This window comes from Nycticebus coucang, chromosome X (genome assembly GCF_027406575.1).
Source record: "Nycticebus coucang isolate mNycCou1 chromosome X, mNycCou1.pri, whole genome shotgun sequence".
In the NCBI taxonomy this organism is placed as follows: domain Eukaryota; kingdom Metazoa; phylum Chordata; class Mammalia; order Primates; family Lorisidae; genus Nycticebus; species Nycticebus coucang.
The window spans coordinates 55,130,143-55,413,801 of record NC_069804.1 but is presented as its reverse complement, the minus strand read 5'-3'; the positions used below and the strand labels follow the sequence as shown (position 1 = coordinate 55,413,801).

Here is a 283,659-nt window from a genome sequence, read left to right as displayed (position 1 = left end):
TTCCTACTGTGCCTTGGTTGAACATTGTAGCTCAGCCAAGTAATTGAACCAGGTGCCTGGTACAGGGAACCAGGACTCCCAACCCACAACAAGATTATTCTTTTATAAAACCATTTAGGATTCATTGAAATTTGTTCATAAAGATCCTTAAATGACTGACATTGTACAGAGACCAAAATAAAGTGAGAAAGGGGTCCCAATAAGGCACTGGCACACCAGCATTGCTTTAGTAATCTCCATTCCTTATAGGAATGGGATGTTCTTTTATTCTTGTTCTTTGTTTAATTTTTTTTCTAAAGAAATTCTTTGCTTCTTGAAATGAGAAATCAAGAAAGAAAATACAGCTTGGGACCATGATGTTTCACTCAGCATATAAATTTGATGTTTCTCATTCACCATATAAATTTGTTGCCAAACAGACCTGGTTGAATGAAATATATTTGTCGCAAAAATATAACTTCTGTGAGACATTGCTACAACATTCCAGTGATTTAAGGATTGTTGTGATTGTGCCTAATACTTTTGTGAAAAGCAGGTTTTGACAAACTAAACTGAAAACCTAATTAATCAACCTTAACAGCCAAATCTAGCTGTTCATGTGAGGCTTAAATGAGAAAATGTTATAAAAAAGACTTATTTTAATGTGATTGACTCTTCATTGTAATCTATAAACTTTAAAGGAAGAAAAAATCTACTTTTTATCCATCTTAGGTTTATTGCGTGGGGTCCTACAAATTAAACTGTTAAAAGACAGATGTGAAGTAAAATAAAACCTTAAGTCTCCCCTCGCAGCAGCCAACTGAATGAAACTCCTCTCAGCCAAGGGTGTACCCTAAAATTGAGTTGCTAGCCATGAGAAAAGAGATCAGACATGCCTCACCATGCCCCTCCCTTCTTAGAGACAACCACTGTAACTCATTAACATGCCTAAGGGGACATACAAGACACATCTGCAGGTATTCAATACACAAAACAAACCACTTGAGTCAGCATATGTCCCAAGTATGTCTCTGATTAACAGACCCTTACCTTAATTCAAGTATTCCTTTTCACTGATTCCTGGTCTTTTAGACAAAGTCTAACTCTTTCATTTGTCAACTAAAGAATTTTTAAATTCACCAATAACCTGTAAGACTCTGCTTTGAGATGTCCTTTGACCTTTCTAGGCCAAACCAATGTATGCCTTCCATTTATTGATTTATGACTTCACCTGTAATTCCTGTCTCCCTGAAATGTATAAAACCAAACTGTAACCCCACAACTGTAAGTCCACTTGCTCAAGGATTCTTCGGTGTGCCTCCAGGCCATGGTACTCAAATTTGGCTCAGAATAAACCTCTTCAATTTATTTTACAGAGTATGGCTTCTTTTCCATTAACACAGATTAATAAGAGAAAGGCAGTTTAGCTATGTACTTATGTACCAGAGTTTCACAAAGAAATGACATTTAAGGATGCAACCATAAGATTGAAGTTTATATATTATACCATCTGAGGCTAAAGAAAGGAAAATGGAACCCAATCCTATACCACAAAAGTAAACTCACTCAGAAACTTCGGATCAAACTCCAACTTCCACACTGGCGAAAGGATTAAAAACGTCCACTGGACCTTTGAAAAACTCGATACCCAAAATTCCACCAGACTTATCAATACTCTCCATCAATGTGAATGGCTTAAACTGTCCTCTAAAGAGGCATAGGTTAGCTGACTGGATACAAAAACTCAAGCCAGATATTTGTTGCATACAAGAGTCACATCTCAACTTAAAAGACAAATACAGACTCAGGGTGAAAGGATGGTCATCCATATTTCAGGCAAATGGTAATCAGAAAAAAGCAGGTGTTGCAATTTTATTTGCAGATACAGTAGGCTTTAAACCAACAAAAGTAAGGAAGGACAAGAATGGTCACTTCATATTTGTTAAGGGTAATACTCAATATGACGAGATCTCAATTATTAATATCTATGCACCCAACCAGAATGCACCTCAATTTATAAGAGAAACTCTAACAGACATGAGTAACTTGATTTCCTCCAGCTCCATAATCGTTGGAGATTTCAACACTCCCTTGGCAGTGTTGGATCGATCCTCCAGAAAGAAGCTGAGCAAAGAAATCTTAGATTTAAACCTAACCATCCAATATTTAGATTTAGCAGACATCTACAGAACATTTCATCCCAAAAAAACTGAATACACATACTTCTCATCAGCCCACGGAACTTACTCCAAAATTGATCACATTTTAGGTCACAAGTCTAACCTCAGTAAATTTAAAGGAATAGAAATTATTCCATGCATCTTCTCGGACCATCATGGAATAAAACTTGAATTGAGTAACAACAGGAATCTGCATACCCATACAAAAACATGGAAGTTAAATAACCTTATGCTGAATGATAGCTGGGTCAGAGATGAGATTAAGAAAGAAATCGCCAATTTTTTGGAACAAAACGACAATGAAGACACAAACTATCAGAACCTCTGGGACACTGCAAAGGCAGTTCTAAGAGGGAAATTTATAGCACTGCAAGCCTTCCTCAAGAGAACGGAAAGAGAGGAAGTTAACAACTTAATGGGACATCTCACGCAACTGGAAAAGGAAGAACATTCCAACCCCAAACCCAGTAGAAGAAAAGAAATAACCAAAATTAGAGCAGAATTAAATGAAATTGAAAACAAAAGAATAATACAACAGATCAATAAATCAAAAAGCTGGTTTTTTGAAAAGGTCAATAAAATAGATAAACCTCTGGCCAACCTAATCAGGAAAAAAAGAGTAAAATCTCTAATATCATCAATCAGAAACAACAAAGACGAAATAACCACAGACTCATCAGAAATCCAAAAAATCCTTAATGAATATTACAAGAAACTTTATTCTCAGAAATATGAAAATCTGAAGGAAATAGACCGATACTTGGAAGCACGCCACCTTCCAAGACTTAACCAGAATCAAGTGGAAATGTTGAACAGACCCATATCAAGTTCAGAAATAGCATCAACTATACAAAACCTCCCTAAAAAGAAAAGCCCGGGACCAGATGGTTTCACGTCAGAATTCTACCAAACCTTTAAAGAGGAATTAGTACCTATATTACTCAACCTGTTCCAAAATGTAGAAAAAGAAGGAAGACTACCCAACACGTTCTATGAAGCAAACATCACCCTGATCCCCAAACCAGGAAAAGACCCAACAAGAAAAGAAAATTATAGACCAATATCACTAATGAATATAGATGCAAAAATATTCAACAAGATCCTAACAAACAGAATCCAGCAACACATCAAACAAATTATACATCATGACCAAGTTGGTTTTATCCCAGGGTGTCAAGGCTGGTTCAATATACGTAAATCTATAAATGTAATTCAGCACATAAACAAATTAAAAAACAAAGACCATATGATTCTCTCAATTGATGCAGAAAAAGCTTTTGATACTATCCAGCATCCCTTCATGATCAGAACACTCAAGAAAATTGGTCTAGAAGGGACTTTTCTTAAACTGATAGAGGCTATCTACAGCAAACCCACAGCCAATATCATATTGAATGGAGTTAAATTGGAATCATTTCCACTCAGATCAGGAACCAGACAAGGCTGCCCATTGTCTCCATTGCTTTTCAACATTGTAATGGAAGTTTTAGCCACCGCAATTAGGGAAGAAAAGGCGATCAAGGGTATCCATATAGGGTCAGAAGAGATCAAACTCTCGCTCTTCGCAGATGATATGATTGTGTATCTGGAAAACACTAGGGACTCTACTACAAAACTCCTAGAAGTGATAAAGGAATACAGCAGCGTCTCAGGTTACAAAATCAACATTCATAAATCGGTAGCCTTTATATACACCAACAACAGTCAAATTGAAAAAGCAGTTAAGGACTCTATCCCATTCACAGTAGTGCCAAAGAAGATGAAATATTTGGGAATTTACCTAACAAAAGACGTGAAAGATCTCTATAAAGAGAACTATGAAACTCTAAGAAAAGAAATAGCTGAAAATGTTAACAAATGGAAAAACATACCATGCTCATGGCTAGGAAGAATCAACATTATCAAAATGTCCATACTACCCAAAGCAATATATAATTTCAACGCACTCCCTATTAAAGCTCCACTGTCATATTTTAAAGATCTTGAAAAAACATTACTTCGTTTTATATGGAATCAGAAAAAACCTCAAATAGCCAAGACATTACTCAGAAATAAAAACAAAACAGGAGGAATCACACTACCAGACCTCAGACTTTACTACAAATCGATAGTGATCAAAACAGCATGGTATTGGCACAAAAACAGAGAAGTAGATATCTGGAATAGAATAGAGAACCAAGAGATGAATCCAGCTACTTACTGCTATTTGATTTTTGACAAGCCAATTAAAAACATTCAGTGGGGAAAAGATTCCCTATTTAACAAATGGTGCTGGGTGAACTGGCTGGCAACCTGCAGAAGACTGAAATTGGACCCACACCTTTCACCATTAACTAAGATAGACTCTCATTGGATTAAAGATTTAAACTTAAGACATGAAACTATAAAAATACTAGAAGAGAATGCAGGGAAAACCCTTGAAGAAATTGGTCTGGGTGAGTATTTCATGAGGAGAACCCCCCGGGCAATTGAAGCAGCTTCAAAAATACACTACTGGGACTTGATCAAACTAAAAAGCTTCTGCACAGCTAAGAACACAGTAAGCAGAGCAAGCAGACAGCCCTCAGAATGGGAGAAGATATTTGCAGGGTATAACTCTGACAAAGGTTTAATAACCAGAATCCACAGAGAACTCAAACGCATCAGCAAGAAAAAAACAAGGGATCCCATCGCAGGCTGGGCAAGGGATTTGAAGAGAAACTTCTCTGAAGAAGACAGGCACACGGCCTTCAGACATATGAAAAAATGCTCATCATCTTTAATCATCAGAGAAATGCAAATCAAAACTACTTTGAGATATCATCTAACTCCAATGAGACTAGCCTATATCACAAAATCTCAAGACCAGAGATGTTGGCGTGGATGCGGAGAAAAGGGAACACTTCTGCACTGCTGGTGGGAATGCAAATTAATACATTCCTTTTGGAAAGAGATATGGAGAACACTCAGAGATCTAAAAATAGATCTGCCATTCAATCCTGTAATTCCTCTGCTGGGCATATACCCAGAAGACCAAAAATCACAACATAACAAAGATATTTGTACCAGAATGTTTATTGCAGCCCAATTCATAATAGCTAAGTCATGGAAAAAGCCCAAGTGCCCATCGATCCACGAATGGATTAATAAATTGTGGTATATGTATACCATGGAATACTATGCAGCCTTAAAGAAAGATGGAGACTTTACCTCTTTCATGTTTACATGGATGGAGCTGGAACATATTCTTCTTAGTAAAGTATCCCAAGAATGGAAGAAAAAATACCCAATGTACACAGCCCTACTATGAAACTAATTTGGGACTCTCACATGAAAGCTATAACCCAGCTACAACTTAACAATAGGGGGAAGTGGGAAAGGGGGGGGTGGGTAGAGGGAGGGGAATCGGTGGGATCACACCTGTGGTGCATATTACAGGGGTATTTGCGAAACTTGGTAAATGTAGAATGTAAATGTTTTGGCACAGTAACTGAGATAACGCCGGAAAGGCTATGTTAACCACTGTGATAAAAATGTGTCAAATGGTTTATGAAGTGAGTGTATGATGCCCCATAATCATATCATTGTATACAGTTATGATTTAATAAAAAAAAAGAAAACTAAAAAAAAAAAAAAAAAAAGAAAAAAAAAATAAAGAAAGGAAAATGGGTTTAGGGCCTCTGGATGAAGAAGGCAAGCTATGGTAAGGGAAGGAGAGGGAATGTCTAGTAAATAAAGGTCGTCGTATTATGCAGGTGGAAGTCTTATCTCCAGAAGTAACTCTCTTCCTAATACAGATACACCTTTACAGATGGAAATTTCCTGTATAAATGTAAATTTCCTTTACAAATGGTGGACTTGAAACTCTATTTTTAGGCAGTTAGGAAAGAGTTTTTCCTATGTTTGCTGGTTCTCAATTGCCTTCAGTTCAAAATAATCCATATGCCAAAGAGGCATATTTGGGGATGGTACATTCTGGTACCCTTCAAAACTTTAATAACTGTGCAGGGGGAAATCTTGCAAGAGAGATTTCTCATGCTCAGGTAGTACTCTTTCTCTGGTTTCTCTCCCACTTATAACAGTATTTTCATTTCAGAAGTTGACTCTATTTGATGTTGTTGGATAAAATGAAGATGTTTGAGAAAGAAGTGGAATACCTGGAGGACCCAAACCAGAAGCTATGGAGGCTCAGGCCAGAAATCTCTGCAAATATCAGGATACTGGGGTTTCTTGCTCTTGATGATCTTAGAAGATGAAACATAGAAACTGAAGGCTGTCAGCTTTTAGGTTTCTCTAGTCTTGCTATCTCATTCTACAAATAAGGAAACTAAAGAAATGTAAACTAAGGAATACCTAAAATTGCCCAATATCACATAACCAATTCAGTAGCCAAACTGAGGTTTTAGAGTTTTTTCAAGAAGCCTTAAAGGATTCTTTAAATCCTGCCCTCCTGTGGCCTATGTCCTCAAGGAAGATTTGAGTACCTAACAGAAATTTGACATCTTCAAACAAAGTGGTCATGCAGCCTCTATGACGTGTCCTAGGCCGATGGTCAAGAGAAAGAGAAGGAGTTCTTGTCCTGGTTCCACTGCCTACCTCCACAGGAAAGAGAAGCCACAACCCCCTATCATTTCCTCTGAGGGCAACATGTCATAACTGGGATGTTGTCATATGAAGAAATGTAATATCTGTAAAGATTCCTGAATAATTAGACATATTGTAATTATAATATTAAATAGAAAGCTTTATATTGGAAGGAAAAGCTTCAACTTGAACATAATGGAATTGGGTCAAAAATAAATGTTTATTATAAGAGGGACTTTACCTAACAAATGCAAACATTGTAACCTAATTCTTTGGACCCTTAATTAACCTAGAACAAAAAAATAAAATAAAATGAACCACACACACACAAAAAAAAAAACCCATGGCTCGGCGCTTGTGGCTCAAGCAGCTAAGGCGCCAGCCACATACACCTGAACTGGCAGGTTCTAATCCAGCCCAGGCCCGCCAAACAACAATGATGGCTGCAACCAAAAAAATAGCCGGGCGTTGTGGCGGGCGCCTATAGTCCCAGCTACTTGGGAGGTGGAGGCAGGAGAATCGCTTGAGCCCAGGAGTTGGAGGTTGCTGTGAGCTGTGATGCCATAGCACTCTACCCAGGGCGACAGCTTGAGGCTCTGTCTCAAAAAAAAAAAATCCTCATTTATACATTGTGTACCTATTGTGTGCCCAGGTCTACATCATACTGCACTAAGAGGGATGCAATAGAAAGAGTTGACCTTGGCTTGGGGCCCATACCTTAGTGGTTAGGGTGCCAGCCACATACACCAGGGCTGGCAGGTTCGAACCCATCCCATGCCTGCTGAACAACAATGACAATAACAACAACAAAAATAGCTGGGCATTGTAGTAGGCACCTGTCGTCCCAGCTGCTTGGGAGGCTGAGGCAAGAGAATCGCTTAATCTCAAGAGTTTGAAGTTGCTATGAGCTGTGAGGCCACAGAGTGACATATAGTGAGACTCTGTCTTAAAAAAAAAAAAAAAGAAAGAAAGAAAAAAAGAAGAGGGGACCTCAATGCTATTTCTAGCTTTAAGGGAGCCCATACTCCAGAAGGATTAAGAAGATGATAAGAAGGACTAAGTTATACAAGTCACACTCCAAGTGCTGAGATGATCAGAAAAAGACAGATAACCAGAGTGACTACAGAGCTAACCCATGACAAATTAACAGCACTGGCTATAAAGCCCCTCCTTAGGGGTAACTCAGAGATGATGTGAGAGTTGACAAGGAATTGCCAGATGGAACAGCACGAATGACTGACATCAGGACTGAGAGAGACTGATATCACTATTGATTCTATTAAAAGGATAATTAATTAATTATTAAGATATTTAAGATATAACTAAGGGAGTATTATAAACAACTTTGTGCTAATAAATTTGACAATGTAGATAAAATGGACAAACCCAGTCAAAGAAAAAAGTTATCCAAGCTCACTCAAAAAGAAATAAACAGATGGCTTTACTATTATAAACAACTTTGTGCTAATAAATTTGACAATGTAGATAAAATGGACAAACCCAGTCAAAGAAAAAAGTTATCCAAGCTCACTCAAAAAGAAATAAACAAAATTTAAGGGGAAAATATGCCAATTCTACCCAAACTCTTCCATAAAATTGAAGAATAAAACACTTATTCTATGGGGCTAGATCACCCTGATACAAAAATTAGAGAAAGACAGCTTAGACTGAATGTTTGTTCCCCTCCTCAATTCATATGTAGAAACCCTAACGTTGGGTGATAATGAGGTGATAAATTGGATTAATGCTCTTATAAAAGAGGTTCCAGAGTTCTCTCACCCCTGCTACCATCCAAGGACACAGTGAGAAGGCACCATCTATGAACTGGGAAGCAGGCCCTCACCAGACACCAAATATGCCAATGCCTTGATATTGACTTCCCAACCTCTACAACTGTGAGAAATAAATGTCTGTTGTTTATAACCCATCCAGTCTATGCTATTCCATTACAGCAGCCCAAACATACTAAGACAAAGACATAAGAAAAGAAACTACACACAAATACACTTTGCGGTAATAGACACAAAATTTAAACAAAAATTTTAGCACATCAAATACAAAAATATATTAAAATAATAATACATCATGACTAGCTGGGGGTTATTCCATACATACAAGGCTGATTTTAACATTTAAAAATCAATCAACGGGAGGAGGAAGGAGCCGCTGTCATTTGGGGAACTTCAAGTCAACAATAAAGGACTGAGGTTTAAGTGAGTGAATTCAGATATAATTCAAGCTCGTTAGAGGGCTTTTAAAAAATAGAAGTTGATTTGGTACATGAGAGCAAGTTACTGCTGCTTACGTTTACAGACTTATAGGTGATTGCCTGCATTGCAATAAAGGACTCATATATTGAGGAAGACTTATATTTATCTCTTAGTTTTGGAGAGCCTAATAAACTATTATTACAGTTTCTCTACTGACTTTGAAAAGTTCTGAAGTTTGGGCAGCACCTGTTGCTCAGTGAGTAGGGTGCTAGCCACATATACTGAGGGTGGTGAGTTCAAACCCAGTCCCAGCCAAACTGCAACAAAAAATAGCCAGGCATTGTGGCAGGCACCTATAGTCCCAGCTACTCAGGAGACTGAGGCAAGAGAATAGCCTAAGCCCAAGAGCTGAAGGGTGATCCACAGCACTCTACCGAGAGCGACAAAATAACACTCTATCTCTAAAAAAAAAAAAAAGAATTTAAGAAAGTTCTGAAGTTTAAGAGACACCTTTGCAGTTAACACAGTATGAGCACAGCCAGAACAGAGAACTCTGTTATAATGGTTCTGTCCAGTCAATATGATCAACTGAGGGGGCCCTGTGAAACCCAATGGTGGCCCTGGAGGAGGGGGCACACAGACACAGCAAAAGATGAACCAGCTGAAAAACACCAACACAATCAATAATGTCACTCAGCAGCAAGCACAGAGTATGACCACCACTGTTAAACTTGGTGATGACTAGAAAAAGACTTTAAAACCCCCTCCAAAGAGGGGGGACATGGGAGTACGGAGGGTATTTGGGGGGACATCACCTAATGTGCATGATGCAATGGTACATTTCAAAACAATTAAGAAATGAGTATAATTGTGATGGACGTGTTACTTAGTTCAATGTAAGCATTTCACATTGTATACCGAAGCAGTACCCTGAACCCCATAAATGCATCAATGTACAAAGTTACAATTTAGTAAAAAATAATAATTAAAACAAACAAAAAAGTATGTAATTAGTTGTCTCCACTATGATTGGATTTCTGTCCAAGATAGTCTCCAATTTCTTCCCCTAAGAACTTGGCTAACTTCTGTAACTATATACAATAGAATTTATTCATAAAACAACTTCTGTAGCATATTTGAGATACAGTGAACACGAAATAAACATTTCATGACTTGGAAAAAAAAAAAACCTCCCTCCAAAGGATCTAAGAATTAAAACTTCAGATGTGACCTCCACAAAAGGCAATGAGTTTGAAGAGTACTGTTTGAAACGGGAGTTATTGATGGGAATTTTTGAAATGGGCTGGGAAAAACCATCTCCTGTTCAGGAGAACATTCCCATTGCTTTATCTGGTAGGGATATTTTAGCTAGAGCAAAACATGGAACAGGCAAGAGCAGTGCCTGCCTCATTCCCTTACTTGAAACAGCTAGACCTGAAGAAGGAAAATATACAAGCAATGGTGATTGTTCCTACTAGAGATCTTGCTCTACAGGTCAGTCAAATTTGCATCCAGGTCAGCAAACACATGGGAGGGACCAAGTGATGGCAACCACAGGAGGAACCAATTTACAACATGACATAATGAGATGAGGCTTGATGACACAGTTCACGTGGTGATCGCTACCCCTTGGAGAATCCTGGATCTTATTAAGAAAGGAGTAGCAAAGATTGATCACATCCAAATGATAGTATTGGATGAAGCATGTAAGTTGCTCTCACAGGATTTTGTGCAGATAATGGAGAATATCATTCTCACACTACCTAAAAACAGGCAGATTTCTACTATATTCCACTACTTTCCCTCTTAGTGTACAGAAGTTCATGAATTCTCATTTGTAGAAACCCTATGAGATTAACCTGATGGAGGAACTAACTTTGAAGGGAGTAACCCAGTACTACGCATATGTAACTGAGTGCCAAAAAGTACACTGCCTCAACACACTTTTCTCCAGGCTTTGGATAAACCAGTTGATCATTTTCTGTAACTCCTTTCAGCGAGTTGAATTGCTAGCCAAGAAGATTTCTCAACTGGGTTATTCTTGCTTCTATATTCATGCTAAAATGAGGCAGGAACATCACAATTGTGTATTTCATGATTTCCAAAATGGTTTATGCCAAAATCTTGTTTGCGTTGATCTGTTTACCTGGGGTATTGATAAATAAGCTGTGGATGTGGTAATAAATTTTGACTTCCCAAAGCTTTTAGAGACCTATTTCCATCGTACTGGAAGATCAGGTCGCCTTGGTCATCTTGGCTTAGCCATCAGCTTGATCACATATGATGATTGCTTCAATCTGAAAAGCACTGAGGAGCAGCTGGGAACAGAAATTAAACCTATCCCAAGCAACATTGACAAGAGCCTATATGTGGCAGGATACCACAGCAAGCCTGTAGAAGAAAAACCTTAACAAGCATGCTTTGACAAACTATAGGAGGCTCGTTTGGATGTGTGACACATCGTTTTGAGGGGGGGAAGCTCTTCTCTTTGTGGGTTTTTCATCTTCTTTTATTTTGGAACTATGAAGACTTAAAAGAGCTGAAGACTTTTTTTCTTTTTTTAACTGGTGAAGAGGGGAAAAAAGCTGAAAAGAAGGAATACACCTTTTTTGTTCTACTTATTTGCTCTGTGTGCTAACTGAACATTAGTTGCACTAACTGCCGCATTTTTTTTTAATGTTTTCTGGGGAGAGGGGACAAGGAAGGAGAAAAAAGAAGAGAAGGAGAGAAACCTAAAAAGAGAAGAATCTTGATGAACACAGAAGCTTGTCTGTGATTTCAAAATTCTATAACTGACCCTTGAGTGCATTTCAACTTCTCCCTAATTATTCATACTTTTTTTCTTTTTTTTTTTTTGCAGTTTTTGGCCGGGGCTGGGTTTGAACCCGCCACCTCTGGCATATGGGGCCAGCACCCTACCCCTTTGAGCCACAGGTGCTGCCCTACTCATACTTTTTTTTTAAAACCAGAGAGCTTATTACTTATTTGTGCAAAGTGCCTTATGCTATGAGACCATTCAGAATATCATCTTTTAGACACAGCCCAAGGAGTCAACAATAGTAATTCTTTCCTTTTTTCTTCCTTTAAAAAAAAATTTTTTTTAAGACAAAGTCTCACTATGTCGCCCTTGGTAGAGTGCTGTGCTATCACAGTTCACAGCAACCTCAGGGCACTATCAGAGCCTTGACCCTCTTTACTCTGTGGCAGAAGTGTGTCCCATAGAAAATTGGGTGTGTATACTTGTAAAACTTTGTAAATAAATTTTTTTGTTGTTGTTGTTGTTTTGTTTTTTGTTTTTTTGAAACAGAGTCTCAAGCTGTTGTCTTGGCCATGGTGTCACAGCTCACAGCAACCTCCAGCTCTCGGGCTTAGGTGATTCTCTTGCCTCAGCCTCCCAAGTAGCTGGGACTACGGGCGCCTGCCACAATGCCCGGCTTTTTTTTTTTTTTTTTTTGGTTGCAGATGTCATTGTTGCTTAGAAGGCCCAGGCCGGGTTCGAACCCACCACCCTAAGTGTATGTGGCCAGCGTCCTGCCGACTGAGCTATGGACGCCGCCTGTAAATAAGTTTTTATCTGGTTTCACATATATATGTGTGTGTGTGTGTGTGTGTGTATGTGTGTGTGTGTATATATATATATATATATATATATATATATATATATATATATTGGGGGGGGATGAAGGTCGGATTAAGGGAGAGTGATCATGGAAGCAGCCAAAAATGAGAGGGGCTCAGTTTTCCACAACACTAAATTCTAAAAAGTACTTTGGCCTCTTGCTATAGAAAGCAGATTTCTTAGGACCCTGTGTTAGGAAAGGGACTCAGAAGTCTGGAGTATACTGTTTGCTGCCATGCTGTCTCATCTAGTACCTTTGGAAGAGGCTTATAAAGAGAACAAGGAAACTTCAAAAAAATCTGTAATTCAAGATGCTTTTTTATTATTAAATCATAGCTGTGTACATTAATGTGATCATGGGACACCATACACTAGTTTCATAGACCGTTTGACACATTTTCATCACACTGGTTAACATAGCCTTCCTGGCATTTTCTTAGTTTTTGTGCTAAGACATTTACATTCCACATTTACTAAGTTTCACATATACCCTGGTAAAATGTACCACAAGTGTAATCCCACCAATCCCCCTCTCTCTGCCCACCTCCCCCTCCCTCCCCTCCCTTTCCCCCTTCCCCCTATTCTTAGGTTGTAACTGGGTTATAGAAGTAGATGTCTGGAACAGAATAGAGAACCAAGAGATGAATCCAGCTACTTACCGTTATTTAATCTTTGACAAGCCAATTAAAAACATTCAGTGGGGAAAAGATTCCCTATTTAACAAATGGTGCTGGGTGAACTGGCTGGCAACCTCAGAAGACTGAAACTGGACCCACACCTTTCACCATTAACTAAGATAGACTCTCACTGGATTAAAGATTTAACCGTAAGACATGAAACTATAAAAATACAAGAGCGTGCAGGGAAAACCCTTGAAGAAATCAGCCTGGGCAAGTATTTTATGAGGAGGACCTCCCGGGCAATTGAAGCAGCTTCAAGATGCTTTTTTGAAAATTTCTCTGATTTTGCTTTTTCCCCCTTACTGAAAGTTGGAGGAATTTTTCAAGCTCTGCAAAAGAGGGCAAAGATTAATCTACCTTGCAGTATGGAAAGTCAATGAATGTCAGTATCTTTGAACAGTGTGTGTATCAAGCATGGATTTGCATTTCAGAATATTTAGCCAGTACCAGCTTTGCTAATGTTAGCAGTTCAGGAACTTGATTTTCTGTGGATCATCTCCTTAAGTGTGTAAATGTGTTGCTCTCTGCCTACCTGCCTTATGCAGAAATGGGCAACCCCTGAGAGCTGTTAACTTTCACGCTACAGAAAACTGCTTGCCATTCTCTTGCATTGTGAAAAGAATTATCTATCATTTTGCACTGTAAATTGCTGGCAAATGCTTTATAGTTGATAGTGTTGCTTTAAATTGTGCCCCTCCCAGCATGCTTGATGTTTGGCCTGATCTCCAGACAAAAGGAGTGAGATGAATCAAAAATAGTGAACTTTTTTTTCAATGTTTTTAATTCCCTTTTAACCCAGTGTACTAGGTCAGTCAGGAGGCATGTGGGGGGAAACAAACAAAAAACAAAATTCTTTTAAAATTGATTTCCATATTCCATTGTTTTCAAAGCCCTTAGTTAATACAAAATAAGTCCTGCCATATGCTTTCATGCTTTAATTCATCTGGATAAAGGAAAAAAAATCAATCAACGTAATTCACCATATTAATAAACTAAAGGAAGCTGAGTATGGTGGCTCCTGCACGTAATCTCAACACTTTGGGAGGCCAATGCAGGAGGATCGCTTGAGGCCAGAAGATTGAGACCAGCCTGGGCAACATAGCAAGACCCTGTCTTTACAAAAAAATACAAAAGTACCTGGGCATGGTGCCATGTGCCTATATTCCCACTCAGGAGGCTAAGGAGAGAAGATTGCTTGAGCCTAGGAGTTTGAGGCTGCAGTGAACTATTATTGCACCACTGCACTCCAGCCTAGGTGAAAGAGCAAGATCCTGTCTCTGAGGGAAAAAAAGACAAAATTAAGGGAACGAAATGATAACCCATAGATGAGGAGAAAATCTTTGCAAAGGATATTCCTGATACAGGATTTGTAATACAGAATATGAGGAATTCCTAAAACTCAATAATGACAAAACAAGTAACCTAATTTTTTTTTAATTTTTATTTTTACATATACATGTGTTAATTAGGTTTCCATTTTTTTGCCTTCACAAAATTAAAAAGACTTAAAATTTAATAACAATAACAATGTTTAAGATAAGGACTAGAAACAAAAACCTCATAAAGAACGAACGAACATAAATACATTCAGAAAAGGAATCAGACGATTGCTACATCGAAATATTAAGCAATAATAATAATAATGCAAAGAAAGTAACATTGACATTGTTAAATAAGAGTATGTCTATTATAAAATGCTTTGACTCTGAGATTCAGTATGGAGTCATCAGTTAACTTCTTATTTTTTTTTAAGTATCAAAAAATAGACAACTAATATTTATAAATAAAAGTAAAAGATAATTTCAAAAAACAAATCATGCTAAATCTTATAGACAATAGAAAAAGAAGAAATACTTCAAAATCATTCTACTTGATCTGGGTACGCCTGATATTAAAATTGGAGAAAATATATTATTATAAAGGAGAAACTACAAACATATGTCACTTATAAATGAGGATAAAATATCCTAAACAACATATTAACAAGTTGAGTTAAAAATTGTTTAAGTAATATACTTTGGTCAAAATTGAAACCAATTTATGTGAAAATTAGTTACTCTTTTCTTTTCTTGTTCGTTTTTTTCTTCTTTTCCCTTCCCTTACCCCTTCCCTCCTTCTCTGTCTGCTCTCCCCTTCCTCCATGCCCCATCATGTCATTAATTATCATTAATTGTCTTCATATCAAAATTGAGTACATAGGATTCATACTTCTCCATTCCTGTGATGCTTCACTAAGAATAATGCATTCCACCTCCATCCAGATTAGTACCAATGCTGCAAAATCTACATTTTTTATGGCTGAATAATATTCCATGGTATACATATACCACAGCTTACTGATCCATTCCTGGGTTGAAGGACATTTAGGTTGTTTCCACATTTTGGCAATTGTAAATCGGGCTGCGATAAACAGCCTAGTACAAGTGTCTTTATAATAAAAGGGTTTTTTTCCTTCTGGATAGATGCCCAGTAATGGGACTGCAGGATCAAATGGGAGGTCTAACTTGAGTTCTTTGAGGTTTCTCCGTATTTCCTTCCAAAAAGGTTGTATTAGTTTGCAGTCCCACCAGCAGTGTAAAAGTGTTCCTTTCTCTCCACATCTGCACCACCATCTGCAGTTTTGAGATTTTGTGATATAGGCCATTCTTGCTGGGGCTAAGTGATATCTGAGGGTGGTTTTAATTTGCATTTCTCTAATAATTAAAGATGATGAGCATTTTTTTCATATGATTGCTGGTCATTCGTCTGTCGTCTTTGGAGAAGATTCTATTCATCTCTCTTCCCCATTGATGTATGGGATTGTTGGCTTTTTTCTTGTGAATTAGTTGAAGTTCTGTATAGATCCTAGTTATTAAATGTTTGTCAGATTCAAAATATGCAAATATCCTTTCCCATTGGGTAGGACGTCTATTTGCTTTGGTTGTTGTCTCCTTGGCTGTACAGAAACCTTTCAGTTTAATTAAATCCCATTTGTTTATTATTGCTGTTGCTGCTATTGCCATGGCAGTCTCCTTCATAAAGTCTTTCCCTGGGCCGATATCTTCCAGTGTTTTTCCTATTCTTTCTTTAAGGATTTTTATTGTTTCATGCTTTAAATTTAAGTCCTTTATCCATCTTGAATCAATTTTTGTGAGTAAAGAAAGGTACGGGTCCAGTTTCAGTCTTTTACATGTGGATATCCAATTCTCCCAGCACCATTTATTGAATAGGGAATCTTTCCCCCAGTAGACGCTTTTGTTTGATTTATCAAAGATTAGGTGGCTGTAAGTTGTTGGTTTCCTTTCCTGGTTTTCTATTTGATTCCAAATGTCTATGTCTCTATTTTTGTTCCAATACCATGCTGTCTTGACCACTATGGCCTTGTAATACAGTCTAAAATCCAGTATGGTGATACCTCCAGCTTTGTTTTTATTACTAAGAACTGCCTTAGCTATACAGGATTTTTTCCAGTTCCATACAAAATGCAGAATCATTTTTTGCAAGTATTGAAAATACGATGTTGGTATTTTAATAGGGATGGCGTTTAATCGGTAAATTACTCTGGGAAATATAGACATTTTCACAATGTTGATTCTTTCTAGCTATGAGCATGGTATGTTCTTCCATTTGTTAGTCCTCTGCTGTTTCCTTTCTTAAGGTTATGTAATTTTCTTTATAGAGGTCCTTCACCTCTTTTGTTAGTTATATTCCTAAGTATTTCATTTTCTTTGGGGCTATGGTGAAGGGAGTTGTGTCTTTAATTAACATCTCATTTGGGCTGTTATTGGCATATACAAAAGCAACTGTGAACATTGATTTTATATCCTGAAACATATATATATAATATTCTTTTTTCCTTGCAGTTTTTGGCCAGGGCTGGATTTGAACCCACCACCTCCGGCATATGGGGCCGGCACCCTACTCCTTTGAGCCACAGGTGCCGCCCAACATTACCATATTTTTTAATGACTTCCAAGAGTCTTGTGGTTGAGTCTTTAGGGTTCTCTAAGTATAGGATCATATCATTAATGAAGAGGGAGAGTTTAACCTCCTCTGCTCTGGTTTGGATGCCCTTTATTTTCTTGTCTTGTCTAATTGTATTGGCTAGAACTTCCAGCACTATGTTGAATAGTAATGATGAAGAGACAACCATGTCTGGTTCCAGTTCTAAGAGTAAAAGCTTTCAGTTTTACTGCATTCAGTAAAATATTAGCTGTGGGTTTGTCATAGATACCTTCGATCAGTTTCAGAAATAGGCCACCTATGCCTATACTCCTCAGTCTTCTAATTAGAAAAGGATGCTGGATGATTTTATCAAATGCTTTTTCTGCATCTATTGAGAGGATCATATAGTTATTGGCTTTACTTCTATTGAAATGGTGAATAATGTTTATAGACTTGAGTATATTAAACCAGTCTTGTATTTCTGGGATGAAACCTACTTGATCATGATGTATGACTTTTTTTATGATAAGCTATAATCTATTGGCTAGGATTTTGTTCAGAATTTTTGCATCTATATTCATTAGTGAAATTGGTCTGAAATTCTCATTTTTAGTTGGGTCTTTTCCTGGTTTTGGTATCAGGGTGATGTTTGCTTCATAGAACATGTTGGGGGAAGATCCCTTCCTTCTCAATTTTTTGGAATAATTTCTGCAATATAGGAATAAGCTCTTCTTTGAAGGTTTGATAAAATTCTGGTGTGAAGCCATCCAGACCAGGGCATTTTTTGTTGGAAGATTTTTTTATTGTTTCTTTGATCTCAGTGCTTGAAATTGGTCTGTTCAGGAGATCTATTTCATCTGAGGTAAGTCTAGGGAGAGGGTGTGATTCCAAATATTGATCCATTTCCTTCACATTGTCAAATTTCTGGGCATAGAGTTTCTGGTAGTATTCAGAAATAATCTCTTATATCTCTGTGGCATCAGTTGTTATTTCCCATTTGTCATTTCTGATTGAGGTTACTAGAGATTTTACTTTTTATTTCTAGTTACTCTAGCCAAAGGTTTATCTATTTTATTTATTTTTTTTCAAAAAACCACCTCCTTGTTTTATTAATTTTCTGAATGATTCTTTTCTTTCTTTTTTTTTTTTTTTTTGTAAAGGCAGAGTCTCACTTTACTGCCCTTGGTAGAGTGCCGTGGCATCACATGGCTCACAGCAACTTCCAGCTCTTGGGCTTATGTGATTCTCTTGCCTCAGCCTCCCGAGCAGCTGGGACTACAGGCACCCACCACAATGCCCAGCTATTTTTTTGTTGCAGTTCGGCCGGGGCTGGGTTTGAAACCACCACCCTCGGTATATGGGGCTGGCTCCCTACTCACTGAGCCACAGGTGCCGCCCTTCTGAATGATTCTTTTGTTTTCAATTTCATTAATCTCTGATTTAATTTTGGATGTTTCTTTTCTTCTGCTGGGTTTAGGCTTAGATTGTTCTTCTTTTTCCATCAGATGGCTTGTGCGTTTGTTAATGCATTCTCTTTCTGTTTTTCTTTTTTTTTTTTCAGAGACAGAGTCTCACTTTGTGACCCTCAGTAGAGTGCCGTGGTGTCACAGCTCACAGCAACCTCCAGCTTTTGGGCTTAAGCGATTATCTTGCCTCAGCCTCCCGAGTAGCTGGGATTATAGGCACCCGCCACAACGCCCAGCTACTCTTTCTGTTTTTCAAATGTAGGCTTCTAAAGAGATAAATTTTCTTCTCAGGACTGCTTTTGCTGTGTCCTGTAGGTTTTGGTAACTTTCGTCTTCATTGTTGTTATATTCAAGGAAGTTAATGATTTCCTTTTTTATTTCTTCCCACACCCAACTGTCATTCAGCATAAGGTTGTTTAACTTCCATGCCTTTGTGTGAGGTTGAGCATTTTTCGTTGGAGTTGAGTTCCACTTTTAGTGCCTTGGGTCTGAGAAGATGCAAGGTAGAATTTCAATTCTTTTGATTCTGTTGAGGTTTGTTTTGTGTCCAAGGATATGATCAATTTTGGAGAATGTTCCATGGGATGATGAGAAGAATGTATATTCTTTATCTTTGGGATGGAGTGTTCTATATACATCTATCAAGCACAGTTGTTCTAGGGTCTCATTTAAATCTCTAATATCCTTGTTTAATTTCTGTTTAGAGGATCTGTCCACCTCTGAGAGAGGGGTGTTGAAGTCCCCTGTTACTATGGTGTTATAGGATATCATATTGCTCAAACTAAGCAAGGTCTGTTTCAAGAATCTGGAATCATTTAAATTGGGTGCATAAATATATAGAATTGAAATGTCCTCTTGTTGTACTTTTCCCTTGACCAATATGAAGTGACCATCATTGTCTTTTTTGACTTTAGTTGCTTTAAATCCACATCATATCTGAAAATAAGATTGCAACCCCTCTGTTCTTCTGAATTCTGTTTCCTTGAAAAATTGACTTTCAACCTTTAACTCTGAGTTTTAATTTGTCTTTTGACGTGAGGTGCGTTTCCTGCAGACAGCAAATAGATGGCTTGTGTTTTTTAATCCCAATCAGCCACTCTATGCCTCTTCAGAGGGGAATTCAAGTCATTGACATTTATTGAGATAATTGATAAGTGTGGTAGCATTCTATTCATCTTATTTTGTGAAAGTCCACTGCTTAGTTTTGTCTTTTGCATCATTGTGGAAACTAGGTGCTGTCCTTTAATTTCTGGGTGTTTACATTGCTGAAGGTCCATTGTGATGGTCAGTGTGTAAAACGGGTTGAAATATTTTCTGTAAGTCTGGTCTTGTTGTGGCAAATTTCCTCAATGTTTGCATATCAATAAAAGACTTGATTTCTCCACAATTTTAAAGCTTAGCTTAGTGGGATATAGAATTCTGGGCTGGAAGTTGTTCTGTTTAAGTAGATTAAAGACAGATGATCATTTTCTTCTGGCCTGAAAAGTTTCATTAGAGAAGTCCACGGTGACCCTGATGGGTTTCCCCCTGTAGGTCAGTTGGCACTTACTCCTGGCAGCTTGCAAAATCTTTACTTTTGTCTTGACTTTAGATAGATTCATCACAATGTGTCTTGGAGAAGCTCTATTTGAATTGAGGTGACCAGGGGATCAATATCCCTCTGCAAGGAGTATGTCAGAATCTTTGGTGATATTTGGGAAATTTTCATTTATAATATTCTCTAGAATGGCTTCCATTCCTCTTGGGCATTCTTCTTCCCCTTCTGGGATACCTATAACTCATATATTTGAACACTTCATAGAGTCCCATATTTCTGTCAGTGAACGTTCTGCTTTCTCTCTCTCCATTTCTGCCTCTTTAACTATCTGAGTTATCTCAAGAGCTTTATCCTCTACCTCTGAGATTCTTTCTTCTGCATGATCTAATCTATTGATACTTTCTATTGCATCCTTAAGTTCCCTGACTGCTTCAGTTCCTTCAGCTCTGCTATATCCTTTCTAGTCTTTGTATCTTTCATCTCTTATTTGATTCTGTTTTTGGATTTCCTTTTGGTTATTTTCTACTTTCTCAGCAGTTTCCTTCATTATTTTTCACTTTTTCAGCAATTTCCTTCATTGTTTTTTGATTGTTTTCCACTTATCAGCAATTTGCTTCATTGTTTTTATCATCTGTATTTTAAATTCCCCTTCTGTCATTTCTAAGATTCCTTTATAGGAGGATTCCTCTGCTGTAGCTACCTCATGATCCCTAGAAGGGGTTACTCTGAACTGGTATTTTGTGTTACCAGGACTTTTCTGCTGAATCTTCTTCATGAGTGCTTTTTTGTATCTGTTTCCTCGCCCTAATTATTCTTTCACTTCTTCTTGCTCTTTGAAGTTTTAATGAGTTCTTTTGGTAGGGGATCAGAAGGATGAGAAAATTGAAGAGCAAGAAGGGAAAAAAATATTTTAAAAAGAAAGAAAAAAGAGAAAGAAGAGGGGGTGAGTAAAAGGAAATATTGACAAAAAGAAAAAAGACACTGAAAGAAAGAAACAGGAGTAATATATGTGTATACTAGGGTACTATGACCCAGCCTTGAAGACCCCCAACCTCTGGGGGTGCTGGGTTGGGTGATTCCCTTGAGATCAACAGCTCTTTGCCAGCCGGATAAAACACAGTACCCACATCCCCCAGGTAGAGAGGAAAGCAAAAAATACTATAAATCAAACCAAAACAAACAAGCAAGAACTCTTATGGGGTAACATTGGAGGAAAAAATAAATAAATAATAAGGGCAGAAACACTGGCAAAAATGAAATTCTAATTGTTAAAGAAGGCAAAAATGGAAGATTGTAGTTAAACTAGGATAGTGGGAAAAAAAGAGAGAAAATAAATAAAAAGAAAAATGCGGGCAGGAGACAAGATGGCTGACTGAAGCCAGCTTTCCACAGAGGCTTCCATTCGGAAGGAGAGTTAAAGGACAAAAATTCAGCAAGTAACCTCATGGATTTGAGCTGCACTAAGAGAGAAGGTTGTAGAATGCACGACAACCCCGCTGAGGCGAGCTGCGACCACAAGGATACAAACAAAAGGTACAAAATCCATCACCAAGCGGATGGGAGTCCCCTCCCCCATGAGAACGGCTCAGAGTGACCCACAAACAACCAGGCAGAGTTCAAAGTCCTCCCACTACACTCCATGGGAGAGACCCTCTAAAAACTGGACCTACCTCCCCCACTAGGGTGCCACGGTGTCCTCCTGCCAGGCATAAAACTGTATAAAGTGTATATAGTCTCTACCTGGAATTCTGAGCTCCCAGCACTCCCCTTTGCTCACACTGGGGTCTGGAGGCCAGTTCCAGTCGGTCGGTGGAGAGGGGACTGCACCAGAGTGGCAGTTCCCTGAGGCACAGTGTGACAGCCGTCTTTTGGTGACAATACGGCCAGGCATAAAACCGTGTAAAGCTGTGTGTGTTCTCTGCACACAACCCCAGGCTTCCAGCGCTCCCCGCACTCCCCTCTGCTCTCGCTCCAAGGTCTGGAGGCCTGTCCCCCAGGGGTCCAGACTCTTGGGTGATTGCTCGAGGGGTGTAGACAGTGCTGGGCTACAGCCGGTGGGTGCAGACTCTGGGATACGGGAGTGGAGAGAGGTCAGTTGGCAGGAGGAGAGCTACACCGGAGCAACAGTTGCCTGAGCCATAAGGCAGCAGCCCTCTTTTGCTAGCAATACGGCTCACTACAGAATATTCTGAAGCCACACCCCCTGTCTCCCTGGGCAACCAGAGACTCTGAGTTTCCCTGAGGCAACTCCAACTTGCAAACCAGGGAAACTCCCAGGGCGGGGCTGACACAGAGGTCCGCTTTACTAAACCTAAGACGCACCTGGCCCTCAGGGGATCGTCAGCCTATAGACAATACAAGAGCAAAGACAAGCTGATTTGGAACTCAATTCAGCTTCTCTTCTGCAGGGGAAACGCAGAGTTGTTCTGTTCTGTTCTGTCAGTAACATTAATCAGGGGCGAGACTGGACCTGAGTGAAAACCCCTCAACCTTCATCTAGTGCCCGAGGTTGTCAGGCCTCACCTCCTCCTGCTGGAGAGAGGCAGAGCGCAGAAGCCTGGCAGACTTCCTTGTGATTCAGGCAGGTACAAACTCCTGGAGTACTGATTCACTACAGGCAACTGGGTCAGCCAACTGCAGGGCTATCAGTGACTGAGTGTGAAGTGGTGCAAGGTGGGTAAGGAGGCAGCAACCTTCCCAGACTGATTTATTGGCTGGGTGGCTTCTCCTGACTCCACACAGCACTAAAGCAAGCCACACCAGAGTAGTCACCAGACCCCTGTGATCCAGTTCCCAGAGACCTCTTAAACTCTCTCACCCAAGACAGGTGCAGACTGAGACAATTGATTTGGACATTTTTTAATTGAACCAATCACCTGAGGACAAATCAGGTGGTGACCTAGGTGCACAGTGGTAGGAAGGTTTGATTTTTCTTTTCCAATTGTTTGCCGGTGGGGGGGCGGGGTGACTTAATTGCTGATATTTCTCCACAGCTGAGACTTCAATCCAAAGTATCTGTTTCACTAGGGTGGAACAGAAACCAGCTGAAAACAAGGCAGAACCATTTAGCCCCACCACACAAGACAGGGCCCCAGCTTCTCAGGCCACAACACTGTACGGGCCCTCGACAAAGCCCCAGGGGAAAAAATCAGAGGGAGTAAAACAACCATGGGGCAGAATCAGCAGAAAAACTCTGGTAACATGAATAACCAGAATAGATCAACCCCCCTAAGGAAAGATATGGCAGATGCAATTGAAGATCCCATTCATAAATAACTGGCTGAGATGTCAGAAATCGAATTCAGAATTTGGATTGCAGACAAGATTAACAAAGTGGAATTAGGAATTCGAGAAGAAATTCAAAAGTTGTCTCAAGAATTTAACGAATTTAAAGACAAAACCACCAAAGACTTAGACACACTGAAGCAAGAATTTGCAGCCCTCAAAGATATGAAAAATACAGTAGAATCGCTCAGTAACAGAGTGGAGCAAGCAGAAGAAAGGATTTCTGACATCAAAGATAAAGCCTTTGAATGCTACCAAACTCTCAAAGAGGAAGAGAAATGGAGAGCAAAAACGGATCACTCACTCAGAGAACTCTGGGATAATTCGAAGAAGGCAAATATCCGAATCATAGGAGTTCCAGAAACAGATGAAGTGGCCTCGCTGGGCACAGAGGCCTTTCTGCATGAAATTACGAAAGAGAATTTTCCAGACATGCCTAGAGATTCTGAAATTCAGATAGCGGACAGCTTCAGAACCCCAGCACGACTCAATCCCAATAAGACATCCCCAAGGCATATCATAATTAACTTCACTAAAGTTAATATGAAGGAGAAAATCCTCAAAGCTGCCAGGAGAAAGAAAACCATTACCTTCAAAGGGAAGAATATTAGAATGACTGCAGATCTCTCTGCTGAAACTTTTCAAGCCAGAAGAGGGTGGTCACCGACTTTTCATCTCCTAAAGCAAAATAACTTTCAACCCCGGATCTTGTATCCAGCTAAACTGAGTTTCATTTATGATGGAGAAATTAAATACTTTAATGACATTCATATGTTGAAGAAATTTGCCATAACCAAACCAGCTCTTCAGGATATTCTCAGACCTATCCTCCATAATGACCAACCCAATCCTATACCACAAAAGTAAACTCACTCAGAAAATTCGGATCGAACTCCAATTTCCACACTGGCGAAAGGATTAAAAATGGCCACTGGACTTTTGAAAAACTCGATACCCAAAACTTCACCCGACTTATCAATATTCTCCATTAATGTGAACGGCTTAAACTGTCCTGAAAGAGGCATACGTTAGCTGACTGGATACAAAAACTCAGGCCAGATATCTGTTGCGTACAAGAGTCACATCTTAACCTAAAAGACAAATACAGACTCAGGGTGAAAGGATGGTCATCCATATTTCAGGCAAGTGGTAATCAGAAAAAAGCAGGTGTTGCAATTTTATTTGCAGATACAATAGGCTTTAAACCAACAAAAGTAAGGAAGGACAAGAATGGTCACTTCATATTTGTTAAGGGTAATCCTCAATATGATGAGATCTCAATTATTAATATCTATGCACCCAACCAGAATGCCCCTCAATTTATAAGAGAAACTCCAACAGACATGAGCAACTTGATTTCCTCCAGCTCCATAATCGTCGGAAATTTCAACACTCCTTTGGCAGTGTTGGATTGATCCTCCAACAAGAAGCTGAGCAAAGAAATCTTAGATTTAAACCTAACCATCCAACATTTGGATTTAGCAGACATCCACAGAACATTTCATCCCAACAAAACTGAATACACATACTTCTCATCAGCCCATGGAACTTACTCCAAAATCGATCACATCTTAGGTCACAAGTCTAACCTCAGTAAATTTAAAGGAATAGAAATTATTCCATGCATCTTCTCAGACCACCATGGAATAAAACTTGAACTGAGTAACAACAGGAATCCGCATACTCATATAAAAACATGGAAGTTAAATAACCTTATGCTGAATGATAGCTGGGTCAGAGATGAGATTAAGAAAGAAATCGCCAATTTTTTGGAACAAAACAACAATGAAGATACGAACTATCAGAACCTCTGGGACACCGCAAAGGCAGTTCTAAGAGGGAAATTTATAGCACTGCAAGCCTTCCTCAAGAGAACGGAAACAGAGGAAGTTAACAACTTAATGGGACATCTCAAGCAACTGGAAAAGGAAGAATATTCCAACCCCAAACCCAGTAGAAGAAAAGAAATAACCAAAATTAGAGCAGAATTAAATGAAATTGAAAACAAAAGAATAATACAACAGATCAATAAATCAAAAAGCTGGTTTTTCAAAAAGGTCAATAAAATAGATAAACATTTGGCCAACCTAATCAGGAAAAAAAGAGTAAAATCTCTAATTTCATCAATCAGAAACAACAAAGACGAAATAACAACAGACTCCTCAGAAATCCAAAAAATCCTTAATGAATATTACAAGAAACTTTATTCTCAGAAATATGAAAATCTGAAGGAAATTGACCAATACTTGGAAGCACGTCACCTTCCAAGACTCAGCCAGAATCAAGTGGAAATGTTGAACAGGCCCATATCAAGTTCGGAAATAGCATCAACCATACAAAGCCTCCCTAAGAAGAAAAGCCCGGGACCAGATGGTTTCACATCTGAATTCTACCAACACTTTAAAGAGGAATTAGTACCTATATTACTCAACCTGTTCCAAAAGGTAGAAAAAGAAGGAAGACTACCCAACACGTTCTATGAAGCAAACATCACCCTGATCCCCAAACCAAGGAAAGACCCAACAAGAAAAGAAAATTATAGACCGATATCACTAATGAATGTAGATGCAAAAATATTCAACAAGATCCTAACAAACAGAATCCAGCAACACATCAAACAAATTATACATCATGACCAAGTCGGTTTTATCCCAGGATCTCAAGGCTGGTTCAATATACATAAATCTATCAATGTAATCCAGCACATAAACAAATTAAAAAATAAAGACCATATGATTCTCTCAATCGATGCAGAAAAAGCTTTTGATAATATCCAGCATCCCTTCATGATCAGAACACTTAAGAAAATTGGTATAGAAGGGACATTCCTTAAACTGATAGAGACCATCTACAGCAAACCCACAGCCAATATCATATTGAATGGAGTTAAACTGGAATCATTTCCACTCTGATCAGGAACCAGACAAGGCTGCCCATTGTCTCCATTGCTTTTTAACATTGTAATGGAAGTTTTAGCCACCGCAATTAGGGAAGAAAAGGCAATCAAGGGTATCCATATAGGGTCAGAAGAGATCAAACTTTCACTCTTCGCGGATGATATGATAGTATATCTGGAAAACACTAGGGACTCTACTACAAAACTCTTAGAAGTGATCAAGGAATACAGCAGCATCTCAGGTTACAAAATCAATATTCATAAATCGGTAGCCTTTATATATACCAACAACAGTCAAGTTGAAAAAACAGTTAAGGACTCTATCCCATTCACAGTAGTGCCAAAGAAGATGAAATATTTGGGAATTTATCTAATAAAGGATGTGAAAGATCTCTATAAAGAGAACTATGAAACTCTAAGAAAAGAAATAGCTGAAACTATTAACAAATGGAAAAACATACCATGCTCATGGCTGGGAAGAATCAACATAGTTAAAATGTCTATACTACCCAAAGTAATATATAATTTCAATGCAATCCCTATTAAAGCTCCACTGTCATACTTTAAAGATCTGGAAAAAACAATACTTCGTTTTATATGGAATCAGAAAAAACCTCGAATAGCCAAGACATTACTCAGAAATAAAAACAAAGCAGGAGGAATTACGCTACCAGACCTCAGACTATACTACAAATCGATAGTGATCAAAACAGCATGGTATTGGCACAAAAACAGAGAGGTAGATGTATGGAATAGAATAGAGAATCAAGAGATGAATCCAGCTACTTACCGTTATTTAATCTTTGACAAGCCAATTAAAAACATTCAGTGGGGAAAAGATTCCCTATTTAACAAATGGTGCTGGGTGAACTGGCTGGCAACCTGCAGAAGACTGAAAGTGGACCCACACCTTTCACCATTAACTAAGATAGACTCTCACTGGATCAAAGATTTAAACTTAAGACATGAAACTATAAAAATACTGGAGGAGAGTGCAGGGAAAACCCTTGAAGAAATCGGGATGGGCGAGTATTTTATGAGGAGGACCCCCCAGGCAATTGAAGCAGCTTCAAAAATACACTACTGGGACTTGATCAAACTAAAAAGCTTCTGCACAGCCAAGAACACAGTAAGTAAAGCAAGCAAACAGCCCTCAGAATGGGAGAAGATATTTGCAGGTTATGTCTCCGACAAAGGTTTAATAACCAGAGTCCACAGAGAACTCAAACGCATTAGCAAGAATAGAACAAGGGATCCCATCACAGGCTGGGCAAGGAATTTGAAGAGAAACTTCTCTGAAGAAGACAGGCATGCGGCCTTCAGACATATGAAAAAATGCTCATCATCTTTAATCATCAGAGAAATGCAAATCAAAACTACTTTGAGATATCATCTAACTCCAGTGAGACTAGCCTATATCACAAAATCCCAAGACCAGAGATGTTGGCGTGGATGTGGAGAAAGGAGAACACTTTTGCACTGCTGGTGGGAATGCAAATTAATACATTCCTTTTGGAAAGAGATATGGAGAACACTTAGAGATCTAAAAATAGATCTGCCATTCAATCCTGTAATCCCTCTACTGGGCATATACCCAGAAGACCAAAAATCACATCATAACAAAGATATTTGTACCAGAATGTTTATTGCAGCCCAATTCATAATTGCTAAGTCATGGAAGAAGCCCAGGTGCCCATTGATCCACGAATGGATTAATAAATTGTGGTATATGTACACCATGGAATATTATGCAGCCTTAAAGAAAGATGGAGACTTTACCTCTTTTATGTTTACATGGATGGAGCTGGAACATATTCTTCTTAGTAAAGTATCTCAAGAATGGAAGAGAAAGTACCCAATGTACTCAGCCCTACTATGAGACTAATTTAGGGTTTTCACATGAAAGCTATAACCCAGTTACAACCTAAGAATAGGGGGAAGGGGGAAAGAGAGGGGAGGGAGGGGGCAGGGGGGTAGAGGGAAGGGGATTGGTGGGATTACACCAGTGGTGCATCTTACAAAGGTATATGTGAAACTTGTTAAACGGTCTGTGAAGCTAGTGAATGATGCCCCATGATCATATCAATGTACACAGCTATGATTTAATAAAAAAGAAAAATGCCAAGGAAAAATGTTGAAATTAAGAAAAAAAACAGAAAAGAAAAACCCAAAAAAAAAAACCGAAAACCCCAAAACTGAAGAACCAAATATTATATATATCTTGTTGAATATTGTCCAGGCAATAGGTGATCTTCTGAGGTATAAGATGTTAATCACAATGTTGATATAGCTGTATGACATGGAGACTGGAGGCCTCTGCTGATCTCTCAGACCCCACAGCCTTGAGAGCCCAAAAATGTCATCAGCCCACTTAAAAGACACTCCTATGAACCTTGGCCAAGCAGAAGCTTTCCAAGGAAAGCCCTTATCCTTGAGATCTCTCCTGGTGTGGCTGCCTGCTTATCCAGTGTGCCAAGCCCAGACTCCCACCATGTCCCTGAGGGCCAAGGCTGTTAATCTGCCACACTTGGAACTCCGCACTTCCCCAGTGTCTCAGTACCCTCCTTTGGGCAGCTCAGTCACTAGATTGCTCACCCAAGGTCTCCTGGCTGATCTCTCGCACTGCAACACACAGGGGCAGCTCTCCCACAGCAGCTGTGCAGGCAGCCCACCAGCTGAACGATATTAGCTCCCTTCCGGCTCAGCGTCTCAGGCCGGAGCCCCAGACAACGCCCAAAGTCGTCTGCACACACAAGCCCAAGATCTCCCAAGGCAGTTCAATCGAGTGCCCAAGTCCAAGAAAATCAAAACAGCCCATGGGTAAAGCTTTTCCTGCTTGCAGTCTCACTGTTGCTATGGGTACAGCTTCAGGCAGCCTCGGACCAAACAAATGCAACTACCACTTGCCAGATTTTCCACTGTTTCTGTCCTCCTCGTGGGGTCCGGAAGTCTCTCACCAGCTTCCTGTGTCACCAAAGGAAAGCCTCTGGGCAAAACCCACTGGCCAGAGATGCCTGGAGTCTTCTCTTCCCACTCTCACTGCGCCTAGCTGTAGAGAAACTGTTACTCGGCCACCATCTTTTCTGGTTCTCCCAGTAACCTAATTTTGTTGTTGTTGTTGTTCTTTTGCAGAATTTTCTTTTATTCCTTTGCAGATTTTTTATTATTATTATTAAACCATAGCTGTGTACATTAATGTGATCATGGGGCACTATACACTAGTTTCATAGACAGACACATTTTCATCACACTGGTTAACATAGCCTTCCTGGCATTTTCTTAGTTATTGTGTTAAGACATTTATATTCCACATTTACTAAGTTTCACATATACCCTTAATGGGCAAAGATTTTGAATGGGTATTTCAGCAAAGAAGATATTCAACTGGCAAATAATCACATGAAAAGATGCTCAACATCAGGGAAATGCAAATTAAAACCGCAATGAGGTACTATGCTATAGATAGACATAATTAGAATGGCTAAAATTACAAAAGACTGACCATACCCTGTGCTGATGAGAATGTGGAAAATAGGAAACCTTATACACCACGGTATAAGGTGGGAACATAAGGTACAACCACTTTGAAATATTATTTGGCAGTTTCTTAAAAAGGTAAATATACTCATCTGATTAAACCATTTACCTCAAAGATTTGTACACAAATGTTCATAGCAGCTTTATTTGTAATAGCCCAAAACTAGAAACAACTCAAATGTCCATCAAAAAGTGGATGGATAAGGCAGGTGCAGTGGCTCACACTTGTAATCCTAGCAATCTAGGAGACTAAGGCAGGTGGATCAACCTGAGCTCAGGAGTTGGAGACCAGCCTGAGCAGAGCGAGACCCCATCTATACTAAAAATAGAAAAACTAGCCAAGTATTGTGGCAGATGCTTGTAGTTCCAACTACTCAGGAAGCTGAGTCAGGAGGATTATGTGAGTGCAGGATTTTGAGGTTGCTGTGAGCTATGATGATGCCATGGAACTCTACCCAGAGCAACTGAGTGAGACTCTGTCTCAAAAAAAAAAAAAAAAGAATGGATAAACAAATTTTTCTATATTCATACAATAAAATACTAGGCAGTAATGAAAAGAAATGAATTGTTTATACATGCAGCAACTTGGATGAACCTTAAAATAATATGCCAAATGAACAAAGACAAACAAAAAAGAATGTATACTGTATGGTTCCATTTATATAAATTCTAGAAAATTAAAATTATACTGACAGAAAGCGATTCTGTGGTTGCCTGAGGGGGTGGTGGCAGAAAGGCCTTGAAGAAGGATTCCAAAGGGGCACAAAGACACTTTTAGGAATAATGAATATGTTCACTATACTGATTGTTGTGATGGTTTTGTGGTGTATATATATACCCTGTTTCCCCGAAAATAAGACATCCTCCGAAAATAAGACCTACTTACAGGAAAGACAAGATGTCCCCTGAAAATAAGACCTATCGCATCTTTGGGAGCACACCTTAAAATAAGACACTGTCTTATTTTCGGGAAAACAGGGTATGTCAGAACTCATCAAATTATACAGTTTAAACTTGAGCGATTTATTGTATGCCATTAAATGTACCTCAATAAAACTGTAAAAAATTGTAAAGTATACAGTTATTACTCTTTCCTTAGGGAAATATTACTCATGGAGGAGAAGAAGTTTGTGCTAAAACTGGATGGATGAGCAGCATTTGCACAGATATGGAGAATTTGTGTAGAGAGTGATTTGATAATGGTACTAGTGAGTGACAGGAAGAACATGAAAAACTTAGATGATGACAAATCCAAAAAGTGTTCAGAGAATTAGACATATAGTAAGTAAGGATTTGTAAAGGGCTGTTCCATGGGCAAGACTCTACATAGGATTTCTGAAAAGATAAAGGAACTAAACAAGAAATTTCTCTAGATTCCCAGAAAGATTACTTTCTTACTTAGGAGAAGGAGGGTGCTTCTGAGGGTCTTCCTTAGCCTAGCCACTGTTTTTACCTTGGGAAATAGAAGTTTTCTTTATTTTTTAGTTATTATTTTTTTTTTTTTGCAGTTTCTGGCCTGGGCTGGGTTTGAACCCACCACCTCCGGCATATGGGACTGGCGCCCTACCCCTTTGAGCCACAGGCACCACCCGGGAAATAGAAGTTTTCTAATAGAAATAATAAGTTGTGATCACTACAAAGAAGGCTTAGTTTCAATTGTATTCCTAAATTTAAGAAAAGGAGACACAAGGGCGGCGCCTGTAACTCAGCAGGGCTCTGGCCACATATACCAAGGGTGGCGAGTTCAAACTTGGCCCGGCACCAGCTAAAACAACAATGACAACTGCAACATAAAAAATAGCCAGGCGTTGTGGCAGGCACCTGTGGTCCCAGCTACTTGGGAGGCTGAGGCAAGAGAATCGCTTAAGCCCAAGAGTTTGAGGTTGCTATGAGCTGCGACGCCACAGCCCAGCACTCTACTGAGGGCGACAGCTTGAGACTCTGTCTCAAAAAAAAAAAAAAAGAGAAGAGAAGAAAAAAAAGGAGACATAAAAACTATGAGGTTCTATGGGCAGCAACTGTATTCAACTCTTCAAAGATCCTGGAAGGCAGTAGCCAGTTACTGACTGAAAACAAGTGTCTGATTCCAAGGAAAAGAATACAAAGTATAGGGGGAAGAGGCTAGCTGGTCAGCACCAGAGGGAGGACATTCTGCCTTAGAGATGTTAAGAAAATGTACCCAAAAACATGGAAATAAGGCAAATGGAGGGCAGAATGTCTTTCTAATGTCGTAATGGGAACCTTAGAAAGGCTTACCCAAGTACTATTGACTTCTATAGGGAAATGTGCCTTTGTTTGACAATCTACTATTGATGGAAATCCTAGACTGTGATGTTTCATATTAACATTGTAGATGCTTGTCCAGAAGAGAAACAAATTATTTCTGTCCTATCAAAAATATGACCCCAAAGATGTGGTTTTATTGCCCTGTGAGCCATTATCCAGTTTTGTATTTAACCTACCAATATTATTCTAAAATTCTCCTTTACAAAGGATCATATAAATGCAATTCTTCAAGTGCTATTTGAACCAGTGTTACCACTGCTGGATACTCAATGAAATAAATAAAATAAAATAAATTCAATAAAATATTCCACACTTTGAGATAAAAATAGAGGTGCATCACCCAGACTATCTTTCAAGGAAGGACTCACAGTACAGCTGCAGAAGCTCATTAGCCTTCCCCACTAGCACAGCTTGTGCCCACGGGCCAAGGCGCAAATGTGTGACATGTGCCAAGTGCTGATTATGTCAGTCCCAATTGAAAGACCAGCAAAAATGACCACTTGTTGGGACCACAGACCCAACAACCCACCATAAGCTACACAAAGTCAAGATTTTATGTAATCAAGATTTTGGTTCATTTATGTGTGCTTACATTCACTATATGGTGGGTTGATTTTTTCTCCCATACTCTCACATTTCCCTTTTTTTCTATGTAGCTTTTTGTTATGCATGACAAGAGGAAATGTTGGATATATATGTTACAAATTGAAGAATGTTTGTTGTTGCCTTTAGATAAAGACTTATGTTGTGTTTTAAAACTAGAATGCAATACAGTTTCAAAATATTAAACCTGGTTCCAGGTCCTTAATGTATTTCTGGAATTAACAGCAAAAAAACATGGAAAAGTATGTCATTGGAACAACACTGATTGTTGGAAACTGGGCTCATCTTAGAGAGTCCTGCTCTGTGGTGCAGGAGTCAAGGACCCTCGCCCACAAAAGGACCTCTGTTTAGTGAAGTGACTTCTGTGACGTTTCCCAAAATCTCAAATCCAATGGTGCAATTTCAGCAATAGAGAGAATGAATGAATAAATGAACGAGTGGAGGCAAGGGTAGGGGCTCCACCGAGACTGAGTTTAGAAGTGAATGGGGAACATAAGCCCACAGGGCTCACATGAGGTCAGCTCTCATCACCCATGCACTAAGAGGCACAGCACAGCTATGAGCCAGTGATCTCTGTGAATTCTGCAAGAGTTGCTATCTTTGGCTCCTTTGACAACTGAACAGACTGGGATACTGAGATAGAATTCGAACTTCTGTTCTCCATCCCAAAAGACCCGCCACCACAGCTGGAAACTCTGGCTGGGTGACCATTGTGCCTGTGCTGAACTAGTGGCCAATTGGAGCTTGGCACGGGACTGGACAGAAGAGGGTTATGGCCCTTGCACAAGCAGAAGAAGCAAAAGCTCAAGTTGAGGGGTCAGATACCAGAATGAGCCTTGCAGTCCTCTTCCCAATCCTTGGATCCAATGTGTGCCCCTGCACGTGCAAGCCACTGTTTCAAAGTCCAAAAGCCAAGAAAGGCAGAGCCCAAGCAGCAGCAACAGAGCCTAGGAAAGGTGAGGTCCTTTCTGCTAATGGATGCCTGCCCTGGATTGGAACCAAGATGATGGGTGTGAGCTACGGACAGTCAAGATAGTGCCATTCCTGCCTCCATCAGGAGCTTGTGCTGAAACCCCTGCCCTTAGCATCCCTCCTAACCCACTCTATGGTTTGATCTAAAATACCCAGACCATCTCACAGCTGACTGTTGGGTCTCTTCCTCCTGCAGTGGAATAATCTGAGAGGATGTTGCCATCCTTGATTCTTCATCTCCACCTCCCATGGGCACCCTAGTGGTGTGTTCTAGGAAGCTTCAATTCAAGTACCTTGTAAATTGTCCCTTCCCTGCCTCCCTACTCCCCAGTGGATCCGTCTATCCCATCTTTGCTCACTTCACATCCACGACACCATATGGACTGTCCCAAACTCTGACCCTAGAGATAATGCAGAGAGAAAAGGCTTCCATCCACCTACTTCAAAGCCCCTGCCCCAGGAATGAGCTGAGGATGTCGGTTATTGGATAGCAATGTGGCAGCATCTATTGAAATAAAAACTGGAAACAGGTGGGATTGCAAACTAGTACAGCCTTTTTAGAAAGAAGTATGGAGAATCCTCAAAGAGCTAAAAGTACACCTTCTATTTGATCGTGCAATCCCATTACTAGGCATCTACCCCAAAGAAAAAGAATCCATTTTATCATAAGGACATTTGCACTCCAACATTTATAGCAGCTCAACTCACAATTGTAAAAATGTGGAACATGACCAGAGTAGATCAACCCCCTCAAGGAAAGATACGGCAGACACAACTGAAGATCCCATTCACAAACAGATGGCTGAAATGTCAGAAATTGAATTCAGAATTTGGATTGCAAACAAGATTAACAGAATGGAGGAAAAGTTGGAATTAGAAATTCGAGGAGCAATTCAAAAGTTGTCTCAAGAATTCAACAAATTTAAACACAAAATCACCAAAGATTTTGACACATTGAGGCAAGAATTTGCAGCCCTCAAAGATCTGAAATATAGTAGGATCCCTCAGTAACAGAGTGGAGCAAGCACCAGAAAGGATTTCTGACATTGAAGACAAAGCTTTTGAACACTCCCAAACTCTCAAAGAGGAAGAGAAATGGAGAGCAAAAACAGATCATTCTCTCAGAGAGCTCTGGGATAATTTGAAGAAATCTAATATTCACCTCATAGGAATTTCTGAAAGTGATGAAGTGCCTTCGCAAGGCACAGAGGCTCTTCTCCATGAAATTATGAGAGAGAATTTTCCAGACATGCCAAGAGATTCTGAAATTCAGATAGCAGACAGTTTCAGAACCCCAGCACAACTCAACCCAAATAAAACATCCCCCAGGCACATCATAATTAACTTCACTAAAGTTAATACGAAGGAGAAAATTCTGAAAGCAGCCAGACATAAGAAAACCATAACCTACAATGATAAGAATATTAGAATGACTACAGATCTCTCTGCTTTCAAGCCAGAAGAGGGTGGTCATTGACTTTTAATCTCCTAAAACAAAACTTTCAACCCAGGATACTGTATCCAGCTAAACTGAGTTTCATTTATGATGGAGAAATTAAATACTTTAATGATATTCACATGTTGAAGAAATTTGCCATAACTAAACCGGCTCTTTAGGATATTCTCAGACCTATCCTCCATAATGACCAGTACAATCCTCTACCACAAAAGTAAACTCACTCAGAAACATTTGATCAAACTCCAACTTCCATAGTGGCAAAAGAATTAAAAATGTCCACTGGACTTTTGAAAAACTCAATACCCATAATTTTACCAGACTTGTCAATATTATCCATTAATGTGAATGGCTTAACCTGTCCTCTAAAGAGGCACAGGTTGGCTGACTGGATACTGTAGGATAATATGTATAAATAAACATATCCTACATCAAGCACACAAAGTGAACTCAGTGTGAGTTTAAAACAGCTTGCTATTCTTGCAGAGGCTGAAGGGACCTGGGCCCCCCTGAGACACGCACAGAGTTAGCTTGCCTGGAGTTAAAATTCCACAAGCCAATTATCTGAAGTTGTGAACCCTGTTAAGCCCGAGGCCAAAGGGCATGCCTCCCTTCCTCAGAGATATGGGCCAGAGGGTTGACGTATGTTAAAAACATATTGTCAGAGGTCTATACGTGCTCTGCCCTGAGGAGAGACACAGTCGTTACTTCATGCTGAGTATATTGAATGAACACTTGAAGGTACACTTCCATTAACTCTGTTCCCCTGTGGCTGCTTTCTTCTTTGTGATCTTTATTTAGATACCTGCCCAAGAGATTAGTCAGTGTCTAGAATAGGATGTTTACTGCAGAAGTGATTGTGTTGATGTGGTAACAGGATATTTCCTTACAAGTTAATTTCAAATAGGTAAAATGAGGTAATAGTGAAACTAAAAGATGATACATTGAGTGTGTACGTGACTAGAAGTGTATAAAATCAGATCCCCGAATAAAGAACTTCGCTACATGCCATCCCATACTATGTAGTCGGTTTCTTGTTTACCCTTAATAATTGCAGGAGTGAGCTTATACCCGCAGCAAAGCTGCTGTTCTTTCACATCTCCAGTCACGCAACAGATACAAAAACTCAGGCTAGATATCTGCTGCATACAAGAATATCATCTTACCTTAAAAGATAAATATAGACTCAGGGTGAATGGATGGTTGTCTATATTTCAGGCAAATGGAAATCAGAAAAAAGCAGGTGTTGCAATTCTATTTGCAGATACAATAGGCTTTAAACCAACAAAACTAAGGAAGGATAAGAATGGACACTTCATATTTGTTAAGGGTAATACTCAATATTATGAGATTTCAATTATTAATATTTATACACCCAACCAGAATGTGCCTCAATTTATAAGAGAAACTCTAACAGACACGAGCAACTTGATTTCCTCCAGCTCCATAATACTCAGAGATTTTAACACTCCTTCGGCAGTGCTGGATAGATCCTCCAATAAGAAGCTGAGCAAAGAAATTTTAGATTTAAACCTAACCATCTAACATTTGGATTTAGCAGACATCAACAGAACATTTCATCCCAACAAAACTGAATACACGGGCGGCGCCTGTGGCTCAAGGAGTAGGGCGCTGGTCCCATATGCTGGAGGTGGTGGGTTCAAACCCAGCCCTGGCCAAAAAAAAAAAAAAAAACTGAATACACATTCTTCTCATCAGCCCATAGAACATACTCCAAAATCAATCATATCTTACGTCACAAGTCTAACCTCAGTAAATTTAAAGAAATAGAAATTATTCCTTGCATCTTTTCAGTCCACTATGGAATAAAAGTTGAACTCAGTAACAACAGAAATCTGCATAATCATACAAAAACATGGAAGTTAAATAACCTTATGCTGAATGATAGCTGGGTCATAGACAAGATTAAGAAGGAAATTACCAAATTTTTGGAACAAAACAACAATGAAGACACAAATTATCAGAACCTCTGGGATACCACAAAGGCAGTCCTAAGAGGGAAATTTATAGCACTGCCTTCCTCAAGAGAACGGAAAGAGAGGAAGTTAACAACTTAATGGGACATCTCAAGCAACTGGAAAAGGAAGAACATTTCAACCCCAAACCCAGTAGAAGAAAAGAAATAATCAAAATTAGAGCAGAGTTAAATGAAATTGAAAGCAAAAGGATTATACAACAGATCAATAAATTAAAAACTTGGTTTCTTGAAAAGGTCAATAAAATAGATAAACCTTTGGCTAACCTAACCAGAAAAAAAAGAGTAAAATCTCTAATTTCATCAATCAGAAATGACAAAGATGAAATAACAACATACTCCTTAGAAATTCAAAAAAATCCTTAATGAATATTACAAGAAACTTTATTTTCAGAAATATGAAAATCTGAAGGAAATTGACCAATACTTGGAAGCACGTCACCTTCCAAGACTTAGCCAGAATCAAGTGGAAATGTTGAACAGGCCCATATCAAGTTCGGAAATAGCATCAACCATATGAAATCTCCCTAAAAAGAAAAGCCCCGGACCAGATAGCTTCACATCAGAATTCTAACCAACCTTTAAAGAGGAACTAGTACCTATATTACCCAACCTGTTCCAAAATGTAGAAAAAGAAGGAAGACTACCCAACACATTCTATGAAGCAAACATCACCCTGATCCCCAAACCAGGAAAACACCCAACAAGAAAAGAAAATTATAGACCAATATCACTAATGAATATAGATACAAAAATATTCAACAAGATCCTAACAAACAGAACCCAGCAGCACATCAAACAAATTATACATCATGATCAAGCCAGTTTTATCCCAGGGTCTCAAGGCTGGTTCAATATACGTATATCTATAAGTATAATTCAGCACATAAACAAATTAAAAAACAAAGACTATATGATTCTCTCAATTGATGCAGAAAAAGCTTTTGATAATATCTGGCATCCCTTCATGATCAAAACACTTAAGAAAATTGGTATAGAAGGGACATTTCTTAAACTAATAGAGGCCATCTACAACAAACCCACAGCCAATATCGTATTGAATGGAGTTAAATGGAATTCATTTCCACTAAAATCAGGAACCAGGCAAGGTTGCCCATTGTCTCCACTGCTCTTTAACATGGTAATGGAAGTTTTAGCCATTGCAATTAGGGAAGAAAAGGCGATCAAGGGTATCCAGATAGGGTCAGAAAAGATCAAACATTTACTCTTCGCAGATGATATGATTGTATATCTGGAAAACACCAGGGATTCTACTATAAAACTCTTAGAAGTGATCAAGGAATACATCACCGTCTCAGGTTACAAAATCAACATTCATAAATCAGTAGCCTTTATATATACCAACAATAGTCAAGCTGAAAAAACAGTCAAGGACTCTATTCCAGTCACAGTAATGCCAAAGAAGATGAAATATTTGGGAGTTAATCTAACAAAGAACGTGAAAGATCTCTATAAAGAGAACTATGAAACTCTAAGAAAAGAAATAATAAAAAAAAAGAAAGAAAGAAAAGAAATAACTGAAAATGTTAACAAACAGAAAAACATACCGTGCTCATGGCTGGGAAGAATCAACATTGTTAAAATGTCCATACTACCCAAAGCAATATACAATTTTAATGCAATCCCTAGTAAAGCTCCACTGTCATACTTTAAATATCTCGAAAAAATAATACTTTGTTTTATATGGAATCAGAAAAAACCTCAAATAGCCAAGACATTACTCAGAAATAAAAACAAAGCAGGAGGAATCACGCTACTGGACCTCACACTATACTATAAATTGATAGTGATCAAAACAGCATGGTACTGGCACAAAAACAGAGAGGTAGATGTATGGAACAGAATAGAGAAGCAAGAGATGAACCCAGCTACTTACCATTATTTGATCTTTGACAAGCCAATTAAAAACATTCAGTGGGGAAAAGATTCCCTATTTAACAAATGGTGCTGGGTGAACTGGCTGGTGACCTGTAGAAGACTGAAATCGGACCCACACCTTTCACCATTAACTAAGATAGACTCTCACTGGGTTAAAGATTTAAACTTAAGACATGAAACTATAAAAATACTAGAAGAAAGTGCAGGGAAAACTCTTGAAGAAATCTACCCTGACAAATATTTTATGAGGAGGACCCCCCCAGGCAATTGAAGCAACATCAAAAATACACACATGGGACCTGATCAAACTAAAAAGCTTCTGCACAGCCAATGACACAGTAAGTAAAGCAAGCAGACAGCCCTCAGAATAGGAGAAGATATTTGCAGGTTATGTCTCCAACAAAGGTTTAATAACCAGAATCCACAGAGAACTCAAACGTATTAGCAAGAAAAGAACAAGTGATCCCATCTCAGGGTGGGCAAGGGACTTGAAGAGAAACCTCTCTGAAGAAGACAGGCACATGGCCTACAGACATATGAAAAAATGCTCATCATCCTTAATCATCAGAGAAATGCAAATCAAAACTACTTTGAGATATCATCTAACTCCAATAAGATTAGCCCATATCACAAAATCCCAAGACCAGAGATGTTCACATGGATGTGGAGAAAAGGGAACACTTCTACACTGCTGGTGGCAATGCAAATTAATATGTTCCTTTTGGAAAGATGTTTGGAGAACACTTAGATATGTAAAAATAGACCTGCCATTCAATCCGAAAATTCCTCTACTAGGTATATACCCAGAAGACCAAAAATCACATTATAACAAAGATATTTGTACCAGAATGGTTATTGCAGCCCAATTCATAATTGCTAAGTCGTGGAAAAAGCCCAAGTGCCCATCGATCCACGAATGGATTAATAAATTGTGGTATATGTACACCATGGAATATTATGCAGCCTTAAAGAAAGATGGAGACTTTAACTCTTTCATGTTTACATGGATGGAGCTGGAACATATTCTTCTTAGTAAAGTATCTCAAGAATGGAAGAAAAAGTATCCAATGTACTCAGCCCTACTATGAAACTAATTTATAGCTTTCATATGAAAGCTATAACCCAATTATAACCTAAAAATATGGGGAAGGGGGAAAGAGAGGGGAGGGGATGGGGGATGATGGGTGGAGGAAGGGTGTATTGGTGGGACCACACCTTCAGTGCATCTTACAAGGGTACATGTGAATTTACTAAATGTAGAATGTAAATGTCTCAACATAATAAGTAAGAAAATGCCAGGAAGGCTATGTTAACCAGTGTGATGAAAATATGTCAAGTGGTATATAAAAGCAGTGTATGGTGCCACATGATTGCATTAATGTACACAGCTATGATTTAATAATAAATTCTTAAAAAGATGTGGAAACAACCCAAGTGCCCATCAATTCATGGATGGATTAATAAACTGGGATACATGTATACCATGGAGTACTATTCAGCCATAAAAGAAATCATGGAGACTCTGAACCATTTGTATTTACCTGGATGGAGTTGAAGAACATTCTTCTTAGTAAAGTCACTCAAGAATGGAAAATTACCCCATGTACTCAGTGCTAATACAATACTCAACTACAGGCCCACATGATAGAAAAACACAATTCAATTCAAGAAGAGAGGATGGGGGTGTCTCAGTAAGTTCCATCCTAATGGGTACAGTGTAGGGGTATATGCCACACCTCCTGGGTAAAGAACTCAACTACAACTCAGATGTCACCTAACAAATGCAAACAACATAACCTAATCATATGTACTCTTATATTAATCATTTTTAAAAAACACTGGGGGCAGCACCTGTGGCTCAGTCGGTAAGGCGCTGGCCCCATATACCGAGGGTGGTGGGTTCAAACCCGGCCCCAGCTGAACTGCAACCAAAAAATAGCCGGGCGCTGTGGCGGGCGCCTGTAGTCCCAGCTACTCGGGAGGCTGAGGCAAGAGAATCGCTGAAGCCCAGGAGTTGGAGGTTGCTGTGAGCTGTGTGATGCCACGGCACTCTACCGAGGGCTATAAAGTGAGACTCTATCTCTACAAAAAAAAAAAAAAAAAACACCGGAAATATCCTCTGCTAGAATTTCAGCCCCATCAGAGCAGGAACATGTGGCTTTCTAGTCCTCTGATGTTTTTCCAGCACCTAGAACAGCACCTGTCACATAATGAGCATTTATTGGGTGTTTGTTGAATGAATGTTTCTTTTGGCGCATCATTTTCACTTCTAAGAATGTGTCCTAAGGAACATTCACACATGTGCACAAAGCTGTGTGCACAAGAATGTTAGGAACAAACTACTAGGAGAGAGGGACTCTAAATGACCATGTACAATGACTTGCAGAGTAAAATTAATGATGGGGTTCATGTTATGCTACAGAGCACCCACTAGAGGTGACATAGAATGGGTGAGACCTAAGTATACCTGGTGTGCAGTCTATGTGACATGTCGTAAGCAGGGGAAAGTGTGTGTGTGTGTGTGTGTGTGTGTGTGTTTACGGAAAAGTGTCCAGTCCCAAGAGGCTAGTGCCTGATCCCTATGAGAGGAAGGGGAGCCCACACCACCCCCTGGGCTATCTCAGATGAGTTGGCTTGGGGAGGGCTGTTTCAGGAGCCTGGGAGAGGATAAGCCATCCTTTTTCCTTTATTTAGTCTTATTTCATTCATTCACAAATGCAGTGGGCTAACATTTACCCTCATGAGTTGGATGAAGCCATAATGAGATGCCCATCCAGACTGACAATGAGAGGACAAAAAGATCTTACCAGTGAGAAGGGATGCAGGCCTCCTGGAGTGACCTTCAGGGGGCCCAGTGTAAAGGGGCAGGGAAAGAGGGCTCCACGTAGTTCAGGAGGGGCCCTTGGGTACCACAGGGAAATCTTGAAGCCTGGGAGCAGTTGATGGAGTGTCATACAGAATGGGGAAGGGAGAGGCTAAGGAGGGGGGACTTAGCCCTAGGACCACACTTTTAAGAAAGATGTAATGAAATAAGCACAACAAACCTTGGAGGATAGGGCTTTTATCATCATCACTTTACATTATATCTCTTCTTCCCCTGTGTCCCTTCCTGAACTTCCATGGGATATACTTCTAATTGAATAAAATTTTTTCATTAGCAATCACTTATTGAACATTTAGTATATGTCTGGACCCATTCTAAATTTTTTACAAATATTAACTCACATAACAGTCTGCACAACAAGCTAATGAGGTATGTAGTGTTTTCTCCATTTTAAAAATAAGGCATATGAGAAACAGAGAAGTTTATTAACCTGCCAGATGTCACACAGCAAGGAAATCATGGAGCTAGGATTTGAACCTAGACCATCTGGATCCAGAGTTCCACCCTCATAACTATATGCTGCAATGGTTTTTATTTTGTTGTGTGTGGGTGTCAGCCTCCCTCACCAGACTGTGTGACACCTGAGGGTTTGGTGATGCCTGTGTTACTTCCAGGATTCCAGCAGTCATGGTACACCTGACATTGTATGGACATCCCTGAGCAGATGCTGAATTGATGGATAAACACTTCTCTCTTCCATCTCAGAGTGGGCATCCATCCTTGGTGTGGGGGCCATGAGTGTGCCTATGCACCTGCCCCCAAGAGAGATACTCCTGGGTAGCTGGGAGAGATTGAGGGGCTAAGCATGGTCCACACTGTGACTTGGGCAGTGATTCCTAGACCCCAGCCATTCACACCTGCCTAATGGGAATGCTCTGACCCGATCCCATCCAGATTAGTATAGTCATCTCAAATTTTCCCTAAGATAAAATAACTATTGTTCTTAAATGAAATAGTTTGACAAGAAAAGATTCTATTGCTACACAAAATTAAAAATAAAGGGTGCCAAAAAATGTATACACATTTTAAGAAAGGAAAAAGCTGTATTAAAATTATAATACTCAAGTCACATTTGACTTCTGCAATTACAAGAGGTGCTCAGACATAACTTGTATTCATCTTTTGTTATCGGCGTATATTGAGTATTCTGTTATCAGAAGGTAACTGTAAAGACAAACAATGAAAAATATCGTATTTTACAATACTAAAATGTACTTTTTAAATAGTTTAATGTATCTGAAATCAGACACAGAGATGAGAAGTCAATTGGTCTTAGTTCAATTTGCAATGTCTTTTCTTTCTTAGGGTTACCTATTTACTGTGTGGCACACAATCTACAGAATCTGAGATTTGAGGAGATATGATAAAAATGTCATTAAGTTTTTGTTTTGTTTTGCAGTTTGGCCAGGGCCAGGTTCGAACCCACCACCCTCGGTATATGGGGCCGATGCCCTACTCACTGAGCCACAGGTGCTGCCCAATGTCATTAAGGTTTTTTTATCTTAAATTTATTTTTTTATTTTTTTGGTTTTTTTTATTTTTTTTTATTAAATCATAGCTGTGTACATTGATATGATCACAGGGCATCATTCACTAGCTTCACAGACCGTTTGACACACTTTCGTCACACTGGTTAACTAGCCTTCCTGGCATTCTCTCAGTAACTGTGCCAAGACACATTCCACATTTACCAAGTTTCACATGTACCCTTGTAAGATGCACCACTGTTATTTTTTTTCTATCTCAAATTTAAAGAGTAATTTTTTTTAAGTAATTAAGATTTTTTTTTTTAAGATAGAGTCTTAAGCTGTCGCCCTGTATAGAGTGATGTGACATCACAGCTCACAGCAACCTCAAACTCTTGGGTTTAAGTGATTCTCTTGCCTCAGCCTCCCAAGTAGCTGGGACTACAGGCGTCCACCACAAGGTCCAGCTATTTTTAAGTTGTAGTTGTCATTGTTGTTTGGTGGGCCTGGGCTGAATTTGAACCCGCCAGCTCTGGTATATGTGGCTAGCACCCTAGCTGCTTGAGCTACAAGCGCTGAACCTAATTATAGATCTTATTTGCAGTGTCCTACACACTTCTGAGGTGCTATCTCACTTAATCCTCACTATGACCCTTGGAAAAAAGCCCTGTCACCCCTGTCACTTTTAAGGACACAAAGATGTAAAGAAGACAGGCACCTGGCTTGGGTCCTCCAGCTGGGGGTGCAGGGAGCAGGGCCCAGGCCAAATGCCAAAGCCCAAGAGGATGGCACTCAGGGCACTCCCCGTATTCACACTATCCCAGTCCCTTCCTGTCTTTTCTTTTTTTTAGACAGTCTCAGTATGTCACCCTCAGTAGAGTGCTGTGGTGTCACAGCTCAGAGCAACCTCAAACTCTTGGGCTTAAGCAATTCTCTTGCCTCAGCCTCCCAAGTAGTTGGGACTACAGGTGCCCTCCATAATACCTGGCTATTTTTTGTTGTAGTTGTCATTGTTGTTAAGCTGGCCCGGGCCAGATTCGAACCCACCAGCCTAGGTGTATGTGGCTGGCGCCATAACCACTGTACTATGGGCACCGAGCCACCTCTCCTTTCCTCAAAGATACAGCTCTGCAGTGTCATCCCAACTCCTAGGGTGACATTCAAAGAAGCTTCTCCCTCAGGAACCCCACCCTGCCTTCAGCCCTAGGGCAATTCCCCTGGACTCCCAGTCTGGGTCTGGAGTTTCATCTGGAGGCAGAAGAGATGTTCAGCTTTGCCATAACAAGGACAGTGTGATAGACCTTGGTGGCCAGCAAGGATAGGGATTTGGGAACAGATGTGGTGAGGTTCCCAGGAGCCCTGGTCCAGACACACGGCACCATTCACACTCTGCTTATCCTCTACCCCCAAGATGCCCACAGGAAACTGTTACTCTCCCTAGCTGCTTCCTGCTCACTTTCAACAACTGAGACCACTTCCATGGGGCACAAGGATGTGAAGGTTTCTATACTAGCTACAGAGCTTTGTGTAAGGCATGCCCCAACATGTGTTGAGGGTCACAGTCACCACTCCACTCACAAGTAACCCTGAGAAATTAAACCATGACTATAAGACACCACAGGTGTGTGTGACAGAGAGAAGGAGAGAATCAGAGATTCAGAGAGACAGATGGAGCCAAACAGCCTTTCTGCAGGTCCAGAAATGATAATTATTTTGCCAACTGGCAAATTCCTAAAATCCATTTTTTTTTGAGATAGTCTAATTTTGTCACACTTGGTAGAGTGCTGTGGCATCATAGTTCACAGCAACCTCAAACTCTTGGGCTCAAAGCAATTCTCTTGCCTCAGCCTCCCTGGTAACTGAGACTAAAGGCGCCTGCCCTCAATGAATCCCCAACAATAAAACAAAAATAATAATAATAAAAAAAAGAACACACGTGAAACTGCCCAGGCCATCAAGGGTATGCATATACGAAAAGCCACCAAGTATCTGAAGGATGTCACCTTAAAGAAACAATGTGTACCATTCAGACGTTACAATGGTGGAGTTGGTAGATGTGCCCAGGCCAAACAGTGGGGCTGGACACAGGGTCGGTGGCCCAAAAAGAGTACTGAATTTTTGCTGCATATGCTTAAAAATGCACAGAGTAATGCTGAACTTAAGGGTTTAGATGTAGATTCTCATGTCATTGAGCATATCCAAGTGAACAAAGCACCCAAGATGCGTCGCCGAACTTACAGAGCTCATGGTCGCATTAACCCATACATGAGCTCCCCCTGCCACATTGAGATGATCCTTACTGAAAAGGAACAGATTGTTCCCAAACCAGAAGAAGAGATAGCACAGAAGAAAAAGATATCCCAGAAGAAACTGAAGAAACAAAAACTTATGGCACGGGAATAGATGCAACATAAAATAAATGCAAATAACAGTAAAAAAAAAAAAAAAAGAATCTGCCAAACAATTTTCCAAAGTGGCTGCACTATTTTGCCCTCTCCAACAAAGTATAAGAGTTCCAGTTACTCTGTATCCTCATAAACACTCGGTATTCTCAATTTTTTTTTATATATATATGTGTGTGTGTTTAGTCATGCTGATAGGCATGTGGTATTTCATTGTAGTTTCATTTAACTTTTTGTACTGCAAATGCATTAGATTTTAATCTTTATTTTAATTTTTTAAATTGTTTTTTATTAAATCATAACTTTGTACATTGATGCATTTATGGGGTTCAGTGTATTGATTTGGTATACAATGTGAAATGTTTACATTGAACTAAGTAACACATCCATCACAATTACACTCATTTCTTGATAGTTTTGAAATGTACCATTGTATCATGCACATTAGGTGAGGTCCCCCCAAATACCCTGCCTCCTCCCATATCCCCCCTCCCCTCCCCTCCCCTCTCCCTCCTCTTCCCTTCTACTTTCTGGACGGACCATTTTCTTGTTGCAGTTTGGCCAGAGCCAGGTTTGAACCCACCACCCTCAATATATGCGGCCAGTGCCTACTCACTGAGCCATAGGCACCACCCAGCATGCCTGTTCTTGACTCTTTCTGCCAAAAATGCATCCACGCAGAAGGCTTTAGGTGGGTAGGAAAATGGAATGAAAAGTGCAAGGGATTTAAGTGATGATTCAGCCTGGGGAGGTTGGTAAATCCCACTAAAGATGTATGCAACCAAGGTGCAGGCACGTCAGTCATGTCTGCTCTGTAAATCAGTCTGAAAAATAAACTGCCACTCATCCATCCATCCATCCATTCATTCAACCAATATTTATTGAGCTCGTCACCTGTGTGAGGCCTCAGGACCGAAGATACGATTTGTGTTTATAATTATAGTCACTCCTCATTTGATTGGGCTCTGCTTTATACACTTTGCACATACTGTGTTTTTTACTATTTAAAGGTTTGTGGCAACCCTGAAAAAAAAAAACTCTAAAAGAACTGAAATAATTAACAGGATATTCTCTGTAAATAAAGTAATTAAACTAGAAATCAATAACAAGAAAATATCTGGAAAATCTCCAAATGTTCAGAAATAAAACACATTTATAAATAACCTATGGGTCAAAGAGTAAGCTCCCAGGCATGGTGCCTCACACTTGTAAGCCCAGCACTTTGGGAGGCTGAAGCAGGAGGATCACTGTAAGAATGACATTGCTAATAAGTTATCTAAAAGAGAACAAAAAATTATCTAATGGAAAGGGAGGGAGAGAAAAAACATCACAGCACACAATTGACCAGGGCTTAACTCATTGTTTTTAAAATTAACCACCTGCAGAGTTTTCTTTGTACAGCACTTGAAAAGAACTGAGAAGATAGGAGTGTAAATCTCCCCAGTTCCAGCCTTACTGTATTTGAAGGAGACTGATAAACTAGCCTCACAGAGAAGAGGAAAATATATGAAAAACGAACACAGCTGCTTCAAAGCCTCTTCTGTCATCAGCTGGCAGCAATCCCATTTTTCTTTCTCTTTAACCTGCAATAAAAGCCCCCAATCTGCTTTTCCTCACCGCCAGCACTTTTCTTTTTTTTTTTTTTTTTTTGGAGACAGTCTCACTTTGCTGCTCAGGCTAGAGTGCCATGGTGTAGGCCTAGCTCACAGCAAACGCAAACTCCCAGGTTCCAGTGATCTTCCTGTCTCACCCTCCCAAATAGCTGGGACTACATCTTTCTTTCTTTTGTATGCTGTACCCTTTTCTTCTCTCTCTCTCTTTCCCTCTCTCTTTCTCTCCCCCTCCCTCAAATAAACTTTTTACTCCTTTCTATCCTAATCTTTATGTCAAGAATTCATTTTCAGATTGCACTACAAGTTCCTACCCTAATAATCACTTGAGGTCAGTAGTTTAATACCAGCCTGCGCAATATAGCAAGACCCCATCTCTACAAAAAATGAGAAAAATTAGCTGAGGGTGGTGGTGGATGCCTGTAGTCCCAGCTACTTGGGAGGCTGAGACAGGAGGATCACTTTTGCCTTTATCAAAACTGCAGTGAGTGCCACTGCACTCTGGGCAATAGAGCAAGACCTTTCTCAAAGAAAATTTTTGGTTGCTGAACCACAACATATCAAAATGTGTAACACATACTTAAAGCAGTGCTTAGAGGAAAAATTATAACATGAATTGCTTATGTTAGAAAAGTCTGCCTCATGTCATGATCTAAGCTTCCACCTTACAAAATTAGAAAAAGACAAACAAATTAAGTCCAAAGCAAGCTGATAGTAGGAAATAATAAAGTTAAGAAAAACATCAAGAAATTTGAAAGCAGAATAACAATAGAAAAAAAAAATTTTTCATGAATCCAAAAGCTAGTTCCTTAGATTAAAAAAAATGATCAAACTAGCCAGACTGACCAAAAACACCGAAAAAGAGAGAGAGAGAATGAGAGAGGATACCGGAAAAGGGTGAGGTCTAGGAGAACAGGTCTTCTCAAGGACACCACAAGGATACACCTGCGGGGTCCTCTCCATGGTGACTCAGGTCTTGGGAATTTGTAAACTTAACTTCCTGGAACTTGGAAATTTCCAAGTTCTGTGAAATCCTATAGTTCTGTAGGGGCTGGAATAGCATCTCCTGCTTGATTCAAACTGGCCAATAAGAAGGGTACCTTTGGGGTGGAACTTTTTCACTGTCTATAAAAAGGGAAAGAAAGACCAAGCCAGTCAGGGAGCACGGCCATTTGGAATTCTTCTATGCTGCAAGCTCCTGGCTGGTGAATAAAGCCCTTCCTCTTATAAACGTGGTGTTTGAGTGCTCTTTCTCTCCGTTGGGTCTCGTCTTCCTGCAACAAGATGACATAAATCACCAATATCAGGATTGAAAGAGGCAGACAAAAGGGATAATGGGGAGTTATGGTTTAATGGGTACAAAGTTTCAGTTTTGCAAAATGAAATAAGTTCTGGAAACAGATGATGGTGCTAATTGCGTAGCGCTGTCAATGTGCTTAATTCCACTGAACTGAACACTTAAAAATGGCTAAGATGGTAGATTTTTTATGTTACGTATATTTTGCCACACTTGAAAAATAAATAAATATTTTTTAAAGGTAATCAATGGGTGTTATCAGTACCACCAAAGCAGACGGTTTAAAGGAGGAACAGAATCCCCCTAGGGTGTCCAATATTTATTTCTCTGCCACACATTGGAAGAGTAAGAGTTGTCTTGGGCCACACATGTAAACACTTACAAAAGCTGATTAGAGGGTGGCACCTGTGGCTCAGTCGGTAGGGCACCGGCCCCATATACCGAGGGTGACGGGTTCAAACCCGGCCCCGGCCAAACTGCAACCAAAAAATAGCCGGGCGTTGTGGCGCGCGCCTGTAGTCCCAGCTGCTCGGGAGGCTGAGGCAAGAGAATCACTTAAGCCCAGGAGTTGGAGGTTGCTGTGAGCTGTGTGAGGCCACGGCACTCTAGGGCCATAAAGTGAGACTCTGTCTCTACAAAAAAAAAAAAAGCTGATTAGAAAAAAAAATAGGTCCATGCATACTTTTTGTGAAATCCAACACCACAGATAAGCAAAAAAGGTCCTCACAAAATCAGCATGCAGCCTACAGACAGCAGGTTAGACACTCCTGCTACCCACAAATGCTGTTAACACTTGTCCTGCAAGTCCTGGAATTTCCTATGTCTGTGGGACTTATTCACCTGAAACTCCTGGTCCGAGCCACCTGGTAAAGTAGGTGTCTCTCCTGGAATTTTACCATGGAAGTCTCAGCTTCATGATGTATACAGACAAGTCTGGGAGTGTTTCTGCCTAAGGCATTAGTTCCCTGTGACATAGAACAATTTGTGCAACTATGCACCTTACTTGGGATAATTATCTCAGTAGCCTAGATGAATATCTCTTCCCCAAGGTCCAGGGCTGAAGAGGGTGGCACCCTTCTTCAGCATAGGTTTTGACCCAGCCACATAGCTCCTGACAAAGATCTGAGACCCAAAACCTGAGCAATAAAAAGACATTTTCAAACACCTTTAATGGGAAAACTCAGGTCTAAATAGACCAGACCTCATGGATCTATCTTTTTCTGTAAGAAAATTCCCATATTTCCTCATTGCCCATATTTTCTGTTTTCCCTTTGAGTACCTCCTCACTCAAATTTCTGCATCAAAGACAGTCATCAGGCAATACGGAAAAAAATGGAAGTTGGTCAGTTTCCCTGGCTTTCAGCTTGCTCCAAATTGAGCTTAATTCAAAGGGAGCTCTCCTCCAAAGTTGATATGATTTAAGAATTACTCTCTCTGCAGGCCATCTTTTATTGTTTAAAAAAAATTAGGTTGTGGGGCGGTGCCTGTGGCTCAAGGCTGAGGGCGCCAGCTCCATATACCGAAGGTGGCAGGTTCAAACTCAGCCCTGGCCAAACTGCAACAAAAAAAATAGCTGGGCGTTGTGGTGGGTGCCTGCAGTCCCAGCTACTCGGGAGGCTGAGGCAAGAGAATCACCTAAGCCCAAGAACTGGAGGTTGCTGTGAGCTGTGATGCCACAGCACTCTACCAAGGGCAACAAAGTAAGACTCTGTCTCTAAAAAAAAAAAAATTAGGTTGTTGTCAAAGTTGGGGGATGTTGTTAGGGCTTGCAAGTCTATGAGACACAAACAGCTCCAGTGCTATGTAAACCCTTCGACTAGGGAGGGAAAGAATGAGTTTCCAACACTTCGTAGAAAGTTGTCATAATATTGGTACCACAACTCAACCAGGAGAGTTTAATTGGGTAAGCTATATGATTATGTTTTAGGCATCCATTAAGTAACAGAAAGGAGAAAAATAGATTCATTTCACTTTTTACATTTTTAAAAATTTTTATTGAGGTGAATGAAACATAGATTTCTAAAAAATCTCCTGGAAATCAGGTAACTAATAAAAAGCATTTAATGGAAGACTTGAAAGAACAAGGCGAGCAAATCTTCCAGAAAGTAGAATAAATAGACAAAAAAGAGTGGGACAATATAAAAATTAAGTGTTAATAAAGGAAGTTTAGAATTAGATTAGGAAAATTTCTGCATACTGAGAACAGAGGAAAAGGCAAAGAAAATTATCAAAGAAATGGTGAAAGAATGTTCCTTAAGAAAAGGACCTGAGGGGCAGCTCCTGTGGCTCAGTGAGTAGGGCGCCAGCCCCATATACCGAGGGTGGTGGGTTCAAACCTGGCCCCGGCCAAATTGCAACAAAAAAATAGCCGGGCGTTGTGGTGAGCGCCTGTAGTCCCAGCTACTTGGGAGGCTGAGACAAGAGAATCATCTAAGTCCAAGAGCTGGAGGTTGCTGTGAGCTGTGATGCTACAGCACTCTACTGAGGGTGACAAGGTGAGACTCTGTCTCAAAAAAAAAAACCTGAGAATCCAACCCAGAAGAATAAAGGAAGATTACTGTAAAATTTCAGATACCAATAAAAGATAAAAATAAATAGTAAAACCTTAAAAAATAATAAGAAGACAAACAACCCAATAAAATATGTTCAGGAAATCTAAACAGACAAGAATATAAGAAGTCTGACAATTAAATTTGTAAACTCATCCTAGAAAAACTACTACATACCTCATTGCTGAATATCTCTATGCTCACCTTTGGAGTACTCCCCTTGGGAAGCTATGCCCTGACAGCAGCACCTACCCCACCCTTCAAAGCAATTTTGGAATTCTTTTTCTGGAATGGCCATCAGAGCTATTATTGTATTACTCTTGATGTACTGAATGTCATCAAAATGTCTTCCTTTCAAGATTCCCTTTCTCTTCAATTAAAGAAAAAACTCATTCAGGGCCAGATCAGGTGAGTGTGGAGGGTGTGCCAATACAGTTATTTGTTTACTGGCTAAAATCTTCCTCACAGATAGTGACGTGTGAACTAGTGCATTATCATGATGCAAGAGCCATGAGTTGTTGGCAAAAACTTCAGGTCATTTTTGCCTAACTTTAGCATTTCCAAATAGTAAACTTGGTTAACTTTCCGGTTGGTATAAATTCATAATGAATAATACCTCTGATATAACAAAAGGTTAGCAACATCGTTTTGATTCTTGATTCGGACTGATGGAACATTTTTGGTCATGGAGAATTGGCTCACTTCCATTGTGCACTTTGACATTTTATTTCAGGGTCATATTGGTACACCCGTGTTTCATCACCAGTTATGATAACATGACCCAAAACATTGCCTTGCCTCTCCAAAAGGTCATGGCAAACTTCAACTCTCCTTGCCTTTATTCATTGGTGAGCTCCTTCAAGACAATTTTTGCACGTACTTATCTCATGCCAAGATTTTCCTAACTGTTTCTCTGTCTATGTTTACTTGATCTGCTATGCTTCTCACAATCAGCTGATGATTTTGATGCACAATTCAACAAATTTTTGCAATATTTTCATCAGTTCTGCTCATAACTGGCTGCCCTGACCTCTCTTCCTCACATCACTTTCTGTCCCCTTAGAAAAACATTTAATCCATTTGTCTGCCATTTTATTCATGGCATTATCCCCATAAACTTGTACTAACATGTCCCTGATTTCACTTCCACTCTTGCCAAATTTAACAAGAAGTTTAATGTTTATTCATTGCATTGCTTCAAGCTCCAACATTCTCTCAATGGCACACAAAAACAGTAATGAACACCACTCAGAAAGACACCACCACATGTCGACACAAACACAGCTGTGAGACACTGATACACCAAGGTTATGAAACCTGAGTTTTTTATACAGTGCTGTCAACATAAAGTGCGTGGTAGCAAGTTCACGAACTTAATTGTAAGACCTCATTTATCAATGAAAACTGAGCACAAGAAAATATGCTCTAAGTGTTAAAATGCAAATTAAAGCCCTAAGTAGATACCACTAACACACTTATTAGACACCTCATCTATTAAAATGAGAATAATTGAGCAGTGAGATTTTTATTTTTAATGAAAAGGGAAATGATGAACAGAGAGATTAAAAGTGATTTACATTGAAGCAGTACCTGGAGCACTCACATCATCCCCTGGGAAAAGCAATTCTTGACCACCTGGTTACACCTCTCTGTTCTGAGAGTTCCCTGGCTCACCCTCATCATGACTCTCATCTTATTTTTTCTGTCACTATCTTCTTGATTAGATGGTCTCTGTTCCTTAGACTCTGAACTCCTTTTCATTTTATTTGAGGGACAGGGTCTCACTCTGTCACTCAGGCTAGAGTGCAATGGCATGATCATATAGCTCAGTGTAACATCAAGCCCCTGGGCTCAAGTGATTCTCCTAACTCAACCTCCCAAATAGCTGGGAGTACAGGCATATGCCACCATGCCCAACTACACTTTTTTTCTTTTTTGTAGAGACAGGGTCTTGTTGTGTTGCTGAGGCTGGTCTTGAACTCCTGGCCTCAAGCAATCCTCCTTCCTCGATGAGTTCTTTGAGAACTCTTATCCTGCATGAATTATTCCTAGATCCTCAGAGCCTGCCTAGCACTCAGAGTATGGATCCTAATTCTCAGCAGATGATTCTCTGACAAGTTTTAGTTGTCAGTTTGGGGCTTGTTCGTTTTTGTTTTGTTTTTGAGAGATGATGGCACATGTTCCTCACTTAATCAAGTGTAGCTATTAGTTACTGGAAATTATATATTATAAATGAAAGATCATAGGCTTTGCAAACTTCTGTTCCCTTAGAGGGGGTTGTGCAAGAAAGGATTAACACAGCAGGCCTGGCCCTTGGTTGGCTCCTTGGAGATAACTTCTGAGTCCTTGGAATATTCTGCCTGACAAGAGCATTTTTTATGCTTCAGAGGGGTCCTCAAACTACGGCCCGTGGGCCACACATGGTGGTGTGATTGTATTTGTTCCCATTTTGTTTTTTTTTACTTCAAAATAAGATATGTGCAGTGTGCATAGGAATTTGTTCATAGTTTTTTTTTAAAAAACTATAGTCCAGCCCTCCAAAGGTCTGAGGGACAGTGAATTGGCCCCCTGTTTAAAAATTTTGAGGACCCCTGTGCCAGTGGTACCAGATAACTTTGTTCTAACAGTGTGCTTTGTGGTGAATGTCTGTTTTCTCTCCAGTGGGCTAGGGTATGAGTAGCTGAGGTCAGCCCCACAAGCTTTGCATGCCTGTGTGACTCACAAGGGAAATCCCTGAACACTAAGGCTCAGATGAGTTTCCCTGGTTGGTAACACTTGACATGGGCTATAACACATCATTGCTTGGAAAATATATAAGCATGTCCCCATGTGACTCCACTGGGAAGGGACACATAGAATCTTGCACCTGGTCTCTCTTGAACTTCACCCCATATGCCTTCTCCCTCTTCTGATTCTAATCTGTATACTTTCACTTTAATAAACAGTGAGTATAACAGCATCTGAGTCCCATGAGTCTAGAAGATCAAGACTGAGGTCTGAAGTGTTCCCTTTTCTCCGCATCCACGCCAACATCTCTGGTCTTGAGATTTTGTGATATAGGCTAGTCTCATTGGAGTTAGATGATATCTCAAAGTAGTTTTGATTTGCATTTCTCTGATGATTAAAGATGATGAGCATTTTTTCATATGTCTGAAGGCCGTGCGCCTGTCTTCTGCACTGCTGGTGGGAATGCAAATTAATACATTCCTTTTGGAAAGATATATGGAGAACACTCAGAGATCTAAAAATAGATCTGCCATTCAATCCTGTAATTCCTCTGCTGGGCATATACCCAGAAGACCAAAAATCACAACATAACAAAGATATTTGTACCAGAATGTTTATTGCAGCCCAATTCATAATAGCTAAGTCATGGAAAAAGCCCAAGTGCCCATAGATCCACGAATGGATTAATAAATTGTGGTATATGTATACCATGGAATACTATGCAGCCTTAAAGAAAGATGGAGACTTTACCTCTTTCATGTTTACATGGATGGAGCTGGAACATATTCTTCTTAGTAAAGTATCCCAAGAATGGAAGAAAAAATACCCAATGTACACAGCCCTACTATGAAACTAATTTGGGACTCTCACATGAAAGCTATAACCCAGCTACAACTTAACAATAGGGGGAAGTGGGAAAGGGGGGGGTCGGTAGAGGGAGGGGAATCGGTGGGATCACACCTGTGGTGCATATTACAGGGGTATTTGCGAAACTTGGTAAATGTAGAATGTAAATGTTTTGGCACAGTAACTGAGATAATGCCGGAAAGGCTATGTTAACCACTGTGATAAAAATGTGTCAAATGGTTTATGAAGTGAGTGTATGATGCCCCATAATCATATCATTGTATACAGTTATGATTTAATAAAAAAATTAAAAAAAAAAAAGACTGAGGTCTGTCTTGGAGATCTTTGTCACGGATGGCTTGTGCCCTTTACCCAATCTTTTGTCCAGAAGCTTCTAATACCTGTGTATTCCCAACTTTTATATTTATAACAAATCTTGGACATTGCTACTTTCTCAAATCAGTTCTCAGTTAGGCACTGCATTGGCTAATTCACTGAAGTTTCCCCATATAGGGAGAAACTGATAAATAAACTAAAACTTCAGTAAATACTTTTTTTTTTTTTTTGCGGTTTTGGCCGGGGCTGGGTTTGAACCTCCACCTCCAGCATATGGGGCCAGTGCCCTACTCCAGTACGTGCGTCACCCCAGTAAATACTTTTTGAATAAACACCTCTAATCTGGTTATTTTAGTTCCTAAGTGTGAGGCATAGATATCATTCAGCTTTTATCAACAGAATCAAGTATCGTGAAACCAGTGGTCAGTATATATGGAAAGTCCAGTAGATCTCTTTCACTTTCAAGAGGCTTCTCTCCTCATTTTGCTCATGCTTATTGACTACCCCATTCGCTGCTGGGGGCTGTGTTTGTGTGCCCTTTCTCTATGTTCCTCCTTTGTACTTCAACTGCTCTTCTGTTTATGTATCTGTTTGCCCCACTAAAACTGCTATCCCCCACAGCAAACACTATACGTAAGTATTGGTATCTCACTTACTCTCTCTTCATAACAATCATTCAGTGTAAATATTATAATTTCTACTTTAGAAATGGAAACTGACTCAAAGGATGTATTACCTTTCCCACCATCTCTCGGTATACATCAGAGCCAGAATGGAAACCCATGGCTAGTTCATGTCATAGCCTATTATACAGACAGTGAAGGCAGGACCTAAGTAATTATGCTTCAGAAAGTTCCCCTGGTTCCTTTCCCTGTTCTTCCATGCAGGTTCTAATCCTTTCAGCCACCTTAACAACCAAGGGATCTCTCATGTATTCAGGGAAAACTGGAATACCCTGCATTTAGCCTCTTTTTACTTGTACTACAGATTTTTAGTCCTTTGGGATCGGGAAATATTTTTAAGTCTTTGTAAAAGAGGAAGATAATTGCTGTTTATAATCTTCTGCTATTCCCTCAAAGGAATAGATTATTAGTAAGATTTTTTCAGAACTATTTTGGGGAATGTGAAGATGCAAATGAGGCTCAAATATGTAACCTGCTGTCAGTGTCCATAGCAGTGGTTCTCAATCTTCCTAATGCCACAATCCTTTAATACAGTTCCTCATGTTGTGGTGACCCCCAACCACAAAATTATTTTTGTTGCTACTTCATAACTGTAATTTTGCTACTGTTATGTATCGTAATGTAAATATCTGATATGCAGGCTTCATTTAGGCAACCCCTGTGAAAGAGTTGTTCGAACCCCAAAGGGGTCACAATCTACAGGTTGAGAACCGCTGGTCTATAGAAATAGGGGTAGAAGTCTGATACCAGGCAGCTGGAGAGGCTTCTGAGTGAGAGATATGTTTACTATAAAACCAACAGAGGATTATGTAGAAGAAACAAAAAAAGATTTGTGGCTGCTTCCCCCATCTCTGAGTAACTTTGAAGGATAGATGTGTTTGCAGGGGTTGTTGTGGCTTTTTCCATGCAGTTTGTGACACAATTTCTTAACTGTCTCCCCACAAACTGTTGAAAATGGCTTTATTATTCATTGTAATTTTTGTAACATATTAAAATAACCGTATGACTATGGGAGAATTTTTTTTTTAATTTCAGCTTGCTTGTTTATTCTTCTTCATTTGAAGTACTTTTTTGTTGTTGTTGTTCATTTTCTTCTTTTTTTTTAATATTCTTCCTCTGGCGATGCTCTTTCCCACTGCCTCCCCAGTAGCTGGGATTAGATGCCCACCACAACGTCCGGCTGTTTTTGATGTTAGTAGAGACGGGGTCTTACTCTGGCTCACTGCTGCTCATACTGGTCTCGAACCTCTGAGCTCAGGCAATCCACCCACCTTGGCCTCTCACAGCGCTGGGACTACAGGTGTGAGCCACCACACCCGGCCGGGAGAATTTTTTTAAATGTTTTCTATATCAGCAATTTCATCTGGGACACTGTTTTGTCCAGCCAAAATCTAAGACTAGAGATGCCCCCAAAGTGAAAGCAGAGTTCTCTTAAAGGAGTGCCCCAAATCATCTACAGATGGGGCTGGTTGGGATTTCACAGAATCATTAAACACCAAGGCAATCCAAAGCATTTATTAGAACTTACTTACAGAATGGGCTGCAGCATTGTCACAACAGACAGCTAACAAAGGATGTTCTAGCTATGCATGTCCACGCTAAAGGTGTAAGGTTATGGAGTTTTATGGGAGAGTTTAAGGAATCTGTTTTGGGCCAGAGCTAGTTTTAGTATTTTGAGGAACAGCCTAAACACCATTGCAGTCCCTGAGAATGTTCAAGACTCCAGATTGCATTCAAGACCACAGGGTAAAACATGCAGCTGGTTGGGTCACAGAGTGATCAAGGCACCCTGTTCCTTGGTCAGAACAAAAGTGGGATGAACTGTGGGACCCTACATCCACCATGTGAGTTCTGTGCACCACATTTTAGAATACATTTCTTTCAAGGAAAGAACAACAAAGCCTCTATGTCAAACAATATTTTATATGTATATACAGAGGGTGCCAAAAATGTATACACATTTTAAGAAAAGAAATACTATATTAAACTTGTAATACTCAAGTCACATTTATACAATTACAAGAGGTGCTCAACATGACTTGTATTCATCTTTTGTTGTAGATATATATTCAGTATTACAGTTTCTCAACACTTTAGAAGGCTGAGGTGGGAGGATCACTTGAGGCTAGGAGTTCAAGACCAGCCTGGACAATAGTCTTTTTGCTCTATAAAAATAGAAAAATTAACCCGAGTGTGGTGGCAAGTAACTAAAGTCCTACCTACTCTAAAGGCTGAGGCCAGAAGATCGATTGATCTAGTAGTTTGAGGTTGCATTGAGCTTGAGCTATAATCATGCCGCTGATTCCCACCTGGGTGACAAGAATGAGACCCTGTCTCAAAAAAAAAAAAAAATCAAATGATGGCTATAAAGTCATCATATACACTACCAATTATCTGCATTCAACACTGAATCCCCAAATCTGATACTTACTGGAGTCATAGTTGATTTGTTAAAACTCTGTCTCCATCTTTGTGAGGATTTAGAAGTCATGCATGCACAGAACCTAGCACAAAGAGGTTACTAAGAGATAGTACACACCCAATAAATGTTTTTTATGATAATCCCTGTTATTAGATTTTAAAACTCAATAATTGGAGCTATTGTCATAATTATACTCACTTCTAGGTTTAGTCTACCCATTCACAGCCATATAGCACAGATCAAAACTATCTACGAAAATTAATAGACCACTGACATTTAACTTTCTGGGTACAGAGAGTCATCAGCACAGAAACAGAAGCAGGTAGCTTTCAGAGTGCCCACATTGTTAGAGTCATCTTGCAGAGAAAATAGACCTTACAAAGTTTGAAGGGATAGGGACTTGGAGCTACCCCTTATATTACTGCCATTTAAATAGGGTCCAAACCTAAAAAAGAGAAGAAATCCAGAAACAGTTCATTATGAGAAAGTCTAACTCTGCATTACTTACAGTCTTGCAGAGACTTCAGTTCCAGAAAATAAAAGGTTTTACATTCCAAGATCATTTTTATGAAGCTAATCTTGATATCAAAGTCCAACAAAAGGAGCACATGAAATAAAAGTACAGATAATGTCACTCATGAAGATATACATAAGAAATCCCTAAAAATCTATTAGGTCATATATTACCCATGACCAAATTGCTGGTTTGAATGTAGAAACTTATTGATGTAATTAACCACATTAACAGAATGGAAGGAAAAATTCTGTGGTCATTTCAATAGATGCAGCTATTTTTTAATTTTAATATGTCATATTTATTAATTTTTTAATTTTAAGAAATGATTTATAGGCCGGGTGCAGTAGCTCATGCCTGTAATCCTAGCACTCTGGGAGGCTAAGGCAGGTGGATAGCTTGAGCTCACAAATTCAAGACCAGACTGAGTGAGCAAAAGAAAGAACCCATCTCTACTAAAAATAAAAATAAAAAAAAAAACTGAGGCAAGAGGATCACTTGAGCCCAAGAGTTAGAGGCTGCTATGAGCTATGACACTACAGCACTCTACCCAGGGCAAAAGCTTGAGACTGTTATATAAAAATGATTTATATAAACCTAGGGATGTCATTGACTACAGAGCATCTGTATCTCTTTATTTATATACATGTCATTTGACCCATGAATCCCATAAGGAATGTGCACAGGCGACACTAATGTGTTTAGAGCAGTCATTTTATCAACCTGAGTTGACAGTAGTACCTATGCTTCAATAGTGGCTGAGATTCTTTACTCTAAAGACCTACCAAGCAGAAAGAATGCACAACAACAACAGGAAAATTAGATACCCACATCTGACAAACAGAAAGGCACACATAAACAACCTAATGAACCATTTCAAGGAACTGGAAAAAAAAGAGCAATCTGATCCTAAACCTAGCAGAAGAAAAATAACAAAAATTAAATCAGAAATAAATAAAATTGAGAAAAGAATCACTCAGAAAATTAAAACAAAAAGTTGGTTCTTTGAAAAGATAAACAGAATTGATAAACTTTTGGCCAGATTAACTAGAAACAGAAAATATCTTTAATAACCTCTAGTAGAAACAAAAAAAGAGGGAAATAACAGATACCATAGAGATACAAAGATCATCTCTGATTACTACAGAAAACTCAAAGCCCAGAAATTTGACAATTTGGAAGAAATGGACCAATACCTGGAATCACACAGCCTCCCTAGACTTAACCAGGAAGAAAAAAATTTCTTGAACAGACCAATATCAAGCACTGAAAATGAAAAAAAAAAAAAAAAAAAAAAAAAAGCGCTGGACTGGACAGCTTCACACCAGAACACCAGAATTCTATCAAACCTTGAAAGAACTTGTACCTATATTGCAGAACCTATTCTAAAACATTGAGAAGGAACCCTCACCAACATGTTCTACAAAACAAACATCACCCTGATACTAAAACCATGAAAAGACCCAACAAAAAAGAAAACAACAGACGAATCTCACTAATGAATATTGATACAAAAATACTCAATAAAATCCTAGCAAATAGAATATGGCCATATATCAAAAAATATATACATCATGATCCATGATTGGATTTATCCCAAGGATGCAAGGCTGGTTTAACATATGCAAATCTACAAATCTAATTTACTGCATAAATAGAAACAAAAACAAAGACCTTATCATCCTCTCAATAGATGCAGAAAAAGCACTTGAAAAAATTCAGCATCCTTTTCTGGTAAGAACACTTAAGAAATCAGGCATACATGGCACATTTCTTAAGCTGATAGAAGCCATCTATGACAAACCCACAGCCAGTATCATACTGAGTGGAGTAAAACTGATAACATTCCCACTTAGAAGTAGAACAAGACAAGGATGCCTACTACCACCACTGCTATTCACCATAACACTGGAAGTTCTACCCATGAGAAGGATATCATGGGTAAGAGAAGGATATTAAGGGCATTCAAATGGGGACAGAGAAGGTCAAACTCACTCTTTGTCAATAATATAATCTTATGCTTAGAAAACCCCAGAGACTCAAGCGGCACCTATGGCTCAATGAGTAGGGTGCCGGTCCCATATACGGAGAGTGATGGGTTCAGACCCGGCCCTAGCAAAAATGCAACTACAACGAAAACCCCAGAGACTCAACCACAAGACTTCTGGAAGTGATCAAGAAACAGTAACATTGCAGGATGTAAAATTGATGTCCACAAATCAGTAGCCTTTGTATACACCAATAACAGTCAAGTTGAGAAGCAAATCAAAGACACAAAATAACCTTCACAGTAGCTTCAAAGAAAATGAAACACCTGGGAATATATCTAACAAAGGAGGTGAAAGATCTCTACACAGAGAATTATGAAACCTTAAGAAAAGAAACAGCAGGAGACATTAATAAATGGAAGAATATACCATGCTCTTGGCTGGGAAGAGTCAACACTGTCAAAATGTCTATACTACCCAAAGCAATCAACAGATGTAAAGCAATCCCCTTTAAAATACCAACATCATACTTTGAAGAACTAGAAAAAAACAGTTCTTCGTTTTGTATGGAACCAGGAAAAAAAAAAAAAACAGCTTAGCCAAGGCTATTCCTAGGAATAAAAACAAAGCCAGAGGCATCACTGTACCAAACTTCAGGCTATACAAGTCCACAGTGATCAAAGTATCATGATATTGGCACAAAATAGAGACATAGATCTTATGGAATAGATTAGAAAACCTAGAGATGAAACCAGCCTCTTTTTTTCTTTTTTTTGGCTGTTTTTGGTCCTGGATGGGTTTGAACCTGCCACCTCTGGTATAAGGGGCCAGTACCCTACTCCTTTGAGCCACAGGTACCGCCCGAAACAAGCCTCTTATCACCATCTGCTTTTCAATAAACCAGAGCATACAGTGAGGAAAAGGATCTGTATTCAATAAATGGTGCTGGGAGAACTGGATAACCACATGTAAAAGATTGAAACTTGACCCCACAGCTCTCACTACTTACAAAAATTGACTCATGATAGATAAAAGATTTAAATCTAAGACACAAAATGATAAAAGTCCTAGAAGAAAGTGTGAGAAAAACTCCAGATGGGGCTCGGCACCTGTGGCTCAAGCGGCTAAGGCGCCAGCCACATACACCTGAGTTGGCGGGTTGGAATCCAGCCTGGGCCCACCAAACAACAATGACAGCTGCAACCAAAAAATAGCTGGGCATTGTGGTGGGCACCTGTAGTCCCAGCTACTCGGAAGGTGAAGGCAAGAGAATCACTTGAGCCCAGGAGTTGGAGGTTGCTGTGAGTGGTGATGATACAGCACTCTAACCAGGGCGACAGTTTGAGGCTCTGGTCTCAAAATTAAAAATAAACAAACTCCAGATGGCATCAACTGGGAAAGATTTTATGAGGAAGACTCCATTGGCAATGGCAACAACAACAAAAAATAAATAAATGGGACTTAATTAGCGTGGCACCTGTGGCTCACGGAGTAGGGTGCCGGCCCCATATACTGGAGGTGGTGGGTTAAAAACATGGCCCCGGCCCAAAATAATTGCAAAAAAAAGGGACTTAATTAAGCTAAAAATCTTCTGCACAGCGGAGGACACAATTACAGATAACAAGGACATGCAAACAGATAACCTTCAAAATGGGAAAATATATTTGCATGTTACAAATCTGACAAAGGGTTGATAACTAGAAATCTACAGAGAATTCAAATTGATCAACAGAAAAAGAGCAAACAATCCCATCTGTCACTGGGTAAGAGACACGAACAGAAACTTCTCCAAAGAAGATAGATGAATGGCCAACAAACATGTGAAAAAAATGTTCATAGTCCCTAATCATCAGAGAAATGCAATTCAAAACCATCCTGAGATATCACCTAACTCTAAAGAGATTAGTCCACATCACAAAGTCCCAAATCTGCAGATGCTGGCATGAATGTGGAGAGAAGAGAATACTTTTGCACTGCTGGTGGGATTGCAAACTAATATAACCTTTATGGAAAAAAGTATAGAGAATTCTCAAAGAAATAAAAGTTGACCTTCCATTTGATCCTGCAACCCCATTAATAGGTATCTACCCAGGAGAAAAAGATCATTTTATCATAAGGATATTTGCACTAGATTGTTTATCACAGCTCAATTTACAATTGCCAAGATGTGTAATCAAACCAAGTGCCCATCAACCCATGAATGGATTAATAAACTGGCGTGTATGTATACTGTTGCATACTCTTCAGCCATAAAAAAGATGGAGACTTTACATCTTTTGTATTAACCTGCATGGAGTTGGAGAACATTCTCCTTGGTAAAGTATCACAAGAATGCAAAAGCAAATATCCCATGAAAAAGAAAAGTTTAGAAATTATAAAAAGAGTACTCTTGGGCTGGGTGTGGTGGCTTACGCCTGTAATCCTAGCACTCTGGGAGGCCGAGGCCAGGTAGATTGCTTGAGCTCACAAGTTCGAGACCAGCCTGAGCAAAAAGCGAGACCCCTCCCCCATCTCTACTAAAAACAGGAAAATAACTGAGGCCAAGAAGATAGCTTGAGCCCAAGTTCAAGGTTGCTGTGAGCTATGATACTATTATGGCACTCTATCCATGGTGACAGCTTGAGACCCTGTCTCAAAAAAAAAAAAAAAAAAGAGGGGTAGTGCCTGTGGCTCAGTGAGTAGGGCACGGACCCAATATACCGAGGGTGGCGGGTTCAAACCCAGCCCTGATCAAACTAAAAAATAGCTGGGCATTGTGACGGGCACCTGTAGTCCCAGCCACTCGGAAGGCTGAGGCAAGAGAATCACCTAAGCCCAAGAGCTGGAGGTTGCTGTGAGCTGTGACACCATGGCACTCTACCAAGGGTGACAAAGTGAGACTGTCTCTAAGATAGATAGATAGATAGATAGATAGATAGATAGATAGATAGATAGATAGATAGATAGATAGATAGATAGATAGATAGATAAAAAATAATAGTCTTTTCCTATTAAGTAAAATAAGCATAATCAATTCAGGAGAAAACTTCCTTGGAAATTAGGGTGAAATAGCACAGTATCCCACAACAATTAACCAATGGGGTGGTCAGAAACCTTTCTTGATGTTACCAAAAGCTCAGCACTTGCACTAAAGGTGTAGATGCAGTATTTGATGAAATTCAACATATATTCAAGATACTCTCAGCCAACTAGGAATATAATGGAACAACTTTACTCTGATAAAGTGTATCTACAAAATAAAGTACAGTAAACATCATGCTAAAATGTTAAAAATTTCCCTTTTCTGATCAAGGATAAGACAATGATGTCCACTATCACCAGTTCTAGGCAACACTGTAGTGGGTCTGCTCAAAGTCATCAATCAGAAATGGAAAGATGTTTAAAATGAAGCATTATAAAAGGTGTCCATGGAACAAAAACATTCATATCCCTTTGTATTTTGAAATGAAAAGTGTTTAGGCTCAGCACCCATAGTACAGTGGTTACAGCACCATCCACATACACCGAGGCTGAGGGTTGGAACCTGGCCCGTGCCAGCCAAACACCGATAACAACTGCAACAAAAAATACCCAAGGGTGTGGTGGGCACCTGTAGTCCCAGCTACTTGGGAGGCTGAGGCAAGAGAATCTCTTAAGCCCAAGAGTTTGAGGTTGCTGTGAGCTGTGACACTACAGTACTCTACTGAGGGTGACACAGTGAGACTCTCTCAAAAAAAGTGTTTAGGCTCAGTGCCTGTGGCTCAAACAGCTAAGGTGCCAGCCACATACACCTGAGCTGGCAGATTCAAATCCAGCCCGGGCCTGCTAAACAACAAATGATGGCTGCAACCAAAAAAAAAAAAAAAATAGTCGTGTGTTGTGGCGGGTGCCTGTGGTCCCAGCTACTTGGGAGGTGGAGGCAGGAGAATCACTTGAGCCCAGGAGTTCAAGGTTGCTGTGAGCTGTGGTGCCACAGGACTCTAACCAAGGCAATAGCTTGAGGCTCTGTCTCAAAAAAAAAAGTGTTTAAAATGGCGAAACAAAATTGTTCTTATTCAAAGATGATATGATTGTGTATTCTCAAATTTGAAAAGAAAAAGAGAAAATTGGGCCAGGCACTGTGGCTCATGCCTGTAATCCCAGCAGGCAGGAGGCCGAGGTGGGTGGATTGCCTGAGCTTATAGGTTCAGACCAGCCTGAGTAAGAGCAAGACCCCATCTCTAAAAATAGCTGGGCATTAGGCAGTGCCTGTGGCTCAAAGGAGCAGAGCACCGGCCCCATATGCCAGAGGTGGTGGGTTCAAACCCAGCCCTGGCCAAAAACTGCAAAAAAAAAAAAAAAAAAGCCGGGCATTGTGACAGGTGCCTGTAATCCCAGCTACTCGGGAGGCTGAGGCAAGAGAATCACTTAAGCCCAAGAGCTTGAGGTAGCTGAGAGCTATGCCACCATGACACCCTACCAAGGGCAACCAAGTGAGATTCTGTCTCCAAAAAAAAAAAAAGAAAATGAAAAGGATGTAGAAACAAACTTTTAGATTAAGTATATTTAGCAAGATACCTGGATAGAAAATCAATATATAAAAATTATGTCTCTATACACCAACTCAAACAGAATTTAAGATTTCAAAAAATATACATATTTCAAAGCATCAAAAATACCTGGGAATAAATTAACAAAAGATGCAAGACTTCTTTGGGAAAAACTGTGAAACTTTATTGAAAGAATTTTAACAAATTTCCAATTCGAGAACAGTCTGCATTGGTTTCACTTTGTCTTCTTTTAATTCTATGGTTGCCCTTCACCTATAAAACAAAACACAGTTGAAAACATTACTTAGTAGATAGAACTTTATTTTGATAATACTAAAGGAATACAAAGGACACAATCTAAAAAACAGGCATTCTGGTTTCCACACAGAAAAACATCAGGTGGGGTAAGGTGTCTCACGCCTATAATCCTAGCACTTTGGGAGGCAGAGGCCGGTAGATCACCTGAACTCAGGAATTCAAGACCAGCCTCAGCTAGAGCGAGAACCCATCTCTAAAAATAGCCAGGCATTGTGGTGGGCACCTGTAGTCCCAGCTACTTAGGAGGCTGAGGCAGGAGGATCACTTGAGCCCAAGAATTTGAGGTTGCTATGAACTATGATGCCATAGCACTCTACTGAGGATGACAACACGAGACTCTGTCTCGAAAAAAAGTTGGCGGCACCCATAGCTCAGTGGGTAGGGCACTGGCCACATACACCAAGGCTGGCAGGTTCGAACCCGGCCCAGGCCAGCTAAAACAACAATGGCAACCACAACAAAAAAAAAATAGCCAGGTGCTGTGGCAGGCGCCTGTAGTCCCAGCTACTTGGGAGAATGAGGCAAGAGAATTGCTTAAGCCTAAGAGTTTGAGGTTGCTGTGAGCTCTGACACCACAGCACTCCACCCAGGGTGACAGCTTGAGACTCTGTCTAAAAAAAAAAAAAAAAATCAGAGTGTTTTCTCATTTTCTTAATAGCAATGAAATCTCAATTGAGATGTTGTAATGTGACTAGGACCAGTGTCTGATAATTTATGATAAACAAATCATGCAAAACAGATCTCTGTATCTTATATATTATACTCAACAAAACAACAGTATGAAAAACTGAGAATTGAAAGTGATTTTAAAACGTTTGACTTGCACTCACTATTTTTAAGAGAAAAGACAAGTAATTAGGATCTACAGAGAACTCAAATTAATCCACATGAAAAAAGCCAACAATCCCATGTATCAATGGGCAAGAGATATGAATAGAACCTTCTCTAAAGACGACAGACAAATGGCTAACAAACATGAAAAAATGCTCATCATCCCTAATTATTAGAGAAATGCAAATCAAAACCACTCTGAGATACCATCCAACCCCAGCAAGAATGGCCTACATCACAAAATCTCTAAACTGCAGATGCTGGCATGGATGTGGAGAGAAGGGAACACTTTTACACGCTGGTGGGACTGCAAACTAATACGTTTTTGGAAGGAAGTATGGAGAACCTTCAAAGAACTCAAGCTAGACCTCCCATTTGATCCTACAATCCCATTACTGGGCATCTACCCAGAAGGAAAAAAATCCTTTTATCATCAGGACACTTGCACTAGACTGTTCATAGCAGCTCAATTTACAATTGCCAAAATGTGGAAACAGCCTAAATGCCCACCAACCCAGGAATGGATTAACAAGCTGTGGTATATGTACACCATGGAATACTATTCAGCCATTAAAAAAAAATGTGGAGACTTTACAGCCTTTGTATTAACCTGGATGCAAGTGAAACACATTCTTCTTAGTAAAGCATCACAAGAATGGAGAAGCATGAATCCAGTGTACTCAATTTTGATATGAGGACAATTAATGACAATTAATGACCTGGTGGGGGTGGGGGAAGGGGAGAACAGAGAGAAAAAGGAAGAGGGAGGGGTGAGGAAAGGAAAAGCAGAGAGGAGGGAGGGGCGTGGGGTCTTGGCGTGTGCCACACCTTTTGGGGGCAAGACACGATTGTAAGAGGAACTTTATCTAACAAATGCAATCAGTGTAACCTGGTTTCTTGTACCCTCAATGAATCCCCAACAAAAAAAAAGAGAGAGAGAAAAGACAGATTTAGAAGGGATTCACCCAGAATCTCTCACAAATTATGTAAAAGCTGATATCAGAACCTACTTTAGTGCTTCAGCATATTTTACGCAAACTGATACACGTTACAAATGTATTATGGATTTGTTAAATGCAAACCTTTATTAAAAAATCTGAGAATTATTAGCTATTGGTTTAAGGACTTATACTCAAAAGTAATAATATGCTTTCATACTTTATAATTCAACCTGGATTTGATTCCATTTGTTTCTGTCCCTGATAGTCTGTAAGTCAGGCATTTAGGGTCTTAACTACATTTCAAATAATCTTTATATATAAACCCTATTATTAAAATAGCAGTAATATTACTTCTGTTTCACCAAAAACACAATATTATGGAAAAAGATACTCTAGAATTTACATACTTAATGAATTACCTACCTGCTTCCAGTTGTTTAATGTGCTCTGGGTTCAGTGGCTGCTTTCCCTTGACATCCGGACCGTCTCCACGCTCACGCCCAGTCTTGGGCTCACTTAGTTCCTGGATGGCAGATTGCGCCTCGGGCCCTTACAAATAAAATTATCAATTTAAGCAATACAACATGAAATATGAATAAAGAATAGTATTCATGCCCTCAATGTCATTTAAGCCACAGGCTAGTGGTATTGCACATAAAGATGTTGCATAAGAATCTCAAGAACATTATTTCAGGAGTCTATTGCCAGAAAACCGGAAAGCAGTGTTTTCCAATTACTCTCTTCCTTTCCCAAGACCACCTTCAGACAACTTTGTTGTCCCTTTTACACTTATTGTACCTATAATTGTCCTTGTCATATTAAATGACTTATCTGCTTAAGTCTCTCCAACTCAAGACTGAAATCCTGTCTCTCATTAGCACTAAGACCCTAGCACCTAGAATGCTAAGTATGCTAATACTAATGGCTTAAGCAGGCACCAATAAATGCATAGTGAAAAAAAAAATCTTTTAAGGATAAAACTGGTCTGGGCTCGGTGCCTATAGCTCAAGTGGCTAAGGCACCAGCCACATACACCAGAGCTGGCAGGATTGAATCCAGCCTGGGCCTGCCAAACAACAATGACAACTACAACCAAAAAAAATAGCTGGGCATTGTGGTGGGCGCCTATAGTTCCAGCTACTTGGGAGGCTGAGGCAAGAGAATCACTTAAGCCCAGGAGTTGGAGGTTGCTGTAAGCCGTGTGATGTCATGCCACTCTACAGAGGGTGGTAAAGTGAGATTCTGTCTCTACCAAAAAAAAAATAATAATAATAATAATTAAAATAAAATAAAAATAAAGTAAAATAAAATAAAATAGGTCTGTCCTCCTCAAAAAATGCCAGTGTTGGCCAGGCGTGGTGATGCATACCTGTAATCCTAGCACTCTGGGAAACTGAGATGGGTGGATCTCTTGAGTTTGAGACCAGCCTGAGAAAGAGTGAGACTCCATCTCTACTAAAAATAGAAAAACTAGCGGGGCACTGTAGAGGGCGCCTGTAGTTCCAGCTTCTTGGGAGGCTGAAGCAGAAGAGCTCTCAAGCCCAAGCAACTGAGATTGCTGTGAGCTGTGATCACACCATGGCACTCTACCCAGGGTGACAGAATAAGACTGTGTCTCAAAAATAAAAAATTCCACCATCATGAATGACAAAGAAAAATCAAGGAACTATTCCAAGTTAAGAGACTAAATAGACTAAATAGACATGACAACTACATGTAATGCATCACAGACTGGACTCTGGATCAGAAAAAAAATAAAGGAAATTATCTAAACAACTAGAGAAATTTGAATATAGACCGTATAGTAAATGACTATGTTTTCTAATTGTTAAATTTCCTAATTTTGGCCAGGCACAGGGGCTCACACCTATAATCCTACCACTCTGAGAGGCCAAGACAGGAGGATCAACTGAGGTCAGGAGTTTCAGACCAGCCCAAACAAGACCAAGACCTTGTCTCTACTAAAAATAGAAAAACTTAGCGAAGTGTGGTGGCACCCACCTGCAGTCCCAGCTACTCAGGAGACTGAGGCAGGAGGTGGGCTCAAGCCAGGGTGACAGAGAGAGACCTCATCTCAAAAAAAAAAAAAAAACAAAGTTCCTGGCCAGGTACAGTGGCTCACGCCTATAATCCCTAGCACACTGGGAGGCCAAGGCAGGTGGATCGCTTGAGCTCAGGAGTTTGAGACTAGCCTGAGCAAAAGCAAGAGCCCATCTTTAAAACACTACCTGGGCGGCTCAGTGCCCGTAACACAGTGGTTACAGTGCCAGCCACATACACCCAGGCTGGTGGGTTTGAACCAGGCCTGGGCCAGCTAGCAACAATGACAACTAGGGCATTGTGGCGGGCACCTGTAGCCCCAGCTACTTGGCAGGTTGAGGCAAGAGAATTGCTTAAGCCCAAGAATTTGAGGTTGCTGTGAGCTGTAATGCCACAGCACTCTAGTGAGGACAACACAGTGAGACACTGTCTCAAGAAAGAAAAAAACAAAACTAGCTGAGCATTGTGGCAGATGCCTGTAGTCCCAGCTACTCAAGAGGCTAAGACACGAGGATCTCTTGAGTTTCAGGCTGCTGTGAGCTATGGCGCCACAGCACTCTCCCAGGGTGATATAGTGGGCCTCTGTCTCAAAACAAATTCCTGACGTTGATCATAGTATAGTGATTATCCAAGGGAGTAACTTTTTATTTGTTCTTAGGATATACACATGCTGAAGTACTTAGAATAAAGGACAATAATACCTGAAACTTTAAACAGTTCAGCATTAATAATTATGTAACATCAGTGTATGTGTTATTGTGTGTATAAAGGAGGAATGGGAAGAAGGGAGTAAGAAAAAAGGATATGAAACCGATGTAGCAAAAGCTATTAAAAACTGGTGAATCTAGGGGAAAGTATGAGTTAATTGAACTATTCTTGTAACCTTTCTATGTTTTTAAAAATATCCGACATAGGCTGGGCAAGGTGGCTCATGCTTGTAATCCTAGCACTCTGGGAGGCCAAGGAGGGTGGATTGCCTAAGCTCACAGGTTTGAGATCGGCCTGAGCCAGAGCAAGACCTGGTCTCTAAACATAGCTGACTGTTGTGGCAGGTGCCTGTAGTCCAGCTACTTGGGAGGCTGAGGCAAGAGAATCGCTTGAGCTCAAGAATTCGAGGTTGCTGTGAATTTATGATGTCATGGCACTCTACTGAGGTCAACAAAGTGAGAGTGGCTCAAAAAATATATATTAAGTAAAAATAAAATATATGATAACTACACTGAACTTTAGGAAGCCAGTTTTTCTGAATGTGGTAAAAACCACGCATAACAGAAAACTTACACCTTAACAATTTTTTTTTTGAGACAGAGTCTCAAGTTGTCGCCCACCACAACACCCAGCTATTTTTTGGTTGTAGTTGTCATTGTTGTTTGGTAGGCCCAGGCTGGATTCAAACCCACCAGCTCTGGTGTATATAGCTGGAGCCCACCTTAACAATTTTTAAGTGTACTATTAGTAAGGATTTATTTTTGTAAAATTAGCAGCAACTAGAAATAAAATTCACACATTTGTTTTCCTTTTTTTTTTTTTTTTCAGAAATAGGGTCTCACTATGTTGCCTGAGGTGGGATTGAACTCCTGGGCTCAAGTGATCCTCCTGCCTCAGCCTCCCGAATAGCTGGAGTACAGACCTATAACACCGCACACAGTTTGAAACTTTTACTTTAAATAATCTAAGAATAAACCACAAGACATGTATAATTCCTGTATTTTGCCACAGCACATTAAGGGCAGTTTTCAGCATCAGCTAAAAAATCTAAAGTCAACATCACGGATAGGATTTCAATTATAACCAAAATGTAAATATCTAAAGGATCAGGTGAAATGGATAATTTTTTGGCTATTCTAAAAGCAAAAAAAAACTTACCACTTCCTAAAAAACACTTAAATCATACTAAAACAGCTACCGATATGCCAGTATCCTGAACTATCCAGCTTTTACCAAATTCACTATATAAAAATTATCAGGCTCAAAAAAAAAAAAAATTATCAGGCTCAGTACCTGTAGCACAGTGGTTAGGGCATGGGCCACATACACCAGGGCTGGTGTATGCTAAACAACAATGACAACCACAAAAAAAAAAAAAAATAGCCAGGCCTTATGGCAGGCGCCTGTAGTCCAGCTACTTGGAAAGCTGAGGCAAGAGAATAGTTTAAACCCAAGAGTTTGAGGTTGCTGTGAGCTGTGACGCCATGGCACTCTACCGAGGGTGACATAATGAGACTCTGTCCTAAATAAATAAATAAATAAATAAATAAATAAATAAATGTCAAAGGAAACAGTGGCCACCATTCCTTGACTCAATTTTGGAGTTGTTCTGGCTGCACTGAACTAAGTCTATTCTTGGGCCAGTACTAAGCTACTTTATAAAACAGACACTTGAGTTTTAAAGTATTTTAACTAAAATTATTCACCTTTCTTTACAACATCATAGATGGTAAGAAGACACAAACTTTGGAACAAACACAAATTTTGTATTCACCAGTCAAGTGTTCTTGGATAAAAACAATCCTTGAGGCTCGGCGCTTGTAGCTCAAATGGCTAAGGCACCAGCCACATACACCAGACCTGGTGGTTTCGAATCCAGCTCGGGCCTGCCAAACAACGACAGCTACAACCAAAAAATAACCAGGTGTTGTGGCGGGCACCTTTAGTCCCAGCTACTTGGGAGGCTGAGGCAAGAGAATCACTTAAGCCTAGGACTTGGAGGTTGCTGTGAGCTGTGATGCCACAGCACTCTACCCAGGGCAACAGCTTGAGGCTGTCTCTCAAAAAAAAAAAAAATGAAAATAAAAACAATCCTTGAGCCTCTGTTCTCTCAATTATAAATGAGGAAATTTTATCACAGTAAAGGATTTCCCTAAGCTAAGCTAAAAATTACACCCTCTTCACTGTTCCAGTTAATTTTCAGATATTGTTTCTATTGTTCTCTCTCCTCCTATTCTTGATAGGTCATGATGGGTAAGGCACGTATACATACATCCTACACACAAACACACAGACCCCAACAGGCATCCTTCTTCCCTTTCCCTTCACCTTGAACACCAGATGCTCCCTCATTTCTCCCCAGACGAGGAGTAATATCCTGAACTCCAGTTGATGGCTCATCTTGTTGACCTTGTTCATCATCAGGCTCGGGTTGCTGGGTTTAGGAGGGGTGTGTGTGGTGGTGGCATGCAAATAAAAAAATTTCATTATTAATACATGTCAATAAAATAAAATATACAGAATATATGGATATTTCTGATCATTAGAAAGTCTAACAATACTTTCCCAATGCTATTCTATTTACTTAGATTCTAAGTTACTCTTCCCACAGAGCGGCTACTCTGAGAAAAAAGTTACCTGCAAGGAGTCTGGAAGCTATTTTAATCTATGTTGGGATAGATGTGTACTGTCTGTCATTGATAGGCATGAGAGGGAAGTCATGGGCAAAATATGAAAAACTTAAAACATAATACTTCTAGATCAATGTTTCCATTTTAAGATTCCATTAACCATTTTTACCTGCATGGAAGACCTTTACCAGTTTATCTATACTAGGTCAAGAACACGATCACAAAAATCAATTTGTTAATAGAAAATATTAAATGTTTAGGCACTCACAACCACAGGCACAACCAGATGAGAAGATGGTTGATCATTTCTTCTTGCTCTAGGCCTGTATGTTGATCTTCCTCGGAAACTCATATTTCACACTGAAAGCAAAATACTGTGATTTAGAAAATGCACTTAAAAGGATAGCTATACTTGGCCTATCTCACACCTGTAATCCTAGCACTCTGGGAGGTTGAGGTGGGTGAACTGCTTGAGCTCAGGAGTTCAAAAGCAGCCTGAGCAACAGCAAGACCCTGTCTCTAAAAAATAGCCGGGCATTGTGGCAGGCACCTGTAGTCCCAGATACTCGGGAGGCTGAGGCAAGAGATCACTTGAGCCCAAGAGTTTGAGGTTGCTGTGAGCTATGACAGCACAACACTCTACTGAGGGCAACAAAGTGAGACTCTGTCTCAAAAAAAAAAATTAATTTAAAAAGAGAATAGCTATACTTGACCACTTGTTTGGTCAAATATTAACTTGTATTTTTAATTTTGAAAATAAGTCCCAAGATAAGTATGAGCATGTATCCCTACCCAGTGCTTGAAAATCATTTAAGTTGGCCAAGCTGGCAGAGTAATCATCTAAAACAGTGATTTTCAAGCAGTGTGCCTTTAGAGGATCTTAGGTGTGCTGCAAGAATTTTTCAAGATCATTAATTAAATTATTTATGAAAGAAGTTCAAATCAGTCAGTATATTCTTTATTTAACTTCTTTTTGGATCAACATAATTTAAGTATGCAGTGGAAATTTAACTATAGGTTCAAGAATGCAGTGAGATAAAAAAAATTGAACACTGATCTAAAAGCTCATGGCAAAAGACCTTTTCTTCTTTTCCTTTTTCCCCTTTTTCTTTTTCTTTCTTTTCTTTTTCTTGAGAAAGGATCTCTGCAGCCCAGGCTGGAATGCAGTGAGTAACACAATCACAACTCACTGTAAAGTTCAACTCCCAGTCTCAGGCAATCCTCCTACCTCAGCTTCCCTCCTTCCTCAGCTGGAACTGCAGGCATTGCCACCATGCCTAGCTAATTATTATTTTTTATTATTATTATTTTTAGAGATGGGGTCTGGTTGTATTGCCTAGCTTGGTCTCAACTTCTGGTCTCAATCCATCCTCCTACCTCAGCTTCCCAAAATGCTGGGATTACAGGTGCAAGCCACTATGCCCTGCATACAGAAGAAATTTCTGATTTAAGTTTAGTTTCACAACTATACTCTCCATCATAGACACCTTTGGGAAAATACAGCTAGAAAATTAGGCCTAGGACTAAATTTAAATTAAATTAGGCCTCGAGTACTGGGGGGTGAGCGATTTCCGCCACCCGTCTGTTAAGCTTTGTCTCAACTTTTGTAGAGCTTTTTTATGTCTACCACTAAACTCTTAATACTCCTTAAAAAAAAAAAAAAAACTACAGGGCTGCACCTGTGGCTCAAAGGAGTAGGGTGCCGGAGGTGGGAGATTCAAACCCAGCCCTGGCCAAAAAAAAAAAAAACAACTACAGTACTGCTTTGGTCACATTAGCATTTGCTAGGTCCACTTCACCCCAAAACCAGGTTTCTTAAGGGCAGAAAGCCGTGCCCATTCCTTCCTATGATGTCCACAGTACTTTCCAAACCGCCCAGAAGAATGGGCACCCTTCCTCACTCAACCCGGCTGCAGTGTTCCCAATTTCCAGGTCCCTCCTTACTGCCCCACCATTGCCAGGTGTCCCCAGCTCTCAAAGTATCTCCAATGACATCCCCAAAACTCGCCCCACCTTCATCTGACACCCCCTTGTGCCCTCCTTTCCTCAACTGTCCTGGTCACGCCACGAGGACTAGGCACGTGGTGGCATCGCCACCTGTAAGGACAACAAAGACCTCGAGGCGAGGCCCATCCCCTTCTGAGGCTACAGACCCGGCCACCCAGCCGGCCTGAAGCCCACTGGCTACTCCTCACACTCACTTACACTTAAACTCCCAGAGGGAGTGACCTACGGACCTACCAGGTGAGTCTCAGTCGGTGAGAAAGAGTTTAGATGAGAGGAACGATACCAGCGTGGCTCCCACTCAGCTCAACCTTCCTGCGTTCACCACGAGGTGCGCACTGGCTGATGGGAAGGTGCTCAATGAGCATGCGCAGTGCTGTTAGCACATGCGCACTGGTTACAGCCACCTCCCGCCCCCAGCTCACCCCACCCCCACTGTCCAAACTCTAGGTGCCGGGGTCCTCAAACTACGGTCTATGGGCCACACGAGGCGATGGGTTGTATTTGTTCCCGTTTTGATTTTTTACTTTAAAATAAGATACGTGCAGTGTGCGTAGGAATTTGTTCATATTTTTTTTAACTATAGTCCGGCCCTCCAACGGTCTGAGGGACAGTGAACTGGCCCCGGGTTTTAAAAAGTTTGACGGGGTGGTGCCTGTGGCTCAAAGGAGTAGGGTGCCAGCCCCATATACTGGAGGTGGCAGGTTCAAACCTGGCCCTGGCCAAAAACTGCAAAAAATAAATAAATAAATAAATATAAATATAAACAAAGTTTGAGGACCTCTGTGAGTGAGCCAGGGTATGTCTTCTGTGGTTTCAGTCTTTGGGACCCAAATACCTACAGTAGTGTCCCTCCCTCAAAACTCACCTCATAGACTGGGCATGGTGGCTCACTCCTGTAATCCTAGCAGTCTGGGAGGCTGAGGCAGATGGATTGCTTGAGCTCACGAGTTCAAGACCAACTTGAGGGCGGCGCCTGTGGCTCAAGGAGTAGGGCGCTGGTCCCATATGCCGGAGGTGGCGGGTTCAAACCCAGCCCCAGCCAAAAAAATCACAAAACAAAAAGACCAACTTGACCAAAAAAATGAGACCCTCGTTTCTACTAAAAATAGAAAAACTGAGGCAAGAGGATCACTTGAGCCCAAGTTGGAGGTTTCTGTAAGCTATAACACCACGGCACTCTATCCAGGACAAAAAAAAAAGGAAAGAAAAAAAGAAACCTCACCTCATCTTCAACTGACCCCCTCCTTCCCGTCCATGGCCCACTTCCTCCCTTGCCCTGATCCCATTGCAAGGACAAGGTCATGGTGGCTACCCGTAAAGAGATGTGACTGCTAAAATAGCAATACCAACATATTCCATAGGTTTTACATAAGACCAAGAGTCTCATAACCTAATATTCAAATGTCCAGCATACAAATTCAAAATTACTCAAAATATGAAGACTCAGAAAAATAGGAAAACTCAAATGGGAAAAGACAATCAACAGACACTAACATAAAGGGATGTCGGGATTATCTGACAGTCTTTAAAGGTGCTGTTGTAAAAACGCTTTAGAAAGCAAGAGGCTTGGTGCCCGTAGCTCAGTGAGTAGGGCGCCACCAAACACATACACCAAAGCTGGCAGGTTGGAGCCTGGCCAGGGCCAGCTAAACAACAATGACCACTGCAACAAAAAAGCCGGGCATTGTGGCGGGCTCTTGTAGTCCCAGCTACTCCGGAGGCTGAGGCAAGAGAATTGCTTAAGCCCAAGAGTTTGAGGTTGCTGTAAGCTGTGATGCCACATCCCTCTACCGAGGGCAACATAGACTGTGTCTCAAAAAAAAAAAAAAAATTATGAACACTTTTGAAACTAACATACAAATAAAAAGTCTTAAAACAAAAATAAAAGAGTACTTAAGGAAAAAGAAATAGAAATTTTAGAAATGAAAAATATACCCAGTCTAGCATATCCTAGATGTTCAATTATTCTAACACCCCTTGTTGAAAAGACTTTCCTTTATCCTTTGAATTGTCTGCACATATTTTACCAATTGAATTTTTTATTTGAGACAGAGTCTCACTATGTCACCCTGGGTAGAGTGCCGTGGTGTCACAGCTCATAGCAACCTCAAACTTTTGGGCCTAAGCAATTCTCTTGCCTCAGTGTCCCAAGTAGCTGGGACTACAGGCACCCGCCACAACACCTAGCTATTTTTTGGTTGCAGTTGACACAGTTGTTTTAGGAGGCCTGGGCTGGTTTCAAACCCACCAGCCTTGGTGTATGTGGCTGGTGCTATAACCACTGTACTACTTCTATGCAGCATGAAAAAAAAGATGGACCTGGGCAGCGCCTGTGGCTCAGTGAACAGGGCACCGGCCCCATATACCGATGGTGGTGGGTTCAAAGCCAGCCCCAGCCAAACCGCAACAACAACGAAAAAAATAGCCAGACATCGTGGCAGGCGCCTATAATCCCACCTACTTGGGAGGCTGAGGCCAGAGAATCGCCTAAGCCCAGGAGTTGGAGGTTGCTGTGAGCTGTGATGTCATAGCACTCTACCAAGGGTGATAAAGTGAGACTCTGTCTCTAAAAAAAAAAATAATAATAAATAAATAAATAAATAAAGATGGAGACTTTACCTCTTTTATGTTTACATGGATGGAGCTGGAAAATATTCTCCTTAGTAAAGTATCTCAGGAATGGAAAAAAAATATCCAATGTACTCAGTACTACTATAAAACCAATATATAATCACTCACACTTCCATATGAGAGATGAATCACAACTATAGCCCAGGATGAAGGAGGGAAGGGAAGGTGAATGAGAAGGATGGTTAAAAAGAGGGAGGGTTAATGGTAGGACCACACCTATGGAGCATATTGCAAGTCAAGTCTATCAAATATTGAACACAAATGTCTTAACACTGTGATTAAGTAAATAAGGTGAAAGCTATGTTAATTAGTAGGATGTAAGCACTCCAATTTGTGCAAATAACACATTGAATCTCACAAAGGCATAAATGTATTCATGAGCTATGTATATATGACTTAATAAGAAAAAAAAAGATTGGGCGGCACCTGTGGCTCAGTGAGTAGGGTGCCGGCCCCATATGCCGAGGGTGGCGGGTTCAAACCCAGCCCCCGCCAAACTGCAACAAATAAATAGCTGGGCGCTGTGGCGGGCGCCTGTAGTCCCAGCTGCTCGGGAAGCTGAGGCAAGAGAATGGCGTAAAGCCCAAGAGTTAGAGGTTGCTGTGAGCCATGTGACGCCGGCACTCTACCCGCGGGCGGTACAGTGAGACTCTGTCTCTACAAAAAAAAAAAAAAAAAAAAAAGATTAAAAAACTGATTTTCACACAAATGTTTATGGCCACTCAGTTTATGGTCAAAAACTGGAAACAACACAAATGTGCTTCAAGGGGTGAATGGATAAACAAACCATGTTATATCCCTATGATAGAATACTACTTGGCAATAAAAAGAATAAAATAATGACATGCAACTAACTGAATAAAACTCAGTGAAACTGCGGGGCACCTGTGGCTCAGTGAGTAGGGCGCCGGCCCCGTATACCAAGGGTGGCAGGTTCAAACCCAGCCCCAGCTGAACTGCAACCAAAAAATAGCCGGGCGTTGTGGTGGGCGCCTGTAGTCCCAGCTGCTCGGGAGGCTGAGGCAGGAGAATCGCGAAAGCCCAAGAGCTGGAGGTTGCTGTGAGTCCTGTGACGTCATGGCACTCTACCGAGGGCGGTAAAATGAGATTCTGTCTCTAAAAAAAAAAAAAAAAAAAAAACTCAATGGAACTATGCCAAGTGAAGAAGCCAGTTTGAAAAGATAACAGGCTGTATCATTGCATTTATATAAGTTTCTTGAGAAGATAAAAGATTGGTGATGGAGGGGCAAAGAGAGGAGTGACTATAAAGGGGCAGAATAGTAAAGTACTTTATCGTGATGGAACAATTCTGTATCCTGATCGTGGTAGTTATTACAAGAATCTACACATGCCTTAAAATTTATAGAACCCCTCTACATCACCTACTATATAATAATTTGTTTTTTGAGACAGAGTCTCACTATGTCACCCTCGGTAGAGAGCTGTGGTGTCACAGCTCACAGCAACCTCAAACTCTTGGGCCTAAGTAATTCTCTTTCCTCGGCCTCCCAAGTAGCTGGGACCACAGGCGCCAGCCACAACATCTGGCCATTTGTTTTTGGTTGCAGTTGTCATTGTTGTTTAGCAGGCCCAGGCTGGGTTCAAACCTGCCAACCTCGGTGCATGTGGCCGGCGCCGTTAACCACTGTGCTATGAGTGCCAAACCTATACGACAATTTTTTAATAAATTTTTAAATTTTGCCAGTCAATCTGGACATGGTGGCATGCACCAAACAGCTACTTGGAAGTCTGAGGCAAGAGGATCCCTTGGGCCCAAGAGTTTAAGACCAGCCTGGGCAACAAAGTGAAACTGTCCCCCAAAACTATTGTTTTGCCAATTAAGCAGGTAAGAATCCATATTTTCCATAAGGACACTTGCACTAGACTGTTTATTACAGTTCAATTTACAATCGCCAAAATGTGGAAACAGCCTAAATGCCCACCAACCCAGGAATGGATTAACAAGCTGTGGTATATGTACACCATGGGATACTATTCAGCCATTAAAAAAATGTAGAGACTTATAGCCTTTGTATTAACCTGGATGGAAGTGGAACACATTCTTCTTAGTAAAGCATCACAAGAATGGAGAAACATGAATCCTATGTACTCAATTTTGATATGAGGCCAATTAATGACAATTAAGGTCACCATGGGGGTGGGGGAAGGGGAGAGCAAAGAGAGAAAGAAGGAGGGAGGGGTGGGGAAAGGAAGAGCAGAGAGAGAGAAGGAGGGAGGGGGGTGGGGTCTTGGTGTGTGCCACACCTTTTGGGGGCAAGACAGGATTGCAAGAGGGACTTTACCTAACAAATGCAATCAGTGTAATCTGGTTTATTGTACCCTCAATGAATCCCCAACAATAAAAAAAAAAAGAAAGAAAGAGTATTGATGATGCTGAAGACTGCACTTCTCTTTGGATGGTTTAGTAAATAAAAAAAAAAAAGAACCCATATTTTTAGGGTGGTACCTGTGGCTCAAGGAGTAGAGCGCCAGCCCCATATGCCAGAGGTGGTGGGTTTAAACCCATCCCTGGCCAAAAACTGCAACAAAAAGAAAAAAAAAAAAGAATCCATATTTTCTATGAAATCATTTTAACACAGGTATATGTGTGCCTAAACACTAGTTTTGTTTGGTTTTGAGCTGTATGAGATATAAAAGTAATCCTGTAGTATAACCTCTTCTGTATATCTGGCTTCTTTCACTTAACTGTGTGGCCTAGTTTATTCCCTCTCAATACTGTGTGGTATTCCGTGGTGTCAACATAGCACATCTTCTGCATTTCCTGTTGATGTATAGTTAGGTTTTTTCCAGTAATTTGCTATTTCAAATAGTTTTACTACATAAACATTCCTGTATCTTTCCTATTTTTACATGCATGGGCAAGAATGCTCACCACAACTAGTTCACGATGGCAAAAATGTAAATGAAACGCTATCTAACCATCCAATAAGAGAATAACTGAATAAACTGTGGCTACAATAAATGATAGCATATCATCAAAAACATCTCAGAAGCCGTGTGTGGTGGCTCACGCCTGTAGTTCTAGCACTGTGGGAGGCCAAGGCAGGTGTATTGCCTGAGCTCAGAGGTTCAAGACCAGCATAAGCCAGAGTGAGACCCCGTCTCTACCAAAAAAAAAAAAAAAAAAAGCCCGGTGTTGTGGCGGGCGCCTGGAATCCCAGCTATTTGGGAGGCAAAGGACAAGAGAATTGCTAAAGGAAGAAAGAAAAAATAATAATAATAAAAAAAAACCTTCAAATTAAGATGAGTGAAAGCCAGCTGAAATTGAAAGCAAAATAAAAAAAAAAAAATCTCAGAACCTGTGGGCCACTGTCAGATAAATTACACAAGCTGCAGTGATGATGGCACATGCCTCTAACAACTACGTGTGGGTTGAGGTAACCAAAAGGGCAGTGAGCTCACTGAATCATCTCGGGACTGACTGTGGATAGAAGTGAAGACACTTAGGAAGGAGTTGGTGACACCAGCAGCCGGCCATCCCAGTGCCCTACAGAGACAACTTTACCTGGTCCCTGGGACTCTGGTTCTGAGCACAGCCTCAGAGCTTCTCTCACCTAACTGCTCAGAGCACTTCCAGTCAGTCTTCCCCAATCACCTCTGACGCACTCCTGCTTTGGGGTGAAATCTTTGTCATCACTTCAGCTCCCCTTCATTCATGAGCATCTCCCTGATGTAGGGAGTGTAACTGTGCAGGTGACAAGACTGAGGCCCACAGAAGTTAGCATCTGGGCCTGCAGCTGCACAGTAGGTCAGTGGGCCAGGGTTGGGTGGGCCATGCCTCACCCCACAGCTGTACACCCTCTCCTGCACTATGGGCCTCATGTCCTGTGTCTCCTCTAGACCACCAGGCCTAGGGTATCTACTCGCCCTATCTGGGTTCTAGGCTCTGCACTCAGGCCATGGGAAGGGACTGGCTGGAGGCAGAGCTGGCAGGATCTGACTGGGGGAATTGGTGGCCTCTTCCTAAACACCAGGCTCTGGAGGGGGTGTCCGCAGTGTCTTCAGGATCCAGGCCTGTGCTCTCAGCACTCGCTAAACTGTAGCCTGACCTCCCCAAGGTCCAGACTGCTCAGCCAGAGAATGTTGTGGAAAGGAAGCCTATAATGCAACCTTTAAGTAAGAAAAAGAAGATTAAAAAGATGAGGACCTAGGGCGGCACCTATAGCTCAGTTGGCAAGGCCCCGGCCACATACACCAAGGGTGGGGGGTTCGAACCTGGCCCGGGCCAGCTAAAACAACAATATCAACTGCAACAACAAAAAAAATAGCCCCGTGTTGTGATGGGTGCCTGTAGTCCCAGCTCCTTGGGACGCTGAGGCAAGAGAATCACTTAAGCCCAAGAGTTTGAGGTTGCTATGAGCTGTGACACCACAGCACTCTACCCAAGGCAACATAGTGAGATTTTTGTCTAAAAAAAAAAAAGATGAGAACCTAGACATTCCTCCTATGATGTTAAAAGAAAAAGCCCTTGGGCGGCGCCTGTGGCTCAAGGGGTAGGGCGCCGGTCCCATATGCCGGAGGTGGCGGGTTCATACCCAGCCCCCACCAAAAAAACAAAAAAAAAAAAAAGAAAGAGAAAAAGCCCTTAGTGACAGAAATGAGGTCCTGGTAGGAGGAAGAAGAGGAGGAGAAGGGTCACCTGAAGAAGAACTGGAACAACACTGACTAAAACCTGGGCCCTTCAGGAGTACCGGCCCTTGGCCGCCCACACCTGTCCACACGCAGGCAGGGAGACTCTGAGGGACACCCCAGCCTGGGGCTCATGACCCTAGATGCCAGCGACCTTACAAGGTGTGAATATAGAAGGCTCTGTCCTTCCTCTGTCTTCTCTGAGGCCTTCAGGTCTTGGAGATGATACGCCCCTGCTGGCAAAGGCTGGTATCACTGCAATGCAGAAATTCCATGGCTGACCTGCACCTGGTGACACCAAGACCTCAACGTGGGACCACAGGACTTAGCCATAATTCCCTGACTAAAAGGAAAAGGTGACTTTGACTTAGCAGGATGCTAAGACCAGGTTTGGACCTGATGTCATCCTGGACCAAAGGTTCCCAGAAGGGAGGTGGTGTAGGAAGTGGGCAGGAGACCGCTGTACTGAGGGCTGAGGCTAGAGAGACCAAGGGCCACCATGAGGTTAAGATGCTGAGCCTATTAACAAGGAGGAGGATGGAAGGGAAGATCTGGAAGGTTCCTACAAAGGACTGTGCGCAATACTGAGCACTAAAGGCCCCTGGAGTCTCAGTTTCCTCACCTATAAACTGGTGATAAAAATAAAATTTATATTCATGGGATTGTTGTGAGAAAAGCACAGCTTCAGGTAAAGTGCTCAGATGGTCTCTGGCACAGAACATGAGGTAAATACTGACAGTATTATTATAATCATAAGAATCACTCTTCATTGATTGACTGTTGGCATGTTGTTCTTCCCCACAGGATGATCACCTTGCTCTGCTGGCTATTGCTGGTGCTGAAGATGGAAGAAGGGGGCACGAGCCAAGGACTGGGTAGCCTCTAGAAGCTGCCAACATTAGACTCAGATCTCCAGAACTGTGAGATAATTCTGCATTGTCTTGAGGCACTAAATTTGTTGTAAATTTGTTAAATCATCAACAGGAAACTAATTCAAGCAGTAACAAATATCCTCTCACTCCTCTCCCTCTCGGGCCTCCATGAGGATCAGAAATGTCTAGTCCTATGGCCTACAATTTGGTGCCGCTGGAATACTGAGGTGGTATTGTCCCCTTGTCAACATCAGTGATAGGGGAGACTGAGGAGAATACAGGTGCCCTGTAAAGGATATGTTGGGCCCCCATTATGACAATTCACACTGGAGGGTAGGACAGGGGTCATGGGTAACAGTGATTGTAAGAGTTCCATTGAGGTTGGTAACAGTGGACATGCACTCAGTCTTGCTCTGTGTCAGGTGCTGCTCATGGTCACTGAGGAGTTGTCTCCTTTCTCCCTCACATAACCCTACAAGGAGGGAAAGCTATTACCCTGATGACAGATGAGCAAAGAGGGGCACAGAGATCTTAAGTCACTTGCCCACTCTGTGTGGCACAGGGGAAGTCTGGTCCTTATTGTTCCAGCCTCTGCTCCAGCCCACCCAGCTGCACTGTCTCAACCACTAGGTCCATCAAGTACGGGAACAGATGAGGGACATATTATATGTTTTCCCCAGGGACCACACCTACATGCCTAGTGGAAAATATCTCCTTTTTATGAAGGGGGAACTGAGGCTTGGAGAGGACAGATGTTTTGCCCAAAGGTCACACAGCCAGGGGCTTAGAGTTTCAGGCTTTTAACTGAGGTCCGCCAGGCTCCAAAGCCCATGTGTCCTGGGCTGCTGTAGGTATGAATGTGGCCCAAAGATACACCCCAACATCTAAGGACAAAATGAGGAGGCCCTGTCTATCCCCTGAGAGATGGCTGTCCCTGCTGTATAGCTGGTGTCAGGAGACACAGGATACACAGGATAAACAATTCTCCACAAGATGACTTCCACCAACAGGGCTGAGGGAACCTCTGTAACCTACAGGCTGGAATACAAGACCCAGAACCCAGGGAGGTTCTGAAGAAAGTAGGCCAGGAGGCCAGAGACATCAGGAGCCTTGGGGGATCCCAGACAGTCATGCTTCTTCCACTTCTAATTGCACTTGCTTCACTTGCGGATTTTTTCCTAAGAGTGTGTAAAACATAAATGTGCATTTTAGTGAACATCAATAAATTGCACATCCATGAACAACCACCCAGCTCAAGCAGAGGACCACTTTTAACAACCCAGAAGTCCCTTGGACCCTTCCCAACCACATCCCTTTCTCTCCCCTCCAGAGGCAAAGACAATCCTGGCTCTGTAATACAATCAGCCACTTGCTTTTCTATACAATGTCACCACTCATGTGGTCAATGTTAGTTTTGCCAGCTTGTGAACACTGTGTAAACTGGTAAGTGTGGAATCTTTTGCTTGGCTCTTCACTTAGAATCATGTCTGTGTGATTCACCTGAATCATTTCATGCAGTTGTAGATCTTTCACTCTCATTGTACCATATTCCATTCTATGAATATACTATAATTTATTTATATGCTCATTGGCTTGCCTATTTTGTCTCTTTAATTGTAATTTTTAATATATTCTAGGTGTGAGCCCTTTATCAGTTATGTTTCCATTACCTTCTCTCAATTTGTCACTTGTGTTTTCATTCTCTTTACAGTATCTTTTGATCAATGGATATTTTTAATTTTGATATCATTAAATGCTGTGTAATATTCATTTATGGTTAGTGTCCTTATGTCTTGTTGAAAAAAAATTTTTCTCCTAGAAGTACACAAAGACTTTGGGGTGGGGAACCCGCAGCCTCAATGCCACATGTGGCCCTCTGGATCCCCGAGTACAGCCTCTTCACTGAATTTAAACTTCACAGAAAAATTTAGATCCAGTCAAAAGGCCATACTCAAGGATCCAGAAGGCCACATATAGCCCCGAGGCTGCCGGTTCCCTCCCTCTTGTTAGGTTTTGAATCCACCTAAATAATATTTTTGTGTTGTGAGATGGGGATCCAATTTCATTTTTTTCAATATGGATAACCAATTGTTCGATTTTTTTTTTTTTTTAAACAGAGTTTCACTCTGTTGCTTAGGCTAGAGTGCCCTGCCATCAGCCTAGCTCACAGCAACCTCAAACTTCTGGGTTCAAGTCATTCTCCTGTCTCAGCCTCCCAAGTAACGGGGACTACAGGCACCTGCCACCATGCCTGGCTAGTTTTTCTGGTTTTCGTAGAGATGGGTTCTCGATTTTGCTCAGGCTGGTCTCAAACTTCTGACCTCAAGTGATCCTCCCACCTCCGCCTCCCAGAGTGCTAGGATTACAGGTGTGAGCCACCACACCCAGCATAGTTGTTCTACTTATTGAAAGTCCACCCATTCCCCCACTGGTCTACAATACCTTCTTGATTACCTGTTCTGTGGCTACATGTGTTGGGTCTATTTCGAAGACCTCTAGTCTTCTGTGGTCTGTTTGCCCACTCTTGCAACAATACCACACCATTTTAATTGCTATACCTGCATAACTAGTGTCCTGGCTAGTCCTGACACTTCCACACAAATATAAGAATTAATTTGTCATGATCTACATACCAAAAAAATAAATAAATAAAACCTATTGAAATCATGATTGGATTTGTGTTGAACTTACAAAACAGTTTCTAGAGAACTGACTCTTCCATTCAATGATCATATGTATTATTTATTGTTTTTAAATGTCTTTTAGGGCTTGGGCGGCGTCTATGGCTCAGTGGGCAGGGCGCTGGCCCCATATACCAAGGGTGGTGGGTTCAAACCCAGCCCCCGCCAAACTGCAACAAAAAATAGGGCCAGGCACCGTGGCTCACACCTATAATCCTAGAACTCTGAGAGGCAGAGGCAGGCTGATTGCTTGATCTCAGAAGTTCAAGTCCAGCCTGAAAAAGAATGAGACCCCAGGCGGCACCTGTGGCTCAGTCGGTAGGGCGCCGGCCCCATATACCGAGGGTGGCAGGTTCAAACCTGGCCCCGGCCGAACTGCAACCAAAAAATAGCCAGGCGTTGTGGCGGGCGCCTGTAGTCCCAGCTACTCGGGAGGCTGAGGCAAGAGAATCGCTTAAGCCCAGGAGTTGGAGGTTGCTGTGAGCTGTGCGAGGCCACGGCACTCTACCGAGGGCCATAAAGTGAGACTCTGTCTCTACAAAAAAAAAAAAAAAAAGAATGAGACCCCATCTCTAAAAATAGTCGCGCATTGTGGCAGGTACCTGTAGTACCAACTACTTGGGAGGCTAAGGCAAGAGGATCGCTTGAGCCCAAGAGTTTGAGGTTGCTATGATGTGATGTCAGCTATGATGCCACAGCACTCTATCCAAGATGAGTGAGTGAGACTCTGTCTCAAAAAAAAAAAAAAAATCAATGTCTTTTAATCAGATTTAATATTTTTAAATATCAAAATATTTAATTTTTTTTTGCACTATGTCACCCTTGATAGAGTGCCGTGGCATTACTGCTCACAGCAAACTCAAATTCTTGGGCTTAAGCAATTCTCTTGCCTCAGCTTTCCAAGTAGCTGGGACTATAGGCACCCACCACAACACCTGGCTATTTTTTTTTTTTTTGGTTGTAATTGTCATTGTTGTTTGGCAGGCCAAGGCTGGGTTCGAACCCACCAGCTCCAGTGTATGTGGCTGGCGCCCCAGCCGCTGAGCTACAAGCGCCAAGCCAAAACATTTAATATTTAAATATTAAATATTTAATATTGCTCCTGCATAGGCGTGGTCCCCAGGTCAGAGGGCACAGCTTGAGCCGGAGGCCTTGTGGCCAATGTGGTGTTTGTGATCGAGGGTACAGCCAACCTGGGAGCCTACTTCAAGGGGGCAAGCACTACCTGCCATTGAGTATTTTAATGGTGGTCCTCCTGCTGAGAAGGACTTCAGGTGAGACTAAGGGGGCAGCCTGGTGGTGTTCAACATAGTGGACTGTGCTCCTGAGTCCTATGTACAATGTCACGCTCCCACCAGCAGCACCTATGAGTTTGTCACCTGGTTCGATGGCATTAAATTCATGGGCAAGGGAGATGAGAGCTGCAGCCTCATAAAGGTGCATGGTTTTCAGCACCCCAGAAAGGTGGCTTTGTCTCATATGTGCTCCTTGTGGTACGAGAACCTAAGATGGGAAAATTCCATTCACAGCTATAAGCAAGACTCAGGGGTTAATTCCTCCCTGCTTTCTAAAACAGTAGAGACAGGGGTTAATTCCTCCCTGCTTGCTGAAAAGGCCTTGAGAAATGTTTCCCTGAGGTCCCAGCTAAGTCATAGCTGGAGATTTAGCACCTGCCTGGAGCTGTTGCTTTTCATTCACTAACTTCAAATTACACAAAAGTTTCATTTAACATTTTAGGGAGGTGGGAAAACAGAACAGACAGCCTGTGTCCTTGTAGTTTATCTTTCAGTTATATGCTCCAGACTTAGAAATTATGTGTACGTGCTTTGCAACATTTATGCTGAGGAGAAATTTTTATAGCAGTCTCAACTAATGCTTTTGTTCTTTATTCTTACTAATTCTTATCTGATGAGTTTGGATATATAATGCAGTGAATAAAGATGAACAATCGCTGTAGGCCTGAGCAAGCCTCAGTCTTCCTTTAATTAAAAAATAATTCATTAAGTCTGCAGTGATACCTCTGTGTCGTTGATTGGGCTAGTGGACAGCAACAGCTTCATAGAGAAGGCCTCAGCAACAACTTGCAGCTGTTTGATGACTTCAAGAAGATGCAGGAGCAGATTTGCCAGACACACTGAGTCTGCCTCTTTATCTGCAACTCGACCCCATACCTGCTGCCTGCTGTTGAGAGCACCACCTACTCTGGGTACACGACTAAGAGTTTCATGCAGAAGATTGGGGGGCAGGGGATCCATTTCTCCATCATGTCTCCCCAGAAGCTTCCTGCCTTGTGGCATCTGTTTGAGAGAGAAGCTCCCCTAGCCTTTCTGGAGCCACTACAGCCTCTGGCAGGTGTGAGCCCGGACCCCAGGCACATGGTGCCGGTGTGGGGGCTTGTCCTGCCTGTCAGGGGTGGCTCAGCCTCAGGCCCCTCCAGCCAAAGCAGCCGGTCCCCCTGCCTCCCACTGCACCCTCAAGTGTGACTCTCAGCAGCCCCCCAGCAGCTGCTACCCCGTGTCCCCCAACAGTATCAGGTCCCTGGGAACCTGAGCATGGCTCAAGTGGCTGCCCAGAATGCAGTACAGGCTGCCAAAAACCAGAAAGCTGGGCTGGGCCCATACTTCTCGCCCATCACCCCTCTCCAGCGAGTGGCTGCAGGAGTAGGTCCCCCCCTTCAACCAAACCCAAGCCCCACCACTCCCCCCAGGACCCCCTGGTGCCCCAAAGCCGCCTCCTGCTTCCCATTCCAGCCTAGTCTCCGCTGTAGCCACTGGCCAGGGCCTGGCTCCCCCTGCACAGCCTGGGACAGCGTCCATGGCAGGCATGGTGGCCCCAAGAAGGATGAGCAGCCCTTCTCCAGCCCAGCTAGGGGCCCTGGCCCTCAGTGGGCAGCAGTCAGTGACCAACAAACTTCTGCCTGGGCTCAGCACATGTATCTCAGTGGTTAGGGCACTGGCCACATACACTGGGGCTGGTGGATTCAAACCCAGCCCAGTCCTGCTAAACAACAAGTGCAACAAAAAATAGCCAGGCATTGTGGTGGGTGCCTGTAGTCCCAGCTACTTGGGAGGCTGAGGCAAGAGAATCGCTTATGCCCAAGAGTTGGAGGTTGCTGTGATCTGTGGTGCTATGCACTCTACCAAGGGTGACATAATAAGACTGTGTCTCAAAAATAAATAAATAAATAAACTTCTAGCCTAGAACAGGGTTCTCGAGTGGCAGGAGAAATCCAAACCTGCCTCGGTGGATGCCAACGCCAAGCTGACATGTTCACTGCCTTTCCATGCCAGGTCTATGTGAATCATGGAGAGAACTTGAAGACTGAGCAGTGGCCCCAGAAGCTGATCAGGCAGCTCATCCCCCAGCAGCTTCTGATCACCCTGGGCCCTTTGTTCCAAAGCTCAAGGATGGTCCAGTTCCATTTCACCAACAAAGATCTGGAATTTCTCAAAGCCCTCTATTGCATCATGGGCATTGGCTTCCCAGGCTGCGTGCACCTCCCTCATACAGATCCCTGCAAGGGGCGCGTGCTTATGCTGCTGTACTCATCCAAGAAGAAGATCTTTATGGGCCTCATACCCTATGACCAGAGTGGCTTTGTCAATGCCATCAGGCAGGTCATCACCAACCACAAGCAGGTCCAGCAGCAGAACCTGGAGCAACAGCAAGAGATGGGGGAACAGCAGGCACTCCCAGGTCTAGGTCCCATTCTGGAGGACCAACCGAGGCCCTCACAGAATCTGCTATGGCTTTGCCCACCACAACCCCAGAATCAGGGTAGTGTGGGGGCCTCTGGGATCACAGGTGCTCCTCAAGGCCTTCCTGGAGCTGCCCCAGGCCCACCCCCTCTTGGACCCATCCTTCACCCCCAGAACCCTGGGGCTAACCCCCAGCTGCAAAGCTTCCTGCTCAACCCACCACTGCCCCAGACTAGGGTGCCACCGCCCCAGGCCTCCCTCCACCACCTCCAGCCCCCCTGGAGCTCCTGCGCTGCCACCCCCACCACACTAGGGCCCCAGCTGGGGCCTCCTCTCCTGCATCCGGCACCTCTCCAGTCCTGGCCTGCACAGCTTCCCTCTCGGGCTCCGGTTTTGCTACCAGTGGCAAAATGAAAGAGAGAAGGAGAAGACCGCGTGTTTCGAGAAAAATGAGAGTGAGCCTATTTCTTTCTTTTTTTTTTTTTTTTTTTTTTTTTGTAGAGACAGAGTCTCGCTGTATCGCTCTCGGGTAGAGTGCCATGGCATCACACGGCTCACAGCAACCTCTAACTCTTGGGCTTAAGCGATTTTCTTGCCTCAGCCTCCCGAGCAGCTGGGACTACAGGCGCCCGCCACAACGCCCGGCTATTTTTTTGTTGCAGTTTAGCTGGGGCTGGGTTTGAACCCGCCACCCTCGGCATATGGGGCCGGCGCCCTACTCACTGAGCCACAGGCGCCGCCTGCGAGCCTATTTCTTTATGGAAGTGAAGAGCATGCCTACATGTTCAATGTGCAAAAAATATCGTGTCTGTGCTGAAAGAATACAACCTGAAATGTCATCATGAATCAAAGCATAGTAAGAGCTATGACCAATATAGGGCACAGACTCAAGATGCGATCCTCAATGAACTGAAGAAGGGACGCAAATGTCAATAGTGTTTGCTTTGGAAATCAAGTACTAGAAGTGGCACAGCCAGAGTACGCCATGCCAGAGTAACATGAAAATTACTTGGGCATTATAACCTACAACAGACGGTGAAACATACAACCGTCCCATTATTTAAGTCCAGTGGGCATTTGTGTTGCACAGTGAGTTGAAGATAAATTAGAGGATTTACAAGTCCTGTTGCTTGAAAGAGTCGAGTCAATTGTGGCCTTTTCTATCACTGCTCATAAACTATTACAATCCAGTTAGCTTTATTTATTTGTAGTGTTGAGAATTTTGATGTGACTGAAGAAGTCTGTGACCTGGTGCCAAGACAGGCCCAATACCGGGAAATGACTTATTTTTTGTGTATTGAGAAAAATTCACATAGACTGGCAAGAACTCTTAAGCACAACTGTAGACAGTTGTGGTAATCACAAGGGACATGGCAGAATACTTTGATCCAAGGTGGCAACATTTGGCAAGAACATGGGGGTAGGTCATTGCGTCTATCACCAGGAGTTGAATTGTTCTAAGAAATTAAATAGAACACATTATGGATGCCCTGGACACTTATGTCCTGTGCTTTAACCATGGGCAAGTTAATGGTGGCTTGACCTTCAGTGTATTTCCCAGAAGCTCTGTGACCTGGTCATGGAACATATCTGAACTGTTGAAGTTAATCAGCTTGGTTCATTTTAAATCAAGCAAAAAAAAAAAAAAAAAACAGCCAACTTGGTTACCCTGAGAGGTTCATCAAAAACTGTGACTGAGGTTAGAACCCTTCTTGAACACTCAATATTTTTCCACAAAGATGTTCACAAACAGCTACTTGAATGTATTTGTTCAGTGCTGACAAAATGGGGAAGACACTGGCCAGGTAAAATCTGACTCCCTTGTCTTTGCTACAGTTGGTTTCCTGAAACAAAAGAGACGACTGGGGCTGTATTCATACAAGTTGTAGGGTTGAAGACCAAATTCCCCCAAAGGCTCTCTGAATCCAGACTTTAGGAAATGAACTAACGTTGTCCAGTTTGCCTGTCTTGGTTAATGCTGATTGTGTGAATGCAGACGGCAGAGCAGTGGGGGCTGCTTCCTAAATACAATTTTGTGTGAAGATGGTGAGATGCCCCAACCATCTCCAGTAGTTGTCATGACTGTCCTGCTGGGAAGTTTGTGAACAGCTGTTTTCCATTACAAACCTGAATCAAATGAAATACCGCCCCCAGTTTAAGGATTCAGGTTGAATTCTAAACTGCCCACTCCACCATGCCATCCAAGGCCTAATATTGACATCTTGGTGCGGTAGGGAAGATGTCAGCTTTGGGCTTCAACTCAAAGGCATAAAGAATTATGAAAGAGTCTCAGCGCCTGTAGCTCAGCGGTTAGGGCGCCAGCCATATACACCAGAGCTTGAGGGTTCAAATCCAGCCCGGGCCTGCCAAACAACAATGACAACTACACTCCCCACCAAAAAAAAATAGCGGGGCGTTGTGGCAGGCACCTATAGTCCCAGCTACTTGGGAGGCTGAGGCAAGAGAATCACTTAAGTCCAAGAGTTTGACATTGCCGTGAGCTGTGATGCCACTGCATTCTACCCAGGGCCACAGCGTGAGACTGTCTCAAAAAAAAAAAATATTAAAGAGAAAGTTTTAATAATTAAATATTTCTATTTCTCAATTTGTATTTTTTCAATTTTGAATTTAAAATATAAACTCTAGTATCCTACATGTTTGTATTATGTTCCATGCATTCACCATAGCTCAGTAAAGATACAATTATTTTTAAAAATCTTGCTCCCTTTGTTAATTTCTAAGTAGTTCATAAATCTTAAAATTTTCTGTTATTGACATATAAAAGCAAGAGTTTTAAATATGGATTTTTGCATCCAAAAATCTTCCTAAATTCTTAATAGTTACCATAGGTAATTTTGGATTTTCTATATCCACAATAGCATCATCTGCAAATAATGGCAATTCTCTTTTTCATTTTTAATCTTTAAATGTTTTTGTTTTGTTTTTAAGACAGAGTCTTACTTTGTCACCCTTGGTAGAGTGCTATGGCATCATAGCTCACAGCAACCTCAAACACTTGGGCTCAAGCGATTGTATTGCCTCAGCCTCAAGAGTAGCTGGGACTACAGGCACGCACCACAATGCCCAGCTATTTTTAGAAACAGGGTCTCTCTCTTGCTCAGTCTTGTCTCCAACCTGTGAGCTCAGGCAACCCACCTGCTTCAGCCTCACAGAGTGCTAGGATTACAGGTGTGAGCCACCATGCCTGGCCCGATCTTTAAATGTTTTTATCTCTTGGCTCAGCGCCCATAGCACAGTGGTTACGGCACCAGCCAGATACACTGAGGGTGGCAGGTTTGAACCCTGTCCCAGCCAGCTAAACAATGACAACTGCAACAAAAAATAGTCGGGTGTTATGGCAGGCGCCCGTATTCCCAGCTACTTGGGAGGCTAAGGCAAGAGAATCGATCACTTAAGCCCAAGAGTCTGAAGTTGCTGTGAGCTGTGACATTAAAGCACTCTACAGGGCGACATAGTGGGACTGCCTCAAAAAAAAAAAAAGTTTTTATCTCTTTCCCTTGCTTTGTTGTGCTGGTAGAAATGGTGATTTTTCCCAATGTAAAAGTTATTAACATTGCACTGTTAGTATGTAGTTCTCAGTGAATCTTTGTAGACACCCTTTAGGCTAAAAAAAATTTAAAAGTCCTTTAATTTCCTAAGATTTTATTATTTATATTTTTTTATTTTATAATAAAATATTTTTTATTTTAATTTTATTATTATGGGCTTTTTTTTTTTTTGCAGTTTTTGGCCAGGGCTGGGTTTGAACCCACCACCTCTGGTATACGGGGTCAGTGCCCTACTCCTTTGGGCCACAGGTGCCACCCAATTTCCTAAGATTTAAAAATCATGAGTAGATGTTGAACTTTAGCCCTTTCTCTATTAACATGATTGTGATTTTTCTCCTAATCTGCTAATGAGGCCAATTATGCTGAGATCAAATAGTAAAATGCATTGCATTTTTGCAATTAATCCAATTTTGTCATATCATGTTTAAAATATTTTGGACTTAGGTAGAGTAGCTATCATTTTGTTTAGAATATTTATATCTATGTTCTTGAGATTGTTCTGAATATTTTCTGACACATCAGGTTTTAGTATGAAGGTTATATCAGCCCCATAAAATGAATTAGGCATGATCCCTGTTTTGATACACTCCAGAATTGCTTTTGTAAAATTGGAATGTTTGTTCCTTGAGTGTTTCACCAGCAAAGCCATTTGGGCCAAGACTTTCAATTCACTATGGGAAGACTTTTGACTACAGGTTCTGTTACTTTAAGGTTATAGGACTACTCAAGTTTTCCATCCCTTTTTATTATTATTATTTTTTTGAGACAGAGTCTCAAGCTGTCACCCTGGGTAGAGTGCCCTGGCATCCTAGCTCACAGCAACCTCCATCCAACTCAGGCTCAAGCTATCCTCTTGCCTCAGCTTTTCCATTTTTAGTAGAGACAGGGTCTCAGGCTGGTCTAGAACTCATGAGCTCAAGCAATCCACATGCCTCGGCCTACCAGAGTGGTAGGATTACAGGCGTGAGTCACTGTGCCAGGCCTCCATCCCTTTTTGAGACAGTTTCGGCAACATGTAGTAGTACTGTGTTCTTTTAATCTAAGATTTAAGCTCAATTGACTTAAAGTTGCCTTTTTAGACAATGATCAAATTATCACATCAAAGGTCAGGCGCAGTGGCTCATGCCTGTAATCCTAGCACTTTCAGAGGCTGGGACAGGTGGATCAGGTGGAGTTTTGAGACCAGCCTGAGCAAGACTAAGACCTTGTCTCTAAAAACAGCCAGGCATGTGACAGCCACCTGTAGTCCCAGCTACTTGGGAGGCTAAGGCAAGAGGATCACTTGAGCCCAAGAGTTTGAGGTTGCTGTAAGCTATGATGCCACAGCACTCTACCAAGGACAATTGAGACTGTCTCAAAAAAAAAAAAAATCACATCAATGAAGGCCATAGACACATATCTAGATGTTGATATTTGACAATGTCACAATATTCTCCTTGAAAGACAGGTAAGATATGGGTATGTTGAACCTGTTTTCACTACCTCTTTCCTTTTCTTTTCTTTTTTTTTTTTTCCTGAGACAGAGTCTCACTTTATCATCCTCAGTAGAGTTCTATGGCATCATAGCTTACAGCAATCTCAAACTCTTGGGCTTAAGCGATCCTCTTGCCTCAACCTCCTAAGTAGCTGGGACTACAGGCACCCACCACAACACCCAGGGTCTCGAACTCAAGACCCTCTCTGACTCAGGCTGGTCAAGAACTCCTGAGCTCAAGCAATCCAGCTGCCTCAGCCTCCCAGAGTGTTATGATTATAGGCATTAGCCACCACACCCGGCCTTCACTAGCTATTTTCTACTTCCAGACCTCTGTAGTGCTATTCCTTCTGACTGGACTGTCTTCTTCTCCCCTTCATTACCTGGTAGATTCCTTCTCGTTTTTGAAGACACGGTTCAAATACCATACCCTTCAAGATTTCCAGAGTTCCTTGGGACCTATCACTGTTAATAAGCTGACTGTGCTGCACTGAAATTTTCTGTGTCTGCCACCCCCACTAGACTGTGAGCTCCTCCTTTTGTGGTCTCAGAACAGAGCACAGGTGGTCAGTCAACACTTGTGAAGCTGAACTGAGCTTGTAACTAACCACTTAATGACTGACCAACTAGGCTCTGTAGCCCTGTCACTCTGTATTTCCCCACTTTCAATTGTTTGTTCCTACATTATTTCATTCAATGGGTATTTACTGAATATTATGTGCCAGCCACTGTTCTAGAAGAATGACCAATGAAGAAAGTGGAAAACTAGGAGAGTGTAGTGTCTTGGAAACCAATGAAGAAAGGGTTTCAAGGTAGAAGCGATCAACTGTGTTAAATGCTGCCAACAAACCAAGTAAGAAGAGATCTGAGACTTAATCATCACTATAGCAATGTGAACATCTTCAGGGACTTCAGCAGTTTTGCTAAGATGTTTGGGCAAAAAAAAATCTGATTTGAGTTATTTCAGAAAGGCATGGGAGGAGAGAATAACTGAAGAAAGTTGACATAAATATTTCTTTTTTCTTTTTTTTTGTAGAGACAGAGTTTCACTTTATTGCCCTCAATAGAGTGCCGTGGCATCACACAGCTCACAGCAACCTCCAACTCCTGGGCTTAGGCGATTCTCCTGCCTCAGCCTCCCGAGTAGCTGGGACTACAGGCGCCCGCCACAACGCCCAGCTATTTTTTTGTTGCAGTTTGGCCGGGGCTGGGTTTGAACCCGCCACCCTCGGTATATGGGGCCAGCGCCCTGCTCACCGAGCCACAGGCGCCACCCGACATAAATATTTCTTTCAATAAGTTTTGCTGTAAAAGGAATAAGTCTATGGTATTTTATTTTACCATGCAAAGTTTTTATTTGCATGGAGTAAATTTATCTGTCCTTTCCTTCAAAGCTTCTTGGTTTCCTGTTTTGAATAGAAATGAGATGTCTGTAGACAGCACTTCTGGTACGAATTTTTCACAATACATTAATTTCTCTGTCTTCTATGAGGCCTTCCCTTTCTTGGAAGCTGAGGGATCTCCCGCTGGTGGTATGAAAGGCTGGTTTTTAGTAACTTCAGAACTTTGTGGCTGATTCAAAACTGATGTCCCCACATCCACAAGTGACCACAGCCACCACTGCAGCCATGTGACTGACACCAAACCCTCATGTGGCCACCATTCTTCCTCCCGGGCTCCCACCACCACCATCTATATACATATCTGCAGGCTCCCACAGGCAGAATGTGAAAAAGACCAAAGGGCCACCATGAGATAAGGAGACATGGATCCTTAAGGACACACTGAAGCAGAAGCAGGCATGACCAAGTCCCACTCCCCACTTCCCACCATGATCCTCCCACAGAATGTGACCACCCTGGACACTCATGTCCAAACAAGAGAACAATGCACAGCAAGACATCATTTCTCAGAGCTCTATTGTGGCATATAATAATAGGTACTCTATATAAATTAAATTAAAAATAAAGCTCCAGCAGGTTGCACAGGTTGACTGTTAATAAATATATCTCTGGGTAATTGTGCCCCAAGACCAGCTCATGACCACTCTCCCTCGTCCAGAGAATTATACAAAAATAAAATACAGGCTTGGGGGGCAAGGGAGGGGGAGGACATGCCCAATTCCATTCTAAAAGCTCTTTTCACTCACATCATCCACTTGTCCCTATTCCTCTCCATTGGTACCACCACAGGGAGCTCTGTGCTGAATGGAGAGTTCAGGGACGGGAAGTCCTCTCTCTAGTCGAGCATTCTCAGAAGCAAAGGACCAAAGTCCCCTCACAGTTCAGGCCACATATCCCATCTCAACCCTCTGGGGTGGTGCAGGGACTACCCCTCCCCAGGCCCCAGAGACGGGGAGTCCTGTTATTGCTGATTCCACAAGCAGCCCCTACGAGAACCAGGCCAGAGAGAGGCACAGCGCAAGCACCAGGAGGGACATACCACTGTTTAGAGCCACAGGGACCACCACCAGCCCAGCCAGGACACCCAGAGTCTGGGTCAAGGGCCCCCGGAGCTGAGGAGGCAACGCACACACACATTCTGCAGGGGCTGCTAGGGTGGGAGAACTTTTGAAGGGTTCAAAGCTTGGGCTTGCACCCTCTCCATCCTGGGAGGTCACGTGAGGCCTGGCCATACTAGACAAATAGACTTTGGCCCCCAAGGGACCAAAAAGGGTGGGATTTTGTCCCTGTATAAGGACCGGAACAGCTGGCTCCCTGCCAGATATAGGATCCAAGCTGCCTGCCAGCTTAGTGGCAACCTCCATTTGAGCATCTGGCCCAGACTCCCCAAGAGACCCAGTTACCCCAGCTACCACCGTATTCATGTGCAAAGAGTCAGTGTCCTTGCCTATCCCTTTCTCTGGGTCCCCAGTGAACTGACCCTCTGTGCTCAGAACCACAGGGCTATCACTTCCTGAGCCTTCTGCCCAAGGAAGCCACACATCTCCCATAGTGTCTACCACAGAACGGGCCCCAGAGAGGATTTCTGGAGGCGATTCCTTGGGGCTGTCCCCTTCTGGGCTGGATGGTGTGATGGAGAGCCCCTCTTCGCCCTCCCCCTCCTCATCAGGGTCCTCGGTATCTTTGATGAGCTCCACACCGCGTCCCAGCCGGGCGTAGTGCAGCGTGATCTCCTCAGCCAGAGCACTGTTCAGGGCCCGCTCAGGGCCAGGCCACTTCAAGATCAGGTCACGGTCCGTGAGTATGCCCAGGGGATGGCTGGGGGACATCCCGCCATCTGTGGGGCCCTCCCCGCCACCCCCTGCCCCACCTGCAGCCACAGCAGCCCGCAGATAGCTCAGGTGAGATAGGTAGAGCTGCTCCAGCTCCTGGTCAATGGTGTCTTCACCAAGCAGCTCCTCTAACCCACTTATGAACTCCAGACCCCCAGGGTGTTCATCCATAATAGCTCCCACCACGGGGTCTTTTTGACTCCTTCCATTCTCACTTGATACTTCCCACATGGCCTCCACCTGCTGCTGGCTGGGTTCCAGGAAAGGCCCAGTGGCCCCCTCACTTGCATCGGGCCCAGAGGCCTGGTCTCTTGGGGAGCCACCCAGGCCACAGAGAGGGGAGGAGGGGGGAATCCTGATGGCTGGTGCCTGAAGGACCTCTGTAAAAGCCGCAGGTGGACTGCATCTGGGGATGTCACCTTCTTCTGGGGGGTTGCCAGTCATCGTAACTTCAGAAACCTGGAGCCATGGGGGAGAGGAGGAGAAAGGGCAGGGAATGAAGTAGAGGAGGGGATAGAACAAGCAGAGACAGTAAGAACTGGTGACAGCCACATCACCACTGGTGACCCCCACAGGGGTTTCTGCATAAAAACACCTTAAATAACCCTCTGCAATTCTCTAAACTCCAAAGACCCCGACATCTCTAGTAAAACAACACGTTTTGATGGCATAAAAAGGGACTTCTTGCAGATGATAAAGTTCAGCATCAGTATTTGGTGAATGACTGTCAGTAAATACTGTTGGTTTACTTTCAAAACATAGCCAGAATATCCACATGTGAATCTATAATGTATCTTATCTTCTTTCTTTTTTTCTTTTTTTTTTTTTTTTTTGGCTGGGGCTGGGTTTGAACCCACCATGTCCGGCATATGGGTCCAGCGCCCTACTCCTTTGAGCCACAGGTGCCGCCCAATCTTATCTTCTTAAATCTGTATTCCAAAAAAAAAAAAAAAAATCTGTATTCCCTAGCTCTGTCTTTTGAAAAGGCCTAGAAACAATGAGCAATCTAGTTGTAACGAGCAGGCTGAGCCCCCAGAGTCTCTAAAGATCATTCATTGTCCACTAAAAGAAACCAGAGCTCCTCAAAGAAATGTTTGTTTCCAGGCTTAGGGCAGGAAAAGTCCAGAATGAGCGTGGAACATATTGTCCTACCAGGATGTTAGGAAGGGCTCATAGAATGATTGGGGAACAAGAAAAGGAGAGAAGAGACAATCTAAATAAGATGTTACTGGCCAGACAGAGTTCAATTGAAGCATCAAAAAAATAAATAAGCGCAATGGATTAAAATTCATCAAATACATTTAGAATCCATGAGACAGAATGATACACCAAAACCAAAAATCCTTTCTCTTTTTTTTTTTTCTGAAAACTGGTAAATAAAGGGGGAAAATTAAGTATTTACACTGCCTTTCCTGTACAAACTATACCTCAAGGTAGCCAAACAGTGGGTGTGGGACAGTTTTTCTTTTTTTTTTTTTTGTAGAGACAGAGTCTCACTTTATGGCCCTTGGTAGAGTGCCGTGGCCTCACACAGCTCACAGCAACCTCCAACTCCTGGGCTTAAGCGATTCTCTTGCCTCAGCCTCCTGAGTAGCTGGGACTACAGGCACCCGCCACAACGCCCGGCTATTTTTTGGTTGCAGTTTGGCCGGGGCCGAGTTTGAACCCGCCACCCTCGTATATGGGGCCGGCGCCCCACCGACTGAGCCACAGGCGCCGCCCAGGACAGTTTTTCTTTACAGAGTTACAGCTAACCAAGGAAGGGGGAATAAAAAAATTAAGTAGAGTTAATTCTATTTAAATTAATTTAATAATAAAAGATTAAATGCAGTAATTTGATATAATTAATACTTTAATACATTAATTAAATTTAATTATAAAAGACTAAATTAATAGCATTAATAAATGAATAAAAATAAAGTAAAAAGCATGTTTCCACCTGGATTTAATCAGACAGACTATGGAAAATCCTACAGGACAAACAAGGTTTCTTCAACCAACGAATTGCAAGGAAAGAAAGTGGGGGAGATTAAAACAACTAAACAAACAGCTTGGCGCCCGTAGCACAGTGGTTATGGTGCCAGCCACATGCACCGAGGCTGGCAGGTTCGAGCCCGACTGGGGTCAGCTAAACAACAATGACAACTACAACAAAAAAATAGCCAGGCATTGAGGTGGACGCCTGTAGTCCCAGCTACTTGAGAGGCTGAGGCAAAAGACTCACTTAAACCCAAGAGCTGGAGTTTGCTATGAGCTGTGACACTACGGCACTCTACCAAGGGCAATATAGTAAGACTCTATGTCTCAAAAAAAAAAACAAAAAACTAAACAAACACATCAATCACATGCAATGTGTTAACCTTGTTTGGATCCTAAAACACATATGAGAGAAGGTAAACTTGAACACTGAACAAATACATGATGATACTAAAGAATTATTGTTAATTTTCTGAGGTGTGATAGTGGTATTGGGGTTTCTTTCAAAAGTTCTTAATTTTCTGAGATACAAACTGGAGTATTTATGGATGGGATGATGATGTCTGTATTTTTTCCAACATTATTCTATAGAGAAGTGGAGGGGAAGAAGCAAGGTCCAGATAAAGTAGGTTGGACATGTGTTGTAATTTGCTGAAGCTGGGTGATGGCATATGTGGGTTCATTATATTAGCCATTTTTGTACACAAAGGGTGCCAAAAAATGTATACACATTTTACGAAGACTGTATTAACTTTGTAATACTCAATATATAATAATAAAAGATGAATATAAGTCACATTATGCACCTCTTATAATTGCAGAAGTCAAACATGATTTGAGTATTACAATTTTTTTTTTTTTTTGAGACAGAGCCTCAAGCTGTTGCCCTGGGTAGAGTGCCGTGGCATCACAGCTCACAGCAACCTCCAACTCCTGGCTCAAGCGATTCTCCTGCCTCCGCCTCCCAAGTAGCTGGGACTATAGGTGCCCACCACAACGCCCGGCCATTTTTTGGTTGCAGCTGTCATTGTTGTTTGGCGGGCCCCAGCTGGATTCGAACCCACCAGCTCAGGTGTATGTGGCCGGTGCCCCAGCCACTTGAGCCACAGGTGCCGAGCCAGAGTATTACAATTTTAATACAGTTTCTTCTTTTCTTAAAATGTCTATACATTTTTTTGGCACCCTCCATGTGATAAAAATTTTTGTAATAAAAAGGTAAAACACACACATACACCCCTCCAGAATGTCTCTACCTCCCTTGTTCCCATGGTCACAACACACCTGGACCACTGCAATGATCTCCTCCTCAGAGGTCACCTGCTTCTATCAGAGGGAGCCTATTAAATTCTGAGTCAGATCAGCCCCTCTTCTGCTCATGGCCCTCCTGTGGCTCCCCCTCCTCTGCTTCTGTTGTCCCTCACACACGTTAGCCACAGCCCCACCTCAGGAATCTTTCACTGGCCTGGGACGCTCTTCCCCTAGTTACCCATGTGCCTCACTCATATTCTTCATATTCATATCTGTACTCAAATCTCACTAATCATTATTAAGGCCTTCCCAGGCCACCCAATGTAAAGTTGCAAATGCCCCCCCCATACGTGCACGCGCGTGCACACACACACACACACACACACTTACCCATTCTCTATCCCTTTATGTTTTTCCTTAGCACTCATCATCAGCCCCAGGGTGGCTTGGGGATAGAACTCCAGGCTCCTACCTTTGTTGATCTCCCAGATTTTTTTTTTTGATACAGAGTTTCACTCTGTTCCCCAGGATAGAGTGCTATGGCCTCATCATAGCTCACAGCAACCTCAAACTCCTGGGTTCAAGCAATCCCCTTGTCTCAGCCTCCCAAGTACCTGGGACTACAGGCACCCACCACAATGCCTGGCTAGCCCAGATTTTTTTAAATAAAATAAAGTACCACATATTTAACTATTATTTTATTTAATCAGGTATCACCCTAAATGTAAGCCCCACAAAGAGGATTTTTGTTCACTTATGTATTTCCATGTCTGTAACAGTACTTGGGACAGAACAAGCACTCCATAAATATTTGCTAAATTAACAAATGAAATTTCTGTAAACCCAAATGAGTAACTGCAATCTCCCTTCTCCCACTGGGTTCTGAGTTTTGTTACCTCCATCCAACCTAGGGTGAACCCAGAGGTAGTCAGCCCCACCACCCAGCATAGCTGTGATCCTACTGTGAACTTCCCATTGGGCTAACTGCCCTGACTATGAAGGGGCCAGCTTACCTGAAGTGTCATCTGGGGCCATGGACGGAGAGGGGTTGGGGCTACCAGGGGACCCACTGACTCCTGGACATCAGGACGCTCTGCTGGAGAGAAAAGAAAGGCAGCAGTGGGGCAAGATAGATATATAAACAGAAAATTTGCTATTCTAGCTAATTGGCAGTTTTGCTTCCGAAGCTTTCTGTGACAGTCTAAAGCAGAAGATGAGTGGCTCTTCATTTTTATAGAAAGAAAAAGGGAAGACAGACATGATAAATACAAGCTAAAACTCCCGAAGCTGGCCAAGTGCTTACCCACAGCAGGGGTGTTATCACCCATGTTCTTCATCCTCAGCTCTTCCTCAGCAGGCCTATGGGACAGAGGAAAGAGTACATGGATCTGACACCCTGAGAGATCACTTCTGCCACCCACAGGCATCTTCTGAGATTGTGTGGTGGCCTGTCTTCACCCTGACACCTACTGTTTTCTCTTCTGCTGCCTCTTTTTATCCCTTGATCACAGAAGTCCTACACCCTCATTGTAGAAAAATTTATAGAATACATGAAAGTATAAAGAAGCAGGAAAATCACATGCTGGCCAGAGGCAACCACTACTAGCATCTTAGAAAATTTCATTCCAGATAATCTATGAAATCATTTAGATTCTGTAGACATAATTTCACAGCTGGCTTTGTCCACTTTTCAGTAAGAAACATCATATACTTTTGCAAACATTTCAAATGGCTGCTTAATGTTCATCATATGGACTTCACCATAATTTATGTGGCCAGTCCCTTCCTACTGAGCAGCTAGATTGTTTCCTTCATTTTGCTATCACAAAGCAAACTTCGGTAAATAGCACTGGGCATAGTTATATGGTCTATTTCTTTAGGGAATGTTCCTGGCTATGGAAGAACCCCTATTTTCCCAGAAAGAACAGGCAGGGAAGACTAGGAACACAGGAAGCACCAGAGGGGTAAAAGGAAAGCAAATGGAGAATGCAAAGGGTGTCGTGGAGGCCTGGGGTCCCTATACAAGCCCTCCCGCATACCCGTATCAGCCTGGCAGGTCCCTTCACCTTCTTACTCATAAAGTGGAGCCAGTGGAGCCAGATATGCACATCTAGCAAAATGTGCAAGGGGAATGAGAGTGGAGAGGCAGACACTGGGGCCTGGCACACAGCAGGGGCCAAATCAATGGTATATATTGTTCTTGTTCTTCCTCCATCAGGCCAGTCAGATCACTGAGTGGCATAAGCCAAGGGTATTTCAGTCAGATACTGCCAGGGGTGGGGTCTCATCATGGAGAAATCACTATTCTTACTGTCTTAAATGAGTAACAAATGCTTACAGATCAAGGCAAATGAGGGAAGCATTAACTAAAACATGTTCAGATACCTGAGGAACTGAGGTGATGGCTCAGACCTTTTTCTTCCTAAGAAGCAATGTGACACTGTTGACATTTGGAAATAATTGAAACCTTTATAAACACCTAACCAATTTACCTTCACAGAAAGAGGATATCACTAGCTTAGTCATACGTAGTACCTACTATGGCATTAGGCACATTAATTCAATCCTCACCACCACCCTATGAGGTACTTCCAATTCTCTGAAGTAGGCAGCAGTATTACCCCCACCTTAAAGATGATGAAACAGAAGCTAGATAAATAGCTTAAGGTAATGCAGCCTGGACTGAAATTATGGCCTTTCTGGCTCTTACCCAACAAGGTGCTGCTGCATGGACAAGGGATACTGGAGTCTTACCCAACCCCAACTCCCTCCTAAAAGTAGAGAGGGGGGGGGAATCAATAATAGACAAGATCCTTCCTTCCTCCTTCATGCAGACTTTTCTTTGGACCTGCCTTTTGCCTACATATTCATTCCCCGTTTCTCTGCCTCCATGGGACACATGACTAGAGTCCACTAGACACAGAAAAGCTGTAAAAACTGCTTCTTGTTTTCACCCTCAGAGAGGAAGCCTGAACCATGTATGTGGATCTAGAGACAGGAATCTCTGAAAGGGATGGTTTTTCTCCATGGTCTAGAGCTCATTGCATCTCACCAGAAGTACCTGAATCTAAATACTACAGGGCCTAGGATAGTTGACTCTAGGAGCCCATCCATCAATTCCTACACATCACAGATGAGAAAGGGGGATTCAGAGCAAACTGACTTGGTTCTGCACCAGTCTCCTCAGTAGAGCTAAAATCTAGGTCTTTGGAATTATGGCTCAACACATTCTGATGGGCTGCACTGACTGACCTCCTTTGCTGGCATAGTCCTTCATTACAGAAAATATCATCTTCCTAGGATCTTCCACCACATATCTTCAAAGAGGCACACAGAACAAAAGAAAACCAGCCCTCCCCATCACAAGCAGTAGGCAAAGCCTTCCCCTGCCATCTGGCCTGACATGCATGGCAAGCAGGGTTCTAAAAAACTACTAGAGTTAAGAGATGTGAGAGAGAAAAGGGGAACACCCAGGCAGCGGCCAACAGCAGGAAAAGGATTCTGTAATTCAGCTGAAGGAAGGAGAGAAGAAAAACAAATACAAAACAACCCTTTAGGACCAAACCAACACCCCTTGCACAGCCCACAAGGGTGAGAAGAGGGGAAACATGCAAAAATCAGGGCAAGCAATTGAGCCAAACCTAAGATCCACAAAGTCAGCAGAAGCAAACAAGTTGGTCTCCCTACCTCCAAAGTCAGAGAAACAACAGCAGAAGGCACAAGCATTTATTGACACCTCTTTCGCAACAGGCCTTCTCATTGATACACCAAGGCAATCTGAAAACCTTCACATTTACCCTTTGAAACAACATCCTTTCCTTTTAACAAATGCAGAAGCTAAGGCCCAAGGAACTGTATTTCTACACCCACTGACTACATACCACACTGATAACATGCAAAAAGAGGGCTCCACTTTGAAGACAGTTAGAAACTGTGGGCTTAGAAATTAAGAACACAAATATCCTTGAACTGTCTTTCACAGTAAAAATTTCTAACACAGTTAGAAATTGTGGGCTTAGAAATTAAAAATACAAATATCCTTGAACTGTCTTTCACAGTAAAAATTTGAGGGCAGCTATGACGTTAATCAGAATGAAGATAGTAAGAGGAATCAAGTACAAATGTATACTGACTCACTGAGCAATTAACAGAGCAGGGTTCTTAGAAAAATGGGGAGGAGAGTTAAGAACAAAACTGTACCTACAGTATGCGTGCTAATTTTCAAGAAGGAAACCTGCTCTTTTGGCACCAGCCCCTCAAATACCACGTGGCATCCCTTCAAGGGCATTGGGCAGGAGTGAGCCAAGACACACAGACCTAGGGACATCTTAGACACACATAATCTGAGTGCTTGTGAGCAATACTCAAGTCATTGTCACCTAGAAGGGGCCATCTCAGGCCTGCCCACCGGTCTCCTGAGTATGAAAACTCCTCTTGCGAACAGGATACTCAACAGCTGCTTACCTTGGATAAACACTCAAGCAGACCAGGGGGTGAGAATTTGGAAACAGTAGCACTGACCCCAAGACAGAACAAAAAGGCGAATCACAGAGTCACAGAGTGAGTGAGCAAGGCAAAGAGAAAAGCAGAGCAGACTTTCAGAGCAGGCACATCACTGCCATCCCCACCACCACCCAAGTCCTCTGTGAGCACCCCCAGCACTCATGGTTTCAAAGAACTTTGCCAGCCCAAAGTGGGTCAGGCACTGAAACCCAAAGGGAAACTCAGCAGACCCCAGCTCCCATGTAGTCAACCTGAATATAATGCTGACTCTCTGGGGCGGGGGTGATAGGTGGCTTCAGAAACCTGCCCCATGATACTTGGAATCCCAGTTACCCTGAGCCATCTGCTTTCTGAAAAGAACAGGGTTTGAAGGTGGCTGTGAAGCCACCAAGCTATGTGGGGCACTGCTTTGCCTTCTCCAACAACTGTGTCAGCTTCAACTCTGGGACTTGTGGGCAATCCAGCAGTGGGACAGGAGAGCGGTTTATCATGCCATGAATACAGCAGCGTCTTAGTTCTTTGGCCATAACCCACAGTAAGAAATCCATCTTGCATCATAACAGCACACCCACACATGTAAAAAAAAATACACACACACGTGTCTGTGTATATGTATACATATATATATATATATGAAACCAAAAAAATGGTTGTTTCTGAATGAAATACTTACCTTTCTGCATGTTTTGATTGCACTCTGGCATTCCCCATGCTATTTTCTTAATGTTTGTTAGAACCCAGTAAATGGATTTCTCATCTCAAGGAAGGGTCAGGGCATGCAATATTGAATAATCCCAGCTCTGCCACTTATCAGCTTTATGACCTAGAGCAAATTATTTAACCTCTCTGTACCTCAGTTTCCTGTAAAGAGGGGATTATGGCAATACCGACTTCAGTGAGCTGTTCAGCAGATTGAGCAACTATCTGAAAAGCACCTATAGGTCAAGCATCGTAATCCTAGCATTCTAGGAGCCGAGGCAGGTAGACTGCTTGAGCTCAGGAGTTCAAGGCCAGCCTAAGCAAGAGCAAGACCCCATCTCCACTGAAAATACAAAAACTAGCTAGGTGGTGTGGCAGTCACCTACAGTCTCAGCTACTCAAGAGGCTGAGGCAAGAGAATTGCTTGAGCCCAAGAGTTTGAAGTTGCTGTGAGCTATGCCGTAGCACTCTACCCAGGTCAACCGAATAAGACTGTCTCAAAATAAATAAATTAAAAATAAAGAAAAAATAAAGAAAACAACCTATAAAGTGCTTAATAGTAATTCCCTCCAAATTCCCATTGAAGGAAAGTGAGGCACTGAAAGGATAAGCAACTTGCCCAACATTTCCCTGAAGGTAAAATCTTATCACCCAGCCTGGTAAGAACTGGGACACTAAGAGCAGGACCATACAGGTTCATATCCCAGCTCTGCCACTTTCTTGGTTGGCATGTAGCCTCCAGCTCACGTCCTTAACCTAGATGACCCTACCAGTTTTCTGTGGCATAAAAGGGGATCACTTTCACATTAAATCCTCATTCACCAGACAACTAAGATGACTCTTGACCTGTCCTGCTTCAACTATAGTGGTTCTGGTTTCCCCTAAGGCTGCTAACTTGGATGCCAAGTTAGATCCCATCCATTCAGTTATAGGTGTACCTAAAGACAGAGGCCTTACTGTGCATCAGCCCCGGTGACAGGCCCTGGAGACAAAATGGTTAGAAAACCCAGCTAGGAAGCTTACAATTCAGTGTGGAGGAAAACATTAAAAAATACTCAAACTCATTCTTTCAACAAACATTTATTGAGCACCTGCTAAGTGCCAGGCACTGTGGCAGGCCTGCGGGAATACAGTGGTGAACAAAAGCAGACCATGTCCCTACCCCTCATGGAGCTTACAGTCTGGCAGGGCAGTCATCCAATGATCCCCTAATGAAGGTCTAACTACAAACTGAGGTCAGTGCCTTTAAAGAAGAAAATAATGCCCTAGGAAAAGGGGCCCTGGCCCAACTACAGAGTCAGGGAAGTCTTAAGGATACTTAGAAGCAAAATGAGCAAGGAGGGAGAGATAAGAGGGAAGGCTGCTCAGGAATACTGTGGGGAGGTGATGAATGTAGTGCCCAACAAGATGAGTTTGAGGAATCTTTGGAATAGTCATCAAGTGGAGACACCAAGTTTAGATACATGAGGCTGAGGAAAGAACAAGGAGAAAGAGAAAGGCCAGAGAGTTAAGAGCAAAAGCAGCACAGTATGGTCCCAAGGCAAGACAAGACACAGTATCTTAAGTAGAAGTGAGGAACCACTCCAAGAAAACCAAAAAAACAACTGTGGACTTTGGCAGATGCAGACGTGAATATGTGAACGCATATTCACATGGGTGAGCACATGGAGAAAACAAGTGCAGGCAACTCTTGAGAGGCGTCAGCAGTGAAGGGGAGGAGGGTGATTAGGTGCTGGCAGGAGCAGCAGGGAGAAAATGTGAGGTGAGTAGAGATGGTGGGGACGCTGGTGTGGGTAAAAGTCAACAGGAAAGACTTGAGGAGGATGGCAAAAAACCCACCAAGAGAGAAAGGATGATCAGTGATGTTAGGTTCTGGAGCAAGTGGCAGAAAACAGGACCCAGAGCTCGGGGGAGAACAGCCCTAAGGGAAAGGGAACACCTCTTCACCTGTAACATGGGGGAGGAAAATCAATCTGAAGGCTTAGGGGCTGCCAGCTATGGGGAGTTCCATTCTCATGGCTTTTATTTTGGTTTTTTGAAGCAGCAGACTGGTAAGGTCTGAAGATAAATAACTGAAAAAATTGCACCAGAGAGGAGATAAGAATGGATCAGAAAACTATAGCAGAACTGGTAGGCAGGACAGATAATCCTGAACTTGCTTTGTTATGTGTCAGGGCTGACTGCGGGGCTGATCAGTGCTATGAGAAAGCTGAGGGCCTGAGTTGGTGGTACACAGGCTTCCCTGGGGAAGTCCTCTTAGAACTGAAGGATCAACATGAGGACACTGCAACAGGAAGGGGGACAAACATTCCTGGTGAAGGACAGCATAGGCAAAGGCTCTGAGGCAGGAAGGAGCAAGACCCTTTGGAGTAACAGAAAAGACCATGGTGATAGGAGCTCAGAAAGAGATGCTGGTGTGAGGTAAGATCAGAAGCTGGTGGGGAACAAGATTAGGGGACAGGATAGGGATGCTTGAAGGCCAGGGTGAAGCTTTCTCAGTCTTTATTTTTAAGAGGAATAGGACACTTCCTAGGGGTATTAAGCCAAGGTAGAGCAGGAGGGCTTCTCCCCACACCAGCCCTGGAATTTTGGACTCTGGGAGCCTCAGTTTGCTCATCCAGGAAAGAGGGATTTAAAATATCCAGAAGGTCATGAGGCTGCCAAATAAATAAAAAATAAAATGGTCACAGGGAATGTTATCAGGATTAAATGAAACTTTGCATGGACATACAGTACTCAGCAGAGTGCCTAGCAATGAGCAGAGGCTCAGCCAGGTCTCACACAAGCCTTCCATACATGCCCTTCCCATGACAGCCCACCACAAGCCCTGTGACGTCTTGGGACCAGTCTGCATCTTTTTCTCTGCGCAAACCTAGCACTGTGCCCAGCACATAGTAGACCCCCTCAATAAATGTGTGTTGATGGATTACATCTATGCCTGAGTTATCAAAAGCCAAGTCCAAAAACCTAGGCATTGCAGACATTTGGGTTTCTGAGCAATATCCTGATGGCTATCAGACTTCTCCCATGTTCTCGCCTGACGTGCCTGTGCCTAGTGCACAGTGGGCCTGCAGCCAACATTTCCTACAGAGGAAATTCTCTACGATGAAGCTCCCACAGGTAAAGGATATCCCCTGAGATCTTCTGTTTCCCAGGAAGGCTGGGTCACAGAAGGGTGGCTGCTCTTCAACAGCGCTCCAAGTCACTGGCAACACACAGGTTTTAAAACAATAATAAGTTGAAATGTACTCGCCAAGAAAGCCACCGACCTACAAAGAAAACCTTATCACTAATCTTGCAACGAGCACCAACCTCCCCTTTGCAAGAGCTGAGATCAAAAGATAAAGAAGCTATCAAAAAGCCATCTGCCCACTTAAAATAATATCACAAGTCATGTTAGGAACCACAGACCTGGGGCCAGATACCAAAACAATTGTCTGAACGGGCTGCTTCAATTTCTCTTTAAAACCACTCATGTATCTTAAAAGAAAAACACCCCCTCCATCCACCTTAGCCCTGCAAGGTTTTGATTTCTCTATTCCCTTCCTTTCACATTCTTTAAATGACCAAACCCTGTTACCCAAACTGTCTCATCTTACAGACAGGGCTCCCACGACAGCCAGCGAGGATAACAACTTGGGAAACGTGATAGAAATGATGGAGGTTCTGGGGTACAGGAACTGCTCAATCTCTTGATCAGGGTGGTGATTATACAAGTGCATACATATGTATAGATCTATTGGGCCATATGCTTAATATCAGTACAAGTTTATGCAGGTATGCCTCAATAAAGCAAAAAAAACACAAGCAAAAAAAAAAAAAAAAAAGGTAAAAGAAAAGCATGACATGCTGGGAATACCAAGAATGAAACCCAGAATTTGTCATGAATCCTGTCAGAACTTCCAGAGGACCAACAGTAAGAAAGAAAAAAATGTCCTTAGTATTTCCTCCCTGGTCCTGCTACTCACTAGCTGAGGCTTTGAGCAAGCTGGCTTACCTTTCTGAGCTACCCATTTCCCCCCATATTACATGGAGATAAATTTAGAGCCTACACCACAGGCCTCCAGGAAAGAATGGACCAGACATTTATAGCACAGAGATCAGTAATGCTAGCCAGTTATCTTTTGCAGTTACCACCATGCTTCTGTTACCTTGCCCATGTTTGCTGCATCTAATCCAACCACGCAAAGTGATTGTCATTCTCCTTTAGCAGATGGGGAAACTGAAGCAAGGACACAGCCAGTGATGGGAAGAGCTGAATTTAGGAGGAGAATCCAGGAAACTATACATGTAACTACCTAAATACTTATACTAGTTAATACCTGTAAGGCACTACTTGGCACCAGGCTTAGTTTAGAGTACTTTTACTAGTATCCTGTGAAATAGGTGCAACAATTCTGTTAACAGATGAGGGTCCTGAGGCACAGTGTGATTAAATGAGCTGGCCGGAGTCACAAGGCCAATAAGTGGCAGGTCTGGGATTTGAACCCAGGCAATCTGATGCCAGAATCCATACTCTTAATGCTGTAAGGAAAACCATTCTGCCTGACACCTTTAAGTCTCAGGTTATGGTGAGATTCACAAGTTGGTGAGTAGTTATTTGCCTACTTGCTCACTTATCCAGACACATCTTCCCACCAGCCCAGAGCTAGACCACTATGAATTACTCACAGCCCAAGGCCTTACTAGGACCAGCAGACCTCACAAACATCTTGCTGCAGCCAGCAGCTTCTGACCAAACATATACAAGTCCTAAACAGCATTTTCCCATTCCTATTTCCAGTCCTCCCAGGAGCAGGAAAGTGTTTGCATTTTAGGGACAATCTACTGATCCCAAGCTAGACTTAGGTGACTGCAAAAAAATTCAGGCCTAGCTGCTGCCCTCGAAAAAAGTTGTAACTTGGTAAAGGAAACCTAGGAAAATCATCTGTCAGAGCCTCCAGGGAACCCAATAAATGGTTTTCTCCAAGCCTCTGAATAGTCACAGGTGGTGTGTCAATAAAACAGGGGAATGAGCTTCAAGTCCAGTCTCCATCTGGTTCTGCCTCTGCCAGAGCTACTGCTTCCCTAGGAGAGCCTGGGCTCAGCCCCTTGCCTATGTAGGTGGCCTCAGACTAGATCAGAGCATAACAGCAAAGAAAGTGCACAGGCTTCAAAGGTCAGGCATGGTTGAACTGGAAAAGCCAGGCACCATCACTTCCTCAATCCATTTTTCCACATCTGGAATCCTGGTTTTCTGCTTTGTCAGACAGGGATCATATTCCCTTCTGCCCCCTAGCAAGGCTCTTGGTCCACACTACCATGTCACTGCAGTTGTCTCCACTTCAGCACACTCCCCATCATTCACACCCAGCTCATTCCCACCCCAGGACCTTTGCACTTACTGCTCTCTCTACCTAAAACATCCCTGTTCCATATTTGCATGTAACAGTCCTTTAGCAGTCAGGACTCAGTTTAAATGAGTTCTTCATCAAAGTCCTCCCTGTTCCCTTTGCTACAAACTGCCCCCTCCCTAAATCTGTAACTTTTCTTCCTCATCATCCAGGCCTCACCTCCACCTCCTCAAAGGCCCTTTCTGAACATGTCTAAAGCAGCCATTCCCTCCCAGTCTATCTATTCCCTTACTCCACTCAGCAGCTAACTTATCTCCATTTATATTAACTGCTCACTTGCTCATTTTTTTAAACTGTCTTCCACAAGAGCCTGTATGATCCTTGAGGGCAGGGAAGATGTCTTGTTCAGGGCTTTACAATGGAACTCAACAAATGAATGAATGAAACCCCAGTTAAACACAGTGCCTAGCACATGTTTGACCTCCATTACTCTTTAACTGAATGCCCCCTCCTCCCGGTCCTGGAGAGCAGGCCTGAGGTGTTCCTGGGCTGGAATGCTTGTCCTCCATCCTAGACACAGCCTTGGGTTGGCGGAGGTGGGGCTGGCAGACATTACCTGCGCCTCACCGGCTTCATGCAGCTCTTCAGCTGCCTGGCCTCAGCCTCCACTGGACCCTGGCACTCGGGCTGTGGTTCCAGCTGCTGCTGCTGGGGCAGCCCTTCAGCATCAGTGGGTGTGGGAGCGGGTGCGATCCGGAGCAGGACTGTGTAGTTGCGGCCGTGGTTGTTGGCCCAGAAAGTGCCCTCGGGGGTCTCATAGCGCACCACGAAGTCGAGGCGCGCCCCATCGCCCGCGCCCTCAGCAAAGGGCAGCTGGAAGGCAAAGCGGTCGGTGCGGCCGCCGTCGTCGGGCGAGGAGGCTGCCGCCTGGCCAGGGCCCAGGCCAAGACCCGTATCCAGTATGGGATCTCCTGCTCCTGTTCCACCCGCTCCTGCCCCCGGTGGGCTGCGCGGGACGTAGCGCGCTGGGTGGTCGCAGAAGGAAGCCCAGCCGTCGTGTGAGGCCCGCACGTGCACCGCCTTTTCAAAGGAGCGGTTCAGCACGCGTACCAACCCACGCAGCACCGGCGGGCGCCCCCCAGGCACCCACACCCCGGCACCCCCGGGGACCGCTCCGGGAGGCGGCAGCAGCGCCTCCAGCTCCACCATGACGCGCCCCAAGCGCTCCAGACGGCCCGGTGCGGGCGGCAGCGAAAATGTGGGCACCAGGTAAAAACCCCCGCCAGCGGGGACGGGACACAGCAGCGAGGGCTCGGGGCAGGCCTCCTCTTCCTCCTCCCCTTCATCCCCATCTTCGCCATCGTCGTCCTCGTCAGCCCCGCCGCCGCAGCCGCCATCTTGCCCGGCCGCCGCCGCCGCCATCTTGCCCGCCCCGGGACCGCCCCACGGCCGGTAGCGGCGCAGCTGCGCCAGCGGCAGCCCTAAGGCCTCGTCGGCGAACAGCACCCTCCGCGGGGCCACCGCCGCCTCAACCGAGGTGCGGGGCTCACCCGCGGCTGGCGAGGGGGGCGCGGGATGCCGCAGCGGGGGCTCCACAGGGGCCGTGCGCGCCATATCGGCGGCACCGGCGGCACCGGCGGCGGGACCGACGGGGGCAGGGCCTGAAGGGGTGGGCAGCCAATGGGAAGGCCAGCGCGGGAGGGGTACGGTTCACGGGGGCGTAGGCGGCATTATGAAGACAGGTATAGCAGACAGCCAATGGGCAGCCTAGTGTGGGTGACGTAGCAGTGAATTAAGAGCAGGAGAAACACGCAGCCAATGGGGATGCCCGAGAGTGGGCGGTGTAGGAGGCGGGATGATCAGGGAATCAATGGAGAGGCCGGGATGGGGGTGGTGCGGGACCCAGAATGAAGAGAGCAGAAGTAGGGAAGCTAATGGGGAAGTCTGAGCAGGAGCGATGTGGAAAGTGAAATGGCTACAGGCGTTGGGGACAGCAGGGAACAAACCGAGATGCCCGAAAAGTGGGAGATCCCGCGAGTTGCGTAGGCGGTGAAATGGAAGCTAGAGACATAACAGCCAATGGGGAGCCGCTCGGGGGATGACGATCATGGCTGCATGGAGCCAATGGAGAGTCTTGTGAGTGTGCGCTACGGCTTCAAGGGGCGGTGCCAGGGCGGAACTAGCCAATAGGCAGGCTACAAAAAGACCAAGGGCTGGTATGTGAGTGGCCACGGAGGTAGGACCGCAGGGAGCAGAGCCAATGGGGATTGGGAATGAAGGCGGGAGCTAGGAAGACAGACTGTGGATAGCCAATGGGGGAGCCAGGGTGAAGGCGGTGAGGCCTTTTATTAAAAGGCAGGGCTAGTATGGAATGAACCAATACTGAGGCTAGAAAGTGTAGCCAGGTGGAGAGAGGACTCGCAGGCAAGACGTAGAGCAGAGCCAACGAGGGCAGTGTTAAGTGTAGTGAAGGAAGGCATTAGCCAATAAGGGGGCCAGAGAGGAAGGCTGTGGGTGGGCAGAGTCTGAGCTATTGAATGGTCAAGCAGATGAACTGTGGAATACCCGTAGTCAGTAGGAAGAGTCTGCCTCTCAGGAATGGACCCGTGACTCCCCCATTGCTCCAGGAAAGCCCAGAGTCCCTGAAAGAGGCTAGACTGCACCCTCGTATGTGATCTGAGAAAGCAATAAAGGACTCTAATGTAGTTATTGTGTCCCCTCTGCCCACTTCCCAGCCTTGTCTTGAGCAGTGCCACTAGCCAAGAATGCCCCTGATTGTCAGCCCCAACATTGTTGAAGTATGGCTACATGGGAAATTAAAGTTGTTGAAGGATTAGCTTTTTTATTCTATTTTTGTCATGCAAGACCTGGTTGAGGAAGGATTAGCTTTTTTTTTTTGACTTTAGCTCAGCAAACACTAAAGCCTGACTCTGTACCGCCAGGAGTTGTCTGAGCATGTTGGTGGACACTAACAGAATCACAAATGAAAGCCCTGCCCTTGCCCAACCTGACACTCCACACCCCATCCGCCGTTCACTCCATACCCTACCCTGCCGTGGCTTCACCTTTTTATCCCCATCTTTGCTCCTCCTGTCTTCTCTCCCATGAGTGCTGTTCCTTCTGCTTCCTCCATTTGGTAAACTCCTTTAACTCTCCCTTTGAAGTCTAACCTGTCCACAGAACATGTCCATTTCAACATTCCCTCTCCATCTTGGGATGATTTACTAAACACCTACAGTATGCTAGATTCTAAGGATGCTGTTATCTCATCTAAACCTCACAGCATCCCTAGGAGGTAGGCCATCCGTTCAGCAGAATCTAGGAAGGAGTCACGGGTCAGGAAGGAATGTGTTCAGCTTCAAGTAACAGAATTATGAAATAATGGGAGCTTAAAAGGAGATACAACTTTTTTCACGTAAAAGTTCAAGCTACCAAATTTCCCAGTGACTCCTTTCCGCCCACCTGGTTTGAGCATTGTGTCCTTATCTGGCCCCAACTTTCAGTCTTCAACAAACTCTGTCAGTTCTCTATTCAAAATATTTCTCAAATTCACCCTCTCCTTACCACCTCCACTGCCAGTACTATCACTAGTCACCTGGACTACTGCTAGTCCCCTGCTTCTACCCTCATCTCCTAGACTCCATTTTACACTCAGCAGTCAGGGGAATCCTGTTAAATCCTGTTAAAGACAGTTTATATCTCTCGTCTGTTCACAACCCTCCCATGCCTTCTGCCTCACTCAGAGTAAAGGACAAAGTCCTTACCATGGCCTACAAGATCCTACATGGTGTAATGCTGCCTGGTTCCCTCTAACCTCACTTCTGACCCCTCTTCTTCCTGCTCTCTTTACACTAAGTATACCAGACTCCTTGTAGACCTTGGACAAATCAGGTACACTTCCACCTCAGGGCCTTTGCATTGGCTGTTTCCTCTGGAGTTCCTTAGATTTCTAGGTGGCTCATTTCCTTCAAACCTTCATCAAAGGTCCTCTTCTCTGGGGACTTTCCTCAACCTGTTTAATCTTGCTCACTGTCCCCCAACTCCCAGCCCTTCCAATCTCCTTCCCCATAAGGCTTCCATGCTAAAGGATATAGTCCAGTATAGAGAGGAGGTAGTGACTGTTACCCATCTGACCACCAGCTCACATTCTACATAGTACAAGGATCCTGGCTTTCAGCAGTAGTAGCATCACCCATCCCACCCTCTGGGTCCTGCCCAAGGGGACTCCATGGATTCTTTGGGTCACCACTCTCACTCATTTTTCCTCCTATCCCTCTTTTCTACTTTGAAAAGCCCTAGTTTCCAAGGATTTAGGATTCCAAATATCTGCCATCACTCTAGTAGGTGACATTTATCTTGAATTTCCCACATATCAGACACAGTGCTGAATGCTTCTCATAAATGATCATGTCCTAACCTCACCACCGCTCTTTGTGTTCCAGCTGATCATTACTCTACTGCCATTATACAAAGGGGGAAACAGAGGCACAAAGTGATCTAGCAACTTGCCGTAGATCACAGAGCTGGTGAGTGGGGGGTCCAGCCACTCTCTCTCATAGAGAGAATGACAGTAAAGGAGAGATGGTCTGGGGAAAGCATGAGGAAGATATAGCCCATACCTCTGACCCTGACAGAAAGCGAACTCCCTTTTCCAGGAGGGACAAGCGCTGAGGCAGAGGATAAAATTTCTACTTCTAGAACTTGCCTGATTTATAATTATACAGGTGGTGTAGAAAATGTTAAGACCCAAATCAGCAGGGAGCAAAGGGTCATTAACCTTGAGAACATCCCTACAAGCAGCTCCCTAAGACTCCTTGCTAACAAGCATGCTCCTCACCCCCCCCCTCGCTCTCTCCCACATGCAACATCTGCTAAGTGCCTGCTGTACACAAGATCCATGTAGGCCTCCAAGTTGAAGACCTCATCCCACCTTGGGGCCTCCTCTGGCTGCCTGGCACACAAAAGTCATTTTTGGGTCTCAGATGTGTCCCACCAACTGAGAAGCCTCAACCAGTGAAAATTTTGTTTTGAACTAAATAGTAAGGAGGGTTGGGCTTTTTTTTTTTTTTATTGTTGTTGGCTGATTTTTTTTTTTCTATTCACTTTTTTTTTCTCATCTTCACAAAGCCAGGCTATCAGGCCCACTCTGGGCGTTTCCAGAAGGGTGAGTCTGAGTTGAGCAAAGAGGTTCTTCTTTTTTTGAGGGCTTAGAAGGTGAAGGGGGGAGGAAAAGGAGCAAAGAGGCAAAGGAGTAGATCTTGGCCACTAGATTTGTACCATGTGAATAAAAAGCTCTTTCCAATTTCTCTTCCTCAGGCCTGAAACCAGTCTTGCAGAGAGTTGGAGTAGACATTGGACAACTAGAACCCTGAGCCATGCAAGGTGCTGAAGAGCCAGGGACTGGAAGTCTTGGCCATGACTTGTCAGGAGAAGACCCTGGCTGGTCTCTGACATTGACCAGTGGCTGAAGGGACTGCCTGCTGAGGTAAGGAAATACAGCTGTCAATTCTTTTTTTTTTTTTTTGAGACAGAATCTCACTTTATCACCCTCGGTAGAGTGCTGTAGTGTCACAGCTCACAGCAACCTCCAACTCCTGGGCTTAGCCTCAGCCTCCTGAGTAGCTGGGACTACAGGCACCCGCCACAACGCCTGGCTATTTCTTTTTGTTGCAGTTTGGCCGGGGCCAGGTTCAAACCCACCACCCTCGGTATATGGGCCCAGCGCCCTACCCATTGAGCCACAGGCATTGCCCCCAATTCTTGAATAACCCTAAAACCTCACAAGCTTCAGAGGAATCTCCAAATCCTAGAACCTCCCTATCATCACGTCCTAGAATTTAAAACCTGAGACCACCAGGTTCAGGGAAACCTGAGGGCTTCAAAGCCCTGCCCTAAAGAAGGCAGGACCCCCCCCATCACCAGCTCTGTGATTTATGGCAAGTTGCTAGACCACTTTGTGCCTCTGTTTCCCCCATCTGTATAACAGCAGTACATCAATGATGAGCTGGAACTCAAAGAGCAGTGGTGAGGTTAGGACATGATCATTTATGAGAAGCATTCAGCACTATGTCTGACACGTGGGAAATTCAAGATAAATGTCACCTACTAGAGTGATGGCAGATATTTGCAATCCTAAATCCTTGGAAACTGGGGCTTTTCAAAGTAGAAAATCTTAAAGGGTGGGGTCTTCAGAAGCATCAGGCTATGGTGTTCCTGACATGAGAGAGTCAGGGGTCCCAAGGGGCCTCCGGGCTTCTTCATAAAGATGGAGGCCTACTTGGGACCTTCCCAGTAGGGTAGTAGCCAGGGCAGAGCATTCAAGCCCTGAAACATGAGGAAGGGAGACTCTTCTCCCTTTCTTTACTCAATGGCCATCAGTGGATTCTAGGAGCCAATGATTCTCCAACTCCTTGAGTAAGAATAGACTCCCTGCTTTCTCCTTTGTGAAGTAACTTGTGTGCCCCTCATCCTCTGTGGGAAGGCAGATTGCAGGGTGTCCAGAGCTCACCGTTTGGGCAGTTTGAGTGGTAGAGACCACATCAGTTCTACCTAAGGGGAAACTGAGGCCTAGAGCAGGGCAAAGCTTCTGGAAGCCCAGACTTATTTCGTCTCTTTCCCTGGCATTTCCCAACCCCTCAAGGGGCTTCAGATTGTCATTCTTTCCCCAGAGATACTCAGATATCCTTTCCCTCACAGAATGGTGTCTCTGCCTGCCCCAGTATGCCCCTGTGATTTATTTGAGTTCTTTTCCCTTGTTGCTTTTTTTTTCTAACTCTACACACTTTTGTTTTAAAAACTGTGGTTTCTCATGAGCCCTGTTATCTCATTGATACCTCTCACCTCTGTGGTAAGGGGAAGAAATCATATTTTCAGATGACTCGTAAAGGGCAAAGAAAAAACCCAAAATTTCAAAATTTCCGTTTAAGTCTCATAATCAAGAAGAAGAGAAACAAAGTGAGAGAGAGAGAAAAAACTATGAGAACCCCCCCCCCCGTGATTATCAGTGTATACACTCATGAAAAAAAATTGGATTATTAGAAGAGAGAGGTCTGTGGCTTCAACGCCGTGGTTTTTCTTCTCGGTATAAAAGCAAAGTTGTTTTTGATACGTGACAGTTTCCCACAAGCCAGGCTGATCCTTTTCTGTCAGTCCACTTCACCAAGGTGAGTGTCCCTGCTCTCCCCCACCAGATGTGGGCTGCGATAGAGGAGATGGCAGGCAGGTAGCACGGGAGGTCAAGGGCCCTCTGGTACAGTCGGACACACCCAGCTACTGTGGTTCCGGCCAGGTAAGATCTTTTTAAAAATAATAATATTCATAACAAATGCCAGAAGACTGATAGGTGAAATATGTAATCAGTGCTTGGACAGGGACAAAGATAAATAAATTGATCAACTGATACATAGATGGGTAATATTTTTAAAATATGTCATCTGCCAGTCTTTATGGATTTCAAAGCTTTGAACAACTTGAAATGCTGTCCAGGTGTAACTGAAAATTTCAACTGCATCTCTCCCTTCACTCTTGATGCCTCCTGTCCCTCTTTGTCTCCTCTTTGTCTGTACCTTGCTTGCTCTTTTCATATTTCTCTGCCACTCTTTCTCTCACCATCTGTCTGTCTGGGTCTGTTGCATTCAGACTCTGTCTCTCCGTCTTTCTGGGGCTCTGACCATTTCTTCCGTCTCCGTCTCCTCCATCTTGACCATATTCCATCCATCTCCTTCCCTCCATCTGTCTACCACCATCTCTCCTGCTATCTTGTCTCACCTTCTTTACCTGCCTTCCCACCCAGAACTTAGCAAGGAACTTTGTATATAGCTGGTGCTTAATATTAATATGCTGAGTAACATTGCTGAGGACATTTACATTTTACAAGAATGAGCATCAGTTGTTTGCCCCAACAGTAGAATTGTGAGTCAGGCTGAGCTCTTAACTGAACTGTGCTTGTTTTGAGTGAAAGGAAACCCTACTGGGGTAGGAGAGCACTTCACACCATTGTCAACCATGGTTTAGCTGTGTGTTCCTACCTCAGGACGGCTTGTGTGTGACCAGAGTCCATGTTCAGGAACAGAACGTGTCATTCGGGGGTGGCGTGAGCTTGTTTCTGCAGGCTTAGCACAGTGCTTGGCACACAGTAAATGCTCACTAAGTGTTAGCTATTAGTATTTTTTTAACCAAATTAGAATCATGCTATATATTGTTTTTTTTTAACTGCTTTATTCGATTAACAGTAGTATTTCTGAAGCTCACTAAAAATTGTTTGAACACATAATCTTTCATGGCTGTCAAGACTGTCCACACATCAGCGTGAACTGATAGAGTTGACTAAGTGCTGATTGTTGAACATTCTGGTTATTTCTAGTTTTTTTTCCCCATAAACATTCCTGATTGCTTCCTTAGATTCCTTAAAATGGAGTTGCTGGGGCAAAAGGAATGTGCATTTTTAAGGTTTCTAACCCTATCTTCAAATTTTTCTTCCAAAAGGTTATCCTGTTTTACGCTTTGTCTACTCAAGCTAACACTGGGTGGATACTGTCATTTTTTAATTCTTTCCTAACATAGGTTAGAAAATACATTACTGGCTGAGTACAGTGGCTCACACCTGTAATCCTAGCACTCTGGGAGGCTGAGGTGGGTGGATTGCTTGAGCTCACAAGTTCAAGACTAGGCTGAGCAAAAAAATGAGAGCCTGTCTCTACTAAAAATGGAAAAACCGAGGCAAGAGGATCTCGTGAGCACAAGAGTTGGAGGTTGCTGTGAGCTATGACACCACGGCACTCTAACCAGAGTGACAGCTTGAGACTCTGTCTCAAAAAAAAAAAAAGAAAGAGAAAGAAAATACATTACTGCATTATTGAGATTTGCATTCTTTGATTACTTCTACTTTTAATTGACCATTTGTATTTTTATTTTTTTGGTTGTCCAGTCATATCTTTAGTCTGAATAGGGTGTTCATTTTTTCTTATTGATTTGCCACAGCTCTTTACTTGGAAAGGATATTAACCTTCCATCAGTCATATGTTTATAGCAAATATTTTCCCTCAGTTCATAATTTGCTTTTTCTATTTGTTTATGGTGTGTTTTGTGATGTTTATGATGTTTTTATATAGTTAAATAGGTTAGTCTTTTCTTCTGTGGTTTCTGTCTCTGGTTTTGTGCTTAGAAAGTTCTTTCCCACTTGAAAATGAGATAAATATTCACCTATGTTGGCTTCTAGTCTCTTTTAAGGGTTCATATTTTCCATTTGCTGTAGAGGTTAAGAGTGTGGGTACTGGAGCCAGACTGTCTGGGACAAACTCAGATTCACCTAAAGTTATCTGTGTGATTTTTTAGCCAGGCACTTAACTTCTCCATACCTCCATTTCCTCATATGTACTGTGATGGTTATAATAGCACCTATCTTGGCTCAGCGCCTATGGCTCAAGCGGCTAAGGCACCAGCCACATACACCTGAGCTGGCGGGTTCAAATCCAGCCCTAGCCCGCCAAACAACAATGACGGCTGCAACCAAAAAATAGCCAGGTGTTGTGACAGGCGCCTGTAGTCTCAGCTACTTGGGAGGCAGAGGCAGGAAAATCACTGGGGCCCAGGAGTTGGAGGTTGCTGTGAGCCGTGATGCCATGTTACTCTACCCAGGGCAACAGCTTGAGGCTCTGTCTCAAAAAAAAAAAAAAATGAAGGGCGGCGCTTGTGGCTCAGTGAGTAGAGTGCCGGTCCCATATGCCGGAGGTGGCGGGTTCAAACCCAGCCCCAGCCAAAAACCACAAAAAAAAAAAAAAAAATGAAGGTTAAATTTATTAACCATGATTTGCTATGGTTTAGCACAGGGGCAGACACACAATAAACCCAAGATACACATTAGATATTAATTTAATCTTTCTAATGGATCTGAGTATTTTTGAGTATATGATGATACCATTTCAAAGTGGGTAGGGAGGGGGTGGTGGGAAAATGGACTGATTATTCAACAATTTTATTTTCCTCCTTATTATCTCAGAAACATGTTATACAATCTATCCTCCACCATCACCCTTTTTGAAATACCACATTCATCACAAACTCAATTCCCTCTTTACATGGGTCTGTGTCTAAGCTTTCTACTCTATTTTGTTCTTCAGTATCTGTTCTTGTACCTGGGCCATGCTGTTTTGCTGATTGTCATTTTGCAATACAATTCAACCCAGCCTTGGGTGTCCCTAGCACCTCTCCCTTCCTTATTCTTGGTTATTTCAGGCAGCATCAGTTCCTCCAGCCAGAGACCAGCAACTGTTCTTTATTGAGGCAATCATTTCTCTTTCTTTCTCTCTCTCTCTCTCCCTCTCCCTCCCTCCCTCCCTCTCTCTCTCTCTTTCTCTCTTTCAATGTCTTTCATTCTCTTATTCTCTGTTGCTCCTTCTCTGTGTCTCTGTCCCACCTTATGTGTCTCTCTTCATCTCTTAGTATTTCTGTCTTTCTGCTCCCCTGTGTCTGTTGGTCTCTCCTCTCCCTCTCCCTGGTGCTGTCTCTCTTTGTCCCTCTCAGCCAGTCCCCTTGACAGAGGTGCAGTTGTCAACTTGAAGCCCTGTAGACAGCTAATGACTCAGATATAGAACAGAAGTTTTTTCGCCCTCATCTGCCCTATACCTCTCCCCTCCCCAGTGTAGAAGGGAAAACTGAGGCCCAGAGATGGGCAGAAGAAACTCTTCCAAGACCCTACAGAGATGCAGTTGAGACCCAATCCCAAATCTCAGGACTCTCAGTAGGACCTTGACTTTCTCTCTCTTCCCCACTGTGGGCCTTAGTTTACCCCTCAGCATCCATAAGGGGGAAGGACCTTGGGCACCATTACTCCTTCTGCCTTCTCAAGGTTGAACCCTGACTAGACCAGGAAGATCCACAATCACAGTATGGGGCCCAGCCTCATAAGAGCTGGGCTTGGTGGAGTCAGGAAGCCTATTTGACCAGAGGGTGGTAATGATGGAGGGGTGTTAGTCAAGCTGTGTGTTGTCAGAGCTTGTGCTTGTCCTTGGGATCCTGGATCCTAGATTCCCCCTCAGAAAGCCTGGTGGTGGGCTCTGTACTGGCAAGGGTAGTGGAGCTTTTCCCACTTCCACCATGAGGCACGAACTGAAGGAATACCAGCTTCATTCCCTTCCTCCTTCCATTCCTATCTCTGGTAGAATGACTTTAGGAATGTTATCCCAGAATGGACAGGGAGACTGAGGCTCTGTAAGTGTTCATTTACCAATCACTGACATTTTGTGAAGTATTTCATGTCCATTAACTTTGTCAGATGGGTCCTATTACTGTCCCAATTTCCATATGAGCCCAAGGAAAGTTAAAGCCATTTATGGCTGAGTGGCTATTCTGACCCTCTACCTTTACAGAATTCAGGAGGGAGGCTAAGAGGAGGTTTGCCTGATTTTAGGCCTGGTGGGCAGGAGGCCCTATGAAGTAGTAAGCTGCCTGTCCTCCCTTCATGTGGTTCCAGGGAGTTTGGATACAAGGGAAATTGGCCTCCACATACTGAGAAGTTGGACCCATATACCACACAGAGATTGTGATTTTGAGATTCTGAGATCCTTCGAATATAAGAAATGATCTGCGATTCTCAGGTTCTGGTATCATACTGTTTGAAGACCCCAGGGGTCCTAGAATCTGTGGGGCCTGCCTAACACTCCTTGAGATTCAAACCTGGGACCTATCCATGGCCCAAGAAGGGCCAAGTCTACAAAGCCTATGGCTTGTCATGGTGGCCGGGTAGATGTCACCCACCACATCCGCCAGCACCCACATCACCCCACCTGGGCTAAGCTGGCTGCAGGACAGGCCAGACGGTTCTCGGAACGAAACCTGTGAGGTGGGGTATCTGCCCCCTTCTCTTCCTCCTTGGTGCCGATGAACCCCCAGTGCATCCGGCCACCATGACGTCAATGGCAGAAAAATCTGGGGAAGTCGGGGGCTGTGACAACAGGGCCCAGATGTAGACCCCGATATGAAAACATAATGTACGTCCCAGAAACATCCTCCATGCAGCTTCTGAGAAACCTAGTCAGAAAGGGACGCCCCAACAGACAATGCAGGAAGCTGGCTGCTGAGCCTGGCCTCCCAGTCCCCCCACTACCAGGCAGGCCATATCTAGGCCCCCTTTCTGAGAATGTAGTAATGCTTCCCTGAATCAGGCCATTCCAGATGTATTTGGGGAGGAGAATTCTTACAAGCTCTGGCGAGTGTCCAAGCAGCTTCAGAAGTGACCACAGGCCAGCCAAGCTGGACCAAGCTAGAGTGGTAGAAATATCCACTCACTGACCATACTTGGCATTAGTTTGCTCAGGCTGCCGTAGTGAAAAGTATCACAACTGGGGCAGCACCTGTGGCTTAAAGGAGTGGGGCGCCAGCCCCACATGCCAAAGGTGGCAAGTTCAAACCCAACCCCAGCCAAAAACTGCAAAAAAAAAAAAAAAAAAAAAAAAAGTATCACAGCTGTGTGGCTGACAATAACAGGTCTGTGATGCCCTTAGATATCTGGGGCTGCGCGCTACACTGACTGGCTCAGCGTGTGCCTACCGTACACCGGCAGGCATAGGTAACCAACTTCTTAGAGGGACAAGTGGTGCTCAGCCACCGGAGATTGAGCAATAACAACTGTGTGGCTGAAACAACAGAAATTTATCATCTCACAGTTTGGGAGGTTAGAAGTCCAAGAACAAGGTGATGGCAGGGTTGGTTCCTTCTGAGTGCTCTGAGGGAGAATCTGCTCCTGCCTCTCTCCTACCTTCTGGGGCTTTGCTGTCAATCTTTGCTGTTCCTTGGCTTGAAGCATCACCCCATCCCTGCCTTCATTCATTCACTCACCTTGTCATCTCATCATTTTTCCAGGTCCTTGTTCTGAGCCTCCACAGATGCAAACTCCTAATCCTCACACAGTAATGTTCTAACCCCCCAGAGACTAAGGGTTTAATACCTGGATCGTCACACCCATCTCCCTGAGCACCACAGCTTTGACAACCTCCATGAGGTAACAGCAAAGAAAGGAAGGCGCGACCACTCCCCCCCCAAGAACCCTCCTGTACTCCCCTGGGCCACTCTCAGAAGCTGTGTACACAACCTAGTGCTATGGGGCAGAATGGGGTGTCACAAATACACACGCAGCAGAGGGCTTATGAAGTGTGCACACAGGCTTACACACTTCCTGGAGGTCTCAAGTTGCCATGCGACTATAGAACTCTGCACCTGAGTGTCCCCTTCAAAAATAGGAGTTGGACTGGGCAGTCCTTTCCAGCTCAGGCTTTCTCTCAGACTAGGATTACAGAAGCCTGAGAACCCAAGGCCCTGCGTGTTACAGAGTATAAAGTTCTGGGGCTCAGCGAATGGCCCTGGAGCCATTGTGGAGGGCTTTCAGGACAAGGACAATAGAACAGGCCTTGTGTGGCTTGGAGAGGGGAGGAGGCAGAAGAGTGGTCATTCCTAGCAGGGCAAATAGCATGAACAAGGTTTGGGGTAGAATTGGGGCACAGAGTTTGGATGAGCTCTGATGGGGGGCTGTGTTGAGGGGCTACCACAGGCCCTAGCTAAGTCCAGACTGTCTTTCCTCCTCTCTGGCATTTGCCATGCCAGTTCTATGCAGGGCAGGAGCCTAGAGCTGATCAGACTCTTGTATTCAGCCACTTGCCCTGAACTCTGGACTCCTGTAGCTAGCTGCCCACCCAGCATTTCTACTCACATACCTAGGGCCAGACTCTGCATGTCCATGCATGTCTGGACTTTCACCCCCAATCCTCCTCAGCCCCATGATGTCCCTCATCTCAGGTAATGCCAGCTCTGTCCTCCCAGCTGCTCAGGCTGAAACCCAGAAGTCATCTTGACCCTCCCTTTCTTACCCCCCACATTTAAGCTATCAGCAACTGCTTCTCACCATCTCTACTGCTACCCTCCTGACCTGTGCCACCATCATCATCTGCCTATACCATTGCAGTAGCCTCTTCGCTAGTCCCCCTCACAGCAAAAGATGATTACTTTTTTTTTTTTTTGAGATAGTCTCACTATGTTGCCCTTGGTAGAGTGCCGTGCCATCACAGCTCACAGCAACCTCAAACTCTTAGGCTTAAGCGATTCTCTTGCCTCAGCCTCCCAAGTAGCCTGGACTACAGGCGCCCGCCACAACACCCTATTTTTTTGTTGCAGTTGTCATTGTTGTTTAGCAGGCCCCAGCTGGGCTCGAACCTGCCAGCTTGGGTGTATGTGGCTGGCATCCTACTCACTGAGCTACGGGCGCCAAACCAATGATTACTTTTTTTTAGTCCATGCCCATGCTATGGGGCAGACTAAGTCACTAGGGTAAAAGAACGCCCCCAGTAGAATGGCAGAAACTAGCCCCAGCAGGATGAGCAAAGGCTGTGTGGCCAGTGAAGGGAGCATAGAGTACAGAGGTATGAGGGTTGAAGACAGGCCTCAAGTGATGGGGATACAGGCTGAGACTTACCCTGGGTGAGGCCCCACAAAACCATCTCCTATCGCTCTTGTGGAGGCACACCAGGCTGTGCCAGTATGTGCAGGCAGGCTGGCTACTGGACCTGTGCATACAGGGCACATGTAGGTACACACATGTGCCTGTGTTCCTGACACCAATGTGCGTGTGTGTGTATACATGATCAGAGCTAGGATGCAACTATGGGGCCCATTGGCACATGTCTCAGCCAGTGCCCACTCTGACCAGAGGGGGTGTCTATGTAGTTCAGGTGGGTATCTCGAACCACCCCCAGCATGTGTGTGACTCTTCCCCCTCTGTCCACGCAGCCTGCCCTCAGACAAGGACCCAATGCCCAACTCCAGGCCAGTCAAGCCTCTGGCCCCTTCCTTGGCCCTCAGCCCATCACCAGGAGCCTCACCCAGCTGGAGAGCTATGCCCAAGCCCTCAGACATGCTGAGGGCCAGGAGCCCAGGGGGAACCTTCCAGGGCCCAGACCTCCGAGGCCAGGCCCATACCTCCTCCTGCTTGAACCCCATGCCACCATCACAGCTGCAGGTGAGGTCCAGGGCCCAGGATGGGACAGGCAGGATGGGGTACCTGGGCCTACAGGTGCCGACCTTTACTGTGCACTGGGTGGGAGGGGGGCCTGGCTGGGGCACAGGAAGTGGTTTCTGGGTCCCAGGCAAGTCTGTGACTTATGCAGATGTCACAGGGCACAGAAAGTCCCCACTTGCCAGTCCTCAGAAATTGGAGGCTCTCCCCAACTTCCCAATCCCTGTGTCAGGAGAGGAAGAGAACCTAGTGTGATCCCTTTGGCATAGCCATGTGTCCCCATCCCTGTGTGACAAGAGAAGAGGGCTGGGGCCCAAGGAGGTGAGGTGACAAAGTTGAAGCCAGCTCTGCCATGTATTAGCTGTTTGATCTTGGAAAAGTGACTCAATCTCCATAAGCCTCAGTTTCCACACATTAGAAATGGGGATGATCATAGTACCTACCATGTAGGGAGTATTTGAATGAGGTACAGGACAATGAGGATGAGGGTGGCATCTCACCTGCTGGCCTTTCCCCTCCGCAGCTGCCCACAGTGCCCCTAGTCATGGTGGCACCCTCTGGGGCACGACTAGGCCCCCTGCCCCACTTGCAGGCACTCCTCCAGGACCGACCACACTTTATGCACCAGGTATGGACCATGAATGGGCAGAAAGATGGGAGAACTGTGGGGAGGGTCCCCAGATCAGACTGAACCACAGTCCATATGTATCCTCAGCTCTCAGCAGTGGATGCCCACACCCGGACCCCTGTGCTGCAGGTGCACCCTCTGGATGGCCCAGCCATGATCAGCCTCCCACCACCCCCCGCCACCACTGGGGTCTTCTCCCTCAAGGCCCAACCTGGCCTACCACCTGGTAACACCTCAGCATGTACTCCATGGCTCATAGAACCCCAGAGTTCCCAAATCCTTGAACGTGAGCAACACAGGCTCTTCTGAACAGCAGCCCCCGGAAGTCAGAGTTGTCAGGTGTCAGAGCCTCAGAAACACCAACCTCCAAAAAATGTCAAGTTCAGAACCCTAAAGATGCAGAATGTCAAAATCACAGAACCACAGATCTTAGTCAAAATGTCAGCACTTGCAAATGGCAGTCTTTTGGTTGTTCTGCCAGAGCCTGGGACTTTGGGGACAGCAGAGTCCTCTGGGAGTTGAGCCTTTGAGACTTAGGAGGGTGGGAGGCTCCAGAGCCTGGCCTAAAGTCCCCAGAGGTACCTTGTCCCCACCAACAGGGATCAATGTCACCAGCCTGGAGTGGGTATCCAAGGAACCAGCACTGCTCTGCACCTTCCCAAGCCCTAGTGCACCCAGAAAGGACAGGTCAGTGGATAAGGTTGGGAAGGATCCTCACCCTGCTATTGCCTTCCCTGACACCTTCTGTCCCCCCAGCACCCTTTTGGCCGCACCCCAGAGCTCCTACCCACTGCTGGCAAATGGCGTCTGCAAGTGGCCTGGATGTGAAAAGGTCTTTAAAGAGCCGGAGGACTTCCTCAAGTGAGTGGCCTGAGCCCGTGCCAGTCCAGGGAGTCCTAGTTTGTGGGAGAGGGTCTGGCATGCAGATCTCAGCTCCAGCCTCATCCTGATAGGTAGTAAGATGAAAAAGGTAAATGCTGGGACTATGGGTTCAAATTCCAGCTCCAGCACTCATTGGCTGTGTGACCTTGGGCAATTTACTCAGCTTCTCTGGACCTGTTTCCTCTTATGTATAATGGGGTATAATAATAAAAGTATGTACTGTTATGTACCTCCATTTTACAGGAAAAGGAAAGTGAGGCCAAAGAGATTGTCTTGATCAAGATCACCCAGGTCCTGAGTGACAGAGCTAGGATTTCAACCCAAGCACCCAGGCTCCAGAATCCACACTCCTAACTGCTTTGCTCTGCTGCTCCTCATGCCAGCACACCAGTCTGATTCATTGATCTCCAACATCCCAGCTCCTCTAGATAGCTGATGTTGCCTCCCTTCATCCCCATCTCTCACATATACACACCCCTTCTCCAACCATACCTAACTATTATTAGCAACTGAGCATGTCCTATCTTCCTTACAGCCAGGCATTCATGCAGGCTATCCCTTCCACTTGAATGCCTTTGCTGCTCTCACCTGCCTGGCCTACTGTCAGCTAACCACCCTTCCAACATCATCTCAGGGGGTAAGCTCAGGCCTGACACACAGTGAGTGGCAAGTGACATGTGTTGAAGGAATGACAGGTCTGAGAAGTGAGCCAGACCAGGCCTGTTATGGTTACCTGCATGGACTCTTCCCCCTACCAGGCACTGCCAGGCGGACCATCTCCTGGATGAGAAGGGCAGGGCACAGTGTCTCCTCCAGAGAGAGGTGGTACAATCACTGGAGCAGAAGGTAATGCCTGGTGGGATAGGAGATGGGGGACAAAGCTTCTGTCCATTCTATGCCAGGAGCCAGGGTTGGCATAAATGAGGAACCAGGATAGGGCACCTGGTAACACCTCAGCATGTACTCCACGGCTCATTGAACTGCAGAGTCCTCAAATCCAGGGAAGATCATAGCCCAGGCAAAGATGTGGTGGAAAAAGGGTGAATTGAGGCCTTATTTTGTGCCCATCCTCACAGCTGGTTCTGGAGAAAGAGAAGCTGGGTGCTATGCAGGCCCACCTGGCCGGGAAAATGGCACTGACCAAGGCACCATCTGTGGTAAGCAACCTCAAGCCCATAGGTGGCAGACTTAGATTGCAGGGGTCAGGGTGGGGAGTGGAGGGAACCCTGCAGGGCGGGCAGGGAATCTATCCTCACATGTCATCCATGGGATCTGTGGGCTCCTCTCCCCAGCTCCAAACATGCTGAGACCTGGGAATCTCCCCCTCCACTTACAAACCCATTGGCCCTAAGATCCTGAAGCATTGTGATCCTGAGTTTTCAAAGCAATAAGAAATAGACAAACACTGACCAAAGACAGACTGCGTGCCAGCAGGACCAGCTACCTAAACTGTAGAGCCCTGTGCAAACTGAAAATGCAGGCCCCCTTGTTCAAACTTTAAGATAGTAACTTCAGGCTCAGAGCCTGTGGCTCAAACGGCTAAGGCATCAGCCACATATACCCGAGCTGGCAGGATCTAATCCAGCCAGGGCCTGCCAAACAACAATAGAAAAAATTGAATAGAAGGAAGAGAAAGTTTAAAAAAAAAAAAAAAGATAGTAACTTCAGAGAATTAGAGCATGAGGTCCTGTGTAACCATAAGGATCACATACCCATGATGCTAGCCCTGGGTGCCAAGCACTGTTTGTGAGCACTTTGCTGGTGTTAATTTATTCAATTCTCATGATGCCACTGTGAGGTAGGTAGCACTATCATCTCCAGTTCACAGATGAGGAACACTGAGGTGGCCAGGGAGGTATAGGTGACATTCCCAAGTCCACAGTTGGGTGGTGAATGAGACTGATTCAATCTCAGTCCTTCGCCCCAGCATGGGCAGCTGCACACAACGTCCACACTCACACTCTAATAAATACAGCTTATGCTGGCTCGTGACTCAAGTGGCTAAGGTGCCAGCCACATACACCTGAGCTGGCAGGTTTGAATCCAGCCCGGGCCCGCCAAACAACAATGATGGCTGCAACCAAAAAATAGCCGGGTGTTGTGGTGGGCGCCTGTAGTCCCAGCTACTTGGGAGGCGGAGACAGGAGACTCGCTTGAGCCCAGGAGTTGGAGGTTGCTGTGAGCTGTGATGCCACAGCACTCTATCCAGGGCAATAGCTTGAGGCTCTGTGTCAAAAAAAAAAAAAATACAGCTCATGCTGCTTCATGGGGTTCCACACCAGACTGGAATTGAGAAGAGGGTGCCCTTACTTTTAAAAATAGTGATTTAAAAATAAAGTGGAAAGTTTAAGGCTCTGAGTCACCAGCCTCTCTCTCCTCCCCCAGACATCATCTGACAAGGGCTCCTGCTGTCTTGTAGCTGCTGGCACCCAGGGCAGCGTCATCCCAACCTGGCCTGGCCCCCGGGAGGCCTCCGACAGCCTGTTCGCTGTACGCAGGCATCTGTGGGGCAGCCATGGAAACAGCACATTCCCAGGTAAAAATGGCCCTTGCCCTACACGGTAACCCCAGGCTCCAAATCCTGACTGGTGCTTGGGGGGCTGGTAGGGGATACAAAGTGGCTCTACCACTTAACCAGCTGCATCCTTTGGTGTGCAAGTTACTTCACTTCTTTTAAACCTCGAGGAGAGCTATTTTGGCAGGAGTGGTGCAAACAGTAAGTGATACATGTGTTAAGTGACCAGAAAACAGTCCTATGACCATTGACACTGGTATTAGTGGGATTTCAAGCATGTAGATTCACACTGTGGTCGGGGCAGGGAGGTGGAGGTCCTGGATGCGATGGGGCCTGATTTGTCCCCACCTCTGACAGACTTCTTCCACAACATGGACTATTTCAAGTTCCACAACATGCGGCCCCCTTTCACCTATGCCACCCTCATCCGCTGGGTAAGCAAGACAGCTCATTCGCAAGGAGGAGGAAGGGGACCTGCCTCCCAAACACCCACCTCCCACTGGGAACCTCTGAATTGCTCCTCCATTCACAAGTCCCAGTCCTAAGAAGCCCAAACCACACTTCAAATGTGATACCTGTGCTGGCTTCACCCCAAACTTGTCCCTGAATACAAACCTAAACCACTATCCAGGCCAGTGCACGCCAAACTCTGACCCTAATCCCACCCTTTTCCAGATGCCCACCTCAACCCCATACCTAACCCTCTTCTAGCCATACAAAATACCCCAAAATTTACCCCATGTTTGTCCCTGGCCATAAGCCCATCCCAGCTATTACTCTATCTCCTTCTCCAGCCTTTATGGCAACTCAACCCCATGCCTTCCCCAGCACTGATGTACTCCAGTACATCAACCCATGCCCCAGCTGGACCCCAACCCTCACCCTTCTGTACAATACCTACCTGACCCTTAACCTCAGCCCATCCCAACCCCTTTATCTCAGCCTCCAAGAACCTTCATCCAGCCCCATACCTAAACCCAAACCTGAACCTAACCCCAACCCTGAACCCCTATATAATGCCAGCTCTTCACCCAACTCTGTCTCTGAACTGAACTCCCAGCCTAGCCCCATCCTGACTCATAACCTCATTGCAATCATAATCACTGACTCATCAATCCGATTCCTAAATCCACACAAATCAAATTCCCTGACCCTCAGCCTCACTCCACACCTAACCCACAACTGACCTCACTCTCGCCCCTGAATTTAACCACCTACCACATCCCAGACACACAAAACACTCCATAACTAGGCCCATCTCTGACTCCTGACCTAATACCATGTGTCATCCTATCCCTTCCCACTAACTACCCCAGGCCACCCTAAAGTCTGACTTTTAACCAATTCCTTCCCTGACCCGTCTTGGCCTGGCTCTTGACTTCTTCCAGACCCTTGACCATACTCCTGACCTCTGACCTTCTCAAACCCTGATATATCACCCCCACAGAGAACCCCAACTCCTACTCCATCCAGACCTTGAACCTCAGTCTAGCCCTAACCCTGAATATGACCCCACTCCTAAACTCAGCTCTGATCCTTTACCTAATCTCAACCTGACCACACCTACCTCACATCTAACCCTGTCCTGACTCCACACCTCACCCAGCTAACCTTGTCCCTGATCCTTCACTCTGCACCATCTCTCTCCCTCTCCTCTAACCACTGCCACAATTTCCGCCCCATGTCAGACTACCCAGGGTAGGCCACTGCCCCTTCAGCCCTGACTTTGGAAGAACACACCTCTTATCCCCACCCCCAACTTCCAGGCCATCCTGGAGGCTCCTGAGAAGCAGCGGACACTCAATGAGATCTACCGCTGGTTCACACGCATGTTTGCCTACTTCAGAAACCACCCTGCCACCTGGAAGGTAAGCTCCTCTAGAGATGGCAGTGGCTGGGATGGCCTTGAGTGCTACTACAACACAGCAGTGGGTGGGCCTGGGGCAGGAGGTTGGTTGTTGACAGGGGCTGCTGACCTCAGGATGACTGCTCACCTGCTTCTGCACCCCTGCCCTTCCACAGAATGCCATCCGCCACAACCTGAGCCTGCACAAGTGCTTTGTGCGGGTGGAGAGCGAGAAGGGGGCTGTGTGGACCGTGGATGAGTTTGAGTTCCGAAAGAAAAGGAGCCAGAGGCCCAGCAGGTGTTCCAACCCTACACCCGGTCCCTGAGGTCAAGACCAAGGAAAAAAGGAAGGAAGGACGGGCCAAGATGGGGGCAGAGGTGGATGGTAGCAGGGATAACAGACCATGGACATGCCCATAGAAAGTGTCCACTGTCTTGCCTGCCAGGACCCCTGCTCCCCAGCCAACAGTCCTCCTGGATCATACCTCTGCCCCTAGGCTGCACAGAGGGGTTCCATTTCCAACCCCAGCCCCCACCTTCACCCTCTGCCCTGTCCTACCCCTGAGATGGGACCTCTAGCCAAAGGGAGCCTTCACAATCAGCCACATACACAGTCTGCCTCAGCCACTCACATAGATGATCTCAGGGCTGGAAAAGTCACACAGATACACAGACTATTAGAATCCTGGTCCCTGGTCACAACACAAACCCCAAAACACAAAGAGCCTGCCTCAGTATACTCAAATGTCATCAAAACTGCACAGTCACATAAAGATGAGCACAGTCCTGTCAACTCTCATACCCCAAAGCACATACCTACAGCTGGCCTCATGGGTCACAGGGGCAATGTCACATAGGGGTGTGCCCAGATACCAGCACTGAAGCATCAGTACGCTCAGGATCTCAGGTCCCAGAAAGCCACACGGAAGTAATTGCTCATGCAGCTCATCAGCATTCATCCTCATCTCACACTCATGCACACACACCCTCCCCCAGTGGGTCTCCCCCTGCCACCCACCTTGTGTCCCCACCCTGAGCCTCGATCCATGCCTCAGCTTCCACTGCAGAAGTGCTCCTCGTTTATTTGAGATTCAAGGCCCCATGCCCCAGTACCCTACCCAATAAACTGCAGCCAAGCTCCCAAAGGCCAGATTATCACCTAGATGAGGGTTGGACCAGGTGGGCGGGATTCTGGGTCCAAGGCTGCAGTGGGAGGAACTGGACAAGAAGCAAAGGGAATAGGGAGGGTAGGTACTTGGCCACCACTTCCCATACCCCAAATCCCTGCCCAAGTCTGGGGAGACGTTTCTTCTGGGGGTTCCTCAGGCCTCCTGGACCCGGCCCAGGAGGCCAGCATTCTCCTGGCGAAGGGCTCGGTAGTCCTCACGGATCTTCTCCAGGTTGCTAAGGGTCTTCTTGCCCATCTCTGTCTCGATCTAAGGCAATGTGAACATACCCCTCAGCACGCAGGCCCCTCTCCCAGTTCCTGCTTGCCGCACCCCATTACAGCCACTGTGAATGGACCTCTCCCACCCACCCCCAGCAGCAGCCTGCTCTGTCCTTTGCCAGGCCTTTGTACAAGGCATTCCCTCCACCTAAAGCATCCTTTGCTATGTGGCAGGTTTCCCTACCACATCTTCAAGCTGAAGCTTCTGCCAATGGCCCTGGGAGGCAGGCATGAAGGCTCTCAAGGTAGAGGCTTGGGCACGGAGTAGGCCACTTGTCTGACCCAGATGACCAGCAAAGACACTAAGGGGCAGGACTAAGCCTCTAGCTGTAGGCTGTGTCTGGTTCCACAGCCTCTCAACATGAACTGAGGAGCTGGCCCCTGGCCTATCTTGGTTCTCCCTCCCATCCCCAAGCCTCACCTGCTCCTCAAGGTCTCGAACCTCCCGCATGATAGTGCCTGTGTCCTCAATGGTCTGGATGAGCTGGCTGCAGTTCTGGGGACAGCAGGAGCAGAAGGCTTATACTCAGCCCCCCACTGCCCCTGCTAGCCCCCCAAGTATGCTTCTTCCCTTACCTCATGCAGGGCAGCTAGGTACTTGTAGGCCTTCCGAATAGCATCATCCTTCTTGGCATCCTGACCATACAGAGGGGACCTTGAAGGTCTCTACCCCCCAAACCTCTAAGCCCTCAAAAGGGTACCCTCCCCACCCACCCTCCAATTGCACCTTACATGGAACAAAGCCAGGCCCAAGCATCAGTGTACCTGCCAGGCTCACACAGGACCTGGGCCCATGCCAACCCGTGGGCACATGGGCAGGCAGCAACCCACCCCCACCTCACTCCTCACACCCACCCTGGCCTGCCCCACACCTTGAACACAAGTTCATCAGTCACAGCAAACGTCCGATCCAGCTTCCCAGAGAGGGAGTTGATTTCCTTCTGAAGTTCCTTTGTGTCAGACAAGATCTGGCAGACACCAGGACAGCCATGAGCCCATGTCTGGGGCAGGGTGGCTGGCCACCTGAGGGTACTCATGTGCATGCACTCACATCCAGACAGGGCCTGTGTCACTATGTCAGGGGTAGCTAGGGTAGAGTTTGTGTGATTGTTCTGTGTCAGGGGTGGCTAGGGTAGACTGTGCGTGACTATCCTGTGTCAGGGTATGGCTGGACAACTCTGTCCATCAGAGGCTGTGAGGTCCTCGTGTGGCCACACTATGTACATTTTCCCATATGTGGGAAGCCACCTTCCATGACCACAGCAGCACACCTTGGTGATCTCTTCCTTCTGCTTCCGGATGTTGCCCACAATTTCTAGGATGCGCTGGGTATAGGCCAGCCGGGACACATCTCTAGGCAGAGTCTCCAGCTCTGACACCTAGATCGAGACACAGTAGGCACTGCTCTAGGACCTGTCCCCCACCCACTGGAGCTGCCCAGATCTCCCACATGAGCCTTACCAACTGCTTATAGATTTCCTCCTTCCTGCGGGCCTCTTCAGCTGCTGAACGAACACTCTGGTGTAGTTCCTGGATCTCTGCCAGCCGTCGAGAAGATTCTAGCTGCCAGAAGCCAGTGAGCAGAGCACAGGGATGGCTACCTAGGGAGGGACCAAACCTGCCTCTTCCCCACCTATGGCCCAGGACCCCATCACCTACCTCTCTGCAATCGTGGAGTTTTCGGAGGTGGCGGTACTCAGCAAGGAGTGGGACCCGGTGCTTTTCCCACTGTCCAGCCAAATGGATAACCCGTTGTGCGCTACTTTCCACCACAAGCTGCCAGTGTGAAGGGGGACATGTTACATGCCAAACCCTTCTAGCCCTGCCCAACCCCATCACCCCCAGTCCCACCTGCAGCTTGGCAAGGTTTGCAGCCCCATCGGGTAGGAGCTCCACCGCCCGGCTCTTCAGGCGCAGGGCCTGCTCACGTTCTACTGTGCTGAGCTCGCTCTGCCGACACTCAGTCTCCACCTGGCAAAACAGCCCCAGCTTAGCCCAGAAAGCCCTGGCACAGCCAGCATGACCCCCACAGATAGCTACATGCCCCTCCAGTCCCTAAGGCCTCTCTGACCTCTCCAGTTCCATGTAGAAGCCCAAGTACACTGAGGAGCCCCACAAGCCCATGCCCATACAGACCCCAGACCCTCAGAAGCCTGGTGATCTGCAAAGCGGACTACAAGGCCTGACTAATGCACATAGGTGCCTCTAACCCCTACAGGCTCACCCACACCCACATGCTCTCATCCCCACTGATTGTTCTGAACCCTCAAGAGCCCTACATGGTCCCCAATGTCCTATATGATCCCTTCTGTGCCCTGAGACAGGGCACCTCTCAGCCACCTCAAGTCCCTCAAACCCCCCCTGGGCCCTACTTCTGACCGGACCCTGCCTACAGTCCCTCCTCCCACCTGCACAAAGCTGACGCCCAGCGTCTTCATGTCAGCTTCAACCTCTTCAATGTTGCGGTTCACTCCCTCCAGCTGCTCCCAAAGGGACTCTAGCTCCTGTTCTTGAGCTTCCCACGTTCCCTGGGAGGTACAGACTAGTCAGGTGGGGGTTTCAGGCCCAGCAAATAGGCAAAGAGCCAAGACACCCCCCCACTACTTTGCTCACCTGTTCAGGCCGCCAAGAGGTAGCTGGCACCTCTGACACCTGGGCTGCCTGGGCCTGAGGCTCCTAGGGGGAGTAAGGAGAGGCATCCTGGCTATCAGGGAAGGCCCTACCCTTCATGATCCAGCCTAACCCCTCCAGCACTGTACCCTCATGCACTCAGCTGCTGATAGGTAGGAGACTGTGACTACACGAGGGTGAAGGCTGTATCTGCAACCTCAGACTAAAGAGTTTGATGATGGAGACACTTCCCTGACCCTGACACAGCTCCTACCCACCTGCCTCTCAATTCCCAAATGTGCATGAGAAGGGTGGGGACCTCTTGAGGTAACCAAGGAAAGAAGATATGCCCACAGGAAACTGCCTTTTTTTGGAAAGGTGGGGTTTGTATCCTACACCCTTACATCACTGCCACCTATCCACATTTTGTCCACTAAAGTCCCCAGAAGCTAAGGGACCCATCTGGACACCACCCCCAGTGGGAAAAGGGCCCACCTGTGGTCACATGGGAACCTATGTGGATAACAGTGTAGTTCCTACATGAAGGCGCCCTCTGAGCCCACCATCCCCCATCAGCACACCCCATGTCCACTTGGGCCCACCCACCAGCTGGAAGGTGAACTTCTCTGAATGTGTGAAGCGGGAACCTCTGGGAGCACCAGTCCTGGCCCCAGCACCCCAGGACTGCAGTAGCTCGCCCAGGTCTCGGGTTTGTGTGGGGACACCAAGAGAGCCCCAGCTTTGGCATAGGTGCTCAACCAGGTGCTTCTGTAGCTGCTGCCGCTGAGCCAGTGTGTCCTCCTAGGAAGAGAAGGCAGGAGAAACAGGAGGATGTAGAGGCCTGCCCAGCACAAAGGTCCTGCCTCCTCTGGGGCCACACACAGGTGGACAGACAACCCACAGCCCTCCCACTGAGGTTCATCTCTGCCTTACTCTCCTGCCTCACTAGTCTGGGATCTCCCCAAGGACAGGGGTCTCCTCTTGCTCATGGCTACATTTCTCTCCACCCACTCACTCCCCATGCTGGAAAAGGATATAGGAAAAGAGAGGAGTAAGCCTAGAGCCCTCAATTCCAAAAGTGACACAGAAAGTATAAGTGGAGACAAAGCAGAGACAGGGAATCAAAGAAGCCAGGCAAAGAAGAGGGCAAAGTCAGAGAAAAAGGCAAGAAAGGGACAAGAACAGGGACAGTTTAGACACAAATGGGGAAATCTGTTTATGAACTCAGTGTTGGATGATATAATGAGATCACTGTTAATTTTTTTAAGGTTGCAAATGGTCCAGTGGTTATGTTAAAAAAAAATGAACATTCTTGGCTCGGCACCTATAGCACAGTGGTTACAGTGCCAGCCACATACACTGAGGCTGGCGGGTTCAAACCCGGCCTAGGCCTGCTAAACAACGACAACTGCAACCAAAAAACAGCCGGGCGTTGTGGTGGGCACCTGTAGTCCCAGCTACTTGAGGCTGATACAAAATAATTGCTTAAGCCCAAGAGTTTGAGGTTGCTGTGAGCTATGACGCCATGGCACTCTACCCAGGGCACAGAGTAAGACTCTGTCTTAAAAATAAATAAATAAATAAAAATAGAAAAAAAAAAAAAGAGATGCAGTCTTAAGTACTTAGAATTGAAATGACATAATATCCAGGATTTGCTTTAAAATAATACAGCAGGCCAGGCATAGTGGTTCACACCTGTAATCCCAGTATTTTGGGAGGTCAAGATGGGAGGATTGCTTGAGACCAGGAGCTCAAAATCAGTCTGGGCAACACAGTGAGACTCTAAGTCTATAAAAAATAAAATGAGCCAGGCATGGTGGCATGTCTGTGCAGTCCCAGCTACCTGGGAGGCTAAGACGGGAGGATGGTTTGAGCCCAGGAGGTTGAGGCAGCAGTGAGCTATGATTGTGCCACTGCACTCCAGCCTGAGCAACAGAGCAATACCCTGTCTCAAAAAAAAGAAAATAAAATAAAAAGGGAAAGAGAAAAACATAAAAAAAAAAACCACAGCAAAAAAGGATAAAAGGGAGAACAGATAAAGATTGGCAAAATGGTCCATTAGAATACTCTCTTTACTTCTGTTTGAAAATTCTTATAAGTTTGAAAAAGAGAGACAGAGATAAAGATAGGACAAATTGTACCTAGAAGACAGAGGCAGACAGAATGAGACAATACAGAAAGAGGGGACAGGGACAGAGGGGACAGAGGGAGACAAAAGTCAAGAATGAGAGGCAGCAAAACCACAGAAGGGGAAAGAGGGAGACAGGAAGAGACAGTGCAAATACCTAGAGACAGAAAAGACGAGCATCAGCAACAAGTGCAGAGACAAAGAGTGAACGCCTTTGTGATGTGAAGAAAGCAGGAGAAAAAAGGAAGGTAACAAATCTGAGTGCTGTGCTTGCTGCGGAAGTCCATGCTCATCATTCAGTCCAACAACTACCTGGGGAGGACAGTACTATCACTACCCTGTTTTCAGAAAAGGAAACTGAGGTGCTGACACTAACTTGTCCTTGGTTTACATTAGATAGGTGCACACAGAAAGAAAGGATGGAAGAGAGGGACAGAATGGGCAAAAAGAGGAGCAGAGGACCATCCAGAGACAAAATAAGCACAGCAAGAGCTAAGCGGCAGGCTGTAACCTGGGCTGGCAGGCGGGGTGCCCGGCGGACCCAGTCCTCATCCCCTGGGCAGTCATGGCCTGTCTGCTGGCAGAGCTGGATGGCATGGTGTTCGAGGAGTGAGGCCACCCTCCCAGCCGGCTGGGGCACCTGGATGGGGGCTGGTAGCAGCAGGGGACTCGCCTGGAACTCCCGTTGCTCTGGAGGCAGGAACAGAGTCAGCCAGTCCTCAGGCAGGGCAATGCCACCAGGCCCATCTCCCCACCTCCCGCAGCCTCCCACTCACCTCCTTTCAAACTCAGCTCAGGCACAGCCAGCCTGCTGGCACAGAAAGGCCTCTGGAGGGCAGAGCCCTGGTGGGAGAGCAGAGTCAGAGCCTCAGGATAAAGTGTGACAGAGGTCATCGGTGGGAGGGAGACAAAAACCTGAGCACCCACACAGACACAAGGAAGGCAAGTCAGGAACAAGAAAAGATCAATAGGAGTTACCTGGAGGTGCTGCAGCTTGGGAGTGCGAAGGAGGGGTGGAACCCAGAGCAGGGCCAACTGGTCTCGGATTTGGCTCCCGATGGCCCTGAGGAGAATAGCTGAGTCACCTGGGGGTTGGGGGAGGGAATGTTAATCAGATGACAATGCTGTAAATCCAAAACAACATACTCTGAGAAACCAGCCATCACTCCTGACTGCCCCCATCCAGAGATGCATATCTATCCAACTATCATTCTCACAGTCAGTCACTCAATAAACACTGAGCACCTACTATGTACCAGTCATTTATCAGGGAACAAACTGATAAAGGTCCCTGCCCTCCTGGATAATGAACAGGATCATAACTGCGATCCAGACCACAGCCAGGCAGTCACAGGAAAAGAAGTGAAGGACTGTAGGGAGAAGAAGTTGTAATTTATACAAGGCAGTCAGAGGAAGCCCTCCCTGAGGTGATGCAAAAAGGGAAACCTCAAAGAGGTAAGGGAGTGAGCCAATGAGGATATGTGGTGGTTAAAGTAATCCAGCCATATAAGGGCCCTGAGTTGGAGTGTTCCTGGTGTGTCTGAGGTACACCAAGGAGGCCCAAGGGGTTAGAGTGGAGTGAGCAAGAGGGAGGCCCCTTCCAGCACTGACTTACCACCTGGGTCAGCCCAACCCCCAGGCCCCTGCCCTGAAGCCCCTCTCTGACCTCCCAATCCTCCTACCTAGGTCTCCCAAGACACATGCCTCCCACCATCTATCTGCTCACCCTCCAAACCCCAGAAAGGCCCTCCTCTCCCATCCCCTAACACCCCAGCACCCAGTACCTGCAGGCTGGTCTGCACCCTCAGAGGCGTCAGTGGGCAGACGCTCAGCCAGGAACAGAAGCAGGTCCCGGAGGTCAGGTTCACTGGGGTAGAGGAAGTTCTGGTAGCCAAGCTCCAAGGGATATCCCAGGTCCTGGAGGTTGGGAGAGGGACAGCCCCATTGGTCAGGTAGGCAAGCTCCTCCTGTCCTGGGATCCCTGGGCCTAGGCCACAAATTTCCCCCTCTCTCAATCCTCTGAACTTCCCTGGCTCCCCAAGGCTTCCAGGCCCCTGGGTGGAGCCACAGAAAGCAAGAAATAAGGTTAAAGCTCTGGCCTTTCTAACTATGACTCAAAATCCAGGGGTCATAAAAGAGAAGGTCGGTATTTCAGAATACATGAAAATAAATTTTAAAAATTAACAAAAATATAAGCAAAGTCAAAAGAGGAATAATAAGTTGGGAAAAAATATTTGGAGTGCATGTCATAGACAAGGAATAAATCTACATATTATATAAGGAATTCCTAAAAATAAACAGTCAAAAGACCAGCAGCACAATAGATCAGAAAAAAAGAACTCATAGGGTTCTGTAGGGGGACTGGGAAATAGGCTTGGGAAGAAAGAAAACATTTTTCTGCCAAGAGTTGCCAATGGTCTGGAGTTGTGTGGACACCAAAAGCATACCAGACTTCACGAGTTCAAACCCAAGGTTTGCCTCTCACCAACTGTGTGATCTCAGGCAAATCACTTAACCCCCTTCACCTGACAAAAGGGATACCAAGAGTACCTACCCCAGTTGTCCTCAAACTGTGGCCCGCGGGCCACATGAAGTGGTGTGAATTGTATTTGTTCCCGTTTTGTTTTTTACTTCAAATAAGATATGTGCAGTGTGCATAGGAATTTGTTCATAGTTTTGTTTTGTTTTGTTTTTTAACTATAGTCCGGCCCTCCAACGGTCTGAGGGACAGTGAATTGGCCCCCTGTATAAAAAGTTTGAGGACGCCTGATACCTCCAAGCTTGTCATGAAAGTTAAATGAGTTACATCGTGTTATCACAGTGCCTGGCACAGAGTACAAATCAAGATTATACACTTAGTGTCACAATGTAAGCTATATTTACTTCAGAGGGTCACCATCAAAAATGTATGAAAACTACTTTCCTGTATGACACAGAAATTCATTCCAGAAGTGGGGTAGATGCCAAAATATGAAGGTGGCCAAGGTGCAAAAACTGGTTCCAGGAGCAAGACACATGAAGAAGAAGATTCCAGAACATTCATGGCCATGCTAAATTAAGGTAGGCTACAGGGACAACACGCATCTGGGTTAAGACAGCCCCTTTATTCCTGCTGTTGACAAAACAAGGCTGCTGGAGACCAATCACATGTACCTCTTGACCAATGGAAAAGCCATATTCACTGTCTCCCCACGCACACACACACAAAGGCAGGTAAACATGAAATCTAGTGAGGACAGTACTGGAAGAAAAGAACAATTGGAGGAAGACTAACCCCCACCTCAGCACCTCCCACTGTGTACTCTCCTTGCCAAACAGAAGGCATAACTTCCCACTTACTAAGTATTATCCTCTAAAATACAGCCTCAGGCCAGGGGACAGACTGCCTGCCTCCTAAGGCCACCAAAAGCCCCAGATAAAAGAACCTAAGAACTCCTGAGAACTAGGCAGACCTGAGATTGCAGAGATGAGCAGTGCTCAGAAGCCTACTGCTAAGGGACAGAAACTGCACAAGTAAGGTCCAAATTTAACAACTCTGACCACTTTGTCCCCTTTGTCTAAATAGAAGTTTTCACTGTAGTTTTGCTATTGTCCCTCTGCCATTATATACTTACAGGGTATGTTGGAAGTGTTTATATTCACTATATGTAGCCACAGGTTGGTGGAATGCAAGCAGCCAGATTCGGTCTATCCAATAATAGTAATACCATGTACACAAAGCTTACTGTATCCAGCAGCTTTTCATATATTCACTCATGTTTAATCTTCACAGCAACCCTATGTGGTAGGAACAATTCTTACACCCATTTTACACACGTGGAAACTTGGGCTCAACAAAGTTTAAGGTGCCAGGCATAGTGGCTCACCCCTGTAATTCCAGCACTTTGGGAGGCTGAGAGGATCACTTGAGGCCAGGAGTTTGAGACCAGCCTGAGCAACACAATGAAACCTCGACTCTACAAAAAACTTCTTAAAAATTAGCTGGACATGGTGCTGCACACTTGTAGTTGCAGCCACTCAAGAGGCTGAGGCAGGAGGATCACTTGAAGCCAGGAGTTCCAGGTTGCTGTGTGCTATGACTACACCACTGCACTCCAGCCTGGGCAACAAAGCAAGACCCTGTCTCTAAAAAGAAAAGAAAAAAAAAGTCAAGAGATTGGCCCCCATAACAGGTCTATGTCTTGAGTTACTCTAAAATTAAAAAGCAAGTGCTCGCTTCAGCAGCACATATACTAAAATTAAAAAGAAGAGAGGCCAGGCACCGTGGCTCACACCTATAATCCTAGCACTCTGGGGAGGCCGAAGTGGGTGGATTGATTGATCTCAGTAGTTCAAGACTAGCCTAAGCAAGAGTGAGACCCCTTCTCTCCTAAAAATAGAAAAACCGGCTTGGCACCTAGCTCAGTGAGTAAGGTGCCAGCCACATACACTGAGGCTGGCAGGTTCGAGCCCTGCCCGGGCCTGCTAAACAACAATGACAACTGCAATCAAAAATAGCCAGGCATTGTGGTGGGCACCTATAGTCCCAGCTACTAGGGAGACTAAGGCAAGAGAATCGCTTAAGCCCAAGGGTTTGAGGTTGCTGTGAACTGTGACGCCACAACACTCTACCAAGGGCAACATAGTGAGACTCTATCGCAAAAAAAAAAAAAAAAAAGAAAAACTAGCTGGGCATGGTGGCTGGTGCCTGTAGTCCCAGCTACTTGGGAGCCTGAGGCAGGAGGATTGCTTGAGCCCAGGAGTTTGATGTTGCTGTGAGCTATGACACCATGGCACTCTACTCAGGGCAACAGAGTGATACTATCTCAAAAAATGAAATGAAAAATTAAATGAAACTGAAATGAAATGATATAAAATAAAAATAAAAAAGAGAGAGAAACTGGCTCAAAGTTGCATAGCTAGTGAGCCAGGAAGAGTGGCATTACTTGGAGCTCTTAAAGATAATAACTGGACACAGATCTGTACTGGGTGCTTCATCAAAAAGGTGCTTTATTTTATCTATCATAGAGATATCTTTGGAGGTGTTCTCAGGAGAGACAGGATGTGTGGGTGTCATCAGGGTAATGCAGCAGAGACACTCTTAGAAGCACACCTTCCTTTGGGCAGCCATCCCTCCCTCAACTCCATAGGATCCAGAAGCAACCAATCAGTATCCTATAGGGATGATCATGTGATCCAAGCTCAGCCAATCAGAGCACACAGTGATTAGTTTACAAGTTAGCATTGTGACCCAAGCAGGACCTTTTCTGGAACTAGACAAGAATTTCAAAGAGGCTTCGTTACTTGGTGAAAGAGGAAGGAAGGAAGAGGATGTGTGAATTGAAAGGAGGGTACTCACCATACAGGCCTGAGCCAGGCTCATGGCCAGGCGAAACCGGGCAGACATGGCGAGAGGCAGCAGAGGGCTGAGGCCAGAGCCCACGGCAGGGTTGATCACGCGCAGGCAGCGAACCACAGCCTCTACAACCAGCTCAGTGGTGAAGGCTCGCAAGGTCTGTACGTCTGGAGGAACTTCCCTGAAGAAGAAGGGGCTGGCTTGACATGAGGACTAATCAGGAAACAGGAATGAGGCTGAGCCATGCAGCCTTTTGGAAGCACTACCAAGGTTGGAGTAGGGAGGACACCACAGTTGAGAAAGATTGTGGGTGTTAGTGACTATGATTTCCATTTGGAAAACTAAAAACTAGTGAAATCCTCAGGTCCTGAGACTTTGGTATAGGAGAATGATAGACAGAAGGGACCTGCATTCAGAAAAATCTCAAATTTCTGGGGTCCAGGAAGGTGAAGGGGCCCAGGTGTCATGGGATCTGGGTTTCTGGGTCCCCAGTTATCATGTTCTGTGTATATAAGAGACCCCTAGATATCGAGCTGCTAGAGTTTTGAGAACAATAGATTTTGGAAGGCTGGGGCTTTCAGGAGTTCCAAATGTGAGGGTCACTGAGTGTCAAGATCTCCTAGTTTTAAGCAATACAAAAATAAATCTCCATAAGATGCTATTGGCGACCTGAGTTTTTAGAGCCCCAGAATAGATAAGTCCAATAAGTCCTGATATTACAAAATTTTAGGGTCCTGGGGCTTTAAAAGCCCCAGATGTTTGGGAAACTGGAGTTTGAAGGTTCTCAAGCATCCAGTCCTGTGGTTTTTGGAGTCCCCGAGTGCCAGGTTCCTGAGTTTAAAGTTCCCTGGTTCTCAGGGTACAGGTGTCTTAAGGTCCCCAGGTATCGGGGTCCCAGAGTATCGATGTTATGATCCCCAGATTTCAGGGTCATGGAACTTGAGGATCCAAGGTTGGAAGGTCTCAGGGTGTGAGTATCAGAGTTCTGGGCTTACCAAATGTCGGGGTCAAAAGATTTGAGAAGCCCCTGCTGTCGGAGTGTTTGAGTATAAGGGGGTGAGGGTCTTAGGGTCCTGGAAGTTGGAGCCCTGAATATAAAGGTCCCAGGTTTTAAGGTTCCTGGGTAACGGGGTCCCGGATTGTGGAGTCCCGGATGTGAACATTTGGGGGTGAACGGGGGCTCTGTCCTTACGTGCCGGCCTGGCGCAGGGAATGGATGAGGATTCGATCCGCTTCCTCCATAGTGGAGCCGTGTAGGAATCTGGAGCTGGGTCCAGAGCCGGGTCGGAGAAAGTGGAGCACAGCGGTTGAAAACCCGCTCCGCACTCACGGTCGCGGGGGGTGCTGGGAGAGCTGGGAAGTGTAGTTCTGTAAGCGAGTGCAGCACACCCGGATACCAGTGTGAGCGCACTGAGGTATTGAGCGCTCAGTGGCTACTGGGAGTTGTAGTTCTTCCACTTCCCACCGTGGGCTCTTCCAAGGAGGAAAGGAACGGGGGTGGGGAACAGAGAGGCACTAATTGCCTTATTCATTTAAGGTGATATTCTCTTCAAGGCTGTAAAAGTATACAAGGGCAGGGTTTTAGCACAAAGCGACTGCTTCCCTGTGTCTTCGTTTCCTCATCTGTAAAATGGAACTACTGGCAGCACTTCCTAGGATTAAAATAGAATTAATTTATGCAAAGTACATTGTACTATGTGCCAGACACATAATACAGTAAGAAAGCGTTATGTAAATTATAGATCCTCATATTCATACATTCAATAAATGCTATGATACGCTATACATATTTATGTGTACACTCCAAAGAATAATTACACAGCAAATATCTATGTAATCACCAGTTATTGAAAAGCCTAATCTATCTCTACTACTTAGCTGCAAAGTTTGTCATAAATCACATGTACCTATATGAGACTTAGTTTCTAAACTCTATTCTGTTTTTAATTACATAGCTTTACAACAAGCTTTGACAAATACAGCAAATCATCCCATCCTGTTCTTTCTCAAAGTATTTGGGCTTTTTTAGGGTTTCCTTTGTACATTGGGAAATGTTTTGGAATCAGTTTGTCAAATTCCACAGGAAAAAAATCTTTTGAGATTTTGTCTGGGATTGCACTGAATCTCTAAGTCACTTTGGGGAAAAAATGACATCTTCACAACACTGAATATTTCAGTTAGTATACTGTTATATATTTATTTACTCTTCTTTAATATTTTATGATATCTAATCATCTTTTGTCCTTGAATATTGTGCATATGTTAGATTTTTCCTACATACTTCAAATTCCAAATACTATTAAAAAATGACATCATTTTCTTATTTTAATTTCTGACTGTTCAGTGCAGGTGTATATTTGGTAAACATTTTATCAATGCCTTTTCTGTTGCCAGGCACTGGGTCACAAACATCCCATTTGTGCACCTGTTCACCCTCCCATCTAATCGTGTTATTGCTCCGCCCTGTGACCTTAATCCCTCTAAAGCTGGTGGAAGAGACAGGGGCTGCATGCAGATGGCCCTTCAATCTCCAAAGGAAGATGTTGGAATCTGAAGGCAAGAAAGGTGAGAGCTGCCTTCCACCCTTGTAGACCCTTGGAATGAGCCTGGGCTCTGCTTCACCCTCAGCCCTTTTGACCCACCCACTGCCACCCCAGAGATCCCACCCCAGAGAGCCTTCTGGGGACCAGAAACACATCACCCCTGTCCTATCCCAGCCATCCTCAAACATAGCCTCTCTGCCACGTAAGTTGTTGATGCTCAGCCTGACCCAGACACTGCCTCTCTTGGCTTCCCAGCCCCATCCATGGCCCTTAGTTACCAAAAGAAATCCAACCTCAATCCTAGCCCTGACCCCAATCCTAGTATCTGCCCCAACCCTGTGTCCAAAGCCAGCCCTGATCTGAATCCTAACACAAATATTATCAACCAGAAGGCAAACCCCTGTTACAGTCCAAACCCCAACCTGGATACAGACATTACCATGAGCTCTACAGTCACCTAACCTCAATCTCAACTCCTAAATATCAATACTGTTAATGAAAGTGGTCTCTGACTTTTCAGAAAGTGCACAGACCCTATTAAAAAAATATATAGAGAGAGAAGACAACACACACTTGATGGAGGTAGTAACCTGTGAGGGCTCTGAAACAAGGCTACCTGGATTTGACCCCAAATTCAGCCACTTCGAGTCACTTAACCTTTTTGCTTCAATTTTCTCATTTGCACATAAGAATACTATATTCCAGGCAGTCTTTTGAATGCTGAACTCATTTAATGTTCACATATAATTTAGGTAGTTTTATTGTCATCCTCATATAGACAAGGAAATTGAGGCTCAAAGAGGTTACCTAATTTGCCCAAGGCAACACACAGCTGCCAAATAGTAGAGTCAGAATTTAAACTTAGCTTGTATCCTCCAAAATTGGGGATCATGATCAGGCCAATCTATTGCCCCTCCAAGGCTGAAACAGGACCATGAGAAAGGAAATGCTCTTCACTGAAAATCCCAATGCAAAATCCAAATCCCCCTCAAAACTCAATGTCAGCCCTAACATTGATCCCAATTCTAACCCCAACTCATTTAAATACCCAGTCCTAATCCCAAATCAATCTCAACTACACTCCACTTCTACCTATATTTAAACCCAACTCCACCCCAACCCCAAATCCACCACTCAAATTTAACCTTAAATTTGCCCACCTCATTGCAATTTAAACTACCCCCAACTCTAACACCAAACTCTACTCCGCTTGGAAATGTAATCTCATGTTTATTCCCTTATAAACTCTCACTCTACCCCCAATCTTAATTCCAACACCAACTCTTACCCCCAATCCTTAACCTAGATACTCCCCAACTCTCCCTAATTTTGTATGTTCATCTCTCCTTCCTTCAAAGAGAGGGATGGCAGTAGGTGGGAGGTAGCCATAATTTCCCCAACACCCTGTCCCTCCTTGACTTGATTTTTCCACACAGATATCATGCCAGAGAACAGTCCAGCCAATGGGGCAGGCCCTGGTCCTGAATGGGGGCTGTGCCCTGGGCCTCCAGCTGTGGAGGGTGAAAGCAGCGGGGCTTCAGGCCTAGGGACCCCAAGGCGAAGAACCCAGCACAGCAAGCACAAGACAGTGGCAGTAGCCAGTGCCCAACGGTCTCCCCGGGCACTCTTCTGCCTTACCCTGGCCAATCCTCTACGTCGGTCCTGCATCAGCATCGTGGAGTGGAAGCATCCTGAAAGGCCAGGGGCAGGGGGCAGGGGTTAAATGAATTAGGGTATCAAGAATCAGGGTTGAGTCAGGACTAGAATGGAGGAGGGCTGAGGTCACCAGAGATCAAGGGTCAGGAACTGGATTTGAGGGGGAGTTCTGAAAGCCAAAAGTCACTAAGGGCTCAAGAGTTAAGGAGTGAATCACTGCAAGAATTGGGGATGCTTAGGGTGTCCAGGAGGTTAAAGTTAAGGCGTTGGTCAGGGAAGAGGCTGAAGAGGCTGAGAATGTCAGGACCTGTCACCTTGCAGTCAAGGGCCAGCATTGGATGGGGAGGTCCCCGAGGGAGTATGGGAGTTTTGAGGCCACTCTGCCTGCCTGAGTACTTGACTATGTCCACCTGAGGCCCTTCGACATCCTCATCCTGCTGACCATTTTTGCCAACTGCGTGGCTTTGGGGGTCTACATCCCCTTCCCTGAGGATGACTCCAACACTGCCAACCACAACCTGGTAAGGCTGTCCCCTGCCAGATACAACCCCAATACAGCCATACCTCACAGATTCCAACCAGACCTCACCGCTCTCTGACCCAAATAGCCCATCGCTGCTCAGCCCCACCCTTGGTCCCCGCAATGCTACCCCTTCCTCCCACCTCCTCCTACCCCGTCAAACCCCACCCTCAGATAACTCCCCGACTTCCTGCCCCACCCCCAGGAACAAGTGGAGTATGTATTCCTGGTGATTTTCACTGTGGAGACGGTGCTCAAGATTGTGGCCTACGGGCTGGTGCTCCATCCCAGCGCCTACATTCGCAATGGCTGGAACCTACTCGATTTCATCATCGTTGTGGTTGGGTGTGCAACTGCGCGGGGGACCCTATCCTACTTTGCCTTCCTACCCCAGGCCTGCTGAATTCTGGACTTAGGGAAGCGACTGCTTCATACCTCTCCCCTTCGGCAGCCAGAATAAGGAATATTAACATATTTAAAATCCACTTGCATTTTCAGTTGCAGGAACTTGCCCTTTTCTGAGGAGAAGGGAAGGCTGGCTGGGCGGTGGGAGGCGTCTCAAGACCTAATTCCTACCTCCCTGCCTTCTTACAATCAGGCTGTTCAGCGTGCTGCTGGAGCAAGGACCTGGACGGCCCGGTGATGCCCCGCATACCGGGGGCAAGCCGGGGGGTTTCGATGTGAAGGCATTGAGGGCGTTTCGGGTGCTGCGGCCACTGAGGCTGGTCTCTGGGGTCCCCAGTGAGTGGCACAGCCCCCGGGGCTTGAGGTGGAGGGGGTGGGGCTGGGCTGAGCGGGCTCCGCCCCTATTCCGCCTGCCCTGTCTCCCCGCAGGCCTGCATATAGTGCTCAATTCCATCATGAAGGCGCTGGTGCCTCTTCTGCACATCGCACTACTAGTGCTCTTCGTCATCATAATTTACGCCATCATCGGACTCGAGCTGTTCCTCGGACGCATGCACAAGACGTGCTACTTCCTGGGATCTGGTCAGCCAGCCGCCCATCCTGGGCCAGACACACCACCTCTGCTGGCTCCTAAACCTCTCCTATTCTCAAGGAAACCCACTTAAGTTCACAGGACTCCGCCCTCGGGCTTAGGCTCCACCCCCAGAAAACCAAGTCCCACCCCTACATTCTAGGACTCTACCCTAAATCCCAGACTACAGCCCCTACCTAACAGGTCCCACCCCTATCACAAGACCGCACCTAAAAGACTTAACACTCCATCCTCCATTACTGACCCCATTGATTCAGGCCCTTCATCCGGACCCCAGCTCAAGCCTTTTCAAAGGATCCTTCCAAGTTCACAAGACTCCTCCGTCAGGCTCATGCCTCACTGTTTATTTACAAGTCTGACCCAGGATTTACAGTCCCACTCCCCAGATCTAGTTGGTGAACTCAGCTTCTTACAGGTTCAGAATATGGACCTTGCTGGGTTTAGCCCTAGAGGAAGGGCTAGGAGGTGCCTTGAAAAAAATGTAGGCCCCTGAGTCGAACTTCCTAGGTAGGCAAGGCTCCAGGGTAGCAGCGAATGCGGGTGGCGTGCTTCCAAGCCTTCAGCTCCCGTCTTCCCGCAGACGTGGAAGCGGAGGAGGACCCGTCGCCTTGTGCGTCATCGGGATCCGGGCGTCCGTGTACGATGAACCAGACCGAGTGCCGCGGGCGCTGGCCGGGACCCAACGGCGGCATCACCAACTTTGACAACTTCTTCTTCGCCATGCTCACTGTCTTCCAGTGCGTCACCATGGAAGGCTGGACCGACGTGCTCTACTGGGTGAGGTGGACGCTGGCACACAGCTGGGAGGCTGCACCTGCCCTTCTTCCCTGACACAGAGGTGGAAGTATCTGCCCACTCTGAGGGGTGCGTACCCTCTCTCTCCCCAGATGCAGGATGCCATGGGGTACGAGCTTCCCTGGGTGTACTTCGTAAGCCTCGTCATTTTTGGTTCCTTCTTCGTCCTCAACCTTGTGCTTGGCGTCCTGAGTGGGTGAGAAGCCTAAACACTTGCCCCTTCCCTCCCTGAAACTCCTGCCCCCTTTTTTGTGTCAGGTAAGCTCCTAGGCTTCCTTCAAAATCCATCTGCAATATGCTTTCATTCAATCATTCAGTCATGAGTACCATAATAGGCACTGTTATAAGATTGAAACAAGGCAAAAATCCCTGCCATCCTGCCATCCTGGATATTACATTTTGATGGGGAGAAACAGACAATAGCAACATACATGATAAACATGTGTTTTATATATATATATACACACACATGTGTATGTAGTCTTTTACGTGGAACGTGTGCTATTGAAAGGAAGGAAAGATAAAATGGGAATATCTTGCAATTGAGAAAGTGTTATTTGAGTAAAAAGGTGAAATAGATAAGGGAGTGGGCTGTGCAGGTATCTGAGGGAAGAGCATTCCAAGCAAAGGGAACAGCTACTGCAAAGGCTCTGAGACTAGAATGTGCTTAGCATGTTCAAAGAACAAATAGGAGGCTGGTGCAGCTGGAATGGTGAAGGCAAGGGGACCAGGCTGGTTCCACCAGTTATCCCTCTATCCTTCTCCCTCAGAGAGTTCTCCAAGGAAAGGGAGAAAGCAAAAGCTAGAGGGGACTTTCAGAAGCTTCGGGAGAAGCAGCAGTTGGAGGAGGACCTGCGGGGATACCTGGACTGGATCACACAGGCTGAGGATCTGGACATCGAGGACCCCACAGAAGATAGCAACCTTGGTTCTATGGCTGAAGAGGGCCGGGCTGGCCATCGTAGGCAATTCCAATCTGGCCCATTCCCTACAGGCCTTTGATATGGTCTGCCCCCCGAGACCCTACCCCAACCTGCAACAAATCCAGATCCAACCACCAGTTATGGCTCAGGACACAGAACCAAGATCCAGCCTCAGACACAAAGACTCCACATAGCACCTCTACCCTAGATATGCCTCTCATTCTGCCTCCAGGCTGTCCTCCCCAATTGTCCTCTCTCTCTGCAGGACCACAGCTAGCTGAGCTGACCAATAGGAAGCGTGGGCATCTGCATTGGTTCAGCCACTCTACTCGCTCCACACACTCCACCAGCAGCCATGGTGGGGGTCCAGTCAGGCTGCAATAGGGGAAGGATCAGGGGCGGGGTGGAGTAGACAGAGGTGAAAGCCAAAGTGGGACCCTGAAGTCTTCAGATCCTGACCTCTATCCCCACCCTTTCCACAGCCAGCCTCCCAGCCAGTGACACCGGTTCAATGGCAGAGACTCCAGGTGATGAGGAAGAGGAAGAAGGGGCTCTGGCCAGCTGTACATGCTGCCTGTGAGGGCCCCAGCCCAGAACCCAGTCCAGACCCTAACCCCAGTCCTTACTTTAACCTCAACTCTGTCATCTCCAGCCCCAGCCACTGACTCCCTTTCTGCCCCTTATGACACCCACCTCCCATCCCTCTCTTTTCCAGAAACAAGATCATGAAAACCAGGGTCTGGTGAGTTGGGAAAGTTGTGTGACTCCTTCATCCTGTGACTTTGAGACCCCCTTCTCCAAGCCCTCCACAACGTCTGGGCTCGCCCACTTGAGCCCCCCAGGGCAATCTTAAGTGGGTGACCTCAGACAGTGGAATCCCCTTTCCCCCAGCCGCCGCCTCCGCCGAGCCAACCGGGGCCTTCGGGCACGTTGCCGTCGGGCAGTGAAGTCCAATGCCTGCTACTGGTCTGTGCTGCTGCTCGTCTTCCTCAACACACTGACCATCGCCTCCGAGCACCACGGGCAGCCTGTATGGCTCACCCAAACCCAAGGTGCACCCCCAGCTCCTATTCCCTCTTCCCCAGAAGCTCAAATCCAGAGTTTCTGGAATGTCTCATCCCACACACACACACACTGCCCACCTATATCAATGCAAAACCCTTAGCCTGTCCCATCCCACTTTTTAGTTCACACTTATGTAGCACCTGCTGTGTGCATCAAGCTCTGTTCTCAGCACTTTCTCAATCTCTTCACCACAGCCTTGTGTGAATTACATACTAATGCACAGAGCACTGAGTACCAAGGCATTGAAGAGTTAAGTGAATAATCCCAGAACTCAGCTAGTGAGTGGCATAGCCAGAATTAAAACCCAGGCAGCCTGGCTCCAGAATCCAGGCTCTGTACACCACACTGTCTGGACAAGTTCTCCTCACCTACACAGTGGAGATGATAGTAGTATCTACTTCATGGAGTGGTTAAGAGGATTAAATGAGTTAAAGTGAAAAGTGCTAAGAACAGTGCATGGCTCTTACTATTTATTATTCATCATAATCTCAACCCTAACCTGAGTACTGAGCGCACTTCTAGTCCCAATGGCCGAACCAGCCCTAGTCCCAACTCAATCCTAGGATCTAACTCAACCCATGAATCAGAGTTTTCCTGGACTCACAACCGTTGGCTCTAGTCCCTACCTGACTGTGTCCAAGCTCCAGGCCCGCCCATCAAAATCTCACCTACAGTGACCTGCAAAACAATCCCTAACCCTAACCTCACCCCCAACCGGCACCTGGCCTGATACCAGCTACCCCAGATCACCCAAGGCCTTTACCTCCCACATGTCACCTTGGAAACTAGTTAGCCCCTTACTCCTCTCCTCTCCCAACAGAGTATGCCAACAAAGTGTTGCTCTGCCTGTTCACAGTAGAGATGCTTCTCAAGTTGTATGGTCTGGGACCCTCTACCTATGTCTCCTCCTTCTTCAACCGCTTTGACTGCTTTGTGGTCTGTGGGGGCATTCTAGAGACCACTTTGGTGGAGGTGGGCGCCATGCAACCCCTGGGTATCTCAGTGCTTCGATGTGTGCGCCTCCTCAGGATTTTTAAAGTCACCAGGTATGTGTAGGGAGGGAGACTGGGGCCCCATACACAGCCCAACAGCCCCCACTCCAGCTCCAATGATAACTTCATTGGCATCACCATTCATTTAGCAGACATCCATTGAGTGGCTACTGCATGCCAGGCCCTAGGGAAACACCAGGAGTCTAAGCAAACACAAGTTCCTATCTTCATAGAGATAAGAGCCCATTTGAGAGAGTGTCTACTACATTTCCATTCCCTTCCTCAACCTCCACTCCTGCTCTAACATTACCTCCAAACCTATCTCTGATCTCAACTCCATGCTCATCACCAACCCAAACCCCATCCCCAACCCCCAACCACAACACCATGTGTAACCCCAACCCCTAAACACATGTCATCCACAAGCCCATTTACAACCCCAACACCATTCCTAAGCCCAAACCCCATCTACCACCTTGTCCCCAACTCTCAGCACCATCTCATCACTCACTGCCAATTATAACACCATCCTTTGTCCTCAAACACAGCCCCCATGATTCCTTACCCCAACCATCACCCTATCTCCAAGTGCAGCTCCATTTCCATCCCAGCCCCAATCATGTGCCCAGATTCTTCTCCAAACCCAAATACATCAGAGCCCCACCCCAACCCGAGCCCAGTCCCACCTGAAACTCTGTTCTAGTTTTACCACCTTCCATCCTGATCTCATCTCCCATTACACTCCTAACAACACCCTAACCTCACCCTCAACTTTCCCCCAGTTCTTGCTCTCATCTCACCCAACTTCAAAATCACATCTAACCCTGACACCGAAACCTATTTGAACCCAGCCTGCCTGCCCCCCTGCATCCCAAGCTGGAGCCCCACCCTGGATCCTGACTCTCCAGTGGACAAGGCATCAATCCTGCCCCTCTCATTTCTGCTGCAGACACTGGGCATCTCTGAGCAATCTGGTGGCATCACTGCTCAATTCAATGAAATCCATCGCATCTTTGCTGCTTCTTCTCTTCCTCTTTATCATTATCTTCTCCCTGCTTGGCATGCAGCTGTTTGGGGGCAAGTTCAATTTTGACCAGACCCACACCAAGCGAAGCACCTTTGACACCTTCCCCCAGGCCCTCCTCACTGTCTTTCAGGTGGGGCCTGGAGACCCTGGGGTGGGTGGGTCAGGGGATCCTGGAGTTGGAGGGGGCTCCAAGAGATTCAGGGTGACTCCCACTCCCAGATCCTGACGGGCGAAGACTGGAATGTGGTCATGTATGATGGTATCATGGCCTATGGTGGCCCCTTCTTCCCAGGGATGCTGGTGTGCATCTATTTCATCATACTCTTCATCTGTGGCAACTGTATCCCTTGAGAGTTTGGATGATAGTGTGGTGGGAGGTGGGTAGAAGGACCCAGGTGGTCCACAGGCAGGCTGGCTCTCCATCTTTTGCCACCTAAGCTCATCCCAGACATCCTGTTGAACGTGTTTCTTGCCATTGCTGTGGACAACTTGGCCAGTGGAGATGCAGGCACTGCCAAGGACAAGGGCAGGTGAGGTCTGGCTCCATCTCCAGAATAGTATCTCTCTGGGATCCCTGACTGGGAATCCCCTCACCTCCCACACCACCAGCAATGCCTCCGTCACCCTGGTGATCTCCACCTCCAGTCAGATACACCCCTCCAGTCCTCATTCATTCAACATGCTTCTATTGAACACCTGTTTTGTGCCAGGTCCTATTTAGACACTAAGGAGACAACAGGGGCCAAGGCTCACAGAGTCCTTGCCTTCAGGGAACTTACATTCTAGTTGAGGAAGGCAAGCAAAACACAAAAAGATTAATATATAATATAACTTGAGTACATGTTAATAATATGTAATGAAGGAAAAGAAAGCAGAATGAAAGGATAGCAAGAAATGAAGATTGCTATTTTGGTTAGGGTAGTCAAGGAAAGGTTCTTATGAGAAAAAGATATTTGACTGGAGAGACGTGAATGAAGTGAAGGAGTGAGCCATGCAAATATCTGAGGGAAGATTATTAAAGGCAGGGGAACAGCAAGTGCAAAGGTCCTGAGGTGGTAATGTTCTTGGCACTTTTAAAAAAAACAGCAGTGAGGCTGTAATAGAGTGAATGAGAAGGAGAGTGGTAGGGGGTAAGGGAAAATGGAGGTGGGTTCAGGGAGTCAGATTGAGAGTGTTCTGGGCCAGGGTGAGGTCTGTGGTTTTGTTTTGTTTGTTTGTTTTGTTTTTATTTTTTGAGAGAATCTCAATATGTCACCCTCAGTAGAGTGCTGTGGTGTCACAGCTCACAGCAACCTCAAACTCTTGGGCTCAAGCGATTCTCTTGCCTCAGCCTCCTGAGTAGCTGGGACTACAGGCGCCCACCACAATGCCTGGCTATTTTTTGTTGTTGTTGTTGTTGCAATCGTCATTGTTTTTTAGCAGGCCTGGGCTGGGCTCGAACCTGCCAGCCTCAGTGTATGTGACCAGTGCCCTACTCACTGAGCTACAGGCACCAAGCCAGGGCTGTGGTTTTTGCTCTGAGTTAGAGAGCTATGAGAGAATTGTGAGCAAAAGAAGAATATGTCAGACAAGATTGAGCAGGCTCCTTCTAGCTGCTGTGAGGACAGACTGTGAGGGCAAAGGTAGAAGCAGAGAGGTTCTCTGGGACCCAAGAAGGTCTGTTCTGACTGTACAGACCTGCCTGGCTCATCTGCTGCAATCTGCAGTAGTCATCTCCTATGTCCTCACACAGGGAGAAGAGCAGTGAGAAGGATGTCCCACAGGAGAATGGAGTGCTGGTGAGTTAGAAGCCTGGGTATTGTCCACACCTCCCACTCTTACCCATACCTGTCTGTGCATGTGTCTTTAACTTTCATCCTCTGCCCATTCATTCCCTCATTATTGCATCCCTTCTATGCCTCTCCTGTGTCCACCCCCTGGTGCCTCCCCGACCACTGATTATCCCCATCTTCCTGTCTCCAGGTGCCTGGTGGGGAGACAGAGGAAGAGGAGGGTATAAGGAGTGAAGCAGCAGGCAAGTGGGCAGGGTTAGGTGGAGAAGGTATGGGACCTGGGTGACAGAACTCAAGCAGACAGCTCCTGCCACCTGAGACCCAACTACCTAGGGAGCAGCCTTTTCCAAGATCATCCGGAAAATAACAGGCTTAATGTATGGCCAGCAACATTTGGGAATATTGATGTTAAAGATAAGAAACATCAGGGCGGCGCCTGTGACTCAACAGAGAAGGGCGATGGCCCCATATGCTGAAGGTGGCAGGTTCAAACCCAGCCCCGGCCAAAAACTGCAAAAAAAAGATAAGAAACATGAGAAACATGTTTTGTTTTACTATACTTCTCAAAGCCTTTATTACAAAATAGTGTGTATGTACAACATTCATTCAACACACAATTACTAAGCTCCTTCTGTGTCCCAGGCACTGTTCTAAGTGACAGGGACACAGCAATGAAAACAAAAAAAGACTAAAATACCTTTCCTGAGTAGCTGACATTCTAATGGGGAAGTGGGAAGAATTTGCCATGTGACAAGCACTATTCTAGGTGCTTTACATCAATCTTGTCAATTACTTTTCTCTTTTACCCTTTGGCTGGTGCCAGGCATGGAGGAGGAAGAAGAGGAAGAGGAAGAAGGGGGTGCAGGGCGAGTGGAACTCCTGCAGGAAGTTGTACCCAAGGAGAAGGTCATGCCCATCCCTGAGGGCAGTGCCTTCTTCTGCCTCAGCCAGACCAACCCGTGAGTGCCCTGGGCAGCAGCGGGCAGGAGGGGCTGGTGCAGGTGGGGGTCATGGGGAAGCTAGAGCTGTGTCTCTTGGGCTCTCTTCAGTCAATCTGGGTACTGACTTAAGGCACCCCTCTCCGCAGGCTGAGGAAGGCCTGCCACACCCTCATCCACCATCATATCTTCACCAATCTTATCCTGGTGTTCATCATCCTCAGCAGTGTGTCCCTGGCTGCTGAGGACCCTATCCGGGCCCACTCCTTCCGAAACCACGTGAGCCTTTGACTGGGAGCTAGGAGCTGAGGGGTGGATACTCCCAGGGGCATTCTAATGGCACAAGCTGGGGCATGGTGGAGACATGGAGTAGAGCCCTGGGTGGGCAGAGAGGGAGGATCAGCATTGGCAATGACTGCAACGTCAGCCCTTACTGTGTGTGCAGAGGGCCAGGAGGAGACCAGCATCTGACTGAGGAGGAAGGTATGCTCAGAAAGATTAAATAGTCCAAGAGTGTCCATGTAGCTGGGTAGCTTGATGGAGGAAGAGTCCATATTTGAGCCCTAATCTTTCTGATGGCCAAGCCTTGATGATGGTGAGGAGGGGGAGAGATAGAGAGGGAGGGAGGAAAGGAAGGACATCAAAACTTACATGGAGAGGTACACACATGCATATACCTAGAATCCCCCTCGGTCATGACTCAGTGGGTCCCCTCTTTCTCACCCCAGATTCTGGGTTACTTCGATTATGCCTTCACCTCCATTTTCACTGTGGAGATTCTACTAAAGGTGACTAATAGACCCCCAACCATACCCTTAGTTGCCTCAGCACATCCCTGCAGCCCACCTCTCTGGTCCCCATCCCTTCCCCACCTCACTGTCCCTGGGTTTGAAGTCTAGCCTGATGCCCTTCTGTCCTCAGATGACAGTGTTCGGGGCCTTTCTACACCGTGGCTCCTTCTGCCGTAGCTGGTTCAATCTGTTGGATCTGCTGGTGGTCAGCGTGTCCTTAATCTCCTTTGGAATCCAGTGAGTGACCCTCCCACCCATCTACCCCATTCTTCCCACAACCAGAGCCCAACCCGGGCCACCACATGAGGACTGCACCCTCCGCAGCTCCAGCGCCATCTCAGTGGTGAAGATTCTGCGAGTACTCCGAGTACTGCGGCCCCTCCGAGCCATCAATAGGGCCAAGGGACTCAAGGTAACCCCATCCCTCCCAAACCCACAGGACACAGGCCCTGCCATGCCTCTGGGGCCAAAATCATTGATGAAACTGACCATTTGCTCTGATGCATGACCACACAGACCTGATGTGTAAACACATGTCTCTGAACACTGGCCATGTGGCCTGACCCATGTTCCTTAGAAGTGACCATATGTTCCTTACCAGGGGCCACATTTCTCTGATCCAGGTCCCTGACATATTGCCTGGCAAGCCCTTATTCCTAGTTGATGCCCACATATCCCTGATCCATATCACTGACCATACATCCCTAACCACACATCATAACCCATGACCACATGTCCCCGGCCCAAGTACCTGAGCCACATCCATGACCAGAATCCTTGCTTGGTGGCCACTGTGGCCTGAAATGTCTATTAGCCATATGCATGGGTGCCCACAGCACGTGGTGCAGTGTGTGTTTGTGGCCATCCGGACCATCGGGAACATCATGATTGTCACCACACTCCTGCAGTTCATGTTTGCCTGCATTGGTGTGCAGCTCTTCAAGGTGAGGGAAACACTAGAGCAGTGGTTCTCAACCTTCCTGATGCCACGGCCCTTTAATACAGTTCCTGTGGGTCGCGATCCACAGGTTGAGAACCACTGCACTAGAGGAAAGCCCAGGTGGGGGGCGAGGGAATGAAGAGTGAACTTGTTTGACAGATGTCCTCCCTACAGGGGAAATTCTACAGTTGCACTGATGAGGCCAAACACACCCCACAAGAATGCAAGTGAGTGCCTGAGATTCTGACCTCCATGGAACTCAGGACCACTCCCAAAGGCTGTAGAGCCCCTAGATCTCATCAAAGCTCCAAGATACACTCCCAGAACTCTCCCAAGAACTGCAAAGGCCCTCAGATCTCAACAAGACTCCAGAGGCCTCCCAATACCTTAGCCAAGACCCTTTCCACATTCCATTCCAGAACCCCAGCAATCCCCATGCCCACCTCCAAGTCCCTGGCTTCCACCCTGAGTCTGCAAAATGTAGTAGTTTAAAGTATGGGCTATGAAGTCAGACACTCCTGGCTCAAATCACTGCATGAGACTTGGGTACATTTCTTAATCTTACTGTGTCCCATTTCATTCCATTGAAAAATGGGGATGGGGTGGCGCCTGTGGAGTAAGGCACCGGCCCCATATGCCGGAAGTGGCGGGTTCAAACCCAGCCCCGGCCAAAAACCGAAAAAAAAAAAATGGGGATAAATAATGCCTACCTATCTCACAAGGTTGCTGTGAGGAGTAAATGAGTTAGTACTCGGAACACACGCTATGTACAAGCACAGTGTAAACTCACTACATGGAAGCTAGCACAGTACCTGGCATATAATTAGTGCTAATAAATGTTGACTATTATTAGTATTACTTTTTCCTGGCTGGCAATGGTGATGATGATAATATGGTGCCGACTATGTGCCAGACACTAGTCTCATTTACTGACTTCTTTAATCCTTATGACAAGCTAGGAAATAGATTCTGTTATTATCTTTATTGCATAGGGGTGGGAGAACCAAAGCACAGAGAGGATAAATATACCAGGTTACCCAGCCAGGAATTGAAGGGGCAGGATTTGAACTCAGCCTATATAGCTCCACCCCTGTGCCCTGCTGACTCCATGCTAGAGCCCCCAGGCCCCTTTCTCCAGCTTCCCACCTCCCCTCACCCACTGAGCCTGTTTGCAACATCCACAGGGGCTCCTTTCTTATCTACCCCGATGGAGATGTGTCACGACCCCTGGTCCGGGAGCGGCTCTGGGTCAACAGCGATTTCAACTTTGACAATGTCCTTTCAGCCATGATGGCCCTGTTCACTGTCTCCACCTTTGAAGGCTGGCCTGCGTGAGTGGCAGGGCTCCAGGGATGGTGGGAGACTTGACAGGGGTCACGAGGGGGTTAGGTTAGGATCTCCTGGCAGTAGGTGGGATTGTATCCTGGGCATGTGATGAAATCTTCTCAAGACTGGATAGGGTTTTCTGGAGACTGGTGGAAGGGGGGTTCCCAGAATCTGGCTGGGGGTTCTTTGGGGACTTGGGTGAGCAGTCTCCAAGAATTGAGTAGAGGTCTCTGAGGGACTAGGTGGAAGTCCAGAGAGGACTGAGTAGGATTTGGGGGGACTAAGAAAGATCTCTAAGGTGATAGAGTGGGGGACTCAGGGATTTCTAAAGAGCTGCACAGGTCTTGGGGGTACTGGTTAAAGAGCTCTAGGGGTATTGAGCAGGGGATTCAAGCTGATGGAACGAGGAATTTAAAGACCCTTTTGAAACTTATGGGGGTGTTCTGGGGAGCTGTGTGTGGGTCTCCAGGTGGTTGGAGAAGGGGATTTGGAGGTCTGTGGGAACTCGGGGAATTTCAGAGTCTTAGAAGACCTGGATGGGGATTTTCTGGAGAGCTGTAAGAAGGTCTCTGGATCTCTGAAGAAATGGGACAGGAGATTTGGGACTCTTTGAGGGCCTAGTGAGGAGCCCTTAGAGTATGTATGGAGATCCCAGGTGATTAGGTCAGGAGATATAGGGGTCTTTGGGATGCCAGGTAGGAGATTCCAGGGTGTCTGTCATAAGTGAAGTGGGGGGAGGGCTCAGAAGGACTGGAATATCCCTTCATTTGTCCCTACCTCCACCCACCACTGTCTCCCACAGGTTGCTATACAAGGCCATCGATGCAAATGCAGAGGATGAGGGCCCCATCTATAATTACCACGTGGAGATTTCAGTGTTCTTCATTGTCTACATCATCATCATCGCATTCTTCATGATGAACATATTTGTGGGCTTCGTCATCATCACCTTCCGTGCCCAGGGAGAGCAGGAGTACCAAAACTGTGAGCTGGACAAGAACCAGGTGAACTCTGATCCCCGACCCCCTCCCCATGACCACCAAATGCCCCTCCCACCCGCCGCAGGATTCCACTGCTAACTCATGCCCTGCACGGGTATACAGCGCCAGTGTGTGGAGTATGCCCTGAAGGCCCAGCCACTCCGTCGCTACATCCCCAAGAACCCACATCAGTATCGCGTATGGGCCACTGTGAACTCTGCTGCCTTTGAGTATCTCATGTTCCTGCTCATCCTGCTCAACACCGTGGCCCTAGCCATGCAGGTCTGAGTGCCCCCCCAAACACCTACCAGACACCTGACCCTCTTCTCACCACAAGATCTTTTAGGAACTATTAGGAACACTTTAAGGCTGCCAGTAACAAAACCCTCAAATGACAGAGACTTAAGCTATAAAGATATTTGCCACGTTTCTTCAAATTTTTTTTTGACAGTATGTTTTATTTTTTTTGTAATTAATTAATTTATTTTTATTGTTAAATCATAGCTGTGTACATTAGTGCAATCAAGGGGTACAATGTGCTGGTTTCATATACAATCTGAAATATTCTCATCAAACTGTTCAACGTAGCCTTCATGGCATTTTCTTAGTTACTGTATGTAGGCATTTGTATTCTGCATTTAGTAAGTTTCGCCTGTACCCATTCTAAGATGCCCTGTAGGTGTGGCCCCATCCATTAACGTTTCTTCAAATTTAATAACTGTAAATTGCATCCTAATTTCAGAGATATGAGAATGGGGAAAAAGTAGCCAGTAGCCATTGTGAGTTACCATTGATTATAAAACCCACACCAATTTGAGAGATTCTAAAATGTAAAAAGATTGCATCCTGGGAATCAGTGAAGTATGGTAATTACCCCACATAATGAAAAAGGCAGAAGTAGGCTGTTTGCTCATTGCTCATCAGGGACCCAGGCTCTGTCTGTCTTTCTGCTTCACTATTTTTAGCAAGTTGACTTTCATGCCCATGATTGTTGCTTCATAGTCACAAGATGGCTGCCACAGCTCCAGACATCAAAATCACATTCAAGGCAGGAAAAAGGAGAGACTTGCACCAGAAACCTCGCCTCATTTGAGCCTTTTATGGGAAAGCAAAATATTTTTCACAGAAGCTGCCAACCAGCAGCAGCATATGTATGTTTATGTCTCAATCTGAACTGGCCTTGCCTAGCTGTAAGAAAAGCTAGCAATCAACAATTGGATTTTCTAGTATCCATAATGGGAGGCAGACAGTGCAAGAAATTTGGCCAACCCATAGTGCTAAAACATCTCCAGACTCACCCCAGCCCAAGCCAGGGAGTATTTGGTTGGGGGTGAGAGTCTCTGCCTCAGGCTCTGTCCCCTTCTCATTCTCCCCAGCATTATGAACAGACGGCTCCCTTCAACTATGCCATGGACATCCTCAACATGGTCTTCACTGGCCTCTTCACTATTGAGATGGTGCTCAAAATCATCGCTTTCAAACCCAAGGTGCCCCCCAGCAAAGAACATTGAAGAGCTCTTAGAGGAGCAGCAACCAGGGAATCGTGTGACTAGGCTATGAGAGGGATCTGGGTGCAGGCCCATTGTGGGGTCCAAGCCAGGCCTTGCCTCTCCAAAGCCCCCTACCACTACCAGCCCTTTACCCTGGCTTGCTAATTTGGAAATGACAGAGCACTGCTTTCCTCCTGCCTGCAGCATTACTTTGCTGATGCCTGGAACACGTTTGACGCTCTGATTGTGGTGGGCAGCGTAGTGGACATTGCTGTCACTGAAGTCAATGTAAGGACTGACCTCTATGCTAACTCACTCTCCCCCTACACCCTTTCCCCCATCTCTATCCCAGGGCTCCCACTGACATCCTCCCCACTCCCAGAGACTCAATGCTCCTTATTATAGCTCTAGCTCTTCTGAGTCCCTGTTGGGCTCAGCCAAAGTTCCCCTCTACCACCTTTCTCATTCCTTTTTGCAACCTATCCACTGGCTCCATCATCTCCTAAAGTGCCTCTCCTATTATTTCTGTTATCTCTTTCATTATTTCTACATCCCCCTCCATTGGCTCCACCATCTCCACTGACTCCTGCTTTGGCTCCATCATTTCCAACTACTTCAATGGCTCCATTTTCTCCACCAACTCCATCATCTCTGACACTGGCTCTTTCATGGTTATCATCACCACTGACGATACCGTTGACTCCATCATCTCCATTGGTACTACATGGTTCTATCACCTCAACTGACAATGCTGCTGGCTCCATATTTCATCACTGGCATCTTCATTGGCTCCTCTGTCGGTTCTCTCATCTCCATCATCTCCACGACTCCACTGGCTCCATCATTTCCTCCATTGGCCCCAATGTCTCTCCTCCTTCACCTCTGTTACCCTCTCCTCTCTCTTCCTTGATCTGATGTCCCTGGTATGATGACTTTACCATCATCCCCTATATCTGCTCCATTTCTCCCCTTGTTCATTTGGGCCTGTGATCTCATTATCTCCTCTATCACCACTATCTTGGCCGTATCTCCCTCCAGAATGGTGGCCACCTTGGTGAGGTAGGCCTCAGCCTACAAGGACTCTCTGCTTCTTTTCCCACCCTCACTTTTTTCCCGAGAGTCCTTAGAAATGCCCCCTGACCACACAGGGACCTGAGTGCTGAGGGATTTGGGGGATGGGAGGAACAAGGAACGAGACAGGGAGGTGGTTGGGGAAAATGTGAACTAAGTATCCCTACTACACCCTGAACCCCAGAGCTCTGAGGACAGCTCTCGCATTTCTATTACCTTCTTTCGCCTCTTCCGAGTCATGCGGCTGGTCAAGCTTCTCAGTAAGGGTGAAGGGATCCGCACATTGCTCTGGACATTCATCAAGTCCTTCCAGGTAACTCCCCACTTCATTTGTTTGACCAAACCTTGCCTCACACTTTTCAGCCTGCCCTTTTAGTACCCCCAGAACTACATCTCCCAACATGCCATACCCATTTTCAAATTTCCATTTCCATTTTTCTCTTTTCTGTACTCTCAGTTCCTATCATGCCTCTGGCCTCACTGACCTTACTCTATTCTATTTCATTTTGTGTCCACATTTGGTAGACATGATAGTCCTGGGCAATTTGAGAATGGATTACATCTCCCAGCAGGCCCAGAGCAGGGAGAGCAATGCATTCAGGGGCTTATAGTTATCTACCTGGACCTGAGCATCTATCCTCCCTACACACCCTTATAGGCCTTGCCCTATGTGGCTCTTCTCATCGCAATGATATTCTTCATCTATGCAGTCATTGGCATGCAGGCAAGTGGGGACCCTAAAGTGCCTCCCTTAGGCACTCCAACAATGCTAGGTGGGATTGAGTAGGTATGTCCTCCCAAAGCAGGGATGGTGTATAAAGAAACAAGCCAGATGACCCTGACTCAATAGACACATCTGCAAAATGGGATCAGCAGTGACCAGCTCATAATGTCAGAGTCATGAGCATCCCTTAGGTATTAGGAGGTGTGAAATGGGTGAGAATGTGGAGGGACATGGTTCACCCCACTGAACCTCTGTGTTCCCACAGATGTTTGGCAAAGTGGCTCTTCAGGACGGCACACAGATCAACCGAAATAACAATTTCCAGACCTTTCCGCAGGCTGTGCTGCTTCTGTTCAGGTGACATCGTACCCTCTCCCCTGCTGCCTTGTTCCCCAGTCCATGGAATGAATGCTTGTGTGAAAATGGGTATGTCATACACCCTCTCTGGGCCCCAGACTGCCTGAGCTATGGAAATAACAGGACAACATGGGGATTCATTTAGCCCGAGATATTTTCTGGCTGTGATCTGTGGAGTCTGTTAGAATATTCTGGCCTCAGCCATTCATCCCCTTCTTAGGTTTCAGTGCCCCATCTGTAAAATGTAAACATGACTATCTTCAACATTTCCAAACTAGCTGTTAAAATATAGAATTGCTGTCTGTGCTAGATGTAGGCCCCTGGTGAGAAGTGGGTCACCTCCTCACTCCCACACCCTATCCCCAACTCCAGTTGCCATTACTTCATGGTTTCCCTCTAGAATACTACCCCTGTGTCACCCCCCCCCAGGTGTGCCACTGGTGAAGCATGGCAGGAGATAATGCTTGCCAGCCTTCCTGGGAATCGGTGTGACCCTGAGTCTGACTTCGGCCCAGGCGAGGAATTTACCTGTGGTAGCAATTTTGCCATCGCCTATTTTATCAGCTTCTTCATGCTCTGTGCTTTCCTGGTGAGGACTGTTTCCCACAATCACCACTACTGCCACGGGGGCTGGCTCCGAGGGGATAAGGGATGACTAAATGAGGTGGGCAGCCTAGATCTTCAGAGTGGGTGAGGGAACTGGCTTGATGACCAGATCAACCCAGAGAATCGTCACTTAGTGACCATATAAGCTTACCCCAGCCTCCCACCAACTCCCCACAGCACTGTTCTGCCCTTCTTCTAACCCTCACCCTGCTCACTGACCAACAGATCATAAATCTCTTTGTGGCTGTGATCATGGACAACTTTGATTATCTAACCAGAGACTGGTCCATCCTGGGCCCCCATCACCTTGATGAATTCAAGAGGATCTGGTCTGAATATGACCCTGGGGCCAAGTATGCCCTCTAACCCCTTACCTGGAATCCCAGTCCTCTAAGCCTCAGAACCTCTGACCCCTGCATCCTGTTACCCAGTCAGTATATTGTCTCAAGTTTTCCCCTGCACCTGTCCTCTGCCCTCTCCTACTGCCTTCTCCTACTGCCTTCCATTTCTCCCATAGACGGCTCTGGGCTGTTGGTGATGGGAGGTATTGATGCGCTTGTGGGGCTTTGAGAAAGAGATAGAAAGGGTATCCAGTGGTATCTCTCTACCTGCCTCAGGGGCCGCATCAAGCACCTGGATGTGGTTGCCCTGCTGAGACGCATCCAGCCCCCCCTGGGATTTGGGAAGCTGTGCCCACACCGAGTGGCCTGCAAGGTGTGTGCACCTGGCCACCCCTCAGGCCTCTGAGAGGGCTGTCCATCACATGGCTGGTGTGGGCAGGGACTGGCTTGGGTGGAAAGGGGTAGTTGGTCACATCCCCAAAGGTTTCTGACCCTGGGCATTCATGCCTGCATACCTGGCATTATCCCAGAGTGGGTTCCATGTTTCTGGCATTCACAGAGACTTGTGGCAATGAACATGCCCCTCAACTCAGATGGGACAGTAACATTCAACGCCACTCTTTTTGCCCTGGTCCGAACATCCCTGAAGATCAAGACAGAAGGTGTGTCAGAGGGATCAGGAGTGGGAAGGCCCTGGAGTAGGGCACAATGATCAAGTTTATAGAGTGATGGGTCCCACTTCTAGGTCTGAACCTCAAAATGGCTGACTTGGCTTCTCCAGGTCTATTTAACCCCCTGTCCAATTGGGCAGTGTGTGACTGCAGTATGAGCTTGTGAAGCTCTCTCCAACGGTGAGGGATCAGCTGTGAAGGTTCTTCCTATTGGCTCACACCCCACATCCTCCTCTGGCACAGGGAACTTGGAGCAAGCCAACCAGGAGCTGCGGGTTGTCATCAAAAAGATTTGGAAGCGGATGAAGCAGAAGCTGCTAGATGAGGTCATCCCCCCTCCAGACGGTGAGCTATTCCCGCCCCATTCCTAAGCCTGGACCTGAATGTCAAGTGTTTTCTCTCCACCAGGCATCCAGAGCTGGCCTGGATGCTGGTGGGTAGGAAGATGGGGAAGGCAGTAGCCTCCTGTGTAATTTGCCTTCTCTCTCTTGCTCCCAGAGGAGGAAGTCACCGTGGGCAAATTCTACGCCACATTTCTGATCCAGGACTATTTTCGCAAATTCCGACGGAGGAAAGAAAAAGGGCTACTAGGGAATGAGGCCCCCTCAAGCACCTCCTCTGCCCTTCAGGTCTTCAGGGTAGAGCCTTGTGTGGGTGGGTGTGTGAGGAAGCATGTAGCTGAGACTGACCTCCATCTATGCCCCTGCATGGGAAACAGGTGCATGGAAGGGTTGCCTGTTTCCCTACTTCCCCCATTTTTCCAACCCCACAGGCTGGTCTGAGGAGCCTACAGGACTTGGGTCCTGAGATCCGGCAGGCCCTCACCTGTGACACGGAGGAGGAGGAAGAAGAGGGGCGGGAGGGAGAAGAGGAAGAAGATGAGAAGGAATCAGAGAGAAACAAAGTGAGAACAACAGGTTTTTACTCCCCAGGAGCTCTTGATTGTAAGATACTCCCTCAAACCTGAGTAACTTTGGTACTGCCTCCCCAAGAAGGCCCCTCTGCACTGGAAAAATATGTTTTGGTACCTGCCATCAGCTATTAGGAGAAGGAGATCCAGATTCAGCCCCTTGAGAGTACATGGGCCTATAGGGGAGATGCACTAAATGACCAAATGACTTAGCTATAATACAGATGCAACACTCAGTCCTGTGATTCTCCACAGGCCGTGACAGACTCCCAGACCCCATCTCGCCGGGGCTCCAGGATTTCCGTGTCTTTGCCTGTTGGGGAAAGACTCCCAGATTCAGTCTCCCTTGGGCCCGGTGATGATGATGGGGGTGCTATCAATCTCAGACAGCCCAGTGTGTCCCAGGCTGGATCCCACACCCACAGGTACTGTCCAGTGTCTGGGGGAAGACTGTGAGGGAAGGCAGGGACCTAACATCAGATGGGGGTAATTCAGGAGGCATGGGAGGAGGGCCTAGAGGCCTTCCAGGGGAAATGTAGGAAGGAAGGATGTATTTCAAGGGGTCAAGTGGGAATAGAGGGCAATAAGAGATTCATAGGCAACGCCAAGGGTTAATGCAAAAGGCACATAATGCATGACTAAGATGGATTAAGTTCAAATCCCAACTCTGCTGTTTGCTAAGTGGCCTTGGGCTAGTCACTTAGTTTCTATGTGCCTCAATTTCCTTACCTAATGGAATGGGATGATAATAGTCCTTACTTCACAGGCGCAGAGAAAAGATGAAATAAGGTCACAAATGTGCTCAGCTTTTACAGGCCCCTCCCCATGCACACATGCCCTGTTCTTGTGTTGAGGCTGTCTCTCCAACAGGCTCACTTTTATTTTTTTGAAACTTTGGGTCTTTTTTTTTGAGACAGAGTCTCACTTTGTCACCCTCCATAGATTGCCATGACATCATAGCTCACAGCAACCTCCAACTCTTGGGCTCAAGTGATTCTCTTGCCTCAGCCTCACAAGTAGCTGGGACTACAGGCACCCACCACAATGATCAGCTATTTTCAGAGACAAGTCTCTCTCTTACTCAGGGTGGTCTCAAACCTGTGAGCTCAGGGAAATCCACCTGCCTTGGCCTCCTAACTTTGGGTCTTTCTAACGAGACAATCTATTAAAAGAAAGCTCATGTTCAATTTTAAATGATTAATGGTTAATTTCATGTTATATGACTTTTCCCCAATTAAAAAATTCAGAAAGCCCAGTGTTTTCGTTGGAGGTGGGGCATGGGATGAGAAGCCAGGGGCCCAGGGCCACATACTGTGGGATCTGGTCTGCCTAATGTGTCTCACTTTCCCCAGGAGAGGCTCTGGGGCTCTCATTTTCACCATCCCAGAAGAAGGAAGTTCTGAGCCCAGGGGAACCAATGGGCAAAACAAGCAAGATGAGGAAGAAGTTCCTGACCGGTACACTAGCTATGCCACACAGGATGAGCACAGGAGCTGGAGGGGGGAGGACTGATGGTGCCCCATCTCTTGGGCTCAGGACCAAGTTCACTCCTGGCCCACCCTCCCACACAGGCTGTCCTACCTAGATGAGCAGGCAGGGACCCCCCCACGCCTGGTCCTTTTGCCACCTCACAGAACCCAGAGATACACAGAAGAACACCACGCACCACGCCGCCGTCTGCTGCCCCCTACACCTGCAGGTGAGAGCGAGGATGAGCCTGAAGGTTCCCCCATAAGACAGCAGAACAGAGAGGTTGGGAGACACTGGCATTGCTCTTTGTCCCACTACCTCACCCATCTGCAGGTCAGAAGTCCTCCTTCACCATCCAGTGTCTACAGCGCCAGGGCAGTTGTGAAGACTTACCCATCCCAGGCACCTATCATCGTGGACGAAACTCAGGGTCCAGCAGGGCTCAGGTGAGGTAGGAGGGTACCAGGAACTGGAGGAGTAGGGACAGCTTAGGCTAAAATTCTCAAACACACTGCCCTTCAGAAGAAAGGGACATATCTGAACGAAAACACACAATTCTCTCTGTACTTGTGAGGTAGGTACTATTATTATCCCCAGAATACAGATAAGGAAACCAAAGCTCAGAGAGATTTACCCAAGATCATGTAGCTAGTAAGGGGCAGAGTTAACATTTAAACCCAGGTCTTCTGTGCTCTTACATAAACTCAAGTCTAGTTTACACCCTTTCAGTTTGACTCCAGATGCATATTAAGGGAAGGTGGTAGGCACAGGAGTGAGTCCTAGAACCTCACATCTCACCGATCAATCCTTGCCCCTCTGATGTTTATTCTGGCTCAGGGTTCCTGGGCAACCCCTCCTCAACGGGGTCGGCTCCTATATGCCCCACTGTTGTTGGTGGAAGAGGGTGCAGCAGGGGAGGGATATCTCGGCAAATCCAGTGGTCCACTCCGCACTTTCACCTGTCTGCATGTGCCTGGAACCCACTCAGATCCCACCCGTGGCAAGAGGGGAAGTGCTGACAGCTTGGTGGAGGCTGTGAGTTCAGAGGGATTATAGGCAAGAAGGGTGGGGGGTCAAGGGCAGGATGTGGGAGCTGGGGTCAAGAAGGAGAAGGGGTCCCCGGACTGCGTTGTACATATAGATATCCCTTTGCTGTGCCACTTCTACTCACCACTGTCCTCCCCACTCCCCAACTTTCCTGCACACCCTCATGAGCACATCATTATCCACACTGAACCCTTTGTTCCCACTGTGCCTTTGGTCAACACTAACCCCACCTATGCCCCCAGGTGCTCATCTCTGAGGGCCTGGGCCTCTTTGCCCAAGACCCATGCTTTGTGGCCCTGGCCAAGCAAGAAATTGCGGATGCATGTCGCCTGACACTGGATGAGATGGACAGTGCAGCCAGTGACCTTCTGGCACAGGGGACCAGCTCACTGTATAGCGATGAGGAGTCCATCCTCTCCCACTTCGATGAGGAGGACCTAGGAGACGAGATGGCCTGCATCCATGCCCTCTGAATTTCACCCCTCTCCCACTGCTCAATCAACTCCCTGCTTTCTCCTGCCCAGAGGGAGGGAGGCATGGACCACACCCCTGTATTTTTCTATCTTCACATTGGGGCCCTGGGGCTGCCCAGGGGCCTTCATCTATCCATTCCCTGTTCCAGCCCTGAGCCACTTCCCACACACGGATATTTCCAGAAACCAGGACAGCCAGGCCTGATTATTCAGCATCAGGAAAGGAGGGAGGAGGAGGAGAAGGAGGAAAGCAGCCAAAAAAAGCTGGAGACAGAGTGAAGGTAGTGGGAGAAGGGAGGACACTGGACAGAGATGGAGGAAAAGGGAGACAGAGGATGTGAGGATATCTGGATGAGGAGAGACGGGAAAGGCACAAATTCCTTAAGGGATCAGCAAGGTCAGACTGAGGAAGGACATATGAATGAGAAGGAAAGTATAAAGAAACCCAGAGGAGAGTCCTACCAGTGGAAAGTCCAGAAGGTTGGAATTGGTCAGGTATATGATGTGTCTTAGCAAAGGAGTCCTCTGATGGCATCAGGAATTTCAGGGAGGCTACCTCACACCTCACACCTTCTGGCTTAGAAAGAGAAGAAAACCTAAGTCCACTGATAGACGACATAGGTGACAGCAAAGGGTGGGGCTCCCAGCCCCAGGGACTGACTCAGGGCCCACCTGGCTTTCCTAAGACCACCTCAGAGTAACTCACTCTTCTTCAACACAGATCTCAAAAGTCCTCTTTCTGAATCTTGCCCCACCTATAGTGCTCACCCAACTTTTGGGGTCTCATTCATTCTATCATGCATTTATTGTGTGAACGGCACCGATCTGGGTTTCCCTTGGGGCAAACCGAGCTGGTTTAGATATGTGACAGGTCTATCCAAAATAGGAATCAGCCCCACTCCAAAAGCATCAGAGGCAGCTTTGGGGGAAGTGCTGCACGATGGGGTCACCACTAGGGAGGGTCTGACATAAGGTCTCCTCTCAGATCCCAGAACTGGGGTGTCACATTTGTATCATTCATGCTAATCCAGAGGAAATCCAGAAGTGAAGACTAGGACTGAAAACACAGAGTTAAACTAAAACTTGAAACAAATGCTGAAAGTGATTGAGCTGGTGCAAGTCAGGGGCAGGGCATAGGGAGCAAAGGGAGGGATGAGCTGGGAAATACCATTCAAGGCCAGATCATACAGAGCCTTGAATGCCAGGCCCCAAACTCTAAGATTTCTCCTATAAACAGTGGGGAGCCATGGGAGGGATTTGAGTAGAGTAGTGACATAGGTAACTGAATTTTAGGCTGGGCATGGTGGCTCCACCTATAATCCTAGCACTCTGGAAGGGTGAGGTGGATGGATTGCTTGAGCTCAGGAGTTCGAGACCACCCTGAGCAAAAGAGAGATTCTCGTAAAAATAGAAAAACCATGGTGGTGCCTGTGGCTCAAGGGGTAGGGTGCCAGTCCCATATGCCAGAGGTGGTGGGTTCAAACCCAGCCCCGGCCAAAAACCAAAAAAAAAATAGAAAAACCAGCCAGGCTTTGTGGTGGGAACCTGTAATCCCAGCTACTCAGGAGGCTGAGGCAAGAGGATAGCTTGAGCCCAAGAGTTTGAGGTTGCTGTGAGCTATGATGCTACAGCACTTCCTGGAGCGACAGAGTGAGACTCTGCCTCAAAAAAAAAAAAAAAAAAAAACTTTGCATTTTAAATAGATGCTCTGGCTGCTGTGCTGAAAACAAGAAGGGAGGGGGAAGAGACTGGAGATGGTAAAATTGGCAGGAATGATGGTAGCCTTAGCCAGGGGAGGTGGCAGAGGAGATGGTGAGAAGTGGATTCCAGAGATATGTAGGAGGTAAAATGAACCATGTATTGGGCCCTATACTATATGCATTACAGTGATTATCTTGTTTAATCAGTGAACCCTATAGGTACCATATTACATTTCCAGTGGGATTTAAACGTAAGTGATTGGGCTGAGTGCAGTGGCTCACACCTATAATCTCAGCACTTTGGGAGGCTGAGTTGGGAGGATCACCCGAGACTAGTTCAAGATCAGCCTGAGTAACATGGCAAGACCTCATCTCTACAAAAAAAGTTTTAAAATTAGCTGGGTTTGGTGGCACACTCCTATAGTTTCAGCTACTCAGGAGGCTGAGGGAGGTATATCACTTGAGTCTCAGAGTTGGAGGCTGCAGTGAGCTATATTCACATCATTGCACTATAGCCTGTGGGATGGGGCAAGACCCTGTCTCAAAAAATAAAACAAAAATAATTTTAGGCCAGACATGAATCAGGAAGGAGATAGCCTGATGACTACAGGCCACTCGCTCTCAAGCAGTGGGAGAACCTGACAGCATCAGGATGAAGCCCATACTGTGGACAGCAGAGTGGAGAGATGAAAGGAATCTGGTCCTCATAGGTATTGGCTCAAGTTAAAGTCTTTCCACTATTAAGATTACTCAAGTGAACTGTATAACTTCAGCTGACAATGAATTAGGATTGAGGTCACAATGGAGCAATACTTCCTTCCAGATTAGCGTTTTAACAAACTGTATTCCCTGGGGCGGCACCTGTGGCTCGGTGGGTAGGGTGCTGGGTCCATATACAGAGGGTGGAGGGTTCAAACCCAGCCCCAGCCAAACTGCAACAACAACGAAAAAAATAGCCGGGCGTCTTGGTGGGCACCTGTAGTCCCAGCTACTCCAGAGGCTGAGGCAAGAGAATCGCCTAAGCCCAGGAGTTGGAGGTTCTGTGAGCTATGACGCCAGGGCACTCTACCTCAGGCAATAAAGTGAGACTCTGTCTCTACAAAAACAAACAAAACAAAAAAACTGTATTCCCAAGTAAGTATTTTACATGCTACACAAGATACCAACTCCGTGGAGGATACAATAGGAAGATCCTCACTTCCATGGAACTCCCAGTCTGGCTGGGTAGGGAAGTTTAAAACACACAAAACTCCAAACTTTTTTGTATATTCTAGTAGTGAAGAACAAGTACCTAATTTTGCTGTGTATAATGGGCATATTTTTGCCCAAATTTCTGAGGGAAAAATAAGGATGCACCTTACACATGGGCAATACTAACTCTGTATCTAAATGCTTAAATTGTTTTGTATATGCTTATGCATTAAATGTAATTCTAGAAAGCAATAACAATATCCATATGCAAAATAATACCCTGGAATATGGTAATTGGTTTTGTTGAACTTATGACAAATTTGCAACAAAAGCATTTTTGGCCAATGAAGAGCAACGCATGGCCCTAATGAAAGAGTGGACATCATGGATGAAGTCAGCTGATGATAATTTAACACCTACGGGCAGAATCAAGAAAGCATCCATTGTCTAGGTTTGTAATTGGATCCTAAGACCATGGAATGCTGTCAAGAAGGAAATGGTTGTGAAATCATTCTAACAATGTGACATCTCAGGCGAGGTGGCTCACGTAATCCTAGCACTCTGGGAGGCCGAGGCGGGTGGATTACTTGAGCTCAGGAGTTCAAGAACCCTGGGCAAGAGCAAGACCCTGGCTCTAAAAATAGCCAGGCGTTGTGGTGGGTGCCTGCAGTCCCGGCTACTTGGGAGGCTGAAGCAAGAGAATCACTTGAGCCAAAGAGTTTGAAGTTGCTGTGAACTGTGATGCCAGGGCACTGTACTGAGGGCGACAAAGTGAGACTGTCTCAAAAAGAAAAAAAAAAAGTAGCCGGACTTGGTGACAAGTGCCTGTAGTCCCAGCTACTGGGGATGTGGTGGAGGCTGAGGCAAGAGGGTCACTTGTGCCCAGGAGTTTGAGGTTGCTCTGAGCTATGATGCCACAGCACTCTAGGCTGGGCAACAGAGAGACTATCTCAAAAAAAATACATATACACCCAGCTAGTTCAAAACGCAAAAGGCACAAAGAGGTACAAAGTGAAAGTTTCCCCTCCCTTCTGGTGGCAGCATTATCAGGTATCTTTTATAGATGTATATGATAGTGTACCGAGAAGTTAGCACAGCAGCTAAGAGTAACAGGTTCCGGGGCCAGGCTTCCTGGGTTCACATCCTGGTTCCACCAATTACCAGCAGAAAATTCCTGTCTACACCTTAGTTTATTCAGCTATGAAATGAAGATAGTTGCTATGACAATCTAAATGAGTAATATATGTGAAGTTCCGTGAAGAGTATGTGACAGAAACAGCCACAATTTGAATGTTATTTTCTCTATGATTATAATATAATCCTTCCACCCTCTTTGTACACAATTCCCACACACCTTGGCATCTTGCATTTCTTAAATATCTTGGCAACCCATAGCTCTATATTATAATGGTAGATGCATGGTATCAGAGTTTATTTAAATAGGCTACCAGTAATGAGCACTTAGGAATGTCCACTCTTTCCTATTATAAACATCCCTGTAAGTGTACCATCTCGTACATGTATCTTTTAGCAAACACGAGTCTATCCGTAAAATAAATTCCTACAAGTGTAAATGCTAAGCCAAAAAGTATATGAATTTGTTATTTTGCTAAATTTTCCCTAATTGCCCTCTATAGAGGTTATACCAATTAAACTTCCAGCAGCAATTTACAAGAATATTTCTGAAGCGGTCCAGAGTAAGTGGAGGCCTTATCGACGTAGTCGGTATTTCGCGAGTCTTCAAGCGTTAAGTCTTTCTCTAAGTCAAGATGAGTGATAAGCCAGATTTGTCGCAAGTGGAGAAGTTTGACAAGTCAAAATTGAAGAAAACTAATACTGAAGAAAAAAATACTCTCCCTTCTCAGGAAACTATTCAGCAGGAGAAAGAGGCTGTCCACAAATCATAAAATGGAGATCCTCTCTCAAGAAAAATTTCAACATTGCCTGAGAGCCTTGGTTTTAGGCTTGTTTTTTGTAAACCTGTGTGTTTAGAGATTTTAGGCTTCTTGTGATGTCTTCTTACCTATAGTTCTTGGCTAATAAGTTATGGGTAACCAATGTTTTAAGTTCATTTTAAAATGCCCATTGGTACATAAATTCTAGGTGGCAGATGCTGTCAGTCTCATCATTGAAGACCTTAGTGTGTGTAGTCCTTACACCACCTACTAGATGAGCCGATTTTAACCTTCTACAATGGGTGCCTCCATTGCTTCATAATCTTCATGAGATTTCATGCTTTTGCAGCTTCTTATAGTTTATTTTCATTTTTAATGTAGCAATAAAATATGAATGTGAAGTGCAAAAAAAAAAAAAAAAAAGAATATTTCTGGCCAACCTACCATATTTAACCTTATCGAATTTTCTGATACCACCCTCAATGATGAAAACCAGCAATTTAGCAGGGTTTATTTTTTTTTTCAGACTTACTCTGTTGCCCACAATACAGGATCATGGCCATCAGCCTAGTTTACATCAACCTCAAACTCCTGAAATCCTCAGCCTCCAAAGTAGGATCACAGGCACTCACTACAACACCTGGCTAATTTTTCTATTTTTTTTTTTTTTTTTTTTGTAGAAACAGAGTCTCACTTTACTGCCTTTAGTAGAGTGCCATGATGTCACAGGACTCACAGCAACCTCTAGCTCTTGGACTTCCGCGGTTCTCCTGCCTCAGCCTCCCAAGCAGCTGGGACTACAGGCGCCTGCCACAATGCCCAGATATTTTTTGGCTGCAGTTCAGCCGGGGCTGGGTAATTTTTCTATTTTTAATAGAGATGGAGGTCTTACCCCTGCTCAGGCTAGTCTTGAACTCCTGAACTCAAGCAATCCAGTGTGCTAAGATTATAGGCCCTGAGTCATCATACCCTGCCATCTTCACAGTTTTTGTATGCATTTCTCTTAGTACCAGTAAGATTGAGCATCTTAAGCCCCAATTGTGTATTATCTCTTGGATTTTTGCAACACGGGAATCACTATTGATGAGCCTACTTTTAATAGCATGCAAGAGTGGTAGTCCAATTAAAAGAGGACACATGGGCCTGGTGTGGTGACTCCGGCCTGTAACCCCAGCACTCTGGGAGGTGGAGTGGGTGCATCACTTGAGCTCAGAAGTTGAGACAAGCCTGAGCAAGAGTGAGACCCCATCTCTACTAAAAATTAGCCAGGCATGGTGGAACACAGCTGTAGTCCTAGCTACTTGGGAGGCTGAGGCAAGAGGATTGCTTGAGCCCAGGAGTTTGAGATTACTATGAGCTGTGACGCGATAGCACTCAACCCAGGAACCCAGGGTGACAAAGTAAGACTCTGTCTCAAAAAAAAAAAAAAAGAGGGGGTGGGGAGAGGACTGAGAAATAAATAGGATGTAAAGTGTAGAGTTGGCATAGGCAAGAATTTGACCAAGAGGAAGAGAGAATATAAGCAGATGGTTGGCGGGGCAAGGGAGGGAGCTTTAGGATGTGCTTTAAATGCAGACTATTAGAAAGGAACCCTCTAGACCTTGAACTATGTTTAAACTGCAGAGACTCTAAGCACTGCCAATTACTAGCTGGGTGACCTCGTACAAGTCATTTAATCTGAGGACTTTCCTCATCCGTAAAAAACGGCACTAATAGTCCCCCCACATAGGGCTGTTGCAAGAATTAAATGAGAGAACACACTTAACCAACTCAGAAAAGGGCCTGGCAAAATGACATACTGTAGTACCGAACGATCCTCCTCTCCCTGGACCTCTAGCTGTGTTTCCACAGAAAATGACGTTTCTAGCAAGCTTTCCCAGTTCCAGACCTTTAGAGGTGGAATGGCGGCGGGACTGCGGCAAAACCAGCTCCGCGCAGGCGCGCACATTGGGCGAAGGGCGGTGTGAGGGGCGGGGCTGCAGCCCCTTGGGCTGTTCCGACAATAGCGCGCCTCCCCCTCCACGCCCTGCGCCGCCCTTGCTAGCAGGCGCCTACCGCCCCCTGCATTGCTGATGCTGCTGCTGGCAGACATGGACGTGGTGAATCAGGTACGCGCTCCAGCACCGTGGACAGAGCCCGCCGCTTCCAGACCCGGGTCGCTTAGACCAGCCAACTCAGAGATGGTGGCCAGGGTCTTGGCAGCAGAGACTCGGTCCCTGGCGCTAGGGCCGGGGGTCTGCGGCAGGCGAAGGGGAGGAAGGGGAAGGTGGAGAAAAGAAGGAGTGCTCTCTTTGCCGCAGCGAGGGCCATTCTCACTGCCGCAGCGGGGCCCCCAGAATCCCAGTTCATTACTGGTGACCTGGAGAGGAGGAAGAGAGGCCTGAGGTCTTGAGTGTGGGCAAGGGGGAAGAGGAGGGGAGAGTGAAAGGAAGACGCAGGGGGGACTGCAGATGATCTGGGAAATAGAGCGACAGAAGGTGTGGGGGTGGGGAGGGAGGGCTGACACCCGCCCTTCCCAAACAGAAACTATACCCCGGTAGACGACCACCCCTTCCCCCAGAGCAGACCTGGGGGACGATCTGCTTTTGCCTTTCCAAAACCCCCCAGTCTCCTCTCCCCCAACACATAGCCAGTAAAGCCATGTCCCATCCCTCCCCCCATCTTAATCAGTCCAGACCCTCTCCACTGTCTCACTCTTCTTCACCACCTCAGAAACTCACCCCCCTTAAACCAGTACCAACCCTTCCCCATCACCTCAGACCCCACCATTACCACCACCTGACTCACCATTACTGCTGCAGACCCCCTCCCCCACTCTAACCAACCTGACTCCCGCCCTATTATGACTCATTTTCACCACTCAAGACCCCCTCCCCCAGGATGAACCCCAACTCCATCTTCACTCTCTCCACCCAAGCCCCTTCCCCATCTGACTTGCTTTTATATTTCAGATCTTTCTTTCCCTTCCCTAACTAGTCCTAACCCTGTTCCCATCTTCCCCTCTCCTGACCTCATCTGCCATCTGACTCACCTCCCCACCAGCCCTGTATCTTGGGGGTCTTCTCTCAGAAATCCTCGTGCTCACACCTTCCCCAAGGTGTCACTTTCTCCTTCTCATCTCATCTCCAACATCACCCCTTCCTGAAGTCACATGCCCCATCCCCAGGGTCATCACCTGGCACCCTTGCCCCTCACCTCTCTCTCTGCCTCCAACAACTCCACCCCCAGCCCCACACTGTTTCTCTCCTCAGCTGGTGGCCGGGGGTCAGTTCCGGGTGGTCAAGGAGCCCCTTGGCTTTGTGAAGGTGCTGCAATGGGTGAGTGTGGTCTGTGCTGTTGGGGGAGAGTGAAAGGAAAGAGAGAGGTAGTGAGGTCCAGAAAAGCAGGGGTGGAGTTGGGGTGGGGAGTGAAGGATGGATGGGGGGGTTAGGGGATAGAATTGGGTCCCAGGGTGAGGTTTAAGTCATTTGGGACCAGAGAACAAATGGGCTGTGACATCACAGGAATGAGGGTACCCCCGTTGTGAAGTGGCTGATTGTGATGTCCTACCTCCTCTTCTGAAAGGAGAAAGAGGCAAAGGAGGTGGAGTCTGTGGCTGATTGCTGGGGGAAAGATAGAAAGCCAGAGACAGACACAGATAGTGAAGGAGGGAGAGAGAATGAAAGATAGGGATTGATGGAGAGATGAAGATACAGAGAAAAAAGAGATCCAGTGATGAGAAGAGATACAGAAACAAGAGAGAAAAGAGAAACAGAGACAAAGAAAAGGAAGACAGAAAAAGATGTACAGAGAACAGAGATACAAAGAGAAATAGATACAGAGAGTCAGGGAAATAGGATGTGGGAGACAGAGATACAAAGAGAAAGAGACACTTGGAAAAAAGAGAAACCAACACAGAAATGCACAGGAGGGACAGAGAGAGAGCCATATAGAGACTGAGTAAGAGAGATAAACAGACCAAGAAACAGAAAGACACATAGAAACATACACTCCCACAGAGAGGGAAAAAGGAGATAGAAAGAGACAGTCACTAGAGAGGCAGATGCAGACAGAGTCAGAGACATGGAGAGATGAAGAAACATCTGAGAAAGACAGAAAAATAGAGATAACAAGGAAAACAAACAGGGAAACAGAGAGAGAGAGACAGAGAAGGAGGGAAATCAGAGCGCAGAGAGGTAGAGACAGAGAGAGACACAGGGAGAAAGAGGAACAAGAAGAGACAGCCATACCCCTGTAATCAGCTTGTCCTTGGTCCCGATGAGCCCTGATTAGGGAGTGGGGGTGGGGACTGCTCCATCTGCTGCTGCCTCTGCTGGGCCCCCGATCTGTCCAAAGGAGGGCACCCCCTCCCACATGCACACAGCTCACTGTAGTCATCCCCACCCTGCTACCTAAGGTCTTCGCCATCTTCGCCTTTGCCACATGCGGGAGCTACAGCGGGGAGCTCCGGCTCAGCGTGGAGTGTGCCAACAAGTCTGGGAGTGACCCCAACATCGAAGTTGAATTTGAGTACCCCTTCAGGTGTGCCCCCACTCTGGGATCTCACCAGGCCAGAGAGAGGCAGGGGTGGAATGGGACCAGCCAATACCTCCTCCCCAGTGACCCTTGCCCAGCCCCCACCTAAAGAGGGGACACCTGCGGGGATTACTGCCCATGCACTGAGCACCTGCCTTGTACCTGGCACTGCTCTGGACTCTAGGACTATGTGGTGAGAAGATAGACATAGGCTATCACCCTCCGGCTCTGTTCTAGTGAAGGAAAAGGGTAGGGGGCAGGCAATAAAGAAGACTCAAAAGAAAAAGACACATACACACCCCTTAACACAGTAAGTGCTCAATTAATGTTAGCCAGTATTATTAATTAATCTCCATTCATTTATTCTACACGCATTTTTTGAGAATTTATTATATACCAGGTACTATTCAAAGTGCTGGAGACTGTTAAATGATTAAAACAGACCCAACTCCTTACTCTCATGGAGCCTACATTATAACAAATTAATAAAGAGGGTGGTGCCTGTGGCTCAAAGGAGTAAGGCGCCAGCCCCATATGCTGGAGGTGGTGGGTTCAAACCCAGCCCCGGCCAGAAACTGCAAAAAAAAAAAAAATTAATAAAGAGGATAATTGCGGATTGAGAGAAATTCGAGGAAGGGATCCTCATATAGGGTTTCATGAGGGAGAAAAATTAAAGGGTGCTGCTTACATGGGGGAATAATTAAACCAATTCAACAATGCTGACATTTGTTGAGCTCACACTGTGCCAGGCACTTCACTGGGTGCTAGGTGCAAAGAGAGGAGCACAGGCTGGCATGGTTGCTACCCTCATGGATATGTTTGCCTCCTGGGGAGTGGAATGACAGAGTCCTACAGACACAATTTCAGTAGGTTTCTGAGGCTCCTCCACTACTGTATGACCAAATGACATAATCACTCTGGGTCCCACTTTCCTCATCCGTAAAAGGGGATAATAATAATACCTACCTCACAGGGTTGTAGTTAGTAGTGATTGCACTGATACTTGTAAAGTGCATAGCACAGTGCCTGGCTCCATAAGTGTTTGTTAAGAAAACAAAAAGAAATAAGCTTTAGGGGCAAGGGAAAGAGGTCAGGGATTGAGTTGGAAACTGGGAGGTTTTGAGTGTCAAGGGAAATGTGGGCTCAAGAGATCATCCAGTTGAAAAAAGGAAGAATTAGAACAGAAGAAAGCCCAGCACAAGCCCTGAACAATGGTAGAAAGAAGAGGAGGTACCAAGAAAGTGAGGCCTGAGAGGTAGAGAAGCAATCAGCTGTCCACTGGCTCACAGAAGCAAGGGAGAAGAGAGCCTGGGGAAGGAGAGTAGTTGGCAGTGTGGGATACTGCTTAGAGCCCACCCTTTGGGAATCCACAAGACCACAAAAATCTCCAGTGGGTGCCCCCCCATGGAGCCCCATTGCCTAGATATTGGATCCTCAGGTCCTAAGGATCTACCCTTTAGCCACAAGTCTCCTAGAAAAAAATATCTTTGCCCTGGGTCTCCCTGACTAACACACTCACTGTCCAGATGCCCCCCCAAGGAGCCCCATTCCCCTTTATACACCCCCTTCTCCTAACCCAGCCCACTAGAAACTTGACACTCAAACCTAGATTCAAACTCCTAGATCTACCACTTGCCAGCTTTACACCTTGGGCAAGTAACTTAAACTTGCTGAGCCTCTGTTTGTTCATCTGTAAAATGGGCATAATAATACCTGCTTTAGAAAATTGCTAGGAGGTGTTAAATCAGCGGTTCTCAACCTGTGGGTCACAACCCACAGGAACTGTATTAAAGGGCCACACGGCATTAGGAAGGTTGAGAACCACTATGTTAAATGAAACAATTATGTAGAATGCTACCCTGTTTCCCCAAAAATAAGACATCCTCTGAAAATAAGACCTACTTACAGGAAAGATAAGACGTCCCCTGAAAATAAGACCTAGCACATCTTTGGGAGCACACCTTAAAATAAGACACTGTCTTATTTTCGAGGAAACAGGGTAGTAGGTGATTAACAAATGTAAGCCTCTTTCCTCCAGACTTTTGCTACACAATGGCACCAGCACCATTAGCTCAGTCTCAGGATCCAGCCCCCTAATCTGAGGCCAGAGCTCTGAGACCCCTCTCCTGTCCTCCACATACACATTTCCTTCTCCCTACAATTCCCTCCTCCATCACACCTTATGAAAGGCCTTAGTTCCAGGACACCTTCCCAGTCCTCCCCTCTGCCCTCACAAACACATATCCTGTTCCAAAATCCCTTTTACCCTTCTTTCCTACTGTCTGTCTGTGACTATTTTATAGTCACCAGACTTTCCTCTGCTATGCATGCATTTTTTTTCTCTCAGGGACTTGAAGTGGGGTAGGGAGAAGAATGAATATGACGTAGGGAGAAAACAAGGTTTAGATCTCAAATCTGTAATTCCCTTCCCAGGTCTGTGACTTTAGGCACGTTAATTCACTTCTCTGAGCCTCTGTTTCCATCTCTGTACATTTCGCTCAATAAACATTTCTTGAGCACCTACTATGTGCCAGCACTGTTCCAGGCCCTGGGGCTATAGCAGTGAACAAAACGAAAAAGCCGTGCCCTCTTGTAGTTACAGCAAAAATTAAGATAAAAAAAAAAGTAAAAGGCTCAGTGCCTGTAGCTCAAGCGGCTAAGGCACCAGCCACATACGCCTGTGGGCGGATTCGAATCCAGCCCGGGCCCACCAAACAATGATGGTTGCAACCAAAAAATAGCTGGGCGTTGTGGCAGTTCCCTGTAGTCCCAGCTACTTGGGAGGCAGAGGCAGGAGAATCACTTGAGCCCAGGAGTTGGAGGTTGCTGTGAGGAGTGATGCCACGGCACTCTATCCAGGACGACAGCTTGAGGCTCTGTCTCAAAAAAAAAAAAAAAAGTAAAATACATAACAGATGGGGATCACTGCTACCAAGAAAAAATGGAGCAAAGAAAGGACTAAAGAGTGCCAGGAGGGAATGTTTTAATTTAATTTAAAATAATGAGATCAGGGAAAGCCTCACTAAGAAAGTAACAGTTTAGCCGTGCGTTGTGGTGGGCACCTATAGTCCCAGCTATTTGGGAGGCTGAGGCAAAAGAATCGCTTAAGCCCAGGAGTTTGAGGTTGTTGTGAGCTGTGGCGCCACAACACTCTACCCAGGGCAACAGTTTGAGACTCTGTCTCAAAAAAAAAAAAAGTGACAGTTGAGCAAAGGTTGAAGGAGATAACAGAAAAAGACATGAGGATATCTAGAGGAAGAACATTCCTGGCAAAGAGAACATTCCAGATCCTGGGGTGGGCAGATGCTTAGCAAGTTCTAGAAATAACCAGGAGGCCAGAGTGCCTGGGTCAGAGTAAAGGAAGAATAACATCTATCTCAGTAAGATATTTTGAGCAGTCAGTGAAATGTGACTGGTAAATAGTAGGTGCTCTGTGAATGGTTTTTATCCTCCCCTTACTGGGAACGTGTCAGAATCTGGGAGAACCTCTGAATGGGCCGGGGTGGGGGTTCCTTAGGGGTTGGGCCATACCCACCCACCTCTGTCTACAGGCTGCACCAAGTGTACTTTGATGCACCCAACTGCCGAGGGAGCACCACCAAAGTCTTCTTAGTGGGAGACTACTCCTCGTCTGCCGAATTCTTTGTCACCGTGGCCGTGTTTGCCTTCCTCTACTCCATGGGCGCTCTGGCCACTTACATCTTCCTGCAGAACAAGTACCGAGAAAACAACAAAGGGCCCATGATGGTGAGTCGCCATAGCTACTTGCATGCAGAGATCATGGGGACAAAAAGCCTTAGGAACACAGCCATGCTAATAGGTCACACCAAATCTCAGAAAGGCCTACATGCAAGCAGCCTACGTAACAGCCACATGTGCTGCTGCTGCTGCTAAGTCCACACCAGGCATTAGAGGCATAGAGTCACTAGGACATACTCAGCCCACACAAAATCCCAGACAGACTCACACCTGGGAACCTGCCTACTCTCACACAACCACACAGTCTAGATCAAAGGAAGGAGCCCTCAGAGGATCAATGTGACAGTCATGCATGTCATCATGCCACAAAGACACACTGATTCCTACACAGCTATACTCACATACCCTCATCCCAGACACAAAGTGACACAAATTCCTACATACAGACAAAAGTTGAAAGGCACTTTCCACAAATTTGGAAACCATCCCACAGATTTCCCCCCAGCACTCACACCCACATATCACAATCACACTCCTACACTCTCTGCATCATGTACACACACACACCCCCAAGCTGGGAGGGCCACCTTCAGATGAAAGTGTGAGCTTCAGAACTGAAAAGTTCACCTGTAGGCAGGGGTGAAACAGGCCTCTTCTGGAGTCCCTCTTTCCAACAAAGCCTGTGATTTGAGAAGGTCCCATAACCCACTGTGAAGCAGCCCACTGACAGAGTTTCTTCCTCACCCCTGCTTACCTAGGACTTTCTGGCCACAGCAGTGTTTGCCTTCATGTGGCTAGTTAGCTCATCAGCATGGGCCAAGGGGCTATCAGACGTGAAGATGGCCACGGACCCAGAAAACATTATCAAGGAGATGGCTGTCTGCCGCCAAACAGGAAACACATGCAAGGAGCTGAGGGACCCTGTGACCTCGGGGCTCAACACCTCCGTGGTAAGCCCTGGGGACTGGCTGGAGGAGGGAGGCTGAAAAACTTCCAGTCTGCCATGGAGCTGTGGTGAGTGAGAATAAGAGGAGAATATCAGGGTGGTGCCTGTGGCTCAGCGGGGTAGGGCACCAGTCCCATATGCCAGAGGTGGCGGGTTCAAGCCCAGCCCTGGCCAAAAAAAAAAAAAGAGGAGAATATCAGGGAAGATCCAATGGGACTCCTTGGAGGAAGCATGCCAATTATGTTGAAGGATGAGATAGCAATACCACTGTGACACCACAGACTGTCCCCAAGGCGGGAACATGAGACCTTCTGTCCAGATTAGGTTTGGGAGATCTGGATCCCAGACCCAACCTAGTCATGGCAACTCAGCCCATCTTGGGACCTCAGTTTCCTCATGTGCAAAATGAATGAATGATTTGAAATGTGCCAGCACAGTGGCTCATGCCTGTAATCCTAGCACTCTGGGAGGCTAAGGAGGGTGGATCACCTGAACTCAGAAGTTTGAGACCAGCATGAGCAAAGCGAGACACCATCTGTACTAAAAAATAGAAAAACTAGGCTAAGTACAGTGGCTCACGCCTATAATCCTAGCACTCTGGGAGACCGAGGCATGTGGATTGCCTGAGATCACTGGTTCGAGACCAGCCTGAGCAAGAACCAGACCTCATCGCTAAAAAATAGCCAGGCGTTCTGGCAGGCGCCTATAGTCCCAGCTACTCGGGAAGCTGAGGCAAGAGAATCACTTGAGCCCAAGAGTTTGAGGTTGCTTTGAGCTATGACGCTACAGCACTCTACCGAGGGTGACCAAATGAGACTCTGTCTCAAAAAAAATAAAAAATAAAAATAGAAAAACTAGCCAGGAATTGTAACGGGTGCCTATAGTCCCAGCTACTTGGGAGGCTGAGGCAAGAGGATTGCTTGAACCCAAGAGTTTGAGGTTGCTGTGAGCTACTACACCTGCCACAGCACTCTACCCAGAGGGACAGAGTGACTCGTCTTGGAAAAAAAAAAAAATTAATGTTTCCTCACCTGGATGCCCCCTACTGGCTGAAGTCAGATGTCTGTGCTCACATCCCAACTTTGCCATTTTTGCAAGCTCTATAACCTGAAACTAGTCACACAGCCTCTTGGGGCTCAGTTTGAACATGCAAAATGAAGACTAACAATAGGTCCTGCTGCAAAGTTTGTTTAGTGAACTGATAACATATAAAATGCTTAGAAAAGGACCTGGCACAAAGTAAGTTATATACAAGTATTACAAATGCTAAGATTAAAGCTCTTTCCTGTCACTTGCTGTCTGTGAGACCTTGGACAACTTAGGTTCTCTGGGCCTCAGTTTCCTCTACTGTAAAATGGAGATTTACTTCCTGTCCAAAAACTGAATTTTAAATGAAGTGCTTAGAAGAGGGTGTGGCATACAGTAAAAGGTATATATTTTTTTGTTTTATATAGGTTTCATATATTTATATTTCAATATTAAAATATACGTTTACATATTGCATGTATGTGCACGTATACATTTATTTGTATATATGTTTATGTGTATATATATATGCATGTTAGTGGTATATATGTATATTGATAAAAATGTATGCTTACTTTTTTTTGAGACAGAGTCTCACTTTGTCACCCTCAGTAGAGCGCTGTGACATCATAGCTCACAGCAACCTCAAACTTTTTTTTTCTTCTTTTTTTGTAGAGACAGAGTCTCACTTTATGGTGCCATGGCATCACACAGCTCACAGCAACCTCCAACTCCTGGACTTAGGCGATTCTTTTGCCTCAGCCTCCTGAGTAGTCACAGGCCCCCGCCACAACGCCTGGCTATTTTTTGTTGCAATTTGGCTGGAGCTGGGTTTGAACCGCCACCTTGGTATATGGGGCCAGTGCCCTACACACTGAGCCACAGGTGCCGCCCCACAAATTCTTGGGCTCAAGTGATTCTCTGGCCTCAACCTCCCGAGTAACTGGGACTACAGGTGCCCACCACAATGCCTGGCTATTTTTAGAGGTGGGGTCTCGCTCTTGCTCAGGCTGGTCTCGAACTGGTGATCTCAGGCAATCCACCTGCCTCGGCTTCCCAGGATTACAGGCATGAGCCACCGTTCCTGACCTTCCATTTTAGTATAAATATACAGAACCTCCATAGCTGACCACCTCCTCAAATTGACCTAATTTTCACACACTGGACATGCACGTGTACATCTTGTACAATAGACCTATTCCTTATGTTGGTCTCCTCCTTATGTTGACCAGTTTGTTTCAGTCCCTGGGGTGACCAACTTACAGATGTTCTACTGTATTCTAAATTTAAATGTACCATATTTTGTACAATGGTAAATATGGAGACACGCACACATATATGTACTTGTATATGTAATGCTGGTAGATTTCAACATCCCCCAGAATCAAAATTCTCACACGCCTTCTCCCCCACCCAAAGGTGATTATTCTGCACGTTGATGTTCACACACTGTAACTCAGAGTGTCTGTGTTTCAGAAACCACCACCCTCCAGGAGCCCACGGATTCATGCCCAACATGCCCATTCCTCCACGCTTGGCCTCAGACTGCCAAGGCGATCGACAATGAGGAATAGGCCGGGAACAACAGCCAGGCCTTGTCTCCCTGCAGGTGTTCGGCTTCCTGAACCTGGTGCTCTGGGTCGGCAACCTGTGGTTCGTGTTTAAGGAGACAGGCTGGGCTGCCCCATTCCTGCGCGCGCCTCCCGGCGCCCCGGAGAAACAACCAGCACCCGGGGATGCCTACGGCGATGCGGGCTATGGGCAGGGCCCCGGCGGGTACGGGCCCCAGGGAGGCTACCAGCCAGACTACGGGCAGCCAGCCGGCGGCAGCGGAGGCGGCTATGGGCCTCAGGGCGACTATGGGCAGCAAGGCTACGGCCCGCAGGGTGCGCCCACCTCCTTCTCCAATCAGATGTAGTCTGGTGAGTGACGGGCGGGTGGCGCGGCCAAGGAGGGTACATGAGAGGAGACGAGCAGGCCAATGGACCAATAAAAATCAGGCGCCAATAAGCGCTACAAGCTGAGAGTGAAAACCTAGCCAATGAAGAACAGGAAAGTAGTGCTTGAAGATGGGCAGAATGAAGAGCCAATGGGAAAGAGATAGGAGTGCAGCTCTGAAGGAAGAGACAGGAGAGAGAGGGCAGAGCGACCAATAATAGGAGAGAATAGCAGGGGGACTTGAGCAGTGCACTGGAGCCTGTGGCTCAGCGGGTAGGGTGCCGGTCCCATATGCCGGAGGTGGTGGGTTCAAACCCAGCCCCGGCCAAATTAAAAAAAAAAAAAAAAGAAACAGGAGGTGGGTCTTAGAAAATGACTGCTAAGGTGGCGCCTGTGGCTCGGTCGGTAGGGCGCCGGCCCCATATACCGAGGTTGGCGGGTTCAAGCCCGGCCCCGGCTGAACTGCAATCAAAAAAATAGCTGGGCGTTGTGGCCGGCGCCTGTGGTCTCGGCTGCTCGGGAGGCTGAGGCAGGAGAATCGCTTAAGCCCAGGAGTTGGAGGTTGCTGTGAGCCGTGTGACGTCATGGCACTCTACCGAGGGCCATGGAGTGAGACTGTGTCTCTACAAAAAAAGAAAAAAAGAAAATGACTGCTAAGCCAATATGTCTTAAGGCTAATAGATGAAGAGGGTAAACCGGTGTGGATCTTAAAGGTCGACGAGCTCACCAATCCTGGAGGACGGGGTAGATCCGCCACCTCTTCCCAGGCCCGGAAGCAAAGGAGGAAAAGGGGCGAGTTGGGAGCCTTGGAAAGGTTTGCCTGCCTTCTTAAAAGAGGGGTGAGATTTCCTGCAAATGTGAGGGGGAAGGCAGAGAGAAAAGGCTGAAGAAGGCAGAGGGGTGACGTGACACCTCACGTGAGTGGAGGTAGTTTCTGGCACTGAGTTAACAAAGATGGGAGGGGCAGGAATTTTATTAAGCACCCCACATCTAATTCATAAAAAGAATGCTGTTGGCTCGATGGCACCCGTAGCTCAGTGGGTATGGCGCCGGCCACATACACTGAAGCTGGTGGATTCGAATCCACCCCGGGCCAGCTAAAACAACAATGACAACTGCAACAAAAAATAGCCGGGCATTGTGGTGGATGCCTGTAGTCTCAGCTACTTGGGAAGTTGAGGCAAGAGAGTCGCTTAAGCCCAAAAGTTGGAGTTTGCTGTGAGCTGTGACGCCACGGCTCTCTACTCAGGGCGACAGCTTGAGACTCTATCTCAAACAAACAAACAAAAAAATGCTGTGGGCTCTATCTTCGAAATATGTTCATAATTTTCCTACTTCTCACTGTAATTTTCCCGGACCTTTTCACAGGTGTCCACCTCCATTCCTATTCTGTCCTACTCACAGCATCAGGAAGGATTCTGAAAAATCCTAAATTGGGCTACACTCAGAACTCTGTCAGGGCTCCCATTTCACTCAAATTAAAAGCAGAAGTCTTCACTATGATCACAATCCCTACCCCACCCCCACCTGTTTCAACCACACTAGTCACCTCAGTATTCTAGGCACAATTTGACTTCAGGGCCTGTGTACAGTATTTGCTTTCCCCTAGAGTTTCACATCCTCATACACTGATAACTTTACCTGGCCAGCTCCCTTTCAACCTTTTGGTCACTTTCTCTGCGAAGTCTTGCTTAACAATTCTGACTAAAACAAGTCCCATTGGTTATCTCTCCCGTAATACCCTGTGCTTTTCTTTATCACACTCTGTAATTATTACTTCATATGTTTATTGACTGTCTCTTCCACTAGACTTTGGGATGGGACCACGACATTCATGCTACAGCATCACTCAGCCTCTTTTTTTGTTTGTTTTGTTTTGAGATAGAGTCTCACTTTGTCACCCTGGGTAGAGTGCTGCATCACAGCTCACAGCAACCTCCAACTCCTGGACTTAGGCGATTCTTTTGCTTCAGCTCCTGGCGTAGTTGGGACTACAGGCGCCTGCCACGACGCCCAGCTATTTTTTTGTTGCAGTTTGGCCCAGGCCGGCTTCGAACCTGCCACCCTCGTTATATGGGGCCAGCACCCTACCCACTGAGCCGCAGGTGCCGCCAACCACTCATAGATCTTAATGTTAGGTAACATGTTATTGAGTAAATAATAGAAGCAACATAAGATGAGGCATTTTACTCTCATTTTACTCATCTCCACTCAAAATCATCTTATGGCTTACAACCTCATCTAGAGTCAAAGTTGAAGTCTCCACAGCAGCATCCACAAGACCCTCTGTGACCCCATTACCTGACATTCTGACATCACATCCTACCACTCTCCCACTTGCTGACTTCACTTTTTGTTTTATTTTTCCATTTCATTTGTTGTCACCTTTTGTTATGTGCCACGTTCACTATATAAAGTCTGCCTCCCCCTGCTACAGTGCAAGCTCCATAAAGACAGGGATCTTTGTTTTGCCAAATATAGTGTATCACCAATGGCTAGAACAGTACCTGTTAATGGAGTGTTTTTTGGTAAGGGACCACAATCTCTTTGGTACATAATACAGTGGAGGCAAGATCAGGAATATCTTCCCACTAGGAGCAGGTGGGGTGAAACTGACTCCAGGACTGTAAGTGAAGGAAAAAGGAAGAAAAGGCATGCCAGACAGAGAGTAAAACCAGGGTGAAGGCATAGCAGTCCAACCCCTCCCTGAGGATACTGCCTGGTCTGGACCCACTCTCCTTTCTGTGTCTTTTGTCTTTACAGGTCAGTGCAGCCCAGGAGCACCCCATGGGTAGGCAAAAGCTCAGAAGGCCTGCCCCCCTTCCTATCCCTACACCCTAGGTCTCTACTCCTCAGCCAGGAGACCCTAACTGTCTTTGCTGTATATATACAGATATATATATATATATATATATATATATATATATATATATATATCTGTCTGAGCCCTGCCTTCACCTCACTCCCCTCATGCACTAGGGGCTAGTCTTGAGCGGCCCCCTCTCTTACCCCTACCCCTTCCCCTGCATCCCTCGGTCCCTCCCTGTTCCTCATCCCTGTCCCCTGAGGTTAGGGGGCTCTGAAAGGGGGACAGGGAGGGGACAGACCTTGGCTGTGGGGGGAGGGTGGGTGTGACTTCAGACTCTCTCTCCTCTCTTTCTTCCCTCCTCCCAACTCTGGCCTTGGTTCTTTCAGCAATGCCTGAACCGGAGGCCATTAGGGGAAATCCAACCACAGTATGAAAGGCAGAGGTTGGGGGGACTTGGGGTAAAGAAGACAGCTTAGGACCCAAGGTGGCCTTGTAGGGGAGCTCTGGATTAGAGGGGCCAGCAAGGGAGTCAGGTTCCAGACATACTGAATCTGTAGTCTAAAGGAGAGGAGTGCCCTAGAGCATTCTGGGGTGGGGCTAGGAAGGAGACAGAGGGTATGGTTATAGAGGGGAGCAGGGCTTTGAGTGAGGTGACAGAATGAGCTCCAGAGTGGCAGGTCTTAGATTGGGATCAGAGTCTATGGAGGGTATATGGCTTGGAACACTCAGGGGTGTTGATTCTAAAGTGGACAGATCTTGGGCAGAGCAAGAAGTGGGATTCAGGAATGGGCCAAGCTTGGGATGAGAGATCAGCTTAGAGTGGGGCTTGTATGAGTGCTTCAGAAGGAATAGACCTATTCCCCAATGAAGCAGTGAAGAAAATGTTTTAAAGTGAGTGGGTTTGAGCAGCAGGTTGGGAAGGGGAACTTGGTTAGGAGCTTCAGGATGTGTTTTGTTAGGGGTAGGTTGGAATAGCCCCAGCCAAGGCCAGGGACTGAGGTGGCCTGGGAGGAGCTGAGGGATAGATATATCTTGGAGGGTACAGGGTGGAATCTAGAAACAAGCACACCCCACACCCTTCCCATCCAGTGACAACATAAGCTATAAGCAAAGTACTCAGAGGACAGAGCCAATGAGTCTGTGGGGCTGACCCACCCTTCTTCCCACCTTTCCTCTGCTCCCTCCCTCCCTCCCTCTCACCCCCACCCATCCCATGGGGTTGGAGGCCGGGTCTGGAGTCCCTATTCTGCACCCTCTGCTGTGTCTGTGATGTCAGTAGTGCCTGTGATCGTGTGTTGCCATTTTGTTTGGCTGTGGCCCCTCCCTCTCTCCTGCAGACCCCCACCCTTTCCCAAGCCCTTCGGTATTGTTTGAAGACTCTCCTCCCCAAAGGAAGAACAGATATGATTAATTCTCCTCCCCCAAATAAACTTCTCAACCACCTAGTCCATTAGGCTCTGATTTCTCTGTGTCTTTCTTTTGGGAAACCTGAGGAGATAGAAGCAGGGAAGTATAAGAAGCTCCGCCCTTGGCTTGGTGCCTGTGGCTCAGCAGCTGGGACACCAGCTACATGCACTGGAGCTGGGGGGTTCTAACCCAGCCTGGGCCTGCCAAACAACAATGTCAACTACAACCAAACCCAGCTACTTGGCAGGCTGAGGCAAGAGAATCTCTTAAGCCCTAGAGTTAGAGGTTGCTGTGGGCTGTGAGGGCGACATAGTGAGACTGTGTCTCAAAAAAAGAAATAAAAAGAGGGCGGCGCCTGTGGCTCAGTAGGTAGGGTACCGGCCACATATACCGAGGGTGGCCTGTTCAAACCTGGCCCCAGCCGAACTGCAACGAAAAAATAGCTGGGCGTTGTGGCTGGCGCCTGTAGTCCCAGCTACTGGGGACGCTGAGGCAAGAGAATCGCCTAAGCCAGGAGTTGAAGGTTGCTGTTAGCAGCGTGATGCCACAGCACTCTACCCAAGGCGATAAAGTGAGACTCTGTCTCTACAAAAAAAAGAACAAAACTGACCTTCATGTTGCTGCACCATTTGAGGCCCCTCCAATGACTTCCTCTGTGAAGCCTCACCTGCCCATCATTCTGAGTCACGCTAGCTGTCCCACTTCTACCTGCCGGGTGCCCAGTCTTTGGTTCTAATTCCGGTCCCTCAGCCATGCCCCTTCCTGGGTCCTGTGGACACCTCAAATCCCCAGAGTCCCAAAAGAACCCCATACTTCACAGACAGGCTTCACCCTACCCGACTCCTCCGTATTTTACAGACCCTGCTGTCTCCTTGCCTCTACCCCAGCTGGAGAACCAGGACACCGGCTAAGCAGCAAGGCCTGGAGGCGGGGGGGGCCCAGTGACTTCTTAGTTAACTAATTTACTCATTCTCTTTTACCTCTCCCTGGCTCTCCTCCCCGGGGGCAAGTAGATGCGGGAAATGACTGGATTGTGTGTTAATGGAGGAAGTCCCCTTGCCCACAATGAAAGGCTCAGATGAATGCTGCCGCTTCGGTGCCTAATTAAAGACCCTCGACAGGCGCCCGAGTTCTGACGGTGGACGCAGGAACCCCAGTTCCCAGCCACAAGGCACAGCGGAGCCGGAGAGTGGGAAGGAGGCTCCCAATCAGCTCAAAGAAGGAAATATCTAACTGGAGAGAGAAAATGCGGCGGGAGGGGGGACTTTAAGATCTACTTCTCAGGACTTAGGGGGCTTGACTTCCAGGCTTGTAAAGATGGGGAAAGAGCCAGAAAGAGAGTTTTGGAATTTGGCCAGAGACTTTACCCCTCTCCCCATAAATTTCAAATAGTCCTGACTTTGAGAGGAAAATGGGAAGAATAGGGTGTGTATAAGACTTAGCTGTCTGGGGGCGGCGCCTGTGGCTCAAAGGAGTACCGGAGGTGGCGGGTTCAAACCCTGCCCCGGCCAAAAACTGCAAAACAAAAAACAAAAAAAGACTTAGCTCTCTGTTGGGGGTGAAGGAGCACCAACTGGGGCTTCAGATGAGACGTGGACTACTCTTGCAGCATTCATCCGGGGGCAAGACGCTCCAAACCTCACTAGTGGGGAGGGAGCTAAGAGGTGATTTTAACCCCTCCCGTAAATAAGTACCCCTCCTAAATAAACTGATAGGAAGCATCTTAGCGTGCCGCCCCTTCCAGTCAGGTGGCCACCTCCAAGTCCCCACCACCAGCACCACAGGGCCCTCAAGTCCCTAGAATGCCCCATGACAGGCCACGTGGCACACTGGGGTTCTGAGGTCCATGCCTAGTGACGCCCGGCTCCTGGGCTGCGTACAGCTCACCTCTAAGCAGGGGGCGCCTCGGTGGCGGCAGCGGCGAAAGAGAGACCACAGCCTGGGGGCGGGCTCCGCGGGGTGCGCTCCTCCCACGCGGGTGTCAGGTTTACGGAACAGAACTCTTACGCCGGACGCGCGGTGGCCAGAGGGCCGCGAGGATTCCATTCGCCTGACCCGGCCTGACGTGACCGTACCCGGGAACGCCATGTTCGCGCGTGGGTCTCGGAGGCGCCGCTCTGGGCGTGCGGTAAGTGGGACTCAACGGCAGTGGGGGTCGGGGGTAAACTGTGACCCAGGCGATTGGATAGAGAACAGACGCCCCATAGAGGAGCTGGGGCTGCTGGAGGCGAGTGGGTGAAGGAACATGTAGGTCTGGTGGCCTGTGCTCCCTAATCACCTCTCCAAATACCTTTGTCAGCACCCCTGGGACCTGGTGCTCTCCCTTCTTTTTCGAATTGTAAGAGGGAATTCTGAGGGCCAAGAGATAGGGTCCTGAGTCTTGGGTTGAGCAGGGACCTCCTGAATTTCTGAGGGAGGGGCGCTGTACCTTGGAGGAAGGCGAACTGAGGGATGGAGTCCTACACTCCTGGCATGCCTGAATGCTGAGGATCGAAAAACTGGGTTTGAGGAGTAGAGGGCTACCTGAGCCAAGAAGCTTTGAATTTTTTTTTTCCCCTGCTAAGCCACCTGTAGCAGAAGCTTTAACTTCTTAGGTAGGAGGGTCTCTCTCTTTTCTTCCTTTGAGGGGGTCTCTGAGGAGAGAAGCTGGGGTCTGGGTTTGGCGATCTAGAAAAGGAGTAAATAGCCCTAGGATATGAGGGGTAAAGATCAAAGTTTCTTGGGATATGGGGTTTCTGAATGGAGAAGAGGCCTCCTGAGTCCTGGGGGAGGGTCCCCAGTTCCTTGGGCATGAAGGAGTGAAGCCACTAGCAGCTCCTGAGCTTCTGAAGGGAAGAACAGAGTTCAAGAGGGGATCCCAAGGAAGGATGGGATCTCAGTCTCCTATCCTGTGGAATAGGAGTGCTGCTGGCCCCATGGGTGAAGAGGAGACAGAGATAAGGCCTAGAAGGGATGCCCAGATTAAGGACTCTGTGCTCTGGTGGGGAGAGCACTCTGAATTCTGAGGGGCGTGTCGGAGGCCTGGAAGCATCTAAGGCTTATGGGTGTTCCCAGGCTGGAGAAAGGGTGGTGAAGTTGAGGGAAGGGTGTTTAGGCTGGGGAGGAGTAGTCCAAGGCCAAACTAGAGAGGGAAATTCCCTGAAAGGGAGGCTTGTTGGGAGGTGGTCTCAGCTGCCCCGCCTCTGATTGTGTCGTCCTCCCCGGTCTCTGGGCTCTGTCCCAGCCTGCCCAGCGCTGCCCTGGTGAGACAGGCCTCAACGTGCTGTTGCTGGCCTTGGAGTGGAGGGGTGGGCGTTGACTTTTCCCTCCCTGCTCTCGCACCTTGCCCGGCCATGCATCTGTCCCCGCCCACAGCAGCTTCCAGAGACTGAGGACCCAGACCGGGGCCGGCCCTGCAACTCTTGCAGGGAGCAATGCCCCGGCTTCCTGCTGCATGGCTGGAGGTAAGCGACCCCTCTACAGAGCCTTTGTCAGAACTCTGCCTTTGGGAGAACCCCCCAGGTTTAGGCTCCTTGCCTACAGGGGGAGCTCAGTTGGGAAAAGAGCCTCACTCCGATTCAGAGCCCCGCCCCGACTCATTCCTGAGAGGTCTTGGGAGAGCTCCACTCACCACACAGCCCCGCCCCCAGAAGATTCTCCCAAGCCTGAGTCTCATCCCTAGGGAGATCGCAGCACTGCTCACTGACCTCTAACTCCCTCCCCCACATTAGGCACAGAACTACTCTCCCAAACCCAATGTCCTATCCCCCTACTAGAGCCTTCCACCTAAAAAATCTCATAAAATACTACAGACAACCCCCAGCCCCCAGATTCAAGCCCTACCCGGGCCTCATCACAGGCTAGAGCCCTGCCTCTTGGGAAAGTTCCACCACAAAGTCCAGAGGCTTTCCTAAGGGAAAGCACTTAGATTTAGAATTCCAATCTCAGCTTGGGAGCTCCGCCCCTACTTAGTCCAGCTGCTGGGAGAGTGTGACACAGTTCCAGAGCTGAAAGGTTAGGGGGTGTCCTTGAGACTCCACAGCCCCACCCCTTCACATCCTGTGCCCTGGCTCACAGCCCCACCCCTAGTTCATAGCTATCCCCTGCTCTGCCTGTGCCTGACAGCTGGAAGCTGAGCCTCTCACAGCCAAGTGACCTTAGCTCATAGACTCTTCACCTCCTGTCATCCCTACTCCCAGACCCAGGACACTTTGGTGGTGATAATCTGCATGTCCCTGCCCCTTGGTTGTACTTGGGCTGCTGAGGTATCTAGGCAAGCAACCCCTTAGTAATTGACTCCTATCCTGGCCCTCCCCAGGAAGATCTGCCAGCACTGCAAATGCCCACGGGAGGAGCATGCAGTTCACGCGGTACCTATGGACCTGGAACGTATCATGTGTCGGCTAATCTCAGACTTCCAGCGCCACTCCATCTCTGATGATGACTCAGGCTGTGCATCAGAGGAGTATGCCTGGGTGCCCCCAGGCCTTAAGCCTGAGCAGGTGACCAGAGGCTGGCCACCCACTCTTGCTGTCCAGTGGGTGCACACACACACACACACTCATGCTCAAGTGGGAACCTATTTCTGGGGTAACACTAGAGTGTGTGGTCAGACTGAGGGCTGTTCTGACCCATCTGTGATTAAGGGATGGTCAGGTCCCCATCACAGGGAGCTCTGAGTGATCTTGGGACCAGTTCCTCAGGGCCTTTTCACTCCACCTCCTATCCTTTACCTCAGGCTTTATCCCAATGCTTCATTCAACAAGTCTTCATTGATTGATTCATTCAACAATCAATCGTTATGGAGCACCTACGGCAGGTCACACACTGCACTGAGGGCACATCAGTGAACAGAACACAAAATAACATATTGCCCATGTCAAAGTTAGATTCCCATAAGGGCAACAGCCAATAAACAAACCTATAAATATATGTCAGACGGTGTAAGGGTTGTGGAATAAAAAGGAAGGGAAGCGAGGCCGGACGCAGTGGCTTATGCCTGTAATCCTCACACTCTGGGAGGCCAGTGAGGGTGGATTGCTTGAGCTCACGAGTTAGAGACCAGCTTGAGCAAGAGCGAGACCCCATCTCTACTAAAAATAAAAAGACTGAGGCAAGAAGATCCCTTGAGCCCAGGAGTTTGAGGTTGCTGTGAGCTAATGATGCCAGGGCACCACTCTACCCAGGATTCAGCTTGAGACTCTGTTTCAAAAAAAAAAAAAGAGGCTCAGCACCTGTAGCTCAGTGGCTTGGGCACCAGCCATATACATTGGAGCTAGCTGTTTTGAATCCAGCCCAGGCCTGCCAATGACAACTACAACCAAAAAGTAGCCAGGCGTATGTGTCTGGCGCCTGTAGTCCCAGCTACTTGGGAGCCTGAGGCAAGAGAATCGCTTGGGCAGCGCCTGTGGCTCTGAGTAGGGTACCGGCCCCATATGCCGAGGGTGGCGGGTTCAAACCCAGCCCCGGCCAAATTGCAACAAAAAAATAGCCGGGCTACTCGGGAGGCTGAGGCAAGAGAATCGCGTAAGCCCAAGAGTTAGAGGTTGCTGTGAGCCGTGTAACGCCACAGCACTCTACCGAGGGCCGTACAGTGAGACTCTGTCTCTACAAAAAAAAAAAAAAAGAGAATCGCTTAAGCCCAAGAGCTGGAGGTTTCTGTGAGCTATGATGCCACGGCACTCTACCCAGGGCGACATAGTGAGACTCTGTCTCAAAAAAAAAGAAGAAAAGGAAGCCAGATGATGAAGAGAGAGACTAGCATTGTTAATGGGGTGTCCAGGTAATCCTCTGAGAATTTAATATTTGAGCTACCCTAAAGTAGGTGAAGATGTGAGACAGGCAGATCGCTGGGATTAGAGCGATTCAGGCAAAATGAATAGCTAATGCCAAGGCCCTTAGGCAGGAGTATGCTTGGTATGTGGAAGGGACAGTGAGGCCAGTGCTGCTGAAACAGAATGAGGGAGGGGCAGAACAGCTGGGGGTGAGGTCAGAGAGGTGGTAGGGCCATAAGAAGGACTTTGGCCTTGATTCTGAATGAGAGGAAAGCTGCAAGGGAGTTGTGAGGAGAGGAGGGATATAATTTGGCTGCTGACTGTTGAGCAGCATTGGAGTGAGGGTGGAAGTGGGAGACCAGAGAGGAGGAAGCTACTGCAGTAGCCTGGGTGACTGATGATGGTGCTGGCAATGGAAGCAATAAGACATGGTCAGATTCTGGATATATTTTAAAACTAGAGCTAAGAGGACTTGCTTGTGGGAGTGGAAGAGAGGAGTGAAAGATGACCTCAAGGATAGGCAGATGAACTTGTGTGGGAAAGGGAAAGGCAGGAGCAAGTTTGAGGGTTAAGAGCATAAGTTTAATTTGGCCACCTGGAGTTTGAGGTAACTGTTAGACATCTGAGTGGCCACATTGCCTGGAACTCAAGGGATCGGTGACAGGACTGGAGATATGCATTTGCAACATATTAGCCACATATTTATAGCCATGAGGTTGGATGTAATTCTCAAGGGGGTGAATGTCAACAAAGGCAAGAGGACCAAACTAAACCCTAGGACGCTTCCGCATTTCAGGGTTGACTAGTTGAGGAGCCAAAAGAGGGACAGAGAACAGCAGCCAATAGGGTAGGAGGAAAATGAGGCCTGAGTGCTGTCCTGGGAACCAAGGGAAGAAAATGTTTACAGAGGCTTGGTGCCCATAGCACAGTGGTTTTGGCGCCAGCCACATACACCAAGGGTGGTGGATTTGAACCCAGCCTGGGCCAGCTAAAAGACTGCAACAAAAAAATAGCTGGACATTATGGTGGGCACCTGTAGTCCCAACTACTTGGGAGGCTGAGGCTAGAGAATCGCTTAAGCCCAAGAGTTTGAGGTTGCTGTGAGCTATGACACCACAGCACTCTACTGAGGACAACATAGTGAGACTTGGTCTCAAAAAAAAAGAAGGACGTCGCCTGTGGCTCAGTGAGAAGGGTGCTGGCCCCATATACCGAGGGTGGTGGGTTCGAACCCGGCCCTGGCCAAACTGCAACAAAAAAATAGCCAGGCGTTGTGGCACGCGCCTGTAGTCCCAGCTACACGGGAGTCTGAGGCAAGAGAATTGCCTAAGTCTAGGAGTTGGAGGTTGCTATGAGCTGTGTGACGCCACGGCACTACTGAAGGTAATAAAGTGAGACTCTGTCTCTAAAAAAAAAAGAAAAGGAAAGAAAAAAAGAAAATGTTTACAAGAAGGAGTGATCACTTGGGTCCAGTGAAATGATGGGTCAAGTCCCATGAGGACTGAGACCTGGACAATAATTTTAACAATGTGGACATCATCAATGACCTTGACAGCTTTGAAGGACGGGTAGGGGCAAAAGCCTGCCTGGAGAAGGCTCCACAGAGAATGGGAGGGAAGGAAGTGGAGTGCTCACAACTCTTGAGGAATTTTGCTATAAAGTGGAGGAGAAAAGTGGAATAGCAGCTGGAGGAGTAAGTGGGGTCAAGAGCTGAGGAAACTCTCAGCATGTTTGGGAGCTAAGGGAAATGATCTGGCCTTTCAGGAGACATCCCTCCTGATGACTCAAATTTTCTCTGAGAATTGTGGACCCACCATCTCACTGCATCCCAACTCATCCCTAATCTCAATGGTATTCTCCCACCCCTGATGTCCTCCCAGGTTTATCAGTTTTTTAGCTGCCTCCCAGAGGACAAGGTCCCCTACGTCAACAGTCCTGGGGAAAAATACAGGATCAAGCAGCTACTGCACCAGCTGCCCCCACATGACAGTGAGGTAAGGAGACAGAAGACAGGTACAGCCTGGGCAAATGCAGGGCAGCTGTAAAGAAATGAGCAAGATCATAGGAGGAAGGGCGATCTGATCTGAGATGAGAGTTCTGGACAGCCAGGGACTATCAAGGGGACATTCCTTGGCAAAACCACAAGTGGGTGTTTCAAGCAGGGAACACTAGCTATACAAAGGGTCAGTAGTAAACTTTGGGCATGGGGTTGGCATCTATGGCTCAGTGAGGAGGGTGCCAACCCCATATACAGAGGGTGGCGGGTTCAAACCTGTCCCAGCCAAACTGCAACAACAACAAAATAGCCGGGCGTTGTGGCGGGTGCCTGTAGTCCCAGCTACTCGGGAGGCTGAGACAAGAGAATCACCTAAGCACAAGAGCTGGAGGTTGCTGTGAGCTGTGACGCCACGGCACTCTACCGAGGGCAATAAAAGTGAGACCCTGTCTCTAAAAAAAATTAAAAATAAATAAATAAAAATTTAAAAAAACTTTCTGGGCATAGATGAAGTCTGGACGTGGGACAGGGGCAGGGCCTTAAGGGAAGAGCCTAGAAGACCCCTATCCCCCCCAGGCCCAGTACTGCACAGCACTGGAAGAGGAAGAGAAGAAAGAGCTTCGAGCCTTTAGCCAGCAGCGGAAGCGGGAGAATCTGGGGCGTGGCACTGTGCGCATCTTCCCAGTGACCATCACTGGGGCCATCTGTGAGGAGGTGAGCCACAAAGGCCTTGGTGACGGAGTAATTCCCTTGCTCCAAGCCCTGGGGTACAGGTCCTGTCTCCCAAGCCCTGGGAAGATAAGGTTTGTCTGCCCCTTCAGCCCCAGTGGTCTATCTCTGAGGCCCTCCTGGTAATGAGATACGTCTCTAGAGCACCCTAATGGATAGGACCCATCTCTCAGATCCCACTGTTCAGTGCCATTTGTCTCTAAAGAGGCCGTAGTTTGCCTTCTCTATGGATTTTTCCCCTCCATGCAGTGGACATGGGGTATGGGCTGTCTCTCTGGACCTCTTGTGGTCAGAACTTGTCTTTAAGAACTGAAACACAGTGGCAGGGCCTGTCTCCAGAGCCCAGTAGTGAGTTGGGTGGGCTTGCCTATATATCCCACTGTTAGGTGAGGTCTGTTGCTGAGGTCTAAGTGGGTGGAGACTATCTCTATGCTTCCCCCATGGGGCCTGACCTGTCTCTGTGTCATCCCCATTATGGGAGAGGCTAGCCTGTAAGGCCACCCATGATGGTAGGGCCCATCTGTATGGCTTCCCTCATGGGCAGGATCAGTCTCAAACGTGCCCCCCAACTGCAACTCCTGTGATAGGCCCAGACCATCACAAAGGTTCACCAGGGGAAGACCCAAGGGTAACATGCCTTGGCTGATCTCATCCATCTGGCCATCTTGGTGGTGATAACAGTGTCTCTCTGTTCCATGGCAGTGTGGGAAGCAGATAGGAGGTGGGGACATCGCAGTGTTTGCCAGCCGTGCAGGCCTGGGCGCCTGCTGGCACCCACAGTGCTTCATGTGTACCACATGCCGGGAGCTACTTGTTGACCTCATCTACTTCTATCATGCTGGCAAGGTCTACTGTGGACGCCACCATGCTGAACGCCTGCGTCCCCGCTGCCAAGCCTGTGATGAGGTTTGGGCCTTCCTGCTCAGGGGTGGGAGTGGGGGTAAGGCAGGGTGGGGGGCAGGTCTTTCTGACAGCCACAGATGGCCTTTGCCCTCCAGATCATCTTCTCCCCTGAGTGCACGGAGGCTGAGGGCCAACACTGGCACATGGATCACTTCTGCTGCTTTGAGTGTGAAGCTTCCCTAGGAGGGCAGCGCTATGTCATGCGTCAGAGCCGTCCCCACTGCTGTGCCTGCTATGAGGCCCGCCACGCGGAATACTGTGATGGCTGTGGGGAGCACATTGGTGGGTGAACATGGTGGGATAGATGGACAGCTTGGCCATAGCCCCACCCCACCAAGATTCCTATTCTCCTCTAAGTCCCTGCAACCTTCACTGTAAGTCTCTCACTGTGCCATACTTTATAAACCTCACAGTTTGAATTCCATACCTTATAAACCTCACACCTACACACTGTGCCACCACTACACATCCAGACCCAGATGCAGGGTCCTTCCAAATCCCACCACCCAGGACTACCTTCTAGCTTAGCCTCTACCACACCAAGCTATGCCTGGTTCTCTTCCACTCTCCTGCATCCAATCTAGGTCACAGCCTACTCCCTAGCTCAGTGGTTTTCAACCTTTTTTTTTTTGTTGTTTTTTTTTTTTTTTTTGTAGAGACAGAGTCTCACTTTATGGCCCTCGGTAGAGTGCCGTGGCCTCACCCAGCTCACAGCAACCTCCAACTCCTGGGCTTAAGCGATTCTCTTGCCTCAGCCTCCTGAGCAGCCGGGACAACAGGCGCCCGCCACAACGCCTGGCTATCCTTTGTTTGCAGTTTGGCCGGGGCCGGGTTTGAACCCACCACCCTCGGGATATGGGGCCGGCGCCCCACCGACTGAGCCACAGGCGCCGCCCTTCAACCTTTTTTTATCTCACAGCACACTTGAGCCTGTAAACTCCAATGGCACGCTTAAATTATGTCGATCGAAAAAAACCATTTAGGCAGCACACATAGCTCAATGGGTAAAGCGCCAGCCACATACAGCAAGGCTGGCGGGTTCAAACCCAACCCTGGCCAGCTAAAGCAACAATGACAACTGCAACAACAAAAAGCTAGGCATTGGGCGGCACCTGTGGCTCAAAGGAGTAGGGCACCGACCCCATATACCGGAGGTGGTGAGTTCAAACCCAGCTCCAGCCAGAAACTGAAAAAAAAAATAAAAAAAAGTCGAGCTTTGTGGCAGGCACCTGTAGTCCCAGCTACTTGGGAGGCTGAGGCAAGAAAATTGCTTAAGCCCAAGACTTTGAGGTTGCTGTGAGCGGTGACGCCACAGCACTCTACCCAGGGTGACATCTTGAGACTCTCTCAAAAAAAAGCATTTAAAAAAGAATATAGGCTGGGCGGCGCCTGTGGCTCAGTCGGTAAGGCACCAGCCCCATATACCGAGGGTGGCAGGTTCAAGCCCGACCCCGTCTGAACTGCAACCAAAAAAAAAAATATAGGCTGAGCATAGTGGCTCACACCTGTAGTCCTAGAATTCTGGGAGGCCAAGGCGGGTGGATTGTCTGAGTTCAGGAGTTCAAGACCAGCTTGAGCAAGAGTGAGACCCTGTCTCTTAAAAAAAACTAGCCTTGGCTGGGCATGATGGCTCACGCCTGAAATCCTAGCTCTCTGGGAGGCCAAGGCAGATGGATTGCCTGATCTCAGGAGTTCGAGAACAGCCTGAGCCAGAGCAAAACTTCTTCTCTTAAAAAAAAGGCCAGGTTGGCTCCGTGCCTGTGGCTCAAGTGGCTGAGGTGCCAGCCACATACACCAGAGCTGGCAGGTTCGAATCCAGCCCAGGCTTGCTGGATAACAATGACAGCTATAGCCAGGAAATAGCCGGGCGTTGTGACGGGTACCTGTGGTCCCAGCTACTTGGGAGGCTGAGGCAGGAGAATCTCTTGGGCCCAGGAGTTGGAGGTTGCTGTGAGCTATGATGTTACAGCACTCTACCCAGAGTGACAGCTTGAGGCTCTGTCTCAAAAAAAAAAAAAAAAAAAGGCCAGGTGTGGCTCAGTGTCTGTAGCACAGTGGTTACAGTGCTGGCCACATATACCGGGGCTGGAGGGTTCAAACCCAGCGCAGGCCAGCAAAGCAACAATAACAACTGCAACAACAACAAAAAAAAAAAATAGCGGGGTATTGTGGCAGGCGCCTGTAGTCCCAGCTACTTTGGAGGCTGAGACAAGAGAATCACTTAATCCCAAGAGTTTGAGGTTGCTATGAGCTGTGACACCATGGCACTCTACTCAGGGTGACATAGTGAGACTCTGTCTAAAAAAGAAAAAGCTGAGTGTTGTGGTGGACACCTGTAGTACCAGCTGCTTAGGAGGCAGAGGCAAGAGAATCGCTTAAACCCAAGAGTTTGAGGTTGCTGAGACCTATGACACCATGGCACTCTACCAAGTGTGACAAGTGTGACTCTGTCTCAAAAAAAAAAAACCCTAGCCTGGGGCGGCACCTGGGGCTCAGTCGGTAAGGCACCGGCCCCATATACCGAGGGTGGCGGGTTCAAACCCGGCCCCGGCCAAACTGCAACCAAAAAAATAGCCGGGTGTTATGGCGGGCGCCTGTAGTCCCAGCTACTCGGGAGGCTGAGGCAAGAGAATCGCCTAAGCCCAGGAGTTGGAGGTTGCTGTGAGCTGTGTGAGGCCACAGCACTCTACCAAGGGCCATAAAGTGAGACTCTGTCTCTCCAAAAAAAAAAAAAAAAAAAAAACCCTAGCCTGGCGTTGTGGCAAGCGCCTATAGTCCCAGTTACTTGGGAGGCTGAGGCAAGAGAATCGCTTGAGCCCAAAAGTTTGAGCTTGCTGTGAACTATGACTCCACAGTACTCTGCCAAGGGCAACAAAGTGAGACTTTGTCTCCAAAAATAAATAAATACATACATAAATAAAAATAGAAAAATTATCCAGGCATGATGGCAGGTACCTGTAGTTCCAGCTGCTTGGGAGGCTGAGGGAAGAGGATGGCTTGATCCCAAGAGTTTGAGCTTGCTGTAAGCTATGACTCTGTCTCAAAAAAAAAAAAAGAAAAAGGAATAGGGCGGCACCTGTGGCTCAGTGAGCAGGGCGCCGGCCCCATATACCAAGGGTGGCAGGCTCAAACCCAGCCCTGGCCAAACTGCAACAAAAAAATAGCCAGGCGTTGTGATGGGCGCCTATAGTCCCAGCTACTCGGGAGACTGAGGCAGGAGAATCACCCAAGCCCAGGAGTTGGAGGTTGCTGTGAGCTGTGTGACACCACGGCACTCTACCGAGGGCAATAAAATGAAATTCTGTCTCTACCAAAAAAAAAAAAAAAGAATATATGGATTGTGCTTTGATCTTTCAAAAATAATTTCATTAATGATCTTTAAAAGTTTTCACAGCACACCAGTTGAAAATCAGTGCTGGAGTTCCACCTTACCTCCTAAGACCCACTCCTTTTCAACCAAGACCACGTCTTCCCTTTAAGTGCCTCTGCCACTCAGGCCTCTTCAGATCTAGCCTTCCACTCTTCCTTCCACCTGAAGCCACCCCTTAATGTCTAAGCCTGGCCCACCCCTACTCTGCTAGGGAGAACCCTGGGAAAGACAGTGGGGGAGAGACATTTACCAGCCAACCTTGGAGTGAGGACCAAACCTCTAGTTTCTTGCTTTCTCCAGAGAAGGGTCTTTTTGGAGTGGGGAGAGGGCATCTTGGGATACCCTGCTTCAGTTCCCCAACCCTTCCCAAGAAGATCCCCATTCGTGAGGGGTGATAATCCTGGGCCTTCTGCCTTAGTTTACCCCTTGTGTTGGTCCCACAGGCCTGGACCAGGGCCAGATGGCTTATGAAGGTCAGCACTGGCATGCCTCTGACCTCTGCTTTTGCTGTAGTCGTTGCGGGCGGGCCCTGCTGGGGCGCCCCTTTCTGCCACGTTATGGCCTAATCTTCTGCTCTCGAGCCTGCAGCCTTGGGTCTGAGCGCACCACTCCGGGACCCGACCGCCGTAGCTGGAGTGCAGGCACAGTCACTGCACCGCTAGCAGCCTCCACAGCCTCTTATTCTGCTGCGGAGGGGGCATCCAACATGGCTACCAAGGACACTTGCGTGGAATGCCCCCCTGGTAAGTTAAGCTAATCCCTAGCCATGCCCATCCGCAGCCCCTTTCCCCCACCCCACCCCCTGTCTCAACTTCGGCCCTTTCCCATGACTCACCCAAGCCCTACACCTGCTGCATCGCTGCCCTCTCTCCACATTTCAGCCCTCCCCCTTCCCCACACTATTCCATACCTAGTCTCCAGCCCACCTCTTGAGACTTCGTTTCACCCAGCTTCTGTACAGGGGCAGTCTCCTTCCTCAACTTGTCCCTGCTTGATCTCAAGTTCTCCAGCCAGTCATCTTTCACCCACCCAGGCTCCACCCCATTCTATCCCAAATCAAATCTACTCCAGACAAGGCCACGCCCCTTCTATCCAAAACTACGTCCCCAGTCCGTCTTACAGTTTTTGTGTACTTACTTCCCAACCTCTCTCCATTCAGCGCCTGTTCCAAGCCTCCTACTTCCCAGACTCTTCGTCTCCCTACCTGTCTCCTACTCCTGCCCCTACTTTTCCAGTCCTGGTGGGGAAAAGAAAGGCCCTTCCCCAGCCCTCCTGCAGAAGACCCTCCATCTCTCCCTTTCCAGCTTCAGGCCCCAAGGAGCCCTCCCGCTTTCTGAGAGGGACCCCCCAACGCCACTCCATGCCAGAGCTGGGTCTCCGCAGTGCCCCAGAACCACCCTCAGAGTCCTCCGGCCAACCAAATACACATATGGATGATAGTGCCTTCGGTCGCCAGAGCACCCCACGCGTCAGCTTCCGTGACCCTCTGGTGTTTGAGGGAGGTCCACGGCGGACACGGAGTGCACCCCCAGCCCAGCGCCGAAGGCCACGCAGTCCCCCACCCAGGGCCCGCAATCGCTGCCGCCGCCGCCACCATCGCCGCCACCACTGCCACTCCGGAAGACATCACCACTATCAGTGTGACTTGGGATCAGGGTCAAATTCAGGATCTTGCTCTAGCTCGCCCTCCAGTTCCAGTTCCGAGTCTTCAGAAGATGATGGTTTCTTCCTAGGAGAACGCATCCCACTGCCCCCGCAGCTGTGCAGGCCCAAGCCTGCTCAGGAAACTGCACCTGAGCCTCTCAACACCCCCTCCTCACCACCTTCCAGGGATTCCCACCCGGGTATGTCTCGACAGGCCCGAGACAAGAACTGCATAGTGGCTTGAAGACAGGTAGCCCTGGAGGAGCTCCATTCTCCAGTCAGTGGTGTTGATAACTCCCCCAATCTAAGTCATAAAGCCCCTTCCTTCCTCCTCGATTCTATTGTATTATTGAATTTAACATTTATTGTAAAATGAGGTTGCCTTCTTGCCCCAGCCATCACTCCTCAATTTGCCCCTCCTCACTTCCCCCTCCTGATGCTGAGATTTATTCATATTTGATCAAAGGATTTACTTTACTCATTGTTGTATATTTTAATAATCTATTTATTTATCCCTCCACAGAACCACCCCCCATAGCAAGGAGATTTAGAGTAGGTTACAACTGGGGCCTGGAATCTGCAGTCTAAAGTGCCTTCTTCCCTCATTTTATGGCTTAGGTGGGGGTATGGTTTAGGCAGAACTTCTGTCTCTGCTGGAGAAGGAAGGAGGACCTACGCATGCCCATAAAAGTGGCCACATCCGGAAGGTTGATTGGCAGGCTGGAAAACAAAATTCTCCCAATAAAGGTACTTTTACCTCAATAGAAGGCTGGGAATTGGTAGGGAGTGTTATAGGGGTGGGCTTATTTGGATGGAGGACTTATTTGCAGGTTGCAGAGAGAAATGAGAGGAGTTCGCCTACACTGGACCATCTGCAGGGTCTGCAAGTGAGGAAAAGAGAAAGCATTGGCTGGATCCATATTCCCATTTTACAGACAACAATACTGACACTTATGGTACCTACTAATACAAAAGCCATAAGTACCAACAACGAACAGAATTGGCATGCATACCTTTAGGAGATACCTTTCCTTTTCTCCTCTGCCTTTTCATCAACCCCCTACAAAAACACACACACATATATACACACATACACACTTACCAGTGGGGGCTGCTGTATGTTTTTGCTGCCTTAAGGGGAAAGTGACGTAGGCATCATACCCAAAAAGGCATGTAGCGATTAGGCCCAGTACCTAGGGGCAGAGTGGGAGTGAGGGGGATTAGATTAGGTGGTCAGTCTACTTGGCCTCTTAGCTCTTTGTATTTGCCACTGCCAGCAAGCCCCACAGAAGGGCTAAGAGCCTGGATTCTAGCATACCCTCCTAATACCTCTGAACACAGGGCAGCTACACCATGGCCCTACATGTATGGGGCACAATTCACACTACATTTGAGACAAAAGGTCCTTTTTTTTTTTTTGCAGTTTTTGGCTGGGGCCGGGTTTGAACCCACCACCTCCAGTATATTAGGCTAGCACCCTACTCCTTTGAGCCACAGGTGCCACCTCTGAGACAAAAGTTCTACAAAATTCTAGTAGATGGTAGTCTAGTGTGTTGATAAAGGGGCCACCTGTTTGTACTTCCCACAAAGGTACTTGTGCTGGACAAGGGAAAGCCCTTCACAGCTAATGAAGATCTTTAGAGGCAAAACCTGGACCTGAGCAAAACTTTCCTGCAGGCCTTGAGGGCATGTCTGGCCTGCTGCAGGTCTCTCACTTTCTGCCAGGAGCACAGGCAGAAATGTGTTCCCTCCCCATCCTCAAACTCTTCTCTCTTTGATTTGGGCTGCCTCCATGGCCATTACCCCAGCGATGATTTTAGAGTGATTTCCTCTCTCAACAAGGACAACAATGGATGTGATCAGGTAGAGGATCGCCCCAATGAGGGTTCGGAAGAAATCCTGTGAGATAAAGAAGAGGAAAATCAGCATCCAGAGTTCCCTGGACAATACTACCCACCTGTTCCTCCCCAGCCTTGCCATTGTTCACCCCCGTCTCACACTCCAGGGCCAGTTGATGAGTGGTATCTTGGTGTTCAGGTCACACATGTAGATGACAAAGAAGACAGCAGCAAAGATCATTTCAATCACGGACAGGGAGGAGTACCCTGGTGTGGAGGCACTGAAGCAAATCAGAATCACCAGGCACAATATCTAAAAGGGTGACATAGGAAGGGGGGCCTCCATCAGCTCCCACGGCTGAGGAGATTGATTTAAATTGGAGGGTCTCAAACTCAGATGCCTACCAGGATTGGGAAAATAACACACAATAATAGCTACACTTTTGTGTGCTGTGTTCCAAATTCACTTAATCACCACAATAATCTAATGAATTGGGAACTACTATTATATCTTTTTTTTTAGAGACAGAGCCTCACCTTGTCACCCTCGGTAGAATGCTGTGGTGTAACAGCTCACAGCAACCTCCAGCTCTTGGGCTTAGGCGATTCTCTTGCTTCAGCCTCCCGAGTAGCTGGAACTACAGGCGCTGGCCACAATGCCTGGCTATTTTTTGTTGCAGTTTACCCTCCGTATATGCGTCCGGAGCCCTATTCCCTGAGCCACAGGTGCCACCCTATTTTTTTTTTTTTGAGACAGAGTCTCACTTTGTCACCTTCGGTAGAGTGCTGTGGTGTCATAGCTCACAGCAACCTCAAACTCCTGGGCTCAATCAATTCTCTTGTCTCAGCCTCCCAAGTAGCCGGGACTACAGGCACCCAGGACTACAGGCACCCAGGACAACGCATGGCTATCTTTCAGATCTCGCACTTGCTGAGATTGGTCTCGAACCTGTGAGTTCAAACAATCCACCTGCCCCGGCCTCCCAGAACGCTAGGATTACAGGCATGAGCCAACACGCGGCCCCCTCTCTCTCTTTTTTTCTTCTGAGACAGTCTCACTTTGTTACTCTCTGTAGAGTGCTGTCATGTCTTAGCTCACAGCAACCTCAAACTCTTGGGCTCAAGCAATTCTCTTGCCTCAGCCTCCCAAGTAGCTGGGACTAAAGGTGCCTACCACAACGCCTTGCTGTTTTTAGAGACGGAGTCTCGCTCTTGCTCAAGCTGGTCTTGAACGCCTGAGCTCAGGCAATCCACCAGCCTGAGCCTCTCAAAGTGCTAGGATTACAGGCATGAGCCACCGCGCCCAGCCTTAATATCTCTATTTTATAGATGGAAAACTTGAGACATAGAGAGGTGGGCGGCGCCTGTGGCTCAGTCGGTAAGGCGCCGGCCCCATATACTGAGGGTGGTGGGTTCAAACCCGGCCCCGGCCAAACTGCAACCAAAATATAGCTGGGCCTTGTGGCGGGCGCCTGTAGTCCCAGCTACTCGGGAGGCTGAGGCAAGAGAATCACTTGAGCCCAGGAGTTGGAGGCTGCTGTGAGCTGTGTGAGGCCACGGCACTCTACCGAGGGCCATAAAGTGAGACTCTGTCTCTACAAAAAAAAAAAAAAAAAAAAAGGCATAGAGAGGTTAAATGGCTTGCCTAGGGTCACCCTGCGAGCAAGGTGTGGAGTTGTGTTTCTCAGTTTCCTCCCTTTTACATTCTAGGATGTGGGCAGCCTCAGAGTGGCTCTGCCAGGTGTTTTGTGAGCATCGCTGGCGCCAGCTTCTTGGCCTTGAGGGGGTGGGACATGCAGTTCCCCGGGCAACTCCTTTGGGACACCGGAGGGGCAGGGCTTCGTTAAAGGCACCGCACTCCTTTTACAAGTGACTCAAAGGCGGCGCCAGCTTCGAGGTGGGGCGAGAAACCAAGACTCCTGAAAGGCTCAAAAAGCTAAGAACATTCCGCATGGCCCGAAAAGGGCGAGGAAGAACTGGGGAAGGGTGAGGCTTCCTACCCTGCGGGACTAACACATGGGCCCCACCCCATCAAGCCCCGCCCCTGGGCGCGCTGCCAGCCCGCCCGCCAGTACCCTGGCAGCGCCACGCCCTGCCACAGGAGGCCCCTACTTCCCACCCCCCGGACCACCTCCTTGAGCCCACTGATGCGTCCACGAAGGCTTCCCCAACGAAGCCCCCATATGCGTTATAGGCCTCGCCTTACCCCATGAGCCACCAGCTCTCCGACCACCCTCTCCAAACCCCACCGACTCACCCTGCGCCCCCACTTTCAGATGTCCACCAGAACACACCCACTGGCGCCCCCTGCCGAGTGCCCCAGCCACATGCCTGCCTCACCCTAGACTGTCCAGTTCCTCGTGGCCCAGCCACCCCATCCACTGCCTTTGCCCACCCGCCTGTCCCAATACACTCACAATCTCAGCCAACAGGAGAACCCCCTTTCGGGTGCGCGAGAAGTTGGTGCAGGCGGCCCAACAACCAGGGGCTGAGAGGCGCTCAGAATCCGCCATGGCATGGGTTAGGGTCCTTGCGGGCGCGGAGGATCTGCTCGCTTGCTCGCGGGTTCGAGGACGCTGCACACCCAGCCGTCTTGCCCGCTGTCTGGCCGGGAAGGGGGCCCCCGGGGCGAAGGAGGGAGTGAATCACCGCGCTGAGCAGAAGCGGGCGGGGCCGGAGGGGGCCGGGCCAGGTGGCTGCCGCCCCGGAAACCCCCTCGCCCCGCCCGCTGAGAATCCACCCAGCCTAGCGCGCAGACCCCAGGGCGCCCCATCTCCGGGGTGCTTGGCAACTCGGGTACCAGGCGCAGTAATGGAGAGACCCTTCGCCTTTTTGGAATACAGGAGTCTGGCTTTGGGAGGAATCTGACTTGGTTTCTTTAGCTGAGAAACTGCTTGGGCCATGATTAAACCCTAGCAGGGGTCCTCAAACTATGGCCCGCGGGCCATATGCGGCCGTGTGATTGTATTTGTTCCCGTTTTGTTTTGTTTTGTTTTACTTCAAAATAAGATATGTGCAGTGTGCCTAGGAATTTGTTCATAGTTTTTCTTTAAACTACAGTCCAGCCCTCCAACGGTCTGAGGGACAGTGAACTGGCCCCCTGTTTAAAAAGTTTGAGGACCCAGTAAAGCCTCAGGACCTGGTACGTTTCCAGAAATCCGAATATTTTGGATTTTAGAAAGTTTTCACCTTGCATATACTCTCAGCAGGGTTTGGGACTGCCGCGTTTAAAAAAAATAATAAAAGTCAACATTGCCTCAGGAAGAGATGTGAAAGTTCACAGTAAATGAATAAGTAAGAACTGAAAATTGTTCCTCATTAAGTCAGGTCAGATTTAGTAATCAAATGGTGCCAAACTTGTGGGGAAAATAGTCTGTTTCTAGAGCTTTAGGGGCTTCAGAATTTCGGATAAAGGATCACGGACTGTGAAATAAATTTTGTTTTGAGACAGAGTCTCATTTTGTCACCCTGGGTAGAGTGCCTGGCGTCATATCTCACAGCAACCTCAAACTCTTTGGCCTAAGCGATTCTCTTGCCTCAGCCTCCTGAGTAGCTGGGACCACAGGCGCCTGCCACAATGCCTGCCTATTTTTAGAGATGAGTTCTTGCTCTGGCTCAGGCTGGTGTTGAACCTATGAGCTCATGCGATCCACCCACCTTTGCCTCCCAGAGTGCTAGGATTACAAGCCTGAGCCACCACACCCACCCTGGAATAAATCTCTCAGCATTGATAACACCCTGCTGCAAATGCTGAGAGAGAGCAAGGCCTGATGAGCATGGAGCTGCTCGATACATGGGGCGGGCATTGTTTGTTAACAGGGAACCCAGGGAGCAAAGGTATCTCTCATTCTGTGCTCTGAAATCCCAAAGAAGTCCTGGCCCTAAATTTTAGGCCCCGGTTTTCTTGGTTCTAAGGGTAGGAGCCAGTCAGCCCTACATGAGGAATGGTGAAGTTTATTGCCAGGTACTTGGTAAAATGAAGGGGAGGGGATGGTTCCTGGGGTACAAGGCTAGGTGACAAAGCTGAAGACATTTGCAGAGTCTGTTATTTTGAGCAATACATTTCTTACAGTTCAGTCTTAATTTCTGAATCTGAGACTTACACCTGGTCACCTGGAATCAGGAGATAGGAAGTGCACTGAGGGACTCACTCTCCAGGCTGGATGTTGGTTTTATTTTCATTTCATTTAAGTTGGGGAGAACTGGAAGGCTAGGAAAGTTCAACTCAAGGGCTTGCCTTCTCTCCTCTTCTCAAACACAGGGTCCCTCAAAACTAAGGAAGTTCTGTCTTTCAGCCCTAGCTGCTGAAAGAGTGACTGAATAGTGGAGGGGATGAAACATGCTTCTCCAAGTGCTGAGCGTGTGCTTCCTGACTCTGTAAGGACATGCCTAAGTTTCTAAAACAGACTTAGACAAACTTCTAAGTTTGTCTTCTAAGACAAACTAGGTCCCACCTCACAGCATTTGTCCTTAATATTCCCACTGCTGTCAATGTCTTCCCCCAGCTCTTCATACCTCTGGCTTCTGGTCATTCATGACCCATCTCAAGTGTCATGTCTTCAAAGAGGACAGAAACCCACCATCATCTCCCCAAACATAACCTCATTTTGCTAGATTCATACCTCTTGGATCACTCTGAAATTATCTTTTTAAAATTAATTTTCTTGTCTTTCCTGTCTGGCATCCATCTACCCCATTACATCAGCTACACAAAGATATACATCTTTCTGTCCTGTTCTCCCAGCATTTGCACAGTACCTATCACAATGCAGGGTATATACAGCTGGGTCTATTTTTTTCTTTGGGGTAGAGTCTCATTCTATCATCTGGGCAAAGTGCCATGGCATCATAGCTCATGAGATCTTCTTGCCTTAGCCTCCCAAGTAGCTGGGATTACAGGCACCTGCCAAAACTCTTGGCTAATTTTTCTATTTTTAATAGAGATAGGGTCTTGCTCTTGCTCAGGCTGGTCTCAAACTCCTGAGCTCAGGGAATCCACATCTCTTGGCCTCTCAGAGTTCTAGGATTATAGGCATGAGACACCTCACCCAGCCTGCTTAGATTTAATTAATAATTGTCAACCAGCCTGGGCAACATAGGGAGACCATGTCTTTACAACAAAAATTAAAAATTAGCCAAGCATAGTGGCATAAACCTGTAATTCCAGCTACTTAAGAGGCTGAGGCAAGAGGATCATTTGAGCCCAAGAGTTTGAGGTTATAATGAGCTATGATCATGCTACTACACTCCAACCTAGGGAACAGAACTAGGCCCTGTCCCTCCTCCTCCACCCAAAATTGTGAAATTGGGTTGGGCACAGTGGCTCATGCCTGTAATCCTAGAACTTGGGAGTTCATGGCTGGTGTATTGCCTGAGCTCACAGGTTCAAGATCAACCTGAGCCAGAGTGAAACCTCATCTCTAACAAATAGCTGAGCATTGTGGTGGGCATCTGTAATCCCAGCTACTCCGGAGGCTTGAGCCCAAGAGTTGGAGGTTGCTGTGAGCTATGATGCCAGAGCACTCTACTGAGGGTGACAAAGTAAGATTCTGTCAAAAAAAAGAAAGAAAGAAAGAAAGAGGGCGGCGCCTGTGGCTCAGTAGGTAGGGCGCCGGCCCCATATACCGTGGGTGGCGGGTTCAAACCCGGCCCCGGCCAAACTGCAACCAAAAAATAGCCAGGCGTTGTGGCGGGCGCCTGTAGTCCCAGCTACTTGGGAGGCTGAGGTAAGAGAATCGCTTAAGCCCAGGAGTTGGAGGTTGCTGTAAGCTGTGTGAGGCCACGGCACTCTACGGAGGGCCATAAAGTGAGACTCTGTCTCTACAAAAATAAAAAATAAAAAGAAAGAAAGAAAGAAAAAAGAGAACAGAAGAAAAGAAAAAAGAAAAATAAAGAAATTAAGAGGACAGCCTTGTGTATCAGGTCTAGATCAAATCCTCCAAACCCACTCCCTCAAGCTATTTGTACTCTTGGGGCCTCACTTTCCTTCTCTGTGAAATAGACATATCAAGGTTGTTGAGTACATATGTAACTACTGTAGATGAAAGTAAGTATTGCAATAACGCCAGTAGGAGGGATAAGACTAAGCAAATGGTGGCTGGGGTTACTATTATTAGTCTCCTGGGTGTGACTGGGTTTATAGGACTGGGGCACTTGAGGCTTTTGCTGACTTCTATAGACCCACACCTCCACCAGGCTGAGTCAGGGATAGTTGGAAATCACGCTGGCACACTCCCTAACAATATCTACAGCACTAACCATTCAAGTGTTCACCTCTTCACTTCATAACTCCAATTCCCAGCTCTCTTTGCAGTTCCTCTCTTCTCTCCAAGCCACCCTGGACTCACACTCTGGTCCTTTAATTTCTCTCTTCTCTCCCCGCCCCCTCCCCATAGGAGTGAAAGTTGCCGGCTTCAGTCAGACCACAGCTTCCCTCCTTGGGAGGATGGGGCAGAGTGTTCAGGATGTGGTGACAGCAGAGGTGACTGGACGTTTCTGGCCTTTGCCAGTGTCTGCCTCGGGGCTACCCTGCTTGGAGCCCGCTGGCCATATTAGCCCCAGCTGTGGAGCTCTATTTCCAGGACAGAGGAAATTCTCGACCTTTCCTGGGATTGGGAACGCCCAGCGTGTGGCATGTACACACAAGCCCAGCTGCAGTTCCTCACCATCTATGGAAAAGGGGGGCGTGGCTGAAAAATTCTGACAACCTTTTATTGTTTGTTTTTAATACGCACAGCCCTTTTTAGCCTGGTCCGCCCAGAGGCGCCGACTCACACCTTCCCGGCTCCTCCCCAAAGGGGGCTCTAGGGCCCCAGCCAGTGCCTTGAGGGTGGCAGTCTACGTGCCAGCAAAAGCTAGCCGACTAGGCCGGAAGTGGGAGACCGCAGGCTCCTGGCGAAGGAAGCCACCCTGCTCCTAGCCTTGATATTCCAACGACGGCTGAGGATCTGGACGATTCTGAGTCAGGACTGTGGGTTATACCTGTGCACTCCTGCCACAATAACAGGCCCACCTCTGCACTCCCCATTGCCACGCACAATAATTACGTGTGAACCATTGCACATCCCCAAAGAGGTGAAATGAATGAATGGGAAACGCAGCAGGAGTTGGCGAAGAGAAAAGGCGAGGGTAGGAAGCATGGGCTTAGGATAGGCAGAAGTAAAGACCCAGCCGGAAGCATGAAAGAAACGGCTCGGTGGGGCGGCGCCTGTGGCTCAGTCGGTAAGGCGCCGGCCCCATATACCCAGGGTGGCGTGTTCAAACCCCACCCCGGCCAAACTGCAACCAAAAAATAGCCGGGCGTTGTGGTGGGCGCCTGTAGTCCCAGCTACTCGGGAGGCTGAGGCAAGAGAATCGCTTAAGCCCAGGAGTTGGAGGTTGCTGTGAGCTGTGTAAGGCCACGGCACTCTACCGAAGGCCATAAAGTGAGACTCTGTCTCTACAAAAAAAAAAAAAAAGAAAGAAAGAAACGGCTCGGCAAGAAGCTTGACTGCGGTTACAAGAAGAGGCACTCCTTGAAACCGGATCAAGCCACTCCCCTCCTTTACAGAGCGGACTGGGCAGCCCCACCCGACCTAGAGCACCTAGCAAGTCAAGACTGGATTGAACCATTTTAATACTTCCCTCGGCCAAACCAGAAGCGAAGGGCTGGCCGGTCTGGACGGCCCATACCACTGACATTTCGAGGGGAGTGCGATGCGGGGCCCAGCACACCAGATCTAGGTTGGGCGGCACCAACGCAGCACAGAGCGGTCTGATGTAGGCTCAGTGTCTCCGCCGTCCTGCTGCCGTCTCTTGAGCGAGCTGTACCGCCCCTAAGACCCCCAGGGCCCGCGAGAGACGTTCCTCGCTCGGCACCAGCCAGGGCCCTGGGGAACCTGGGATGCGGTCCTCAGGGTCCTCAGCGCGGGGCTCAGGACGGGGAACCAACCGGCCGCTGGCCACCTCCTCTGGACTAGGCTCCCGGGTATCCTGGGTCTTGCCAGTTGTCCAGGATTGAAGGTGCTGAACTGGGGAAGTGCTACTGCTGCCAGACCTCATTTTCTCTGGCCCCCCAGGATCTGGGCTGAGATCTGCAGGTGGTGGGACTGCAGGTTAGGTTGGGTGTCAATGTAGGGAACTGAAATCGGGGTGCTTAGCCCAAGGGTTGCAGGAGACAGACTCTGACTCTTAGAGAAACCTCCCTTCAAGGTCTGGAAGTGCCCCATTCAGGGACCAGCACCACCCCACATGACCCAGGATACCTCCTTCCTGAGACCAGAGACACAATGCACCCCCCCGTGCCCCCTCATCCAGAACATGCCCCTCAGAAATCAGTTCCCACAATCTCCATAGGAAATCTACCCTGGTCTTCATTTAGGAAGGACAAACTCCTTCCCCCTCCCATCAAAGACCCCCAAGTCTCCCCTCTCATTGACTCCCTTGACTTCCAAACCCTTTCTCTTATCCACTCTTTGTCTTTCAAAACTAGACCCCTTACCTTCCGGATGCCCATTGCATTTCCTCCTAGCTAAGACCCACTCTGCCTTCCCATCCCAGAACTAAGACTCATCCTTCTGAACACTTGCTTTTACCCCAGACCCTTTCCCTTCTATTCCCTCCCTGGACCAACAAAGCATCTCTCTGAAATTCTTACCCTTGGGACCAACCCTCTCAGCCCCCACTTTATTTCTATCTCAGGGCCCTGTGCCCCTCCCTGCCCCACTTTTGAGAATACCTTGACTCCCCACAGAGACTATCAAACCCTTCCCATCCAGAATCTCAGTCTCTCTATTGTGCCAAATTATTCTCCTCACTGACCCCTTTTCCCTGTGAAACCCACCATCTCCTTTCGAGAATCTTCCCACCCCTTCAGTCTTGCCAGGATGGGTCTCCATAGGCCGGCTGAGCACCAGGTGGAGCTGGGGGCCTCCAGCGCGGATCTTCTTCACGACCTGGGCGTGAGTGAGGCCCTGTGTTGACTCTCCATTAATGTGGAGCACTAGGTCACCGACCTGCCAGAGTCCGAGGGAGTGGTATTGTAGGAAGGGAAAACGGAGAGCACCCCCACAGAGGCAGGGATAGCACCTACCAATGGAAGGTGCCTTAAGGCTCACCTGCAAACGACCGCAGCGTTGTGCCGGCCCGTCCTTAAGCAGTCCGCGCACAGCCAGCGGAGCATCCCCACAGACATCCCAGCCGCCACTTAAAGTGAGACCAAAGCCTGCAGAACCGCGGACCAGCTCTACACAGAATTGACCAGTGGTCCGGGGCGGCTTCGAAGCACAACGTGCCTCAGTATGGGTCACTCCCAGCGGTTGAGTACACATACCCAAAGTTTCCGACCGACGATGCTAGAGTAAGGACAGGGATGTACAGAGACTGCCAGCCCTGAGGCAGGCAGACTCGAATAAAAGGATGAGGTAGTACCTGTGCCTGGTGATCCACAGTAGTGGGGTGAGGCAGACGACTGTCTGTGACCTCTATGTCTGCAGAGTTCAGCACACTAACACCTGGGAGGAAACAGGCAGAGAAGATTGGGGGGGGCACGCTAACATTCTAGTCTCATTTACATGCCTCACTTGTACAACATGAGTACAAATTAGCCCACGGTTTATTTACCTAGACACTACTTGTTCAAATTATCTTACAGGCTCAGCCTACTTAAATAACTGTTTAACCCTTCCTCCTTAACAAAAAGTCCTGGGCCCAAACATTTGAATAATCCTACAGTCCTTCTTAACTCCCACTAATAACACGCAGAAACCACCCCCTCAAACAATAGCTGGAGGTCCACCCTGGAGGGTACTGCTCCAGATTTTGTCAAACCCTCTCTGATCAGCCTCTTAACCCTCAGCTCCTGCCTCACATTTCAAGCCCCGCCCCCTTGCCTAGCTTTCCAGGTCCGCCCCTTTGCTAAGTACCTGCCCCCAGCACTCTCAAGACCCCGCCCCCTCAGAAATGACGTCGGAAGCTCCATTGCTCAGAATTTAAAAATCCAGCCCTGCACTCTTAACTAATTTGACACTCGATACTCCAAGGATTCACTACGATACTCCAAGGCCTCCTCCTTTCGAAGCCCCCTCAGAGCCCCGCCCTCCCATAGCACACCCACTCGGCCCCACCCAGGGGAATAGCTAAGAACCCGGGGCCTGCCACCCCTGAACCCACCTCCACACCAACCCCGCCCCCGTCACGCACCCTCCTTGGGACGCAGGCGCAATGTGGCGCCGGCCCTGCGCACCAGCGCCGCCACGTCGGCCGCAGCTCGGGCCGCCAGGGGGCGCGCGTCCAGCCGCGCCAGGAGCTGACGGGCGCTGGGGCCCGCTGGCAGGAGAGGGTGGCGGCCTGCGCGGGAGAGGGGGACACGTCAACATCCACCCTGAGACTCGGCGAACCTCCATTCTTCCAGGCGTCCGAAGGCAAGACCTAGAAATGCTCCTCAAGATACCTTGACACCCCCAGCCGCTCCCTCGATGGTCCTGGAGGTCGCCACTGTCCCTCTCCTCTCCCGCGACCCCCGACCGTCGTGGGAATGCCCGTGGACCCCCGCCTGCCTCCACGATGTCCCCGGAGATAGCTAGTTGACTCCAGTAGTCCTGGACACCTCCGAACACACTATGATTTTTTTCCTGGAGGTCTCCGACTGCCCCCTAATAACCTCAGACTCCAAAGTCTTCTCCCACGATATGTCCAGGCACCCAGACTCTTCCAGATATCCCGAAAGAGCACAGCCTGACCTACCCCGTAGCTCCAGGGACCCCAATTCCCCCTTCAGATATCCTAGGCAACCCTTGCTAACCCCTGAATTCCCTCAGAGGCCCGGTTTCCCCACATGGCCCACGTGCCTCCAGATTCTCCCTCCACGGATCCCCAGGGGCCCCTAGCTGCCACCCCGCGGCCCCCCATCACTACAGACCCTGAGTGCCCAAGTGTCCCCAGTGACCACGGGCAGACCCCTCCCCGCACATTTCCTCGGGTCTGGTGCTTGGGTCTTTCGCTCGGGTGTGAGTGCTGGCACAGGTGTGAGTGTGGGTAGGGGACCTTGAGCCCAGCCCGGTCGCTGGTTCCCTACTCGCTGTCACCGCCGCTTAGGCGCCAAAGCTGCTCTGTTTACCACCTGTCAGAAGGAAAAGGTGAGGAGCACACAGGCGGGGCGACGGTGGCAGGGGACGCGCCCTCTCCCTCCCCATGCCCGCGTACCTCCTCTGCTCCCCCTAGGGTCCGTGGCGTCCCCTGCGCGCGGCTCCATGGCCAGTGGTCCGCCCAGTGGACGCACGGCCTCCAGTGGCGCCTTTTAAGCGCTGGAACGCACTCGCCTGGCGGCCCGCCCAGGCCTGGAGGCTGAGGCCGGCAGGTCCTGTGTTTGGCGTCCGGACCCGAGCGGTGACCTACCTGGCGGCCGGCAAGGAGGCCTAGCTATGGGAGGCAGCTGGAGCTCTGGGTCTCCCTCTGCCTCAGGCTCTGTCTTGGTTAACTGAGGACTCTAACTTGGCTCCTCTTTCCATCCAGAGGATGTTATTGTTGCATGCATAGGAAGGGAAGAGGAGATCCAGAGAAGTTAGGGCACCATCTGAGTTCCGACAACTAAACACAAGAACGCGAAACTAGAGCCCAAGTTTACCAGGGAATCCTGAAATCGTCACCAGAGCTTTGCACGCAATTGGCACTCAGTAAATTTGCAGTGAATGTTTGCCTACAGCGGTGGTTGTGAGAGGCAGCTGGAGCACTGGGCCTCCTTAACCCTTACGCTCCTTTACTTGTATTAACTAAGGATTCTGGTTATAATTTAAGTCCCACCATACCAATGTTGTGGAAAGTACGGAGGAAATAGAAGGTTTTTCTTTTCTTTCTTTCTTTTTTTTTTTTTTTTTTCCGAGGCAGGGTTTCACTTTGTCACCTTGGGTGGAGTGCCATAGCATCATAGCTCACAGCAACCTCAAACTCCTGGCCTCAGCCTCCCAAGTAGCTGGGGCTACAGGAGCCCTCCACAACGCCCAGCTATGTTTTAAAGATGAGGTCTGGATCTTGCTCAGGCTGGTCTTGAACTGGTGAGATCAAGCAATCCACCCCCCTCGGTCTCCCTGAGTGCTAGGATTATAGGTGTGAGACACTTTGCCCATTGGAGATGGAATTTTAATATTCTGCTGGTGGAAATGCAAAAAGATATAGCAACTGTAGCAAACAGTTTGGTAGTGTCTAGAAAGTTAAACAAACATATATTATCCAGCCTTCCACTCCTGAGTATTTACCAAAAATATAGCCTACATCTGGCTCGGCGCTTGTAGCTCAAGCCGCTAAGGCGCCAGCCACATACACCAGAGCTGGCAGGTTCGAATCCAGCCTGGGCCTGCCAAACAACAATGACAACTACAACCAAAGAATGGCTAGACCTTGTGGCGGGTGCCTGTAATCCCAGCTACTTGGGAGGCTGAGGCAAGAGAATTGCTTAAGCCCAAGAGTTGGAGGTTGCTGTGATCTGTGCTGCCGCAGAACTCTACACAGGGTGACAGCTTGAGGCTCTGTCTAAAAAAAAAAAAAAATATATATATATATATATATGCCTACATCTACATAAAGACTTGTATTACAAATGTTCATAGCAGTTTTATTTCTTGTCTTAGTCATCTCAGACTGCCATAACAAAATATCATAGACTGGATGGCTTAAAATAATTTCCCACAGATCTGGAACCTGTTAATGAAGGTGCTAGCGAATTTGGTGAGGACGCTTCCTGGCTTGCCTTATGGCTGTGTCTTCGTATGGAGTTAAGGGAATGAAGGGAGAGTGAAGGAGACAGAGAAGGACACACAGAGAGGGACAGAGATCTCTCCTTATAAGGCCACAGTCCTATTTGATTAGGGCCTCACCTTTATGATCTCATTTAATTAACTACTAAAGAACCTATCTATAGATTTAGTCACATTGGCAGTTAGGGCTTTAACCTAAATTTGGAGGTGGACACAATTCAGTCCATAGAATTTTTTAATAACCCAAACTGGAAAGAACCCAAATCACCATCAGTACATAAATGGATCAACAAACTGGTCCATTCAGACAGTAGAATACAACTCAGCAATAAAAAGAAATGAATGGCTTGGCATGGTGGCTCATTCCTGTAATAGCTGCACTTTGGGAGGCTGTGGTGGGAGTATCAAGTGAGGCCAGGATTTGAGACCAGTCTGAGTAACATAGTGAGACTCCCCCATCTCTACAAAAAAAATTTTTTTGAGACAGAGTCTCAAGCTGTAGCCCTGGGTAGAGTGCCGTGGCGTCATCATAGCTCATAGCAACTTCTAACTCTTGGGCTCAAGCGATCCTCTTGCCTCAGTTTTTCTATTTTTAGTAGAGACGAGGTCTTGCTTTTGCTCAGGCTGGTCTTGAACTCGTGAGCTCAAGCAGTCCACCTGCCTTGGCCTCCCAGAATGCTAGGATTACAAGCACAAGCCACTGTGCCCATCTCAGCTAATTTTTTTTTTTTTTTGGCCGGGGCTGGGTTTGAACCCGCCACCTCCGGCATATGGGACCGGCGCCCTACTCACTGAGCCACAGGCGCCACCCAGCTAATTTTTTAAATAAAAAAATTTGTAGCCAGGCTCACACCCGTAATCCTAGCACTCTGGGAGGTGAGGAGAGTGGATTATTTGAGCTCATGAGTTCGAGACCAGCCTGAGCAAAAGCAAGACCCCATATCTATATATATATTTTTTTTTTGAGACAGAGCCTCAAGCTGTTGCCCTGGATAGAGTGCCGTGGCATCACAGTTCACAGCAACCTCCAACTCGTGGGCTCAAGCGATTCTCCTGCCTCTGCCTCCCAAGTAGCTGGAACTACAGGCACCCGCCACAATGCCCAGCTATTTTTTTGGTTGCAGCCATCATTGTTGTTTGGCGGGCCCGGGCTGGATTCGAACCCGCCAGCTCAGATTTATGTGGCTGGCGCCTTAGCCGCTTGAGCCACAGGCGCTGAGCCTAAAACCCTATATCTATTAAAAATAGAAAAATTGAGGCAAGAGGATCGCTTGAGCCCAAGAGTTGGAGGTTGCTGTGAGCTGTGACGCTACAGCACTCTACCCAGGGTGACAGCTTGAGACTCTGTATCAAAATAATAATAATAATGGGCAGCGCCTGTGGCTCAAGGAGTAGGGCGCCGGTCCCATATGCTGGAGGTGGCGGGTTCAAACCCATCCCTGGCCCAAAAAAAAAATAAATAAATAAAATAAAAATAATAATAATAAAATAAAATAATATTAGCTGGGTGTGGTGTGGCTACTTGCTCAGGCTAGTGTGGAACTCCTGAGCTCAAGAAATCCACCCACCTTGGCCTCCCAGAGTGCTAGGATTATAGGTGTGAGGCAGGGGCCTGGCCAGTCTGGTTTCTTTTATTTCCAGTAAATAATTTAAGATTCATACAAATTGTTCATTCCTTTTTTTGTTTGTTTTCTTGAGACAGGTCTTGCTTTGATGCCTAGGCTAAAATGCAGTGATGAGATATCTCACTGCAATTCCAAACTTCTGGGCTTAAGCAATCACCTAGGAACAGTATCCTGAGTAGCTGGGACTACAGGCACACCACCACCACACCCAGCTAATATTTTTTTATTTTATTTTATTATTATTATTATTTTGATACAGAGTCACAAGCTGTCACCCTGGGTAGAGTGCTGTAGCGTCACAGCTCACAGCAACCTCCAACTCTTGGGCTCAAGCGATCCTCTTGCCTCAATTTTTCTATTTTTAATAGATATAGGGTTTTAGGCTCAGCGCCTGTGGCTCAAGCGGCTAAGGCGCCAGCCACATAAATCTGAGCTGGCGGGTTTGAATCCAGCCCGGGCCCGCCAAACAACAATGATGGCTGCAACCAAAAAAATAGCTGGGCATTGTGGCGGGTGCCTGTAGTTCCAGCTACTTGGGAGGCAGAGGCAGGAGAATCGCTTGAGCCCACGAGTTGGAGGTTGCTGTGAACTGTGATGCCACGGCACTCTATCCAGGGCAACAGCTTGAGGCTCTGTCTCAAAAAATATATATATATATAGATATGGGGTCTTGCTTTTGCTCAGGCTGGTCTCGAACTCATGAGCTCAAATAATCCACTCTCCTCACCTCCCAGAGTGCTAGGATTACGGGTGTGAGCCTGGCTACAAATTTTTTTATTTAAAAAATTAGCTGGGTGGCGCCTGTGGCTCAGTGAGTAGGGCGCCGGTCCCATATGCCGGAGGTGGCGGGTTCAAACCCAGCCCCGGCCAAAAAAAAAAAAAAAATTAGCTGAGATGGGCACAGTGGCTTGTGCTTGTAATCCTAGCATTCTGGGAGGCCAAGGCAGGTGGACTGCTTGAGCTCACGAGTTCAAGACCAGCCTGAGCAAAAGCAAGACCTCGTCTCTACTAAAAATAGAAAAACTGAGGCAAGAGGATCGCTTGAGCCCAAGAGTTAGAAGTTGCTATGAGCTATGATGACGCCACGGCACTCTACCCAGGGCTACAGCTTGAGACTCTGTCTCAAAAAAATTTTTTTTGTAGAGATGGGGGAGTCTCACTATGTTACTCAGACTGGTCTCAAATCCTGGCCTCACTTGATACTCCCACCACAGCCTCCCAAAGTGCAGCTATTACAGGAATGAGCCACCATGCCAAGCCATTCATTTCTTTTTATTGCTGAGTTGTATTCTACTGTCTGAATGGACCAGTTTGTTGATCCATTTATGTACTGATGGTGATTTGGGTTCTTTCCAGTTTGGGTTATTAAAAAATTCTATGGACTGAATTGTGTCCACCTCCAAATTTAGGTTAAAGCCCTAACTGCCAATGTGACTAAATCTATAGATAGGTTCTTTAGTAGTTAATTAAATGAGATCATAAAGGTGAGGCCCTAATCAAATAGGACTGTGGCCTTATAAGGAGAGATCTCTGTCCCTCTCTGTGTGTCCTTCTCTGTCTCCTTCACTCTCCCTTCATTCCCTTAACTCCATACGAAGACACAGCCATAAGGCAAGCCAGGAAGCGTCCTCACCAAATTCGCTAGCACCTTCATTAACAGGTTCCAGATCTGTGGGAAATTATTTTAAGCCATCCAGTCTATGATATTTTGTTATGGCAGTCTGAGATGACTAAGACAAGAAATAAAACTGCTATGAACATTTGTAATACAAGTCTTTATGTAGATGTAGGCATATATATATATATATATATTTTTTTTTTTTTTTAGACAGAGCCTCAAGCTGTCACCCTGTGTAGAGTTCTGCGGCAGCACAGATCACAGCAACCTCCAACTCTTGGGCTTAAGCAATTCTCTTGCCTCAGCCTCCCAAGTAGCTGGGATTACAGGCACCCGCCACAAGGTCTAGCCATTCTTTGGTTGTAGTTGTCATTGTTGTTTGGCAGGCCCAGGCTGGATTCGAACCTGCCAGCTCTGGTGTATGTGGCTGGCGCCTTAGCGGCTTGAGCTACAAGCGCCGAGCCAGATGTAGGCTATATTTTTGGTAAATACTCAGGAGTGGAAGGCTGGATAATATATGTTTGTTTAACTTTCTAGACACTACCAAACTGTTTGCTACAGTTGCTATATCTTTTTGCATTTCCACCAGCAGAATATTAAAATTCCATCTCCAATGGGCAAAGTGTCTCACACCTATAATCCTAGCACTCAGGGAGACCGAGGGGGGTGGATTGCTTGATCTCACCAGTTCAAGACCAGCCTGAGCAAGATCCAGACCTCATCTTTAAAACATAGCTGGGCGTTGTGGAGGGCTCCTGTAGCCCCAGCTACTTGGGAGGCTGAGGCCAGGAGTTTGAGGTTGCTGTGAGCTATGATGCTATGGCACTCCACCCAAGGTGACAAAGTGAAACCCTGCCTCGGAAAAAAAAAAAAAAAAAAGAAAGAAAGAAAAGAAAAACCTTCTATTTCCTCCGTACTTTCCACAACATTGGTATGGTGGGACTTAAATTATAACCAGAATCCTTAGTTAATACAAGTAAAGGAGCGTAAGGGTTAAGGAGGCCCAGTGCTCCAGCTGCCTCTCACAACCACCGCTGTAGGCAAACATTCACTGCAAATTTACTGAGTGCCAATTGCGTGCAAAGCTCTGGTGACGATTTCAGGATTCCCTGGTAAACTTGGGCTCTAGTTTCGCGTTCTTGTGTTTAGTTGTCGGAACTCAGATGGTGCCCTAACTTCTCTGGATCTCCTCTTCCCTTCCTATGCATGCAACAATAACATCCTCTGGATGGAAAGAGGAGCCAAGTTAGAGTCCTCAGTTAACCAAGACAGAGCCTGAGGCAGAGGGAGACCCAGAGCTCCAGCTGCCTCCCATAGCTAGGCCTCCTTGCCGGCCGCCAGGTAGGTCACCGCTCGGGTCCGGACGCCAAACACAGGACCTGCCGGCCTCAGCCTCCAGGCCTGGGCGGGCCGCCAGGCGAGTGCGTTCCAGCGCTTAAAAGGCGCCACTGGAGGCCGTGCGTCCACTGGGCGGACCACTGGCCATGGAGCCGCGCGCAGGGGACGCCACGGACCCTAGGGGGAGCAGAGGAGGTACGCGGGCATGGGGAGGGAGAGGGCGCGTCCCCTGCCACCGTCGCCCCGCCTGTGTGCTCCTCACCTTTTCCTTCTGACAGGTGGTAAACAGAGCAGCTTTGGCGCCTAAGCGGCGGTGACAGCGAGTAGGGAACCAGCGACCGGGCTGGGCTCAAGGTCCCCTACCCACACTCACACCTGTGCCAGCACTCACACCCGAGCGAAAGACCCAAGCACCAGACCCGAGGAAATGTGCGGGGAGGGGTCTGCCCGTGGTCACTGGGGACACTTGGGCACTCAGGGTCTGTAGTGATGGGGGGCCGCGGGGTGGCAGCTAGGGGCCCCTGGGGATCCGTGGAGGGAGAATCTGGAGGCACGTGGGCCATGTGGGGAAACCGGGCCTCTGAGGGAATTCAGGGGTTAGCAAGGGTTGCCTAGGATATCTGAAGGGGGAATTGGGGTCCCTGGAGCTACGGGGTAGGTCAGGCTGTGCTCTTTCGGGATATCTGGAAGAGTCTGGGTGCCTGGACATATCGTGGGAGAAGACTTTGGAGTCTGAGGTTATTAGGGGGCAGTCGGAGACCTCCAGGAAAAAAATCATAGTGTGTTCGGAGGTGTCCAGGACTACTGGAGTCAACTAGCTATCTCCGGGGACATCGTGGAGGCAGGCGGGGGTCCACGGGCATTCCCACGACGGTCGGGGGTCGCGGGAGAGGAGAGGGACAGTGGCGACCTCCAGGACCATCGAGGGAGCGGCTGGGGGTGTCAAGGTATCTTGAGGAGCATTTCTAGGTCTTGCCTTCGGACGCCTGGAAGAATGGAGGTTCGCCGAGTCTCAGGGTGGATGTTGACGTGTCCCCCCTCTCCCGCGCAGGCCGCCACCCTCTCCTGCCAGCGGGCCCCAGCGCCCGTCAGCTCCTGGCGCGGCTGGACGCGCGCCCCCTGGCGGCCCGAGCTGCGGCCGACGTGGCGGCGCTGGTGCGCAGGGCCGGCGCCACATTGCGCCTGCGTCCCAAGGAGGGTGCGTGACGGGGGCGGGGTTGGTGTGGAGGTGGGTTCAGGGGTGGCAGGCCCCGGGTTCTTAGCTATTCCCCTGGGTGGGGCCGAGTGGGTGTGCTATGGGAGGGCGGGGCTCTGAGGGGGCTTCGAAAGGAGGAGGCCTTGGAGTATCGTAGTGAATCCTTGGAGTATCGAGTGTCAAATTAGTTAAGAGTGCAGGGCTGGATTTTTAAATTCTGAGCAATGGAGCTTCCGACGTCATTTCTGAGGGGGCGGGGTCTTGAGAGTGCTGGGGGCAGGTACTTAGCAAAGGGGCGGACCTGGAAAGCTAGGCAAGGGGGCGGGGCTTGAAATGTGAGGCAGGAGCTGAGGGTTAAGAGGCTGATCAGAGAGGGTTTGACAAAATCTGGAGCAGTACCCTCCAGGGTGGACCTCCAGCTATTGTTTGAGGGGGTGGTTTCTGCGTGTTATTAGTGGGAGTTAAGAAGGACTGTAGGATTATTCAAATGTTTGGGCCCAGGACTTTTTGTTAAGGAGGCGCAGCCCTTAGTATTATTTGAAAGGGTGGTTAAATTGTGGGTGACGCCTACTTGTGCTTTCTAAAAGATGATTCATGTTAATTTGGGGGGCAGTACCTGGATAGTTTTTATGGTATGTGCCTTGCCGCTGTCTCTGTTTCGTACGACCCCCGCGTAGTTATGATGCTGGACACTTAACGATGATAATGGCATGGATAGTCTACTCCACACCCCACTTTGCTTCCCACGCACATGTCCTAATATGGCAAATACAGTAAGGCGTGAAAAACCTCGGGTACTTTATAGGGAGCTGTAAAACGGTTCCTGGCTCCTGAGACTGCCTTAAGTAACTGGGGTCCAGAGGACAGGGAAAGTGGTGGAGAAGGATGGGTGTTGAAGGAGGGCAGTGGACAGGGTAAAGATGAGAGTCCAGCACAAGCCCCAATCAATGTGGAGAATCAGGCTTGGTACCCGTAGCTCAGCGGCTAGGGCACCGGCCACATACACCAGGGCTCTGGGGTTAGAACCCAGCCCGGGCCGGCCGAACAACACTGGCAACTACAACAAAAAAATAGCCTGACGTTGTGGTGGGTGCCTGTAGTCCCAGCTACTTGGTAGGCTGAGGCAAGAGAATCGCTTAAGCCCAGGAATTAGAGGTTGCTGTGAGCTGTGATGTTACAGCACTCTACCGAGGGCAACATAGTGAGACTCTGTCTAAAACAAAATTAAAATAAAGGGCGGCGCCTGTGGCTCAGCGGGTAGGGCGCCGGTCCCATATGCCAGAGGTGGTGGGTTCAAACCCAGCCCCGGCCAAATTAAAAAAAAAAAAAAAATTAAAATAAAAATAATGTGAGAATCAGCTAAGTTTCCAAACTGGTTCCAGGCAACCTGGATTCAATTCTGACTCTGCTACAACCATCTTTCTGGCCTTTTTCCCTTTTCCTCCCAAATTTTACCCAGGTAAATTCTACCCTATCCTGACCCTTTTTTTTTTTTTTTAATCTTTTTTGTGAAAAGCTTAGCTACCCAAATACTTGCCTACTTTTTTTTTTTTTTGAGACAGAGTCTCACTATGTCCCCCTCGGTAGAGCGTGGTGGTGTCACAGCTCACAGCAACCTCAAACTCTTGAGCTTAAGCAACTCTCTTGCCTCAGCCTCCCAAGTAGCTGGGACTACAGGCACCTGCCACAATGCCCGGCTATTTTTTTTGTTGCAGTGGTTTAGCTGGCCCAGGCTAGGTGTGAACCTGCCACCCTCGGTGTATATGGCTGGCACAGTAACCACTGCGCTACGGGCGCTGAGCCCAGTTGGCTATTTTAAATCACACACGAACTTTATGGACATCCTGTATAAAAGAATTACATATTTTAGGGCAGTGCCTGTGGCTCAGTGAGTAGGGCGCTGGCCCCAAATACCGAGGGTGGTGTGTTCAAACCCAGCGCCAGCCAAACTGCAACAAAAAAATAGCCAGACGTTGTGGTGGGCACCTGTAGTCCCAGCTACTTGGGTGACTGAGGCAAGAGAATCGCCTAAGCCCAAGAGCTGGAGGTTGCTGTGGGCCATGATGCCACAGCACTCTACTGAGGGAGACATAGTGAGACTGTGTCTGGAAAAAAAAAAAAAAAAGACAATCAGAACTATGGCCTCTATATTTTCCTGTAACTACCTATTCTTTCTTTCTTTTCTTTTTCTTTGTTTTCTTTTCTTTTCTTTTCTTTTTTTTTTTTTTTTTTGAGACAGAGTCTCACTATGTTGCCCTGGTAGAGTACCATGGCATCACAGCTCACAGCAACCTCAAACTCTTGGGCTTAAGTGACTCTCTTGCCTGAGCCTCCCAAGTAGCTGGGACTACAATTGCCCACCACAACGCCCAGCTATTTTTTTGTTGTAGTTGTCACTGTTGTTTAGCAGACCTAGGCTGGGTTCGAACCCACCAGCCCCAGTGTATGTAGATGGCACCACTGAGCTACAGGTGCTGAGCCAAAACTTTGTAGTTCTAAAGTGAACCATTTCTGTAATCAAAGTGTATTCTAAAGTTAGTAACCTTCCCAAACCTTTTAATTGTCCTTTAGTTGCTGTTGGTTTTCTTTTATTAATGGTCTGAAATATGATTATATTTATAGTATCTTTTGCACAAATAATAAAACTTGCCGATACAGTGATTACCAAAATGTCTATCGATAATCTTGGCAATTTTTGACATTAATTACCAAACATTTTAGCCTACATGCCAGTTCTACATTATTTTTCTTTATTTGAAAGAAACTCTGTTACTGCATTTATATTTTAATTTTTTTTTTTTTTTTTTTTTTTTGTAGAGAAAGAGTCTCACTGTACCGCCCTCGGGTAGAGTGCCGTGGCGTCACACGGCTCACAGCAACCTCCAACTCCTGGGCTTAAGCGATTCTCTTGCCTCAGCCTCCGGAGTAGCTGGGACTACAGGCGCCCGCCACAACGCCCGGCTATTTTTTGGTTGCAGTTTGGCCGGGGCTGGGTTTGAACCCGCCACCCTCGGCATATGGGGCCGGCGCCCTACTCACTGAGCCACAGGCGCCACCGTATATTTTAATTTCTGTAAATATTGTTATAGTGTCCAGTGAGCTCTATTGGGAACTCCATTGTTTTAAGACAATTTTCAGGTTAGTTCTAGCCTCTTTCAAGATGTTCTATAGACCTACAGCATTTGAAAGAGTCTCAGTGCCCACTGAGATCAAATAGGCAAGAGATGTTGGAAATGTAATATAGTACTTGAATAATTCATTATCCTGGGGATTACTGGTGCATCCTGTGTAAGTGGAAGATGAGTTTCACACCTGGTGGGGTTTTTTTTGCAATTTTTGACCGGGGCTGGGTTTTAACCCACAACCTCTGGTATATAGGGCTGGCGCACTACTCCTTTGAGCCACAGGTGCGGTCCAACGCCTGGTGGTTTTAACTAGGGATAAAGATGTCCTCTTACTGGTAGGTACAGCCTATCTGTACCTCCTAAAGTACAATGCAGTAGCATTTCAGGCTGTTTTCAACATTTGTGGCTTGTGGTGTTCGTTGTAGCTTTATGAAAACTATTGATGTTTTCTCAAAATCCTTAAAGTCATGTTCATGCTTTAAAGTCTCTGTTGGAAGGAATTGGAATTTATAATGTTTTTTTAATTCAGTTCTCTAAGATCACAAAGATATCTTTGCTGCTTTCCAGGCTTTGAAACTATTAAGGCTTTATTTTTCTTTTTTTTTTTTTTGAGACAGAGTCTCACTATTCTACCCTTGGTAGAATGCCCTGGCAATCACAGCTCACAGCAACCACAAACTCTTGGGCTCAAGTGATTCTCTTGCCTCAGCCTCTCAAGTAGCTGGGACTACAGGCACCTGCCACAACGCCCGCCTTTTTTTTGTTGTTGCAGTTGTCATTGTTGTTTATCTGGCCTAGGATGGGTTCTAACCCGCCAGCCTCGGTGTATGTGGCCAGCGCCCTACCCACTGAGCTACAGGTCTGTGGTGCTACCACTATTAAGGCTCTTTTTTTTTTTTTGAGACAGAGCCTCAAACTGTCACCCTGAGTAGAGTGCTGTGGCATCATAGCTCACAGCAACCTCCAACTCCTGGGCTTAAGCGATTCTCTTGCCTCAGCCTCCCAAGTAGCTGGGACTACAGGTGCCCGCCACAACACTTGGCTATTTTTTTGGTTGCAGCCATCATTGTTGTTTGGCGGGCCCCAGGCTGGATTCGAACCTGCCAGCTCAGGTGTATGTGGCTGGCGCCTTAGCTGCTTGAGCCACAGGCGCTGAGCACTTTTTTTTTTTTTGTAGAGAGAGTCTCACTTTGTCACCCTCAGTAGAGTGCCGTCACACTGCTCACAGCAACCTTCAACTCCTGGCCTGAGCAATTCTCCTGCCTCAGCCTCCTGAGTAGCTGGGACTACAGGCACCCGCCACAACACCTAGCTTTTTTTTTTTGCAGTTTGGCTGAAACCAGGTTTGAACCCACCACTCTCGGTATATGGGGCCGGTGCCCTACTCACTGAGCCATAGACGCTGCCCACTATTAAGGCTCTTAACTGTCTGTTATTAGAAATATCTCTTGGGGGCAGTGCCTGTGGCTCAGTGAATAGGGCGCCGGCCCCATATACCGAGGGTGGCGGGTTCAAACCTGACCCCGGCCAAAAAATAGCAACAAAAAATAGCCGGGCATTGTGGCGGCGCCTGTACTCCCAGCTACTCAGGAGACTGAGGCAAGAGAATCACTTAAGCCCAAGAGCTGGAGGTTGATGTGAGCAGTGTGATGCCACGGCACTCTACCGAGGGTGATAAAGTGAGACTCTGTCTCGAAAGAAAGAAAGAAAGAAAGAAGGAAAGAAAGAAGGAAAGAAAGAAGGAAGGAAGGAAGGAAGGAAGGAAAGAAGGAAAGAAGGAAAGAAGGAAAGAAGGAAAGAAAGAAAGAAAGAAAGAAAGAAAGAAAGAAAGAAAGAAAGAAAGAAAGAAAGAAAGAAAGAAAGAAAGAAAGAAAGAAAGAAAGATCTCTTGGGAATGAGGCAGCGCCTGTGGCTCAAAGGAGTAGGGCGCTGGCCCCATATGCTGGAGGTGGCGGGTTCAAATCCAGCCCCGGCCAAAAACTGCAAAAAAAAAAAAAAAAAAAAAACTGAGGCAAGAGGATCGCTTGAGACAAATTTGAGGTTGCTGTGAGCTAAGACACCACAGCCCTCTACCTAGGGCAACAGCTTGAGACTCTGTCTCAAAACAAAAAAAAGAAATATCTCTTGGGAAAATTTCATGTTCCCATAATATCATTCAACTCAGTTTCACTAGAGTGCTTTGAACCACAGGTGAAAAGAGCATTGCATTACTTTATAATCACACTCCAGATACCATTTAGAAATATTGTAATAAAGGTGGTGGGTAAAAACAACTGATGGAGCCTTTCCAGTATCTTAGGTTGCAGCAAACTTTGTAGTTTCTTTCTTTCTTTTTTTTTTTTTTTTTTTCAGTTTTTGGCTGGGGCCAGGTTTGAACCCGCCACCTCTGGTATATGGGGTCGGTGCTCTACTCCTTTAAGCCATAGGCACCGCCCTGTAGTTTGTCTTTTGAGGTCTAAGACACTATATTTCACATTATCAGAATGTAATTTATGTTATCACTATATTAATGAGTATGTAAAACATTCTTTTGCATTGATACATTTTTTATCTGCCGCCATTAAAAGCATAACACCTATAAAAATAAATAAATAATAAAAAATAAGCTTGGCTCAGTGGTTCATACCTATATTCCCAGCACTCTGAAGTGGGTGGATTGCTTGAGTTCAGGAGTTCGACACCAGCCTGAGCAAGAGCAAGACTCTTATCTCTACTGAAAAAAAAAAAAATAGAAAACAACTAGCCGGGTGTAGTGGCTCACAAATGTAGTCCCAGCTAATCGGGAGGCTGAGGCAAAAGGATCTCTTCAGTCCCGGAGTTTGAGATTGCTGTGAGCTATGACACTACAGCCCTCTACCTAGACCAACAGAGTGAGACTCTGTCTCAAACAAAAAAAATGATTCTGCCCAATATTTCCATTCTTTTCTTTCAGATCAATTCTTAGAAGAGGAATCACTGGGTCAGGAAAGATAAACACTGCTCCCTGATAAGTGTTTAATCAACTGTTGCCCCATCAACACTGTATGAAAATCCCCACTTTCTTCCATCATTAGCAACTCTGGACATAGTATTTATTATAGTACTTACTATTTGAGATGTCAGCCAACTCAGCTTCTCTGGGCCACAGTTCTCTCATCTGTAAAATGTTTTTTAAAAGTTTCCATCTTGGGTGGCACCTGTGGCTCAAGGAGTAGGGCACCGGTCCCATATGCCGGAGGTGGTGGGTTCAAACCCAGCCCTGGCCAAAAACCACAAAAAAATAAATAAATAGGGCGGCACCTGTGGCTCAGTCGGTAAGGTGCCAGCCCCATATACCGAGGGTGGCGGGTTCAAACCCGGCCCCGGCCAAACTGCAACCAAAAAATAGCCAGGTGTTGTGGCAGGTGCCTGTAGTCCCAGCTACTTGGGAGGCTGAGGCAGGAGAATCGCTTGAGCCCAGGAGTTGGAGGTTGCCATGAGCTGTGTGGCCACTCTACCGAGGGCCATAAAGTGAGACTCTGTCTCTACAAAAAAAAAAAAAAGGAAAATAAATAAATAAATAAATAAAAGTTTCCATCTTGGCTCGGCACCCATGGCACAGTGGTTACAGTGCCAGCCACATACACCAAGGGTGGCAGATTGAAACCCAGCCCGGGCCAGCTAAACACCACTGACAACTGCAACAAAAAATAGCCAGGCTTTGTGGCAGGTGCCTATAGTCCCAGCTACTTAGGAGGCAAGAGAATCGCTTAAGCCCAAGAGTTAGACATTGCTGTGAGCTGTGATGCCATGGCACTCTACCAAGGGTGACACAGTGAGACTCTGTCTCAAAATAAATAAATGAATGAATAAATAAATCGAGAAATAAAAAAATAAAGAAAGAATGCTTTTTCAGTCTTCAGCTCCTCTTAGAAGAAGCATAGTCTTCCTCTATTGCAGACAAATACTTTTCTAAACATTTGTTACTCTTGATTTTGTTTTCAGGATGAAATAAATATAGGGGGAAAAAAGATCTTTCTCCCATTATATTTTCACCAAAAATTGTGCATTAGGATGAGGGTAGGCCAGAGTGATCTCTGTGGTACATGTCAAGAGCAAGTCAGAAACAAGGTGTGAACTGAGAAGGCAAAACTCCCTCAGGGACCTCCCTGCATAAGCCTCTACTGTGCCTACACGTGACTGCCCCAGAAAGTGGTTATCACTTCAGCCATGGGCAGTTTGCCTGACAGGCAATAGAGCTGGAGAAATCTGGCTCATAAAACAACTGATGATCCATATTCACATCATTAACAATATCAAGCTGGGCGCCCTGGCTCACACCTGTAATCCCAGCACTTGGGAGGCCTAGGCGGGTGGATTGCTTGAGCTGAGGAGTTCAAGACCAGCCTGAGCAAGAGCAATATCCTGTCTCTAAAAATAAGCTGGGCGTTGTGGCAGGTGCCTGTAGTCCCAGTGACTTAGGAGGCTGAGGCAAGAGAATGGCTTGAACCCAAGAGTTTGAGGTTGCTGTGAGCTGTGCTGCAGCACTCTACCAAGTGTGACAAAGTGAGACTCTATCTCAAAAAAGAGAAAAAGAAAAAGAAAGAAAGAAAAAGAAATTGCAACATCTGGGCTGCACCTCTGGCTCAGTGAGTAGGGCGCCAGCCCCATATACTCAGGGTGGCAGATTCGAATCCGGCCCCAGCCAAACTGCAAGAAAAAAAATAGCCAGGCATTGTGGCGGGCATCTGTAGTCCCAGCTACTCGGGAAGCTGAGGCAAGAGAATCGCCTAAGCCCAAGAGCTGGAGGTTGCTGTGAGCTGTGATGCCACAGCACTCTACCGAGGGTGACAAAGTAAGACTCTGTCTCTAAAAAAAAAAAAAAGAAAGAAAGAAAGAAAGAAAAAAAAGAAATTGCAACATCAATGAACCCTCTGATATAATGTGATTATAAGGGAATTTTCATCTCTGTGACATTTTTGCCAAAGACTCATAACCTCAGCATAACCATGAGAAATCATCACACAAATCCATATTGAGAAGAGATGCTCTATGAAATAACTGAAATATACTTTTCAAGTGTTAAATGTCATGAAAGACAAAGAAAGAACGAGGAACTGCTTTGTACCAGAGGAGACAAAGCAATCATTACAATTATATTGCAATGTGTAGTCCTAGGTTGGATCCCAGATCAGAAAATGGTCTATAGTTTAGTTAATAGTATTTCACCATTGATAATTTACTGATTTTGATAATAATACTATTGTTTTTTGTTTGTTTTCTGAGACAAGAATCTCACTATGTCAACCTCGGTAGAGTGCCGTAGCTTCACAGCTCACAGCAACCTCTAACTCTTGGGCTTAAGTGATTCTCTAGCCTCAGCCTCCAAAGTAGCTGGGATTACAGGCCCCTGCCACAATGCCTGGCTATTTTTTGGTTGCAGTTGTCATTATTGTTTAGCAGGCAAGCGCGGGGTTCAAACCCACCAGCTTCGATGTATGGGGCTGGCGTCCTACTCACTGAGCTATGGGCACAGAGCAAATAATAATACTATTGTTATACAAAATGTTTAAAGGGATCAGGATAAAAGGTATATAAGAATTTGTACTATTTTTGCAATATTTCCTTAAATTTGTACTATTTTTGCAACATTTCTCTACATTTGAGATTAGTTCTAAATTAAAATGTAAAGAATTTCGTTGTATATTAAAAATCACAGGGCGGGGCGGCGCCTGTGGCTCAGTCGGTAAGGCGCCGGCCCCATATACCGAGGGTGGTGGGTTCAAGCCCAGCCCCGGCCAAACTGCAACCAAAAAATAGCCAGGCGTTGTGGTGGGCGCCTGTAGTCCCAGCTACTTGGGAGGCTGAGGCAAGAGAATCGCTTAAGCCCAGGAGTTGGAGGTTGCTGTGAGCTGTGTGAGGCCACGACACTCTACCTAGGGCCATAAAGTGAGACTCTGTCTCTACAAAAAAAAAAAAAAATCACAGGGCGGCGCCTGTGGCTCAAAGGAGTAGGGCGCCAGCCCCATATGCCGGACGTGGTGGGTTCAAACCCAGCCCCAGCCAAAAACTGCAAAAAAAAAAAAAAAAATCACAGTAGCTTTACCATTGACATTTTGCGACCCAGGATGCTCAGGGCTTCTAAGCCTGGAAACATCGCGGTGAGATTGATTGAATAATGGGCTGCCTTTTTTTTTTTTTTTTTTGAAACAGAGTCTCACTTTGTCGCCCTAGGTAGAGTGTCGTGCCATGGCATCATAGCTCACAACCTCAAACTCTGGGCTCAAGTTATCCTCTTGCCTCAGCCTCCCAAGTAGCTGGGACTACAGGTGCCTGCCACAACACCCGGCTATTTTCTTTCTTTTTTCAGTGGCTCAGGGCAGTCTCAAATTTGTGTGCTCAGGCAATCTACCCAACTTGGCTTCCCAGAGTGCTAGGATTACAGGCATGAGCCACCATGCCAGTTGGTTTATTTTACCAACACTTTCCACATCGGTAGGGCACAGTAAGGTGCACTCAGTAGGTGCTCAATAAATACTTGTCAAATGCCTACATGAAGGAACAAATACGCAGTAACAATGAATCTGCCTACCTCCCAGAAGAAGTACATTTCCCTATGTGTGGTGACTCCACGCAGTGCTATAAAATTTATTTATTTATTTATTACTTTTAAATATTTTATTCATCTTCATAGACTCACCAATACATAAATTTCTTTGCCTAAAAAAATCAAGTAAACAGGGATAAGTAGACTAACTTCATTTATCAAGTTGGAAATACCATTAAATTGTTTTAATGTGTATGATTATGCCATTGAATCCCCTTGTGTTATTGAATACAGGCACACAAACATCAATGAATTACCCAGTAGCAACACGGGGACCTTTCTTTGCACATGGATAACCGTACTGTGGCCAGGAAGGCAACCTGTATACCCAGAACTTGACACCCCCAGATTCAAAACCCTATGGCTAGGCAGCGTCCACAGCTCAATAGGTAGGGCGCCAGCCACATACACCAAAGCTGGTGGGTTCAAACCCGGCCCAGGGCAGCTGAAACAATGACAACCACAACAACAACAACAACAAAATAGCCAGACATTGTGGCAGGTGCCTGTAGTCTCAGCTACTTGGCTGAGGCTGAAGCAAGAGAATCACTAACAGGCAGCTCCAGTAGCTCAGTGGGTAGGGCACAGGCCACATACGCCAAGGGTGGCGGTTCGAACCCGGCCCAGGCCTGCTAAAACAACAATGACAACTGCAACAACAACAAAAATAGCTGGGCGTTGCTGGGGGGCCTGGGAGGCTGAGGCAAGAGAATCGCTTAAGCCCAAGAGTTTGAGGTTGCCGCGAGCTGTTATGCCACGGCACTATACTGAGGGCAACATACTCAGACTCTGTCTGGAAAAAACACAAACAAACAAAAAAAAACCCTAGCCAGGGCCGGGTGTTGTGGCAGGCGACTGTAGTCCCAGCTACTCGGGAGGCTGAGGCAAGAGAATCGCTGAAGCCCAGGAGTTTGAGGTTGCTATGAGCTGTGACGTCATGGCACTCTACTGAGGGTGATAAAGACTTTGTCTCTACAAAATAAATAAATAAATAAATAAAATAAATAAAACAAAAACAAATCCTGTGGCTAGTCATGACAAAATTTTTCTTTCTTCAGGGACCATTTATATTTTACTACCTTACCCTGGTTAAAAACTAAAGACTGATGTTCTTTCTTAGGACCTCTTCCTCAGGTGCACATTGGAAGTGAGGGTTGGGCGGCTCCTGTGGCTCAAAGGGGTAGGGCACTGGCCCCATATGCCTGAAGTGGGGGTTCAAACTCAGCCCCGGCCAAAAACTGCAACAAAAAAAAAAAAAAAAGTGGAAGGTTGGCTGGGTGTGGTGGCTCAACATCTGTAATTCTAACACTCTGGGAGGCTGAGACTGGTGAATCACTTGAGCTCGGGAGCTCGAGACCAGCCTGAGCAAGTGAGACCCCAGCTCTACTAAAAGTAGAAAAAAATAGCTGGGCATTGTGATGGGCGCCCGTAGCCCCAGCTACTTGGGAAGCTGAGGCACGAGGATCACTTGAGTCCAAGAGTTTGGGGTTGCTGTGAGCTATGATGATGCCGGGGCACTCTATCCAGGGTGACAGAGTGAGATTCTCTCTGGTGTCACACAGTGCTAACAGACATCTGAGGTCCTGATGGAGACAGGTTTTTCAGGTGAAGTCATCTGAATATTGCAGACTATGTGCCTGCCACTATTTTCTTACTTTCGAGTTATCCCGCACGTGTTCGGAGCTGTGCAAAGCGCACCATCCCCATCAGGGCCACAGGAGAAAGGACCCAGTTCCAGGAGATTTAAAAGAATGACAACTACTTCCTATAGTCCCTTGTCGGCCCTGGTCTTGGGTGCCGCAGTGCTTTGTGGGAAGTGTGGTTCCTGCGTGCGGCGTCCGCCCTCGGCAAAAGGAACCAAAACTAAACTTCCCAGCAAGCGGCGCACGCGCCTGGGAAGAGGGGCAAGATGGCGGATGCCGAAGACCGTGTTTTGCAGGTAGGGGCAACTGCCACTGCCCCAATTTCATTTGGCTTCACTCGCACGTCCGCCCGGCGGCGGCTGGCGGACGCGGGAGATAGTGCAGAGCCAGCCCCGGAGGAAAAAGATTTCTTGAAGACCGTGGAAGGAAGAGAGCTGCAGAGGTGAAGCGCCGAGTTTTTCATTCCGTGGATATCGGTGTGGTGGGCGCAAGTAGGAGGGAACAATCTGAGTTGTTTATCTTGGTGACAGTGGCCTGGAAAGCCTGAAACACCGCCTGAGGAAATTCGTGGAGGCAAGAAGGCGAAAATTTGTAGGAGATGGGGAAATTGGGCTTGATGGCCGTGGGGATTGAGAAAAAAATACGTGGGCGGCGCCCGTGGTTCAGTGGGTAAGGCGCCGGCCCCATATACAGAGGGTAGTGGGTTCGACCCGGCCCTGGCCAAACTGCAACAAAAAATAGCCGGGCGTTGTGGCGGGCGCCTGTAGTCCCAGCTGCTCGGGAGGCTGAGGCAAGAGAATCGCCTAAGCCCAGGATTTGGAGGTTGCTGTGAGCTGTGACGTTACAGCACTCTACCGAGGGCGATAAAGTGAGACTCTGTCTCTATAAAAAAAAAAGAAAAAAATACATATTCCTGAGAGGAAATGGGAGCACTGAGGTGTGTGCGTTCTGAGAAAGGGAAAGGAGGGGAGAGTGACAGGACCTCTAATGTGTCAGCTGAAGTGATAGGGCTTCTCTGATATGGGATAGAGCCGTGAGATCCAGGTTAATTAGGAGAGGACAGTATGAGGAAGGACTTCTGGAACAGAATCAATAGTCTAGTAGGCTGTTCTGGAGCCTGGAGCTGGGAGAGTCTGAGCAGAAGATGGTGATTTGTGAGTCATTGTGGAAGCCAGTCTTGGGATGAACAGAGGGTCTACGAATGAGTTCTCAAAGACACGTTTATGAGTTCAGGGGTACTGGGGGAGAGAATCCAGGACATAGACTCTCAGAGACATAACAAGGAGCATACAGGAGGATGGTCCATGGGTCTGGAAGTGACTTTGACTCTTGTGTTTTCTTTTTATTTATTTATTTTTATTTTTATTTTTTTGTAGAGACAGTCTCACTTTATCGCCCTTGGTAGAGTGCCATGGCGTCACAGCTCACAGCAACCTCCAACTCCTGGGCTTAAGCAATTCTCTTCCCTCAGCCTCCCGAGTAGCTGGGACTACAGGCACCCGCCACAATGCCCAGCTATTTTTTTGTTGCAGTTTGGCTGGGGCTGGGTTTGAACCCGCCACCCTTGGTATATGGGGCCAACGCCCTACCCACTGAGCCACAAAGCGCTGCCCGAGCTGTTTTCTATGAACAAAGAAGTGTGGTTCAGAACCCATTGACCTTATCACTCTCCTAAACTTACTCTTCTGTGTCCACATCAGTTTGAAGCCCTCAGAAGCCCCCAAGGAACTCATCATCCCTTTGATTCAGAATGGCCATCGCAGGCAGCAACTGGCACAGCCCCCTGGGCCATCCAGGGGTACTGGGGACTTGGTGGATGGGATGCTGTCTCAAGCCATGAAGGAGCTCATTGAGGGTGAGTGATCCCCCTTCACCTTGCCCCAGTGAAGGAAGAAGGTGGAAAGATAGGGTGGGACCTCATTGCTCCTCCCATTCTTCCCTTAGAATCCAAGAAGTCTCTGGAGGAGAGAGAGAATGCGGGTATCGACCCCACGCTCGCTATCCCTATGATCCAGAAAGGATGCATCCCCAACAGGGAAGGGGCAGACAGCGAACCCTGGGCTGAGACAGTGAGCTGGCTCCTCATCCCTCTCTGCCCAGCCTTTCTTGCCCTGTCTGCCAAGATTTTCTCCCTGCACATGGCAGGGAACATCTGTGTGTGTACTAGAGGCCTACTGCCTATCCTTTCTGCCATCCTATTTGGAAACATTATCAAATATATCTGGATATTGGGATGTGAAAAAATACTTGAATCCTGGGATTATCTGAATATGATGGGGAGCAAAGGGAACAGAAAATATAAAGGCTCTGAAGGTGGACACTGCCAACAATGTTCGAAGAACACCAAGGAGACCAATGTGGCTAGCGCAGAATGAATGAGGGAGAGGGTTAGTAGATGACGTCAGAAAGGAGATGGAGAAAGCTAGACCAGTTAGGGCCTTATGGGCCCTGGTGAGGACTTTAGATTTTTTTTTTTTTTTTTAGGACTTTAGATTTTACTCTGAGTGAGATGAGAGCCCTGGGCAACGCCTGAACAGAGAAGGCACATGACTTCTGATTTGATAGGACCACTCTATTTTTTTTGTGTGTGTGTGTGTGTTTTGGCCGGGGCTGCGTTTGAACCCACCACCTCTGGCATATGGGACTGGCGCCCTACTCCTTGAGCCACAGGCGCCACCTGATAGGACCACTCTAGCTGCTGTGAACAGAACAGACTAATACAGGAAGGCAGAAGCAAAGGAACTAGTAGTCCAAACTAGAGATGATACAGACTCAGACCAAAAGTGGCAGAAGTGAGGCATAATTTAGTGGGAGAGAGAAGAACACAGTGAGTACTCTAATGGCAGCAGCAACCCAAGCAATGGCACAGAGGCAGGAAGTCATAGTACTGTTTATCTACCAGTGAGGCAACTTAGGCTATGCCTGGAGTGAATGTGAAGGATTGAAGGAGTGGAGATGGAGGGTAGTAACAGGAAGGTAGGAGATGTGTCCACAGTAGTAACTAAGTCTGGGCCAGGCACAGTAGCTCACACCTGTAATCCTAGCACTCTGGGAGGCCAAGGTGGAAGGATTGCTTGAGGACAGTAGTTCGAGACCAGCCTGAGCAAAGCGAGACCCCTGTCTCTCCTAAAAAATAGCATGGTCCCACCTATTTAGGAGGCTGAGACAGGAGGATCACTTGAGTCCAGGAGTGTGAGGTTGCTGTGAGCTAGGATGAAGCTACAGCACTCTAACCCTGGTGACAGCGAGATTCTGTCTCAGAAAAAAAAAAGTAATCAATTCTCTTTCATACCCATAGACCTGACTCTTCACCTCTTCATTCATAAGTTATTTATGGTGCTTCTTTGGGGCCTAGTTCTCGTGTAACCGCAGAGCACCCTCTCTTTTTACCAAACTATTCTCTTTAGTCTTCAGTGTGTTCTTGTTCCCTTCATTTTTTTTTCTTTTTTTTTTTTTTTTTTTTGAGGCAGAGTCTCAAGCTGTCATCCTGGGTAGAGTGCCGTGGCATCATAGCTCACGGCAACCTCCAACTCAGGCTCAAGTGATCTTGCCTCAGTTTTTCTATTTTTTAGTAGAGACAGGGTCTTGCTTTGCTTAGGCTAGTCTCGAACTCGTGAACTCAGGCAATCCACCCGCCTCGGCCTCCCAGAGTGCAGTGTGAGTCACTACGCCCAGCCACTTCCCTTCATTTTTAACAACAAAAAAGAAATCTTCACTTCATTCTTCACTCTGTTCTAGCTTTGGCATCATTTCTTTCTTTCATTTCCCCCCCTACAAACATTCTGCAGCTTTTCACATTTCAATTGACCATAATTCTGTCTTTCCTCTCACTCCTTATAAACCTTGGTGTCATCCTTGACTCCCCACTCTATTTCATATCCTGTATACAGTCTGTCAGTGCAATCTTAATATCTCTTTTCAAAATAACACTCAGAATATGACTACTTCTCACCATTACCACTACCACCACACTGGGCCTGAGCTGCCAGTATCTCATTTGGACCACTGTAGTAACTAATTCACTAGTCCTTCTCATGGGTCCTTCCTGCCTCAGGGTCTTCTAGCTCCTACCCAGCTCTCTTGATAGTCTCTTACCCACCCTTCTGTGCCTCTACAGCTCAGTTTTAGTCGTGTTGACTTTCATGATACTTTTCTTTTTTCTTTTCTTTTTTTGAGTTAGAGTTTCACTGTGTCACCCTCGTGGCATAGCAACCTCAAACTCTTGGGCTTAAGCGATTCATTTGCCTCAGCTTCTCAAGTAGCTGGGACTACAGGCGCCTGCCACAACGCTTGGCTATTTTTTGTTGTTGTTGCAGTCATTTTTGTTTGTTTGTTTGTTTGTTTTTTGGCCGGGGCTAGGTTTGAACCTGCCACCTCCGGCATATGTGACCGGTGCCCTACTCCTTGAGCCACAGGCGCCGCCCGTTGTTGCAGTCATTGTTGCTTAGCAGGCCCCGGTCCAGTTTAAACCCGCCAACCTTGGTGTATGTGGCTGGCACCCTAACCACTGAGCTACGGGTGCCGAGCCTCATGATACTTTTCAAACACATCAAGTCCGTCCTGCCTCAGAACCTTTTCTTCTACTGTTCTCTGCTTGGAATGCTTTTGCCTCACATGTCCTCATGGCTCTCTCTGTCGTCTCTTGGTTACTCCTTAAATGCCAAGTCAGTGGCACTCCCTCTCCATCCCCCTGCATCCCCTTAACCTGCTTTGTTTTTCTTTCTATGATGTATCACTAGTCCCTGATATTTTTTTTCTGTATTTTATTTATTGTGTGTCTCCACAACTAGAAAGTAACTGGAATGAAAGCCCCACAAGGACGGGGTTTTGTTGTTTTGTTCACTGCTTTATCCTCAGCAACTAGAACAGTACTTGCCATAGATTGGGTGCTTTATAAATATTTGTTGAAAGATTGGAGTAAAGTGAGGGATGATGGGTGAGAAGAAATCAACTCTCCATTGACCTGGCTGAAACAAAAACATAGAGGGTTCCAGCCCAAGCCCGCCAAAAACAACAATGACAGCTGCAACCAAAAATAGCCCGGTGTTGTGGTGGGCACCTGTAGTCCCAGCTACTTGGGAGGCGAAGGCAGGAGAATCGCTTGAGCCCAGGAGTTGGAGGTTGCTGTGAGCTGCGACAGCACCGTACTCCACTGATGGTGACAAAGTAAGACTCCGTCTCTAAAAAAAAAACTAGAGGGTTTATAACAAGATAGCAAGTGCACATTCTTTTTTTTTAATTAATTATTTTTAATTAATTTTTTTTTTTTGAGACAGAGCCTAAGCTGTTGCCCTGGGTAGAGTGCAGTGGCATTACAGCTCACAGCAACCTCCAACTCCTGGGCTCAAGCGATTCTCTTGCCTCAGCCTCCCAAGTAGCTGAGACTACAGGTGCCTGCCACAACGCTGGCTATTTTTAGGTTGCAGCTGTCGTTTGGCGGGCGCAGGCTGGATTCGAACCCGCCAGCTCAAGTGTATGTGGCTGGCGCCTTAGCCGCTTGAGCCAAGGCACCGAGCTGCAAGTGCACTTTCAACAGAGGGCCAAGTGTCCTCAAAGCCTGACCCTCCTTCCTCTGCTTGAGCCTGCAGGTGCCTGAGGAGGCTAATTATGAGGCAATGCCTGTGGAGGCCTATGGAATGGCCATGCTGCGGGGTATGGGTTGGAAACCTGGCGAGGGCATTGGCCGCACCTTCAATCAGTGAGTTCTGGGATAGGACTGAGGGTATAGACAGATTGAGCTGTAATCAAGATCCCCATGCTAACTGCCAAACCAGAACCATCCAGGGAGGGAGGGAAGATACTTTATCACCCTAATGAATCTAGTAGCCCCTTCCACTATTGTTTCAAATTCCTTCTCATGGTAGGGTAAGGTGGCTGACACCTATAATCCCACCACTTTGGGAGGTTGAAGCAGGATGATCACTTGAGGACAGGAGTTTGAGATCAGCCCAGGCAACATAGCAATACTCTATCTCTAAAAAAAAAAAAAAAAAATTCAGGCCAGATGCGGTGGCTAACACCTGTAATCCCAGCACTCTGGGAGGCCGAAGCAGATGGATTGCTTGAGATCAGGAGTTTGAGACCAGCCTAAGCAACAGTGAAACTATGTCTCTACTAAGAATAGAAAATCTGAGGCAAGAGGATCTCTTGAGCCCAAGAGTTTGAGATTGCTGTGAGCTGTGATGCCACATCACTCTATCCAGGGTAACAGAATGAGACTCTGTCTCAAAAAAAAGGCAGGGCAGTGGTAGTTAGCTACTCAGGAAGCTAAGGCAGGAGGGTTGCTTGAGCCCAGGTCAAGGCTACAGGGAGCTATGATCACACCACTGTGCTCCATCCTGGGTGACAGAGCCAGATCATATCTCTAAAACAAACAAACTCTATATCATGACTTAATAAAAAAAATAATAAACCCTCTATAATAGGTTCCCATTTATGTAAAGTTTGCCTCTCTGGACATCAGTTTTCTCATCTGGAAAATGGGGCTAGTAGTATTGATTTCACAGGTCTGTTATGAGAATTAATGAGATCATACACATAAAGTATAGTAGAGGCCCCAAGAAAGCATAGACTAAACATTTGCTGTTATGATGTGGACTTAGAACCCCTGTCTTCACAATTGCAAACTACAAAGAATTCTGAAAAACAAACATTTTTTTTCATAAACCACTTGATAGCCAAACATGAACTGAATTGCCATTGGACATTTATAATCTGTTTCTCCTACTTGGTGTAAATATTCATATGATTGCACCTGTAGAAATATCAGCGTGTTTACAATGATCTACCTCTAGCCCCCACTGTGATATTATGTAATAGATGGTATATGTAGCAGGTTATTAGGTTGATCCAAATGAAATTGCCATTTCTATAGGTCAAAATAGTCCTAACATCAGATTGTAAAGGGCATTTTTGAAAATATTGATGGAGTAGGATGTGGGCAGGAATGAGGTATTGGAGACTGTTGCACCCCTCCTATGCTACAGCAAGTCCGTATTCCTCCCTGCAGAGTAGTGAAGCCCCGTGTCAACTCACTGAGGCCCAAGGGGCTAGGTCTGGGTGCCAACCTGACTGAGGCCCAGGCCTTGGCCCCCACTGGCCCCTCCCATGTGCCAAGGCCAAATGAGGAGCAAGAGAAGGATAAGGAGGACAAACCTCAAGTGCTAGTGCCTGGAGGAGCTGTGGTGGTCCTTTCTGGCCCTCACCGAGGCCTCTATGGGAAGGTAAGGAAGCAAGATATCTCAGGAGCCGGGAAGACAGGCAGCAGGGACAGGGAAGGTTGGTTTGAGGGTGAGAGGGAAAAAGAATTGGGTTTAGGGTAGAAAGGCTAGGAGTCCTAGTCTTTTAGCCCTGCCTGGTCCGCTGCCTCCCTAGGTAACCACAACCACATGTTGGGTCTTTTTGGGCCTCAGTTTCCAGCTAAAAGGGAAAGAGTGTCATATGCCACATGTGCCTGAGGATTAAATGTTTGAAGGATATCCATACAAGCCCCCTAATCTGCTGAAGGAAGCATAGAACCAGGTGTGGTCTCAGCCCTCACGAGTCACAGTCTGGTTAGGGAGACACAGGGCTCGGGTCTATTGTAGGTAAGGGGTGAACAGCTTGGTCTTGGGAGTGCTGGTGGAGTCCACGACCCTTGCCTCACTTCTCTCCTCAACATTGTAGGTAGAAGGCCTTGATCCTGACAATGTCCGGGCCATGGTGCGTCTGGCTGTTGGGAACCGTATGGTGACTGTTAGTGAGTACTGCCTGCGGGCTGTGTCCCAACAGGAGTTTGACAGGAACTCCTTGGATCTCAGTGAGTGAGCCTCTTGCATAGCTGGGGGAGTTGGAGAAGCATTCCTGTGGGTGGCAGAGCCTGGCATGTGGGGTAGGTTTAAGATCTGCAGAGGGAAGGGCAGTAGTCTGCCTGGTAGGTGTGCCTTCCAGTCAGAGGTAAGGCAGTGAGAGTGCATGTGCGTGGCTTATTCTGTTTGACTGAAGAAAGGTTGATGTAATGCTCCTCAGACCATAGCCTGTCTCTGAGGGGAAAGAAACAGGTACAGAAACTAGTTCCTGCCCTCTGGAAGTCTGTTTATATGGGATGAAACTGTATGAGGTGAAAGAGTGAGAACTGCAAGGATTAGGATGTGACCAAGGAGAAAGGAATTCTAGAGAGCCAGAATAGCCCCAGTGAAGGTGTGTTGGTAGGATGGAGCAGTTTGGCAAATAAGTACAGACAGAGCTCTCTAGGACTTGCTAGCCCACACTAGGTGAGCACTATTGGTGTGGACTTGAGCAGCTGAGGGAGGCTGTGTAAAGGAAGCCGTATGATTGAGAGGTGGAAGAGAGGCATTCTACTAGCCCAGGTAAAGGTGTGATAGTGAGAAGGAGCACTTTGCTTGGTAATGGATGGGCTTGGAAGGAAAGGGCAGTAAGACACTGAGGCTCTTTTTTGATTCTCCCCCATACTCCCTTGGACAGCCCCAGGGCAAGAGAATGGGACAACCTCATCACGGAAGGCTCTCCAGAATCAGGACCTCCATGTCCAGCAAGAGAACTATGAGAGGAAGCGGAAACACTTTCCAGACCAGTGAGACCCTGGACATGTGGGATGGAAAGTAGGCAGGAGTGTGGGTAGGCTTAAGCAACCAGGGAACACTTCCAGAGCAAGGCAGGTGTGCAGATGGACCTAGGAATGGCCTTATGGGTGGGTTTCATGGTGTAAGCAAAGGTAGGGCAACTGGAAAGTACATATGAGGAAGAGCTAAGTTTGCTGCTGGCTCCTCTCGACAGATACGATGGGCCTGCAACCAAGAGTGAGAAAGCAGCCCCCAGGAGACAGCACTGGTTGCACAGAGACCTGCATGTGCGGTTTGTGGACAAGCTATACAAAGGTGGCCAGTATTACAACACCAAGGTGGGAATCTGGTAGCCTGGGCCCCCTTCTTCCCTTAGGACTGGGCCCCCTTAACTCTCTTAACATCTCACATCACCCATCCCTCGACATGTCTCCCCAGATGACAATTGAAGATGTTCTGAGTCCAGATACCTGTGTATGTCGGACAGATGAAGGCCAGGTCCTGGAAGGTGAGTATAAACAATAGCAGCTGGAGCATTACCATACTGGAGGGTGTTTGAGAGAGGTGTTTTAGGTTAAGAGCTTAACCCAGGCCAGGCTGGGAGGTTGGCCAGAGTTTAGGTTCTTTACAAGGCCCAGTATCCTCTTACAGAACATCAGACATTTCCATGATGGTGATTATCTGAGCCCCACTATCTCCATCTGTCAAATTAGCATAGAGTTACTATTTCTCCCTCTTATGACTGGTGCCTTGTGGTGGGGTGCATATTGAGCTCCCAGTGCAGAGGAGAATCTGCAACATGCCCACAACAAATGGTGCCTGTTAGCACCAGCACCCCTATATGTAAATGTTGCCTTTATAACAGTCATTTCTGTAAACTTCTTAGGTGTCTTTATCTATGAAATGGACATGCTGGGACTCTATCAACAGGGTGTAGAGTAGCTCCAAGGAGATAGGAAAGGCCCTTCTGACAGGACACTGGCTGGGCTGGCCCTCCATGCAGGCCTTATTTTCTTCTCCCTCATCTGCAGGCCTGAGGGAAGACATGCTGGAAACCCTGGTTCCTAAGGCAGAGGGCGACCGTGTAATGGTGGTACTTGGCTCACATGCTGGGAGGGTAAGTTGCAGACCTGGAAGTTGAGGTTTGGAGGCCTTTCAGGGGCTGTCCCAGAGTCTGGGCTGTCTTTTCTGCTTGCTGACTCTGCCCTACTCCTACTCCAGGTGGGACATCTACTGGGCCGGGACAGAGCACGGAGCCGGGCTTTGGTGCAGCTACAGAGAGAGAATCAGGTGGTGGAGCTTCACTACGATGATGTCTGCCAGTACGTGGGCCCTAGTGATGCAGATGAAGACTGACCCACAGGACCACCCCCATCCTCCAGGCTGTTACCATTCTTTACAATATGAGAAAGTTGCCTTAGAGATGGTGGGAAGATAATTGTTTCATCCTCTGCTTGCACTAGCGTCCTGGGACAGAGGCAAAGGCAATAGATTGACCAGAAAGGAACCTAAAAGGAAACCCAACATTTACCAGTATTTAATGTATAATAAAAACCATTTCAGATACTTAGTAGAAAGATGAAATCATAAGTGGTGTGCTGAGCTGGGAGGTAAGGTGGAAACCATTTCATTTGTCAGCCTCTCACCTTTGTGCTGGGATGTAAGACAAGTTAAAGGACTCATTCGATCATGAGCTCACTCTTGGAATATAGAAACTATGAAATGTGACCCCTAAGCAGATGCTATGGAGTCTGGAATGCTACATCTCTGAACAACTTCCTGAGCAATGGAGTCTGCTGCTGCTTTTTTTTTTTTGAGACAGAGTCTCAAGCTGTCACCCTGGGTAGAGTGCCATGGTGTCACAGCTCACAGCAACCTCAAACTCTTGGGCTTAAGCCATTCTTTTGCCTCATCCTCCCAAGTATCTGGGACTACAGGCACCCAGCACAATGCCTGGGTATTTTGTTGTTGTTGCAGTTGTCGTTTTAACTGGCCCAGGCTGGGTTTGAACCTGCCAGCCTCGGTGCATGTGGCCGGTGCCTTACCCACTGAGGTCCAGGCACTGCCATTTTTTTTTTCTTTTCGAAACAGTCTCACTGTGTTGCCTAGGCTAGAGGACTGTGGCATCCATTCTTGGCTTAGAGCAGGCCCCCAGCAAATATCCTAAGCTGGTATTGGGGGTCTAGAGGAAGGGAGGCTTATACTCACAAATGGGATATGGGTTCTTTTGTTTGTTTACTTGTTTAGAGACAGGGCCTTGCTCTGTCTCCCAGACTAGAGTGTCATGGCATCATAGCTCACTGTAACCTCAAACTTCTGGGCTCAGGTGATCCTTCTGCTTCTGCCTCCCTAGTAGCTGGGTCTATAGGTCCATGTCACCATGCCTAGCTAATTTTTTTTTTTTTGTAGAGATGGGGGCTATGTTGCCTGGGCTGGTCTCGAACTCCTGGGCTCAAGTAGTCCTCCCACCTTGGCCTCCCAAAGTGCTAGGATTACAGGCATGAGCTGCTGCACCTGGCCCAAGTGGGATATGTCAGGTTTAATTTCCAAAGAAACCAAGTCATTTCTGGGCCCTCATTTCATACTGAAACTCTGGCATGCAGGTAAAAAAAAAAAAAAATTTTGTTTTCAGACAGCCTCAAGCTGTCTCCCTGGGTAGAGTGCTCTGGCATCACAGCTTACAGCAACCTCCAACTCCTGGGCTCAAGCGAGTCTCCTGCCTCCACCTCCCAAGTAGCTGGGACTACAGGTGCCCACCACAACACCTGGCTATTTTTTGGTTGCAGCCATCATTGTTTGGTAGGCCTGGGCTAGATTCAAATCCGCCAGCTCAGGTGTATGTGGCTGGTGCCTTAGCCACTTGAGCCACAGGCGCCGAGCCAGGTAAAAATGTCTCAGAATTTCTCTTGTTTCTCCAGCTAACTATGTTCTCCAAAAGATTACCGTGAGAAAATTCTTTAACTTTTTTCCTGTGTAGTGGCCTCAGATGTAAAAATCAATGAGGGAGTTCAGAGCTTTAGACACAAGTGTTTCTAAATCACCCCTAGTCGCTAAGTCACTGATGGAATAGCTGATATCTGAGTTAGAAAAAGGCCATCTGGCGGCGCCTGTGGCTCAGTCGGTGAGGCACCGGCCCCATATACCGAGGGTGGCGGGTTCAAACCGGCCCCAGCTGAATTGCAACCAAAAAATAGCCGGGCGTTGTGGCGGGTGCCTGTAGTCCCAGCTACTCGGGAGGCTGAGGCAAGAGAATCGCTTAAGCCCAGGAGTTGGAGGTTGCTGTGAGCTGTGTGACGCCATGGCACTCTACCGAGGGCCATAAACTGAGACTTGTCGCTACAAAAAAAAGAAAAAGGCCATGGGTACAAACTCCTGACGGGTAAAAACATGACAGTGCTAGAGAGTTGAAACACCTCTAGACTAGGAGAAGAAAGGTAAATTGCTGTCCCTGCTGAGCAGAGAGAAACTGCTATTTATATAGATGAATAAGGAGTTGGCAAGATCGGCAGCCGTGTGACCATTAAGGGATGATTTAGAAAAACCTTCCAGGCTTAGCACCTGTGGCTCAAGTGGCTAAGGCGCCAGCCACATACACCTGAGCTGGTGGGTTCGAATCCAGCCTAGGCCCGCCAAACAACAATGACAGCTGCAACCAAAAAATAGCGGGGCATTGTGGCAGGTGCCTGTAGTCCTAGCTACTTGGGAGGCAGAGGCAGGAGAATCGCTTGAGCCTAGGAGTTGGAGGTTGCTGTGAGCTGTGATGCCACAGCACTCTACCCAGGGCGACAGCTTGAGGCTCTCTCTCAAAAAAAAAAAAAAAAAAAAGAGGGCGGTGCCTGTGGCTCAGTGGGTAGGGCGCTGGCCCCATATACTGAGGGTGGCAGATTCGAACCTGGCCTCTGGCCAAACTGCAACAAAAAAATGGCCGGGTGTTGTGGAAGGCACATGTAGTCCTGACTGCTCTAGAGGTTGAGGCAGGAGAATTGCATAAGCCCGGGAGTTGGAGGTTGCTGTGAGCTGTATGACGCCACAACACTCTACCAAGGGCAATAAAGTGAGACTCTGTCTCCACAAAAAATTTAAAAAAAGAAAAAGAAAAACCAGGGTGGTGCCTGTGGCTCAAAGGAATAGGGCGCCAGCCCCATGTACCGGAGGTGGCAGGTTCAAACCCAGCCCCGGCAAAAAAAAAAAAAAAAACTGCAAAAAGAAAAACCTTCCAATATAGTAACCATGAGATAAAATACAGTTTCCACAGGCCAATTTAATTTATCTCATGATTAATTCCAGAATTCATCTGTTTTCAAGATTGGTCAAATACGGCCATCATAGCAGATAGAGGGGTACAAATCCCCACCCACAGTCCTCCAGTTTTCAAGTCATAACTGGGATTACAGGCTCAGTGCCTGTAGCTCAGAATCAAAGGCACCAGCCACATACACCGGAGCTGGCAGGTTCAAATCCAGCCCGGGCCTGCCAAACGACTACTACAACCAAAAAATAGCTGAGTGTTATGGCGGGCACCTATAGTCCCAGCTACTTGGGAGGCTGAGGTAAGAGAATCGCTTGAGTCCAATAGTTTGAGGTTGCTGTGAGCTATGACACCACAATACTCTACCCAGGGTGACATGAGATTGCACTCGCTGCTCTTGGAATTCCAGCCTGGCTTCTTGTATTTCTAATGTTGAGGGCAGGGGAGGGAGTTTCCTAACTTGTGACATCTGGTAAGCAGTTTCTTATGCTGTATATGCTTCACTCAGTCAAGAAGGCCTCCTCCTGGTGGGCAGTGCCTGTGGCTCAGTGGGTAGGGTGCTGGCCCCATAGACCAAGGGTGGCAGGTTCGAACCTGGCCCTGGCCAAACTGCAACAAAAAAATAGCCGTGCGTTGTGGTGGGCGCCTCTGGTCCCAGTTACTCGGGAGACTGAGGCAAGAGAATCGCCTAAGCCCAGGAGTTGGATGTTGCCGTGAGCTGTGATGCCATGGTACTCTACCGAGGGTGATAAAGTGAGATTCTGTCTCTATAAAAAAAAAAAAAAGGCCTCCTTCTTTATTAAATCATAATAAACCAGTATTGGTAGTACCCTTGAGAAGGTCTAAAACCTCCTCAGGAAATGGTGCTGCTCTTTTTATGTCTGCCTTCTAACATGGCATACCCTCGTCATTTCTTTTTTGCAGTTCTTGGCCAGGGCTGGGTTTGAGCCCGCCACCTCTGGCATATGGGGCCGGTGCCCTACTCCTTTGAGCCACAGGTGCCGCGCCACAATACAGTTTTTTTTTTATCAGTTTCAGATTTCCTGGAATTAATCTTTCTACTTAGCATGCATTTGTAAATGGGGCCTGAAGTTCTTGAATATGGCCATCTGTCTAGAATACCTAGCCCAGGCAGAGTACCTACCTGGTCTCCCGTGACTGACCATTGAGACTTTTTGTGCTTCCTCCTGAGAAGAAGGGTGGACAATATAAGGAGACTTTCCCAATATGCCCCTTGTTCACAGTACACAAGGACTTGTTTCTAAAGACCTTTGGAAGGCTGGGGGTGGTGGCTCATGCCTGTAATCCTAGCACTCTGGGAGGCCACAGTGGGTAGATTGCCTGAGCTCAGAGGTTTGTGACCAGCCTGAGCCAGAGCGAGACCCCCCATCTCTAAAAATAGTCAGGCATTGTAGCAGGCGCCTGTAGTCCCAGCTACTTAGGAGGCTGAGGCAAGAGAATCACTTGAGCCCAAGAGTTTGTGGTTGCCGTGAGCTGTGATGCCATAGCACTCTACTAGGGGTGACAAATTAACACTCTATCTCAAAAGAAAAAAAAAGTTGAGGGCAGTGCCTGTGGCTCAAAGGGGTAGGGCGCCGGCCCCATATGCCAGAGGTGGCAGGTTCAAACCCAGCCCCCGGCCAAAAACTGCAAAAAAAAAGTTGAGTGCCTTTAGTTCAGTGGTTAGGGCATCGGCCACGCACACCAGGTCTGGTGGATTCAAACCCAGCCCCAGCCTGCTAAAACAAAAAATAGCTGGGTACTGTGGTGGGCACCTGTAGTCCCAGCTAGTAGGGAGGCTGAGGCAAAAGAATTGCTTGAGCCCAAGAGTATGAGGTTGCTGTGAGCTATGATGCTATGGCACTCTACTGAGGGTGACAAAGTGAGACTCTGTCTCACAAAAAAAAGCAAAAATAAAAGACCTTTAGAAACTGCAGTTTGCTCCCAGCTTACTGCCTGACATCTGCCTGCTGCCAGTGTTGCTCCTGCAGCAGAAGTTACTGCAGCAACAGCTCCTGGGAGTCCAGGAATTCTCCACAGGCTGCTCACAAGCTGAGGAATATGACCTGTAGGATTTGTCCAGACTAGCTTTTCCATATCACAAGGATTGAGCAACATGTGGATAAAAAGCATCTGCCTTTTCTTCCATGTTTCTAGAAGTTCCCCTGACAAGGTGCTGCCTGTGTTAAAAACTGCAGACATGGCTTGGTGCCTGTAGCTTAAGTGGCTAAGGTGCCAGCCACATACATCGGAGCAAGTGGGTTCGAATCCAGCCCAGGTCCACCAAACAACAATGACAACTACAGGGCGGCACCTGTGGCTCAAAGGACTAGGGCACCAGCTCCATATGCCAGAGGTGGTGGGTTCAAACTCGGCCCCGGCCAAAAACTGCAAAAAAAAAAAAACAATGACAACTACAACCAAAAAATAGGGGTTGTGGTGGGTGCTTGCATGCTTGCAATCCCAGCTACTTGGGAGGATGAGACAAGAGAATCACATAAGCCCAAGAGTTGGAGGTTGATGTGAGCTGTGACACCACGGCAGTCTACCCAGGGTGACAGCTTGAGACTCTGTCTCAAAAGAAAACAAAAACAAAAACTGCAGACACTGAACCTTGAATTTGTGGCAGCAGACATAAGAAGCAGTTTCATTGCCTTTCAGATATAAGTTAGATATTGGGTTGATGGGGCTGCTGCTAGGGCTGAGCATGGTGGCACATATATACAGGTAGACCCTCTTCCGACATTCCAGTCCTCAGCTGGGATATGCTCTCCTCCATCCCCACATGGAGCCTCTTCACCTCTGTGATAACACCACACAGAGGGATCAAGTATCCAACCACTTATAAAGCTATATAAAGGAGGGGGGGTCATCACCAAGTACCTTCTTGCCCCAATTCATTCAGCACATATCTGTGGAACCCCTACTGTGTGTGGGTACAGTAATATAGGGAGAAAGTCACTCATTCAAGATATACTGAGTCACCACTATATGCCAGGGAGGATTTTAGGTGCTGGGAATATAGCCTTGAGCAAAACAAAGATCCTTGCCCTTGTGGAGCTAACATTCCAGTGGGGCTGAGAGGCAATAAACAATAAACAGAAGTAGATATTCTAGGATATTACAAGGTGCTACTACCATGGGGGGGAAAGAAAAAGTACAGCAGGCTCAGTGCCTGTAGCTCAGCGGCTAGGGCACCAGCCACATTCACCAGGGCTGGCAGGTTCAATCCGGCCTGGGCCTGCCAAATAACAATGGCAACTACAAAAAAAAAAAAAAAATATGTGGCGGGCGCCTGTAGTCCCAGCTACTCAGGAGGTTGAGACAAGAGAATTGCCTAAGCCAAGGAATTGGAGGTTTCTGGGAGCTGTGACACCACGGCACTCTACTGAGGGCAATGAAGTGAGACTCTGTCTCTAACGAAAAAAAAAATGGCAACAAAAAAAAAAAAGAAAAAGAAAAAAATGGCAACTACAACAAAAAAATAACCAGGCTTTGTGGCAGGCGACTGTAGTCCCAGTTACTTGGGAGGCTGAGGCAAGAGAATTGCTTAAGCCCAAGAGTTTGAGGTTGCTGTGAGCCGTGATGTCACAGCACTCAGCTGAGGACAACATAGTAAGACTCTGTCTCAAAAAAAAACGAAAAACAAAAAGGAGCTGACAGCAGCATGAATAAGAGTACCAGTCACAGAAGGCCTTACAGGGTGGGGCCAAGGTGCAGGTCCTTCTACAACAAGTCTCACCTGCCCATGAAACTCCTGCCCAAGAAGATCGAGAAGTGGAACCTCAAGTTGCGGCAGCAAAACCTAAAGCTGTAGGGGATCTCAAATGTGAACCTGTCAGAAACTCAAAACAGAGATGTACCTGGAGAAACAGCAGGAAGTAGAAAAGTTTTTAGAAATCCTTAAAATAGTATAATGAAAGTGGGTTTGTCAGAAACCCAAAATGGAGACACGTCTGAAGAAACAGTGGAAAATGTAAAAGTAAAAAAATCCTCCTAGAAAAGTATATCTACCATATTAATCAATGGACAAGCAGTGATGATGCAGTCTCCCAATTCAGAATCAAAAAAGAAAATGAAGAAGAAGAGAAAAATGGTGAATGATGCTGGGCCTGATGTAAAAACAAACAAATAAACAAACAAAAAACTGAAAACAAAAGGAAGTCTGAAGAAGAAAGTGCTAGGGCACATAAAGAAACAGAAAACAACTCGGAGAAGCCAGATAATGAGGAAGGCGATGGTGAAGTCCCCAGCCTGCCTGTGGGCAGGAGCTTTTTTATTTTTCCTTTTTTTTTTTATTAAATCATAGCTGTGTACATTAATGTGATCATGGGGCACCATACACTAGTTTCATAGACCATTTGACACATTTTCATCACACTGGTTAACATAGCCTTCCTGGCATTTTCTTAGTTATTGTGCTAAGACATTTACATTCCACATTTACTAAGTTTCACATATACCCTTGTAAGATGCTTCTCATCAGGACTTTTTTTTTATTGTTAAATCATAGCTGTGTACATTAGTGCAATCACCTGTACCCATTCTAAGATGCACCATAGATGTGGCCCCTCCCTCCACCAAAACCTCCCCCCTCCCTTCCCCTTCCTTGGCCCTTTCCCCATAGTCTTGTGCTATAGTTGGGTTATAGTCTTCATGTGAAAGCTATAATTTAGCTTCATAGTAGGGCTGAGTACATTGGATACTTTTTCTTCCATTCCTGAGATACTTTGCTAAGAAGAATATGTTCCAGCTCCATCCATGTAAACATGAAAGAGGTAAAGTCTCCATCTTTCTTTAAGGCTGCATAGTATTCCATGGTATACATGTACCACAATTTGCTAGTCCATTCGTGGGTCGATGGGCACTTGGGCTTCTTCCATGACTTAGCAATTATGAATTGGGCTGCAATAAACATTCTGGTACAGATGTCTTTGTTATATTGTGAATTTTGGTCTTCTGGGTATAAACCTAGTAAAGGAATTATAGGATTGAATGGCAGGTCTATTTTTAGGTATCTAAGTATTCTCCAAACATCCTTCCAGAAGGAACGTATTAGTGTGCATTCCCACCAGCAGTGTAGAAGTGTGCCCTTTCCTCCACATCCACGCCAACATTTCTGGTTTGGGGATTTTGTTATGTGGGCTACTCTTACTGGGGTTAGGTGATATCTCAGAGTAGTTTTGATTTGCATTTCTCTGATGATTAAGGGTAATGAGCTTTTCTTCATGTGTTTGTAGATCTTGCATCAGTCTTCTTAAGAGAAGTTTCTCTTCAAGTCCCTTGCCCACCCTGAGATGGGGTCACGTGTTCTTTTCTTGTTAATACGTTTGAGTTCTCTGTGGATTCTGGTTATTAGATCTTTATCGGAGGTATAACCTGCAAATATTTTCTCCCATTCTGAGGGCTGTCTGCTTGCTTTACTCACTATGCAGAAGAGTAAAGCTTCATAGCTGTGCAGAAGCTTTTTAGTTTGATCAGGTCCCAGTAGTGTATTTTTGATACTGCTTCAATTGCCTGGGGAGTCCTCCTCATAAAATATTCACCCAGGCTGATTCCTTCAAGAGTTTTCCCTGCACTTTCTTCAAGTATTCTTATAGTTTCATGTCTTAAGTTTAAATCTTTTATCCAGTGAGAGTCTATCTTAGTTAATGGTGAAAGGTGTGGGTCCAGTTTCAGTCTTCTACAGGTTGCCAGCCAGTTTACCCAGAACCATTTGTTAAATAGGGAATCTTTTCCCCACTGAATGTTTTTAATTGGCTTGTCAAAGATCAAATAACGGTAAGTAGCTGGATCCATCTCTTGGTTCTCTATTCTGTTCCAGACATCTACTTCTCTGCTTTTGTGCCAGTACCATGCTGTTTTGATCACTATGGATTTATAGTACAGTCTCAGGTCTGGTAGCATGATTCCTCCTGCTTTGTTTTTATTGCTCAGTAATGTTTTGGCTATTCGAAGTTTTTTCTGATTCCATATAAAACGAAGTATTATTTTTTCCAGATCTTTAAAATATGACAATGGAGCTTTAATAGGAATTGCATTAAAGTTATATATTGCTTTGGGCAGTATGGACATTTTAACAATGTTGATTCTTCCCAGCCATGAGCATGGTATGTTTTTCCATCTGTTAACATCTTCGGCTATTTCTTTTCTTAGAGTTTCATAGTTCTCTTTGTAGAGATCTTTCACGTCCTTTGTTAGGTATACTCCCAAATATTTCATCTTCTTTGGCACTACTGTGAAAGGAATAGAGTCCTTGACTGTTTGTTCAGCTTGGTTATTGTTGGTATATATAAAGGCTACAGATTTATGGGTGTTGATTTTGTAGCCTGAGACATTGCTATATTCCTTGATCACTTCTAAAAGTTTTGTAGTAGAATCCCTAGTCTTTTCCAGATATATGATCATATCATCTGCGAAGAGTGAAAGTTTGATCTCTTCTGACTCTATGTGGATACCCTTGATCGCCTTTTCTTCCCTAATTGCAATGGCTAAAACTTCCATTACAATGTTAAAGAGCAATGGAGACAATGGGCAACCTTGCCTGGTTCCTGATCTAAGTGGAAATGATTTCAATTTAACTCCATTCAATACAATATTGGCTGTGGGTTTGCTGTAGATGGCCTCTATTAGTTTAAGAAATGTCCCTTCTAATAGCCGGGCGTTGTGGCGGGTGCCTGTAGTCCCAGCTGCTCGGGAGGCTGAGGCAAGAGAATTGCGTAAGCCCAAGAGTTAGAGGTTGCTGTGAGCAGTGTGACGCCACGGCACTCTACCCGAGGGCGGTACAGTGAGACTCTGTCTCTACAAAAAATAAATAAATAAATAAATAAAAGAAATGTCCCTTCTATACCAATTTTCTTAAGTGCTCTGATCAGGAAGGGATGCTGGATATTATCAAAAGCTTTTTCTGCATCAATTGAAAGAATCATATGGTCTTTATTTTTAAGTTTGTTTATGTGTTGAATTACATTTATAGATTTACGTATATTGAACCAGCCTTGAGACCCTGGGATAAATCCGACTTGGTCATGGTGTATAATTTTTTTGATGTGTTGTTGGATTCTGTTTGTTAGGATCTTTTGAGTGTTTTAGCATCTATATTCATTAGTGATATTGGTCATCAGGAGTTTTTGAGGACACTTCATTTGCTTCTCTAACTGATCTTGCAGTGAAAACACTCTGAAGACAATGAAAGAAATGGGCTTTACAAACATGACAAAAATTCTTTTTTTTTCAGTTTTTTATTTTGGTCGGGGCCGGGTTTGAACCCACCACCTCTGGTATACGGGGCTGGCGCCCTACTCCTTAAGCCACAGGCACTGCCCCCAACATGACTAAAATTCAACATAAAAGTATCAAACCAAGGCTCGGTGCCCGAAGCACAGTGGTTAGGGCGCTGGCCACATACACCTGGGCTGGAGGGTTCAAACCTGGCCTGGGCCTGCTAAACAAAAATGACAACTACAGTAATAGCCGGGCATAGGCTAGGCGCCTGTAGCTCAAGCCGCTAAGGTGCCAGCCACATTCACCAGAGTTGGCAGGTTCGTAACTAGCCCGGGTCTGCCAAACAACAATGACAACTACAACCAAAAAATAGCCGGGCATTGTGGCAGGCACCTGTAGTCCCAGCTACTTGGGAGGCTGAGGCAAGAGAATTGCTTAAGCCCAAGAGTTGGAGGTTGCTGTGAGCTGTGATGCCATAGCACTCTACCCAGGGCGACAGCTCAAGGCTGTGTCTCAAAACAAACAAAAAAAAAATTAGCCAGGCCTTGTGGTGGGTGCCTGTAGTCCCAAATACTTGGTAGGCTGAGGCAAGAGAATCACGTAAGCCCAGGTGTTTGAGGTTGCTGTGAGCCGTGACACCTTAGCACTTTACCGAGGGTGACATAGTGAGACTCTGTCTCAAAAAAAAAAAAAAAAAAGAAAGTATCAAACCACTTCTGGAAGGCAGGGATCTTCTAGCAGCTGCAAAAACAGTCAATAACAAAACTCTGGCTTTTCTCATCCCTGCAGTGGAACTCGTTGTGAAGTTAAAGTTCATGCCCAAGAATGGAACAGGAGTCCTTATTCTCTCACCAACTAGAGACCTGGCCATGCAGATTTTTGGTGTTCTTAAGGAGCTGATGACTCACCATGTGCATACAAATGGATTGGTAATGGGTGGCAGTAACATATCTGCTGAAGCACAGAAACTCGCTAACGGGATCAACATCATTGTGGCCACACCAGATCTTCTCCTGGACCACCTGCAGAATACCCCTGAGTTTATGTATACAAATCTACAGTGTCTGATTATTATTTTTTTTTTCTTGAGACATCTCACTATGTTGCCCTCCGTAGAGTGCCGTGGTGTCTCAGCTTACAGAAACCTCAAACTCTTGGGCTTAAGCGATTCTCTTGCCTCAGCCTCCCAAGTAGCTGGGACTACAGGTGCCCGCCAGGACGCCTGGCTATTTTTTGTTGCAGTTGCATTGTTGTTTAGCAGGCCCCCCGGCTGGGTTTGAACCTGCCAGCCTCGATGCATGTGGCCCGCACGTAACCACTGTGCTACGGGTGCAGATCCTACAGTGTCTGGTTATTGATAAGGCTGATTGTATCTTGGATGTTGGGTTTGAAGAAGAATTAAAGCATATTATTAAACTTCTGCCAACACGCAGACAGACTATGCTCTTTTCTGGCACACAAACTCAAAAAGTTGAAGATCTAGCAAGGATTTCTCTCAAAAAGGAGCCAGTATGTGTATGTTGATGTTGATGATGATAAAACTAATGCAACAGTGGATAGTCTTGAGCAGGGATATGTTGTTTGTCCCTCTGAAAAGAGATTCCTACTACTCTTTACATTCCTTAAGAACTGGAAGAAGAAACTGATGGTCTTCTTTTCATCTTGTAAGTCCGTGAAATACCACTACAAGTTGCTGAACTACATTGATTTGCCTCCCTTGGCCATTCATGGAAAGCAGAAGCAAAATAAGCATACTATCACATTCTTCAAATTCTGCAATGCAGATTCAGGGATTTTGTTATGTACAGATGTGGTAGCAAGAGGGCTGGATATTCCTGAAGTCGACTGGATTGTTCAGTATGACCCTCCAGATGACCTGCCTAAGGAATATATTCATCTCGTGGGTAGAACAGCCAGAGGTCTGAATGGAAGAGGGCCTGCTTTACTCATTTTGTACCCAGAAGAATTGGGTTTCCTTCATTACTTGAAACGATCCAAGGTTCCATTAAGTGAATTTGACTTTTCCTGGTCTCAGCGTGAACAATTGACTGAAAAGAACTACTTTCTTCATAAGTAAGCCCAGGAAGCATATAAGTCATAGATTCGAGCCTATGACTCCCAATCTCCAAAACAGATCGTTAATGTCCATAACTTAAATTTGCCTCTAGTTGCTTTGATCTTTGGTTTCAAGGTACCTCCTTTTGTTGATCTGAACGTGAACAGCAATGAAAGCAAGCATAAAAAGAGAGGAGGCATTGGTTTTGGCTACCAGAAGACCAAAAAGGTTGAGAAGTCAAAACTCTTTAAATATATTAGCAAGAAATTATCTGACAGCAGGCAGTTCTCACACTGAAGACACAACTTCCTTTCATCTTGAATAGCTTTGTCCTGAAGTGAATTTTTTTTTCTTGCTCTAACAAAGGAATTTTTGTAGCCTTAGAATTTGGACTTATGTAACGAGAATATGAATTGACCTAGGTTGGAAGCACTGAGCACTGTTATTTTTTTTTCATTAAGTCTCTTTTATTTCGGAGATATAAAATAGACTTTAAATTTTCTTGGTTACCTAAGCACAAGGCAAGGAATCTCTCTGGTGTTTTTTGCTGATGATATCCTATTTTAATTTTATTTAATTTTATTTAGTTTTGTTGTTGTTGCAGTGTTTGGCCAGGCCAGTTTTAGAACCTGCCACCTCCGGCATATGGGGCTGGCGCCCTACTCCTTGAGCCACAGGCACCGCCCTCCTATTTTAATTTTAAATATACACAAAATTATGTTGGTTTTTGTTGTTGTTGTTGTTGTTTGTTTTTGTAGAGACAGAGTCTTACTTTATTGCCCTCGGTAGAGTGCCGTGGTGTCACACTGCTCACAGCAACCTCTAACTCCTGAGCTTAGGCGATTCTCTTGACTTCTGAGTAGCTGGGACTACAGGCGCCCGCCACAATGCTCGGCTATTTTGTTGTTGTTGTTGTTGTTGCAGTTTGGCCGGGGCTGGGTTTGAACCCGCCACCCTTGGTATATGGGGCCAGCACCCTACCCACTGAGCCACGGGTGCTGCCCTAATATAATTTTTTTATACTTTTTTTGAGCCACAGTCTCACTATGTCACCCTTGGTAGAGTGCTATGGTGTCACAGCTCACAGCAACCTCAAACTCTTGGGGTTAAGCAATTCTCTTGCCTCAGCCTCCCAAGTAGCTAGGACTACAGGCACCCACCACAATGCTTGGCTAATTTTTTTATACCTTTAAAAAAAATAAAAGAAGAAGGCCTTAAGGAAAAGCTGCCGTTAAGCAAAGATACGAAGGAAGCAAAGAAGAATCATGTACCTAAATGGAGAAAGAGTGGTCCAGACAGAGTGAAAAGGCTCTGGAGTAGCTGATGTGCTTGAGGAATAGTGAGGCAGCCAGGGTGGCTACAGGGGAATAAATGAGGGAGAAAGTGGAAGGAAATCAGGTCAGGTGGTGGTGTGCAGTAGGTCCACTGTATGGATTTTGGCTTTTGTTCTGCCTGAAGTGGGAATTAGGAGAAGCTTCATTGCAAGCACTGCCAAACACCCACGGCAGATCACCCCTCTTGCCATGCACACTGCTTTACCAAATACATTTGTCCTTTTGGCACAGTGATTTTCAACTGGTGTGCTGTGAGAATGTTAGGTGTGCCAAGAAAATTTTTAAAGATCATTAATTAAATTATTTTGAAAGAAGTTCAAAGCACAGTAAGCATGTTCCTTTTTGTTACTCTTTTTTAATTTATTTTATTTTTATTTAGTTATTTATTTTTGAGGCAGAGTCTCACTATGTCACCCTCGGTAGAGTGCTCTGGCATCGCAGCTCACAGCAACCTCAAACTCTTGGGCTTAAGCGATTCTCTTGCCTCAGCCTCCCAAGTAGCTAGGACTACAGGCACCCGCCACACCTGGCGATTTTTTTTTTGTTGCAGTTGTCATTGTTGCTTAGCAGGACCTGGCCAGGTTCAAACCCGCCAGCCTCAGTGTACGTGGCTAGCACCCTAACCACTGAGCAATGGGCACCAAGCCTTTTTTTTTTTTTTTTTTTTTGTAGAGACAGAGTTTCACTTTAATGCCCTCGGTACAGTGCCGTGGCATCACACAGATCACAGCAACCTCCAACTCCTGGGCTTAAGCGATTCTCCTGCCTCAGCCTCCCGAGTAGCTGGGACTACAGGCGCCCGCCACAACGCCCGGCTATTTTTTGTTGCAGTTTGGCCGGGGCTGGGTTTTGAACCCGCCACCCTCGGTATATGGGGCCAGCACCCTGCTCACTGAGCCACAGGTGCCGCCCCAAGCCCTTTTTTTTAAAATCAACATAATTTAAGTGTGCCGAAGAAGTTCTAACTATAGGTTCAAGTGTGTTGTGAAATAAAAAAAGGTTGAAAATTCCTGCTTTGGTGCTTTGGGTGATCTGGCCTATTTCCACTGGTGAAAACTTACTTTTCGGCTTGGTGCCTATAGCTCAATGGCTAGGGCACTGGCTGCTTGCACCAAGGCTGGTGAGTTTGAGCCCAACCCCAGGCCTGTCAGACAATGACAAATACAACAACAAAAAAATAGCTGGGCATTGTGGTGGGTGCCTATAGTCCCAGCTACTTGGGAGGCTGAGGCAAGAGAATCGCTTGAACCCAAGAGTTTGAGGTTGCTGTGAGCTGTGATGCCACGGTACACTACTCAAGGTGAAAGCTTGAGATTCTGTCTCAAAAAAAAAAAATATTTTTCTGCCATCCTGTAATCCTAGCACTCTGGGAAGCTGAAATGGGAGGATCACTCATGCTCAGATATTCCAAATCAGCCTGAGCAAGAGCAAGAACCTCTCTACTAAAAATAGAAAAATTTGCAGGGAGTGGTGGCTCACACCTGTACTTCTCACACTCTGGGAGGCTGAGGCGGGTGGATTGCTTGAGCTCACGAGTTCAATACCAGCCTAAGCAAGAGTGAGACCGTATCTCTACTAAAAAATAGAAAAACTGAGGCAGGAGGATCGCTTGAGCCTGAGTTGGAGGTTGCTGTGAACTATGATGCTGTGGCACTCTACCTAGGGCTACAGCTTGAGACTCTATCTCCAAAAAAATAATAATAATAAATAAAACTTAATAAAAATAGAAAAATTAGCCAGACATCATGGTGAGTGCCTGTAGTCAGTCCTAGCTACTTGTGAGGTTGAGGCAGGAAGATCACTTTAACCCAGGAGTGTGAGGTTACTGTGAGCTAGGTTGACACCATGACACTCTGGCCTGGGCAAGAGAGTGAGATTGTCTCAACAGCAACCACCACCAAAAACAAAAAGGAAACTGATTTTCCCATTGGCTGCTAAGCAAGGCTGCTAGAACTACCTATAAGGCGTACCACACCATCAATGCCAATTTGGGTGCTTGCCTTAAATTTGTTTTGTTTTAGGGTGGCACCTGTGGCTCAAAGGAGTAGGGCGCCAGCCTCATATGCTGGAGGTGGCAGGTTTAAACCCAGCCCCGGCCAAAAAAATTTTTTTTTTCCTTTGGTCACCCTTGGTAGAGTGCCATGGCATCTTAGCTCACAGCAACCTCAAACACTTGGGTTCAAGCAATTCTCTACTTCAGCCTCGTGATTAGCTGGGACTACAGGCACCCGCCGTGGCACCGGGGCTACTTTTTGGAAACCAGAGTCTAACTCTTGCTCAGGTTGGTCTCAATCCAGTCAGCTCAGACAATCCACTTGCCTCAGCCTCCCAAGTGCTGGGATTACAGGTGGGAGCTATTGCGCCAGCTATTTTTTTTTTTTTTTTTTTTTGCAGTTTTTGGCCAGGGCCACTGCGCCGTCCTGTTTTATAAACTTTGAGAAAGTATGTACTTGGCCTGGGAGGAGGTAACTCACGCCCCTAATCCCAACACTCTGAGAGGCTGAGGCAGGTAGATTGCTTGAGATCAGAAGTTTGAGACCAGCCTGAGCAAGAGTGAGACCTCGTCTCTACTAAAAGTAGTAAAACTGGCTTGGCGCCAGTAGCTCAGTGGTTAGGAAGCCAGCCACATGCACCCGCCAGGGCTGGTGGGTTCAAACCTGGCCCAAGCTTGCTAAACAACAATGACAACGACGACAACAAAATAGGCTCCGTGCCCGTAGCACAGTGGTTACAGTGCCAGCCACATACGCCGAGGCTGATGGGTTCAAAGCCAGCCCATGCCAGCTAAACAACAATGACAACAGCAACAAAAAATAGCCGGGCATTGTGGCAGGCATCTGTAGTCCCAGTAACTTGGGAGGCTGAGGCAAGAGAATTGCTTAAGCCCAGGAGTTTGAGGTTGCTGTGAGCTGTGACACCACAGCACTCTACCGAGGGCAACAGCTTGAGACTCTGTCTCAAAAAAAAAAAAAAAAATGCTCGGCGCCTGTGGCTCAAGCAGCTAAGGTGCCAGCCACATACACCTGAGCTGGCAGATTCGAATCATGCCCGGGGCCGCCAAACAACAATGACGGCTGCACCCAAAACATAGCCAGCCATTCTGAACAGGCACCTGTAGTCCCAGCTACTTGGGAGGCAGACCAGGAGAATCGCTTGAGTCCAGGAGCTGGAGGTTGCTGTGAGCTGTGATGTCACAGCACTCTACCCAGGGTGACAGCTTGAGGCTCTGTCTCGAAAAAAAAAAAAAAAAGCCAGGCATTGTGGTGGGCACCTGTGGTCCAAGGTACTTGGGAGGCGGAGGCAGGAGAATTGCTGAAGCCCAAGAGTTTGAGGTTGCTGTGAGCTGTGACGCCACAGTACCCTATGGAGGGCGACAACTTGAGACTGTCTCAAAAAAAAAATATATATATATATATATAACTAGAAAATAATTGTTAGTGGCGCTGTAATCACTGTGCTATTGGTGCCAAGCCAGTATATATATATTTTTTTTTTTTTGTGGTTTTTTTGGCCGGGGCTGGGTTTGAACCCACCACCTCCAGCATGTGGGACTGGCGCCCTACTCCTTGAGCCACAGGCACCACCCGCCAAGCCAGTATTTTTTATTTTTTAAGACAGAGTCTCACTATGTTGCCCTCGGTATAGTGCCATCTCGTCACAGCTCACAGCACCCTCAAACTCTTGAGCTTAAGCAATTGTCTTGCCTCAGCCTCCCAAGTAGCTGGGACTACAGGCGCCCACCACAAGCCCAGCTATTTTTTTGTTGTTGTTGCAGTTTGGCAGGGCTGGGTTCAAACCAGCCACCCTCAGTATATGGGGCCGGTGCCCTACCCACTGAGGCACAGGTGCCACAGCAATGCTTTTTGTTGCAGTTGTCACTGTTGTTTTAGCAGGCCTGGGCTGGGTTTGAACCTGGCAGCCTCAGTGTATGTGGCCGGCGCCCTAACCACTGAGCAACGAGTGCCGAGCCTGGAAAACAAAATTATTTGGCATCTGGTAGCCTAGCCTCAGCAGTAACTACCTATTGGTTTGATCAGCTGTCACAAATAGCTGAACACTTTAGGCCTTCGTACCCCACTCTTGGTTCATTCATTTAGGACAGCCAAAGTGAATTGGATCTCAAACTGGGACTTTACCAAAAAATGAGAGATCTGTCTAGCTTTAATACAGGGGGATTGGCCAGACGTGCTGGCTCACACCTGTAATCCTAGCACTCTGGGAGGCCAAGGCGGGGGGGATTGCCTAAGCTCAGCAGTTCAATACTAGCCTCAGCAAGAGTGAGACCCCATCTCAAAAAATAGCCCGGTGCAGTGGTGGGCACCTGTATTCTCAGCTACTCAGGAGGCTGAGGCAAGAGGATCACTTGAGCCCAAGAGTTTGAGGTTGGTGTGAGCTGTGTTGCCATGACACTCTACCAAGGGCGATAAACTTAGACTCCGTCTTTTTTTTTTTTTTTTTGATACTCCATCTCTAAAGAGAAAATACAGGGGGATTGTCCTGATGACTTCCTGAGGCACCTCTCTTCCATCAGATGCCTATTGAACATCTACTGCATATACTGCATAGTGGGCACTTTGTATATACCATCTCATTTAACCCTCACGACAAATCCACAAGGTAGCTCTTTTTATCCACATTTTACTAGAGGAATCTGAGATTCAGAGAACTTAAGTGACTTGTTTCCTCAAGGCCACATGGGCAGCAAAAATAAAGCCGAACTGTGTCCTCAGAAATCTGGCCCCCAGATCTTGTATCCTTTCACCCCATTTATCAAATTCCTGTCCAGCCTTCAGATCTCTCTCTTTTTTTTTTTCTTGAGACAGAGTCTCACTATGTTACCCTCAGTAGAGTGCTGTAGCTTCACAGCTCACAGCAACCTCAAACTCTTGGGCTCAAGTGATTCTCTTGCCTCAGCCTCTCAAGCTGAGAGGCTCACAATGCCCGGCTATTTTTTTTTTTTTTTGTAGTTGTCATTGTTGTTTAGCAGGCCCAGCCCGGGCTCAAATCCGCCAGCCCCGTTGTATGTGGCTGGTGCCCTAGCCACTGAGCTATGGGCGCTGAGCCAGCCTTCAGATCTCCCCCCAACCCCCGGCCCGAGACAGAGCCTCAAGCTGTCACCCTGGGTAGAGTGCTGTGGCATCATAGTTCACAGCAACCTCCAACTCCTGGGCTTAAGCGATTCTCTTGCCTCAGCCTCCCAAGTAGCTGGGACTATAGGCACCTGCCACAACACCTGGCTAGTTTTTGGTTGTAGTTGTCATTGTTGTTTGGTGGGCCCGGGCTGGATTCGAACCCGCCAGCTCTGGTGTATGTGGCTGGCGTCTTAGCCATTTGAGCTTCAGGCACCGAGCCAGCCTTCAGATCTTAAGTGAGACTTTGTTTTCCACAGGACTCCTTCCTTGACCCCAAGTTCAGATTCTCCCATGGCTCCTGGAGTTATCCCATGAAAGCCCAGAAACCCCTTCTCTGTAACTGCTAAGTGGGTAAGAGACTTCCCAGTCTTATTTCACAGTTTCAGGTGTGTAGTAGACATTCAGGAAATAGCTCTTGGATAGGCAAAGGTGTAAATGATGCACTCCAAAGGCTTCCGCAAACCCCAAAGTCTTCCCCTAACACACATCTGCCTCATCACATCAGTCCAGGCTGGTGCTCAGCCCCCAAGGGATAAGGATATAATACAAAAAAGAATGAGTCCATACTTGTGGAATTTTGGAGAACACTCAGGGATCTAAAAATTGACCTACCATTGGATCCTGCAATTCCTGTACTAGGAGTATATCCAAAAGACCAAAAATCACTTTGATATTTGAACCAGATTATTCCCTGCAGCTCAATTTGTGATAGTCAAGTCATGGAAGAAGCCCAAGTGCCCATCGACCCATGAATGGATTAATAAATTGTAGTATATGTATGCCATGGAATACTATGCAGCCTCTTTTTTTTTTTTTTTTTTTTTGTAGAGACAGAGTCTCACTTTACCGCCCTCGGTAGAGTGCCATGACGTCACATAGCTCACAGCAACCTCCAAGCTTTTGGGCTTACACGATTCTCTTGCCTCAGCCTCCCAAGCAGCTGGGACTACAGGCACCTATCACAACGCCCGGCTATTTTTTGGTTGCAGTTTGGCCGAGGCCGGGTTTGAACCCGCTACCCTCGGTATATGGGGCCGGCGCCCTACTCACTGAGCCACAGGTGCCACCCCTATGCAGCCTCTTTTATGTTTACATGGAGGGACCTGGAACATATTCTTTGAGGAAAGTATCTCAAGAATGGAGGAAAAAGTATCCAATGTACTCAGTACTTCTATGAAACCAGCTTATATATACTCATGCTTTCTTATGAAAGATAGAACACAACTATAGCCCAGGATGAAGGAGAGAAATGGAGTGGGAAGGGAGGGGAGAGGGGAGGTTTGATGGAGGGAGGGTAAATGGTGGGACCACACCTATGGAGCATATTGCAAGGGTACAAGTCAAATCTGTCAAGTGTAGGACATAAATGTCTTAACACAATAATCAAGTAAATGAGGTGAAAGCTATGTTGATTGGTTTGATGTAAGTACGTCAGATTGTATAAAAAAATCAACACATTGTGCCCCACATATGCATAAATGTATTCATGGTCTATGTGTTTATGATTTAATAAAAAAATAATAAAATAAAAAAGAAAGAAAAAGAAAGAAAAAATGAGAGAAAGACTTAGCAAGAACAAAAATACATTGGGTGATATTTCAAAAACATCACAGTGATAAAATAGGGCTCTACTGTAGGAATGGATTATAATTTATTTAACTGGCTTCCTGCTTATTTCTGGTCTTTCCTTACAAATTCCACGCTCATGAGTACCAATGAGCCACATATATAAGAAAACCTGTAAACTAAATGCTTATAAGTGGAATCACTGAGTCAAAAGATAGCTATTGTAATAAATATGGCCAGATTGCTCTTCAAAAGAGATACAATTTACATCTCCATCGATTTTGCCAGAGAATGCCTATCCTCCTTATATTTTTGCCAATAATGTTTTGTCAAACTTTGATTTTTTTTCCAAACTGGCAGATTAAAAAGTGGAATTGTAACTCGCATTATCACGTGTTCATAACTCATTTCTCACCCTACAAACTTCCTGTATATTGGCTTTGTCCATTCTCCTACTAGCATTTTTTATTCATTTGTAGACTCTCCACATAAGAAAATTAGCCCTCTGTGAAATGTGTTTTACATACTTTGTCTCATCCTCTTAAAATAAAACTTTGCTTACAATATTTTCTCGTCTTCTAGCTAACTTTTATGTAATCAAACTTACAGCTTCTGTATTTTGGTTTTGCTTGAGAAGTTTTTCCCTCCTGCAAGAATGCTAAAAAAAAAAAAAAGAAAGACAATCCAGGCTTGGCACCTGTGGCTCAGCGCCTAGGCGCCAGCCACATACACTAGGGCTGGTGGGTTCAAACCCAGCCCGGGCCTGCCAAACAACAACAAAATAGCCGGGCCTCTTGGCAGGTGCCTATAATCCAAGCTACTTAGGAAGCTGAACCAAAAGAATCACTTAAGCCGGAGAGTTTGAGGTTGCTATGAGCTGTGATGCCATTACATTCCACCCAGCGACATAGTAAGACTGTTTCCAAAAAAAAGGACAATCCAGAAAACAATCAATGATCATGCAATGTGTACTGGGCTGGAGAAGAGGTGAGTAATACTATAGGAATCAAGAGAGGGAGGTGCTATGTTCTGAATGTTTGTGTTCCCCCAAAATTCATGTTGAAACTACTCCTCAGGAGGCGGCGCCTGTGGCTCAGTGAGTAGGGTGCTGGCCCCATATGCCGAGTGTGGCAGGTTCAAACCCAGCCCCGGCCAAACTGCAACAAAAAAAAAAAAAAGAAAGAAACTACTCCTCAATGCAATCATATTAGAAGGTGGATCTTTGGGGGATAATTGGTCTGAGGACTGAGCCCTCACAAATGGGATTTGTGCCTTTATAAAAATAGACACAGAGGGTGGCGCCTGTGGCTCCAAGGAGTAGGGCACCAGCCCCATATGCCCGAGGTGGCGGGTTCAAACCCAGCCCCAGCCAAAAACTGCAAAAAAAAAATAATAATAATAATAGAATAAATAAAAATAAATACAGAAAGCTCCCCTGTCCCATCTATGTGAAGACACAGCAAGAAGGCAACATCTATGAACCAGGACACTGACTCTGTAGCACCTTAATTTTGAACTTCCTAGCATCTAAATCTACTGTGATAAATTTCTGCTGTTTATAAGCCACTTTTTTGAGGCAAGGTCTTGCTATATTGCCTAGGATAGAGTATAGCTGATGATTACTCACTGCAACCTCAAACTCCTGGGTTGAAGTATCTTCCTGCCTCAGTCTCCCAAGCAGCTGGAACTACAGCCACCCACCACCATGCCCAGTTAATTTTTCTATTTTTTGTAGAGATGGGATCTTGCTCCTGCTCAGGCTGTTTCCAAACTCCTGTCCGTAAGCAATGCGTCTACCTCAGCTTCCCAAGGTGGTAGGATTACAGGCATGAGCCACCATGCCTGGTCACTATGGCATTTTGTTACGGCAGCCCAAAGGACTGGCAAGAGGGAAGGAGGGCAGCCAAGGGAAGGAAAATCAACTGATGTCATTACAAGGAAGACAAATAAAGTTTAGTTAGTCCTCCAATACACTTCCCAATTGAAATATGAGAACAATCAAATTATTTTTCTATGATGAAAAGATATAGGCCCAGTGCCCATTGTACAGTGGTTACAGTGCTAGCCACATACACTGAGGCTGGCGGATTCAAATCCAGCTAAGCAACAATGACAACTGCAACAGAAAAATAGCTGGGCATTGTGGCTGGTGCCTGTAGTCTCAGATACTTGGGAGGCCGAGGCAAGAGAAGCACTTAAGCCCAAGAGTTTGAGGCTGTGTGAGCTGTGAAGCCACGGCACTCTACCGAGGGTGACATAGTGAGACTCTGTCTCAAAAAAAAAAGGGCAGGACCTGTGGCTCAGAGAGTAGGGCGCCGGCCCCATATACTGAGGGTGGTGTGTTCGAACCCAGCCCCAACCAAAATGCAACAACAACAAATAATAATAATAACCAGGCGATGTGGCAGGCACCTGTAATCCCAGCTACTTGGGAGGCTGAGGCAACAGAATCACTAATGCCCAAGAGCTCGAGGTTGCTGTGAGCTGTGACATGATGCCACAGCACTCTACTAAGGACGACAAAGTGAGACTCTGTCTCTCTAAAAAAAAAAAAAAGAAAGAGGACGGCACCTGTGGCTCAGTGAGTAGGGCGCCGGCCCCATATGCTGAGGGTGGCGGGTTCAAACCCGGCCCCGGCCAAACTGCAACAAAAAAAGCCGGGCGTTGTGGCGGGTGCCTGTAGTCCTAGCTGCTCGGGAGGCTGAGGCAAGAGAATCGTGTAAGCCCAAGAGTTAGAGGTTGCTGTGAGCCATGTGACGCCACGGCACTCTACCCGAGGGCGGTACAGTGAGACTCTGTCTCTACAAAAAAAAAAAAAAAAGAAAGAAAGATACATATTTAGACCTGGCATGGTGGCTCATCTTAGCATTCTGAGAGACCAAGTTGGGAGGATCAATTGAGGTCAAGAGTTTGAGATCTTCCTGAACGAAAACCAAGACCGTGTCTCTACTAAAAATAGAAAAATTATCCAGGCATAGTGGCATGTGCCTGTAGTCCCAGATACTTGGAAGGTTGAGGCAGGAGGATCCTTGAGCCCAAGAGTTTGAGGTTGCTCTGAGCTATGATGCCATTGCACTCTATCCAGGGTGTCAAAGTAAGATTTTGTCTCAAAAATAAAAGACAAACAAAAAACACCTGTAGCTGCTGCTAATCAGAGTATATATTCAGAGTAACTTGAATCTGTATTCTCAGGTAGCCATCCTTAAGCTTTGGGCAAAAATAAACTCCATACTGAATCATACTTTCTGGGGTTTTTTGTTTTGTTTGTTTGTTTGTTTTTGTTTTTTGAGACAGAGTCTGAAGCTGTTGCCCTGGGTAGAGTGCCGTGGCATCATAGCTCCAACTCTTGGGCCTAAGTGATCCTCTTGCCTCAGTTTTTCTATTTTTAGTAGAGACAATGTCTCACTCTTGTTCAAACATCTGGTCTCAAACTCCTAAACTCCAGTAATCCACCCATCTAGGCCTCCCAGAGTGCTAGGATTACAGGCATAAACCACCGTGCCCTGCCTGAATCTTGTTTTTTTTTTTTTTTTTTTTTTTTGTAGAGACAGTCTCACTTTATTGCCCCCGATAGAGTGCTGTGGCATCACACAGCTCACAACAACCTCAAACTCCTGGGCTTAGCTGATTCTCTTGCCTCAGCCTCCCAAGTAGCTGGGACTACAGGCGCCCGCCACAACGCCCAGCTTTTTTTTGTTGCAGTTTGGCGGGGGCCGGGTTTGAACCTGCCACCCATGGTATATGGGGTCAGCGCCCTATTCACTGAGCCACAGGCGCCACCCCTGAATCTTGTTTTGTTTTTTGTTTGTTTGTTTTTTGTAGAGACAGAGTCTCACTGTGTCACCCTCAGTAAAGTGCGGTGGTGTCACAGCTCACAGCAACCTCCAGCTCTTGGGCTTAGGCGATTCTCTTGCCTCAGCCTCCCGAGTAGCTGGGACTACAGGTGCCCACCACAAGGCCTGGCTATTTTTGTTGTTGTTGCAGTTTGTCCGGGGCCAAGTTTGAACCCCTCACCCTCGGTATATGGGGCCGGTGCCCTACTCACTGAGCCACAGGTGTCACCCCTGAATCTTTTTTTTTAAGGTTGACAGTATCTCCAGGCAGATCTCTTTCCTGGTGTTTATTTTTTTTTTTATTATTTTCATTTTGAGACAGAGTCTTACTGTGTCATCCTCTGTACAGTGCTGTGGCATCACAGCTCACAGCAACTTCAAACTCTTAGGCTTAAGTGATTCTCTTGCCTCAGCCTCCCAAGTTGCTGGGACTACAGGTACCCGGCACAACACCTGGCTATTTTTCTGTTGTTGTCATTGTTTAGAGGGCCCAGGCCAAGTTCGAACCCACCAGCCTGGGTGCATGTGGCTGGCACCCTAACCACTGAGCTACATACGCCGAGCCCTGATCTTTAATTATTTCCAATCATTTACTCAACATCTATACATATCTCATAAACTTCTGACTTGACAAGAACAAAAACTGAACTCCCAATTTCCCCTCCCAAATCTGCTCCTCCAGGTGATCCTAACTCTTGAAAACCTTTGGAGTCATTCTTTTTTTTTTTTTTTTTTTTTAATAGACAGGCTCTCTCTAGAGTGGAAGCTGGTGTCTTGAATTCCTGGCCTCAAGAGATCCTCCTGCCTCAGCCTTTCACAGTGCTAGGATTGTAGGTATGAGTCACTGGGCACCCCTGAAGTCATTCCTATCTTCCTCACACCCTATATGCAATGTATCAACAAATCCCTCCACCTCTACCTTCAAAATAATTCCAGAATAGGGCGGCGCCTGTGGCTCAGTGAGTAGGGTGCCGGCCCCATATGCCGAGGGTGGCGGGTTCAAACCCAGCCCCGGCCAAACTGCAACAAAAAAATAGCCGGGCATTGTGGTGGGTGCCTGTAGTCCCAGCTGCTCGGGAGGCTGAGGCAAGAGAATCGTGTAAGCCCAAGAGTTAGAGGTTGCTGTGAGCCGTGTGACGCCACGGCACTCTACCCGAGGGCGGTACAGTGAGACTCTGTCTCTACAAAAAAAAAATAATAATTCCAGAATACATCTTACCTCTGCCATTGCCAAGTGTCCAAGACACCAAAAACCATTGCTTGACTTACTGCAATAGTTTGCCAGTTGCCCTTCTTGGTTCCCCCTTCCCCTACTTCTCTCTTAGTCTATAGGTAGCTGCCAGGGTTCTTATTAAAATGCAAGCCAGGGGCTGGGCTCAGTGGCTCATGCCTGTAATTTTAGCACTCTGGGAGGCTGTGGTGGGTGGATCAGTTGAGCTCTGGCATTGGAGACCAATCTGAACAAGAGTGAGACCCTGGTCTCTAAAAACAGCTGGGAATTTTGGCCAGTGCCTTTAGGAGGCTGAGGCAAGAGAATCCCTTAGCCCAAGAGTTTGAGGTTTCTGTGAACTGTGATGCCACGCACTTCACCAAGGGTGACACAGTGAAACTCTGTCTCAAAAAAATAAATAAATAAAATAAAATGTAACTCAGGGCCAGGCATGATGGCTCACATTTGTAATCCTAGCACTCGGGGAGGCCAAAGTGGGAGGATCACTTGCGCTCAGGAGTTCCAGAACAGCCAGAGCAAAAGTGAGATCCTATCTCTACTAAAATACAAAAATTAGCCAGGTGTTGTGAAGGGCACCTGTAGTCCCAGATATTCAGGATCCTGAGGAAGAGGATCTCTTGAGACTAGGAGTTTGAAGTTGCTGTAGTTGTACTCATTTGCCACCTGGAAGAAAGACTCGGACCCCACTTCAGGTATAAATAAGATGGTGATTTATTACACCTGCGCAGGCGGCTTGCCGCCCGAAGGGAGAACGGCGCTGAAGAAAGCAGCAGGGTGATTTTTATACTCTTTTTGTGCTATGTGGCAAGCCAAGCAAAAACAGAAGCAGAACGTGGCCGGTTAGCTCAGGGGGGTGGGGTTACAGTCAGGGGGCTACAGCGTGGCGACTCCGTGGCGACTGGCATGGGGACAAACTTGGCTTGGGAAGTTTTGCTTGAGTAAGCTTTCCACCATTGTTTATCCATTTCTAGGGGTTGGGGTAAGTTCTACCATTGTTTTACCTGTTGCTCGGAGTTCTTGGGAACTCAGGGAACTTCCTTGTATTGAAACCTGTTCTCAGAATTAACCCAAGTGAGGGTTTGAGATGTGCGGGGACTCAGGCTAGACAGTTAAGGGCCTTTAGGGGTCCTTTTGCTGGGTATGACACTGAAAGAAAATATTACCATGAGAATGTGACCACTTCTCGCTCCCTACCATAGGAATGTGACCTTTTGTAACTGTTCCAGGAGATAGCCCCAGGAGCTGCAGCAAATGTTTACTATTAAGCAAATATTTGACTGTTAGTCTTGTCTTAAGACAGTTGAATAGTGAACTAGAGTTCTTCTTATCTAGTTAGAGTCCCAGGTGTGTGTATTCTCTCTTACTTTATTAGAGCCCCTGGCATGTCTGCTATTCCCGCCTACTTTGTAGTTTTTGCCTTTATAAGCTTGTAAAAAACTGCTGTGCGGGGCTTGACTTCTCGGCTCCTAAAAGAGTTGTGAGTCAAGTCCCAGTATACTGGAATAAAAATCCTCTTGCGTTTTTGCATCAAGCGACGTCTCTTGCGGTTGATTGGGGTGGTCAGAGCTCCGGGCTGAGTGGGGGGTTCTGCCCCAAGTCTTTCAACACTATGAGCTAGGCTGATGCCAGGGTACTCTAGCCTGGGCACCAAAGTGAGTCTCAAATAAATAAATAAAAATAAAGTGCAATTGCTCAAATTGCATATAAATCCAGCACGTCGTACCCCATGATTGCATTAATGTACATAGCCATGATTTAATAAAAAAAGAAAAAAAGAAAAAAAAATGCAATGACTCAGTGCCTGTAGCACAGTGGTTACGGCCCTGGCCACATGCACTGAGGCTGTCGGGGTTCGAACCTGGCCTGGGCCAGCTAAACAATGACAAATGTAACAAAAAAAAATAGCCAGGCATTGTGGTGGGTTCCTATAGTCCCAGCTACTTGGGAGGCTGAGGCAAGAAAATCACTTAAGCCCAAAGAGTTTGAGGTTGCTATGAGCTGTGACACCATAGCCCTCTACCAAGGGCAACACAGTGAGACTCTGTCTCAAAAAATTTTTTAAAATAGGGTGGTACCTGTTTCTCAAGGAGTAGGGCGCTGGCCCCATATACCAGAGATGGAGGGTTCAAGCCCGGCCCCAGCCAAACTGCAAAAAATAATAGTAGTAATTAAAAAATAATAATAATGGGCAGTGCCTGTGGCTCAGTGGGCAGGGCGCTGGCCCCATATACCGAGGGTGGCAGGTTCAAATGCAACGGACCGCCCTGTCGGTGGCCTTCAGTCCGAGGGAGTGCAGGGAGAAGGAACGAGGAAAGTTGAGAGGTCGGCGCAGGAAAGACAGTCTGACACACTACGGGTTGGAGTATGCAGCTGTGAATTTATTGGGTACACATGTTGGTATTTATACATTTTTACAGAGCTTACATAATGCAATCTTTTTGCTTACGTGTGCGGGTTATCTTTGCGTTTACAAGTGTGATTTATCATGCATTGTTATGTTTTAACGTTCTGCTTCCGGAGGGTGGCGGTTATTAATCAACTCTGCCCGCTTTCTCCTATCTCAGTTTCTTATTATCTTTTTAGAACAGCTTGACATCTTCTTTATGTTAATGCTTGACTAATTCTACATTTACTATTTGATCTTATTGTTATTGATAATTATAATTTTGATTTAGAGTAAATTCCTTGACAAGTATTATTTTTCCTATTGATTTTTATTATGCGTGACAATTGGTGAAACAAGATGTTCTGAACAGGACTTTATGGTGGGTGGATGTGTTTCAGTGACTTTGTAACTTATGTAGATAATTTGTATTTCATGTCCTTGGGCTTATCGTCTTAGCTCACTGGTGGGAAAACATCTTTATGTGCTCATTGTTGGTGCCACTGAGTCTAGCAGCTCACAAGGCTGTGCTCTATCTGGATTAGTAGTGCATTGTGCTCATTCTTAGGAAAGTACATATTGACAATTTATCAGAACAAACAGACTTCTGGTACAGGATGACAAACACATGAGTAGACGCCACAATCTTTAAACTTAAGCGGGTAACTGAGCATGCTAGGCAACATTTCTGATGCTGTGCATACTGGGGGCGCTGGGGGCAAAGCTCCGGGGAGCACAAACCACCTTCCCGTCGTTCTATAACGCGGACAGCACTGCCTCACTACGGCTATATGCCGTGGGCGCGGCATTCAAACCTGGCCCCGACCAAACTGCAACAAAAAAAATAGCCGGGCGTTGTGGCAGGTGCCATAACCTCCAGCTATTCTGGAGGCTGAGGCAAGAGAATCGCCTAAGCCCAGGAGTTGGAGGTTGCTGTGAGCTGTATGATGCCACAGCACTCTTCCATGGGTGATAAAGTGAAACTCTGTCTCTACAAAAAAAAAAAAAAAATAATAATAATAATAATAATAAGGCTGGGCACCTGTAGCTCAGCGGCTAGTATCCAGCCACACACACACAAGAGCTGGTGGGTTAGAACATAGCCTGGGCCCGCCAAACGATGACAACTACAACCAAAAAAAAAAAAAAATAGCCAGACATTGCGGCAGGTGCCTGTAGTCCCAGCTACCTGGAAGGCTAAGGCAAGAGAATCGCTTAAGCCCAAGAATTTGAGCTTGCTGTGAGCTGTGACACCACAGCACTCTACCCAAGGTAACAGCTTGAGACTCTGTCTCAAAAACAAAAATAAATAAATAAATAAAAATAAAAAATAAGGGCAGCACCTTTGGCTCAACGGAGGTGGCGGGTTCAAACCCAGCCCCGGCCAAAAACTGCAAAAAACAAAACAAAACAAAACAAAACATTCTTAGCTTGGCAATGGTTAGAGTGTGGGCCACATATACCACAGCTGGCAGTTTTAAGCCCTGCCCAGGTCTGCTAAACAACAATGATATCTGCAACACAGCCGGGCGTTGTAGCGGGCGCCTGTAGTCCCAGCTACTTGGGAGGCTGAGGCAAGAGAATCACTTAAGCCCAAGAGTTTGAGGTTGCTCTGAGCTGTGACGCCACGGCACTCTACCAAGGGTGACATAGTGAGACTCTGTCTCAAAAATAAAATAAAATAAATAAAAATAAGTAAAAAATAAAAAATAAAATAAAATAAAATGCAAGTCAGATCATGTTTCACTCCTTTCACTAAATCCTCCAGATAGCTCCCTATCTTACTCCAAGTAGGAGCCAACACCTTTATTTATTTATTTTTTTGTGTGTGTGGTTTTTGGCCGGGGCTAGGTTTGAACCTGCCACCTCCCGCATATGGGACCAGCGCCCTACTCCTTGAGCCACAGGCACCACCCAGAGCCAACACCTTTAAAATGGCCTAAAGCAACAACAAAAAGTAATAAAAAATAAATAAAATTGCCTACAAAGACGTCCATGATCTGGCCCCATCCCATACCTCTCTGACTTCACCTGCTCAAGCCACATTGATATCCCTGCTGTAACTTCTTCTGCCAGGAATGTTCCTCTCCCTAACATTCCCAAGGCTCACTCCCCCACTTCCTGTAGGTCTCTGCTCAAATGTCATCTTATTAGACAAGCTTTCTGACCACCCCCAAATAAAATAGCAACCCATACTCCTACCCCAGCCTTTCATATCTCCTAATCCTAGTTCATCACATTTCTCCACCCAGGATGTGGATGTTGTACTGCTTCTGGTTCAATTCCCTGCACATAGTATGGTGTGCCTGGTATGTGGTAGGCACTCTATAAATATTTGTTGAATGGATGCATGTTTAATGAATAGTCATTAAATGAAGGCATGTAAATGTGTAAATCATGATACTTCTTTTCAAAATATAAGGGGGGCAATATCTGAGTAAAACTTAATTCCTCAATCAATAAACTGAATCCATTTTCTCGGATGCATTAGAAAAAAAGAGATGATTTGGGCAGCACCTGTGGCTCAGTGGGTAGGGTGCCGGCCCCATATACCGAGGATGGTGGGTTCAAACCCGGCCCCGGCCAAACTGCAGTGAAAAAATAGCCAGGTGTTGTGGTGGGCACCTATAGTCCCAGTTACTCAGGAGGCTGAGGCAAGAGAATCGCCTAAGCCCAGGAGTTGGAGGTTGCTGTGAGCTGTGTGATGCCATAGCACTCTACCAAGGGTGATAAAGTGAGACTCTGTCTCTACCAAAAAAAAAAAAAAAACAAAGAAAGAAAAGAAATGATTTCGCTTTCTGGGCTCGGGCCTGGTTCGTGGAGACATGGCTAAACGCACCAAGAAGGTCGGGATCGTCGGTAAATACGGGACCCGCTATGGTGCCTCCCTCCGGAAAATGGTGAAGAAGATAGAAATCAGCCAGCACGCCAAGTACACTTGCTCCTTCTGTGGCAAAACCAAGATGAAGAGATGAGCTGTGGGGATCTGGCACTGTGGTTCCTGCATGAAAACAGTAGCTGGTGGTGCCTGGACCTACAACACCACTTCTGCTGTTACAGTAAAGTCTGCAATTAGAAGACTGAAGGAACTGAAAGACCAATAGAAGCTCTAACCCTTTCAGACAACACAAGTTACTAATAAATGGGTTAATTTATGTAACAGAATTGCCTTGGTTTGTTCTGATTTGCAGTGTGTTAATAGTGCTTTTTTAAGAGTATTGGAAATTGAAGTTCTGATTTGTTTTGGGAAAGCATGGTGTGATGGATTTTTATAATCCAGTCTTAGATTTGTAAAGGTGTAGGATATGTATGCTAAAGGATAAAGTAAAGGATATATATACACTTAAAAAAAAAAAAAAGAAATGATTTCAGTGAGGCGCACCCACAAAGGTCAAATGTTCCAAAGAGGGATATTAATATTAAAACTGCCTCAACTAGATCTGAACAAAGTAATATTTAGCTTTGAAATAAATTCATGTTTTCAGAAAGATGTTTGTTTTTTTCCTGTCAGTAACTGCAAGCAGAATTGAGGAAAATTTTTCACTCAGGAATAGATAATTACAACTCATTCCTACAAATATGAACCTATATTTTCTTTTTTTTTCTTTTCAGAAAACAGAAATATTTAATCCTTTTTCCACAAATTAGAACTTGCTTTTTCCTAGAGCATACTTTGTTATGCGTGAGTACATACTTACGATTCACTTCACAAACTGTTCATTAGACTGGTATTGCAGTGCAGGAGGTGGGAGCGGATCGTAACAGGTGAGAAAGATACAGAGAAAGCTATACCTCTGAAGGGTCATTTGGAAATTCCACAATTCTCTAATTCTATCTTGTGACTTATTACTCCAAGTTATTCTTTATCATAATCTTTCTTTTGAGCAGAGAGTTTTTTTTTTTTTTGAGATAGAGTCTCACTATGTTGCCCTCGGTAGAGCACTGTGGCATCACAGCTCACAGCAACCTGAAACTCTTGGGCTCAAGTGATTGTCTTGCCTCAGCCTCCCAAGTAGCTGGGAATATAGGTGCCTGCCACAACACCTGGCTATATTTTGGTTGTAGTTGTCATTGTTGTTTGGCAGGCCCAGGCTGGATTCGAACCCGCCAGCTCCAGTGTATGTGGCTGGCGTCCTAGCTGCTGAGCTACAGGCACCAAGCCAGAGAATTTTTTTTTTTTGAAACGTAGTCTCACTATGTCACCCTTGGTAGAGTGCTGTGCCATCACAGCTCACAGCAACCTCAAACTCTTGGGCTTAAGCGATTCTCTTCCCTCAGCCTCCCAAGTACCTGGACTACAGGCGCCCACCACAATGCCTGGCTATATTTTGTTGCAGTTGTCATTGTTGTTTAGCTGGCCCAGGCCGGGTTTGAACCCAGTAGCCTTGGTATATGTGGCTGGCACCATAACCACTGTGCTATGGGTGCCAAGTCCTGAACAGAGAGAATTAATAATAGACGTGCACCCATGGAAAGATTTTTTTTTTCCCCATGATCACTGCAAAAGCCCAAAGCCCAAATTTTCTCAATCAAACCCACCCACCCACTTCCAAGAAAATGTCAACTGAGGCAATCAATCTACCATCCAAAATCTCCCTTTCTCCCAATACACTGTGCTACCAAATTCCCTGAACCTCAAAATTCCAAGTATCAAAGCCAGTGCCAGGAGTCAAACCTGAAAGATAAAAGCAGAGAAGATCCCGACCCCAGGCTACCATGGAGCAGATTGAGGAGCTGAGCCAGTGGCTGGTTGCACACCTGTCTACTCAGGGTAATGAGAAGTTAATGTCCTTGGACATGCCTCCAGCTTCTGGAAACAATGGAGAACTCACCTTTTGGAACCATGGTGTACCTGGCATTCAACACTTTAGTGGGGGAAGAAGAGATGTCTGGGAGCCCCTGGGTGTCTGCTGAGGCACTAAGACAGAACGTGAAGTGGGGCCACAGTGAGAGGCCCTACAAATGCTCTTGGGAAGGCTGTGTCTTGGCTTTCTACCATTCTGATGAGCTTGCACAACATACGCAGATACACACTAGCTATTGACCATATAAATGTGAGCACTGTGGCCAAAAATTCATGAAATCTGACCATCTCAGGCAACACTGAAAGATTCATCAGCAGACGCCAGGACCCTCAGACCCACAGGTGCATGAGAGAGAGCTGGGTGGTCCTCCCCCAAATTCTGCCTGCTTCTTAATGGCTCGTCTCTTTAGTGACTTGAGGAGGACATTGGACTGGGGAAGATAAGGACAAGCCTCCTCAACTACCACCACCCACCACAGGTACCTAAAACCAAGTGCCAGATTTTAAGGGGCCAATCCTGCCCTGTTCTGCCCTGGGGGTTGACTAACATGGCAACTGAGGTACTTTGTAGAACCTTGTTTCTGGACTTGGCAGGCCTGAGAAGAGAACTTGACCAAGTTATCAAGTGTAGACATATCTGATCCAGAGGTGGTCTCTCCTCTAAGAGATGGTGCCTTCTGTAGGTGTTTCCTGAACCCAACTTGCACCAAGCACAGAGACATGATGAATCAGGTCTGGTTTCTATGCTCAAGGGATCATCTTGGCCTAGGGGCTGAGTGGCCCCCCCACTAAGTGCAATAGCCTTGGGGAAGAGAAGTTACCAAAGAGGAGGGTCAGCAAGGCTTTCTGGCAGAGGTGACCCTTGAACCCACTAATGCAATAACATCTAATAATCCCTCAAATGTTGAAATAAACTGATGCAGCTGAAAGAAGAGGGAAGAGGATTCTAGACTGAGGACACTGGATCTGGCAACTGCTCAGAGGAGAGCCAGCTGCAAGTTCCATTTATCAGTAAGTGTTTTTTGAGCCCACCACACAGAGAGCTCCAAGGCTGTGGGGACCCATGGTGAGGAGTATGAAGACAACTACAAGATGTGCCAGGGAGGACAGACTTCTCAGGGAGGTGCCTGAGTTAGACATGAAGACTCATGGGAGTTTCTGTTTGTGGTACATGGTTATGACCTGTGCAGCACACTAGGGGTTCAGAGGTGCCTGCAGGCACCCCACCTGTTTTGGAGTAGAGGATTCTGAATGCTCAGTGCTACCAAGGACAGAAACTGGATCCTCTGAAGACCATTCTGGGCCTCTGGGAAAGCCCCACAGCCTTGGTCATGCCTTCCTCTGCCCTTGTACTCCTACCCTGACCCTGTCCTGCTTGGCAGCCTTGGTCTGTGTCATTAATGGCCTCAGTGTACCAGAGGTAGACACCCAGGTGCCCTCCACCCAGGCCCAGAACGAGGGGCGAAGGCATCATTTAAAAAACAGAGGCAGGAGTTTAGGCTGTGCTGAGCCCTCAGTCCCCCTCCAGGAGATGCTTGGAGCCCAGGACTTGCTAGGATTGAGATGACACAAGATGTTGCTAGAGGTACAGGAGAAGGTAAATCTACTGGGGCTGTTTCCTTTTCCCCTGGCTGTCTTGTGGCAGGGGAAGTAGAGCTCAGCACACCCTGAAGAGGAAAAGCTGAAGTCTGGGGGAGCCTGGCCCAGCTCCCCAGTGCTTGAGTGCAGCCACCCCCAGTTGCATCCCCACTGGTGCCCAGCCAGCCTATGCATTAAAGATTTAAGCATAAATATTTATGCATAAATGAAAAATAAAAATGAAACTCAAGGGCAGAAGGGGCTTGATTGTGATCCATTCACCAGCCCCAGGGATTGAGGTCTTGAGTATCTGACATCTCTCATTCTTTTCCATGGAGCAGGCCATCTTGGATTGGTTGGCCAGGGCTGGTCTCTTTCCTCCCCCATCTGGCTCACACACAGCCCTGAGGGTGGGGTCAGAGACCAGATTGCCCATTGTTGGAAGGAAAGATGAGAGATCTTGTCTTTGGTGACCTATCATTCACTGAGGAATGGACAGGAACCAGGATGGACAAGGTGCACTGTAAACAGTGGGCTAAGCAGGCCCTTGCTCTTGTAGAGGTCACAGTCTAGTGGGAGGACATATGTTAGTAGAAATGTATGAAGTACTGGGAGAGCAGATACTAGGATTTGCTGTCATAGTGCAGGGGTGTTAGGAAGGCAGTTCTTGGAAAGTGGTTTGAGCTCCTGGATAACTGGGAGTTAGATAAAGGAGGTGAGGTGGTGACTGAAATAAATCTGTCTTTACCCAGGTTACCCTATGCGAGGCAGTGCTGAGCCTTTTCCAGCATTATCCAAGGTGGGATGGTGGGTGGGTAAGACCTTGACTCCTAACTAAAACTGGCAGGATTTGAATCCTCCCTCTGCCATCTCCTGACCACATAGCCTTGGGCACTTTACTTATCTTTCTGTTGCTTCTACAGCAAGAGAGATGAAATTAACCCTGTTTTAAGGTGTTTCCTGGGCTGCAGTTTGGAAATTGCATTAGAGCAGTGGTTTAAGGGGCAGGAATGGATTTTAGTGCTTCAAAGGTGGCTTCAGCCAGGATAGCAAGTGATAATTAAATGGATTTGGTTGGTGAGAGCATGGTCAAGAGTGACTCCCAAGTTTCTGGCTCGTGTTATAAATAACACAGAAAAAGGATGCATGAACTTCATTAATTTTCTATTTATTGTGATGTTTTTCACACATGCAAAAATATTTAGTATGTGTTTTATTTGAAGGATAATAAAAATAAATGTGGAGGAGACAAGATGGCTGACTGAAGCCAGCTTTCCACAGAGGCTCCCGTTCAGAAGGAGAGTTAAAGGACAAAAATTCAGCAAGTAACCTGGTGGATTTGAGCTGCACTAAGATAGAAGGTTGTAGAACGCACGTCAACCCCGCTGAGGCGAGCTGCGACCACAAGGATACAAACAAAAGGTACAAAATCCATCACCAAGCGGACGGGAGTCCCCTCCCCCATGAGAACGGCTCAGAGTGCCCCACAAACAACCGAGCAGAGTTCAAAGGTCCTCCCACTACACTCCACGGGAGAGACCCTCTAAAAACTGGACCTACCTCCCCTACTGGGGTGCCATGGCGTCCTCCTGCCAGGCATAAAACTGTATAAACTGTATATGGTCTCTACCTGGAATTCTGAGCTCCCAGCGCTCTCCTTCGCTCACACTGGGGTCTGGAGGCCAGTCCCGGTGGGTCGGCGGAGAGGGACTGCACCAGAGTGGCAGTTCCCTGAGGCACAGTGCGACAGCCGTCTTTTGGTGATAATACGGCCAGGCATAAAACTGTGTAAAGCTGTGTGTGTTCTCTGCCCGCAACCCCAGGCTTCCAGCGCTCCCCGCGCTCCCCTCTGCTCTCAAGCTCCAAGGTCTGGAGGCCTGTCCCCCAGAGGTCCAGACACTTGGGCGATTGCTCGAGGGGTATAGACAGTGCTGGGCTGCAGCCTGTCGGTGCAGACTCTGGGGTATGGAGCGGAGAGAGGACGATTGGCCAGAGGGGAGCTACACCGGAACAACGGTTGCCTGAGCCATAAGGCAGCAGCCCTCTTTTGCTAGCAATACGGCTCACTACAGAATATTCTGAAGCCACACCCCCTGTCTCCCTGGGCAAACAGTGACTCTGAGTTTGCCTGAGGCAACATAAACTTGCAAACCAGGGAAACTCCCAGGGTGGGGCTGACCCAGAGGTCCGCTTTACTAAACCTAAGACGCACCTGGCCCTCAGGGAATCGTCAGCCTATAGACAATACAAGAGCAAAGACAACCTGATTTGGAACTCAATTCAGCTTATCTTCTGCAGGGGAAACGCAGAGTTGTTCTGTTCTGTTCTGT

At 46.2% G+C, this 283,659-nt stretch overlaps 11 protein-coding genes and 5 pseudogenes across 19 annotated transcripts; 10 read left to right on the top strand and 6 right to left on the bottom strand.

The window, feature by feature from the left end:
• The window catches only part of LOC128576815 (phosphopantothenate--cysteine ligase-like), a 7,369-nt pseudogene extending 7,344 nt beyond the window's left edge, over nucleotides 1-25 (bottom strand).
• A 9,435-nt stretch (nucleotides 26-9,460) lies between these two features.
• Nucleotides 9,461-11,343, top strand: LOC128577960 (probable ATP-dependent RNA helicase DDX6; annotated as a pseudogene).
• A 54,144-nt stretch (nucleotides 11,344-65,487) lies between these two features.
• On the bottom strand, nucleotides 65,488-73,173 carry LOC128576665 (X antigen family member 3-like). Its single transcript, XM_053578857.1, has 4 exons — nucleotides 73,057-73,173; nucleotides 72,487-72,592; nucleotides 67,834-67,959; nucleotides 65,488-65,593 (listed from the first exon to the last, which is right to left on the bottom strand). Exons 1-4 carry the CDS (start codon nucleotides 73,138-73,140, stop codon nucleotides 65,577-65,579), a joined length of 333 nt encoding a protein of 110 aa, XP_053434832.1. The 5' UTR covers nucleotides 73,141-73,173; the 3' UTR covers nucleotides 65,488-65,576.
• Nucleotides 73,174-82,209: 9,036 nt separating this feature from the next.
• Nucleotides 82,210-89,741, top strand: LOC128576814 (mediator of RNA polymerase II transcription subunit 25-like; annotated as a pseudogene).
• A 6,540-nt stretch (nucleotides 89,742-96,281) lies between these two features.
• On the bottom strand, nucleotides 96,282-113,034 carry PPP1R3F (protein phosphatase 1 regulatory subunit 3F). 2 transcript variants are annotated; one of them, XM_053579418.1, is made up of 4 exons: nucleotides 111,982-113,034; nucleotides 102,134-102,189; nucleotides 101,844-101,926; nucleotides 96,282-98,064 (listed from the first exon to the last, which is right to left on the bottom strand). In XM_053579418.1, the coding sequence occupies exons 1-4, from the start codon at nucleotides 112,977-112,979 to the stop codon at nucleotides 96,760-96,762; spliced, it is 2,442 nt and encodes an 813-aa protein (XP_053435393.1). In that variant the 5' UTR covers nucleotides 112,980-113,034; the 3' UTR covers nucleotides 96,282-96,759. The 2 variants fall into 2 exon arrangements, with proteins under 2 accessions (XP_053435393.1, XP_053435394.1); XM_053579419.1 differs by having other exon boundaries at nucleotides 101,844-101,923.
• Nucleotides 113,035-118,413: 5,379 nt separating this feature from the next.
• FOXP3 (forkhead box P3) lies at nucleotides 118,414-133,146 on the top strand. 3 transcript variants are annotated; one of them, XM_053579423.1, is made up of 12 exons: nucleotides 118,414-118,528; nucleotides 126,141-126,369; nucleotides 126,890-126,994; nucleotides 127,082-127,220; nucleotides 127,594-127,681; nucleotides 127,751-127,855; nucleotides 128,635-128,722; nucleotides 128,953-129,033; nucleotides 130,262-130,412; nucleotides 130,749-130,825; nucleotides 132,158-132,259; nucleotides 132,414-133,146. In XM_053579423.1, the coding sequence occupies exons 2-12, from the start codon at nucleotides 126,163-126,165 to the stop codon at nucleotides 132,561-132,563; spliced, it is 1,293 nt and encodes a 430-aa protein (XP_053435398.1). In that variant the 5' UTR covers nucleotides 118,414-118,528; nucleotides 126,141-126,162; the 3' UTR covers nucleotides 132,564-133,146. The 3 variants fall into 3 exon arrangements, with proteins under 3 accessions (XP_053435398.1, XP_053435397.1, XP_053435396.1); XM_053579422.1 differs by lacking the exon at nucleotides 118,414-118,528 and adding an exon at nucleotides 124,285-124,362; XM_053579421.1 differs by lacking the exon at nucleotides 118,414-118,528 and adding an exon at nucleotides 124,285-124,362 and having other exon boundaries at nucleotides 127,594-127,855.
• Nucleotides 133,147-133,299: 153 nt separating this feature from the next.
• On the bottom strand, nucleotides 133,300-145,152 carry CCDC22 (coiled-coil domain containing 22). Its single transcript, XM_053579420.1, has 17 exons — nucleotides 144,950-145,152; nucleotides 143,761-143,938; nucleotides 140,207-140,339; nucleotides 139,401-139,507; nucleotides 139,199-139,265; nucleotides 138,934-139,112; nucleotides 136,901-137,095; nucleotides 136,298-136,360; nucleotides 136,093-136,212; nucleotides 135,536-135,655; nucleotides 135,344-135,460; nucleotides 135,146-135,247; nucleotides 134,956-135,063; nucleotides 134,557-134,652; nucleotides 134,261-134,320; nucleotides 134,106-134,180; nucleotides 133,300-133,673 (listed from the first exon to the last, which is right to left on the bottom strand). The coding sequence occupies exons 1-17, from the start codon at nucleotides 144,997-144,999 to the stop codon at nucleotides 133,560-133,562; spliced, it is 1,884 nt and encodes a 627-aa protein (XP_053435395.1). The 5' UTR covers nucleotides 145,000-145,152; the 3' UTR covers nucleotides 133,300-133,559.
• CACNA1F (calcium voltage-gated channel subunit alpha1 F) lies at nucleotides 143,797-170,255 on the top strand. Its single transcript, XM_053579424.1, has 48 exons — nucleotides 143,797-143,914; nucleotides 146,152-146,322; nucleotides 147,737-147,986; nucleotides 148,372-148,477; nucleotides 148,682-148,821; nucleotides 149,075-149,217; nucleotides 149,311-149,463; nucleotides 150,054-150,250; nucleotides 150,361-150,464; nucleotides 151,039-151,229; nucleotides 151,457-151,549; nucleotides 151,674-151,767; nucleotides 151,907-151,933; nucleotides 152,083-152,243; nucleotides 153,077-153,302; nucleotides 154,198-154,405; nucleotides 154,495-154,615; nucleotides 154,724-154,805; nucleotides 156,008-156,053; nucleotides 156,238-156,289; nucleotides 156,871-157,006; nucleotides 157,135-157,264; nucleotides 157,714-157,773; nucleotides 157,907-158,013; nucleotides 158,101-158,188; nucleotides 158,613-158,720; nucleotides 158,891-158,943; nucleotides 159,901-160,047; nucleotides 160,845-161,046; nucleotides 161,146-161,304; nucleotides 162,399-162,509; nucleotides 162,717-162,800; nucleotides 163,768-163,896; nucleotides 164,242-164,307; nucleotides 164,573-164,664; nucleotides 165,094-165,253; nucleotides 165,496-165,623; nucleotides 165,888-165,984; nucleotides 166,171-166,273; nucleotides 166,526-166,627; nucleotides 166,781-166,911; nucleotides 167,055-167,186; nucleotides 167,448-167,617; nucleotides 168,545-168,649; nucleotides 168,764-168,891; nucleotides 168,996-169,108; nucleotides 169,500-169,697; nucleotides 169,952-170,255. The coding sequence occupies exons 2-48, from the start codon at nucleotides 146,298-146,300 to the stop codon at nucleotides 170,180-170,182; spliced, it is 5,889 nt and encodes a 1,962-aa protein (XP_053435399.1). The 5' UTR covers nucleotides 143,797-143,914; nucleotides 146,152-146,297; the 3' UTR covers nucleotides 170,183-170,255.
• A 4,587-nt stretch (nucleotides 170,256-174,842) lies between these two features.
• Nucleotides 174,843-175,368, top strand: LOC128577692 (thymosin beta-15A-like). Its single transcript, XM_053579970.1, has one exon. The coding sequence runs from the start codon at nucleotides 174,843-174,845 to the stop codon at nucleotides 174,978-174,980; it is 138 nt and encodes a 45-aa protein (XP_053435945.1). The 3' UTR covers nucleotides 174,981-175,368.
• A 1,610-nt stretch (nucleotides 175,369-176,978) lies between these two features.
• SYP (synaptophysin) lies at nucleotides 176,979-191,346 on the top strand. Its single transcript, XM_053580836.1, has 7 exons — nucleotides 176,979-177,076; nucleotides 178,220-178,285; nucleotides 179,365-179,489; nucleotides 183,035-183,230; nucleotides 183,941-184,132; nucleotides 186,764-187,076; nucleotides 189,856-191,346. Exons 1-6 carry the CDS (start codon nucleotides 177,041-177,043, stop codon nucleotides 187,070-187,072), a joined length of 924 nt encoding a protein of 307 aa, XP_053436811.1. The 5' UTR covers nucleotides 176,979-177,040; the 3' UTR covers nucleotides 187,073-187,076; nucleotides 189,856-191,346.
• A 1,829-nt stretch (nucleotides 191,347-193,175) lies between these two features.
• PRICKLE3 (prickle planar cell polarity protein 3) lies at nucleotides 193,176-206,040 on the top strand. Of its 2 annotated transcripts, none has more exons than XM_053580823.1 (9): nucleotides 193,176-193,436; nucleotides 194,666-194,751; nucleotides 195,606-195,789; nucleotides 198,942-199,055; nucleotides 199,634-199,771; nucleotides 200,489-200,692; nucleotides 200,785-200,971; nucleotides 204,503-204,802; nucleotides 205,364-206,040. In XM_053580823.1, exons 1-9 carry the CDS (start codon nucleotides 193,395-193,397, stop codon nucleotides 205,945-205,947), a joined length of 1,839 nt encoding a protein of 612 aa, XP_053436798.1. In that variant the 5' UTR covers nucleotides 193,176-193,394; the 3' UTR covers nucleotides 205,948-206,040. The 2 variants fall into 2 exon arrangements, with proteins under 2 accessions (XP_053436798.1, XP_053436797.1); XM_053580822.1 differs by having other exon boundaries at nucleotides 194,663-194,751.
• Nucleotides 206,041-206,190: 150 nt separating this feature from the next.
• On the bottom strand, nucleotides 206,191-210,214 carry PLP2 (proteolipid protein 2). Its single transcript, XM_053580838.1, has 5 exons — nucleotides 209,959-210,214; nucleotides 207,702-207,854; nucleotides 207,507-207,602; nucleotides 206,806-206,896; nucleotides 206,191-206,584 (listed from the first exon to the last, which is right to left on the bottom strand). Exons 1-5 carry the CDS (start codon nucleotides 210,052-210,054, stop codon nucleotides 206,562-206,564), a joined length of 459 nt encoding a protein of 152 aa, XP_053436813.1. The 5' UTR covers nucleotides 210,055-210,214; the 3' UTR covers nucleotides 206,191-206,561.
• A 147-nt stretch (nucleotides 210,215-210,361) lies between these two features.
• On the bottom strand, nucleotides 210,362-219,064 carry MAGIX (MAGI family member, X-linked). 2 transcript variants are annotated; one of them, XM_053580834.1, is made up of 6 exons: nucleotides 218,723-219,064; nucleotides 217,721-217,867; nucleotides 216,950-217,032; nucleotides 216,637-216,873; nucleotides 216,363-216,534; nucleotides 210,362-215,628 (listed from the first exon to the last, which is right to left on the bottom strand). In XM_053580834.1, exons 1-6 carry the CDS (start codon nucleotides 218,769-218,771, stop codon nucleotides 215,306-215,308), a joined length of 1,011 nt encoding a protein of 336 aa, XP_053436809.1. In that variant the 5' UTR covers nucleotides 218,772-219,064; the 3' UTR covers nucleotides 210,362-215,305. The 2 variants fall into 2 exon arrangements, with proteins under 2 accessions (XP_053436809.1, XP_053436810.1); XM_053580835.1 differs by having other exon boundaries at nucleotides 210,362-215,613; nucleotides 218,723-219,060.
• Nucleotides 219,065-237,578: 18,514 nt separating this feature from the next.
• Nucleotides 237,579-247,509, top strand: GPKOW (G-patch domain and KOW motifs). 3 transcript variants are annotated; one of them, XM_053580821.1, is made up of 11 exons: nucleotides 237,579-237,820; nucleotides 239,079-239,233; nucleotides 239,323-239,447; nucleotides 242,967-243,076; nucleotides 244,388-244,601; nucleotides 245,044-245,176; nucleotides 245,842-245,950; nucleotides 246,154-246,277; nucleotides 246,378-246,447; nucleotides 246,971-247,056; nucleotides 247,161-247,509. In XM_053580821.1, exons 1-11 carry the CDS (start codon nucleotides 237,645-237,647, stop codon nucleotides 247,293-247,295), a joined length of 1,437 nt encoding a protein of 478 aa, XP_053436796.1. In that variant the 5' UTR covers nucleotides 237,579-237,644; the 3' UTR covers nucleotides 247,296-247,509. The 3 variants fall into 3 exon arrangements, with proteins under 3 accessions (XP_053436796.1, XP_053436794.1, XP_053436793.1); XM_053580819.1 differs by having other exon boundaries at nucleotides 237,604-237,674; nucleotides 245,044-245,116; XM_053580818.1 differs by having other exon boundaries at nucleotides 237,605-237,674.
• A 6,316-nt stretch (nucleotides 247,510-253,825) lies between these two features.
• Nucleotides 253,826-259,765, top strand: LOC128578244 (ATP-dependent RNA helicase DDX18-like; annotated as a pseudogene).
• Nucleotides 259,766-277,746: 17,981 nt separating this feature from the next.
• LOC128578254 (60S ribosomal protein L37a-like) lies at nucleotides 277,747-278,109 on the top strand (annotated as a pseudogene). The gene has a single exon (XR_008377690.1). The product of XR_008377690.1 is annotated as a 60S ribosomal protein L37a-like (transcript).
• The last annotated feature ends 5,550 nt before the right edge of the window (nucleotides 278,110-283,659 follow it).

Coding starts and splice junctions, on each gene's coding strand:
- PPP1R3F (XM_053579418.1), bottom strand. CDS start 112,979: ATGGCGCGCACGGCCCCTGTGGAGCCCCCGCTGCGGCATCCCGCGCCC. Junction 101,927..102,133: donor TGATAACACCCCTGCTGTGG/GTAAGCACTTGG, acceptor TTTTCTCTCCAG/CAGAGCGTCCTGATGTCCAG. Junction 98,065..101,843: donor GGCCCCAGATGACACTTCAG/GTAAGCTGGCCC, acceptor CCATGGCTCCAG/GTTTCTGAAGTTACGATGAC.
- FOXP3 (XM_053579421.1), top strand. Junction 126,995..127,081: donor GACCACACTTTATGCACCAG/GTATGGACCATG, acceptor ATGTATCCTCAG/CTCTCAGCAGTGGATGCCCA. Junction 130,826..132,157: donor ATGCCACCCTCATCCGCTGG/GTAAGCAAGACA, acceptor CCCAACTTCCAG/GCCATCCTGGAGGCTCCTGA.
- LOC128577692 (XM_053579970.1), top strand. CDS start 174,843: ATGAGTGATAAGCCAGATTTGTCGCAAGTGGAGAAGTTTGACAAGTCA.
- LOC128576665 (XM_053578857.1), bottom strand. CDS start 73,140: ATGAGTTTCCGAGGAAGATCAACATACAGGCCTAGAGCAAGAAGAAAT. Junction 72,593..73,056: donor ATCTGGTTGTGCCTGTGGTT/GTGAGTGCCTAA, acceptor TCCTAAACCCAG/CAACCCGAGCCTGATGATGA. Junction 67,960..72,486: donor GGGAGCATCTGGTGTTCAAG/GTGAAGGGAAAG, acceptor TTTATTTGTAAG/GGCCCGAGGCGCAATCTGCC.
- MAGIX (XM_053580834.1), bottom strand. CDS start 218,771: ATGGAGCCGCGCGCAGGGGACGCCACGGACCCTAGGGGGAGCAGAGGA. Junction 217,868..218,722: donor CCCTAGGGGGAGCAGAGGAG/GTACGCGGGCAT, acceptor TCTCCCGCGCAG/GCCGCCACCCTCTCCTGCCA. Junction 216,874..216,949: donor CTGTGGATCACCAGGCACAG/GTACTACCTCAT, acceptor TCCTTACTCTAG/CATCGTCGGTCGGAAACTTT.
- SYP (XM_053580836.1), top strand. CDS start 177,041: ATGCTGCTGCTGGCAGACATGGACGTGGTGAATCAG. Junction 183,231..183,940: donor ACAACAAAGGGCCCATGATG/GTGAGTCGCCAT, acceptor CTGCTTACCTAG/GACTTTCTGGCCACAGCAGT. Junction 184,133..186,763: donor CGGGGCTCAACACCTCCGTG/GTAAGCCCTGGG, acceptor GTCTCCCTGCAG/GTGTTCGGCTTCCTGAACCT.
- GPKOW (XM_053580821.1), top strand. CDS start 237,645: ATGGCGGATGCCGAAGACCGTGTTTTGCAGGTAGGGGCAACTGCCACT. Junction 237,821..239,078: donor GAAGGAAGAGAGCTGCAGAG/GTGAAGCGCCGA, acceptor TGTCCACATCAG/TTTGAAGCCCTCAGAAGCCC. Junction 246,448..246,970: donor TGAAGGCCAGGTCCTGGAAG/GTGAGTATAAAC, acceptor CCTCATCTGCAG/GCCTGAGGGAAGACATGCTG.
- PLP2 (XM_053580838.1), bottom strand. CDS start 210,054: ATGGCGGATTCTGAGCGCCTCTCAGCCCCTGGTTGTTGGGCCGCCTGC. Junction 207,855..209,958: donor TTCTCCTGTTGGCTGAGATT/GTGAGTGTATTG, acceptor TCACCCTTTTAG/ATATTGTGCCTGGTGATTCT. Junction 206,897..207,506: donor ACTCTAAAATCATCGCTGGG/GTAATGGCCATG, acceptor CTCTGCCCCTAG/GTACTGGGCCTAATCGCTAC.
- PRICKLE3 (XM_053580822.1), top strand. CDS start 193,395: ATGTTCGCGCGTGGGTCTCGGAGGCGCCGCTCTGGGCGTGCG. Junction 194,752..195,605: donor TTCCTGCTGCATGGCTGGAG/GTAAGCGACCCC, acceptor GGCCCTCCCCAG/GAAGATCTGCCAGCACTGCA. Junction 199,056..199,633: donor TGCCCCCACATGACAGTGAG/GTAAGGAGACAG, acceptor TATCCCCCCCAG/GCCCAGTACTGCACAGCACT.
- CCDC22 (XM_053579420.1), bottom strand. CDS start 144,999: ATGGAGGAAGCGGATCGAATCCTCATCCATTCCCTGCGCCAGGCCGGC. Junction 137,096..138,933: donor CACCCCGCCTGCCAGCCCAG/GTTACAGCCTGC, acceptor TTCTCTTCCTAG/GAGGACACACTGGCTCAGCG. Junction 135,064..135,145: donor AGGAAATCTATAAGCAGTTG/GTAAGGCTCATG, acceptor GTCTCGATCTAG/GTGTCAGAGCTGGAGACTCT.
- CACNA1F (XM_053579424.1), top strand. CDS start 146,298: ATGTTGGAATCTGAAGGCAAGAAAG. Junction 150,251..150,360: donor GGACCGACGTGCTCTACTGG/GTGAGGTGGACG, acceptor CTCTCTCCCCAG/ATGCAGGATGCCATGGGGTA. Junction 158,721..158,890: donor TTGGTGTGCAGCTCTTCAAG/GTGAGGGAAACA, acceptor TCCTCCCTACAG/GGGAAATTCTACAGTTGCAC.